Source organism: Lontra canadensis, unplaced genomic scaffold (assembly GCF_010015895.1).
Source record: "Lontra canadensis isolate GAN:19392208 unplaced genomic scaffold, GSC_riverotter_1.0 scaffold31, whole genome shotgun sequence".
Classification (NCBI taxonomy): domain Eukaryota; kingdom Metazoa; phylum Chordata; class Mammalia; order Carnivora; family Mustelidae; genus Lontra; species Lontra canadensis.
This window is the reverse complement of record NW_022631025.1, coordinates 30,480-307,710: the sequence shown is the minus strand read 5'-3', so window position 1 is coordinate 307,710 and position 277,231 is coordinate 30,480. Positions and strand designations below refer to the sequence as shown.

The window sequence follows — 277,231 nt, the reverse complement described above, 5'->3', positions numbered from 1 at the left end:
ATGGATGGATGATGGATGGATGGATGATGAATGGATGGATGATGGATGGATGGATGATGGATGGATGGATGGATGATGGATGGATGGATGGACGAGTGGGTGGATAAATGGATGGATGGATGTGGTTGGCTGAGAAGGTGCATGAAAGGTTGATAAGTGAATGTATGAGCTTGAACCTGTTAGTCTCTTATGAACTTGGGCCTACTCTAAGGCCTGGACTTAAACCTTGTCTCTAAAATAAAGCACCCATTTTGTTCTGCAATCCAGCAGCTCATCAGCCCTGCTCTGTCCTTGCCAGCTCCCACTTCTGTCCTCATGCTTGCAACTGGCCCATCCACATCATTGTATCTTCCCCATTCTGGGGCCCTGGGTCCTACCGTCTGCTGAACGACCTCCCGGGCCCTTCGTTACCACCAGTTGTGCTCTTACGGGTCTGGTCTATTGATGGCACTGGAGCCTGGACGCTAACTGCGGTCTGCTGCGAGCCCTCTGCAGATGACCTAGTGTCTGCTCCTCCTTCCCACCCAAAGCTCTGCTGTGCTTAGGGTCTCCCTCTCCTGGCCTGGCCTGTCTACATCCCTCCCTGACTGGTGCTGTAAAACAGTCTCATCAGGCATGGGCCGTGTCATCTGCGATACTGGAAGATACCACATGGCTACTGTTTTGGGGAATGCAATCAGAGACATAAGAAGAGCGGTCACCACGGGTTTGGGTAGAGGCAGGAGAGAGCGGTCATGGCTCCTATGCTTCCTCGCACCGATGAGGGATGGAGGCCAAGCATCAACTGTGAAAACTGCAGCAGAGTGGGACGTGTCCCTCGAGCATCTACCCGATGTTCTCCTTTGACGAACTGAGGGGCTCTTAGTGCTGACCTGGACGACTGCCTGGGCCGGCTATGGAAGGGGGACACGGGAGTGTGGACACTGTCCAAGGAGGCGGGCGGCGCGAGCCTCTTGGTGCCCAGCTCTCTCCCGACAGAGAGGTGGGGAGCACCGAGCACGCCTCTGGGTGACACCCACCAAAACCAAACCAGAGCCTGTGGGTTCACCGGAGCAAAGTTTGGACTGAGGCAGAGGGGGTTCTTTCCGTGTCCCACCGCTCGGGGCCTGCTCTGGGCCAGACGGCTGCAGCCGTGTCGTCAGGAGCTGTGGAGTGCGCGTGGAGTGCGTGTGAACTCTTCTTCGAATGTTAAATTACTATCAGTGAAAATAACCTTTGGATCCCAGGATTAATTCGCCTTTTAGGACAGAGCCCCTTACTAAAGGCGTAGCCACCGTCTCTGGGCGCCTACGTGATTTTTCTCAAGAATTCCTTTCAGCCCGGTGGTGGGGTGTTGATTGCCCCGTTTCACCAGTGAAGACACTAACTGTGGTCCCGCGGCTCGTGGGCAACAGAGCCCGCCTTCGAGCCGTGGCGAGCCGATGCCAGGTGTCCGCTCTGAGCTCACCACGCGGCCTCCAGCTCCCGTCTTGCCCAAGATGCAGCCTGCAGGCATCTCTGGAGGTCCGACCCGTGAGTCAGCAGGCTGTCCAGCACCTGGTACTTTCTCGAGGCACTCAAGAGAGCTTCCTGGTTTTTCAAGTCAAACCCCAGGCCCGCAGCAGGGACACGTGCCGGAGGACGGGCACCAGAAAGGCAGGTCCCGGGTTTGGGTTCACCACAACGAGCATCAGCTTTCAATTTTACCGTTGCTTGGTGTCATGAACACAGGGACACTCTCACCTCTCCTGCCTCTGCTTCTCATCCGTAAAACGGTGGCAGAGAATCGGTTTGCAGCGACACTGACGCCAGCGCCTGACCCCTGCTGAGAGCTGAGCGATGGTTAGCTGTTACCGTGTCGGCTGCAAGGGCCGCTTTCACTGGGGAAACGCTGTCGCTGTGGGTCAGGACCCCCAGGAAACAGCCCCGGACTCCTGACTGCTCAGGGATCTGGGTGCTCCCGGCGGGGCGTGGGGCACGGTGGCCGTGGGTGCAGCGGACGGCGCAGGAACGCCATGTCACTGTGGCGGGGTCACAGCTCGGGCAGCTGCTGAGCCGCTGTACCTCGGTCCCCTCGATAGCAGGTGCCCCAGCATCCGCCCCCCAAAGCCGCTCTCCACGAGATGGGGGCTGTCCTCACAGCAGCGTGCGTCCGGGGGAACGTGCTCGCGCGTCCCTCAGCGCCCCATGGAAGTGTCCACAGCCCGAGCGCCGGCTCCGAGTCCCGGTGGTGCCTGCCCGGGCGGCGAGGAGGCTGCGGCGGGAACAGGCCCCTGCAGGACCGGCCGCGGCGGCCCAGGCGCAGCTTTGATGTGGTCGGCTTGAGCCGGAGCTGCCCAGCTGACTCTGTCTCCCACAGAATGTCAACAATACCGTCTGCACACACCCGAGCCCAACGTGTCATTCTCGCCTTGGGAGCAAACCCTAGCTGACGGAACATTCTGGAAACGTTGCCAGAGAGTGACGAAAGATGTTAATTTAACTATTAAAACTCAACAAAGGGGCCCCCTTGTTAACAGAGAACAATTTCAGACAAGAAAGAAGCTGAAAAACAAACCAGAACAAAACCACCACCCGACTCTGCTCGAGAAGGCCGCAGCCGGGAGGGGTGTCTCGGAGGGCGCGGTTCTCCTGGGGAGTTAGCCTGGAAGCTGACAAGCGTCAGGCAATGCCTGCCTCCCTCGGCCCACACCCTGCAGCTGCTCGCCGGACCTCTGGGCCTGCCCGCCGCTGGCAAACCCTGGGACAGGGCGTCCCTAACGACTTGCTCCCCCAGGGCCGCGGGAGGCCCTGCACACACACAGTCTCCCTTCTGCCCTGTGCTCCCACGCAGACCCGTGGTAGACATGGGCTGGAGGAATGCTCCGTCCGGTGGGCACTGCTCAGGTCCAGGCCACCTTGGGCTCCGTCCCAGCTCAGGGCTTGGCATTTGCCCGCTGGCTCTGAGCTCAGGCCCTCGTCTGGACCATCACGGTGCTAGCTTTGGGGCGTCACGGGGACGATTCCATAGGAAGAGCAAATGCAAACTGGTATTCACGTAGCACAGTGCGTGGGGAACATGCGTTGCTGCCATCGAATCTTCTGGAAGACCATTCTGGCTTTCTGGCCAGCGCACCTCTGGGGAGAGGATCGTGGCCATTCTGAGATGACGCTTGCTGTTCTGCTCCTTGGCCTGTTCCCAATAGGACGCTGACTGCTGTCATTAGTGCAAAAACGTGTTTGCTGAGAGCCAAGCACCGCATGGAGTGTACACGCTCGTGTTTCATTGCATATTTATTTATAAGTGGGCTTCGTGCCGCGGAGCCCGATCTCAGCTGGGATCAAGACCCGAGCTGAGAGCCCACGGAGCCGCCAGGCGCCCCCACACCTCCGTGTTTTAGACGAGACTATGATAGGACAAACCTGACATTCAAGAAACATTCAAGAAACATTCAAGAAACTTTAAATTCTGTTTCCTCACCGGAGACTCTGATGAAGGAGCAGTCTTGCTGATCGCTTTACAAAGGCGTCTCCATGTCTGTGGAAGAGCCCGGGATCCCAGCTCCTGACCGGTGGGCAAATCCCTCCTCTGTGGGGACGGCCGTGTCAAGTGAACACGGACTCAGGTAAGCGTGGGCTCTGGGGTGCGGCACTGACACAGCAGGGTGTTTGGTCCTGGTTGGCTGGAAAGGGGAAAGGAAAAGGCATTTCTCTTCATTTCTGGAAGGTTCTGTCTCAACCCAACCATTCGGTTTTAGGAAAACCCAGTGTCTGGCTTCATGAGGTCTGCAGACTGCAGATGTGGAGGGAGATGGAGAGACGCCCGGAGACCTTATGGAAATGCAGCCGTGGTCTTGAATAAGGATCCGGGCTTCTAAACTAAAGTATACGGACAAGGCGTTCCTCCGTCTATTGCGAGAAAGCAGCAAAGGCAGAAGCACACTTGTCTCCATGTCGGGTGGTCCCCCCAGTCCTCCACCTGGCCTCCCGGCCTCCTTACTTCCCTTGACCAGCCCAAGCGCTCCTCCTGCTCATAAGCTCGCCCTTACCTGTGCCCTCCACCTTTGCTGCTCAGCTTCTTTAGGTCACCGTGAATCTCTGAACATCCAGGGTCTCCTCAGTGCAATGAACAACCATGTATGGGGACCAGAGCGCTCCTGGCCTGACGGTCTCCCTCCTTTCCACCCTCGACCGTCTGTTAGCTGCCCCCCAGCTCAGCTCCCAGGTGGCCAGAAGCAGAGTGGGCCAAGGGGAGCTGCTGCCGGCCCCGAGGGTGCGGAGTGGGTACGTCTGAGCTGCGGTTCTGCAGAGAAGCAGAGCCAATAGAACACAGGTATACGGAGGGAAAGAGATTGAGCTCAAGGAATGGGCTGACACGGATATGGAGGCTGGCCAGTCCAAAACCTCAGGGTGGCCGGCAGGCTGGAGACCAGAAAGGAGCGATGCTGCAGGCTGCTGGCAGAATTCCCTCTTGTTTTGCCCGGGGGGTGGGGCGATGTCAGTCTCTGTTCTCATCGAGCCGTCAACTGCTTGGATAAGGCCCACCCACACAGTGACGGGAAATCTGCTTTACTCACATTCTGCCAATTTAAATGTTAATCTCAGCTGAAAACACCCTCACGGCAGACATCCAGGATACTGTTGGACCACCTCTGGGCACTGTGGCCCAGCCAAGTTGACGTGTGACATTTACTATCACAAGTGGCCCAGAATCCGTGGTAGGCAGATCAGGCTAGCTTGATGGTGCTTTCTTTCCCTGCCCTGGTCGCTACCCCTGGTCACCATGTCCTTGCCTCGTTAACTAGTCTTCCCCAGTGGTTCTCTCCCCCTGCGCAGGGCCCTGCTGAGAGAACATGGTCTCAGAGACTCCTCAGGCCTGAGGACTAGAGCCATCGCTATACAAACAGGGCAGGGACTGGTATGAGTTTTGGGGTTTTGTTTGTGTTTGAATTTGTAAACAGCACAGCAGGGTCACCACTGGGCATCAAAGGTTGTGTGGCCTCCGGATCCTCTGGTGGAGACCCCATAGCCGCCTGGCTGCAGTGGGAGGGTTCCCATTGTCAGAGCGGGACGGCTTCTTTGTGTCTGGTCATGTGTAGTCATGGCACGGCCGGTGGCAGCCTGGTTTGGAGCCTGGCACCACAGGGACAAGGAATCCCGTCGGCCAGCTTCTGATCACATGGGTTTGGTGCCCATGTGCAAGACAGCGGGCCTGGCGTTCTGTGTGGGTGAGTGAGTGAGGGCACAGTGGGCTCAAGCACGAGTGCCAAGGGGATGTGGTCATCACAGCCGTGGGGAGACCACGGATCACTGAGGAGGCCTGCACGCCTGCCCCCGCCTCACCCCAAGAGCATGGAGAAGGGACGGTGAGCCGGGGGGCCCCTGGCAACACCTCCTGCCCTGGGAATGGGCAAGCAGAGCTGTGGAAGGGACGGCTCACTCCACATAGGCGGCTGTCTCTGACCACTGTTTTCCTGTCCCCACGCGTCTGGGGCTGCAGACGCCCCCACCCACTGGACGGGCGACCCGGAGAGCCATCACCGGGGCCGGGTTCAGCTGAGTGGGCCACTGGTCTAATATTCGGAGACACTGCCACGAGCGCACTTGGTCTCAGGTATGTGCACGCACCCCAAGCGCCCACCCACGCCCGCGGCCGTCAAGGGGCGTCCCGGGGGGCGACGGGAACGCAGCTTTAACGAGGTGCTGGCAGGCTGGACGATAAGCTAAAGGTCTTCCTTTCTTGAGTGCCTCCTTCCTCACCGGGGTGCTGTCTTCTCCCAAGCCTGGGGACCTTCTCTTCACTTCCCAAGCAAAAGCACCGAGCCAGAATCTGGCAGACTCGGGAGCAAGAGGGAAGGAGGCCGCATGCCGGCTTAGCCCCGTGAGCACAGGAGCTTAGGAAAGCTGCCCGCTGACACAGCTGAGCTTCTGGGGTCTCGGCCAAGGGCCAGCCCGGTGCAGGCGCAGAAGCGGGTGTCAGGTCAGGCCCGAGCCTGCAACCTGGCTTCCCCCGCTCCTGCCCGGGCAAGCTGGCGCCCACGTTGGGGGACCCCAGAGCCCCACACCTGCATGCCGTCTTCCCACGGCCTCCCTCCCTGCCCTCCTCCTGACCCCTCCCTGCCCCAAAAGACGAGAGAGGCTGTAGACGGGTCCCTACTCTCAGTGAGTGCCAGATGGTTGAACTACGTTGATCCCAAAACAGTTCCTAAGGCTCAGGGGACACGAGTTGAACTGTCCCTCCGTCCTGCCTTCTCCTTCCAGAGGCCTTCTCTGGCCTGAGTGGTTCTCACACGCAGGGTGTTCCCCTTCCAAACTCCGCAGAAAGGCCCCCGGTGGTGGTGCCCAGCCCAGGCCTGCCGAGTCAGAGCCTCCGGGAGGCCTGCGTCTGGGCTCTGACAAGCCCCCAGAAGGCTCCGAGGCCGCTGCGTCCGCAGAGCTCGGCCTGAGGGGTTTGGGGCGCGGAGGTCTGGCTCCTGGAAGCAGCGCTCCAGACCAACCCAACCAGCCTGGTTTGCTTTCCCTGCGAGGCCCAGGGCTCCCCCCACCACCCCCACTCCCGGCCAGAGAGCTGCTGGAGCTCCAGCGTCCAGCCTCCCTCCCTGTCTCCCCCTCCCCCGCCCCTCCTCTCCCTCCTCCCCTGGGTCTCTCTTTCTCCCTCTTTTCTTCTACAGAAAAGTCACCAAGCAGGAAGCAGAGGCCATGTGTGTGACCCCTCCACGGCGAGTCCGCACACTAGCACATGGCTGGGGCCGCATCCCCTTCCTCAGGTGGCCCCCGACCCGTGCCGGTGACACCCCTACACTCCTGCCTCCCCCGAAGCTGCCCCCTCCTGAAGTGTGTGGGGCTTCGCACACCCTTTTGTTTCTACCTTTACCTCACGTAGTAATGGATACAGTTTACAGTGCTGTGCTACGTGTTCCACAGGCTTAACGCTATTTCGCAATAATTTCCTTTTCCCGTCCCACAAGCGTTTTCCAGGTTGGCCTCCACCCCTCCCTAGGGCTTAGCTTACTGGTTCTCACCGATTAACAGTGTTTGGTGGAGGGATATGCGGCACCTCGTTTACCCACTTCCTCGTAGGCGGGCAAGTCGAGGGTTTTCAGGTTCTGCTGTTTATAGCCGATGCCCGGACAGGAGCCTTAGTTAGGACCCGCTGTGATCATCCTCCAAACTCTCTGAGACGTGCCTGGGGTGCGTTTGCTGGGTCACTGGCGAAATCACTCCCCGTGATCCTCGTGATCCCGTGTCTAGCAACACTTGAGTGCTCAGACCTGATCATTTTTTCGACGTGATGGGCCGGAATGATTTCATTTACCATTTACACGTCAGGATGCTTAGGGAGGTTGAGCCTCTTTTGTATATTCCTTGACCTCTCTGGGCTTCTTTTCCATTAATTATTCCTTATTTGGAATAATGCCTGGGTGGCTCAGCCGGTTGGGTGTCTGCCCTCAGCTCAGGTCATGATCTCAGGGTCCTGGGATCGAGTCCCACATCCGGCTCCTGGGATCGAGTCCCGCATCTGGCTCCCTGCTCAGCGGGGGACCTGCGTCTCCCTCTGCCCCTCCCCCAGCTTGTGCTCACTCGCTCTCTCCAGCTCTCTGACAAATAAATAAATCTTTAAAAAATAAAGTAAAACAAAATCGCACTGTTGCTATAGACTAAAGGTCTGTATGCTGTTCCCTCCCCCATTCATATGTTGAAACCCAGCCCGTAATGTGGTAAAGTGGCGGTATCAGGAGGAGGGGTCTTTGGTGGTAATTATGTCCCCAGGAGGGGGCCTCATGACGGCATTAGTGTCCTTATAAAAGAGGAACCCTAGAGCTCCCTTGCTCTTTCTTTCTTTCCTTCTTTTTTTTTTTTTAAGATTTTATTGACTGCTTGGAGAGAGGGAGTGGGGGAGGGGCAGAGGGAGAGGCTCTCCAGCAGACCCCCGACGCCGCTGAGCACAGAGCCGGGCGCGGACCCAATCTCACAACCCAGGAGATCATGACCTGAGCCGAAAATAAGAGGCCTAATGGCCTGAGCCACCAGACGTCCCTTCTTTGCTCTTTCTACCACGTGAGGACGCAGGGAGAAGGCGATCATCCATCAGCCAGGAAGCAAGCCCTCCCCAGAGGCCAAACCTGCAGGTGTCTTGACTTGGGACTTCCAGCCTCCGGAATGTGAGAAATGGATTTCCGCCACTGATAATCCCCCTGTCTGAGGTATTCTGTTACGGAAGCCACAACGGACCGGACCGTCACCTTTTTCTTTCTGATTTGTATCAGTCACGTACATCCTGAAAACACCCATCGTGCACGGTTACACATCTGTCTCCACTTTCTCTTACATATGCCGTATCGATGGCGCGTCGCCTGCAGATAACAATTTTGACTTTGTTCATCTTTCCCGTTGTTTGCCTCTTCCCTCGCCTCATGCTGGCCCGGCCGTCGGAGACAAAGCTGACCAGAGCAGCACAGTGACGGTCGAGGCTCCGTTTCTGATCCTTGCCGGTCACACGGCACTGTGTGCTGTGGGTTTCCAGAAGGTGCTGCTTACCTGGCGGTGGCGGTTCTGTCCTGTAACTGGTTTCTGACTATAGTTCGTAATGAGTAAATGCAGAACTTCTCCAGATGCCCTTTTTCTGCATCCCTGGAGAATGAGGTGCTTTTCCTCGTTGGGTCTGTAACAGGATCAGCTGCCGTCACAGGCATCCTTTGTCATTTCCAGCTGAACGTGCTCATGTGTTGGACACTCACGTTGAAGTCTGCAGATTGTGCGTATAATCCTGGGAGCTTTGCCTTCGTGTTCGTAAGGGGGACGGGCCTGTTTGCCTCGTCAGTCACTCAGTTACTCTTCTGTGGGGCCGTCTTACAAGACACAAAGGGCGCCGTGGTGGTGTTTTCTTTCTCACGCGTGAGGCTGGGCTATTTAGTTTGTGCAGAAGCGTCAACAAGTGACACTGCCGTGGTGGTAGGGACTTGACGGATGGCGTCCACTGTGCATGGCAGGAGGCCTGGAAAACGGCATCCAGATCCAAGTGGGGCGGGAGAGCTAGGGTGGCCATACGTACATCGGGCAAAAGAGATTGTAAGATAAAGATGGTAACAAAACTACAGAAGGGCATGACAAGAGGATCAAGGGGCCAGTCCTGTACGAGGACACAGCTTCTGTAGATGTTCATGCGTTCAGCCTAGCAGCACCTGAGCGTGTAGGGCAGACATCACGGAGACGACGGGAGAAACCGATGGTAATACAGTACTAGTAGGGGCCCCAACACCGCACTTTCACCAATGGACAGATTCGTCAGACAGAGAATCAATAAGGAAACATCAGCCTCGAAGGCCACCCTGGAACCGATGGACTTAACAGACACATGGAGAACATTCCATGCACTTTTCTCAAGTGGCACAGAAGGTGCTCCATGAGGGTCACAGGCTGGGCCACAAAACAAGGCTCAGTAAATTTAAGAAGACTGAAATCACACCAAGCAACTTTTTCAACCACAGTGGGATGAAATTTGAGATCAACCACAAGAGAAAAACAAGGAAAGACGCACAGAGACTAAAGAACATGGTATCAAACCACCAGCGGGTCAATGCAGGAGTCCCAGAGGAAATCAAAATACACCTGGAGACAAAGGCAAACGGAAACACAATGTTTCAAAATCCTCGGGTTGCAGCAACAGCTGTTCTAAGAGGGACATTCCTAGTGACAGAGGCCCACCTCAAGAAATTAAATGAAATTAAAAATAAATGGAAGGAACTCAAGCTCCAGAAGGAGTCGTGCAGACCTAGCTTGGTAGTTTCGCAGCAGAAGCCAACAAAAATGCTCTTTGTTGCAAAGGAAACGGTCTTAACCCTGGGGATTTCTCAGATGAAGTTGCTACAGTCACTGACATCCCGAGAAACAAGCCAGTGACTCGACTGAACTTAATCTGAGAAAATCCTTGGGGTTCACATACCCTTCTGCGCTCAAAAGGATCAGGGCTTCCTGGAGAAAGAGTTGATTCTGGGGCTGGGGTCCGATAGCTACCAGATGAGCCTGGAATGTTCTGTATTCAACGAGGACGTGGCAAAGCACTGAAGGGGCTTCCTCTGGTTAAATCGGAAGGAATCTGAATATCAAAATATGTAATGGTACGAAAGGATTAAAGCCCTCAGAATAAAATGGGAAACGGCAAGTCCCTACAGAGGTAAACACACGCCAGAAACAAAGAAATACAAGTGGGGCGAGAAGTCAGCTTTCCTCACAGCCGATGGTGATAATACGTGATAAGACATCTGAATGCCAAACACCCCAGCAGTAATTCAGCCGAGACACATCCCTACGTGCCAGCACTGGTGGGACGAGGCCTGACAAGGATCCGGATAATCAGTCTGAACATACCTTTCCACGGGATGCAGCGCACGACCCTGGGCCGGCGCCCGGAGCTCGTGCAAACATTCTTGGGGAAATGTGGCTGAGGTCTGCGGTTAGGAGCAGCGGCGTGGCGTCCTTGCTCTCGCTGGTTGCCCCACGACCACCCAGGACGATGTCTTCGTGCGTGGGTGTACACGTGCAAGTACGGGGGCTGGTGGACGTCCCGGCCACAAGTCACCCTCAAATCTTCCAGGAAAAAAAAATGTTATCTGTACAGTACAGTACTCGCCTTTTTTTTTTTTTTTAGTATTTAGATTACATAATATAATTAGCAAGTTGAAAAGAAGAAGACTCATCCAGACAGCTCTGTGCAGAGAGAATCTATTAACCTGTTACACTGCTTCACGGCCCAAAGTTTCCAACATGAACTTCAGACTCTTGAGTCTTTAAGACTTCAGGCCTCCGATCAACTCCAAAGGGATTGCGGACCCGTCGCTTCAGTCTTCGTAGCTGAGAGTAGAGAAAGGCAAATGCCGTTAACTGAGCTAAGCAGCCTGTACAAACCTGTACTTCCATCACCACCACGATAGTCATTTTTCAAATGCCAAAGCCGAAGCTCAGAAAAATTGGTTGAGTTAGCTAAGAGCAGACGGTGTAGATTCCGACCGGGACTGGAAAAAAGCCGTCAAGTTCTGGGCACCTGCCTGCTTTTTAGCAGCGTTTATCCGCCTTCTGGATAATTGAGAATCCAAGGGTTACCTCCGGGTGATGGTCTGGGGAGAAGAGCACGGGGAGTGGGCCCAGGGTAAACACCGCCGGCTGCGACCCGCACTGCGGCTGCGTTCGGACAGCCCTGCTCCCTGCTGCTCTGCTCCGCTCCCTGGAGAACCACAGGGAAGCCCTCGACAGGCAAGCGAAGCCTCCCGCACCTCCGACCCTGAACTTGCAAGGACGTCCTTTGCTGCCATCTGCCAGGAACTACTGAGCAACGTGGCACCCCAAAATCACACTTTCTCAGGATGCGCTCTGGACCCACCGGGATAGCATCTCAATTAGAAAATCCTTCCAGATTTTCATTCGTGCTGGTCATTGAAGGAGGCATCTGACGAGCTCAGAATTCAGTGATATTTAATACTGACTCTGGGAATTTGATTTGTTTATTTACCAACCAATTTATTTGTTTATTTACCAACCAGGGGCACTGGAATATGAAGGACGAAGGTTTACTTCTGCAGAGGCATGCAAAAGGTCTCTTGTTTGTTTGTTTTTAAAGATTTTATTTATTTATTTGTCAGAGAGAGAGAGAACACAAGCAGGGAGGAGGGGGCAGATGGAGAGGGGGAAGCAGGCTCCCCGCTGAGCAGGGAACCCATGTGGGGTTCGATCCAGGACCCTGAGATCATGACCTGAGCCGAAGGCAGAGGCTTAACTGACTGAGCCACCCAGGTATCCTGGTATGCAAAAGTTTTTAACCTTTAGATTAAAGGAGTGTCTAAGGGAATAAATACAGATTCCGTAAGGTCTAATATTTGTTCCCTCCTAGCGAAGACTAATCACTGCTTTTGATGTGAAGTCCACCTTTGACGAGTCACTGTGCAGCTGCTCACGACAGTAAGAGCAAAAGCTCCTTATCGTACGGACGAATCAATGCTGACACCAAGGGCCAAAAAAACCTGCCAATATCCCCCAAATGCTTAACGCTTGGTTGAAATGAAGGTTCCTTAAAATCAGATGTACAACACAGACTTTCCTTCAAGAAGTCCCTAAATTAATCCCATAACTGTCATTTTACTAGGCTTTTTCAACAGTGGTGTCTAAACAACTTACTGACATTGAAAGCACTTCCCACTAAATAATGGTATTCTGAAGTTGGAACTGACCACCAAGCGAGAGGGTACCTGGAAAATTTTAGATCAAACTATAGCTTCCAATGTTATATTCTGATTTTTAAAAATATAAAATACTGCATTTTAAACTTTTAAACCATGCTCCGCTGCCTCTCGCTGCCAGGCTCACCAGCAGGAAACCAGCCACAGAAAGAGACGGGGTCAGGAATCCTGGGAGTCCCCTGCTCATTCCTTGCCTCGCCAAGTGTGTCGGGGATCACCAAGACCCCACTTTCCATGGTTGGCTGGAACAACTCACAGCACTCAGCATAAACCCTCATGACTTACTACGTGATTTAATACAATGGAAAGATACTGAGCAAAATCAGCAAAGGGAGGGCGTGCAGGCTATGGCCTTGGGGCAGGAGGAGAGGACGGCAGAGACTCTTAGGTTGAAATGGAAAGACAGGCCAGTGAGGCCAATGCACCTGGAGCTCCAGGGTTCTGGCGAGGAGAGGGTGGCCAGAGACCGAATCCTGGGTTCTGCGGCAGGTACCCCGTAACATTAAAAAAAAAAAAATAGAAATAATTTATGATTTCAACAGATACAGAAAAAGAATTTGAACATATCTGATTGTCATTCCTGATTAAAACCTCTTAGAAAACTAGGAATAAAAGGGAACGTCCCTCAGCCTGACAAAGGGAATACATGACTTTACCAAATGCTTTTACCGAGTCTACTGAGATGGTCACGGAAGTCTTGTTTTTTATTCTGTTGATGTGATGTCTTATAGGAATTGATTTTCAGATGTTAAGCCAACCTTGCATTTCCGGGGTAAACCCCACTTGGTCATGGTTCATAATTCTTGTTATATGTTGCTCTCCTTGATGTACTAATATTTTGTTGATAATTTTTGCCTCTGTATGCATAAGTAGTATTGGTTCATTGTCTTCCTATCTCGTGATACCTTTGTCTGGTTTGGCATTAGGGTACAACTGGCCTCATAAAATGCGCTGGGAAGGGTTCCAGCTGACAGACGCTGAATTCTACTTTGTGGTAGAATTACCAGTGAAGCCAGCTGGGCCCGGACTCCCCTTGGTGGGTAGATTTTCTGTCATCATCATTGCCGTTATGATTACTAATTCAATCTTTTCATTTCTGTTTTTTCAGATTATTATTTCTTCCTGAGTCAGCTTTGGTAGTTGGTGTCCTTCTAGAAATGTGTCCACTTTATCTACTGTATTGGTGCACAAATGTCCATAGTACCCCTTTACCATCCTTTTTATTTATGATAGGTCTGCAGTAATGTCCTCTCTTTTATGTCAGTAATTTATGTCTTTTCTCTTTCTTTCCTGGTCAATCCAGCTAAAGATTTGTTGGGTTTTTAAAAAAATAATGAGTCTATTGTTTTTCTAGTCACCGTTTCATTACTCTCTCCAGTAATCCTTATTATTTTCTCCTTCTCCTGTGTTTGAGTTAGGTCACTTTTCTTTCTCAATTTCCTCATGGCAGAAAGGAGGGTTACTAATCCGAGGTTGTCCTTTTCCCCATCGAGCTATAATTGACATAACAGGATGTTGGCTTCCGCTGTGCGATGTCATGATGTGGTATTTGTATTTGTCGAGAAATGACTCCCGTGGTAAGTCCAGCGAGCACACATCACCACACGTAGCCAGCGCCTTTTTTCTCCTGAGAGCTTTCAAGATCCACTCTCCGGGCTCCTTTCAAGTAGGAAGCACGTTATTACCGACTGTCACTACGCGGTGTGCGGCCTCTCTATGGATTATTCGTTCATGACTCATGATTCGGACCTTTTGATCCCTTTCAGTCCTTTGACCCACCCCCACCACTGCCTCAGATGACCTCCAATCTCTCCTCTATATCCACAAGCTCAGCTTTTCTCTTTGCTGTTTTTAGATTCCACGTATAAATGAGATCGAATAGTATTTATCTTTTCCCATCTGACTTGGTTCACTTCAGCTGCTCATGTAGCCACAAACGGCGAGAGTTCATTCTTTTTTATGGCTGAATCATATTCCATTGTGCACAGACACACCGCCTTTTACAGATCTATTCAACTGTCAATGGACATTTAGGTTGTTTAATTTCTTGGCTATACAGATAGTGTTTCCATGATGTGGGTGTACACATGTGTTTTTGAACTAGTGTTTTCATCTTCTCCGTATAAATATGCAGAGTGGAACTGCTGGACCGTTTGGTGTTTCTACCGGTGGTGTTTTGAGGAGCCTCCGTCCTGTTCTCTGCGACGGCTGCACCGTTGTGCTCCCACCAAGAGTGCACAGGGTTCCCTTTCCCCCATGTTCTCAACGACACTTGTTATCTCTTGGCTTTTCGATGTGAGCCGTCAGAACGGTGTGCGGTGGGATCTCGTCCCGGTGTTGACCTGCATTTCCCTGAGGTCGAGTGACACTGAGCATCCTTCCGTGACTGTCGACCATCTGGATGTCTTCTTTGGACAAATGTCTATTCTGGCCTTTTGCCCATTTTTGAGTTGGATTGTTGGTTGGGTTTTGCTACTGAGTTACATGAGTTTACACACACACACACACACACACAACGTATTTTGGATATTAATCCCTTATTAGGTATATGATTTGCAAATATTTTCCCTCATTCCACAGGCTGCCTTTTCAGTTCGTTGAATTTTCCTTTGTTATATCTTCTTTTTTCATATGGGCATTGGCAACTGTCAATGAATTTCCTTCTAAGTACTGCTATAGGTGCATCCCGTCATTTCTGATATTCTGCCTCGTTTTCCTCTCCGCTGCTGAGAGTGGAGCATGAGTCAGCGGCTGTCTCTCCTCATCTGTCCACGCCTCCCCATGTTTCCATCAGGTTTTGTTTCCTGTATTAATGTCCTATTTTGTCTGATGTCACTATCATCATTTTCTATCTCCTGAGGTTCCTCTTCTCATAATACATCTTTTTGCACCCTTTACTTTTTTTTAATTAATTTTTTTAAAGTTTTTAAAGTTTTTTTAAATTTTTTAAATTTCTTTTCAGCGTAACAGAATTCATTGTTTTTGCATCACACCCAGTGCTCCATGCAATCCGTGCCCTCTCTGATACCCACCACCTGGTTCCCCCAACCTCCCACCCCCCACCCCTTCAAAACCCTCAGATTGTTTTTCAGAGTCCATAGTCTTTCATGGTTCACCTCCCCTTCCAATTTCCCTCAACTCCCTTCTCTCTAACTCCCCTTGTCCTCCATGCTATTTGTTATGCCACACAAATAAGTGAAACCATATGATAATTGACTCTCTCTGCTTGACTTATTTCACTCAGCATAATCTCTTCCAGTCCCATCCATGTTGCTACAAAAGTTGGGTATTCATCCTTTCTGATGGAGGCATCATACTCCATAGTGTATATGGACCACATCTTCCTTATCCATTCGTCCATTGAAGGTCATCTTGGTTCTTTCCACAGTTTGGTGACCGTGGCCATTGCTGCTAAAAACATTGGGATACAGATGGCCCTTCTTTTCACTACATCTGTATCTTTGGGGTAAATACCCAGTAGTGCAATTGCAGGGTCATAGGGAAGCTCTATTTTTAATTTCTTAAGGAATCTCCACACTGTTCTCCAAAGTGGCTGCACCAACTTGCATTCCCACCAACAGTGTAAGAGGGTTCCCCTTTCTCCACATCCCCTCCAACACATGTTGTTTCCTGTCTTGTTAATTTTGGCCATTCTAACTGGTGTAAGGTGATATCTCAATGTGGTTTTAATTTGAATCTCCCTGATGGCTAGTGATGATGAACATTTTTTCATGTGTCTGATAGCCATTTGTATGTCTTCATTGGAGAAGTGTCTGTTCATATCTTCTGCCCATTTTTTGATATGATTGTCTGTTTTGTGCGTGTTGAGTTTGAGGAGTTCTTTATAGATCCTGGATATCAACCTTTTGTTTGTACTGTCATTTGCAAGTATCTTCTCCCATTCCATGGGTTGCCTCTTTGTTTTGTTGACTGTTTCCTTTGCTGTGCAGAAGCTTTTGATCTTGATGAAGTCCCAAAGTTCATTTTTGCTTTTGTTTCCTTTGCCTTTGGAGTCACCCTTTACTTTTAATGTCTTTGTATCTTTGAATTTAAAATGCATCTTCTGTAAACAACATGTACTTCTGTCATTTTGTTTTTTAAATCCAGTTTGACAGTCTCTACCTTTGATCTAAACTCTGTGTTTAGTCACTTTTAAATTTATTATTTATATGATTGGATTTAGGTCTGACATTTTACTTGTTTTTTTTTTTTTATGTGCCTCATGTCATGTTCCTTTTTTACCGCTTTCTTTGAATTAAGTGACTATTTTCCAGTGTTACATTTTAATGTCTTCGATGATTTTTTTCCCCCCACGGTATTTTAAAGGGTTTTTTAGCAGTTGCTCTAGGGCTCAGCATATACACATAAACCTACCAAAATCAGCTTCAGCTTGAGGTTTGTGATTGCTTATTTCCAGTGAGGTATAGAGATGTTAGTACACGATAGCTGTGTTCCCTTTCTCCTCTCTCGGTGGTGTTACTATTATACGTATTATTTCTCTTCATGTTACAAACCCGACAGAAATGGTTACTTCACCACAGTCTCTAGTCGTTTCTCTAATATAGCTCGACCCCATGCCTCTCTGTTCTGTTACGGGCAAATACGCAGCACACATGTGACATTTCCATGTGCAGCTTCACCTCCCGGGGCACCTGCGCAGGACCCACTGAGGGTGAGAGGAAGGGATTACAAGGGGCAGGGAGCACTTTCGGACCTGATGCTCATGAGACTGGGGTATCCATGTATGCAATGAAACACACCTGTGGGCCTATTACAGGCCGATTATACCTGAATGAAATCTCAAAATGGGATAAGTTATGAGGGGGACATGTTTGCATTATATTAAAGAATTTCTGTAGCAAGAGCTCAAGAGATAGAGGAAACAAGGTGCTGCCATGGCAATGAATTCAGGTGTGACCTTGGGATGCAGGAGTGTAGACTAAGGGCAGAATGCTGGGAAGAAAGCTTGACATTCACTGCATCCCTTGTGATGTTTGTGGAGTAAATACTGGTTGACTCCACTGTCCCTGGAAAGTTCCTTTCATACCTATCCCAGCCCTGGGGCAGGGCTCTCCCAACACGAACGTAATAAATACGCCTTCATCACAACAGGAAGTCAGAAGGCATCGGGATCGGGATCCTCAGCACATTTTCTTCCACTGCCTTAGTCATAATGATGAGTCGCGTTGACCCACTCGTTATATAGGAACACAGTGGTAACATTGCGTTTAATTCCTTAATTTATTTTTTTATCTCAGAATCTCAAAAGGCAGCTGGTAGGTTCCATACATCCTCCATATGTTCCCATTTTTAAGGAGCTTTGAGCTGTAGAGACTAACTTTAAAGGAAATTAGGTCCGTTAATGGGGTCTCTGGTTTGCAGCCTACTGGATTCTTCATATCCCACATGCTTGCACTTTCCTCCGCCAGACATGTCACCCCATGGCTCCTGCCCACATCCCATTATGATAATAGCCATCATTTCCCATCATTTCGTGAGCACCGTGTGCATCATATGCACTGCACATATGTCAGCAACAATCCTCCCATCTCCCCTCGACGTAACCATTAATTATTCCCCATTTTATAGATGTGAGAATGGATGGTTGGAGAGATTAAGTCACTTGCCCCAAGTCTTTCCACAAGTGTTGAGTGTCTGCTGCACTCCCCGGACCTATGCCGTCAGGCTATCCCGGTCAGATTTCCGTCTTGACCTTTTTGTTCCTGTCATGTCCCCTGTCTGGATGATCCCTCCTTCTCTTCCTTTGAGATCCTCTGAAATCGAGTCCTACCCTGAGCACCAACCCTGGAAGTCCTGGCCCCCAGCAACTGGGTCCACCTTGTTGGCCCCTTGCCTGGGACAGGAGAGGGAGGGGCAGATAGAGACACGTGGAGAGAGACAGAAAGCAGAGACGTGGGGACGGCAAGGGGTGGCGGGGGGCGGGGGGGAGATGAGGAGGCGAACGTAGAGGAAAGAACCTCGGGTGCTTTACCCTCCACCTTTCGAAGCTGTGCAGCACGGTCTCGCGTTTGGAGGCAGACAAGGAGCACCGGTGGCCAGGGATCAAGTACAAGACTCTCGGTCGTCCAGAAACGGCGTCGGCCCTCATCAGGGCCGGAATCCGGTCTTGGCAGGGCAGGAGCAGACCGATTCCCTTACCTCGCCCAGCGTGCCGTTCTGATTCCTTTGCGCATTTTGTTAACTAGAGATAATTTACTGTCAGCTCATAACGCCCCCCCCAAGCCGGTCGTCCGCTGTGCGCACCTGGTTTGGTAGGACAGTAAAAGGCGCCCTCCCCAAAGCCAGACTCCAGTCAAGAGAATCCAGCACGGGGCTGCGGGGCCAACGCAGAGAAGGAAACATGTACATGCTCCATTGCTCAAGTCGCAAACAGCTCGAGGAAAAGATCTGCCTAAAGATCTTTTTTTATTTCCTGGACCTGCAAAGAGAGCCAGGAAAACTTTACAGGGATGATGGGAAACGTTTTATGTCTGACTGGGGTGGTGGGCATGCAGGCAGATACGCTTGCCGAGTCGTCGGATTGTCCGTTTCAGGTGTGCGCCGCGTGCCGCGGGTGTAGTCTGCTGCCTGCTGCCGTAATTACGGGGGGGGGGGGGGGGGGGGGGGGGGGGGAGGGGAAGGGAAGGAGAGGGAAGAGAAGGAAAGGGAAGGGAAGGGAAGGAAATGAAAACTTCCCTTACTCCCATAAGCTCAGGCTTGGCCTGAGAAGAAATCCTGGTCCCGCAGGTCAGTGCTTCCGCCGAGGAACCGAGGACGGGGCTCTGACGCCCCGGTCGCCGCAAACGCCTGGCACAAAGGCAAACAGCTGCACACTTGGGGCAGCTCACAGGAGGGCGGGCCCACAGGTGCCAAAAGGGTCTGCTGACCTTGGCTGTCCTGAGAAGATGCGACGTGGCTGGGAGGAGCTCCGGAATGCAAGGCGTGCAGTGGGCCTCCCTCGGTGCCCACCGTGCACAGCCCACCATTGGCTGCAGCCAGCCTGGCCCCGGAGAGAGCGGCTGCAGGAGGGGAGCCCTGCTGGGTCGTGAGAGCTGGCATGTCCGCTTGAGGGTCAGCAGCTTCTTGGCAAAGAGCCTCTGGGTTCCCGGTGAGACGAGCCTGAAGCTCACTCCTTCTCAGAGGGTGAGTGATGGACGAAAGAGCCCGTTGTGGCCCTGGGACCGAATGTCCCACCCACACTCATCGCGACACCTGCACACCTGCCCATTTAAGGACTGGCTGCCTTTCCCAGCCCGATCCGTACTAATTACTGTCTGTTTTACATACGCAGAACAGGTCATCTGTAGCAAGCAGAGACTGCTGGAGAGATTTTCATTAAGGTTGACTCATTCGTTTACATGGCTGGAAGGATTAGACCGTATCACGGAGTACTCATGAGTTCTCAAGTGCTAAAAATGAAATAATCCCTGCACGCTCACTTACTCCCACGCAGAGTTTAAAATAAAAATAGAGATAGAGGTGGGGGGGCTCTTTCTCTAGCTCTTTCCTCCTCCACCTCCTAGTCCAGGATATCCATGCCCCGCGCTGCTGATCTCACCTTCCTGATAACCGCGGGCCCAGGCAGGCCTTTCAAGACACCCGTTCTGGGGCGCCTGGATGGCTCAGTGGGTCGAGCCTCTGCCTTCCACTAGGGTCATGATCCCGGGGTCCTGGGATTGAGCCCCGCATCAGGCTCTCTGCTTGGCAGGGAGCCTGCTTCCCCCTCTCTTTCTGCCTGCCTCTCTGCCTACTTGTGATCCTTCTCTCTGTCAAATAAGTAAAATCTTAAAAAAAACCCCAAAAACCAAAAAGACACCCGTTCCCACTGCTTACACTCAATTAGAACCCCACGGAGGGCTGCATTCACCTGACACGGGGCCTGGGTCCCCTCAAGGATTTTCCCAGGCTCTCTCACACACCACAGTACTGGCGACAGTGGCCTTACCTGTGCATTCATTAGGCGGTCTCTTGCGGAATATCATCATTCAATGCTGCTTTAAAGTTGTGTTCTTCAAATTCCACTTCAAGCAGTGATAAGTCACGGAGGAAGTTATGGCACTGACAAGGTTAGCACGAGCCACCAAGCATTAGAATGGAATCACACGTTTCCAAACTACCTGATGTTCTTTGCAAAGAAGCCATCGCTAGGGTCTGTCCAGCATGGGGACTTGTTTCTTTCCCAGCGGCTAGGAGTGTATCCTCTAGGGCTCTCTTTCTGGCTTTGGAATTCTGAAATACTCGTGTGTGTTTCTCTTTTTGTTGAAGTGCAGTTGTATTAGTTTCAGGTGTACGACATATCGATGTGACAATTGTGTCCCTTGTGCAATGTCACCGCGATAAGGGGAGTCACCACACAACATGATGACAGTGTGATTGACTGTGTTCCCTATCCTGTACTCTTCACCTACGTGCCCCCATTTATTTTATAACTTGAAGTCTGTATGTGTACTTCATCCCATCAACGTGCAAAGGACAAAATTTACAATGGGTTCCCAAACCAGAAATGGATGAATGAAAATCTCTAAAGCCAGGCAGATTCACTGGAAAATTTTTTTTTTTTTTTTTTTTTTACCCAGATACAAACTCTGGACGACAGAATCACAACGCATGAGGTGGCGGTAAAGCAGCTCTCTCCCATGTCACTTCACCGCTGGGCGACTAACTCTGGAGAGCGCTTGGCAAAACGTTCCCCAGCTCCTCTGCTGAGTGCGATGAAAGGCTGGGTTTGAGCAGCAAAAGGCGGTTGGTAAAGCTGGTGGAGTGGGGAGTGAAGGGAAATGATTGCACAAGAAGAAAGGAAAGGAAAAAAGCAAAGGAAAAGAAATTTTACAGTATGTGCGGAAAAGGCTATTAAGGTGAACGATAGGCTGCTTCTTACTTTATAAGCTCTTTTAATAAAGACTAAGAAGGAATTTGCATGACAACATTCAATAGTTACGACCAATTTAAATGGGGAACACATTGTCAAAACAAGATTCTGCCTATAAGACGTGCTGCAGAAAGAAGGTGACATTTTCACAGTATTTTCTAAATAATTTCTTTTGTGCGTGAAGGAAACCAAAAAACTGGATGAGGGAAGTTGTATTTCTCTAAGGACTACACTCCATCTTTGTTTGTAACATCCAAGAAAAATCAGAGACCAATGTTTCTGTTTCATTCACTTTACAGTAGCCGAGGGAATGTCGAGGACCCCAGGGTTTTCATCCCAAGCGTTTTGAGAAATCAGACGCCTTCTGCGTGCAGGGGAGTGGAGTGGAGTGCCCTTCGAAAAACCGTCTGCCACCCGGTGTTCGGAAGGAAGATATGAAGAGCCTGGTTTCTTCCTGTGGCCTCTTTAAAGTTTATTCTTCAGGTTCAGGGATGCTGATGCAGACCCTCTGCCCTGGCGTCTCAGCTTCTCTTCAACACCTGGTGGCCTCTCCTGCCGGCAGATCCCATTCTTCTTGCTCCCAGTCGAGCCCAACCTTCCGGGAAACAACCTGCCAGCTCTGGCTTGTAACCTACTTTTCAGATTTAAGGAAATCGGACATTGTGCCTTGAGGATTACAATAGGCAGACTGTGGGCAGAATTTGAAGTGGCCCAGTTAGACGTGGAACCTTCCCCAGTTGAGCCTCTGATGAGAACCCGGCCCGGGCTGGTGCCTCGACTGCAGCCTCAGGAGACCGTGAGCAGAGAACCCAACTAAGTGGTGCCTGCCCCACAGATACTTTGAGATCATCGGTGTGTGTTGTTTTAAGTTGGTAGTTTTATGACCATTTGTTACACAGCATAGACTTACAGGTCCTTACTGGGTCGGCTCTGTTCAGCCCCTCCCTGCCTTACTAATGAGGAATATAGTACCCAAATGGGTGGTGGCCCTGGTCCAGGACCACCTAGATGTGATGTTATCTGTGGGTGTCCCTTCACTGTTCTCATCTGGAAGCTACTCTGGCTCTTTAATTGTCCTATTTCTTACAGCAACTTCTTCATTTTGCTCAAGTGATTTTCTTGAGAAACAGAAAAATTCCTCCATCTTTGCTGTTGATTGAATTTTAATTGGAAATAAAATTCTAAATTTAAAAATGGTGGGTATTAAGGAGTGCAAAGATTGCATGGAGCACTGGGTGTGGTGCATAAACAATGAATCTTGGAACACCAAAATAAAATAAAATAAATGATTTTATTTTAAAACATCGAAGACATTGCTTCATTATAAGAAGTCTGACACCAATCGAAGTATCATTCCTTTAAAAAGGAACTTTTTTTTTTCCTCTCTGTGAGTTTCTACATGTTTTGTTTTGTTTGTATTCTGTAATTTCTTGAGGATGTGTCCCAAATGGGGTCTTTCCTCATTTACTGCACTTAGGAGTCAACATGCCCATCCAATCTGAAAACTCGTATCCTTCTGCCTTGGAAATTTCCTTCAGTCTTTAAATTTCTATTTAACTTTATTGAAGTGCAGTTGACACATACTGTTGCGTTACTTTTCAGCTGTACAGCACAGTGATTTGACGAGTCTGTACGTTAAGTTATGCTCACCACAAGGGTAGCTACCACCTGTCACCATACAACCCGATTATAAGACCATTGACTATATTCCCTGTGCTGTACCTTTCTTTTTTTTCTCACGTTACTCACCATGGAGTGCATCATCAGTGTTTGATGCAGTGTTCCATGATTCATTGTTTGCGTAGAACACCCAGTGCTCCATGCAATACGTGCCTCCTGAATGACTTTCATACCTGTGACTTACTCATTCCATAACTGAAAACCTCTACCTCCCACTTCCCGTCCCCCATTTTCCCATCGCCCGCCCACTTCCCCTCTGGCAACCATCCATTTGTTCTCTCTACTTATGGGTCTGTTTCTGATTTGTTTGTTTTGCTTTTTAGATTCCACGTATAAATGAAGTCCTATGGTACTTGTCTTTCTCTGAGTTATTTCACTCAGCATAGCACCTTCTAGGTCCGTCCACGTTACAGATGACAAGACCTCATTAATTTTCATGGGTGAGTGACATTCCATTGTGTATATACACCCCATCTTCTTTATCCATTCGTCTCCTGATGGACATTTAGGCGGCTTCCATATCTTGGCTATTATAAATAATGCTGCAATAAACATAGGGGTGTACATATCTTTTCAAATTAGTGTTTTCCTTTTCTTTGGGTAAGTACCCATTATGGGTCAAATGGTAATTCTATTTTCGACTTCCTGAGGAGCCTCCATACTGTTTCCCACAGTGACTATGTCAGCTCGCATTCCCACCCACAGTGCACAAGGGCTCCTTTCTCTCCATATCCTCACCAACGTTTGTTATTTCTTCTCTTTTTGATATTAGTCACTCTGACAGGTGTGCGGTGATATCTCACTGTGGTGTTGACTTGCATCTCCCTAATGATTAGTGATACTGACCATCTTTTCATGAGTCTGTTGGCCGTCTAGATCTCTTCTTTGGGAAAATGTCTAATCATCTACTCTGCCCACTTTTTAATCAGATTATTTGGATTTTTTTAGTGTTGGGTCATAGAAATTCTGTACATAAAGAACAGCCATATGAGCCACCAGCTGAATAAAAAACCTCCCTGAGGGCACTGAAGAATGACCTGCATAGCAGATGCTGGAGGAGGACAGACAAGTGGAGGAATGGTACAGAACTGGGTGTGTTTCCATCTGTTTTGGCCAGAGCCTGAGTGCAGTCCCCAGTATACACCACAGAATGGATAAAACTCTGACCAAAAAAAATCTGCAGTTTTACAGGCTTGAGAAATGAAAAGAGTTGAAAGCAATCATGGCAGCTGGAAATGGAAGAAAGGAGAAGGTCACAGAGAGCACCCCGCATTCTTGGAGTTGTAATCGTGAGGCAGCTGGCAAGCAACTCAGCTAAGGCTAGTGAACGGAGCTAAGGTTTCGGGGTGTGGAGTTTGAGTTCATCCAGGTTCCTCCTATTAAAATGAGTAAAAATCACTCGTTTTTGGGATCACATAGAATCCAGAACCCCAATAAAATATTATTCATAATGTCTACAAATGCCCCTAAAATCCAAAATTACTAGACATAGAAGAAACAGAAACGACAGACTTCATTTAAAAGGATAAGGCAATCTAAGAAGGTACCCTTGTATCCACCCAGATGCCAAAAGTAACGAACAGGGATAGAAAAACCTCTGTTACAGCTTTGCTTGAGAACGAGAATGAGCTCCAGGAACGAAAATATGCCTCAGCAATGAAGCAGACAAAGTGGAAATTCTGCAGATGGAAGTGACGACATCCATGCTAGGATCATACAAATACCAGCCTGATAGTGGGGGGTGGTGATGGAAGAAAGTGAGCTTGAAGATGAAGCAACAGAAATTACTCAGTCTGAAGACAGGAAGATAGAAGGACGGGGAAGGTAAACAGACCTTTATTTACATGTGAAAAGACATCAGAAATTCTTACATATGTGTAATTGGAATCTCGAAGGCGGAGAGATAACCAGGCATAAAATACATGTGAAGAAATGTAAGAAAAATTCCAAAATTTGTTGAAGGACATAAAATTTCAGATTCAAGAAACTTTAGCAAAGTCCAAGCAGGAGAAAAAGTAAATGAAACTGCTCATAGGAACATTGTAGGCTGACGGCTGGAAACAAAATAGAGAAAACACTGAATAATTTGAAAAGTTGCTGACCTCTCATCAGAAATTCTAACAATACATTAAAATGGTAGAGATAAAAAAAAGTGTCAATTCAGAATTCTATATCCAGCAAAAATAAAGGCAAAATAAACATATTTTCAGTTAAAAAGAAAAACAAAAATAATTACTCATCAACCAAACTTTACTACAAAAAATTCCAAAGGAGGCTTCTCAAGCTGAACAGAAAGAACATCTCCGAGAAACGTAGATGTCCAGGAGGGAATAAATGGCAAATATGTGGCAAAATATAAAAGACTATTTGTTCACTTTAAAACAGATATGACTGTTGAATGCAGAAATTCGACATTTTCATTTGCAGTTGATGTCTATACACATAATACGTTCTATAACATAAAGGACGTGTGGAGGCAGACACTTGTGGTTTCTTACGTGTTAGCAAAGTGGGATAATATTAACTGTAAGTAGACTCTGAAACTTTAGAATGAATATTATTTTTTAAATGCAAGAAGTATCTCTAAAATGTAAATAGGTAAATGGAAGTCAAAATTTAAATAAATTTCAGTTACTCCGAAATAACGTACAAAAGGAAGGATACAGAAATAAAAACATAAAACACAAACAGAAACACATAATCAAATGATAAGCTCAAATCTAACCACATCAAAAAGACATTAAATGTTAAACATTGCAATTAAAAGACAACAATGGGGGGCGCCTGGGTGGCTCAGTGGGTTAAAGCCTCTGCCTTCAGCTCAGGTCATGATCTCAGGGTCCTGGGATCGAGCCCCGCATCGGGCTCTCTGCTCGGCGGGGAGCCTGCTTCCTCCTCTCTCTCTGCCTGCCTCTCTGCCTACTTGTGATCTCTGTCTGTCAAATAAATAAATAAATCTTTAAAAAAAAAAAAAGACAACAATGGTCAGACTGGATAAAAATGAGAAATACAGGCACAAAGTTTAGCATCATCTGGTACGATGTCAGTATGACAAATAGTAACAGTATTAAAAACTGGTAAGAGCAGTACTAACACCATGACAGGCGATATCATATTTAATCCTCAAAACAATGCTTGAGAGCAAGAATCGGTATCATCTTGACCTCGTGGATGACCAGTGTCAGAGAAAAGTCGTTTGCTGTATCAGAAACACTAAATATATCCCCACGGAAATCGAGGTACATCCAGGGTGTAAACCATCACACAAACACTTGAAAGCATAATTGTGAAGACCGATTTTGTAGAGCCATCGGAAAGTATTCATTATAATATACTTTCGGAAGCTCCAAATGACATTCTCAGTTATTTAATCTAGATAAAAGTGTCATATATGCAGAAAGTCACATCTGAAGAAGTGAGCACAGTTGATGTGTTCAGGAGCGCTCCAGGATGCCTTCTAGATGGCAGAGAACATGTCATCTTATTTCCTCAATACAAGGTTATTAGTCACCGTCCACGTGTCAGACACCACGGTAGGGGCTCAAGGCACAGAGAAGAGCAAGAGAACAGGACAGTGTTTCCGTTCTTAAGGAGCCCACCTCCTAACGAAGGAAGAAGGTCTCTCTCTCCGTGCTCACGGCAGGTCTTCCCGGCATGTGTAGGCGCGTGTGGTTAGTAGCAGATGCAGCAGAGAAGGTGGGCCTAAGCTGGACCACAAGGGTGTGGGAGGGGCAGAGACGGGCTTAGCATGTCCTCACAGAGAGAGAGGGAAAGCCAGAGTGGCCAAGACACGGCGGATGCGGTGTGAGGGAGGGATGGAGCTGGACACAGAGGGGCTCGAGCATTTGGAGCCTTCCAGGCTATGGTAGGGAGCCCTAACTCTATTGTAAGTGCGGTTGGAGCGCCACTGAAGTAACAGAAGCAGGGAAGTGACCCCGTAGAACTTCTAGCTCTGAACGATCCCTCGGCCATGGAATAGACACAGACAGGGAGGCCGGGGAGGAGGCTGTGCACCCCAGGGGACAGACAGGGGTGCCTTGGGACTGGGGGATGTCCAGGACACGGCTAGAAATGGAGAGGTTTCGGGCTGCCTGCTGGAGAGAGGACCCACACGGCCACCAGCGGTTTTCCTGTGGAGGATGAAGGAAGAGGACAGCCCAGGGAGGAATCCTCTGTTGGGGCTTGTGAAACACGAGAGAAAGAAGTTCTTCTGGGAGAGAAGGTTGTTTGGTTTTGCCCCGTGGGGTGGTGTGAGTGGGTGGGGAGGAATGAGAGATTTGAATTTGGGTTTCAGATGCTCACCAGACGTTGGAGTGAAGTTATCCACTCACGAGTCAGACGCAGACACAGGAGACTTAATCATCCGGTCTGAGTCGTCAGCGGGAAGATAGGACGTAAATCGACCGGCCAGGGCAAGAGTCCTCGAGGAGGACGATCTGTGACTCACGAGTTGCAACTCCATGATCCTTTGACCTTCGAAAGGGATACGCATTCTGTGGAAACTGGATTTCAGGTTCTGGATTTTGATCTTTTCCCAGGCTGGCACTACACGGGGTGATCCCCTCCCATGATGCGGGGCAGCGGGAACCAGCCTCAGCCATCCCAGGGTACACGAACCAGGCGCTCACACCCATTCCGCTTTCCACTTCGAGTACAGTATTCAGCAGGTTACGGGAGGAGGTCGACACTTTGTTACGAAAGAGGCTTCGTGTTACAGGATTTGCCTAACTGTAGGCTGACGTGAGTGCTCTGAGCGCCTTTGAGGTCGGTGAGGCTGACCTATCACGTTCAGCGGGTCAGATGTATTAGTGACATTTCCCACCCTCCTGTGGATCGAGGAAAATCTGTAGACGGAAGACGGGAATTCTCTTGCCATCAATCCCCAACCAGCACTGACCATGGCTCCAAATTTGGCGATTCTGAACGAGCTGTTTTGTAAGATTCCTTCTGCTCGTATTCTACTGATGAAACAAGGTCCTGAAGAGAGTTTTCCTATTTCAAGTAAATAATTAAGCCGTAAGCACCATGTTTTAGGTGTCTGGTTACTGGATTGAGACAAAGCGAGAAACGATCGCTTACAACGTGGCTAGTGAGAGATGATTTCCTCCCAGTTATTCCTGCAGAACCGGCTGTGTTACTGAGCTCCGTCCTCCACGTGAAGCCGCCCTACTCTGTGACCGTGTGGGGGAGGCGAGGGAAGCCTTCACCGTTTGCTCGGGTTTGAGCAGACCTTCACTGATACACACAGATTTTCATGCAGAATTTGCTGAGTGTTGACAAATGTGGGCACCCACGATCCGCCTCCCCACGGATGACATAAACCTCCCCACCCTCTTCTACAGCCCAGGCTTCCTCCTCTAGGGCACCGGTGTCCTGACGTCTACGCCCACCCACGAGGATGGCCCGTTCTCCACCTTCGTATTAAGGGAAACACACAGTGACTACTCTTTGCCTCTGGCTTCTTTTCTGTTTGGGAGATTATGTGTATCGTGTGTCCCAGTAGTTCGTTCTTTTATTTATTCGTTTAACAGGTGTTGCACCGCGTGGCCACGCCGGTCTGTCCATCTATGTAATTTGGTTTTACACTTTGTGAGGGCAGATCTGTTCTCATTCTGTCCCTAATTTGGGGCTTTTCTGAGGTGTCAATAAAAACCCAAGGTGTTCACTAAGCTCCATCTAAGTAGGACCAAGACCCCAAATTCTGTCTCAGCTTCAGCAGAGAAAGCTCATTGCTCCGTTAGGTTTCCTGATGTCACGTGCTGGTCTCGTGACATTCCCCGCTGTGTCCGCATTTCTGGAGCACATAGAGGACCTGGGGGGCTGCGTGCAGATTGGGGGTTTGTTGTTCTGTGACTGCCCATTTCCAGCTGCTCTGAGAGGCCCTCCCTCGGTCCCCCGACACCTCCAGGCAACAAGACCACAGGGCCCCGTTTGAGTTCTAACAAGCTCGAGCCAAGCAGACTGGGCAGTGCCCTCCGGGAAAAAGCCATCGATGTGTCCCACTCCCTCCGCAGGTTCTGCCTCTCAGGGTCGAATCCACTCCAGCTTCCTCCTACCTTCAAACAGGCACTTTGTACGTTGCTTCTAGGGCTTATAACTGCGATCAGCAAGAGGGTTAACTGCCACGACTGGAAATGGAATTCTTTCGGTTAATTTTCACCCCCTCTGTAAAGAAGGGCTGTATTGTCCAGTCTCCAGCAAGATGCTGCAGAAAATTAACAGAAACCATTTATAAACCCCAAACGTGGTAGACTTGGAGATGCACCGCCTAGATTCCCCTCAAGGAAGGACCCGCAGTGCGTCCGTAGGGGGCGGCCAGCAGCTCCTACGGGGTCGGCCTCAACCGTGCCCCCTGCGGCCCCAGCTTCTGGGGGAGCACAGATCGCCTGGCCAGGCAGGGCAGGAAAAGGAAGACAGAGGACACGGATGGGCCGTTCCGGCTCCTGAGCTCCCCTCGGACCGCCCAGGGCTCTGCAGGAGCGGCGTGGCCGTCCGACACCTCGCCCCATCCTGCCCTGCTCAGCCCTTCCTTCCACAGACACCGATTCCCCGAAAAAGTCCTGCGCCACAAGCTTGTATCAGCATCTGTGTCTGGACCTTCCAGCCTGAAACACAAAACCCTGCTCCTCCTCTCCCTGTGCCTTTCCTTCACTTTCCTTCCAGAACAATCCAGTCCAAAAGTCAGTGGATAGAGTCGGGCAGGTCTCTGCACTGGGTTGGGGGGTAGGGGAGGACACAACGGCCAGATCAAGTCCCAGAGCTCTGGGGAGTCAGAAGGGCCTCTGTGGGTGGGGAGCCTCGTGCGGAGGTCAGAGACCCCTCAGGGTGGGACAGCACCCAACACGGGACCCGCCCGGAATGGGTGTCAGACCCGAGGACAGTGAGGAGGTTGCCCGCGGGGGTGGGATGGGAGCGAGGGCGGGGCTTGGAGCACAGACAAGGGAGAGAGTCCAGGAGGGACGGAGGTGCTACAGGCTGAGCCATGTCCCGCCCCCCACCCCAGTTCGAATGGTCAAGTCCTGACCTCCAGTTCCTCAGAGTGGGACTGTCTTTGGAGTTAGGGATTTTGAAAAAGGTAATGAAGCTAAAAGGAGGTCATGAGGATGGTCCTGATCCTATCTGACTGGTGTCCTGAGAAAAGATTAGAGCCCAGATGTCCCCAAAGGGAAGACCTCGGGAACGCATAGGTAGGAGAGAGTCGGCCGTGCAGAAGCTCAGGGCGGAGGCTTCGGGAGAAACCCGCACTGCCCGTGCTCGACCGTAGACGTCCAGCCTCCAGAGCCACGAGACAGTCCATCCCTGTGGCTCAAGCCCCCCAGGCCGTGGTCCTCTGTGACAGCAGCCCTCGCCAGCCCATTCAGTGGGTGACTTCATGGGGTGAGGAGACTGAGCACACCGGCCAGAAGGGCAGCAGGAGACCAGGTATGCACAGTGAGCTTGGTCCGAGGTAGTAAGGATAATGGCGGCCCAGATCCCCACTGTCAGCAAAGGAGTTCAAAGGGAGAAAATGAGAATGAAGCCTCTGGTTTTTCATTGGACTTGGGGTATCGGGACAAACCCATGGTTTTCCATACCTAGGTCAGGAGACAGACGATAGTGAGTGAGAGACACAGAGATACAAGATAGAGAAATAGATGATCAGATCAAGAATTGACAGCTGGAGGGTAGATGATGGACACAAAGAGATGACCGATGACAGGTAGGTAGGGAGAGACCTACACAGACACGTCCACACACACACAAACAGCTGGAGAGGCGCGCGCCCCTGGAGACCCCACAGGCCTTCGAAGGTGCATGTCGGGTTCGGAGCCAAGATGGCGTTCTCTGCGGCGATGACGGCCTGCCCAATCGAGAACTCGCTCATTCGGTGAATCAGTAATGACAAGCACGCTGGGGAAATCAGGAGAGAAAATTGCACCACCCCAGTGTTGCTACCGGAATCGTATATGCCTCCAAATACAACTTGGGAGTCCCCCAGCGGGCGTCAACGAGCCACACACTGTGCACACTTGCCCCAGGACGAGAGCGGCTTTTCTCCATCAACTGTAACACACATGTGAGCAGGTTACAAAGGGTGACAGTTACAGCAGCCCGGGAACAATGGCTTTAAAGTTTCCACGGCGTGCCCGTGTGTGATTGCGTGTGCATGTGCATACGTGTGTGTGCGTGTGCATGGACGTCAGGAGGCGGGAATGTGAAGTTCCCAGGGACGGCACTGCCTGCCTTTCTCTCTAGAAAGAAAATATTATATATATGTATCTATGCATATATATGGATTATTACGTTAAAATAAATAAGTATACATACATATATATAATTGTAAAAACTGGCAATGACCATTTTGCACATCTGAACACCAACTTTCAGGACCCGCTCAGTCTCTCCCAAGCCGCACGGAACCCCTGGGGAAGGGGGACCAAATTTGCTCTGGCCTCACCTCCCACACTTGTCAAGGCGAAGCCTAAAATGAGGTGTATTGTGTGGAGGGATGCGCTTCCTTGCGATTCTCAGCAGAACTCCTCCACTGGATGTATTAATCCCTCCCTTCTCAATTAGAAGGCAGAAATGATCTGAATGGGTTTGTTTGTTTGTTTTTTTTTAAAGTAGGTTCCATGTCCAGTGTAGGGCGTGAACTCACAACCCTGAGATCAAGAGTCACATGCTCTACCTACTGAGCCAGCCGGGGGCCCCTAGCATGGACTTTTTAAAAAAGACTTGAGCTAAGTATATGCAATCTTCAAGAAACTCACTTCAAATATCGTCACATGGTATGTTAAAAGTGAAAGGATGGAAAATGCGTGACATGCAAACACTAAGAGAAAGAAGGCAGGGGTGTCTCTGTTAGTATCAGACCAAGTAGCCTTCAGAGCAAAGAAAATTACCGAGGGTAAAGAGAATCGTTACATGATGATGAAAGAATTAATTCACCGAGAAGACGTGACAGCCCTAAATGAGCGTGCACCGAATCACAGTGTCAGCTTACACGGAGTAGAGACAGACAGACCTGGGCACGTGAACTGACAAACGCACGACCGCGACTGGGGACTCCAGGACGCTCTCTCTGTAGTGAACACCATATTTGGACAGAAGATCAAGGCCGCAGAAGACCTGGATGACACCATCACGAGGGGGACCTAACTCACGCTTACAAGGTGTTTTCCCCAACACTAGCAGGACACACATTCTCTCCGAAGAGACATGGAACATCTATTTACATAGACCATATTCTGAACATAATAAAAAAAAAACCCAAACAAAAAAACAACAACAAAATAGACCATATTCTGGTCCATAAAACAAAATTTAATGAATTTATGTTTTTTGGCCATAATGGAATTAAACCAGAAACAAACAGCAGAAAGATCATCTCCAAACTTTAAAGAGATTAAAGCATGTATGTCTAACTAATCCAAAGAGAAAGTCTAATGGGACATGGGAATATGCTTTGAGTTGAATGAAAATAAAATTAAAACATGAAATATCTGTGGGATGTAGCCAAAGCAGCAAACACAGGGAAATTTATGGCACTAAATACCATTTTATATAAATACTTCTATTACAAATACTCAACACTTCTGCCCGAGGCCTTGCTTTCTCGCAGTTTGCAGGGAAAGGAGACATTGGTAAGGTTAACAAAGGAGGTTCGCCGGTATTTGTTATCTACTTAATGCAATGCTCAAGGATGAGGAGAGAGTGCCCTCGACTCGGCACGCCGGCCTGACCATGGCTGTGGTCGTTAGTGCAAACCATCTGGGACCCTGAGAGGGCATGACTCACTTGGATGGCGGGGCGTGCACAGACAAAGGGCTGTCCGAGGCCCAGAGCCTAGAACTGAGAACTCGTGAGGCACCAGTGACCGTCTCAGAAGCGCCAGGCAGTGCTGTTGGCCTTCTTGACATGAATGTCCCCGTCTCAATATCGGCTTCCCCTTCGCATCACCATTTCCCCTTCGAACATCAACGTCCACTTTTCCAAGATCGATTTTCTCGTCTTCCTTCCCTGTCTTGATTCTATGCAAGAGAAAACCTTTTCCCCATGTTCATGCTCTGCAGAGAGCAGGGTCCCATCCTCAACCCACACCGTGGTCCGGCAGACAGGGAAGCTGTGTCACTCTTTGCACGTAGGGTCACTCCAGCCCTGACCCAGTGAGCCCTTGTCAAGGTCCCCACTCAGATGCCCCCATGATTTCCACGTCCCACCTAAAGCCACGGGCCTGAGAACACCCCAAGCAGGCAGAATCCCAGGTACTTCTCAGCCTTCGTCTCCCGACCGTCCTCCGAACGAGGTTTTCTCCCTCTCCTGGGACGCTCCAGGGTCCAGCTGGTCTTGCCTCGCGTGCGCTCTGTCGTCCCAGTGGGTGTGGGTGTCCTGGACAGGTCTGCTTCAAAACAGACCCGCCCAAGTCCAAACCCTTGTCTCAGCACTTACTTTGCACCTTTGGGAGAACCTCTTACCCTCTGGTCCCAAAGGTCAGTCGGGCGCAGCCCTCCTCCCTGTGTTGCTTGGGGAGCTAGAGGGATTAATGTAGAGCACAGACTCCGGGAGCCGAGGGCTCACCAGCCCAGCTCCTTCTCGCAGGCCTCTGAACACAGAGCCTTCGAGAACTAAAGAATGCTCACCCAGGAGGGCGGTTCGTGCGGGAAGGTCAGGAACAGGCGGTGTTTGTCTCCCCTCGTGGCTCACCAGGTAGACGTTCACCTTCTGCAACCGCTCAGAAGACCATGTGCTAGGATAACCATAGGCTGGGATGTTGAGACCCCAACGCCCTTGCCAGTGAAGGAAGTATTGTCGGTTAATAGCTAGGATGACGGGCATGAACCAGGACGGTCTGGTGAACCCGCAGAGTCCGATCCGGCTTGTAGGAGCTGTCGGAAGAAAGGCTGTCAACCCCTGCCTCCCTCCCATCTTGGAAAAGCTCAGTCGTGTTCCAGCTACGGGCGGCCAGAGCTAAACTCCCTACACACAAGAAGCTCCCATCTGCGCAGCTGGGACTGTCAGCACCTGTAGAAAGAAGAGCCCTTTCCAAGTCCGCCGAGTCAGTAAACAAACAGCCCCCACTGGGTATGAAAACAAAGTGGCCAACAGGTTGGCTCACTCTGGAGTCCACGTAGCTGCCGTCCTGGGCCACCTCCAGGCAGAGGGGGCCCCCCTTCCTCCTTACATCACAGGGGATGAGCATAATGAGCGTTGGGAGTAATTAGCGGATGACACACCGCCCCCGAGGGATGACGGGGCAACAGCAGAACAACAAAGCCCCAGAGGATTTCGAAACGTGGCTTTATAAGCTTCACGAGGCGACAAGCTGAGCCAGAAGCACTCCGAGGCGGGCGCCGGACCCGAGCCAGCTCTCTGATGCCAGGGCCAGCGGTGTGCGAGCGCACGGCGTGGGGAGTGCAGATAGGATCTCTTCTCTCAGCGAGCGTCTGCTGCTGCCCCGTGGGGAGCAGAATTAATTAGGAGCGGAGAGAAAAGTCCGCGGGGAATTCGAGAGTCCTCCTCCCCCTGCTGCCGCGGCATGACCCTCCACCAGTGACACAGCGCCCTCTCCGTCCACGGCCAGGCTACCCGTGGCACTTCCTTCTGTGCCCTCAGAGAGACCCGTGGAGACCCTGCTGCCTGTTTCCCAGAGTGTGTCCCATGGTATCAGTGCCACAGGTGGGACAAAGAGGAGTCACTGTTCCCACAGACTCACAGGGAGCGCCAGCAGGGACCACCGTCTAAGGGACACGAGGCAGAGGGGACACGGCTCTTCCTGCAGGGGTTTCTGCCAAGAAAAGTGGAGGAGCCAGAGCCGTCCTTCTGGGGAGAGCTTTCTAGCACCACCCCCGTGGCCATGGGCAAATGTCCCAGGCCACCGGAGCCACCGCTGCCCGCCCCCACCCTGCGAATGAAGGCCCTAAAAGGAGCAGAGCTGTAGGGGGTGCGGGGAAGGCAGGGGAGGTAAGCGGGCGAGGGGACCCCAAGGAAACACCGCCAAGGTCTCCAGCATAGGCGCCTCGATGCCCCGCGTCCCGAGGGGACTCGCACATGGCCCACGGGGCCTCCCCAGGGCTCGTGGAAGCCAGCGGTCTGTCGCGGCTTTGCAGAGGCCCGCCGAGACGCTCACTGTCTTGTCCGGACAAAAGGCTCTCGCGGGAGCCCCACACAGACCAGAGGTGGCCGCCGTAGCCATGACGTCCCTCGAGGTGGGAGGGACGCCTCTGTGGTCTGATTCCACGCGTTCGCCGACTGTCACACGTATCAGGTGAGGCTCTCATGGGACCACGCGCTGTCTCTCCGTCGGCAGACCGGGTGCGCGCGTCTGCCCAGCCCGCGACTCAGTGGGGCGCGGTCGGGGGGCATCTCTGCGGCTGTCCCAGCCGACACCGTGGGAGGACACACGTGCCGCCGCCATCAGAGGGCCCGAAACCCAAGGACCTGGCCTCCTGTGCCACCTGTGGGATGAAGCCCACACGGTGTCAGCCTTACCCTGCTCCTTGCGGCGGAGACGGCCACAGAGCAGAACACACACAGCAGGGTGAGTCCGAGAAACGCCCACAAGGGAAAAAATCTGCGTCCGTGCGTCCGTCTGTTCTACACATTTAGATCCTGATATCCCACCAGCCAGAACTAGCTTGTAAATGCTCTAGACCCCGGAGCTGTTTCCCCATCTGGGCCACGTATCCAAACCTACTGACTTTGTGCCAACGTGTGTGTTCTGTGAAAGGCTCGGAGAAGCCATCCCTCGGCCCCAGTTTGAACCACTGTCCTTGATGCCAGCCGGACTCAGGAGTCACTCCGTCGGTTAACAATTTACTCGGAAAACAGACACACCTCCGCCGAAGTAGTGTTTGTTAATTGCTGGATGGATCACTATTTCTGTAGGACGGGCTCCGTGCTCTCCAGCCAGCCCCGCGAGACCATTTTCGGGTTTTCCCAACACAGCACATACTTTAAGTTAGAGGGAAGCTTTAGTGGTTTAATTGTACAAACCACCAAGTACCTTATCCCCGACTTTGGACAAATGTAACGACTGTCGGTGAATTATGACCACACGGGCTGTCACGTAGCGCCTGTTAGGCTTATATGCAGCCCACGTGGGATATTCCGTGTTAACACGTCATGTTATACTTGTGTGTCCTACTACATGTTACTGGATTGAGCAGGCCTCATGGCAAGGGGAAACACAGTCACCGTTTTAGGCTCGTGGACCGGGTTCGCCGCTTCACCTCTGCCGTTGTAACAAAAGTAGCCACAAGCAGTCTGCAAAGAAGCCGATGTGGTCGCATCCAGATAAAGACCACGCTGCTCCACGAAAGAAGTGCAGACGCACGGGCCAGAGTTTGCCCATCCCTGACGGGTCCCGCGTCAGACCTCACACTGCACACTGCGTCGCAAACCCTGCCTAGCACATGCCACAGACGTTTCTCGTACGTGGACTGAACGGCTAGAAATGGAACGTAGCTCGCTGCCTGAACAGCAGGTGTTTCTAGGACGCGTTGGAGACCGTGAGCAACACGGGAAAAATACGTCAGTGAAATTCTCAAAACACTGACGCTGAGTGTCAATAAATTGAAAAGTGAATGTGGGGAGGCTCCTTGAATCTGCTGCGCTCGCCTGTCACAACCTGCAGGACCCTGTCCTGAGCCTCCGGTGAGCCCCGTTCTCCCCCCGGGATCCTCTGTGGCCGGAGCCGCTGTCCCGGCCCCACGTCCTAAGCACGCTGCCTGCCGAGTCTGGGCAAACTCGCCTCCTTCCTTGGGCATCTCGGCAGCTCAGAACACAGACGCTGGGCTGAGTCCTGGGTACGGCTCTCCCGCCACTTTGTGGAGACTTAACCGCTTCTACCCCGTACTCCTGATGGGTTAACTTGCAGCAGCCTTCTCGATGTGGGGTTGCGTTTTCAGGTGATGGAGTCCCCCGTGCTTCCCCTTCCTCAGAGGTATCTCGGGGGTCCACATCTTGAATGTTTGTGAGTCTGAGTGGGTGTCCAGTGAGCGCCACGGTCCTCATGTGACAGCTCTATTTCCTGGTGATAGTTCAGGGCTAGTCATCCGTGGTTCTCCCTCAACACTGACTCTTAAACCCCCAGTGAAGAGACTGTGTGAGTGTGTATGTGTGCACGCAGAGAAGAGAAGTAAAATGTCACCAGAGACATGGTCATGACTATGTGGACAACAGGAAGAAATAAGAAAAGATCTCAAAAATTAAAAATGACAGAGGACCATCGGAGCGCTTTTAAAGTGGAACTAAGCTTCACGAGTGGTCGGAAGCTTTAAAGAAACGTGAGCTCGAATGAGGACAGGATAAAAACACCTTCAACTGCAGGGCGAGGAGGAGACATTGCCAAGGAGCGTGGAACTGGGGTCCAAGAAATTAAGAGCACAACACAACCCCGATGTGTCGGCTAAGACTTGGAGGCGGGCAACGTTGATTATAAATTCAATATCAATAGCCCTTCAATAAAAGTAATGTGGCCATGAATTATATTTCATATATATTATATGTAATTATGTAATTGTATTAATAAGGTGACCATATATAAAGACGGTCACAGTCCCTCCGTGTGTGTGGAGGGTTCCAGGAATCCAAGGAGATGATGGGGATGCCCGTGCCGCCCTAGAGAGCAGAGGGAAGAGAAGCCAAGCATAAGAGAGTAAGTGTGGGGCCCAGTGGCCCCCCAAACTGGGGACAAACGAACAGTGGGCGCATTGGCCGTTGAACAAAACTCAAGGAGAATGTGGAGGTTCAGATGAGGCAACTGTCCCCGCCCAGGGTAGCTGCTGTGCTCATCATGTCTCCGTCTGCTGGGTCTGGCTCTACCACGTCCAAGGACAAACACTCATTCGACTCCGAAGGCGCAGACCACTCCTGAGCACCGGAGCCGTTGTCAGGATGCCTTTCACAAAGGGCTCCCAGGGGCGTGTCTCGGGCAAAGCAGCTCGACTGTGGGGGTCTAAAACCAGGTCATGGGGGCGCCTGGGTGGCTCAGTGGGTTAAGCCTCTGCCTTCGGCTCAGGTCATGATCTCAAGGTCCTGGGATCGAGCCCCGCATCGGGCTCTCTGCTCAGTGGGGAGCCTGCTTCCTCCTCTCTCTGCCTGCCTCTCTGCCCACTTGTGATCTCTGTCTGTCAAATAAATAAATAAAATCTTTTAAAAAAAAAAGGGTCATGAGTGGCACATGAAACCTGGGGTTGAAGCCTGGAAGGGACGAGTACAGACGAGGATGTGTGGGGCATGTGGGGAAGTCTTTAAATTTGTGAAGAGCTGCCCTCTAGAACAGGGATTTAGTCCTGTTTCATGAGTCACCAGCAGGACTTATGCTTCAAATAAACAGCTGACAGTCAGCGGAGGAGACATGAGTGAAGACAGTTCCAGCCCAAGGAGCTGTCACAGTGTGTTACGCCGTGTAGAACCAAGTACTCCCCCTCTCCAGGGGGTTTTGGTGGAGAAAGCCATTGGAGCCCCTGTCCTAGCCCTTCTCTAAACACCATAATACCTTGGGCAAGTCATTTATATCCTGCTGTCATGATGTGTGTCCAGGTCATTGAAAATAATATATCTGAAAGTGTTAGCCCAACGTAGAGACGCAACAGTAGGTAGTTTTGTGCCTGTGGAATTAAGAGTAGTTGCATCGATTTGCTTCAATTAAAGTCCCTTTCAATCTCCAGATTCTATGTCTTACAAGGCGTGCAAAGCTAAGCTGCCATCCCGCACAGGTAGAATGACCACATCTTCCAGGATATGGAGTCTAAGTAGTCCCTGTGTTTCTGCTTCCCATCTGCGAGTCACGCACGGACATGGAACCTCAGCAGTGTGGCCACTTCCGGCATGAAGAGGACTTAAGACATTCAGTCATCACTCGAAGACTCACTCCCAAAAAGATAGGTAAGGAGATTTCAGGAGTCTGCTGGCCTCCCCACTTACTCCACTCCCCACCCCTCAAAGGTTTCCAGAGGTCCCGGAGTCTTGAGATCTCCACCTGCCTCTGACACCAGAACTGGTATGTTCTGGAAAGCCCTGACCAAGTTGTACAACCAACCGATGCCTTGATTTCTTCTTCTCTAAGAGGAGGTGACTACCTCTGCCCTTCCCACCTCCTTGGGCTGTTATGGGGATCAAGTGATTCAATAATAAAAACTTCTTTAATTTTAGTAATCACTGAAGAATTTTCAAAACCCCCCATGCTCCTATACTAAAGCACTTCCTAAACATTAACTTCTAATTCTCAAATATCTCTGTTATGTTTAATTTGATGTATTAACTTGACTGGAACACAGGGTGTCCAGCCACTTGGTCAAACATTACTGTTTGTGTTCATGTGAGAGCATTGTGAATTAGTTTAGCATTTAAATTGGTAGACCGAGTAAAGTAGATCTCCCTCCCCGGTGTGGGTGGGCCTCGTCTACGCAGTTGAAGGCACGAATAAAACAAAAAAGCTGACCCACTCCCAAGGAAGAAGGAGTGCCTTCTGCCTGTCTACCTTTAAACTGAAGCATCATCTCCTTCTGGCTTTCACATCTGAACTGAAACACCAGCTCTTCCCGAGGCTTAGGCTGGCACACCTTTGCACTAGAACAAAACCAACGGCTCTTCTGGGTCTCCCGCTACCAAGTCACCCTGCAGATCTCGGGACCCATCAGCCTCCATAATTAGGTGGTCCAATTCCTTCTAACAAACCCCGTTATGTGTGTGTGTTCACACACGTGCCCTCCTGGTTCCGTTGTTATGGAGAAGCCTGACTAAAGCAGTCTCCTGTAACAATATTGCGCCTCCATTGACACAGAAAGAGACAGAGTCCATCCCAGAACGTGAAAATAGCAGGACCAGGATGTAGGTGTGACTCTAGCTCCACGACCTCCGTCCTCTCCCACACTGCCTCCTTCTTACACCTATTGTCACCCCGCTTGGACGAAGCCAGGAAGGATCTTCGGGGAAAGGGAGGTGAAGAGAGGAATCCGCACATCCCGCAGAGGAAAGGATCCTGTATCCTTGGGAACCCACCCGAGAAAGCGGGGACGACAGGACTGTGGCGAAAGGAGCATGAGTGCCGGCTGGGTGTCAGAGTGGTAGCACAGCGTGCTGACAGCTGTCAGGGCTGGGAGGATGTCATCGCGCTGATGCGTATCTGCTGGGCATCTTCCCGGAGAGCCAAACTCATCAACAGATTGTTATCAAGACACAAATCTGCTTGCAGAGATATTTTGGGGCGTTTAATTCCACAAAGAAAACACTGCTGCTCGTTAACACGGAAGAGAGACCTACAATGCTCAGGAATGTTGCACGCAGGGCAGCCCCCAGAGCCACTTGGAAAGAAGATGCCTGGGGCCCCTGGGTATCTCAGTTGGTCAAGCGTCTGCCTTTGGCTCAGGTCGTGATCCCAGGGTCCTGGGATGGACCCCCGCATCGGGCTCCCTGCTCAGTGGGGAGCCTGCTTCTCCCTCTTCCTTTCCCTCTCTCTCTCTCTCTGTTTCTCATGAATACATAAATAAAATCTGAAAAAAAGAAAATAAGATGAATGATTTGAACGGACCGTGAATCCCAGAACTCTGGGAATGGGGTCTGTCTGGGATGAGGGTATTAAGGATTCCTTTCACGGTTCACTGTGCAACGTCTGAGGCCGGTTCAGCACAGACCTGGGGGTGGTCTCCATCACTCCACCATGTGGTTCTGGGACCAAAATTCCAAGTGCCGCCATTTTGTACGACATACTGGTGAAACCAAGGAAAGAGGGTGAGGGTCCTGCCAGCCCTCGGTGTCTCAGGAAATGTGGGTGACTTCATGATCGCACCCTGGCCCGCCTGTGTTTCTCTGTCCCACCCGAGAATGACACAGTGGGCTCCGTGCATGAACTGGCACAGCTGAGAAGGCGCACGCTCTCCTGCCGATTTCATTTGTCTGACCACGAACGCCCTGCAAACACAGAGGAGATGATAACGCTCATGGTCATTTCCTAGCCTGTCGTCCCTTAGATCAGTACCGATGGTCTGTTATTTTGGAAATATCTCGAAAGTTCTCCAGCGTTGTGCTCACGAAAATCACAAAAGAGGAAGATAAACATGTCTGTGCTTACGTGGGTTCCCGAGATTGGCTCATCCACGTTTCCTTCTCTTCCGCTTGTAACGTCGCCGATTTTCTTTCTTCAGTGGAGTTTCTTCCTTTTTAAATTATCTCTAGCTGGTGACGTCTAACCCACACCACAGCCTCATTCTCACCATGAACCTGCAGTGTCATTAGATGCTCTAAGCAACACGTCTGTATCACTTTGTGAAAACGAGAAGCGTGTTAAAGAGAAGAAATAATCTTTCCCCAATTTCCCATTCCACAGTTTTTTTCCTGGGAAGTTTTATCAGTTTCTCGTGCATCCTTTTATAAAGAGTCTACAGGGACATGTTTTATGTATTTACACACACGTGGATGAATATAAACGCAAATAATTCCCAATATATGTGGTAGAAGCTTCAATCACCCTTTTTTCTCTAAAATTCAAGTTTCGTTTGAACCGCTACCGTTCTACAGTTTTAACTATTTATAGTATATATAGTTCTGTTTCCCTATTTTTTTAATCTGCTCGATATTCCAACGTATGGAAATATATTTCTTTAGCCAATTGAGTTAAAGTCATGAGAGTGGTTCCGCCTTTGGACAGTTCCACATAAAGCTGCACATCCTCCCTTCGTCTATGTTGACATTTCCCACCTGAGTAATTCCAGGAGGTACATTCTATAGCTCAGACGGTCATAATATTTCCATTTCTACACAAATAGTGAGCCAGTCCACGACCAGCGCATGCAAGTGTCTGCTTCCTCACACCCTGCGAATGTAGGACACCATCGCTCGCTTCAATCAATCCATCCGTTTGATCTCATTGATTAGTTACTGGGAAGCTGGGGCTTCTTTCCCGAATCTGTGCGGCTTCTTGGTTTTCTTCTCTGTTCTTTCCTTGGTCTATTTTGGAACGACATGCGGCCTGTCTCGTTCACTGGAGTATTTTATTTATTGTTCCAATATATCCTCCAAACTCACCAGAGGTCTGGCACTCGTCATGGTATCGCTTACTAAACAATAGTGTATCGTTCACAAAATCAAGTCCCTGATCCTGCCCTCACGCTTACAACTCTGCACCGTGCTCAGAAAGACTCTTTGCACAGGACTACTCTGAAAAGTATCTACACTTCCTGCTGCTAATCATTACATGTCAGTGCTTGAATCTTTCTGAAATTTACTTACAACTTGGCAGAGAGATCTAACTTGTTTCCTTTGGATTGCCAGTTTTCTCAAATGTCCGTATCCTCCACATTCAATTGAAATACGACGGTTATCATCCACCAGATGTCTACATGTACTTTTTTTTGAATTGTTGGAATCTGTCTTATTGATCCTTTGGTCTCTACCCCACTGTCCTGATTAGTATTAACTTTGGCTTTTGCCATTTGGGGAACTTTAAAAACTGTAATTCTATATCAAGGATGGTAAAGGAGGGATCGCGCACCCTTCCCATTTCTCCCAGGGTGACCTCTTACATAATTACGGCTCAAGAGCAGGACGAGGAGGTCCACAGCGTACCGTGTGTGTGTCCCTCCGAGCCGTGGTATCACAGATCGCAAATCTGTGCAACGACGACCGCAGTCGGGTTACAACAATATCCCATTATCAGAAAGGTCTTGCCTGTGTGACCCTTTGTAGTCACCCCACCACCCTTCCCCCCAGCATCCCTAACCCCTGGCAACCACTAATCTGTCTTCCATCTCTGTAATTTTGTTTTTCCAAGAATGGTGTGTAAGCGGATCATACAGTCTGTGGCCTTTGGTGTTGGCTTTTCTGCTCCACATCATGGCCTTAAGACCCACCCAAGCTGCTGTGTGCACCACAGTCCACTCCGTGTGCGGCGTGTCACTGTCGACCGGACCATTCATCCATTCAGGGACACCGGGGTTGCTCCACTCTGGGACTATTACGAACGGAGCTGCCGGGACAATTATTTGCAGGTTTTTCTGTGGGTGTGAGTTTTCATTGCTCTGAGATAAACGTTCAAGAGAACCACTGCTGGGTTGTGTGGCGAGTGTACGATTTAGCTTTTTAAGAAACTGCGGTTCTTCGCCAGAGTAGCTGCACCAGCAATGTATGCGAGAGCTAGTTTCTCTGCTTCCTCACCCGATTTTGGGATTTTCACTATCTTTTCTTAATTTTACTTCTTCTAAAAAATGTTTAATGATACTGAATCGAGGTCTTAATTTGTATTTCCTTAATGCAAACTAACCTCGTGATATTGAATATCTTTTTAAGTGGTTTTTGGCCATTCACATATTCTCTTCATGCTTTTTGCTCATTTTGTAATCAGATTTTTTTTTTACTTTGATTTCTGAGAATTTATTATTTTAGATAGGAGCCCTTTGTCAGATATGTGGTTTGCAAATATTTTTTTCCCTTTTCCTTTCCATGTTCTTAGCAGGGTATGTTGTAAAACAAAAGTTCTAATTGCTGATGAAGTCCCCTTCATGATTTTTTAAAAATATAGAACATGCTTTTGATATGATAACTAAAAACTGTTCACCAAGCCCTAGGTCCCGATTTTTTCCTCTATTTCTTTTCTAAAAACATTATGTGTTCTTTTTAAATCTGTGCTCAATTTTGCATGAGTTTTTGCATGACATGTGAGATATGAGTAGGGGTTCTTTCTGGGTTTTTTTGCCTGTGGCTATCCAATTCAACACTCTCTGTTGAAAAAACGATCTTTCACAACTTGGTCAAAAATTAGTGGCCATCTTCACAGAGTTACTTAGGGGCTCACAGTTTGGTCCACTGATCTCCGTGTCTACCCTTCTTCCTCTTCTGGCACAGCCTAACTTCCTAAGTCTATGTAGTAAGTCTTGAAGTTGGGTAGAACGGTGGCTCCCACTGTGTTCTTCTTTTTCAAAGTGGCTTGAGCTCTTCATTTCCTTTGCCTTTCCATACAGATTTTAGAACCCTCTTGTCTAGGTCTACTGAAACCCTTCAAAGATTTTACAGGAACGGTGTTAAATCTGTCTATCAGTCTGGGGAGAATTAAACCCTTCCTATGCTGAATCTCCCGGTCTCTGAATGCAGACCATCTCTCTGTTTATTTAGGTGTTCAAGGAGAACTTCGCCAACACTCAAGTCCCGTACCTGTTTTCTTAGACCGACGCCCACGTGTTTCACTATTCATGGAGATGGCACATCGCATAGTTCTTAAAACTTCAGTTCCCTCAGGTCTGTTGCTAATAGACAGAAGGGAAGCTGATCTTTTGTATGTTGACCTCCAACCCTGCAACTTTGCTGACCTCACCGATGAGTTCTGGGAGTTTGGGGACTTTGAATTTTTTGTTTACTGTGTTTTCCTTGGTACTTTCTACACAGACCATCATGTCATCTACCTGCAGGAGCAGTTGTAGATCTTTCTTTCTGGCCCAGATGACTGTTGTTTCCCTCCTTGCCTTGTAACATTGCCTAGAATTTCCAGTACGACGCTCAGTAGCCGCGGGGAGACTGGACGTCCTGCCTTGTTCCCGATCGTGGTGGGAAACTTCCTCTGTTGTGGGTGATTTTAGCTGTGGGGTTTTGCGAGTATGCTTTACCAAGGTAAGGAAGTTTCCCTGCACTCTTAGTTTTCGGAGAGCTTTCTCTGCATAAATGAGTACTGAGTTTTTCAAATGCTTTTTTTTCTTCAATTGCTGTAAGCGTGTGACCTTTCTCCTTTAGCACGGGACTCTGGTGGATTACCTTGATGGGTTTTTATACTCAAGCGTTCTAGTGTACTTTGGACACTAGTCCTTTGTACATGATGGTGAATTCTATTTGTCAATATTAAGAATTTTTTATCTTTGTGAAGATAATGCTCTAGGTTTCCCTCCTTTTTTGTACTATCTTGGTCTTGTCTTGCTACTCCGGTAATATCTGCTTCTCAGAATGAGGTGAAACTGTTACCTTCTCTTTTATCTGCTGGAAGGTATTCTGTAGAATGTGTGATAATTCTTCTTTAAATACTTGGTAAAACTCTCCAGTGAAAGCATCTGGGTCTGGAGGTTTCTTTATCAGGAGCTTTTTAATTACAACTTTAATTGTCTTAATTGTTAAATGGCTTCAAATGATCCATTTCATGTGAGGTGAATCATTGTCATTGATTTTCTAAGGAACAGGTCCGTCTCGTATGAAGAATCAAATCTGTGGGTACGCGAACGTTCACGTGCTCCCATCTTTTCCTTCTGGTGTTGTAGGGTCTGCCATGGTATCTTCGGTTTCATCCCTGATATCAATAATTTGTGTCTCCCCTTTTTCCTTAGTCTGTGTGGCCAGACACTTGTCAATCTCATTGACCTCTGCAAAGCACCAGTGTCCCGTTTCTCTGATGTTCTCTATTGTTCTTCCGTTCACAATTTCATCGATTTCTGCTCTTCTTTGTGTAATTTCCTTCTTTCTTCAGGCGTTCGGTTTGTTTTGCTCTTTATTTTCTGGTCTCTTACAACAGGAGGCTCTATCACCCATCGGAGAATTTATTCTTTCTTGCTGCAGACTTTTGGTGCCATGAATTTCCCTCCTGCTCTGTTGCCGTCCCCAAAGTGTTGGTAAGATGTGTTTTCACTCTCATCTAGTTCCGTGTTTTTGTTTTTGTTTTTCTTGTTCCTCTGAGACTCCCGCTTTGACCCTCAGATTACTCAGAAGAGGGCTGTTGAGGTTCCAGTGGTTTCTCTAAACACGCAGAGAAAACAATCTCCAGAGGATTGTTTTCCACTTATCTTTCTGTGAGTTCCTTCGTCTTACTGTGCTCAGAAAACACACCCTGCAGAACTCCAGTTCTTTTAGATCCGTTGGGTGTACATCGTGGTATAGGCTGCCGTCGACCTTGGTGCCTGCTCCATGGGCTCTGGAAAAGAGACAGCTCCGCCGCAGCCAGGGCTGTCCCATGTGTGCTGGCGAGGTCCTGGCTGTGCGTGATGTTCCGAGTTCCGTACATTTCCTGTTTTCCTATCTCGTTGGTCTTCAGCTGGAGAGAACAGTGTAGAAGTCCCCAGTGTGAACTGTCTTTCTCCTTCCCGTTTTATCCACTTCTGATGAACGTACTTGCTAGCCCTTTGGTTCTTTCATACCAGAAACAGCTGTTTCCTCGTGGATAGACTCTGTCACCGTATGTAATGTTTCTTCCCGGCACTGGCGATATCCTTTGCTCCAAAGTTGACTTTATCTGATATTAATAGGGGCACTCTAGCTTTTTTACTGATCAATATGTGTACGGTATATCTTTTCCATCTTTTTGCTTTCCACTGATGAGTACCATTATAGTCGAGTGAGTTTTTGTAGGCAATACGTAGTTGAGTCATTTTTTTTTAATCCATTCTGTCGATCTATGCCTTTTAATTGGTACTTTTAGAACATTTATCTTAATTTAACCATTGATACATTAAGGCTTAAGTCTGCCATATTATTTATTTTTATTTTTAAAGATTTTATTTATTTATTTGTCAGAGAGAGAGAGAGAGCACGCACAAGTAGACAGAGAAGCAGGCAGAGCGAGAGGGAAACGGGCTCCCTGCTGAGCAGAGAGCCCGATGCAGGGCTCGATCCCAGGACCTCGAGATCATGACCCAAACCGAAGGCAGAGGATTAACCCATTGAGACACCCAGGCGTCCCTGCCATTTTATTTTTCAAGTTTCTCTTCCCTTTTTGAATTTCTGTTTCCTTTTTCCTGCCTTTGTTGGGTTTCCTCATCTTTCCTAGAATTCATCTCTAGTTACCGGAATTTTGGCTCTATCTCTTTAGGTTGCTTTTGTAGTGATTGCTCTAGACATTGTAGCATATATTCAAAATGTGTAAAGTCTATTGGTGTTGACATTTTACCTGTTCAAACAAGGTTAGGATAAACTGCCTTCCTTTATGCCCACTTACCTTCCGTGGTCAATAGCATACTTGATCAAAATATTTCCCCTAATACGCTGGGAACCATATAATTTTGTTCTGGCCACCAAACATAATTTAGAAAACTCAAGAACAGGAGAAAAGTCTACTCTGTTTATCCATATTTTTGCTCTACTGTGTTTCCCCTTCCTTTCCAATGTTTGGAGATTCTCTCTCTCTCTCTCTCTCTCTCTCTCTTTTTTTTTTTTTTTCCTATTTAGAGTATTTCCTCCAGTTGATATGCTCAGGCAGGAATGTGGGCATTAATTTCTCTCAGTGTTCACATAAGACTGCCTTTATTTCATTGTGATCTGATCACAGAAGGGTATTCTTGCTGGATATAGATTTCTTGGGATTAGACATTTTTTTCAGCACATCGAACAACATGTCACTTCCTTCTGGTCCGTGGTTTCAGATGAGAAATCCACCATCGTTAAGATGTGCCTCCCCAGTAAGGGATGCATCGTTTCTCCCCAGCTGCCTTCAAGAGCTGTGGTTGTCTTTAATTTGGGGACATAAAAGCATTACTGGGTCCTTGGGTGAGCTGCTTTGAGTTCTCAGACTTGGGGTCCGCCTAGCTTGGTTAACCTGCAGGTGTCTCATGACATCATTCTTAGGGGCAGAGGCAGGCAGCCCTTGGGGGGGGGTGGAAGTCCAACTCCCCGTCTGATGCACTGATGACACAGGGTACAGGAGAAGGACTTGCGGCCACCCAGCGTGAGGAACGTCCCAGCTGCTCACTGTGCTTCTCCAACACCATCCCGGTGGAAAGTTGGAGCAGGTGTTGGCACATCAGAAGGGGATGTCTAGGCTCCCACATGGGTGTCTCCGGATTGCCAGCTTCCCCAGTATCCACTCTGGGGCGTATGAGGCCAAAGAGGAAACCCAGAGACTCTCCACGCTGTCATTCTGGGGTTCCAGGTCCCCAGCCAGTGTGCTTCTCCTCTCTGCCCGTCAGAGCAGAGCCTGTATTTGTTTTGTGGATAAGCTCTAAGGTTTTTAGTGGTGTTTATTGGGAGGCATAGGGAGTGTCCCTCGGCTCCATCTCCCCGGCCGTGGAAGTCGCTAGAGCATTCTCTGCTCCTGGTGAAGAGCGGCGATCCCCACTCGGGTTTCCTCGTCAGAACTGCTCCAGACCGTACGAGCTGCTCTTCTGAGACAATCTGGGATAAACCTGCTGAGTTGTCTCTTAGAGGTCCCGCCGGGATTAAACTCAACGTGACATGGTCCTGCGACCCGGCTCACCAGAATGCGCTTAGGAACGCGGTGCGGACAGCGCAGGGTCTCAGAGCAGAAGAGCTGAACGTGGCAGGTTCACAGCCGACCCCGCAAAGACCCAGGATCACAGGCCGCCCGCACTGTACATAACGGGGTGACTGTCGAGTTCTGCCTCAACAGGCCTTTCCTCGTCGCTGACTTTCCCCCGGACACCACGCTGCTCTATCATAAAAATTCAGCTTTTCTCGATTTCCCACCCAAGCAGTAGGCTCTGAACTCCGGAGGGCGTGTGCCACTCCAGCCGGGTATCAACCCTCCCCAGCCCTTCTCCTCTCGCGGCTTTGAAAGGAGAGGCTTTCAGCTGGTGGCGGCACGGCGGCACGGTATGTCCCCGGCCGTAAAGAATCTGTAAACTCTGGCATTAGCCGCTTCTCCTTCTTGAGAAAGCAGACCGAGATTCTTTAAAATAGAGCAAACAGGAGTTTCTGATTGTAGTACACGTCTGTGTTTGTTTTCTACTGGTTACATAAATATAGCAAATCTCTCGACAGAGAATTACTTTGCATCTCCTGGGCTCCCAGGAGGGAGTGTTTTCTCTTCACTTGCCATTTCCGCAAGAATGTGACAGCAGGAAGGAGGAGGTGGTGGTATTAAAACAAGGAGTTATGACTGCAAGTTGCAGAAGGAACATTTTTGGACAGATGTCGGAATGAAGAATTTCTGGTCTGGAGAGTAATTTTTATGTAAGAGCGTATGATGCAAATCACAGTGAAATTGGAAAAAGGAGAAGTACTTAAGACAAAGTGGGACTTTTAAATTCAATAACCAGCACTAAAGGCTTCCTAAGTAACAGCGTCCTTCCCAGATATCATAACGGCTCCCCCTCCCACACACACCCCCGCCGCCGCCCCTTCTGGCTCGACACACGTCCCATGTCAGGGACAGTGGGGACACCGTGGAGAAGGTCTCCATTTCACATGGACGCGTAACAAGGCTTGGCTCTACCATGCCTGACTCCATTTCTTTTTGTTGGAAGGTGAAATGCAGGCATGCCCAGAAGAGCCCTCTTCTTTTTTCCTCATTGGAAAGGGATAAAAGGACGTGGGGGTGGGTAGGAGGAAGAGGAGGGAGGCGTCCTTTGTGACTGAATCACGAAGACGAGGTGACAGTGGGGTTTCCGCTAGAGGAGTACGTTGCGCAGAAACACTTACTTATTGGCAGATGAGTTTAATTAAACTTGGCTGGTCGAGCTCCCAACATCCCGAGAGAAAATGCTCTTTTGCTTCAACCGTCCTCGTGCAGTAACATCTCGGAAAAAGCGTTCTCTTGAGTGGCGTGCTGCGGGTTGAGCGGCCCTGCCTCTCCAATTCCCGTATTGCGGCCCTGACCCCTAGCGCCCTGGGACGGACTCTGTTTGGAGACCGGATCCTTCCGGAGTGCAGTTAAGTTAAAATGAGGCCTGTGGGTGGACCTTTTATGAGGGGAGATGAGGACACGAGGAGGCAGGGAGGAAGGACCCGTGGGGACGAGGGAGAGGACAGCCGATCTGCGAGCCCAGGAGGAATAACGGGGTCCACATTGATCTCAGCCTTCCGGCCTCCATCACGCTGGGCTAGAAAGGCCTGGGCGGAAGACGCAGCCCCGGTGCCCGCGGCCCCTCGCAGACTCACACCTGGTGTCACACCACCTTGGCAACGAAGCCGCCCAAACCCCCTTTTCTATGAATTTAAATCAGAGACAAGCAACAAAATGGGAGGTGACTCCTTTGTCAGCCTGGGAGGAGGTGACCGGGGAGCCCTCCCGGGCGCTCTCCTGGAGCACGGATTCGTGGCAAACGTCCCAGCGCCTCCCGGCCGGAGTGTGCCTGGGCCAGCTGCGCTCCCGACGTAGGACCCTGTCCAGGACTGTGAGGGACAGGCAGCTCCCGCCCCTCCCCTGCAGGCCTTCCCAGGCCCCGCGCCCCTCCCCCCGACCTACCCTACCAGCCAGGCTCCTCTTCTGTCAGGTGACCGCCCGTTGCCTTCCCCCCTCCGGCCCGGGAACCTCCACGGGGCCCCCAGTGCCGCGCCGGCCTTGCCCACCCACCCAGGGAAGTCCCCCTCCTGGGGAGGCCGGTTCCAACACCCTCCAGCTGGCGTCACCCCTGTTGTCCCGCGACCGCCCAGCCTGCGCTCCTCCCCCACTGGCTTTCCTCCCGTCTGTGCTCATGGGCCCGACTGCCTGCCCCGGAGTCTGTAGCTTCTAGAAAACACGGTCTCTGGGTTTGGTGGCTGCGTTCTCAGCCCCTCACACGGCTGCTGCCCGCCTCGTTGCTAAATGTATGCTCACAGGTTCCTGGCTAAGTAATGAAAAAAAAAATTTGTAAGTTTCCGTCTGCTTCCCGGAAAGCAACAGGATGAAGCGTTTACAGATTCTACGTGTTTGGACCGTCCCCGCCCCCGAGCTTCAGTAATCCTTGCTTCTCCTCCCCAGAGGAGGCCTGGAGGCCTGGGAACGGAAGGAGACAAGGTCTGTTCACCCCTTGGGCTACACTGGCAGACCCACCCCGAGCTCTAACGCCTTCACCCCAGCGAGGACTGTCCAGTAGGGACCACCGGACGCCGGCGCCACAGGCCTTCCCTTCCGTCCGCCCGATAAAGGGTGGGTGGGCCCCTGTCGTGGGTCACTGACACGGAGACTTCTGGAAAGGCTCTGTGAGAAGGGAGCGCCAGGCACCCGTGGTGGGAAGCCAACACAGAGCTTGAGGTCACTCAACACGGCCACTCAGACCCTTCGGCCGCCAAGTGACGAAAACCCCGGCTCTCACGGGGAGGCTGGGACTTGCACTCATCCGCTCGAGACACTGGTGAAGGAAGGCTTCCCGGTCAGGCCTCTGCCCCAGGCCTGACCAGTCGCTCTCGAGTCCCTACTGCCTCCATGTGCACTTCTCCATCGTGCAGACGACAACCTGTGGTTTTATTACGACCGAGTGTAACTCGACGTGCAGAGTTCGTCTCATCATCACCGCACGGCCTGCGGCAGCGCCGGCAAGCACAGGGGTTTCAGGGACAGGACTCCATCTCCCGGCAGGCGTGGCAGTGTGCGCCCGAGGACGGCGGGCTCTGGGATGCCCAAAGGGGGAGCGGCTGGTGTCGCCTTCCCAGCCGCCCCAACTTCCCGAAGCAGGTGACTTAGGAAAGACGCTCTCTCTGCCCGGAGCTTTGCGGGGAGGGTCTGTCTGGCTTTCTCTGGTTTTCTCCCTACGAATCAACCCTTCTCCACGGAGCCCTCTGGAAGCCAGAGCTCAGGTCATTGTCCGCCAGCCCCGATGGGAGGCAGAGCAACTGACGTTTCACATCCCGCCGGCTTATCTCGTTTAGCTGGGGCCCATTTCATCTGCCATGCCCGAGGGTTGATTCTCTGAATGGCACAGAAGTTATTTTAACAGCAGGGACCTCTGTGACATCCCAGTCCTCCCGTCTTTCCCCCCAAGCCCACCCAATGCATCACGTGATCCCCCAAAGTCACCGGCACTGACCTCCGGGCTGCCCCGTGGCTCCCACCTTCCTCGCACAACAGGGGGAGATGGGACCATCGGGTGTGGACATCGGTGCCATGGGGACCCCGAGTCACACCGTTGCTGACATCGCCCTGTCCCAAAGGAGGCTGGAGCTCATCTCTGTGGCTGCGCGGCTCACGGTTGTTGACAATAAACAGGAAACCTGCAGAAATAAGGGGGTTGTCCAAGGGAGGGGCCCTTTGCCTCCGTCTAGCCTTCCAGAGCTGGATGTGGAGGGCCAAGCGCTACCCCGGCCCTTCCGTTCCTTGTTCCTTGCGGGTAATTTCCAGCTCTGGATCTGCGGCTTTGTGAGCGGAATAATAATAGCGCCTCCCTCCCCAGGCCCTGATGGGTTAATGAGGCGAGGTAAGTCCTGTGGAGTCCCGGAGTAAGCGCTCCGCAAATGCAAATTGCGCCACGGGTACCTTCTTTCCTGTGGAGGAAGGAGATGTGCCAAGAGCCTCTCAGCCTCGCCCCTTCCCTCCCCTCGCGCGTAGCGCCGGCCTGTAATCACCATCAGAAATTAAGCCTGTGCAGGCACTTGTCTCACACCAGGCAATTCACAGACGAAGAATCAGCCATAATGGGGCCACCCGTCTGCATTAACTGTGGGAAAATAAGCTCTCCCAGGGCGGAGAACGCCGGGCGTCCTTACAGATGTTTCCAAGGGGCCCAGCAGAGGCGGCCGCGGCAGGGCTGGAGCGCCACCTGCAGCCACGGCAGCGACCATGGGCCCGGACCCCCTCTGCTCCCGTCAGGCCCCCCAGCCCGGTTCCCTTTGCAGGGAAGGAAGTGATTGCAGAGATGAGAGAGAAGGTTTGTCCTTTTAGTAAAACTTCATACGCGAGCAGGTGTGTGTAAATGTTTTCAGTCCAGGAGGCCTGGTCCCAAGCTCGGCCCCTCACTCCCTGGGGTCCCGGGCGATGGCTGGCACCGCAGCTTGCCCAGTGGCCGTCGGAGTGACAGCACGTACCTAAGGGGCTGCAGGGATGAGTCCACAGGTGCTGCAGGGAGGGCTCACCCCAGAGCCCCAGGCAGAGCACTAGAGGGGACAGCCGGCTTCCGTCTGCTCTTTCTGCAACAACCACCTACGGAGCCTGCTGGGTGCCAGATCCCCGCTGGATGGGGGTTCCCGGGAGCTGGCGGCCCGGCCCCTCCCTCCCCAAGCCCTGGCCCCAGCTCCCCAGCTCACAGAGCTCACGGGGCACATGGGACGGAGGCAGGGCAAGGAGGGACCATTGTGCGACTTGGAACACGGTTTGCACTGGGAGAGACTTAACATAAACATTCTCCCACTGCTCATCTGGGTAAATCCGAGCCCCAGACCTGGCTGGCACATTCCCACCCACACGTATGCGTTGGCCAGAGAGTGACTTCCACGAATTATCCGTGCATTAACGTGTGAGCGCCTAGGGCTACACACCAACCCGCACACACGACAGGGGTCGTACAGAACACAGGTTATCGTCTCACACTTTCTCCGGGCCCGGAGTGCAGGCGCTCTGAGCCGGGTCATCGTCTGGGGTCGCATGGGCTCTGGCGAGGATGCTGACCCTGCTGGGGTCCCTGTCGGAAGCTTGACGGGGAGGGTCCCTCAGGCGGCTGTTTGTTTGCTGGTGGCCGGAAGAGTCACGGCAGCTCGCTTCTTCAAAGCCAGCAGTGGAGAGAGAGGGCAAGGCCACCCGCGACAGGATCCTACTCAACCGTGCCCCCGATCCCAGAGCAACATGCCACTGCCTTGGCCGCTCGCATGGGTTTAAGGAAGCGGCAGGTCCTGCCCACACTCAGAAAGAGGGGAAAGGTGTGAGTGCGGCGGGGGCCCCAAGGGTCTGTCCACATCTCATTCCCAAAAAGTACAAAATAGGAAAAGGAGAAACAGCCGTTTTTCCCAAGGACACCTTATTTCAGGAAATAAAACGGATCCGAGATGTGTCGTACACCTCACCGTGGTGAGTCCCACGTACATTCTGAAGAGGGACCACAGCTCGACCGTCCAGAACCTCGCAGGCTTCCTTTTCAGGACTCAGAAACTGCTAGGGAGTCCTGAAATCAGGAAAGTAAATGGGTAAGCGACAGGACAGATGACAGAACTCCTTAACACCTGCATCGCCGTGCCTTACGTTTTAAGGAAAAAAAAAAAATCTCATTTTTGCAGATAAAAGTAAACTGCTTATCAATCAGATATTTGCTGATGGGTTATCTAGGAGGGTGGCCCCAAGTGTCAGAATGCCTCCTGAGATCACTGTCAGCCGAGCGCAAATAGCGGGGTCGTGGGGTCCACAAGCCACTCTACTGCTCACGACGCTAACTCCCCCACACCCGGTGGATGACACTGGCGCACGAGGGCTGACTGCCGTGCAGGAATGTCATTTCCTGCACCTGCCATGTGTGTTTGCACGCACGGGCTCCATAGAACGTGCAAAACAGAAGCTTAAGAACAGAGTAGGATGGGTTTTCAAGAAGCATTTGTTCTGAAAACATGACCTCACAAATCCGCGGGGGACGAGACAGTCTGGAAACAGACTTCATGTGTCGTCTGGAAGTGGCATTTCACGAGCAGAGAATGGTCAACTCGGTAATGGGCTGTCCTGCAGGAAAATGGGCACCTTTCTTGTCCTACCTCACACCACACACACACTGTGGATGGAAGACCTAAATGTGAAAAGCAAACGGAAATTTTTGGAAGGAATTATGGGACTCTTGGGACCGGGGAGGCTTAGCTCCTCCTGCTGGGAGATAGGGAGGCCTTGGCCCCACCTAGCTCACCCAGAGGGGAACGCGGGGGGCATCTGGGGACCACTCTCGGGCACGCTGAGCAGGAAACCAGACCAGCTTAGGTGTGGTTTCGGCGTGAAACAGGCTGGGGTGTTTGCCCTCGTCCCGGGGCGATGGGGGTTCATGAGGAGCCTTGAGCAGAAAAGGGACCCAATCCACTGCACACTGTAGAAAGTGGGGGGTCCGACCACCAGATGAATGAGAAAACCCTGCCGGGGTGGGGCTGGGGTTCGCGGCTGCGGGGCTCAGCCTCACGAGGGGCGAGGAGAAGGGCAGGAGACTTGGAAGGCAGCCCCGAGCGAATGGACGTTATGGCGAGAGAGAAACGCGGACAAGAGGCCACTCAGCCAACAGAAAACTCGCGGTTCTAAGTAAGGAACCAGCCGGCAAACCGGCCGATCAAGTGTCTCTTGAGAGACGTACGCTTGGTGGTACCGATCGCGTGTGTCCTCCCCGAATTCATAGGTTAAAGTCTCAGCTCCCACAGCCCCAGGATGCGGCCTTGCTTGGAAACGGGGCTGGTGGGATGTAACCAGAGAAGACGAGGCTGTAGCAGAACCGGGAGGAACATAGACGGTTGTAATTTAAAAACGAGAGTCCGCGCGGCATGGACCCTGCCTCCCAGGTCAGGGCACGTCACCGGGGGTCACCCTCACAGTGTCACTCCTTCCTCTCTTCCCGTTTGCTCTCGCCTCCCGGCCCCAGAGTGTCTTGTGCAGACGCGGCGGGACGGCTGGCGACCGTGGCAGCAAGCGATCAGCGCCGTTGCCCCGTGGCCTCCGCCGGCCGCCCTGGACGCCGCACATCTGCAGGGCCCGTCCGCAGGCGGCTCGCCGGCTTCGTCTCCGGCCGCTTCCGCTTTTAAACTGCACTCACAGGCCGTCTAGGCCGGGCTTGGAACGTGCGGGAGGCTCCCGGTGTCTCTAGCTCCGGCCACTCCTGCCCCGGCCCAGTCCTGCCCCGGCCCACTCCTGCCCCGGCCCGGCGCAACATCTCCGGCTGAGCAGCCAGCTGGGTCCTTCCACCCTGGGTGGGAGCAGCCGGGGAGCCCGGGACCGAGCGAGAGCACGTGTGACCGTGAGAGACTCAGTCGGCCCCGCGGGCTCCACAGGCGAGCAGGGGACGGTCGTCACCGCTGTGGGAGGAGCAGGACCTCGGGAGAGCCTGTCCGCAGGGGTCGATCCCACAGCTCCAACCTCTCCCACTCGCCGTCCCATCCAGATGCTTCTGCTCATGTGGGGGACGCGAGTGTGCTCACCTCAGCAGAGATGGGGGACGTCCGGTGCAGGTCCCCGCAGTGCCCGGTACGGTCCTGGAGCTGAGCAGACCCACACGGAGGGTCCCGGGGGGGGGAGCCCCAGAGGCAGGACGGAGCCCCTTGCTGCCCCTCCCACCCCAGTCAGAGCAGGCCCAGCCTGGCCTTGTCCGCTCATTCCCGTTCTCCCTGCTGTCCCATGGCCCAGCCCGGACAGCGGCTGCGGCCACCATCCTCGCCCGTGTGGCCCGTGACTCGGGGGTGGACGGGGCTCGAGACAGTCACACACTTGCCAGCGTTGTGCGGGTGGTTGAGGCTGGGGTCACCTGCCCTGTCTGGTGACTGGCCTGCCCCTCACCACCTGACCCCTCCCTCCCTCTGCAAGCCTGAAGAAGAAACCGTCTCTCCACCTCCACGACCCTGCAGAGACTTTTGTAAGTGACATCTTAATGTCACGGACCGGCCTGAATTGTGTGATTGCCAAGTGTTGGCATCCGCGCCGGAGAGCATTACAAGGGTTCTTCGTCTTTTAAAACAAGCACTCCTTGTCCAGGGGTACTTTAGAGCGCGTGACTGGTGTCCGTCAGAAGTGTGTAACTCGTGAATTGAACGTGGACGCTCGTGGAACACCCCCCCACACCCGACTGCGTCCGTCCCTCGCGGAAGGCTCCGCCTGCACCGCCCCCAGCCCTCCACCCCCCGCCCCCCAGTTCCAGACAAGCACAGGGAGGCTGCCCGTCCCCACAGATGACGATTTCCTGTCCCAGGACATCACAAGAGCCCGACCGTATGCACCGTTTCCATTTGGTCTCCTCTGCTTTGCGTGTTCTGGAGACCCATGTGCGCGTGTGCGTGCGTGCGTGTGTGCACGTGTGCGTGTGTGTGTGTGAGAGAGATTTTTACTGCAAGCACAATTCCCTGCATGGGGGGCTGCCGTTGGTTTACCATTCGCCTGCTGGCGGGCACTGGGAGGTCCCCCTGCTGGGACGCGAGGACGAAAGCCTCCACGCACACTCCTGCACCACTGCGGGGTGAGGAATCTTCTCCCGTCTCCCGGGCAGACGCCGGGGGCAGACCTTCGGGACTGTGCAGCGGGTGTGTACTAAACTTTATAAAACACCATCGGGCGCCTGGGGGACTCAGTCGGTGAAGCGTCTGCCTTCGGCTCACATCATGACCCCAGGGTCCCAGGGCCGAGTCCTGCGTCGGGCTCCCTACTCGGCGGGGAGCCTGCTTCTCCCTCTCCCTCTGCTGCTCCCCCTGCTTCTGCTCCCTGTCAAATAAATACATAAAATCTTTAATAAAAAAACCTGCCAAATAGTTTTCCACAGCAATTGGGTCACAAGAGAGTGTCACGGTCTGTCCGGAACCCGCCAGGGGACCTCACGGACCAGGCTCTGTCTCAGTTCTCTCTGGGGAACGGAGGTGGTGCCGGCTCGCTGACCCCAGGGGCAGGAGCGTGTCTGGCCCCCAGCCTGGTCCAGAGTGCGGAGAGCCCTCAGGGACCCTCCCACCCTCCTGCGCTTCCTCCAGCCGCGCTCTGGGCGCCCGACAGGCAGCCCAAGGGCCCCTCGACCTTCCATCCCTCGCCTCCACTCCTCGCTGGAAACAGAACCTACAGGATTAACAGGCTCTTTGACCAGGGGTACTCCTGCCAGTTTCAAAACTGGGGAAGTTAAACTCTGAAAACTGGATTTAAACATGAGTATTTAAAAAAAAATTAATGGGCAGAAGATAGGTATCAAAGTACCCAGTTTTTTTATATCTGGGAGCATTTTATCTGAGATTTTTCAGCAAGCTTCTAGTGGGCCGTTGAAGTCTTTCTCACGGGTTTCCCCCTGCGTCACACTGTGGTTTGCTAGTTCTGTCTTCTAGAGTCAACTTCCTAAAAGACCAGTCTCTCCCACTCCGGGATGTTCAGCTCTATTGCTTGGAGCGTAAGAATATAAAATTATAAAGAACAGTAATAAAACCAGTCGCATGTGATACACATCATGTTAACACCGTAAGCTTTCGGCTTCGCGTTTAAAAAGTAGAAAATAAGCTTCCCCACTTTGTGACAAAATGATAAAATTCCATCTTGGGGAGGGTACGGGTTTCGAGCTCAACTAACATTAAGGAATTGAGGGAGAGAAAATAAATGGACCAGAATCTCCGTGGCCGGGGACCTCGGGAGGGCTCCTTCTCTGGGGAACCGCCCTGTGCAGACCCTGACGCTTGGGTCACAGTGATCTGTCCCTGAGCCCCCAGGAGGTCCCTTCAGCCCTGGGCCCCCTCCAACCTGTGCGCGGACCCGTCCTGTAGGAGGAACTGTCCCGGACTGTGTATAGTGGCCCTGGGGCAAATCGGATCGGGGCCAGTCATCCCCAGGAGGACAGCCTATACCCCCCGTGTCTCCATGCCCCGCTCCCAGAAGGAGTGACCCCCCAAGCCCTCAGGTTCTACCCCAGGAGGAGTTCCCCAGCCCCACACACCACGCACGGGGCTTCGAGGCCCTGTCCTAGCCTTCCCACGGCCACCATCCCGGGCCACAGCTGCACCTCCTGGTGGGAAGGGCCTATGGCAGGTGCAGGCACTGGAGTGTCTCCAAGTGGGAACCCTGGCCTGGCCGCAGAGCCCTCCTGATCCCGTCGCCATGCACGTGCCATCCCCTGGGCCTCAGTTTCCCCTGCTGTGAGCTGGGGTTCCGCTGAGAATGCAGTTAGAGAAGGTGACCATGGCAACTTCTCTGCAGGGCTCACGCCGTGTTGCCCTTCTGTGTCCGCGCCCCACCCCGTGCCACTGGCCTCCTAGAAAACGTGGCGAGGAATGGAATCTTTGGCCTGATTCGAGCCTAGCGGGGAAAGGAAAGAGAAGAAACAATAGATCGTCAGAAAGGAAGGTCTGACTTCACCCAGCTGCGACTGAGCTCCTCCAGGACAGTGCAGTGGCACACGGTGTCCCCTGCGCAGTTTCATCCAAGTGGCTCTGCACCGAGCACCTCATAAAATGTCCAACACGAAAACGATGCCAGGAAATTTGTTACCGAGAGAGAGAGAGAGATTGAGAGAAAGAGAGAGAGACTGAGAGAGAGAGAGGGAGAGGGATGCCACTGCTTGACAGCAGAGTCAGAGAAACCTGTCTCCTTGATCCATGCCTGACTCCAGGGTCATCCCTCCTTGGGATCTCGGTGTTTGTGCAAGGGAACGTGCAGCTCCCGGGACCCCCATCTCCTTGGACTCGGACCCGTAGTCACGGTGGGTCACCCTTCCGCTGATTTCCCCATCTTTCCCGCCGTAGAGGTGGAGAGGAGCTTCCCCTCCTCTCAAGTGTCCCCGGGACACGGACTGTGTCAAAAGGGAAGCAAGAGGACTGCAGTGCCACCACTGCTGTGTCCAGTGACAAGGTCTTGGAGCGCCTGGGTGGCTCCGTCGTTAAGCCTCTGCCTTCAGCTCCGGTCATGATTCCAGGGTCCTGGGATCGAGTCCCGCATCGGAGGCTGCTTCTCCCTCTCCTCCCCGCTCGTGTTCTCACTCTCTCTCTCTGAAAATAAATAAATAAAATCCAGTGACAGGATCTTGCAATCACTTAAAAAAAAAAAAAAGTTCATTGGGGCCAACAGTTACAAACTTCTTCGGACGTGAGGGAGAAAGAAAACCCCCGAGCTCCCTGGGCGTACGGTTGTTTCTAAACTTCATTCCTTCTTCGCTGGGGACACGGTGGGACCGGTGGGGGAAGCCACCTGCTGCTGGCAGCTCACACGCAGGGCACGTGGCTCTCCGTGCGCAGTGGGACGGATCTCACGGGGCGAGAAACGAAGGGAGGCACTTCTCCATCATCCCTCCCCACAAGACGAGGGCTGTCGTCGGTTTCCCAGATTATGGTCAGAGGGCAGGGCCGGTGACGTCTCTACTTCCGGGATTTTATTCCGGTTGACTTTGTTGTCTAGGACATGATCGATGATGTGGAAATGTCCCTGAGAAACGTGCCCACAGGGAACGGAATTCTCAGTCCCCTGGCTTAGGCCGGGGATGGCGCTACTCATACGCTCCCGCGTTTGCTCACGTGTTTCCAACTCACTCTCTCGGATTCTAGAAGATGCCGTGACACCCCGCTAAGGGAGCTGTTGCTGGTGTATTTACCTGCCCTGCCTGGAGTGTGAACAGCCGTGGCTTCTCTGACTTCTCAGGGAGCCCCGCATCATCTCCGAGTACTTCTGACTTTAGGTCCCGCCATGTTTAACACCCACAGTGACCTCTTCTGTTTTTCTGTGTTTTTAACCCATCTTTTTGACCAGAGGCAACTCGCTTCACCTTCCTCGGGGGAGGGCTGGGTGTGCCGAGGATGGACCCTTCTGGCCGTGTCTGGGCGGGGGGACCCCAGTCCTCCAGCGACACGAGTCACTGCGGGTCAACTTCTGAAGGAAGCCCGGCACACGCCGTGAGCCCTTCATCCCGCACAATACTGGCGTCTACTTCTGCATCAGGACGGGGCTAGTACGGACATTCTTCTGTGGCCTGGAGAGCTCATCTTGACAATCCCAATACTTTCATTTCATGGCATTTATCCTGGTTTTTAAAACTGCTCGTGCACCGGAATTCAGGCCGACCTGACCAAGATCTGTGGCCACGGAGCCTTGTGTGATGGCGGCTTCCTGCCCCGGTCTGGGACAGAGGGAGGAGTTCCCGGTGAAATGTGCAACTTTGCTCCCCCGCGTCCATCTGTGGGCACAGATACTTCGAGGAGACAACTGATGGGTTAGAAGGAAGCACGAGGGCATCAGGACAGACAGGTCTGTGGTGTCAAAAAAAGAACACGGGGGAAGGGGGAGGGGCGTGTGGGGGAGGCACGGGCAGCCCCGTCTCTGGTGTTCTCTGTGCCAGGCATGGCGTAGGTCATGGTTTCGGGCACAAGGATGTTCACGGTAACGCTACAATTGCATTCACAATAACTTAGTACTAAAAGAGAAAAAATCTAGAAGCAGAGAATTTCACTTATCAGAGATTTGCCGTGAGGGTTATTAGGAAGCAAAGCAGTCAATGAGCAAAGGACTCCTTAGGGTGTGTGTGAGGGAGGGAGAGAGAGCGATTGAGCTCTGGGAGGGTTGTGGGGACGGGGTGGGGTGCACAGCAGCTACCTTGAGTTCGAGAACCGGGGAGAGGGGTTTTAGGAAGATTCTTGATATTTTCCTGAACCTGCGCGGTTCTTTCTCTCAATTTGCTGGCTGGTTGCTGGAACAGGGCCTTACGTGACTCCTGAGCAAAGGCTGAGCAAAGGGGCGGTGTGACATCCATTCCGGGTCCCAGCTGCCGTCTGTCCGGACACGCGACTGGAAAGAGGTCGTCAAATCCGTAATGGAGGGTCACGGTGGGCGTCTCAGGGGAAACAGCCTCACCTTCGCTCTGCCCTCTGCAGAGCGCCCCTGTGGCTCAGCCCAGCAGAGCCCAGGAAGTGCCACAACCCTGGGGTGGCAGCCGGGAGAGGGAGAAAACCCCCGCCCCGGGGACCTCACCTCTCGTAACCCACCCCTGCAGGAGGGAGCCGGCCTGGGCTTGGAGAGGCGCCTCCACTGCCTGGTATTTCTGTGTATGCCCCCCCCACCTAAATGGGCGCACCGAAGAGATGCCGGTGCCCCCCCCTTTGACCCTGGGGGCAAACTACAATTATTTGTAGACAGAGACTAGCTCCGTGGACTAATTAGCTTGTTTTCTAGTGGCCTCTAGTGACCTTCGTCAGAATTGCAGCCTGGTCTGCGGCTTGGAGACCCCAGGACGGTCGAGAGAGGCGGGACGCACGCCCAGCTCTGCTGCCCTCCGAGGGGCTCCCGGCTCCCCCGAAGGACCCCGCGCCCCTGCACAGCTAACCTTGTGGGGTAAGACTGCCTTCCTCCAGCAAATGCCTCAGTTTTCTGTGTCCTGTGTCCTGCACGCGCGGGTGAGCGGCCTCACGCCTGCCTGGTTGTGTCCAGCGAACGTGAGGGGAAAACCGTCACTGCTCACAGGGAAAGGAATTTTAAAGACAAACCTTTTGCGAGGTTCCTGGTCACGGCTATTTTGGAGAAGCACATCTGGGGAGTAAAGACCAGACATGGGGCAGCCCCGAGCCTGAGGTTCTGCACGACCTGAGGTCCTACAAGGTCAGGATCGTCCGTTCTGGGCTTGGGTGGCTCGCCCAGGGCTGTGGACACTGGCACCCCCCAGCCCCCCCCCACCTGCCTGGGAGCAGAGCGGACATGGGTCCCGCTGCCCGCGCACCTGATGCAAATTCCCAGCGAGCTCGCCCCAGGGCCAGCCCTCAGCCCGCGCCGTCCCCTCGCCGTCCCCTGCCATCTTGAGGAACTCCGGCTGCCGGACGCCCTCCCCCCGCGCAGAGCCGGCTGGAAGTCGTGTTTCACTTTATTGGATACACCAGGTATGGGGGTTACAAGTGGGGTGTACGGGCGTGCGGCCTGTGAGCCTTCTCTCCCGCCTGAAATGAACGGACCTCGCCTGCATTGGGGACAAACACAGGCAGACAAAATACAGTCGGGAGGCGTCCCAGAGTGGGTCACATCAGCACCTAAATTACTGAGCTCACAGTACTTCAGTGAAAACGGCGGACGCAACCGTATAAATTACACTTCAGGTCTGTACACGCGTCTACGAAACAGAATTCTCTGCTGTGCTCCGTACGGCAGTGCCCCTAACACTCCAAACCCCAGCACACCTCCCCCGACTCCAGACAAGGGGCCGGATACACATGCAGGGTGACCACAACCATTTCCCCAAAGTACAAAACCGCACCGGCTTTTTTCTTTTTAAGGCACATTTTCTTGGAGGCACAGAGAGCCCCCGCCTCAGAAGCCCCGTGCTCTTGGGACCCTGGCGGGGGGCAGCCACCCAGTCCCGCCAGTCCTGGGCAGCGACGGTGGTGGGAGACAGTCACCGGTGGGGGCGGCGGGAGGAACAGGCCAGCTGCCCGGAAGCCCCAAAGGGCACCATCTCCAGTGCACACGCACGAGGGAGGGAAGACGGTGGCTACTTTCCCACACGGCACAGGCCGGCCTCCCTGCCCGTCTCCCTTAGGGACTGCCGGCCGCGTAGGTGTCACCGTGTGTCCCACCAGACCACTACCCCCGCCCGGTCAAGTGTCCCCAGCTCAAAGACCCTCTGGCCGCTGGGGGCGGGAGCGGCCGCTCTGTGCACAAGAGGACGGCGGGGGAGCAGAGGTTGCGCCGAGAGACGGCAAACCGGCGCCCCCTACCCCGCGCCTGGGGCTCAAGCCTCCCCCGGGGTGCCCAGTGGCCCCGTGCCCCTCAGGCTGCCCAGGGGGACCTCGGCCTCGTCCACCTGCAGAGTGTCATTGTCCCCCAGCAGCTCGGTCTCGGGGACGGAGCCGTCCTCCTCCCCCTCCCCTTCCTGCCCGGGGGTCTGGGCCGCGTCTCCGGGGACATTCGGCGTGTCCTCCGCGGCCTCCGCGAGCAGGGCCGCCCTGTCCGCCATGGACGTGTTGGAGGGCGCCGTGGTCACGTAGCCCGTGCTGGTGGAGCCGCTGCCACTGTGGTGGGAGCCGGGCTTCGGGGCCACCGGAGCGGGCACATGCGGCGGCGCCATCGGCACGGGGATCTGGACCGGGTAGAAGTTGGGCAGGTAGGCCCCGTAGGCCGGCACGGGCTGGTAACCGTTGACAGGGATGTAGAGCTGGGGAGGGGGCACCATGGGCCTGATCTGGCCTTTCATGGGCATGAACGGCGGCTGCGGGAAGGCCTGGGCCTTCTGCTTGGGGCCCCCGTAGCGGGCGTTGCTGACGTTGCTGACGGGGCTGGTGCTCAGGGAGCTGGTCTGCGTGGCGTTGCTGGCCCCCGAGGTCTGTGCCGAGCTGTTGTAGGCGGACAGGCTGCCCCAGGCGCGGAGCCTGCTGTGGATGTCCTTGAAGCGGGGCCGCCGGCTGGGGGCCTCGTGCCAGCACTCGACCATCAGGGCGTACACCCAGGCCGGGCAGTCGTCGGGGCAAGGCAGCACCTGCCGGCCGCGCACCATGTCCACCACGTCCTGGTTGGAGTGGCCGCAGTAGGGCTGCAGGCCGTGGCTGAAGACCTCCCACAGCAGCACGCCGTAGGACCAGATGTCCGAGTCCACGGAGAACTTGCCGTGCGTGAGGGCCTCGGGGGACATCCAGCGCACGGGCAGCAGTGCGCCGCCTGCCAGCCGGCAGTAGTCAGCCGAGTACACCTCGCGGAATAGCCCCAGGTCCGAGACCTTCACGCTCAGCTTGTCATACACGAGGACGTTGCGGGTGGCCAGGTCCTTGTGCACCACGTGGCGGCTGGACAGGTACTCCATGCCCGAGGCGATCTGCGCCACGACGTGCACGAAGTCGGGGGGCTCCAGGGCGGACCTCACCGTGCGGTCGTCGTCCGTGCTGCCCACGTCCGAGTGCGGCGAGCGCGTGACCAGGAACTCGTGCAGGTCCCCGTGCGAGCAGTAGCTGAACACCATGCTGAGGGGCTGGTCCTTGGTCACCACCCCCAGCAGGCAGACGATGTTGGCGTGCTGCAGCCGGGCCCGCAGCATGGCCTCGTGCCGGAACTCCTCCCGCAGCGGGCCCTCCGCCTTGTCCTTCAGCGTCTTGATGGCCACGGCCTGGCTCTGCTCCCCCGGGGCCGGGCCGAACAGGTGGCCCTTGTAGACCTTCCCAAACCGGTCCTCCCCGAGCTCCTCCATGAACCTCACCGACGACAAGCTGATCTCCTTGAGCTTGGCCTGCCAACAAGAAAAGCCCCGTGAACCACTTCTGTTCCCACAACAGGAAGGACAAGCCGGGCAGCTGGGGCGGGGGGAGCCCAGCAGAGGACCCCAGTCCTGCCCGCTCCAGGCCCCGCCTGACCCACACCCACTCTCTGCTCTTCAACACGCTCGGCACCGTGAAGCTGCCGGAAACACGTCAACGGGTCCCAGCGAGGCTGCAAAGTCTGCCCTCCCCCAAACTCCAGAGACCCCACTGCAGGGCGGGTGCACACCTGCTCACACCACACTCACACACGCACGCGCACGCACACAGCCAAGCTGGGCGCCACCGTCCCAGAGGCACCAAGGGACTCTCCCAGCTGCGTCCCCCATCGGGGGCCCCTCCCACAGCTCCCTGATGCGTGGCGGCCACCGAGGCCCAGGCCCCACTGCTCGTCACAGCGACACCCGGACTGTCTCCCTGGAACCCTGCCGTGTGCTTCCCACGATTTCTGTCACTCTTGGAGTCCGGGCCAGCTGTTTTCCAGCCGTCCCTCCGTGGGCCCCTCTCCCTGCTTCTTCTTGGTTAGGTAAGTTATGACAGAAGCCCCACGAGCAGGGCTGGGGGGCTGACCTGCGTCTCCTCACCCCCCACCCCTCCAGCCCCAGCAAACACACAGTGACTGCTGGCTTCCGAGCCCAGTGCACGCTCCCCCGACCGCTTTGACGATCCCCTTCAGAGACCGGACGGCAGTGACGACCCCCAAAGCGTATAAGTAACGTGGAGGCCCAGGCAGGCCGGGACAGATTCTCCCCTGTGCTGTATCTCGGGGTGGTATCGCTGTCCTAAGAGCTCTCAGGGCAGGGGCACGGGGGTGTCCTACCTCCGCTCTAAATGTGCAGTTCCACCCTTCCCCGAAAATCAAAGCAAAACAAAACCAACCCAACTCCAAACGGACCAGAAAACAGGCCCCTGTCCCTTGTCAGAGCCAGCCGGGCCCCCATGAGGTGGACCGGTCAAAGCCCTTTCCCCTTGGTTCTCCTGTGGGGAGAGCGGCAGCCCTGCTGACAGATGCAGGACGGCACCTTCTGGCTAATGCACCCGTCTGAGCGGAGGGAGAAGCCTAGACTCCGGGATGGCAGGATTCCAACACGCCTACCACTTCCTTCCTAAGGACACAAATGTCCCGACATGTCTTAGAGGAGATGCGGGGAAATACAGGGCAATTCAGCATGGTGGTGGGTCGTGTATCGAGTAAGCCAAGAACCCAAACGTCGGGGGCAAGCCATCTCCAGGCAGAGGCAGGGCCAGGAGGCGGAGGAGACCTGCTTGTGCTGGGTGATGAGAGGCATCTCCACGTCCTGGCTGGGCGAGGCCATCAGCTGCCGCCGCTGTGGTGTAGACGCGGAAGCCTTCTGCTTATTCCGGCACACGCAGACCAGGAAGAAGAGGCACGCGATGACCAAAGGAATGGCGATGCTCGGGACCAGGATGTACAAAATCCCCATCCTGCTGCTGTCCTGGGGACCTGCAAACAGCCGGGGTCACGGGTTCTTAGAAACCATCCCCTGCCCAACTCCGAGTTCCCGCCAGCCCACTCCCACCCCAGCTGCAAGATTCAAGCACAAGGGGACAGTGCCATGAGTTGCACGGAGGCGAAGGGACACGCCAAGCCCAAGAATGGGTAACGTACCCCTGCACGCTTGGGAGACGCTATCCAAAGCTGCCCCCAAGGACTCAAGCGGGAGTACACGGCTCAGAAAACCCGTGAATGCTAGGGCTCTTGCAGTAGTAACAAGCAAGGTCCTGGGATGAGAAATGACCCCGCCTGCGGCATTTTAGGATTTTCCACATTTTGTGTGTAATGAACACATATCATTGAAGATACTAATCCAAAGTGCATTTCATTTGAAAGAGCACCGGACGCCAGTGAGCCTGACCCAAGGCAGGACACCGCAGGGCCCCAAGCGTGCTGGGAAACGCGGCGGTCAAAGGTCCGGCGAGGCTTCCGGTTAGCTCCAAGGGTTTCAGAGCGAGACATGATGCTCTGTCTCCCTCTACGGGATTCCAGACAGGCACGAGGGGGCGCGCTGGGCTGCAGTGCTGTCACAAACCCACTCTGTCTGTCCGTCCCATCAGCCCCACGCCACCCCCCATCCCGCACCCGCTGCAGAGAGAACCAAATCAAACCCCAGAACTCCCCCGGCCCCACCCTCGAGGCAGATGTTCCAGAAGCTCCAGGGCTGGCGGAGGCTCTGGGTCACCTCTCTGTGGAGATTCCAGGACCCGCCAGCCCGTCCCAGGTCGGAGCTGGGAGCGCCCTCCAAGCATCTGTGCGACCCTTTACTTTATCGTTATCTTTTCAAAATCACCAGCAGACACGCTTGCTAACCACAGTACCACAGGACAGGCTGCGTCCTTGCAGCCCACAGGCCAAAGACTGTACCCACGTTAATGGGGGCGTTTGCCCAATTTCCTACGTCCCGTTTAAGGTGAGCAGGAGCACACGGCATTCAGCTGTCCCGACACGCAGAAGCAGCAGTGTCGCAGAGTTAAGAGAGAATTTTATATCGAGTTCTTTTTAAAGGCAGTCGTATCCTCCCTATTCCCTGGCCACTGGTTTTATCGCAGAACACCGCATCTGAGACACGGTTCCACAAGGACCAGACAGCTCCAGGCATCGGGCGGGGGCCACACACCATCCCCCGTACAGGGGTTCCTCGGGCATCACCCGAACCCTGCTGGGAAGCAATGAGCCTGCTTCTCACTTAGCTGCTAAAAGCCATCCTACAGTACGTATGCTTTGCATTTCTACCCTCAGAATGCAAAGTTTTTTGCAATATCCAATGTACCTAGATCGGCCAGATCGAACAGCATACATATTTTTAGTGTTTTGATTAATTTTAATTACAAAGGTAATACCGGCTCATTGTGAAAACATATTCTGTTTTAACATTTCTTCAGGCCACAGGAAATCTCTGCAAAAAGTTTGGCGTGTATCACTCCAAAACTTCACGCATAACATGGAGGTGCCCGTGTGTGCTCACACACACGGACACACGCATGCACACGCGCACGTCTTTCCTTCACAAAGAAAGACAGAGAAGGGGGTCGGGGGAGAAAAAGCAAGCAGGAGAAACCAGCTATCATCCTACAGCTTCTTTCTTTCTTTCCTTCTTTCTTTCCCCAGGAGGTCATCATGGACATCCTTCCTTCCTTGCAGGAAATTTTTTCTAGAAACCGTAGCAAACCACGAAACAGCTTCAAGATACTGTCAACATTCTCATTCTTAAAAGTTAGTCCTGCAGCGGACGCACGTTCTCGAAGATCCGTGGCACGACCTGTGCTGAGTTAAGAGGAGTGGCAAATTTGGAACTGGCCCATTCTACTCCCAGGAGGGAAGCGATGCCAGTTTCCACAGCCAGCATCCGTATGGGGAGGTGCACTGGGCCGGGGGCCGCCAGGAGGAGGCTGGCGAGGGGACGGCAAGCCCGGCTTTGCTTCACCCTTCCTCTCTCCTCATCCGTCACTTCTCGGTAATGTCCCAGCAACTCACTGCCTCCAGGAACCAGAACGTAAGACTCAGAAGGTGGCCAACCTTCTCCCGGGGACCCAGGCTGGTGGGAGCCGGCGAAACGTAAATGGCCTCGAGACAGAAATAGGGAGGCCTGTGAAGTGTGCGACCCTCAACGGCTCTCTTGTCCCGTTCGTACTTTAACGAGGACGTGGCAGGGAGACCGGTCACGAGACCGAAGTTCTGGTGTTCCTCGCTCCTCCTGTGTGAGCCGGGGCAGCGGGAGGCGCCGTGTCCCCGGGGCCAGTGCCAGGCCGAGGGCTGTGGCCGCAGCAGGAAGCCCGTCCACCAATACTGGGAAACAGCACGTGATGACATCGATGGAGAAACCAGGCACCAAACCGACCATCCCAGGGCCACCCGCAAGGAGAAGGCTGGCGAGGGGCCCCCAGACCTAATGAGCCATCTCCCCCGCATGGTGGAATCTGGGCTGAGGGGCACACGACTCCAGAACTTTCTCTAATTTAAAATGTCCCATAACGACCAGGTACTGCTTCCAGAACCGGCAACGGGTTTATTTAAAGCTGGTCATCAGGGCGGCGCATGGGGGAGGCGCCCTGGGACCCCAAGCCATCCCCAGGTTCCCTCAACAGTTAACGCTTTAAAAAAGAAGAGAGAGAGAGAGAATACATACTACAAGGGGGAACGTCACACAGTTCCACGCGCACGTGTTTATTCTGCGTAAAGCACCAGGGGCCCTCCATCTGCCCCCCGGGGTTGCGGCAGTAGGCGTGCCCCCCTCCGAGCTCGGGGAAGTCTGCGCTGCTCAGCTGGTGGCTGTGGGGGAGCTGCAGGGCCCAGGGCTGGCACTGGTGGCCCGACTTGGTGGTGCTGGCCGTGCCTCTGTAATCCGTGCCCGAGCCGTTGTAGCACTGATGGTCTGTGGGAGAGAGACGCGTGAGGACGCCCGGCTGGCGAGCGGCAGCTGCCTCCCCAGCCCTTCCAGAAAGGACCACCGCCACCACTTTGCCTGCACGTACCCAAACTGGAACTTCCAGAAGACCAAACCGCAGCATTAAAGCCGCAGGCCCACCAGGTAAGTCGGGGCATGGGGTGGGGGGCGTCCGGGGGCACGAGTGCGGAAGGAAGGCCCATCCGAAGTCACCCCATGAGTGTGGAAGCCCCTGGGGGCCCGCCAGGCACCTCCGCTGCAGGAGGACGTCAACCCCAACCTCACGCTCGCTTTGCCGCCCGGGGAGGCGGAGACCCAGAGCCCTCTCGGAGCCATTCTGCTGCCTCAGTTCCGTCGCCGCTCTCAGGCCCTCCTGAAGACGGACTCACTAACCTACGCTCCATCTTCTGTGGCTATTACCACACGCAGAGTGAGGAGCGAGCCGCCTGGATCCGGACGCCCCCGGGAGCCCAGAGATCGGGCTCTGACTGCCCCCCAAGGAGCTCTGCGGGGCTCTGAGAACCCCCAGCCTCACCAACATAGTGGCCAGAGTCCAGGGCCTGGGACGACGGTGGGCTCTTCCCCGCTCCGTCCCCTGCAAGGGGCAGCAACCCTGACCTAGTTGGAGAAGAGAGCCCCTCAGGGGTCGCGGGGCGGTCTGGTGGCCGGCCGTGCCTCTGCTCAGGCTGCTAACGGGCACGGACATGACGCCCCCCTCAACCCCCAGAAGTGGAGTCTGAAGCCCAATGACGTAGTGACTCTCGCCAGTGCCAAGACGGCAGGGGCACACCTGCCGTGCGCCCACCGCAGGAGGACCCCAGAGCCCTCACGGAAAGCCCCATGCGGGCCGGAGGGGCCCCAGGGCTGGAGCAGCCACGGCCGCGGGCAGGCCGGATGCACGGGACTCACAGCGGCCCAGCCTCTCCGCGGGGATACCGATGCGCATGCAGTTGGCGGCGTCCGGGCTCTCGGGCAGGGGCAGCGCCTCGCACTTGGGCAGCTGCAGCCGCATAAGGATGAGCGGGTTGGAGCGCGCGATGGTGTACTCCTGGCGACACAGGTCGCTCTCCAGCACCTCACACTCGTCCCGGCACAGCTCGCGGGGCTTGGGCAGCCGGGAGCGCGCGTCGCACAGCGGGAACACGAAGTGGCAGAAGGACGGGATGGCAAACTGCGAGCACTGGTCTGACAGGTGCGTGGAGGTGCCGATCATGGTGAAGGCCGCTGCAGGGCGTGAGACGGTCGTTAGGCTGGGTGGCACCTGCTCCCGGGCCCCTGAACACCGCCGGAGCCTCCCCGCCCCCACGCCCCACTGCACCCCTCTCCCGCTCGTGTTCCCCCTTCCCCTCCCAGCAGGGCCCCCAACCCTCTGCCCTGTCCTCTGCACACCCAGAACGGCTCCCTCCAAGGCAGGCCCCCCGAGAGCAGGAGCTGCCCGGATGTGCTGGGAACACGGAAAGTCTCAGTCCCAGGGCTTCACTTACAAACGCGGAACAGGAGAGAAGGGGAAACTGGGCCCAGGATCTCACCCGGCTGGAGGCTTCTTCCAGCACAGGAAGATTCAGGGGTCAGACCCAAAGCCACTTCCCAAGGCCCTGCTAGGAACTGGGCTCTGCAAGCAGTGGGCGGTAGCTAGAGCAACGGGCCTGGGTGACGTCTGAAGCAGAGACCGGACAGGGCGCAGGGACGGAGCCCGGCGTCCTGCGGGACTGTGGCCGACCTGGCGGCCTGGGGAGGCTGCAGCAGGGAGGGGTGGAAGGTTGCCCCGAGGAGGACGGCAGCAGGGCAGACACACGGGAGACCAGAGCTGCGACCAAGCAGCAGCAGGAGAGGCGGGGGGGGGGGGGAGCCCCCAGATAGCCGGAGGGCGTTGGGAGGGGCAGAGGGAGGTGCTTTGGGATCCAGGAAGCAGAGAAGCAGGTGTAGCCAGGGTCTGAGCCGCGGTCGGCTGTCTGTCCTCCGAGGCAGGACAGGACACGGGATGGAGCAGAACGGAACAAACATGGCGTGTGACCCGGAGAGAACACGCAGTGGCACTGCGGGCCGAGCGGGAACACGTGCGGGGGCAGGAGGGCAGGAGGCAGCAGCCCCGTCAGGGCTCAAAGGGAGGCCGCAGCTGGCGTGCCTGCTGCCCCGAGGCCCAGCCACTGTGGCCTGCGAGGGCTCTGCTCCTGAGGATGTGACCCGGCGGCCGAAGAGAGAGGTCCTGCCCCACACCCTGCGCCGCGGGCGAGAAAACAGGCGGGCCGGGCTCATCCCCGGGACACAGGCCAGGGACCCATGCTGTGGAGCCCCGTGTGGCCAGCAGGCGGCGCTGCGGGCGCCCACTCTCTGCTGACCGGCCCGGCCCCGCCCAGGGCAGATGAGCCGGAGGGAGCCCAGCTCTGGCACCACCCGTTACCCACCACGGATGGTGGGTCCCTTGTCCTGTCTGGTCCTGTGCGGTGACCTGTCGAGGCCACACCCTGAGTGACGGATGCCCACACAGAGCGTCTGAGGGAGCTCGGGAGAGGAACACGTGGTCCCTGCTCCTTCCGGTCCCTTCTGGCCAAGACTGACGCTGGGGGAGGGGCAGGAGGTCCCCGGGCAGGGTCTCTCGGAGACGGCTCGGGAGCCCGGGGTGAGGCCCGGTCAGGCCCATGACGGAGCTGGGGGCCATCAGGAGGGCGGGCGTGGCGTGGCGGGGACCCCGGGCACGGAAGGACGGTCGAAGCCAGACAGACCTGGCGTTGCTCTCAGGACAGTCACCAGCGGAGCGTGACCCTGTGATGGTCTCTGCTCTGCCCTTGCCCCCTCAGACACGTCCCATGTGGGCTCACTTCTCAACGTCCGGCTCTAGGTACCCGGAAGGTCCAGCAGCTCATGTCCCCGCCTCCGTCCACTCCCCACGTCACCTTGAAGGTGTCTTGGGACTCTTTCCCCCGGAAGCTCCCAGAGTCCTGGGAGTGAGTTCTGACAAGCCTGCCCCAGGCAGGACACCGCAGAGCCAACGGCCTCGGAACCACAAGCCCGTCAGCCCAGGTCAACTTCCACCTCCTCTCACGTCCACACACCTAGAGATGCTTGTTCTAGACTTTCGTCTAAACGCTGCTGTGCGGCCCGCCTGCTCGGACAGCAGATGTGCTCAGCGTGTCCAGCCACTCCCGGAGATGTGACTCGGGGACAGTCTCATGCCTGGGAGCCGGGTTCGTCAGTGAGTGGGACGCCCGGTCTGAGGTACGCGGCTAGCGCTTCCCAGGTCGGTTAGGATGGAGGATGTCTGAGCGCGTGGCTCCTACTAAGGCCATAACGGACTCTTCCCTTAATGAAAGAGAAGCGACGAGAAAAATCCAAGAGCCCTGCTTCTGTCGAGGGTGATTTCTGTTCCCTGGAACCTGTGTCACGTCTCTGGGGCACGGGTACGGCCACACAGACCCTAACGTAAACCACTGAATGTTGTGGCCCAAAAGGTTTGAGCAGTTCTGCTTTAGAGAGCATGAAAAGCTTTTCCAAAAATAGCAACATTCTCAAACGGGCTCCTCTTGGATGACCACCGTCCTCCTACTTCTCCGTGGACACCTGGCCCTGTCCTCAAGGGGCTCGGGAACCACGGGCCAGGCGGATCCTTGCACGGCCATCGCCCTAGACCCTCCAGCTGAGGTGAAAGTGAAGGGGGGGTGACCCGGATTTGGAAGGACAAGTCGATGCCGTCTGGAGGCTGGAGAGGAAACGTGTGTGTGTTTGTGGGGAGAGCGGAGAGGGGCTTCGGTTGAATTCATTTTCTTACTTCTCAAAGCATTTCCCCCAAGATGACCTTCACATCACCACGTAAAAGCCAGCGCGTGGAGGACGACCGGCCGACCGAAACGGGAAGCCGGCAGAGACAGAGAGCAGGCCACTGCCTGCCAAGGGAGCCGCCCCCTTTCCCACGCGGTGAAGCAGGTCCCCGAATACTGACTGTCCACGGGACCTGATTGCTGGTCGCAGGCGGCCAGGCAGCGTCCCCGGGCGCCGCCACAGACTGCAAACCCCTGTCCCCAACACCGAAGTCAGACCCGTGAAGCTCTTCACTGAGCTCAGATCTATGGGGGACAGGAGTCGGGGAACGCAGAACAGAGAAGTGCAGTGATTAAGTGCGGTGGGTGCCGGCCTCCCTGCGGTGTGGCCAGGGGACAGGAGGGGACAGCCCAGGGACAGGAGGCCCTGGCGACGCAGTGAGACGGGACATCTCAGGACTCTGGAGCCACGCAGTGGGCCCAAGTAAGTGTGCTTGCTAGTGGGAATGCACAAACGGGAATGTTGGAGGGCAAACCCTGGGGCCAGTCCCCGCTGCTTCTAACAGGGCTGTCTGACTCTGTCGCACGACACGTGGACAGGGACTCCGTGTCCGAGATCGGAAATAAACGCACGAGGGGGGTGGAGACGGGCGGCGCGCGCTCACGGTCCGACTACAACGACGCAGGGCTCCTACCTGTGATGCGGTTTTCAATCTCTCCCTGCATCTGGAGGGAGTCCACGTAAATGGTCCGGTTCCCGATGAAGCGTGCACACGCAATCCCCCGGTATGGCTGGCAGAAGCCGTCCTCGTGGTAGTCGTCTCTGGGGAAGACACAGCCATGAGCACACTGGCTTGTTTGGTTTTCTCTTCAAATCCAGCATCTTTTTTTTTTTTTTTTAAGATTTTTAAATTTCATTGGGTTGATTTTTTGTTACACATCAAGTAATACACCCAACTAGATCTTTTTTAAACAATGATTATTATGTTTCATTATGCAACGTTAGTCACCATACGGAACACCCTTGTGATCTCATCGTCTCACTCCTTGGTACCAACACAAATGAGCTGGAAACTTCAGACCACCCGAAAACCTGCCCAAACTTGGAAGCAACCAAGCTGTCCTCCAGCAGGTGATGGGCAAAGATACCGTGGCCCGTCCAGATAGAAGAGCTTGTAGCACCAAACACAAAGGAGCCATGAAAAGACACGGAGAAAGCTCACATGCACGGGACTAAGTGAAACACCGATCCAGAGAGGCCACGTGCTGTAGGAGTCCAGCAGCCAGACCTTCCGGAAAAGGCAGAACTATGGAGACGGGGGAAGGTCAGTGGTGGCCGGGGGCTGGGGGAGGGGGTGGTGCACAGGACCACCAGGCAAAGCACAGGGACTTCAGGGCCGGGAACCGACTCTGGATGACACTGTGGCGGCGGGTGCGCGTCTTTCTAGATCTGACGCTGGAGCAGCACCGGTTTGAACCTCGTGAGTCCATTGATGGGCAACGTGTTTACGGTGAACACAACAGAGTACGGTAAATGCACTTTGTGTCCCTTATGATTTTCTTAATAACATTTTCTTTTCTGTAGATGACTTTATTGCAAGAATTCAGTCGTAACGCATACGACACACAAAACAAACGTTAATTGACTAAGTGATTGGTAAGGTGCTAGGAGTTAAGTTCTGGGGGAGCCAGAAGTTACACACAGATTTCCAGCCACATGGGGGTCGGCGTCCCCTTCCCCCTGTTGTCCAAGAGTCTGCTGCCCAAAGTCCCAGCAGGGACGGCAGCCCGAGTGAAAGCTCCCGGGTACAGACTTCAGCTCATCGTAAGTACTGGCACTGGCTCGTCCGTTCTAACCAACGCGCCACACTAAGGGGGAAACCGCAGGTGTGGATGCTGGGGGGGTGTCGGTGAAACTCTCCAGACTTCCTGTTCAATTCTTCTGGAAATCCCAAATGGCTCTAAAATATAACATCTATTAACTTAAAAAAATCCAGCATCGTTAAGGGCGTGGCGCCATGGAGCGTGACAGATGGATCATAAACGTGAAGCATACACATGGGTGGGCACACATCCATGTCTTTGAGCAAACGCATGCAGAACGTTGGCCACGAACATCTCATCCTACCCGTGAGCCACACAGAAACATCACAGCGCACCCCACGAGCGTCGCTTGTCTGCAAGCAAGACTCGTGAAAGCGTTGACAGTCCAGGAACCGCGTTCCCACATCACATGAGAGAAATGGAGGGAAACAGTGGAGATCCCCGAAAGTCTGGTCTTCAAATAAGTTGTACAAGGAGATGTTCTTATTACACAACAGAGAAGTAGACGGCACAGGCCACACTTCAAGACACAGGGGCTGGGTGGTGAGCCTCACCGAAGCATGGCCCTCCCACCGGGCCCCCCAGTTTGACTCCCTCCCCAGGGCCTTCGCACAGCACGCACAGGGCATGCTGGAGTCTGTGCCACATTCTATTGTGGGAACCTGTTAGTCGTGCCTTCAGCTGATGAGATCAGGCATTCTGAGTACCAGATGCTTTTCAGAGAGCCCTCAGGATGCTCCAAGGAGACGGGGACGGGGCCACAGCCGATATGCGAGAGCTGGCAGTGGCTGGAGCCAGGGAGAGGTGCTTGGGGCTCCAGGGGCAGGTTACTAACAAGTGCATTAGGACTGTAATTAAGTCACTTGTTTTCTAGCTAATCTGTAACCAGCCCCTAAGCCTGACAGCACTCGTCAGCCCGCCCTACAGTGGTCTGGACCGGCCCCCAGGAAAACCTGTGTTGTGTCCAGCTCCACCAAATGGACGTGAAAACCCATATTTCAGAAAGCTCCTTCACAAATGTAAAATCCGGACGCTCGTAACGGCAGAGACAAAGGATCTGGCAGAACACCCTTTCAGCCGCTCGGCTCTCTCCCTCCTGGGCACCTGCAGGAGCTCTTTTTTTCAAAGAAAGGAACCTGGAGCCATAAATAACTGAAACAAAGAGACTGTGGTGTCCACACGAGCTGGACGCCCTTTCTCGCAAGCTCGCTTAGCCATTATTTCCTTGGGTCAAGGATTCCTTAAATGTAGCCTAACTAGACAAGCACACACGCTAACAATACAGCCCGACCCCTCCCTTCTCACTCTTTGTGAGCTGGAGTCAGCTGCTGATTAAACAAAAACCAGTGCCTACCAAATGCACCAGAAGCGCACGTCGGCTCTGCCCCAGTGCGTGTGCTACGCGTCACCGTTTGCGGGTGGCTCAGGGCGCTTGCCACTGCGCCTGGAAAATCAGAGACACCCACATTCCGTGTAACATCACCTGCGCACGGGAGGGGAGCTCTGATGTAGTCTGTCCTTCAGGGTGAAGAAAAAAGTTGAAAAAATGATGTCAAATTAAGCCTGAAATAACTAGAAAATACTAATGATGAGAACAGAAATCAATACAAAAACAGAAAAATCAATAAAGCCAAAAGTTAGTTCTTAAAAAAAAAAAAAAGAACAAAATTGCTTAAAAACTGGAAAAGAAAAACAGAAGAGAGAAGGAGAAAACACACACCAGCAACATCACGAATGCGACGGGGACATTGTCCAACTCTACGGATGTTCAGAGACAACAGGGAACGTTATGCGCAAATATCTGAACACAGATCCAGTAACTTAGGAAAATAGGGCAAATTCCTTGAAAAACACAATACACTAAAATTAGTGGAAACAGAAAAAAAACTCAGAATAGCCTTAAATGTCTTAAGAAATTTGAAGTTGTAATAAAAAACCTTCCCATGATTAAAACCCCAGCCCCAGATAATAGAAACTGGTGAATTCTGTCAAACATTTAAGGAAGAAACAGTAATTTTAGATAAACTCTTCCAGAATATAAAGGAATAAGAGATTGCACCCAGATCATCCCCAAGACGCAGTGACACAAGCGACTCACAAGCACGTCCAAGGACGTCCCAGACAAACGTGCCCGGGACTGAACGGGCACCACGCTTCACAAAACACAAGCGCACAGGCTGGACCCAACAAAACAGAAAGACAATAGAGAAATGGGCAGTGAGCCACCTGGGCGATCCACAAACACAAGGTGTTTCAACATTTAAAAACCGGTCACCGAAAACAGAGACAAGGAGGGAAACCGTGTAATCATCTCAGTTGAGAAGGAAAAAAGGTCGACACAAGTCAACACTCATTCATGACCAAACTCTCGACAAACAGAAAACCTCTCCGAGTGTACTCTACTGAAAGGGCATCTATCAGATGCCTACAGTGAACAACGTTACTTAACGGTGAAATAAGGGACATTTCCCCACATTCATTTGGGAAGATGAACCTGTCTGCTCTTACATTCTAGCTGACCTTGGGGCTCAGCCAGTACGATCAGGAGACGGCGTGGTCAACCGATCAGCGGCCCGGCAGACAGATGGCACAGACTGGGAAGAAGAAGTAAGACCTGATGCCGTAATTTACATAGAAAATCCCAAGGAATATATTTTTAACCTGCTAAAACTACTACAGATCTAGTACGGCCCCAGGAGAAGGTCAATACAATCAACTGTATTTCTACATGTAACAGTTAGCAAACGGAATGTTTAAAAAATATCATTTCCAGGGATGCTCCGGTGATGCTGGCGGTTGATCATCCGACTCCTGTATTGGCTCGCTGCGATGTCACGGGATCAAGCCCCACGCAGGGCTCCAAGCGTCTGGGAGTCTGCTTGAGATTCCCTCCCTCTCCCACTGCTTCTCCCCACTCTTTGCACTCTCTCTCAAATAAACAGATAGATATTTAAAAGAAAGTCATTTACAGTAACGTTAGACGTACACAAGAGCAGCAAATTCATAGAGACAAAGTAGAATCATGGTTGCTAAGGGTCGGGGCGAAGGGGAAATGGGGAGCCACAGTCTAGCAGACACTGGGTTTCAGGCTGGAAAGGTGGAAAGCTCTGGACGGCATGTGGTGATGACCGCACGGCAAGGAGAAGGTACTTAATACCCCTGAGTTTCTCAATTAAAAATGGCTGAAATACTTTGGACAAAACCTAGTAAAAATGTACAAGACCTCCCCACTTAAAACTTCCAAACACTGTAGAGAGAAAGAAAAGAGAAGCTACATCAGTAGAAATACGTACCATATTCCTAGGACGGACCATTCAACGGTTTTAAAGAGTCGATTCTCCCAAAGCACAGCGTCACCTGTCAAATCCTAGCACGATTTCCGCACAAATTACTTTAAATCATGGAAAAAAAAAAAAAAGCCAAAAAACAAAAAAAAACTATATAATGAGAAAATGACGAAGTGAGCAAAATCCACAGCAGCGGTAAGGGGCAGACTGACATCACGTGCCTCCAGACGTACAGCCCTGAGAAAGACACGTCACTATGACACCTTCAAGTATAAAATTCACAGGCAGCCTCTCATCGTGACCATCGTAACCATTGGCCAAACTCAACTTCGGAGACGCGCCGTACCACAGCTGCCACGGCGACGGATGTTCCAGCGTCACGAGAGGCTGAGGACCTGTTCCGGATTAAAGACACTAAAACAACGTGGAGAGGATTCCGTCCCCAGAGAGGGGCCCACACAGCGCTCCTGGGACAAGTGGAGAGACTGGAAAGTGAATGACACGTGTCACATGACACCCCGAGTTTGAAGCTGTGGTTCGGTGAGGAAACAGGTTGACCTTGGGGACTAACACGGAAGTATAAAGGGAAATGGGGCACAGGGAACACAGCCAGTTCTCGGGTGGCTCAGGAAAGGGGAAAATTACAAATATGTACGGGAAAATGAGAAATCAAATAGGACACGATGCCTGTTGGCAAGCCCGCGCAGAGAGAGGAGAGATTACTCCTAACTGCTCCTCTCGTCACTTTTCTGTACTTTTGGAGTTATTTCGAAGCGGAAAGTTAAAAACGTCCCCGTGCGTGCTTTGGTAGAAACGGACAAACGCTGGAATTTACACGTAAACCAGAGCAGCCAGGACAGTCGTGAACGAGGAGCCGCCCGATTCCGAGACTTACCACGTTCCGAGTCGAAGACAACGTGCGGCTGGGATACGAGGACATGACGGAGAATCTTAAAACAGACCCTAAGCAATGGTCAAGTGATTTTCAGCACAGACACGAGGCGTCTGAGGAGGACCTGGCGATAGTTTCAAAAACAGTGCTGGAAAGAGTGGACATTTGGAGGCTTTTCGTTTTGTCTTAAGGGTTTTATTTATTCACTTGAGAGAGAGACAGACAGAGCGCACAGACGGAGAAGCAGGCTCCCCAGTGAGCAGAGAGCCCGATGCGGGGCTCGATCCCAGGACCCTGAGATCATGACCCGAGCCCAAGGCAGAAGCTTAGCTGACTGAGCCCCCCAGGCGCCCCAGAACTGGATATTCATATGGAAAAAATAAACTCAAACCCATGTCTCCCACCGTACACAAAACCTGATTTTGAGAGAGACCGCAGAACTAACCATAAAAGCTAAAATTATGGCACTTATAGAAGAAAACACCGGAGAATATCCTTATTCTACTGAGATAAGCAAAGGCAAAGATTTCTCAAACACAATGCATAAGAGAAAACAAAAGATAAACTAACTCACTAAAATTAAATTTTCCTGGGGTGTCTGGGTGGCGGAAAGGTTAGGCAGCCAGCTCTTGGTTTCAGCGCGGGTCCAATCTCAGGGTCCTGGGATCGAGCCCCATGTCGGGCTCCGTGCCTGTCGGGGAGTCGACTTCCCCCTCTCCCTCTGCCCCTCCTGCTCCTGCTCCCTCCTTCTCTCTCAAATAAATAAATAGATCTTTAAATAAATTTAAATTCTGCTGCTCACCGAAAGACAGCGTTATGAAACTAAAAAGGCAAACCACAGTCACTTTTTCTTTGGCAAAGGAACTGTGTACGGAATATCTCAGAAGTCCTATAACCCCGCAGGAAGACACACACCGCAGGAAAACTGGGCAAAGGCCTGAGACACTTCACCAAAGTGCAGCCTGGAAAGACGGTCCCAGTCTCAGTGAGGAGAAACTATAAATCAAACCTCCACAAATCATCACAACACGAGTGCCGGAAGGCTAACGGACGACCCTGCACGTTGGCGTGGACGCGGGGCGGCCGGACTCTCACACCGCGGACGGCAGCAGGAAACGGAGATACTGCTCCGGGGAGGAGCTGGGCACTTTCCCCGGCGTGTGCACGCACCGACCGCCGGACCCGGTAACCCCGCGGCCGGGACGCGGTCCAGAGCCATGAAAACACGCTCACAGAAACCCTCGAACACAAACATTCCCAGCGGCCGTATCTGTAACCGCCCCAAACTGGAAGCCCAAGTGCCCGTCAGCACGCGAAGACACACACTGTCGCACCTTCCTGAAACGGCGGTCCGTAAGCAAGCGGGGAAACTCCGGGAAGAATCTTTCAGGTATTACACCGCGTGAAAGAAGCCGGACGCGAGAGGCTCCGCGAGGACGTAGCACCCACGCGGGACCCCCGTTTCTGTCCTGTGCATTGTGGTACTCACCGCACTGCGAGCGCGCCTGGCCCAGAGCTGACCCTCAACACACGTCTGTTGAGTGAGTGAACACTTTCTTCAACATGGGACACACGCTTCATATTTCTAATTCAAGATAAAATACTCGCAGCATCTGGTTACGCGGACGTCGTGTTGGACGTGACAAAAAGTGTCGACAGGGTCCGCGGGAGCACACCCGACACCAGCATTCATGACCCAAAGCGCACGTCAGCAGAACCTCTCAGACACCGTCTCCGGGGCCAGGATCACACGCGGCGGCCAGAGGCAGAGACAGGGTGGTTTGGGTTCACAGTTCACCGGAGGGAAGCGTGGTTCTCCTCTGCGGAGCACAGCGGGCTTGTCCCTCCCGGGCAAACCTTGGAAGGTGGGTATTTCCTTGGGTGACTTGGGTGGTCGGTGTGTAAAAAGCTCTCATCCCTAAATACTAGGGCATGACAGCTCGTGCGTGGGTGGGCTCAGGCGAAAACAAAAGGACCAAGTGGAGGCATCAGAAGTGTCACCACACGTCCCGTGCGAACACCGTCACCCCTGCTAACGCGCAGACACGTCCGCGTGCCTCTGTGCGGTGAACGGGAGGCTGTGGGTGTCCCCCACGCTCCCCACGAGGATCTCTGCCACCTCCTGCCTGCATCACGTAATCTTTAAAATGAACTGAGTTTCTCCTTTTATTCAAGTTTGGCACTACAGGATTTAAGGAGTTACGTTTTCCAAGAAATAGAACCTACCACAACGAGAAGCCACGGAGGGAGAACACCGGGCTGGCGCCTCCCTCTCTGCAGCTTAGCTCGACCAGGGCAGGCCTTCGTGGCTTAGACAGCAAATGCTCAGTGTCAGCCTTTGCCCGGGACGGTTCTCTCCCCTACGGTGAGGCAGCCTGGTTTCTCCTGAAGTCATTTTTAATCACCGCTTGTTGGCAGTTTCAGTGTGTTTTTTCTTAATAGTGCTACTTTCCTGTAATTAGGATAAAGCTTGAACTCGGTTATGACAGCTCCCCAAAAACGGCAGAGGAAGGAGCTGGAGGGAGCAGATCGCCGCGCTCTGTTTAGACACGCCGGCTGTGGGGCACCTCTGAGTCATCCGCCCGGGGGTGGCCCGATGCCGCGGAGTCCGGGGCCTGGAGACGGGGAGATAGACCGGGAAACGGGGCTTCCAGGGCTGTGAGTGCACGGGTGGTGAGCGGCCAAAACCTTGGAATCACACGCACCTTGTGAAGTAAGAAAAGGGCTCGGGACGCGGCCCCGTTTGTCGATTTCCCGGAAGCCCATCATGAACCTAATTCACAACCGCCCAAAAGAGCAACGCACGTCCCTGTAAGCAGCATCTGTTGAAGCACCTGGGGATGCTCACGTGGGGACCGTGGCACTGACCCAGCACAGCCATGCAGGAACCAGGGTGGGTTTCGGGGGCCACCCCGCCTGCTCCGCCCCGCCCCACCGTGTGCCCAAGCCACCAGGCTACGCCACTGTGGACGCATGGGTCTGTCATCGTGAAGTCGAACCCCGTTTTAAAGGGCAGATGAAAACGGAGCCCATACACGAAACACGGGACGTGCAGCCTCCCGTTAATCCCCTCACGTTATCCAAGCTGCCGCCTGAGTAAGCTGCGGTAGCGCCGTCTTTGAACCACGTCTGTGGAGGCACGGCTGCTCTTAAAGCCTCTGTTCCCCACGTACACTCCCTCCTCAACCTCCCTTCAAAAGCATGAAAGGAAAAGCCGTGTTTTAACAGCAGTAAATCCCTTCACCTCGCTCTACACCCTCGTACTGGCGTCCAACGCTCTGCCCGTGGGCGCAGGTGTGGCCGTGTGAGGGCAGCCGCTGGGGCGGGGAGCCTGGAGGGCAGCCGCCACAGAGGTTCCCGCTCACAGCGCTGACCTGCGGCACTCGGGGGTCGGCCGAGGCTCCGCTGGTGCCCCAGGGCCGGCTCCCGCTTGCAGGCACAGGCCCACGGCTGGTGCAACAAGGAGGAGCCCAAGGAGATGGCCCGAGAGGAGTCACAGGTGAGACGAGCTGGGGACACTCCAGGGACAAAAATGGAGAACGTGTGGACCAATCTGTTTTTAGCCAGTGATTTCCCCCCTTTCTGTCTTGGTTTTGGTTAATTTCCAGAGATGCCACAAGGAGGGGAGGTTCGTCTATGGAGACACAATCAGCATCCAGCTCGGGCGCGTCAGACCACAAGGCCACCCGATTACAGAAGGTCGTCCACCAGCACGAAGCGGCAGACGGGTTCGGGAGTTCGACAGAGCAGAACTCGGCCCGGCTGAACGCATTTCAGGCCGGAGCCATAAAGCCACACAACGCTGGGCGCGCTGCTTCGTAACGTACCAGTAATATGCTCAAAGGAGAAAAACTAGAGTCACCGTTGAATCTGAGAAAAGTGACGGCAAAAATCGGACTTCTACTCCGCAGTTCCAAGAAAAATACAAACCGACAGAAATCCAGATGGAGAAGAAAACACGACGGCCAAGACACCTGAAAGCAATGGTGAGTAATAAGGGGGATGTATGCGTCAGCTCAGCCTGCGGCAACAAACAGCCCTGACGGGTCGGCCTGACTTTGTGTAGTTCTGGAGGCGAGAGGCTGAGCATCAAAGTGCCAGCCTGCTCAGCTCCGGCACAGACGGCCACCTTCTTGCTGTGTCCTCACACCGTGGACAGAAAGCTCTCGTGGGTCTTCCTCTTCTTGTAAGGACATGAGTCCTACAGGATCAGGGTCCCCCCCATGACCCCATTTAACTGTAATTTTGTCCTTAAAGACCGTACCTCTATATTGTCACATGGCCCTGGGGGTTAAGGCTTCAATGTGTGAAGTGGGGGGTGGGGGTGGGGGTAGACATAATTCAGTCCACAGCAGCAGAGTGAGAGAATCTCTCTACACATACCAAGACATCGTGCAAAGCTATGCTGTGGGAACAGTGATGATATTCCAGAGAGACGCTGCAGGAACACATCGGAGAGCTCAGAGCAGACGCACATGTGCAGGAATCTCACGTGTGACAGAGGTGACGTCACACTTAATGATTACCGATGGCACCATTCATTAGACGGTGCCAACGACTAGGCCAGATAGAGAAAACACGGCAGGAGAGCCCCAGCTTGTGCCAGCACAGAAGTCAGTCCGGGTGGAGTAAGAGCTACAGAAAAGTTCTATCTAGAATACAAGTTAAAACTCTCGCAAACCAGTAAGAAAAAGACAAATCACCCAATGAAAAATGGGTAAAATACAGTCTATTCTGGTTATTTGCGGTAATTATTTCCTATGAGGGCGTCACAAATGCTGAATAAGCAAATACGGAGCCACGGCTCCCAGGGGAGAAGGCAGGGGTGGTTTTCTGCGCGTCCGTGGTCATGACATTTTCATTATCCAGTCAACACGGGACCTTGTTCTACGTGTGTTTGTGTTTGAAGACCTCTTCCGCAGCGTGTGTTGATGATGCATTAACGTCGAGCTGAGGGCCAACAGCACCGTGACTCCCGCCTGAAGGAAGCTTATCTAACACACGTGTTTTTCCGTGGGGCCCGTCACAGCCTTCTGGTGCTCGGGAACTCTCGAGAGCACCTCCGCGCAGAGCTCAGGGCCGCCCTGCACAGCAAATCACCCACAAGCAGCCCCAAATGAGAACTGACTAACACCGTGTTTACCGAGGGGCGGCTGAAGTAAGACCGCAGGCCTCGGGTGGGACGTGCGCACAGGCAACACACGTTTCACTGCCCTGCCCACGTCCGTGAGTGACAGCGAAACCGCCGGAGTACTGGCTTCGGAGTTACGACGAGATTTTAGCGAGTAAGAAACTGTGCAGCCAGGGCATCTGCAGATAAAGAGGACAGGCTCACTGGCGGGCAATTCAGCGGTCACTAAACAAACAAAATATGTTCAACTCCCTCTGTCTCTGCCCCTCCCCCTTCTCGTGCCTTCTCTCTCTACCAAATAAATAATAAGTAAAATCTTTAACTAACTAACTAACTAACTAAATAAATAAATAAAATAAAAAGGAGGTAGGAACAGCCGTATTATTGTCAGGCAGGAATGAATTCAAAGCAAAAAGCACCAAAAGGGACTAAAAACAAAATAAAAGCTGTACAGCCTCAAACCTGTAGGCATTTAGGAAAATAAAGTAAGGAAGAAAGGAAGGAAGAAAATTGATAGAAACTGACAAACCCAGAATAGGTACGGATGAGTTTCACATATTTTCAGAGATCTATAACCTATGTGGACAAAAACCACAAAGACAACTTCAATAACACACTTAACACGTGTGATCGCGTAGAAGAAGCAACCTACGTGTGACCACCAACGGAACATGCTTATCTCTTGAAACGACAGGAAAGACTCACAAGAACGGACCACATCTAACTGGCCCCAGAGAAAATTGCAGCCAATCACCAAAGTAAAATACGTCCCCAAATCACTGATGACAATGCGACAAGAATCAGAAATTCACAAGAAAAACCTATGTGCCTGGAGGGAAGGGGAGAAATGCAGCCAAAGCATTATTCAGAGGACATGTTGTAGTATTAAATGCATTTGTTTGAAAAATTAAAATGCTTAAGAAAAACGACTTTTTCAAGAAATTAGATGGACATAAAGATCAGTGGAACTACTACACACACACAGACATACACACACACACCAGAATGGCTCAACTTAATAAAAACACCAAGCAGACCAAACGCTAGTGAACCGGGCAGCGACCAGAACTCTCTTCGCTGCTGCTGGCAATTTAAAGGTGGCACAAGCACCTTTAAAAAGTCTGGTATTTTGTGGTGTTTCTGACCAAACTCGGCACACACACCCTGTGAGCCAACGATACCACTCCTAGTATTTACTGAACAGAAATGAAAATATATGCCCGCCAAAACGTGTTTGAGAACACCCACAGCACCTTATTCCTAAGAGTCAAAGGGGCAAATTACCTGGGCGTCCATCATCAACAGGAGAGTGGATGGACCAACGAGTGTAGACATACAGTGGGACAACCTCCAGCGACAAGGCAGTGACCTGCGAACACAGGCGCAACACACGTGCGCCTCAAACACGTCCCATGAAGTGAGAGAAGCCAGTCTTGCGTGGCTACGTGCTGTAGAATTTCATTTCCAGAAAATTCTAAAATACATAAAATGAGTCCATGGCAGAAAAGAAATGAGAACCGTGGCTGCCCAAGGAGGAGGGAGCTGCCCGAGAAGCTGCAGGATGGAACTTCCTAGAAGGACAGGAATGTTCTGTGCCTGGGCAGGGGTTTGCACAGCAGGTTTTTGCACTTGCTGGACCTTATTAAGGCGATACGTCAGATCTGTGCGCTTCGCTGTGCGGTGTTTTAACTCCAAAGCAGCAGCAAGACCAGCACACAGACACCCAACTCTCGTCCACGCCGCAGCACTGAAGTTCAGGGGCACAAATACTTGTAACTAGTTGTGGAAAACATAAAACAGACGGACGGATGGGTGGGGAGAGAGGCCGTAAGGCCAGCAGCGGGAACCGAAGTGGCAGGGTCTGGCTGCGGGCGTACGGATTGGATATCACTGTCATTCTTTCTACTTTTCCATACGCTTGTAATTTTTCATAATACAATGTTACGAGGGGCGCCTGGGTGGCTCATTCGGTGAAGCGTCTGCCTTGGGCTCAGGTCATGATCTCAGGGTCCTGGGTTCAAGTCCTGCCATCGGGCTCCCTGCTCAGCGGGGAACCTGCTTCCCCCCTCCCCTCTTTCTTGCTCACAGCCATGCTGTCTCTCTCTCTCTCAAATAAATAAATTTTATAAAAATATATACTGGAGGAAAAAAGAGAACCTTAATGTTTGAAGAAAGTGGTCTTTGACAGGACAATTCAATTTAGACGTTAATTTTCACCAACTTTACCTTAAAATTCATTATCATTCCAATCGAAATGCCACCAGAATTCTTCAAGGAAATGAGGGCGTTCTTTAACAAGACACAGCATGAACACCATAAAATTATCGGTGACTACTGCTAAGCGACTGAAAAATTTTAATTTCTGTATAATCAAGCAGAGATAAGTAATTACTAAAACTCAGCAACGCACAACGTTAGGGCGGTGGGGAAAGACTGCAAAGAGACAGTTGACCAAGAGGAACCACGAGTGTCAAGGAACGTCTGTCGCGAACAAGCCAGCCAGCCGACGTGGCCGCTGCGGGTTTTCCTCCTTCAGAGCAGCAAACACGAACAGACTCGGTGGTCACCTTGCAAGTTTAGGCCAACCGGGTCTTCGTATGGCACAGAAGCAACCTGTGCATGCCTCCGGGGCGGGATCGCTTGTAACAAGGAGCATCTTGGGGCTCCTGGGTGGCTCAGTGGGTTAAAGCCTCTGCCTTCGGCTCAGGTCATGATCTCAGGGTCCTGGGATCGAGCCCGGCATCAGGCTCTCTGCTCAGCGGGGAGCCTGCTTCCCCCTCTCTCTCTGTGCCTGCCTCTCTGCCTGCTTGTGATCTCTGTCTGTCAAATTTTTTAAAAAGTCTTAAAAAAAAAAAAAAAGGAGCACGTTCAGAACGTCCCCTAGAGAAACGAACAGCCATCTTGGGACACACACAGAGCAACCACAACAGATGTAGGATGGGAGGTTCTTGTCACCGTGGGAATATCACATGCTCTGCCAGGGACAGAGATGGGGAGAAAGTCAGGGAAATTTAAAACAGGCTGACAGCCCGCTCATCAGGCCAGTATGGCTTTTAGGTAAGAAAGTCAACGGCAGTGGGATGGGGTATCCTTCCAGGTAGGGGTAAATCCTGAGAGAGGTCCCCCCAGCACCCCCACGAGACTGTGGAGGCGATCCTGGGGCCCAGCCTGGGGGGACGGGATGGGGAGACGTTCACGTTCCCGGAACGGCCCACAGGATGGACGGCAACGTGCTGCTTTAATCCTTCATTAAAAACCAGAAGAAAATAAGTACAAAAATATTGCTGAGTTTTTATATGAATTTTAAATATGCAAATAGAATTGATATTTGCCTATCTAATAAACCACATTGTCCTTGTATGTCTGTGTTATGTAATATTTATAAACATAAGATGTCCAAGTATGGAAAAGTAAGGCAGGGCCACTTCTGAAGTCACGGGCACCTTCTCCAAAGCCGCCCAGCTGTGGCTCTGATGTCACTTCTCCTTGCCTCGCTCTCCGCACAGCTGACTGTTGACACGACCGCTCAGCACAGGATGGTCTCCAAAATCTACCCTCTGCAGATGGCAGCCGGCGTACGCTACCAGGGGCCCCTGTCCCCGCACCCACCCCAGGGGCCAGTGTTGCTGAGAATCCGGGGGGCCACGGAGTAGCCCACGTTAGCCCACACATAGCATCCGTGTCACTGTTTGCAACATTTGGGGGTGAAGCAATAGCTTTCTGATCTGTCGGGACAAGCAAGGGGGAGCCCAGGAGCCCCTGCGAACCTCGAACACAACCCCAAGGAGAGTGGCTCTCGTGGTCAGGGTGACAGAACGTGGAGGCTCTGGAAGAGAACGTCCACAAATGGACGGGTACATGGAGAGATGAGACACCGGGGAAAAGACGCCTGGGTTCCCAGCACCCAGCCACGGTTCGGTAAAGACGCACGAGCCAGAGCTCTGACCCTCAATGTCCTCACCTCTGACGGGGGGCTGACGCCCGCCTGCGCCGGGGGACACCCTGAGGTGCGTGGCCACACCTGCCATCGACCCGCGGCTGGTGGTGCGGTTGTGAGCGCGGCTGGGATTTCTGTGAGCAGCGCTTCCCTGTCTCCAGGACCCGGGTGTCCCCAGCTGTCTGGCCCGTACATCCACACCCCTTCCAGCTGCCTCGTGAGGCCCCGATCCCGCAGCCGCTGGCCTCACGACGCTTCTCCCTGATGCGAGGCCGTGGAAACTCCAACAGGGTCCCAGCCCCGAGCCACATGCTTGTGTGAAGTCCAGCCAACTCGGTAGACAGGTCATTGTGGCATTTCCACCCCGGGTCCTTACATAACGGAAGCCCTCGGGGAATGAGAAAATGGTTTGAGGGAAATGGATACTTACTGAAAGTGATGATTTGGGCTGTGTGTTGGACCTAAAAAGGAAAAAAAAAAGGCAGGTTATTAATCCTTCATGATTTGGAATCAAACCTTCTTCCAGCCCCGCCAACGGTGAAGCAGCCACAGCCCAGTGGGCCCATTTGTGGTGAGCTGACCTCGGGCCCGTGCTCCGCTGCAGCCTGAGACGACACGCCCGGGATGCAGGAAACCACGGAATGTGGACAGGGCCTGCTCTCTGTTTATGCAGAAACATTTGGAGATATTTTTGGAGTTTTTGCCATCTTTTCTCACTCTCTCCTCATCTAACCTTGACTCACAAGGTCTGTTTCCTAGCCGGGGCCCGAGCTGTGTGGAGCCCGTGTGCCAGGGCTGGGGCAGTGCGGGGACCACCCCCCCACGGGGGTCAGAGAGGACGCATCCCGCCCCATCGCCCCGTGATGAGCGTGCACGTGGGGGACCGTCACCACGCTCTGCTGCTGGCCCTTCCTCTCGGCCAGGCCCCGTCTTCTGTGGACAGCAGCCGCCTGTCCCCCTGAGTGTGGCCAGCCTGGCCGTGGGTCCCCCTCCACCTCGAAGCTCCCCTTTGCGTCTGGGGTGATTTTCTGCTCACCGGGTTTCCAGCCCCCTGCGTCGGTGCCTACTTTCTGTTACGACTAGTAAATGGGGACCAGGTCAAGCCCGGACCTCGTGCACGGCGAGAGGCCTCGGGGAACGGTCTGATTTCCTTTCTGCCGCCCTGGGCGTGCTCAGTGTCCAGCGGCACGTTCGTGTCCTGGGGCGGGGCCGGGAGTGGGGCTCCCTGCGAGCCGCCGGCCGTGGCCCCGACTCACCGAGCCGCACGAACAGCACGCCTGTGGCGGTGATGGTCTTCACGCCGTTGGTGGCCACGCACTGGTAGTAGCCCGTGTCCGTCGTGTCCAGGTCTTGGATCCGCAGCCGGGATCCGTACTCCGTCTTGCGGACGATGACCCGCCGGGGCTCCTGCACCACGGGCGCGTCGTTCTTCAGCCACCGCACCGTGGGCGCGGGGTTCCCGGCCACCTTGCAGTGCAGGATGGCCGTCTGGCCTTGGACTATGGTGATGTTGTTCACCGGCTCCAGGAAGTTCAGAAAGTAGCCTGCGGAGGAGACAGTCACAGGGCAAGGCTGGGTGAGGCCCGGAGGACGGCGCTGCTCCTGCGACCTCTCGCCTAAACGCGCTCCATCCCCGTCCCTGGTGGTACTCATGTTCTAGAGCGTTCTGAGAACACGGAATGAGCCAACCGCTGCTCCCAGGGAGATGAGGACAGGATTTCCGTCAGTCATGGCACAACCTCATTTTACCCATGTTTCTGTCTGAAGACCCCTCGTTAACAAGTATTGTTGACTCGCTGACACAAGGTCACCGCCAACACTGCGGCCTGAAGGACGCTTATCTGACGCGTGTCTTCTCCGTAAGACACGTCACAGCGTTCTGGTGCTTAGAACGCGAGACAACACTTCGCACCATCACTGCAGGGGGTTTAAACAGAGAAATCACCAACAAAAAGCCAAAAAATGCCAAAAGCCTGAGACTAAATAGAGACCACAGAAAGGACACCTGTTTACAGTCTGAGCGGGAGCCCCCGCGGGAGTCACCTGGTTGGGCCTCCGTGAGCGATGTGTGCATCAGACGCACTCACGACTCCGGGCGGGTCTGCGAGTGACCACGCAAGGGCACCGTGAGGCCTGATTTGGGGGCTACGGGTACACTCTGGACGGCAGGAACTTGGAAAGTGGAGCCCCGAAGACAGGATCAACGGGGCTGCTCTCTGCCAGCACCGGCCTCATCTGATCTCACGGACTCATGATGCAATTCGCGCTCAGAAGAGCCGTCCTCCCTCAGTCGCACCACCAAGTCAAGCCTCAAGAAGGAATAATTTGTCACCGGACACATCCTCAAAAATGAGCTAATCCTTGGCCTGCACAGAACAGGGACGTCAAGGCTGAGCGCTGCTGAAGGCTGTATGTGGGGCAGGAGCGGGAAGAAGCTGTGCGCGGCTCCCCGCGGGGCAGGGGAGAGCAGGGCCACCCAGGACCTGGAACACAGAGCCAGAGGGGCTGGAATGTGGGCTCAATCCAACCAGGGCTGGGGACTCTCCGCAGATGACACAGGCCACGGAGGACAAGAGGAAGTGAAACAGACGGCAGAGGAGAGGGGTGTGTTTGTGTGTGTCTGTGTGTGCATGTACATATGTGGTGTGTGGTGTATGGGTGTGATGTGGTGTTGTGTGTGTGTTGAGTGTATGTGTTTGTGTGGTGTGTGTGTGGTATAGGGAGTGTGTATGTACGTGTGTGGTGTGTGATATGTGGATGTGACGTGGAATGTGTATTTGTGGTGTGGTGTGTGTGTGTGTGCATCTGTAGTGTGTGTGATGCATGTGTAAATGTGCACACATGTGTGTCAGGAGCTGGGAGGTCATGCTGTCAAGATAAACACGCACGCTAAACTTCCATAGCACACACAAACCCTACGGTTAGATAAGACAGTCAGCCACGAGGAGAGGAACTCACCTCCGACAAAACTAAGATAAGAGAGCAGTCTGGAAATGACCATCAAATATAGTCACGCTCTGAATCTTCTGGCTTGATTTCTGGTAGTTTCCTACCCTTTTTTTAAAGAAATGAAGTGGAAAGATGGCACATATCTGTTAGGAATCTGTTAGCCTTCACTGGATGGGAAACTACAGCGTTTCCAGTGGACCCTCGAGGTACGTTTCCCAGGCTGGGTGATGGGCCCAGATGTTGGGTGACGGGAGGTGGCAGAGGGGATGGGAAGCTGTGGATTTTATGAGGGAAGGATGGTTCTTCTTGACAAGGGAGAGTGGACGGATAGCTGTCTGAGAATGTCCCTAATTAGCACTAATCATTATTACCCACATCATTAGATTCAACCCTGATTCTCTCCTGACCAACCTTTTCTCAGTGCTCTGGATTCACTTGTGGACGAGAACTCTCGTGGAGGACACAAAGCTGTCATGTGAGGGACATGTTGATGACATCCCCCTGGAAGCAAGTAGGGTGATGTGCTGCCTGTACGCTCTTCATGAACTCAATTGCTCACTGGACTTGGGGAGACCTGGTTCCTGTAGCTCCCAACCTAGACCCCGAGGCCCTGAACACAAACCCAGTCTGACTTAACCGTTTGAAGTGGTTCCTTGATATAATCCTCGTCACAGAGGAGGGGACACTCACCCCTTCCCTGTGTTCTGGCCAGAGCTGAACTGAATCAGAGGGTTTCACAGGAAGCACTTTCAAGTTGTTTAATATTGAAACACTTCATCAAGGTTGTATCACACGAACGCAGAGTAGGGCTTATAAAATTGTCATCAAATTGTAATGAAAATAGCAAATGATGCATTAAAATAACAAAGATCTCTTCTTGGCCTAAGATGAATTATAATTCTCATCTCCACACTAATGACAGCTCCTCCAAAGACCGGTGACAAGACTCACCTCTGTCTCCATCACCAGGTCTCCAGCTGGTGCCTCAGACTCTTCTGTCTCCCTCTTGTAAGGACGTCTGTGATGACACGGGGCCCACCTGGATCACCCAGGATCATTTCCCATCTCAAAATCATTAACTTACTCCCATCTGCAAAGTCCCTGTACCACGAAAGGTGACATGTTCCCAGGATCCCGTGACATCTTCAGAAGAGCAATATTCTGTCCACCATGTATAATTTTCTTTTATCTTTACTTTACTGAACTATCTTATTAGCTATAATAGCTTTACTGAACTATCTTATTAGCTATAATAGCTTCTGAGCTGACGGTCTTGGATGTTCTATGCAGTTATCTTCTTCAAATAGCCAATAGTGTGACCATTGGCAATTTGCTTTAAAAGTTATACTGTTTGAATATCTTTTTACCTAATTATTTTGCTCAGTGTTAGTTCTTCCCAACTTAATTTTAAATACTGAAATGGTAAAACACACAACAAATGCGAATAGAAATATAATAGACACAAGTGCACACACTGGTATTTTATGCTAAGATTTTACCATATTTGACTTGGAACACTTTTTTAAAAAAACTAAACATTCTAGGATTCAACGAAGATCCACACTTTCCCATCTCTTCCTCCCTCTCCTGAGAACAGGTATGCACCATTCTGATGCACATTTCTATTGTTCTATATTTTTAGAAATTTTCCCTGAAAGATCTTGCTAGTTTTTTTCTTTTTTTCACTTGAAGTCAGCTTGGGATTTATCTTTGTTGATGTTCATTTATCTTAATGACTTCATGTTTCACAGTACAAACCAACCATGATTTCTTTACCTTTTCCCCAACTGAGGGGCAGTCAGCTGTACCCACAATTTTGCTTGTGTTCCATGACCCCCTGTATACATGTGTCATCTCACACACATACAAAAATATCTGGAAAGGATCCACCTGAGTGCAGAAGTGATGTCACGGGGCCAGTGACATTTTATTGGTAAGAATGTGTTTTCTCGGGCAGCCTGGGTGGCTCAGTCGGTTAAGCATCTGCCTTTGGTACAGGTCATGATCTCTGGGTCGTGGGATCGAGCCCCACTTTGGGCTCCCTGCTCAGGGGGGAGTCTGCTTCTCCCTCTCTCTCTGCCTCTCAGAGCTAGTGCTCTCTCACTCTCTCTGATGAATAAATAAATATAAATCTTTAAAAATATGTATTTCTCTAACTGCTCAGGGCAGGGATTTACATATGCCCATTAGATTAAGCTTGTCAAAATTTTCAAATTGTTAACGTTTGTCTCTTACTCTCAGCGGCACCTGTGTTCACTGATGGTGTGTTTGTCAGATGACTATTAGCAATTTTGTCAAGTTGTGTCTATATATTGGAAACTATGTTGCTGGGTGTCTAAACTTCCCTCTTTAGACCACAGTGTGAGGCTTCTGTCTAAAAGAGAACTTGTCTGACATTAAGGTAGATACCTCAGGGTACTTTGGTCTTACACTATTTTTAATTTTTTAAATCATTTTTAGGATTGAATTTTAGAGATGGATCTTCTAAACCACATAAAATAATTTAACGTGTTAGTTGATGCGTCTGTATGTGTGAACTATGGGTTTTTTAACTGGCAAATTTTATTTTTAATGTTTTCATTTTGCATTTTATTCTTCGTTTCATTTTAATCCCCCTTTCCTATTTTCTACTGGATTTCCTTATTCTCCATTTTTCCCTTACTGATTTATCGGCCTGTAAAAGTTTCCCTTAGGGAAGAGCAGGTGTTTTCTAGGTGTTTTCTCATCCTGTTTCGTATCTGCTCTTTAGGTAAAGGACTGAGGCTGTGAACACCCTCAGTCTTGGTCTGAGGGTGACCTCTGACTTCCCCACTTGCCTAACAGTTTAGCTGGGTATGGGATTCTAGACTGGAGATTACACTGCCACCTCCGGGCGTCTGTGTCGGCTGCTGCAAGTCAGGCTACCTTCCTCCTTTGTGGGTTATCCGGCCTTTCCCCTCGTAGGCTACTTGTCCACAGTTCCCCTGTCTTTGCCATTCCCATGTGTCCCTAGCTGCGGATTTATTTGCACGTAGCATTAATGGGTCTTAGTACCATTCCCAATTCCATCAATTCTGTAAACCTCCCCATCAGTCCCTCATTGTTTCTACAGCCCCTTTATCTCTCCTCTGAAATCTTCCAGTCAGATGCCGAACTTCCTCCTGTGGCTCCTCAGTGCATTTCACTGCTTTTACTTCCCCGTCTCTCTTAAACTCCAGCTCTGCACCCTCCGCTCCTTGACCTGCCCATCAGTTTTCTCAGTTCTCTGACTACAATTTTTTATTTCTAGAAGGTCTGTTTGGTTTTCAAACCCACCACGGCCTTTTCTTCCTTTATCTTTAATCCTTCTGGCTTCCTTGTTTACTAGCTCACCACTCATCCCAAGCCTCTCCAACTGTGCTTTGTAATTTTCCACTGTAGGCCTGGTTTTCCTGCGGGAACCCCTTCAGGACTGGGTTCCTGCAACAGGCAGTGCCAAATTTTCATGTTTCATGTTTTCTAGGGCCTGGGATTCCCTGAGAAATTTCCCGTCATGTAAACTGGGTTTCCTGAGGTGTGGGTCCAAGTGTGATTCCTCATGGTAGTGGCTTCTGTGCTTGCCCCTCTGAGCCAAGGTTCAGGAGAGGGCTGTAGTTCCCGGGTCTCCTGGCTTGTTGCCAAAGGCTCACCTACCACACTCAGCTCTCTGCACCTCCCGGATTCCCTCCAGTTTGACCCTGAAACCCAAGACTCCTGCTGCAGCTGAGCCTTCCAGAACAGCCTCTGTAGCAGAATGATCATTCAGAGGCCTTATTGAGGGAGTAAGAAGTGTAAATTCTTTCATTTTCCTAAAGGCAAATTTGATTTTTGTTGCGATTCCTATTTCTTCTGATTGAAGGAAATGTAATACCTCCGATTCCAAGTGAAATTGTAACACGAAGGGATTTATTTATTCCTGTGATCTCAGCCGGCATTTCCCCTCCTGGGTATTCTCTCTAATGAGCATTTACACTCAGGGCCGGGGGAACGGGTGGGGGGTCTTCCAGCATCACTGCTTTGGAGAATCTGATGCACTTGCAGAAGCCCATTGCCCACCCCCAGCTTTTGTCAAGGTGCCCAAGACTTCCTGGTGTTCCTTCTCCTCTGGAGTCCGCGGATACACCCAAAGCCCCTTGGGGACGCCGTCTTTCATGGCTGGGTAGCCCATGTCATGAGCAGTGACACCTGCAGTAGACAATTCTTTGTCTCAGATAAATGAAACCACGGGACGTGCTCCAAAGCTGCAGACAGAGTGGAACCACCTCAAGCTGATCCTGCCCAAGGCCGTCACAACTCTGCCTCCTGTCTCTTCTTGGCTCCTGGGCATGCCTCCTTCTCGCTTGCTCTCTGCAAGCTCATCTCTGCAGTGACCTCTTCTACTGATCCTCATGGAGCATTTGCATGCAATTTAAGAGGGAGGGTGGCCACGTTACTTTGGTCCACCGCTGTAGCCACCGTCAACTCGCTGGGGCCAAAATGAAAGCCAGAAAGAAAGTTCTTTCAAGGTAAGGTACAGTGCTGCCCCGGCCCTCGGCTTTATTCACGGGCACGCATTTAAACTCCCGGCTTCATTTCTCTTTTGTGCAATATATGGGGTTTGTACTAACTTTTGCTAAGCTCTCTTCTAGCTCACAAGGCTCCCTCTGGGTGCGCCCCCAAACTTCTCCAGACACGACCAAACAGCCCAAGTGGGGCGAACCCAGACAACCAAGGACCTGGCTGACAGGTCAGCCGGTGCCCCACAGCGGGAGAGGGAGGACAGAAGTCTTCCCACGTCATCGCCAAGAGTGTTTCTCCTGCTGCACAGCACGGTGACTTTTAACAGCCATGCTAATGGACTCCGTGGCCTTGCTGCCCGGGCCAGCTCTCGGCTCACCCCTAACTCCGGACAGCAGCGCCGAGTCCAAGCGTGAAAACACACTGAAGGCAGAGGCAACGGGAGAACCCGTCACCGTGGGACGCCACGCCTGCCTCGCAGACAGATCAGTGATTACCGTGTGTGTTTGTTTTTTTAAAGTCTCTGCTGACCGCCCACATGTCCGCAGACTTGGTCAGATTATCTAGGTGTCTGAGGAGTCCCTTGTTTCCCAGGCCACGCTGACTGGTCTGAGAAGGAGACAAGGAAAGCCGTGCACGCGAAGGGTCACAGGCCACAGGGCTTTGACTGGGGGGAGATAAAACAGACAACCTGCCTGGCTCGGCAGGTGAGGAGGAGACCCAGAGAGCCCCCCGGAGCACATAAAGGGCTCTTTTCTGGGGAAAGCATTTATGGGCCAATAAATCAGCCGGGGGCAGGGGCAGTGCGTCACTCCGGCTCAGACGTCCCCGCTGAGCTGTCTAGTGGTCTGCACAGAACCAGCGGCAGATGGGGGCAGCCGGGTGGGATAGACGAGCCCAGGAGCCACGGGGACAGGAGACGCGTGCGAGAGTAGGAACGACGGGCACCAGAGAACGTGGGAAAACAGGAGCAAAGGAAACGTGAGGTCCCGAGGTCCCATGAGTGCGTGCAAACGTTTGCACATTCGGAGGAGGGTGTCTGTCCTGTCATGCGGTGAACAGTGGCCCCAGTGACGTGTTGGGGCCTAATTCCTGGAACCTGAGAATGTGCCCTTATTTGGAAATAGGGCTGCGGCAGATGTAATCACATTAAGATGAGGTCATGTAGGTGGGTCCTCGTCCAAGGGCTCACGTCCCTATCAGAAGAGGGACATCTGGGCATAGACACACAGAAAAAACCATGTGACAACAGGGGCAGAGATGCGAGAGATGTGGCCACGAGCCCAGGAAGTCCACGCCTGGTGGACATCTGGCCTCCAGAACCGGGAGACTGATTTCTGTGGCTCGAGACACACTGTCTGTGGTTCCTGGGTACGAGAGCCCTCGGAGGCTACAGCAGAGGGGGAGGGATGGAGGAAGGGAGGAGCCGGCGCGACAACGCTGTGCAGTCTGGCCACGTCCTGGACGGTCCACCCGGCTCTGTGGGCTCCTGGTGGCGGGAAGGAGCAAGGCAGATCTGTAAGTGCCCCCCCTACCCCGGGGAGCGGCACTGAACTCAGAGCCCTTGACCCTGTGTCTGCAACACGGGGTGAGCTCTCGACGTCACCCGTCAGCTTGGAGCCCTCACGCCTGCAGCAAACTCCAGGAGACCATCACACGCACACATCGGAAGTTCCAGAAACGCACCCAGCACGCACGCTCATCAGTCCCTGCGTCCTACAGGAGTCGGGAACCCAAGGCTCATGCAGCAGGGCAAGGGGCCTCTTCGCCGTGCCAGCGCAGGGCTCTGCTGATTTTTCTGTTCCCTCTGCCTAGGGGGCCTGAAGTCAGCGCACGGCGCCGCACGGCAAATGGCAGGGGACGTCTGCCCCGTGATTTAGGATGCCCTGGGGACAGGAGCACCCGGGGTGTGCTGGGAGAGGCCCGGCCGCGCCAGCCCAGCAGCACCGCCCTCAGGCTCTCAGAAGCGATCCACTGCCCACAAACATTCCAAAGCACTGATTTTACAAAACCCAAGACGTGTCACAGATGTGCTTAAAATACAGCCTTGGAACGCAAGAGCAAACGGCAAGCTTCAGTAAGTGTCACGCCAGCCATAGCGAGTGACAAAACACCACCCACCATCTCACCAGTGTGTCTACGCAGCACGGAAGATGGGCTCCTGGCAACACCCACCCGGCGCTGGGGCGGCACTCTCCCTGGAGCCCGCGGGCCGGCTGCAGGCCTGTGGGGACGGGCCCTGGCACGCGAGAATTTCAGGCAAACTTTTCAGCTGTAAGTCACCGTGTCTGTCGTGTTTATTCCCTACATGGGCTTTTTGCTCCGGGATTGGTCTCAGCTCCAGCCACAGACCCTACATACGTGAAGCGCTCTCTGTGGTGCAGGAGATCTGAGCACAGACGCCGTCTACACTCGGACCTCATGCCCAGATCCGAGTCTGCTTGGAGGATGCACCACGGTTCTCTCTCCAAGGGACTGGCCCAGTGGCCGTCTTCACCCGCCGGAGGTTCTATAGAGATGGGGCGGGGGGGCTCACAAACACCGACTGGAGTAAGGAAGTGGCTCCTACGGTCCGTCCAGCTGTTCTGAACTTTCTGTACGATTTCAGCCAAAAGGGCCAAGCAAGGACGCTCCCCGGAGTGGCACAGAAAAGCACGGGGACTAGCGAGTCTGGCATGGCCAGGCCGACTCCTGAAACTGAGCGTAGGAGGAGGCCAGGGGAGCAGAGAGGAAGGGCAGAGTGAGCGTCCTTTTGTGCAACAGCATAACCCGAGAAGAAATAACATCACACGAAGGAGCCAGAGAACAAGGCCATAAGGGAACGACTGGGGTCCCTGAGGCTCCCCATGGCCATTCTCGGGGATCCTGTCCCCAAGGGGTTGCTAAGGTCCTGTCACCTGGAACAGGGGTTCATGCTGACGGTCACACCTGCCACACAGCATATGCCTCCTGCCACTGCTGCCTGGGTGGGCACCGCACACCGAGACCCCGTCCCTCCGACGACTGGGGGCACTTGGGCATGCTGTCCCGTTGCAGTGTGTACACACACACACACATGCACCGGCACACACACAGACACCTGCATGCACACATGTACACACAGACGCACGCAAACATTCAAGCACACAGACACCTGCACACACAGACACACATGGATGCACACACATGTGTGCAAGAATACATACCGAGACACACGCACACAGACACGCAGGCACACATGCAGGCACAGACACAGAGACACGCACGCGCGCACACGTATGTGTGCAGAGAGACGCATACACGCACACACGCACACACACAGGCACACACACACACCTACACACACACCTGCTTCACCAGGGAACCCGTGCAGACGGTGCTTCTGTGCTCTGGAGAAGGGAAGGCGAGCTTCCCAATGCCTCAGAGCCATAGACAGGAAGCAGCCCCGGTTTTCACACAATCTCGTGAGGGTTAACAAAAACAGACCGGAGGCCGTCGGATCTCAACTAAGCAGACGGCAGCTGTGGGCTTGAGAAATTGCTCGAATACCAAAAAGGAGGACCAAGCAAACCACCCAAGGCACAGAACCTGACTTCTCCATGTTTGGAGCCGGTGGCCCGGTGGGAGTAAGTCCCGTGAGCGCTCCCCCACGGGCACTTCCGCGCCTCGGTCAGCGAGGGCGTCTTCCCTCCAGGGGACCTGCGGGGCCTCCCACCCCGCAGCCGCCTCTGCCCCCCACGCTGCTGGAAGCACAGCTGTGTCTGGGAGGTGCTCCCCCCACCCCAGTCCCTCTGTCCTCTGGACCCAGGCCGGGCCCCCTGGAGGCCTGCGCTCTGCACCTGGGCGGGGGCGGGTGGTGCTGAAACGCGGCCCCCCGAGGAGCACTGCAGTCCGCAGCTGAGCTCGCGCTGGACGTGGGCTCACATAGGCGCGTGTCCACGCCTCCTCAGCCAGTCCCACCGCCCTCCCACCGGCCCCTTACCTCCCTCCTATCTTCCCTTCACTCTCTCCTGCTGCCCCTTCCACAGTCCCTCCATCACCCTCCAGGCCACCAGGGCGATCGTTTCAGAGCGGGATCTGGTGACACCGCGCCCCAGGCCGGAATCGTGCACAGTGGAGAACGGCGCTCCCCAGAATAGAACGGAACATTCTTCTCCCACCTGGAGAGCTGGGTGTGTCCTACCCTGGGCTGCCCAACGCAGCTTTCTGCGGTGAGGGAATGTTCTAGATCTGTGCCGTGACGGGTTAGCCACATGCGGCCGCTGAGCACTTGACATGCAGCTCAGAGGACTGAGGAATTGGAATCTTAATTCTATTTAATTTTAATTGATTTAAATTTAAAGACCCACACGTGGCTGGTGGCCTTGGTACTGGGCCATGTTGGTGTAGCCCCTGCTGACCCTTCTGCTACCCCAGCCCTTCCTCTCCGCTGCCCCAAGACACCGAGTTGTCTTGACCTCAGGGCCTTTGCACGGGCACTGCCAAGGCCCCGGACACCCCCCTCCTTGCCCGTCAGCTCTTCAGCTCTCAGAGTAACATCCTGTCCTTTGCCAAGATGCCCTCCCCTTCCTTCCAGCTGACCGCATCCCTGTCTCTTCCTCCGAGCCGCTCTGTCAGGGACTCAGGATGCTGACTCCCCAGTATGGAAACCTCAGGAGACAGAGGCCACACACAATGCTGCTGGGTTTTTGGGGTCCCTGGCATGCGCCTGGGCCTCACACAGCAGCTGGTACAGAGGGCCCGACATGGAATATGTGTGGGCCATCTGGACTGTGGGCTAAGTCAGCCTTTTGAGAAATGATTTCAGAATCGAAACCACCAAAAACTATTTTCCTTCTTAAGAAATGTTTCTCGAGACCCAGGATTCAGAGCACAGGCCCTGCTCCCCAGGGACGCATCCCTGTCCTGATGGAGGCCTGCCCCTATGAGAACCCTGGGTCCCTGTGAGGTCACAGCGAGGTCTACACACCGTCACCATCAACAGAGCAGGGAGCCCGGTGCCCTCGCTTCAGCCAAGCGACCCCTCAGCTCACCGCATACGCTGGTGAGTGTTCCGGAGCCTGGAGGGAGCTAAGCGCCCCGTATGACTCTGGAAGCCTCTCAGGACCTGCAGGGACGCGTCAGCCCCTAGACTGAGGCCAGCGGACATGAGTCCCAGCTGCTCGACGCCCAGAAGTCCCCACCGTGGACACGTGGAGGAAAACACCTTCCTACGGGGTCATGGGACCCTCGAATGTGCCGGCCCTAAGAATTTATGATGGCTTTCTGGTCTTCGAATAATTAGAGGGCTAGCAGAACTAAAGCGAATGTTTTGATAGACAGTCCTTAAGCTTTGAACCGAGTGTCCCCAAACCACGTATCTGAGAGCTTAGAGCCCCTTGGGGGATGGTCTTTGACGGTGGACGTTTGGGGGCATTAGGTCACCAGGGCTCCCCACAAGGGGGATCAGCGCCCTGATAGGGAGAGCAGCCAGAGCACTCTGTCTGCCGCGGACAGCAGGAGCACCCATCACAGGCCCGGCAGAGAGGCCTCCCCAGAACCGACCCTGCTGGGCTCCCCACCCTGGACTCCCGCCACCAGCACTCTGGGGCACGAGTTCCCGTTGAGGTGTGCACCCACGTGTGGGGTCTTGAGATGGTGATCTCAGACGACTCGGGGACGGAGGGTAGAGCAGGAAGGGGGCAGGCTCCCCGAGGAAGCGGGCTGTGTCAGAAGAAACGTGTCCTATTGACTCTGCCACCCGGAGAGGCTGACAAGGTGTGCCCTGTGCCCACAGTGACCCGGACTGCGACCCATGGGAAAGGCGCGGCACGAGACAGAGAACTTGCCACTAGTGAGCCTCCCGCCCACCTGCCACCCGCCCCATCTAGGTGATGAGTGACCCCAGGAAGACCACCTGTCAGCAGGTGACAGTGGCCAGACCACGAGTCCAGCTCCTCAGGCTCTGCTCGGGCCCACGGAGCTCCCCACAAGGCCACTGCCTCTCTCCAGCGGCCACCTGCTCCCTCTATGCCCTGTCACCTGCCACCATCACCTTCCAGCTGGCTCTCACGACAGTGCAGCCGCAGGCAGGCCACCACGCCCCAGGTCCGCAGCCACCCCTCCAGGACAGCAGCCACCCCTCCGGGACAGATGCCCACCGCGGGGGGCCTTTCTCGTGGGACCCTGAGGATGCTCTCGAACACCTGCCCCCCAGAGCTCCTCACACTTTACCTTTCAGAGTTGGAAGGGGGCCGTCCGGTCCGTCCAGTTGTCCCAAAGGGTCACTCGGGTCAGGCGCCTCCAGGTCCCCTGGGCAGAAGAGCACAGCACGACGTCAGTGAGAGCTCAGGGCAAGGCCTTTCTTCGGCTTCCCGAGCAGAGACAACGGTGTTCTAGCCCAGCTGCCCACTGTTTCCAGAGCACCTGGAGGCACGGGGCCCTGCGGTAACTTCCAGAAGGCTCCTGCAGCGCGGGGTGTGGGACGGAAGCACCAGGGATCCCCAGGGCGGCAGAGCGCGGACACTGCAGCCCGTGCTGATTAAGTGCGGAGGACGGACACCGAGCGCCATTCAGGGCAGGGAGAGGTTCGAGCACTGGTGGGCGAGACAAAGCCCCACTGTAGCCCGTCTGCAGGCCGCCCCCCGGACATTGGCCCCGCAGCTCCGAATCCACCCCGAACCACAGAGGCTCCCAGGCCGCTCCTTCCGCTCCCGGCTCCTGGGTCTGCTGGCGGCCGGCACCACGGACAGATGGAGCCACGGCTGCGAGGACAGAAGTGTGTCATCCTACAGCACCAGCAGCCCGCCCCGTAGAGACGGGGTCACAGGAGCGACGCCCCCAAACTCACCCACACCCCGCGCAAGTGCGGATCTGGTCTGCTGAACCCGCAGCACCGCACAAGGAGGTGGGCGTCCATCCCTGGGTCCTGGGGGAAGGCAGGATGGGCACGACACACGCCCCGGCCCCATGTCCCAGTGTGGCTCCTGTCCCCTTCACTTTCAGACTGTCACCTGGCAGCCCGGCCTTGACCTGCTCCCTCCTATCGGGGGCGGGGGAGGGTGGGGGAGAGCCGGTGACGTCAGGGGTGGCTGTGACAACACAGCCCGACGGACCCGGGTTTGTGGCGTCAAAGCCGACCAAAGCGCGAGTGTCCACACCGAGCATCACGTGGTTTAGAAAACAGGAGATCCTGCCCTGGGACACACGGACGAAGCTGACGGAAACAGCCAGACGCGGAAAGACCGACCCATGGTCAAGTTCAAGTCAAGTTCACAGGCAGAAAGCGGATGGTGCGCCCCAGGGCTGGGGAGTGGGGCGGGAGCCAGTGTTCAACGGGGACGGCTTCATATGGGGGAGACCGACGGAGCAGCTCTCAGAGTGCACAGCGACGGTCACAGAAGCGGGTGGGACGGGAACCCTTGCATCGTGTGCGTCTACCACCGTGGTTTTAAAAAGTCCAGAGGACACAGTTTATGATTCGATACAGATGGGGCTGCCCCACTGTGTCTCTCAAATGAGAAACGAGAGCGGACAAAGCAGCAGACCCTCCAGGCCGCTCTCAGGGTGAAGCCTTGCTCCAGGCAGCTGAGCTCTGAAAGCGGGTTCGAGCCGTCCGCAGAGAGAACCAGGTGCACAAGGGCCCTCTAACTGCTGAGCCGAACGAGCGTGGGCCGGCGGATCCAGGAGGGCACCGGAGTCACTGTGCCGATCCGTCCATCCCACCAGCAACTGCATCACAGGACGCACCGGCGACCACGGACCTGCGCCCTTGGGCACCAGCCCCGGCTCCCAGACGGCCAGTGAGAGGCTGTCTCTGCCCCGGCCCGGGCTTCCCGTGGCCACTGAAGGTCGGTTCCCTCTTCCTATCACTGCCAGTCCAAACTCCGCCAGCCGTCCCATGCCAGCTCTCGTCACACGTCCCCAACCAACCCCTCGGAAGTACCACCTGATTCTCTGAGACGACCCCCCAAACGGCGCGTCCCTCCCAGAGCAGTTGTAGCATTCTCCCCTGACTCGTGACCCAGCCCAGGGGACCGTAAACAGCGTTGGACATTGGGGGCTGCGTCCCGGGGATGGGCAGGAGCTATACGAGCCAGTCGACGCCCCCGTGCTCACTTCACACTCCCGTTGGGTCCGCAACGGCAAACCGGCACCTTACACGTACCGTCCCTCAGCACCGAGCAAGGGCAGAGAGGCCGCAGGAAATCACACACACTTGCACTTGTACACACCCTGGGAGAGGCGTGGTGTGAAGCAGTCAAGTAAACACACAGCCCGAAGACAGGGGAGCACGATTCGCCCGGCCGCACCGTGGAGGACGCCGGCTGCTCCGGGCGGCTCCCAGGCCCGAAGCGCGGACCTGCCCCCCGCCCGAGGCGCCGCCAGACCAGCGCACTGCCTCGGGGAGGTGCCCAGACGATCGCAGCGCTCTGCTGGCCCCGGGGAAACGGGGAGGTTCTGTCGGAAAAGGTCGTGCCGGTCAGCACGGAAACGGGGTTTGATTTCTCGTTTCTTCCAGCCCCCAGCTTCGCCCTCAACAGTTCTGTTAAGATTCAGTCAAATTCAGCGCGGGCACTTTGGCGGCAGAGCGCCCGGTGCGTGTTGGAAACACAGATGAAATTTCAAGGCGCCCACCAGGCGGACCCCAGAGGCCCCGAGACAAGTCACGTACGTGGATAAATGCGGAACGGCCCACGGCCCTGGTCCTTTGTGCGGACGCCTGTAGTCTGAACACAACCGGGCCCTGTTGCTGCTTCCCCCCGAGAAATAAGGAGCCCATTGAGAGTCTGAGGTTAGAAACCGCCGTTGTCCTGCACAGCAGCAAGTCGGACGCCACACCTCCCAAAACGTGTAAGCCAGATGTAACTGGGCCAAATGCGAGCCTGGGGACAGGTGACAGGTGACAGCACGGGCCCGCATTTCCAGAGATTCCAAAGGGTCTCTCCTGCCCCCCAGAAGGCTTGCAAACACCCCCAAAAATAAACACAAAACAAAACCAACTAGATGGCCACAAAAACTCTCCCCCAGCCCATCAAAATGTCACTATTACGTATCTGGCAGAGCCAGAGGAGCACTAAAACCATCGCTGGTGTCAGGTCGGCATGATTATTAGCCCCTTACTCGTTTTTTTGTTTTTTTTTTTTTTTTTTTTTTAACATTTAGAGAAAGGAGAACACTTAATATGAGTCAAATTTCAACGTGGCTGGTTTAATACAACGATACGTGACATGTATAGTTTGGTTCCTGTCAAAATTACCCTTTAATGCCAGGAAGCAGAGACCCGATACAGAGTCCAAGGAAGCAGAACTGCACGGATTTGGGGTGAGAATAATGAGCCGGCCCAGGCACGCCTGTGACGGATGGACCACACCCGTGATGGAAGGTTTAACACGAGGGGAGACGGGGATGCACAACACGGGACCTCGTGACACCCCCGCGGCTCCTACAAACCTAAAACTACCGTCCGTGGAGAGCTTAGTGGAAAACGAGTCCGCGTCCCGTCACGCGGTCCCAGCCGGCCACCAAGGCTCAGCAGTAAAGAAGGGCTGGGAGAGCCGGTCGACCTCCCGCGCCCTCACATTCCTGACGCCTGATTCGGCCCGAAGCCAGGCAGGAGCGCGGGAGGCGCAGGAGCGCGGGGCCGCAGACTCGCTGGGTTGCATCTAAGCCGCGCAAAGACCCAGCGGCGGCTCGGACTGAAGTCACTTGGGAGAAGCTGGGTTTTGAGCTGGATTCGGCCTTAATCGCCAGGCATGGGGTATCGGCTCTGAACCGGGAACTCGGGGCGTGTCCTTGGCCGGCCGAACCGGCCGCCGTCTGCAGGGTGACCCTTCGCCAGGACTCACCGCTGGTGTCTGGTGACGCTTGGTTAGTCGTCCAGGTTTTGGGGCGGAGGGTGGAGCCCAGCCTGCCCCCAGGTGGGGAAATGCGTGGAAACCGCAAACCGGGCCCCGGTCACGCGCAACATCTCCTGGGCCGGCTCGCAGCACGGGCCTCCGATGGGCGCCGGGACGAGCTGTCAGAGGAGGAGTCCGTCCCCACAGAGCTGGCGCACGGGCGTGCTCCGGTTCGCAGGCTCCTCTCCACGAAGACGCGCTCATTAGCAGCGGAGACACCATTAGGCAAGAATTTACTAATGAAGGTCGACCCACGCTCTTGGACTGGGGTCCAGGCCGCCCTTCTGTTTGGGTCCGCGTCTCTCAGAATGTTGTTACTCACACTCCCCACCCACTAATCTCTACCTGTTGATCGGAATCAGGAACACTTGTTGTGATTTAATTGGATGTACTCCCGGCATATCTAGACAACTTCAAAGCAGGGCTGCTGTTTAATTAGTGGGGGCACTTTATTTACCAAAGCTTGGCGCGCTTGGATGTGGCCATCCTCATGGAAAGGTGTAATTTCCAGGATCTGAGGAAAACAGCAGTCAGGGCCCAGAAAACCCCCAGCCTGGAGGGCTGACTGTGCAGCAGGCCAGGGGCCTCCACAAGGGCAGACACATCTCCCAGTGAAAACTCAGACGCCCGTCCGCTCGCACCGGGAAACACCAGCCACGCGTTCCAGAACCATCCCTCCACTCAGCCAACACGTGCAGCGAGAAGCAGCATGATGCTGGAGATGCCAGGGCCACAGGAAAGAAACTAAGTACTGGAAAGGAGCCGAGGGGAGAAAGGCCCCAGAGGGGCGTCCATCTGTCTGGGCCCCAGGCCAGACAAGACAAGTCACTAGGAAAGAGACCCTGTAATGTCAGCGTCGGGAAGGACGGCGGTTAAAACACCACGCCATGCGTCTTCACGGAGCTAGAACACCACCAGGCAGTGAGGTGAGCCGGGGCCTCGGCGCTGGGGGTCCTAACGGTCTCTAATGTCTGACTTTCACCCGTGCTAACCCCAGATGGAGTAGATGCTGGCCCATGCCTCCCTCAAGGGCTGGCCCAGCCCTGCTTTGTGGACTCGAAGTCAACTCCAGCCACCGGACACAGAGTCACCACGGACTGTCCCCAACTTAACTCTGCTTTGATTCTGCTTGGACAGCCAACACGTCAAAGCCCCCAATGAGCCAAGTGTAGACGTGGCTCCCCCTTCCCGGGCACCACCTGAAGCAAGAGCTTTCTCCCCTCGGGTCTCTGATGGCCCCCAGGGCTGCCAACAAAGGCCCCACTGTCAGGGCCTGGTAAGCCTGTGCTGAATCGGGGTCTTTCATCCACCTTCTCTCCTCCCAGACACCTAGAGCCTCCGGCCACGGCAGGGAAGGTGAGACCAGCCCCTCCCACCCGTCCACTGTGAGGCCATGCCCGGCCCCGCTTCCTCGCTGGGGCTCGTCCTTTGCCCGACACGGCCAAGAAAGGGCAAACAGAAACGCGGGGTGTGCACTGCTCGTGCATTCTCGGTCTCCACTTGGTTTCGTGGAAGACTCTTGAATTACTAGCTGTTCCTACACCAAGGTTTTTAGCTCAAATCCCTAGATTTATTTAAAGGTAAAGGAGAAAAAGATACTTTTTTTTTTTTTTTTTTTTTTTTAAAGAATGACCCTTATCGGGAAGAGAACGGAGTCGGGTGTGATCCCATGTCAGCTACCCTCTCGGTGCCTAAGGGTGGGGTTCCCCGGTGCAGCCAGCCATCCTCCCTCAGGCGGCCCTCCCTGCCGTTGTCCTTCCTGTGCACATCGGTGTCCTGATCTCTTCTTATAAGGACCCAGGCACACTGGATCAGGGCCCACCATAAGGACCTCGTCTACACTTGATGACTCCTGTAGAGACACTCTGTCCAAACAAGGTCACACTCGGAGATGCTCGGGGCTAGGACTCCAGTGGGCCTGTTCCTGGGAAGCCGATTCAGCCCGCAACAGGGGTGTTATTTGTCGGCAAGGTTGCCTCAGAAGAATGCCGACTTGAAAGCGGCGTTTGCAAGTGCGTGGTGCAGATGGACAGACAGACCTCCGCGAGACAGACGAAGCGGGGGTTTGGACCCACACAGAGGTGCGGCCGAGGGAACCGCGCACAGCCCACTAGGGATTCGAGCACCCTGACTCCATCCTTTGGATGCCCTCTTTGTCGTACAGAAGATGTCCCGTGGCTGCGTCTAATGGACATCAGTCAGGACAGAGCTGTCCTCCGAGCTCTGTGTCCCCGAGGTTTCCAGCAGCGGCAGGGACCCCTTCGGAGCCTGCACCACCCAGGTCCCCGCTCTCACGCTGCTTACTTCCATCAGCACCACTGTCCCTGCAGGGCAGCAGGCCTGGAGGGAGCGTGCGCGGGCAGCTGCAGCTCAGCGAGGGCCTGCTGCCCCAGTTTTCACACGTCCGTCCTCACGGCCCCTTCCCGGGAGCACCATGTCCGGACCCTCGCCTGTATCCGTCTCCCGTGCCAGTGTGTCCTCCTCCCCGGTCCTCTGAATGCTATAGCCTCAGAGCTGGGCCTGCAAAGCTGCCCTCTTCTTTCCACCTCCGTCCCTTTGAGGGCCCGGCGAAATGCACAGGGTCCCCAAAATGTACCTTTGTGTCTCAGACCATCCTTGGAAAGTCAGCACCAGAGGCCGGAGGACCCCCTCACCACGGATACACACATCACTTCGCTTGTCCGAACACGAGCCCAGCTTCCCTCCACAGGCCGCTCCCCTGCGGCCGCCCCCTCCCAGATTCTGACGCCGTCCTTCCACCGGCAAGAGCCGCGGGCCTGGCTGTCCGACTTCCTGTCCAACCACCTTCTGCATCCAACCCGTCACGAAAGGTCATTTGCTCTGTCTCTAGCAGGCGTTGGGATCTGATGCTCCCAGCGCCTCAGGGCTCATGCCCAGTCCTGGCGGCCCTCGGCTCTGCGGGGTCAGGCGACAGCCCCTGGACAGGCTCCGCGGGCCCCTCCCCACCCAGCGGTCACACGGGCTTCTAGTAGGAGCGTCCCACACTGTCCGCTGGGCAGGGGCGGTGAAGCTCGAGAGCGTGAGGCTGAGCGGAAGAAGCGGGACACAGGGAGCCTGGCTTGTGGGATCCCCCCAAGTTCAGCACGAGACAGAGGCACCTGTGCTGACGGGGGTCAGCACGACCTTTGGGGGCGACAGCCAACGGGGAGCAGGACACAGGTTTCTGAGAGGTCGCCGGTGTGACCTGAGATGTGGGACTTTAATCCACGTGTATCACCTACAGAGCTCACCGTTTCTTCCGGCAGAATCTCTCCTGTGACGCTCCCACCTTGAGCGGGGCCCGCGCGGACCTCCTCCCACGGGCCCGACACACTTGTGCACGTGACACACACAATCCTGCCGCCCAGCCAGCTTCCCGTCGTCCTTCCGAGAAACCACATACTCCTCTGTCTGCCTCTACTCCCTCTGTCTGTCCGTCTGCTCTGCCCCCAGCAGCTGTTCATCTGGTGAATGAGTGGCGGTTCCTGTGCTCGACACCTTCCAGCACCTTCCACCTCCTGGGCGGAGCAACCCACTCCCTTCGTCCGGCCCCTCCACACGCACGCGCACACGCACACACGCGCACACACGTGCGCACACACGCAGCCTCCTAAACTGCCTCGGCTCCTCTGCCCTTCACGGTCTCGGCAACAGGTCCGGCCCCTTCTCCGTCTAGGGTCTGAGTCTGCTCTGTCACCTGCCTGTCACTCACCCCTTCCTCCTTCCGCCCCAGCGATGACCCCCTGCACACCTCACTGAAAACATCTGCGCCCTCATGCCGCCTGCCCGGCCCTGGCTCCATCTCTCTCCGGAGCAGCATGTCTGTCCCACGTCAGCAAAGCGGGTCCCCGATGGCAGGCTCTGGGTGAGAGCTGCACGCAGGACCTTGAACCCGGGCACGCAGGAAGCCCTCTGCGACCGTGTGAGGAGAACCCAGACGCTGGCAGTGCCGCGGGCCCGTTGTGCTCGTGTTCTCGCGTCCCCGAGTTTTGGCCCCGGCGTGGAGGCTGGTTGCACTTGCTCCAGCCGTGCTCGGGGCTCTACTCTGGCACAAGCTCTTGGCCGCATGTCCTCCTCTCAGGCAGGTAATGGGGTCATAGTCCAGGCCTGGCCCCTACTCCTCCACACCGCGTGTGAGCACGTCCCTGCGCAGCTGTCCTCAGACCGGACAGTCCTCCACGTGCCCCCGGGAGCTCGGCTGGGGTCCACGATCCTCTCTCCCCCACACGCCCTTCTAAGCGTGCATGTGCGCCTTTACGTGGCCACGTGTCGCTCCACCACAAGCCGCCGGCTGCCGGCACCACCCCCTGAGGCCGGTGCACCCAAGGCGCACTCTAAGTGAGGGACCCCAGGTCCCCCGGCAACAGTGGTAGAACCGGCTTGCAGAACGGCGGCCTGAGGATCTAGATGAACTCACTCTGCCTCCAACACAACCAACACCAAGCAGCTCAGGGCTCAGAGACGTCACCCAAGCCACAGAACGAACTGAAAGTTCATCCATCCGAGAGAAAGGACCGAGCCTCAGAGAGACGGTGGGCTGTGCCCGTTTGCCGTGCGCTTTGACGCTCGGGAGAGCTGATGCTCTGAAGCAACGCAGAGGCCACTGGACAGCAATGGCCGTTTGGACTTGAGGCACCCAGGGGAGGCTCTAGGTCTGCCTCTGCTGGGCTGGGGCGGGGTCCTAGGGAGGCAGGAGGGTGTGGTGCCACTGGGACATGACCAGACACCAGCAAACTGCCTTCTGCTGACTCCGATGGCAGCAAACACGAACACGGCCCTGAATATACGAGGAAATGCAGACCCAGAGGACCACAGGGAACGTGAAAAGGTCTGATGTATTTCTAGGGTCAACAGGGCTACACACACATGGAAGGCCAGGCGCTCGCCCCAGGAAGACCAGGAAGAAGACGACGCTGGCCCCTCGCCGCTGGTGCCATCAAGAACAGGTAGTGAAGGCTGAGGTTGGACCAATGTCCATTCACAAGACCCCCTTGCGCAAGGTTCAAGACACACAGCAAGGTACACGAGAAAACATGACGAGTGACTGGCTAACCGCACAAGGGTCCTGACCGACACGTGACTCTGAGGAACCCAGGCTTGAAAATCAAGTGACCTTAGCTTTTGTTCTTATCACACAAACAAAAACAAAAATGATAATAACAGTAATAAGGAAAGTAAGCGGAGACTTCTGGAGGTGATGGGTATGTGTATGGCACAGGCAGTGGTGATGGTTTCATGAGCATATACTTACCTCCGAGCTTATCACATTGTGTACATTACATCTGTAAGGCTTTCCAAATGCCAACCATACCTCAATAAAGTGGTTTAGAAAGAAAAGAGGAAGAACTCAAAAAGAATGATGGACAACTCAGTGCTCACCCATCACAGGAAACAGAGAACCCATAGAATTAGTAAAGCAAAGCCACTAAACAAACAGCAACAAGAAATACACCATCAAAAACCAAAAGAAAAAAAACAAAAATAAAACCACAGCAGCAAAAACAAACCCCGATGGGTAGAGGGGTCTGCTACTAGAGTCACTAAAATATTATCTAAAATGTCCAGTTTTTAACAAAGAATCACAAAGACACGCAACAAATAAAATCAGAAAGTGTGCGACGTGCACAGGAAGAAACACCCCACCGAGAACATCCCTGAGGGGACCAAAACGTTATAAATACATTCGAAAACTAAAGAAGACCACATCTAAAGAATCAAAGGGTATTATAACAAAATTTTCTCACCAAATAGGAAATATCAATTAAATAATAGATGTAAAGAATCTTAATCCTAAATCCTATAGTGGAAAGAACAACTGAAGGTCACCAGGTAGGCTCCGTAGCAGATCTGGGCTGCAGAGAGGAAGGAGTGCATGAACTGGAAGACAGTTCACTACCTGTACTGGAAGAGAGATGATCTACCCAGAAGAGGAGAAAATGGAAAAAATAAAGAAAAATAACAATCTAAGAGAGAAGGAAAAGGCAGAAAAAATATCTGAAGAAATGATGACCGAACACTTAGCAAACTTGATAAAAAGTATGGACTGATGCACTGAAGAAAATCACGGAACTCTACGTGGGACAACCTCTGAGACATCGACTAGACACACCACAGACAACTGTGAAAAGCAAACACAGAGTCTTAAAAGCAGCAGAAGAAGTGACTTGTCACGTATGACATGTGGGACGACATATTAACAGTGTTGAGGGAAGAAAGAGACCGTCAGCCAAGAATTCTGTATCCGCTAACCTCTTCTTCAAAAATGCATAATTTAGAACACGACCAGATGAGCAAAATATGGGGGAAATTTGTCATTAACGGAATGCTCTATAAGAAATAGAAAGGGGGTTATTTGAGATGAAATGAAAGGACACTGGAAGGAATCCTAATTCACACAGAGAAATAAAACAGTACCAGTAAGGGAGCTACACAGAAGCTATGAAAGTTAGTATAAACGTATTTTCTCAGTAACACTTTACTTCTGCCATTCATTTTACAAGGCTACTGCATAAAACTGTAATTATCAAATTGTGTTGATGGACTTGAAACACATGAAGATATAATTTGTGTGGCACTAAGAGTTAAGAGAGAAGAAAAAGGAACAGCAACATACTGGAGCAAAGTATTTGTTACCGGTATTAAGTTAGCATTAACCTGAGTTAGGTTTCTTTAAAGTGAGGTAATAATAATAAACTTCACACAACCACTAGGAAAATAATTTTTTTAAATTACATATATGAAAAACAAAATAAAGAAATTTTGAAATCACACTAGGAACTATCTATTTAACACAAAAAAGGGCAGGAATCAAGGAATAGAGGAACAAAAAAGAAGTGACACATAGAAAACAAATAGCAAAATTACAGAAGTAAAACCTGTCTTATCATTAACTAATTAAAGCCAAGTGGGTTAAAAGGACAAATCAGAAACAACAGAGACTGGCAGGAAGGATTAAAAAATTATTCATCTTTATGTTGTCTATAAAAGACACTTTGTATTCAAGAACACAAACAGCTGAAAAGAAATATGAAACACTCAGCAATCCTAAGAAGGCTGTAAAGGCTGATGTAAGTCTCAAACAAAATAAACCTAAGACATGAATCAATACTAGAAACAAAGGACATTTTACAGTGACAAGAAGGTGAAGCTGATCTATTTTAAATGTATATGCACCTAACAACACAGCCCCAAAAACACAAAGCAGAAACTTACAGAAATGGAAAAAAAAAAAAAAAAAAAAAGAAAGTAGCTAAGTCAGTAATAGTAACTGGAGATTTCAATAACGCGCTTTCGGTAATGGATGTGAGAACTGGGCAGGTCAGCAGGAGACAGAAAACTTAAACGGCGCCGTCCGCTGACCATAACTAGCACATGAGAACATTCCACCCCCCAGCAAGAGACACAGTCTTCTCGGGTTTACAGACAATGTGTTCCCGGACAGACCATGTTCTAGGTAGTAAAATAAGATTTAATAAACCTAAAGGGAATCAAGCCATGCAAACTATGTTCTCTAACAACAGAATATAATTAGAAATCAGTAACAGAAGGAAATTTGAGAATTCACAAATATGCAGAAATTAAACAAAACATTTCTAAATAAACAATGAGTCACAGAAAATATCACAGGGAGGTTATAAACTACATTGACGGGCATGAAGGGACGCACATTTAACAAAACTTAAGTCATACAATTAAGGTAGTGCTTAGAGGAAAGTTCTAGTATTGTATTCAAAAAGATCTCGGGCGCCCGGACAGCTCGGTTGGTTAAGTGTCTGTCTTCAGGTCAGGTCACGATCTCCAGGTCCTGGAATCGAAGCCCATGCTGGGCTCCCTGCCCAGCAGGAGTCTGCTTCTCCCTCTCCCCCTAACCCCTGCTTATGTTCGCTCTCCCTCAAATGAATAAATAAAATCTTTTTCAAAAAAATCTCAAATCTATGACATAGCCTTACACTTTAAGGACTTATAAAAAGAAAGGCAAACTCTTATAAACTTAAAAAAGAGCAAAGTTATAAAAAGAAGAGCAAACCGAAGCTAGCAGAAGAGAAGAAAGCATAAAGATAGGGCAGAGACAAATAAAACAGAGAAATGACAGAGAAAATCAATGATACAAAAAGCTGGTTCTTTGAGAAGATCCCCGAACTGCGAAAGCTGTGGCTAGGGCGACCAAGAGAAAAGGAGGGGAGACTCGAGGTAATGAGGTCAGAAATGCAAGAGGGGCCATTACCATCGAAGGAAAAGAAACAGAAAGGCCCGTGACAGTATGAACAGTCTTGGGCCACACGTTAGTAACCCAGACGCGACGGACACCGTCCCACAGAAGCACAGCTACCGAGGCCGACATCCGAACAAACGGGAAGGTCCTGAACTGCTCTACGGCACGTGAAGGCACGGAGCAGGCAGCCCGAAGACTTCCCAGGAAGCAAAGCCCAGCACCAGATGGCCTCTCTGGTGAATTCTACCAAATATTTAGGCAAGAATTAACACCCATCACTTCACAGACCCTTCAAAAATAGACAAATAAGCGAGACGACACGTTCTAGGAGGCCAGGATTACCCGGACACCAACACACTCCCCGGGGCTTGCAGCCCGGAGCAAACGTGCACACGAGAGGCGGAAGGGCACAAAGACAGACCCCGGAGCGGGCAGCGCACGGGCAGAGCCCACGGCGCCCGTGTCCTCCCAGGCCACGACCGGGCACGCAGAGGCGGGGCGACCTAGAGTGGGCGGAGCTCGGCGGGAAACACACCCGCGTGCAGGCTCGCGGAGGAAACAGCGTGTTTGAATCATGTAGCGGATTCAGACACGTCCTTTTTAATTAAAAAACCAAAAACCAAAAACAAAAAAACTAGCTAAGTTTTTTAAGCAGAACAAAATAATTCACCTCGGAAATCTAGAATTACTGAAGTTCTCTAGTTTTTTAAGACTGTTACCAGTTCGGGGCTCCGGGGGGGGGCTCAGGCGGTTAAATGTCCACCTTCGGCTCAGGTTGTGATCCCAGAGTCCTGGGATCGGGCTCCGCGTCCGGCTCCCTGCTCAGCGGGAAGCCTGCTTCTCCCTCTCCCCCTGCTTGTGCTCTCTCTCTCTCTCTCTCTCTCCCCGTCAAATAGATAAATAAAATCTTAAAAAAAAAGCTGAACAACTTAATGAAACTATGTAACTTAAAGTGCCTGCTGCGCAGCAACATGAAGCCGTGTTCAGAGCTCCCTGCTGCTCTGCCCCCTGAATTTTAAACAACCCGAGGACATACTCTACTTCCCAAACACCTTGCACCACCATCCTTCCACAGTGAGTGCCACGGCAGAGGGTCTCATTCGTTCAATAGAAAGGGCAAGGATTGGCGACAGCGACGCAAACGTGTGCACTTCACAGGCACGACCCTGGACGGGTCGTACCGACTGTACTAAATCACTGTGCGTCCACCGTGGTGCTGGCCATAGAAACGCATGGAGTTGCCAGTTATCTTGTTTTCTGTAAGTCCATGACTCTGCCTTTTCTGCGCTTCTCCTTTTAAATAATTTGCTGAAAGAATTAAGCTGGCAATCCTATCACCAGACACTACCTCCTTCTCCACGCTGGGGTAAAAAAGGACATTTTTCAGTTCATTGTTTTTACCTAATTGGGACTCTTAAACTCATAAATCATGGTTGTTTCAAGGTTTTCTTTGAGGCTTTTTTATTTTCACAGCCAGAAGCCCTAAACTAATCCATCACGGAGCAATGTCATGGGTAATTACCGCGGGGCTGGCTTGCCTGCTCTGTCCCTCCAGGCTGCAGGTGTGCTCTCCGCCTCTCCGCCTCGTGTCTGAAAGCACCTCTGCTGCAGCAGCCCCACGGCCCCGGGAACCCCTCCCTGTCATTACCACGGAAACACACGCAACCGTGCGATGAGGGACACCCAGCCGGCGTGCACGCGTGTGTGCGCCTGGGACTCAGACGGTCCCTGAGGCTTTGTCCTCAGGATTTGAGACTTTTGGCAAGCACAAGCAGTTAGATTTGGAATAAAACGGAACCGGATGAAAAGAACAAAAGGCCTAGCGTCCCTGGACACAAGGGGGGCTGACATCCCTGGACACACAGGTGCTGGCATTCCTGGACACACGGGGGCTGGGATACCTGGACACACGAGAGTTGGCATCCCTGGACGCACAGGGCTGGCATCCCTGGACACACGGGGCGCTGTCTCTGTCCCCTGGTCCGATTCCCCTTCCGGCCTCCCAGGGGACCCTCCCTTGCCCCACTGTCTCAGTGGGCAGGGGGTATTCTGCACCCTACCCTGACATCCAGCAGTGCCGGAGACATCTGTGATAGTGAAACCAGGGTGGGTCACGGTAGGACCCGTCACACATGTTCAACATGCAGGAAAGCCCCCATCAAGGGGAATTACCGGGCCCCATATGTCAACAGCATGAGGCCGAGAAACGGCTCGGCTCTAGTCCACTGTGTGTTTCCCTGCGTGGTCTTAGTCCCGGTCAACAAGCCTGAGCGCTGAATAAAGCTTAGACACAATCTTACGCGTCATCTGCGCTCCCGCCTCACCCTTCTCCAACTTCAGAAGTGCCGTCTCTGCCTCTCCGACTCCTTAAATGCCAAATGGGAGTGAGGGGCCCTTCCTCCCCGGGTCTCCTTGACTCTCTGAACCTCCTGTGCTTTGCTTTACATTCTCTCCACGGAAGCGGACAAGCGCGTCTTCCTTTTCTCCATCTGCCCGTTGCTCTACGTGTCCCTCCCTTCCACCGTGACACCAAAGAGGCCGCGACCACAGTAACCGCCCTCCCGGCCAGGCACCTGCTGGGGACAGTGGCTGCCGCTGAGAGATGTGGGGCCGGGAAGACTCGTGCCTGGGCCCTGCTCCCCTCACCGCCCCGCCATGGCAACCACGGCCACGTACGTGCGTGTTTCTGTGGCGTCCTGGCTGCTCCATGGTGGCATCGCTGCGGATGTCCCAGGTTTGTGGCTGGGCACCTTTGGGACACTGCCGAGCTGGGGCCACGAAGGAGGTAGGGCCACCGTCGCTGGCCACGGACAGACTTGCGTCGTCCGACAGCTGAACCGTTTGAGGAAACACACGCCCTACGTGACGGTGAGGACTCGTGCTCTCGTCGGCCGGTGGCTTCTCGTCCCAATGCAAGTGCAACCAGGAAAGGGAAGGAAGACAGCACCAGGGCTGGCTCGGGGAGGAGGGAGGGAACGGGCTCGGGATTCCCAGCGCCCACGCGGCCACGCAGCCACACAGCTCCAGACCTGCATGCCCTTCCCCACTCGCTCCCACGTCTAGTCACTATGCCACAGTAAAGTTCACAGCCGTGTTTCCAAAGAGACCCGCTATTTATGCAAACAAGCCGTGTTCCATGTGCGCTGGCTTCCAGACAGCTAGGAGCTCACAGTGGGCCCCGGCCCTGCTTCCAGTGTTTACCAAAACAGATGCCAAGTCTTGCACCACAGGAAAGTCGAGGGACGGAAGGCCTGGAGGACCCTGATCCTGGAGGGTAGACTTTTGCATCAACAGGGATGTCAGACCGAGTGACTCCGGCAGTGGGCAGCACCTATGAAGGCAGCGGGACTGGCCCCCACACCACCTGGCTTTCCTTTGCACCATTATCCTTACAGCACGGACTTTACAAGCACAGACGCCGACGAGCCCGAGACAGGAGCTGAGCCGTCCTTTCTGCACAAGAACCGGCCAAGACCTACGATTTGCAGGGCACAGGGCGTGGCGATTCTCCTCCGGAGTTCTGTTTGGACCTAACTCACCCCAGGCCTTGTGCTAAAAACAGAGAGTAAAAAGGGAAGACCCAACAACGTCTGGACGGCAGTTCTCCAGGGGGACCTGCCGCGGGAGGACCGGCAGTGCATGAGTTCTCAGCGGGAACAGAAGCGGGAGTGCTGCCCAGCGCGGCGAGAAGAGGCAGCCCCCACTCAAGAAAGCCCCCGGAGGGGCAAAGAGCCGCGCATCTGTGCAGCCTGTCAGCAGTGACAGTGCCTGAGGGCCCACGGCAGCAGCCGTGCGTGGCAAGTGGGCTCGAAGGCTGCTGCCATCTGTCCAACATCCCTGGGGCCATCTTACCTGCCGACAGGTAGGCTGTGGCCAGGGCCCAAGGAGAAGGCCTTGCAGCCTCTGCCACCAAGCCCTGAAGGACAAGCACACACGGAACAAACCTGCCCTGACGGGCCGCCAGAGGCTCTTTCCGTTTAGCAGGGGAAGCAGGTGAATCTCCCCATGGAAAACCATTCCGTGCAGGAGGCTCCGGTGACGTGGCTCTGGCCCGTGAGCCACCACGGACCGAAATTCACCTGACATTTCAACACTTTGATGCTTTCCCCCACATCAGCTGGCAAAGGTCCCAGGCCAGGCCGAGGACGGTGCAGACACAGCAGTGGGTGTGTAGGTGCGGCAAAATCCGCGCGGACAGCCCCCTACATCCACGCCCCACGCCCGCCCCCACTGTTCCGCCGCCAGGAAGCGCATCAGGCAAAATAAACTCACGCGTGTGAGACGGAACGTACACAACCCGTCACCGAAGCACGGGGCTTCTGTTTTCGTTTGCACTTTCTCTCTGGGTGTACAGCCTTACGAATTTGAACACAGGAATAAATTCACGTGTCCAGAGCCACAGCCGACAGAGAGAACAGACTAACACCCAAACACTCTTCCCGTCCTCTCCCTCCACATACACATACACATGTGCACACACTTTTTCTCCATCACTATCGTCTCGACTTCCTTGAGAAAAGCAGAATCCCACAGGATACGATGGTAGGGATCAGACCGTGCTGCCCCAAAACAGCCCACTTCGGCCTGAGGAGTATCTCAAGCTGAAGACAAGGGAGAGAGAGCAGAGACAGGAGGAGCCCTCTGCCCTCCGCATGTGTCTAAGAGCAGGACAGAAACGTCCCTTCGGGAGGGCGTTCCCCTCTTTCGTAGCATGAGGAAGAACGACGATTTTGCTGTGGGTGGAGGCAGCGCCAGGATGAGTCTGACCACGTAAATCCCAAAGAATAATCCTTACCGACCATTGGTCTCCCACACACACTTCCCAGTCACTCTGTCGTGACCTACCACCCCTGGAAGCCCAAACGCTTTCCCTGTGCTTAATCTCCTCTCCATAATTTATTGCCCTTTGTTTATAGGGCACTAAGCATCCAAAGCTAACCAGTTCTTTGGGTTTTCACATTTTTTCTGTGAAGCCTTCATGCACTTAACATAACACCAGTGAAATCTGCGTGCCTTTGCAACCGTGAAGCTGTCTTTGTCGGTTCACTCCCCAAGCCTCAGTCACAGAACCTAGGAGAGCAGAGGAAGTTTTTCTCCTCCCCGTACATAAACTTCGAACCGCAGTGCCTGCACGGGGTCATCTAATTTGGTGTCTGTAGAAATAACTCACTCCTCTTTACTGTAAGAGTATTGCCCGGTGTCGACGGCCCAAGAATGCTGAGTCTCCGCACTCTGGGCTGATCCCTCTGGACAAGGCCTTATACTTCCACAGGCCCACAAGCCACCCAAGAGCTCGTTACGCGTGGATTCTGACTCTGCGGGGTGGCGCCTGGGATCCTGCATTCCCAACAGCTCCCGAGCCGTGCCCTGCTGCGGCTCTGTGGGCCACTGTGAATGGGGAGATCTTGGCTTCCAGGCAGACAGGCCATGCCCTAGTGCACCCTTTCAAGTTTGGGTGAATGGGGTTAAGACCGGCAGCCACCGGGTCCTTTGGTCAGTGCAGCTCCCCACGAACAGAGCTTTCCCTAAACCGGAGGTTTTATGTGAAGCGTGCGCTTGGTGTCTGCACTCGCCCACTGGAGCCCTGTAGGCATTTGGGTCTGAGACGCTGCAGAGTCTCGTTCCCAGAGCACTGCTGTTCACAGACCCGGGAATAAGGGCAGCGCGTCCTCCGCACAGTGCAGTGTGTCTGAAGGCCGCTTGAACAGGGGCGAGTCCACCTGCGGGGCTCAGCAAAGAGAAAGAGAAGGAGCCGTGGTGGCCAGGAGGGGACGCTCTCAGAACATCCATTAAAGACCTCTGGAACACGCCCCCTTTCGCCCACAGGAAGTGGACCGAATCTAGCCTGAGCAGCCACATGTGCCAGGAGAGACAAGGTAGGAAGAATGTGAGGTTCTCCTGGTTCCCCGACCACTGGGGAGGCGCAGGAACCAACACACCATTACTCCCGGGAGACAGTGCCGGGCGTCGGAGGGCCATGCAGGGAGGAGGCCTTGTGAAGCCCCCAAAATGGGCAAAGGACCAACGCAGACATTCCTCCGAAAAGGACACGCAAGTACCCAGCAAGCTTGTGGGAAGATCACCGATCACTGCAGAGATGACGAGAACGTCGCCAATCATCCGCAGGACAAACGAGACACCACCTCACGTCCATTCACAGAAAAGAGCAGGTGTTGGGGAGGACGCGGCGAGACTGGAGCCCTTCGGCGCCGCTGGTGGGATGTAAAACGGCACAGCTACTAGGAAAACCGGACGGCAGCTCCCCCCAAAACTAAGAATAGGATCACCACATGACCCAGCAATTCCACTTTCGAGCGCACACCCAGAAGGACTGAAAGCAGGGCCCTGGTGAGCCACCCACACACTCACAATCACAGCAGCTCAAACACGGAAGCGTCCCAAGCTTGGGCCGACGGATGGATGGAGAGGCCAAGTGTGGTAGTGGCATACCAGGAAACCGCGTTCGGTCTTACGAAAGAAATTCTGGGCCACCTGGCTGGCCCAGCCAGTTGGGGACCTGACTCTTGGTTTGGGTTTGGGACATGGTCTCAGGGTCTTGGGCGGTTCTCTCTCTCCCTCTCCTCCTGCCTCTTCCCCGCTGCACACGCGCTCTCCCCCTCTCTCAAGTAGATAAATCTTTAAAAAGAAAAAAAAAAAAGTAATTCTAACACGTGCCATGACATGGATGAGGCCGGGGACATGATGCAAGTGAAATAAGCCAGTCACAAAAGACGAGAATTCTACGATTCCTGTGAAGGATCTCGAGTAGTCGACTCCCGGAAGCAGAAGGAAGAAGGGGAGTTGCCAGAGGCAGGGCAGGGCAGCCACCCAAATAGTAGCTGCTTAATGGGGATACGTTCTCAGGTTTCCAAAATGAAAAAAGTTCTGGCAATTGCAAACCATCGCGAGTGGACTTAATGTTGTTGAACTGCACACTCAGAAATGGTTAAGATGCTAAATTGTGTGTGTGTGTGTGTGTGTGTGTGACTGGAAAACCACGCCTGGAAAACAAACCCGTGCGTGCCAAGTGGAGACACGGCTGCAGTCAGGACACCCGTGCAGGGCGCTCCAGGCAGAGAAGCGCCAGAGGTCCCACGCGGAGCTACGGTCACGCCCCGGGGGGGACCACAGCGGCAGAAGCCCACCGAGTCAGGGTGTGGGCGTCACGACCCCCAGCACGTGGGATCCTGTCCTCTCCTCTTTGGATGAAAACATTTTACCTTTTATTTTGAAGTACTCTGACCCCAAGAAGGCCATCAGCACCGGAAACACACTCACTTCCAAACGTCTGACATCACGGGAGCACCTCGCGGCTCTGTGTCCCCACCTGGACGTGGGCACAACACAGCAGTGCCCACCCCCGAGAGCCCGCCCGCTGCGAGTGTCGGCAAACTCAGAGCTCCCGGTGGAAGCGTTCCGCACGTCTCCTCTCCGCCCGCTCTCTCCAGCAGCCCCTGATCTCAACCCCTGAGCCAACGCGCACACACCAGAGCCCGTGCCTGTCCCCATGGCCGCAGAGTCACCTGCCTGCCCCTGGAGGAGCCTGGCCTGGGCAGCCTCTTACCCTGAAGCCCTGCCCAGCTGGGGGCTCCCCAGGGCGGGAGGCTCACTCCCTGCAGTCCCGGCCTGCAGCCTCCGCGTGCCCGGGAGATAACTGGCACAGGGGACTAAGGCTCCTCCCAGCCTGGGCCTGGAGGAGAAGGAAAGGAACCCACGTCTCGGGGTCAGGATTCGCAGGTTGGCAAGAGCCGACTCCGCGGCGCACACAGTCCCAGCGTGACTTCTGCGCGTGGCCGCTCTGCACCGTGGCCGGCTCCTGCCCAGCGCTGATTCCTGGAGACGCCGGCGACGTTCCCAGGAAGCCGCCAGGAGCCGATCCTTAGGGATGGAACTGGAGCCGGGGTCCTGAGCTCCGGAGACTAGAAGTATGGACGAAGATCGCTGTGACGTTCCTTCCGCACATGACTTCTGGGTCGTTTTCCTCTATTTTAATTAATGGATCATTCGAAAGCTTCGTGTATGTCACGCAGCTGTCTCCATTTGTATCTTCCCCCCAAGAAAACTCCTTTTCCCTTTTTGTGTGTGCGCTTTAAAAGCTTACAGCAGGATGCTGTGCGGGAATAAGGTACGTGCCCTTAACCCCCGACGTACCTAAAGCACCTCACAGTGGAAGCGTCGATGACGGCAGCTATATTAAACAGCTTCTGGCCTTCAAGAGCCACGTGACTGTCCTCAGGTCTCCAATCTCCTGGGCATCCCCCTCTGTGTGCCTCAGTATCCTTCGCGCACACACACACGGAGCACGATGTGGGCCAACACGGGCCTCTGGACGCTCACGCTTGGCCCACAACGGTCGCAGCATCACTTCCCGGGCACTGAATTCAGGGACCAACTGCAAACCCGAGGGCCCCTCCTGGGGCCCAGTCACATAGCACGGACCCCAAGCCGGCCCGAGTGGTCAGCGGCAGAACCAGAGCCGCCCCGGCGTCCTGCCCTCTCCGACCCGCCCCCCCCTTCCGTCAAGTACAGCTCCCCTCTCCCTCCGTCCGACCCAACTGACGCCGCGCTCCTGACTCAGGAAGACGCCCCGAGACGCCGCACCTGCCGGCTTACCCGTCCCACGCTCCTGCCTGAGAGCCGGGAAGCCAAAATGCAGACCCTTCCGAGCACGGGGAGCAGCAGGGGAAGAAACCCCAGCGTGCTCCGAGCGTGTGTGTTGCGGAAAGCAGCACTCATAGAAGCATGCGTGCACCCGCGCACACACGTGCACGTACACATACAGATGCTCACTCCCGCGCACACGCAGACACACCCGCGCGCACACCCGCGCACACACACCTGCGCACACACACCTGCGCACACACACCTGCGCACACACGCATACAGACGCTCACTCCCGCGCACACGCAGACACACACACACACCTGCACACACAGGTGGTCACACACGCACACACACCTGCGCACACGCGCATACAGATGCTCACTCCCGCGCACACGCAGACACACCCGCGCGCACACACATGCACGCACACACACCTGCGCACACGCGCATACAGACGCTCACTCCCGCGCACACGCAGACACACACACACACCTGCACACACACAGGTGGTCACACACGCACACACACCTGCTGACACACAAGCACAGGTGGTCACACACAGGCACACACATGTGCACTCACACGCGCACACACACACACACACACCAGCTGCCATGCACAGACGCACACAGGACCACACGTTTCACAGCACCCCGTCAGGAAGAGCCCCGTGAGACCCCCGGGGGCTGAATGAAGACAGACCCGGGGTGGGATGGCGGGAGCCCATTCTAAGTTTCCACTGCCTCACAGTCCCTCATCATCACTGCTCCCAAAAGGACAAAGGGCCAGAGGACTCTCAGCTCGCATCCCCCGGGAGAGGCACGGCCCGTGAGCACGAAGGAGGGGCGCGCGTCACCCCACGACCCGTGGACTGAATTCAGTGGGAAGTGCAGCTGTAACTGGGCGTGGGAAAGGTGCACTCCAGCCGGAAGACCAGCCCTCTGGGACTGCTGCATGAGTCACCGGGGGGGACGTGTACACGGTGGTTTGGAGAGGGGAAGAGACAGCCCACGGGGGCCCGTCCGGGGAGGCCGATGAGCTAACTGCAGACTTTACGGGAACACGACAGACCACTGCCAGACCAGCCGGCTGCTCCCCGGGACAGATGCAGGCCTGCCTCGACCCCGGGATCGCGGGATCACGACCTGAGCCCCAGGCACACGCTTCACCGAGGGAGCCGCCCAGGCGCCCCTTTCTTTGCACTTTAAAGACGTGGGACCTGGAGATGCCCGAAGGTGTGCGGGGAGAGCGGCTGGGACCCACGAGCCGGCGGCAGCCTCCTGAGCCATGGCAGCCCAGCAGCGCCCGTCACTGCTTCCCGTGCGCCAGTGATGGTCCCCGTCATCCCCATTCTGCAGGGGTAGGAGCCAAGGAGCCAGGAAGCTGGTGCTCGCAGGGCCACGCAGGGGTGCAGCCGGCTTGTTCCACCGCGGCCGTGCCAAGCGGTGCGTCTGCATCACGTCATCGCGATTACAGAAGCTTCCGTGGAAACAGAACTGCCAGCGCGGAGGGCGCCCCGAGGACACACGGAGCACAGCGAGGGTCCCACGCCGCTCTCTTCTACACCCCGGACGGCACCCCTCGGGCCCGACCCGTGAACCTAGGCCACGGGAGTCCTCGCTGGTGGGGTCCTCCGCCCGGGCAACGGGCTCGCGGCCAGGCGCACCCCAAGCACGCACACCTCTCCCCTAAAGGAGAGGGGACTCACGGACGGGGCAGGCCCAGCCTCGGAGCAGCGCTCAGGTCATGGCCGCGGCACCGGGGGACACGGGGGACGCCCTCCACGGGGCTGGAGGACACGGTCCCCCATGAGACGGCTTACGTTCCTCCCCGCAAAGACACCCCGGTGGTTGTGAACAGCTTTTCACGGCACCCGCGGCCCAGCTGAGGAGCAGGCGTCCGTCTCCCCTTCCCCACCTGCCAGGGAGAAGGCAGAGCTCAGGGAGCGGCGGCAAGACCACCCCGGGGCGGCTTCACATTTTGCCCTAAGCGTCTTCCCTGGCGGACTTCGAGGGCTCCGTGGCTGGAAGAAGTGGCTTTCAGTCCCGGGCACCGGGCAGAACCACGGGGGACGGGTCAACCCCATGCCCGGGCTGCACCCCAAACCTGCCAACTCCCTAGATGATGTCCGGGGCACCCAGGGACACGGCTGTCCATCCCCACTCGGCCCTGCAGGCTGTCCCCGGACAGGGAGCCACCTTCTCCGCCCAGTGGGTCGTAACCCCAAGCCAGCCTGGGAAGCCTCTGGGGGTGTGCGGGAAAGCGCTGGGGTCAGCGCACGTGCGCCGCCCAGCAGGTCTGGGGTGCAGCCCGGGAACCTGCATTTCCAGCAGGCGGTGGTGCAGATGCCGCCGGCCCGGAGCTGCATCGCGATGGTGGCTGCTCTGGACAGTCAGGCCACGTCCCGTCATTTGAGCGTCACCAGACAGGCTGGGAGACAGACGCTCACTGACCGGCCAGCAACAACAGAGGCCAGCCTTCCTCCGCTTCGCTTCCCGGGATTTCAGCTTCTCTGCAAAGAGCCACAGGCTATTTCGGTCACTCTTCTGGCAGAAGCTGAGCCGCTCTCTGTGCGCCTGCTGACTCCTGCCCCCACACACATACCTAAGAGACAGGGAGAGGGAGACAGAGAAGGGGAGAGGAGGGGGCAGGGGGAGAGGGGAAGGGAGGGAGAGGACAGGAGAAGGCGGAAAGGGGAGGGGGAAGATAGAAGGAAACTAGAGGATGGGAGAGGGAGAGAGGAGGAGGGCAGGGAAGGAAGGAGAGGAGGGAGGAGGGAGAGGAGGGAGAAACGGGGGGAGCAGGAGCAGGGGAGGAGGGTTGGGGAGAGAAAGGAGAAGAAGAGCGGGAGGGGGAGCAGGGGGGCAGTAGGGGGTGGGCAGAAGGGGGAGCAGGGGAGGAGAGGAGGAGCAGGACACAGAGGAGGGAGAAAGAGGGGGCGAAGTAGGGGGAAGAGGAGGGAGGAGGAGAGGAGGGGAAAAGGAAGGGCAATAGAGGGAGGAGGGAGGGGAGGCCGCAGAGGAGGAGCAGACCTCTTAGACTTCCCCATCCCCGCAGCCGTCCCCGCCCCCAGCTGTCCCTCCCCCCCAGCCGTCCCCTGCAGCCGTCCCCAGCTCCCGCTAACAGGGAAGGTCGGGGCCAGAACCAGGCGCTGCACCCCAGCGTGGAGCGACTCCCTGACATGTGGCAACACTGCGGGTTTCCAGGGACGGGTGGTGGCAAGGGAGGGCAAAGGCCGTGGACGCACCCCACGCCGCAGGTGACCCAAAGCACACGTGTGCCTAGACCAGGCCCAGGGGCTTGCGTGAGCCTCCGCAAACCCCGAGGGCGTCGTAAGGGCCTGTGTTGGCCTTGAAGAGAGGAGCGTGACCCTCAGGGGACGGCTTTAACGCGTTCTGAACCAGGAACCGTCCCTGAAGGACGTCAGCGGCAGTCGGGCGCCCCTCCGGACACAGGGTTTGTGACGCTTCAGCAAGCCTGACAACAGGCACCCAGAGGAAACCGCGGGGCGTGGTGTGCTGCTCAGCCCCGGAGACACCCAGACACGAAGGCGGCAGGTTCCACCCTCTGAAAGGACTGCGCGGGAGACGGTGGCACGAGGCGACCTCCCCACACGACACCGAGGGCGCCAGCAGCCACACGCTGGGCTGGGACCCGTCCCACCGTGCCTGGGGCTGCCGCAGCCCCGGAGCCTGGAGCGGGCCACCATGATTTCCCCACGTTCAGGGGCATTTGGGCAGCTGTCCCTGCTCTCAGGGGGAGCCCTGACGGCCATCCTAGGTCACAGTGAACACAGAGCTTGCCCTACGCCTCCCAGACCAGGGTGAGACCCCCGACAGGCAGCGAGCGAGGGCTTTCCCGCCGGCCCGCCGGACTGACAGGTGTGGTTTTGCGGGACGTGTAAGCAGATGTTTTCACAGGAATCACCGACCTGTGATTCGCGCTCCCTGGGGTCTACAGGAGGAGACAGAAGGCGGCAGCCCCACAGGGGCCCTCCTCCCTGCCTCCGTGCCGCTGGCTGCTTGTGAGCCAGGGCAGGTCCCGGTCCCCGCGGTTGGTTCTGCGTTGTTAGCTCTGGCGAGCTCACCTGGGAAGTGGGGGGCCGTATGGCTGCACCAGGAGGAGGATGTCTGACCTGTCACCAGCAGCGCCCGTGCATCTGACTCTGGGGTCAACGGACCCCGCGGGCGGGAGCCCAGGGCTCGGGAAGAAAGGCCGCCTGGTGGCTGGCTGTCTGCCCACCATGCTGGCATGGGACGTGACACGGGGCACAGCAGGGCAGGGGATGTCCCAGAAGGCTGGGAGCCAGTTGACCGGGCATGGCTGGCCGTTCGGGTCCCAGACAGAACGTGGCCCCTGGGGGATGGGCCCTGGTGGGGACCCTGGGCTCTTCCAAGGACCAGGCCCACCGTGAGGGAAAACATGGTGTTCGAGGTGCACTGGGACCAGGCAGAGCTACTCCGGCCCACAGGGCCCGGCCAGGTCGCACGGGGAGGAGGGGGCCCCCCCATGCGGCCCGGAGCCCTCCCCAGGGTGCAACGGGAGGTGAGGCCGTCCAAGCCTGATGTGGGTTTATAAGGAGCGTCCCCTGCCTGCTTCCTCAGGCTGGCACCTGCAATGGGCTGGAAACGCCCCTGCAGTCCATGTTGGGGTCCCCACCCCAGCACCTCCGCATGGTACCGTCTTCGGAGGCGAAACATTTAAGGCGGCGAAGGAAGTAACAGGAGGTCTCCGGGGCAGGTCCTGATCCTGCTGGAGTCCTTAGGGGAAGAGGAGACCCGGGCACACACAGGCCCAGAGGGAGGAGCCATGAGGACACTGGGTGCCCCGTCGGACCTCGGACTGCCGGCCCCAGGCCCGACAGGTATGCTGTGCAAGCGGCCCGGGCTGTGGCTCGTTATGACTGCAGCCCCAGCCAATGAGCATCGGGAGTGGCCGCTCGGTGGTAAGAGAGTAGAGGTGCCGACAGAGGCCACCGCCACTGCAGGGGGCAGGAGGGGGAGGCGTGTGTCCCTCCAGGGAGCCAAGAGCAGCCGGGCTTCTCCTCCCCAGGGCTCTCGCACCTGCAACCACTCATCCTCTGTTTCTGGTCATCCCTCTAGATACAGAGGGGGACTTCCAGTAGAGGAAGATCGCCAGTGGGGTCCCCATCCGCCAGCCGCAGGACATCGGAGCTGGACTTCCACACACCTGCTGGTGGGGCTGTGGCCACCTGCGCAGACTCAGTGGCCCCCATGCTTGGGAGGAAAATTCCCACAAGCCTCCCAGGACAGGCGGCAAGTGGTCACCCAAGCCCCCCTTGCAGGGGGCCAGGGCTGAGGTTCATGGGGCCCGAGGACGCCCATCAGGACCCCAGGAGCAGCAAGACGAGGCCGGAGCCGGGAAGGCGAGGTGGCCGGCTGTGGGTGGGCAGGAGGCCATCAGGGAGGCCGGGGTCACCCCTGCATGGACGGGGCGAGAGTGCACAGTGGAGACAGAAGGCGAACTGAGTGGGTGCTGGCTCCCGGCCCCAGCAGCCACCGCGAGTGACTCACGCGGAGTCAGCAAGCCCCAGCTTGCTAGCGCCGCGCCCATCCGCTGCCCCACGGCACGAGTGGGGAGCCAGTGAGCAAACCTCGAGGCCCACCGGGGAGTAAATTTCTGAGGTCGTTAGAATCCGAACATAACCTTGTGAGAACAGGTAAGAGCGGAAATCAAGGGTCTTTAACAACAACGGATTCCAAAGTGTGTGTGCAGCGGGACGTGAACCACGAAGTGTGTCTCCACGCGGGACCTCGCACTCGGGTCTGAGCGGCCCAGGAGACGCAGCAGCGCGAGCCCCTCAGCAGCGCAAGCCCCTCGGAGCCGGCGGCAGGAAGAGGCCCCCGGGTGGTGCCTTGGGCCCGCCTTCGGACGCCGGGTGCCAGCGCACGGAAACAGGAGGCCATCGCGCCTCGAGGTCGAGAGAAAAGAACGAGCGCGCGTGTGTGCGTGTGTGACACCAGGGCTTCCTGTCTCCCGGACGCAGACACACGGAAGAAAACAAGCAGAAACCCGTGACGACTGATCCATACACTTTTCCAAGTAAATGACTTTAAAGTAAACACGTCCTCAAACCCCCGCGCTGGGCTGGGCGTCTGGGGAGGGGGTCGTCAGGGAAACCGCAGAGGCCGAGCCTGAAGCGACTGTGAAAATCGACCACAGGTCACGCACACGTAAGGCAGGATCAGCGGCTCGAGGGTCAGGCACGCCCTCGTGTGTGGCCGCCGGCCCCGGGGAGCCTCGCAAACAGGCCTTGGACCGCAGCCGGGTACCACGAACCCTGCCGTCGTTGGGGGGAGACCCAGCCATCGCTCCCCCTCCCCCTTCACCCCCGGGGTCTCCCTGCCTCCCCGTAAAGAAAACTACTTCACTTTATAGGACTTCAAGTAGTTGCCACCTTGGCCAAATAATAAAAGAGGGAGCCTTGCCTCTCCCCTCTCCCAGAGCGCGACTGACCCGCCAAGGCTGCTGACGCCCCGGGCTGGGAAGGCAGGGAGGCGCCCGGGACCCGAGGCTATGCCATCCCGTCTGCTCAGTGTTGAATTCACTGTAATCACGGCTTTGTGGGCTGCCGGCCCTGAGCTCCCAGGACTAGGACAAGAGCAGGTGAGCAGCGGCAGCGCAGCCCCGAGCTCAGCATCACGGCCAAGCCAGCCTCGCCGAGCCCTTGTGAACACGGCCGCCTCGACCGCTGTGACCTTTGGCCCAAAAAGTAAATAAATAATTAATTCTGGCAGGTGCTGCCCCCCCGTGATTAACTCCCCACGAGGAAACAGAACAGCGCTGGGCTGCTGGCAGGAGGACAAAACCCAAGGAGGCGCACGGACGGCAGCTGCGGGGCCTTTCGCATCAACCAACCCGCAAGTGTGTTTATGCTCTGGGTAACGGAGGGGCTCGTGATTTACACCGGTGGTTTGACGGTAACCAGACTGGGGCTGAGGTGTCCGGGGCCGGGCGGGTGTGCCGTCTGGGGACCGCCCCCGGAGCCCACAGGCCGAAAGGAGCCAAGGAAGCGCGCGGTGGGGAGATGAGGACACGGGGCCTGGTCAGGTGGAGACGGGCAAATGCTCCCATGCCTGCCTTCTGGACCCTCGATGAACCACAGCGCGAAGAACATGCAAGCGTAGAAAGCCGGCCGTGGTGCCTGTTCTGGGGCCCAGCGCAGCCTTCTAGAACATTCCAGCGTGCCCTGTGCCCTTGGCTGCACATGTCACTCGGCATGAAGTCAGGCCCCACTGTAGGGAGTTCCCTGAATAGGCCTTTCCGACTCTCCCTTCACAGACGTCCCATCATAGGAAGTTCAAGCAAGGCAACGGACGGCCCCTGGGCCCTGGAAATGAGCCCCATCCACGCGGAAAACGTCAGATGGCAGCACAAGAGAGCTGAGGGCCCGCGGGGCACCACGGCCGCTCACGAGAGTCCCGAATCGTACCACATTTTCTCTCTCAGAGAAGAAACGGCAAAGGAAGGTCTTCTCTCAAGAAGGGGGGCAGAAACCGAAGGAGGAGAGAGCCTTGGAAGGCATCGTCATCTCCAGAGGGCAGGGGCCCGGCTTCGTCAGCGACACCGGGCGCAGAAGACCACGCCCGACGGGCGACACGGTCTGTGCCAATCCTCCGCTTGCCTCAGTCACGGGGCGAAGGTGGGAGATGACCTGTTCCCACCAAGGGCCTGGTCAAGCGTCTGCCGTCCCACAAAGCTCGCCCCCCCCACCTGCTCCAAGCCGGGGCGCGGAACACGGTGAACGGTTCGACGCCAGAATCCCCGAACGCAAGCAGTTTAACTCTTCTGCTGACTGGGGATCGTAAGGAAGACAAGTCTGTGGTTGCACAGATTAGGTTTCGAGAAGGAAATCCAATCACGTCAAGCTCCCTCTTCCATACAAATGATGTGCATTACGTCTCCAAGTGGTCTCGGGTCCCAGCGAACCGCCTACGGGCGTGTGGCGCGTCCACAGTGACTGCTCCGACGAGGGCTCACGACAGACCAGAACGCTCCGCTCAGGAGTGAAGAAGCCACCAGCATTTTCATACATAACAAAAGTCATCCCACAGCTTGAGCAAGAACCCTTAGGGCAGTTAGAGTAGGCGGGTCGGAAAAGGTGCTTCACAGAGAACGTGACGGATTTGGAGGTAACCGACGGACGCTGCTAGACTGCGGCATTCAGTCAAGCCCCTCTCGCTTCCGACAGGCTCCCGGAGAATTACAGGATTGTCACTAATCCTCAGATCAACCGTGTAAACACGGCTCCTAGCTCAGAAGTCGCCCGCTGGCTATCAAGGGGGGGTTCTGGAAGGAAAATGTGACGGCATCGTGACTGTCAGCCTTCGAGAAACGGACGGGCTTCCTGTGAACTCCTGCACCCCACAACTGTTTGATGGGGTGCCAAAGAAAGCAAAGAGGACCGCTTCGCGGTGCCCCGTAGCTCTGCGGGACCCTTTGAACCGATGAGGAGAGAATCAGCACATCCCTAGGCCACACCCAGATGCCTGGAGGGCGCGGTGCCTCCAACACCCAATGAGGAAAAACACAAAGCAAGACCGCCCAGGGGGAGGGACGGCCCTTGAGTCTGCTTTCCAGGGCTGCTCTCCAGGTACATCCGGTCTCGGGCAACCGGGAACAGCCCTGCAGAACTGCCAGAGCCCGTGGCTTCCCCCTCTCAGAACACTCTTCCCAATGGTTAACATGGGGCGCCTGGGTGGCTCAGTGGGTTAAGCCTCTGCCTTCGGCTCAGGTCATGATCTCAGGGTCCTGGGATCGAGCCCCGCATCAGGCTCTCTGCTCGGCGGGGAGCCTGCCTCCCCCTCTCTCTCCGCCTGCCTCTCTGCCTACTTGTGATCTCTGTCTGTCAAATAAATAAATAAAATCTTTTTAAAAAATAAAAATTAAACAATAAACCGTTAACAGCCCCGCCTACGGCCCAGGTGCTCAAGGCGGACGCCATCTTTCTCCGCCCTCCCCGGCTCTTGGCAGCTACCCCAGGGCAGCTCCCAGAGCAAGGTCCTTCTCTCGGTCTCCCCTCCCCCACCCAAACACCAGCCACCAGCATCTTGGTTCTGGTCCACCAATGTGCCCTTCACCCAAGCTCCCTCCTCCCACACACGAGCGTCAGAACCCAAGTGTCTCCACAAGCCCCGTCACAAGCCTCCGCCCTGGCTTCCAGCTCTCCCAGGAACAGCCCGTCCCGCTTCAACGAGAGCCCCAAGTCCTCCCTCGGGCCGGCGGGGGCCCTTCCACAATAGCCAACCCGCCCCCCACCAGTCTTCGTCCATCCCCGCTCTCTCCCGCGGCCGGACCTGGACCTTGGGTTTCACGGGCCCGGTGGCCATGCAGAGCTGCTTCTCAGGCCCCCACACCGCCTCCTAGAAGCCCGCCCAGCTCCCCGCGCCCGGTCACTGCACCGTGTGCCCCAACCCCTCACTGTCTCGCTGCCGTTGCTCGAGCCGCAAGCCCTTCGCTGACCTCCTCCTCGCTTACTGTCTCTGCTCTCTCCAGACCTGGGGTTCTGTGCGTCCCACGGGAAGATACGATACCCCACAGAGGACTCAAACATGAGACAAAGAACCCAGGGCTCAGGCCCGCAGGGGACCTTCCTGAACCACTTGTTTCTGGTTTTGAGCCCAACTTCAAAAAGAAAGGACACTTACCAACGTGACCTGAGCAACACACAACCAGTCACGAAGAGGTTGTACGTCATCATAACTCTCCTCAAAACGTGACCAAGTGTGTTTGCACCGACTACCCGCCACCCCTCACCCCTGCTTCAAACACTTTGACCTGCACACTCTTGAAGCTCAGTGTTGGGGAGGCCCTGGCCACCGTCTTGGCTTCCACATCTGCGGCGGAGCGTGCGGAAGGCTTGGACCCAGCTGTGGGACAGACCCGGGTGGCTGTGTCCGCCACCTCCCCAAGCTCACTCCAGGACAGTGAACCATCTCCAACAGGCGGGAGGCCTTCCGCGGTGTCCAGAGATCCCAGTGGCCACCTGGACCCAGAGGCCAACTGATGGGATCCCACGGTCCCCATAAATGAGCGAGGCCACGACAGGAGCAGCGGAGGCCTGGAGCCGTGTTTGCATCCCAGAACAGAATGTCTACCCCAAGGAGCGAGGGAAGAGGCTCTGTGTCCTGAAGGCTGTCACCTCGTCTTCCCATCCCTGGCAGGCCCCAGCCTGGTCCCAAGAGGGGGACTCCCATGGTGCCCACGGGTCCAGGAGCCAATGCCCGGGAACACAGCTCCATGGCCCCTGTGGACCCGGCAGGCCTGTGCTCCCATCTCACCACGCCAAGGCCCCCTTCCACGTCCTTGGGAATAGAAGTCAGGGCTGGGCTCAACGACCATGGATGCGGATTTACCGAGGGAGTAAAAGCAGGAAGAAACCCAAGCCCGGCGTGTTGTTAACAGGAGTGGGGAGAAGGCAGGCGGAGGGCGGGCTGGGGGAAGGGCCAGCCAGGCCTCTCCATGTCTCCCCGAGTTCCTCTGCGGCTCCTCCAGACGATCGGAAAATTATCAGGTCGGGCAGCGCGAGCCTCGGCACGCGGGTGCACAGGGCAATTCGGGAAGCATTTGCTCTTCTCTGGGGCCGGCGCGGGGATCACACGAGCCTTTGCTTTTCTGAACTCCGTGTTTGTTTTTGTAGTTTCTGCCAAACTAAATCAATCCAGCTTGTGGCAACCTTGAAAGAGGCACGACTTGCTCGCGCCGTCTCCAAGTTTGACTTCCTGCCAGGGACGCCGACCAACATGTGTAACAGGCCTCACATGCCCGGTGACCAAACCCTCCAATTACTCAAGCCTGTGTCACAGAACTCTACATTAGTGACTTCTGAGATGACAGATTTCCACCCTTTGATGTGCGCGGCTAAACGTCTTTCTTTGGTTCAATTCGGGCAGAAACGCTCTCCTGTCCTCATAGCACCCGCCTGGCGGGTGCTGGTATCGCTTGTGCTACCTCTGATGGGAACACAAGGCACATGTCCCCACGCGCCCCCCGTCTGGGCCCCCACGAGGCCACGCCGGTCCTCCCGCGGAGCCACCCTCGTGGCGTGGACACGGGGCCTCTGGAAGCCTGAACCGTCCCTAACGGAGCCCTCCGGGGGGAGAGAGAGGGCAAATCTGTCACAAAGGGAACCCCCACGGCTCTCTCTGCCAGACGGAAATCTAACCCTTTTAACACGAGAAAACAGAAGAAGGCTGAGCTCAGGGGCATGTGGCCTTCTGGAGCCTTGAAATCCATGGTAGAGATCTGCCCTGATACGCTGCGCTGGTGCAGCCTTTGGGGGTGAGGGCGTGGGGACGGGGCGCTCACGATGGGATGAGTGCCCTTTCGAGAGGCTCCAGAGCCCCCCAATCCCCTTCTCCACAGAGGACACAGGGAGGAGCCAGCGCCTGCCGCCATGAAGAGGGCTCCCCCCAGACGTGCCAGCACCCTGCTCCCACACTTCCAGCCTCTGGAACTGTGAGGAACCTCAGCTGTTTTCATAAGCTGAGTCTGTGGGGTTCCTGAGGGCAGCCTGGATGGACTCAGCCAGCCTGGAAACACAGAGCACCCGCCAGAGTTGGGGGGCCGCCGCACCTGCAGCCCAGGAGTAGGGACAGAGGTGACCCCGGGGTCTCCTGACGCGTGACCAGCAGAGCGTCAGACCTTCCAGAGGCAGGACCACGCGGCTCAGGCCTGCAGAGCTTCCCCCCGCCCCTCCTTTCTGCTCCTGTTCCCCGAGTCCACATTGCTCACCCCTGCACCCCCCTTCTGCTCCATGAAGAGAACAGATGCCCCGCGGCCCCCACTGCTCTTCCTGGACAGACCATGAAGGGGGCACCCTTCCTCCTTCCTCAACCCTCCCTCCCTCCTCAACCCCATCAAGGAGCCCGGTGGTCCAGCTTTGGTGAAAAGACCGCGGCTGGGCAGTCCACCAGGCCAGGGTGCGCGCCTGGGGGACAAGCTGGCTCCCGCTGTGGCCCGTGGAGGGCGGGCGAGGGGCCAGGAGCGGAGCCCCGCGTGGGGAGGCTGGTTCCTGGGTGAGGCATGGCTTATGGGGCTCCGGGGCAAGAACTTATAAAGCTTGGGAACAAGAGGCTTTTGCCACTGCCCGTCTGCTTCCCTCTCGTCTCTAAGCTCTGGTTCCTTGAGCCACTGGGCACCTGCAGAATCGCCACCACAGAGAGAACACGCTCAGCTCCCGGGGTCCTATGCAGGAGGCCCGGAGGCACCTGTGATGTCCGAAGGCAGCGGGCACAGCTCGTCCCGGGGCTACGTTACATGGTGGGAGGCATGGGGTGCTGTAGTTCTCGGTGTATCTGACACACACTGAGCTCTTCAGGAGTGACAAGGCACGATGGAACAAATTCCAGCTGAGAACCCCTAATAGGGGTGGGGGCTTTCCCTCTCCCTGAAATAGACCTCCTCTGAGCGGCCATGAGTAGAAGCTGGGTGAAGACAGAACGCAAATGGTCCCTTATGGCCCATTATGGTGGACCCAGGAGCCCGGTCTGTCAAGGCTCTCCGTTTCCTGGGCAGGGCTGATAAAACTGGTCCTGACGGTCCACCTGGTAAAGGGTGACCATGAGCAGAGACAAGATGGAAGGAAGACAGCTTCACAGACTCAGTAGGAACAAAAACAAGGAAGGACCCTTCAAGGAACGGCAAACAAAGAGTTAATCAAAGCTGGGACGTGGGGAATTTAGGAAAATGATAAAAATGTAGAGGAGTATATTCTTTTTTTTTTTTTTAAAGATTTTATTTATTTATTTGACAGAGATCACAAGCAGGCAGAGAGGCAGAGAGAGAGACGGGGAAGCAGGCTCCCCGCTGAGCAGAGAGCCTGACGCGGGGCTCGATCCCAGGACCCTGAGATCATGACCTGAGCCGAAGGCAGAGGCTTAACCCACAGAGCCACCCAGGCGCCCCTTCAGGAGTATATTCCTTCTTTCTTTCTTTTGAGGGGGGTGAGCTCGAGCACCGGGGTGGGGGCAGGGAGGAGAGGGAGAATGTCAAGCAGGCTCCACACTTGGCTTGGAGCCCGACATGGGGCTCGATCTCATGACCCTGAGATCACGACCTGAGCCAAATCCCAGAGTCAAACGCTTCACCGACTGCACCCTTCGCGGCCCCTGCAGAAGAGCACATGCTCTAATACTAGCCTGGATTAGAACGATCCGGTCAAAAGTCATGGTTTTTAAAAAACTTATTCTCCGTGGTGTGGGCCACAGAAAGGGTCTGGGGGGAACCAGAGCCCAGTATCCAGCAGCACATCAGCACCCACACCCCGGTGATCCGCACCAGGAGCGAGGACCCGGGCTCCCTTGGAAAACGGCTGCTTGTCAGGCTGGGACACGGGACGCTAAGGGACACCCCATAGCAAGAGTCAAACTCCGAGAGGGTCACGTTGGAAGGACAGAGGCACTGCCCTAAAGCAATCCAGGGGCAGACTGTGAGCATCGGGAAGAGTTAAAAACAATGTTAATTATAACACACTGGGTTTTTAAAAAAAAAAACTTGGTCCTCATGATTCCAAAAGTTGGGGTGAGGGGTACTTGTTGGTATTAATGACCCCGCGAGAAAGACCGTCATCGTTTTGCCGCCTGCCGTGTACTAGCCGGTTCGGACAAGGCTCATCACGGGAGGCAAAGCACCGCACAGAAGGCTGCTTGGGGAACAGGATCCAGAAAACGGTCCACGCGCGGCTGCTGCACAGGAACGGGGCAATGACGGCCCCCGACCAAGGCAAGGAGCAGGTCCCCAACATGTGCTCACACTAGCACCCCCGCTGGCGGGACCCTCCGGAGGCGATGCGCCAGCAGGTGCCCGGCACACCGGCCCAGTGTGGGGCCGCAGACGCTCAGACCTGCTCCCGGGAGCGCGCGCGGGGGACGGGGCACTGGTCCAGCCGCCACCCCCGGGAGGAGGGAGTCCGGCACTCAGGCCGTGCGACATCCCGCAAGCTCAGCAGCCCGTGGCCCCACTTCTCCAACATCACAGAGATAAGAAAAAAGAGGAGATTTTCTAGATTAGAGACTGAATGGTTACAAGAACTCAGTTGACGTGGGAACCCCGACTAGATCCTGACTCAGGGAGGAGAAAGCAACGATAGCTGCTGAGAGACCCGGAGAAAAGCGGGTACCTGGGCGAACCTGGGGGGCTCCGTGGGTTACGCATCCGACTCCTGATTTTGGCTCAGGTCGTGATCTCGGGGTCGTGGGATCAAGCCCCAAGTCAGGCTCCGAGCTCAGAGGGGCGTCCGCTTGAGAGTCTCCCTCTCCCCCTCCCCCTGCCCTCCCCCTGCTCCTGCGCTCGCTCCCTCTCCCCCTAAAGGAGAGAGAGAGAGTATCCAGCCAACAGCGGATACCCAGCGCCCGGTTCCCTTTCGTCTGTGTAGCAGCCGCATTGCTACAGCGTACCACAGAGCCGCCGTTAGGAGCTCGCGGTGCTGCCCGGTCACCGGGTTGGGGAAACGTCACAATTCAACAGCTGCTTTTCAAACTGTTGAGCACACGATGTTTATGAAACGTGTCTGCAGGAACAGCCTAGCCCTCGTGGCTACAGGGCCGGGCGGACAGGCTAGGCGCGTCTGTGGCTCCGCCTGCCAAGGCGTCCAGCGGCTGGAAAAGCTGCATCGGGGGAGGCGGGGGAGCACGGAGAGCCGCACTGGGGGGAGCAGTGACTCCACGGGGCCTTGTTCAGTTCGGGCGGTTCCAGGAGAGCCCTAGGACTGCACGCCCCGACGTCCCCAGCGCGTGTGGGTCCTCGTCTCCCAATGCCTCTGACATCCACGGTCCTGCTGGATTCGAGGCGGCCCCTCTAAGATGCTGAGCTGGTAGCCGCCCTTCCCCACCGCCCTTGGGATCACGAGCCCAGAGACACGCACGCAGTCCCTCGGGGAGAAAACAAGAATGAAGGCTACCGACGGCACATCGGCCAGACCCCCTTCCTGCATCCCCAGTGCTCCTCACGACCGCCCTGCAGGGCAGAGACGGCTGCTGGCCACGTCCCCATCAACAGTGGGCTTCAGGACGGTCAGCAGGTGCTCAGGGACACAGAAGTGGGCAGTCTGCCACGGGCCCATGACCCCTGCCCCCTGCTGTGCGCGCAGGCCCAGCCCACTCGCAGTGAGGCCTCTCGGGCAGCATCGGCGTCCCTGCTGGGGGGCACAAGGCATTCCAGAGATCTGCTTATAACAGCAAACACATTCGTAGAAAGAGAAAGGAGAGGGAGGAAGACTTCGAGTCAATTACCAAAACCGCAGAAGGTGGGGGAAAAGGCCACCAGGTCCCCGTGTTCACCAGCGCGCCCCAGGCTACTTATGGCACGTGCACTTGGGAGGCCCTGCTGGGCTGAAGCAGCTGTCCTCCGTCCCTGGCAAGGGATGGTCCCCTTTCCTTGGGGAGAAACAGGGTGAGACACACCCGGCTCTCAGCGGGCACGACATGCTCGGAACCAGCCCACGTGTTTGCAGTCAGGAGGCAGCCGGGCAGGAGGGGGGGCCCAGCAAGGCCTCTCGCCAGCCGCCAAAACAAGGCCCCCTTAATCCAGCCAACAGCACTGCCCGTGCGGCACCCATCCTCTGGCCTCCAGGAAATGAAGGGGAGGGAGCTCTGGGCTTCAGACGTGGCCCAAGTCAGACGGGCCACACGGCTGCGTCCCATTTCTTTGCAGTCTTCCTTGTGTCTCTCAGACTTAGGGGACAATCAGAAAACACACACATCTGTTTCCACCACTGGCAACGGGGCTGTGATGCACAGAAGTCCCTAGAACAAAGTCCCCTCCCGGACGTGGAAGCAAGCCTTCGGTCATCCCGGAGAGCGATGACCTGCAGCGACATAAGACGTGGGCTGCAGACCGTGGCCCCACACAAGCCGGGACAGGGAGGTACAAGACGGCAGGCTGGGGAGCGGCCCGGGGCACATGCCCACCCTGGAGATCCGGCGTGGACGGCCGGGCACTCTCCAAACTCGCTGGCGACCCCGTAGGTCCTGCTCACGCTAAGTTCATCCCCAATCACGCTGAGGTGAAAACGTCACCTGAGAACCCATCCCGGGATCCTGCCCTTGCGGGACCCTGGAGAGCTGCCACGATCCCGATGACTTACAAAAATTTCTACAAGATCCAGCTGGACACCCAGGAGGGGAGAGGACAGCTTTCAGGATACATCCCAACGGCCGAGACCGGGGCGCCCCGGGGGACAAGGTGCCGGTCACGTGTCCCATCTTGAGAAACCACAGCACTTCTGAGTCAGCTTGGACTTGGGCCGTGGAAGGAAAAGCATCAATTGAGCAAAGCCACAGAAAGAAGCCTCAGATTTTCTCCAGGGCCACAAACTGCTGACTTGGGCAAACGCTGATTTTCAGCAGGGAGAAGACAAAGTCCTTTCTTTGGCAAAGGCACCAGCGAAAGGCACTGGGGCTCATCAGGTCAGCTGGGATCCGTGAGGGACGCGGCCTTCCAGGTCTACCCCCCACTGGCTTCTGTGAACATCTACCGGGGTGGGAAAAAGGGAAGGCGCCCCTGGGGGCTCTGGCAGCCCCCGGGGAGCAACTGGCTTTCCGGGGGAAACGCTGACAGCATTGCTAGAGTCGTCCTCCGGTTTTGCTCCCCGGGTTCAAAGCTCAGTTCAGCCGAGCCCTAGACAGGCCAAGGACGCTCCCAAGGAAGATCTGCCCCAGCTCACGACGAAAAGCACACGCGTGTGCACGGAGCGTGACACGCTGAGGCTCCCACCCGTGCTGGTGCGATTTCACTCGTAGACACGAGTGTGTCGTCCTCTCACACACCCCAGAACCTGCCTGCTTCGCACGGCCCCTTCACCCCGGCACGCCTACATCTTTCTTTACATTCTAGCCGGAATGCTCCTAAAAACCCAGCGTGTCGTGGCTCAGTTCCACGACCAGCAGTTGGACCGGGAGCCCGAGATCCAGCATTTCACCCTGCGGTGGAGCAAGCGGTCTTCGGCAATGGGACTGGGCGGGTGAATTTCTGTGCGTTTCAGTCACTCTGTGTAACCTTCCGAGAAGCCGATACGGCGAGGGCTGCTGTCTTGACTGTTCTCCTGACCAAACTGTAAGCCAGATTTCGTGGAAAACTGGGCAAGTACTGGAAAGCACAGGGAAGACTCAACAACCAAAAAACCTGTCGGGCTTGGAGCCAAACAAAAGCAGCGTGAAACACGCGGCGATCTCCTGCTGACCCCCGGCCTACACACACCCTCAGTGTTGACACACACACTCCGGCTGCAAGCGTAGAATCATTTCCTAAATTCAGTTTTTATTACTACATTACCACTGACAACACAGTAATAATTCCTCCCCGACCTCTACGCCCCAAAATGAAGGGAATTCTCCGCCGTTGAAACGCACCCTGACCGTGTGGGGTGTGTCGGGCCCTCAGGTGTCCTGGATGAGCAGAGCAGTACCACACGGTAACATTCCCCCGTGTCACTGCACATCACCTTATACCGTGAAGGCTGTGCCGTATCATCAATTATTTATTCCTCGAAATGTAATTTTTTAAATGTCGACAACGCACCTCTCTACGGAGCGCACCAAGCTTGCCTAAGTCTCCTCCTGCGGCTGGACGCGCAGGCTCCTCTGCTCGTGGCTGCTCCCGCTGACGCTGTAATAAACGTTCCTGCCGATGAATCCTTATTTCTCTCCCCAGATTCCCAAGACGGATTCCTAAAAGTGAAAGTAGTGGACCCGAGGCTCCCATAGCCACACGTCTCTTTATGTTATACATAAGAATCTAATTACTGAAAACCTCATAACTCAACAGGCAGAAAGTAGCCCGTCATTAAGCTTAATTTCTGCTTGTGCACTTTGAAGGATTCTGGGGACCTTTCAGATCTCTGGAACGCTCGCCGGTGCTTTTCTTCTGTGAAGTGCCTGTGCCCTTTGCCTATTTTCCTATCAGCAGCCGTGATTTGGGGCAGAATCGTGCCGTGTTGGTGACTACAGCTTTATGATATATTTTAGAACACAGCAATGATCTGCTTTCACCACTTTTCTTTTTTATATGTAAGATTTTATGTCTTTGTTTATTTGAGAGAGAGAGAATGAGTAGGGGGGAGCGGCAGGCAGAGGGAGAAGCAGGGCTCAGCAGGACCCTGAGATCATGACCTGAGCAGGAGGCAGATGGTTAACTGAAGGAGCCACCCAGGCGCCCTTAACCAATTCTTCATTCTTCAAGATGGGCTGTCAGGTCATTTTGTCTGGTGTCCCCCAAAGTCCTACTGGGATATGGACTGACATTATTTCAAATCGTTGTTACCCTGGGAGGAACGGACATCTTTAGAACACTGAGTTCCTGGGGTGCCCGGCTGGCTCGGTCCACCCAGTCGGTGGGGGGTGCCACTGTTGATCTGGAGGTTGTAAGTTCGAGCCCATGCTGGGTGTAGAGATTACTTGAAAATAGAATCCATGGGACGCCTGGGTGGCTCAGTGGGTTGAGCCTCTGCCTTCGGCTCAGGTCGTGGTCCCAGGGCCCTGGGATCGAGCCCTGGGGAGTCTGCTGCCCCCTCACTCTCTTTGCCTGCATGTGATCTCTCTGTCAGATAAATAACTAAAATCCTAAAAAAAAAAAAAATAGAATCCAAACCATGACTGAATTACTGTCCTTTTACATTTTTCATTGTTCTAACATGCTTTCATACTCTTTGGTAAAGGTACAGTTCATTTGGTGTTGCTCCGTCGAAAGACTATTTCCCCCTAGACGTAAGCTTACGATTATTGGTGTACATAGAAAAGCTTCCCCAATAGATCATTTTCAAAAATATTAATGATTTTACTAAAAGTTTTTAATGTGCTTACTTAGGTCTCTGAAGTACACCGTGTCTGAAAACAGTAACTGTACCTTGTAGCATCGGTTCAACCTCCCTTACAGAACATCGCCACATGGGGCTTTTGTAATTGGCCTGATATTAAGAAGACTATCTAGGTTACACCACTAATGTTTGTTTTTACTTTGGCATAGATAATAATTAACATTGCAAGATGTTTTCCTTCTATCTCTAGTTTCTTGTGGTTTTTAAAAATGAGAAATGTGTGATTAATTTTCTCAAAAGCCTTTTGGATATCTCATCGTCCCCCTATTTATGACGTCTAAAGGATTACAGACACCAGAAAGAACACGCAAGCTAAGAACGAGGGAGAATTCCATTTTGGTGTGACATTTGCTCATTCTGCAGCCAGAGGACGAGTAAGATAGAATCACGTGGCCAATCCTTGACGTAAACAATGTTTATATGACAGTATGGAGAGAAAGAAGTTAACAGCCACAGTTTTTACAAAAAAACATTTTTCGTTGCTATTTTTGTATGGATAGAGAAAAAGGCTGGAAAGACAGGCACAGGAGACTGTCACCAGGACTACAGCCGGCCTCTGAGAAACGGGACCAGAGGAAATGACCCGACACACAGTTCACGATCGGAGGTATTCGTGAAATCTGCCTTCCTCCTTCTGTAACATAAGTGTGTGGCGTTCAAGAAAAAGGACGCATGCCGCAAGTTACACTTTGGGGACGGACGAAGCAGGTGACTTTCTGGAAAGGACCAGTAGAGTCTAGATTTCTCTGCCGTGTCTCAGAGGCAGCCGTGTGCAGAACCTCATTCCCCTTGTGAAAAGCAAAGCGCAAGAGGCTGGCCTCCTCCCAGGCCCGTAAGAGGAGGCTCCGTGTGAGGCCAAGGCTGACGGAGACTGTCCCAGAGTCCAGAAAGGCAATCCCAAGCAGGACTCCTCACCCAAACACGCTGCACGTTGGCCTGGGCCCCGCGCTCCTCCTGTCCTATTGGCCTCGCGGGCGGACCCCATGGTGATCCTGCCGGGTCCCCGCAAGCCGACCTTGCAAAGTGGTTGGAGGGACGGGGACAGCCCACAGAGCACTCACGGTGCCCAGGACATACGGGGTGGTCGGCCCAGTCATTCTGGGATGGGGGCATTTTTCTACTTCAAAACTCGAACATGGAATTGGTTACTGAAGAAAGCACGGACTCTATGTTTTAAACACCCGCGAGAAGTTAAATGAAGCATGAATTCCGTTACTAATCACACACTTCAGGTACGACTGCCGGGTCCACGTGGCCAGCCCCCGTCCGGCCACTCGGCCAAGGACAAAGCTGCGTCCCGTGCGGCTAACGTGCTCGCCGACTGCCTTCCTGAACGGGTCGTCCCGAAGGCCTGGGTGGGTCTCCCCGGTCAGCGGACCAGCCCCCGAGCAAGGCGGACTCTTCCCGAGGAAGGAGCCCCTCCCCTCGCCGCAGCCCCACAAGCCAACCGCAGCCTTCAGGCAGATCTCTTATGCTGAACCCTGACTGATATGGCTCCAACCCCCCAAACAGCAGAGAGACAGAAGCGCAAGCCCCGTCTCGGAGGATCCAGGAGCCGCCTCCTGCGGACCCAAAGCTCAGCGACCGGGCTCGGGGGGGCAGGTAAGGAGAGGTCCCCGGGGCGGGCCGGCGTCCCAGCACCTCTGGACTCCACGAACGCAAGCAGGTGTGCGGGGTCAGGAGGGCTCTCCCAGGTGCCAACACGGCCCAAGAGCGCAAGGGAGGAGGCGCTGCACGGAGGCCCCCAGCCCCACTCCCCACCCGCAGGGCAGGGCAGTCACAGCCTCCAGGTGCCTGGCAACCCTGGTCTCCCCATGGCCCACACAGACCCCAGCCCTGCACGCTTCCCCTGGGGCCTTCCCCTCCCTGGAAGAGCCCACGTGCCACCTCAGTCTGGACTTCATGTGACTTGACCACCACCCAGATACCCTTCGTGATTCAGGTCCTACCAGCTTTCTCCTGGCCCACCTGCTGGACCCCACGTTCCCTCCTCCCCACACAGAGATGGATCAGGGAGCCCCTCGGGCCCCGAAGCAAGCATCAGCTTGAATGCACCGGTGAGAACCACTTTTCCCCAGACCAGCTTTTGGGAAAACCCAAGGCGTTTGTGAGCAACAGGATCTCTTTCGAAGGTCTCGTCCCCAGCCCCCAGCATTGCGGGCTGGGGTCAGGGAAGGGGCCAGAGGGCGAGGAGAGGGGGCTGCAAAGCCCATCCAAGTTCCCTTCCAGCTGGAGGCTGTAAAGTAAAAATGTGGCTCGGGTTGCAAATTGATTTCCATGACAAAGAGCAGTAAATCTGGTTACCCAGAGGCACACCCGACTTGGGACAGGACGGGGAGCAGGGGGCATGGGGGCCTAGTGGGGTGTCTCCCTGGCATCCCCCTGTTGTCCCTGGGGGTGGCCTCTGGCCTCCCCACTGGACCAGCTCCTCAGAAACCACCAGGATCAGCTTCCTCCGTCCAAACTATGGCTCCCGCGACTGCCAGCTGATCCCGCCCGCCCTGTGGAAGGGCACGGTGGGGCTTTGTTTTTCAATCCAGCCGTTGAGCAAACACGAATTCTGGACCTGGCCCGGCGTGTGCTAGCTGAATTTTCAAGTTACTTCTAACTCCAGCGGAGGCAGGGGCCTGGCCGCCAAGCTTCCCGTCGGGGTAACGGGGAGACGGCCTCCCCTGCACCGTCAGCCCCGCGGCCCCTCCGAGCCCTGCAGAGCCCACGTCAGCAGGATTTCTGATGTCGCAGCCCGAACAAACCTGCGTCTCCAGGTGACGGGCCCATCTATCCCAACATTTAAAATTCCAAAGTGAAAAAAACTGAAGTGGAATTGAGGGCTTTACCTGAAAGCTCCCAGGCGAGGACGCCCCAGGGGCTCAAGGCATACAGGGCCCTAATGAAACCCGAGACAGGCTCCGCTCAAGGGAGGCCACTTTACAACCCGGCCCAGCCCTCTGCCAGGAACACTGCTTTTCCAACCCAGCACAGGAACCTGCTCTGCCTGATGTCTCCGAGCGCAGACGTCAAGCGAACGGGTGGGCCGGGGCAGGGGCCAGAGGCCGCCCGGGTCTGAGAACCGCGATGCACTCTCGCACGCCCGACAAGGACCCTCCGGGAACACGGCCCCATGGGTCTGGGGTCTGGAAGCAGCAGCAGCAATGGAAGGGGGCCCAGGAGCCACCTCCCTCTTCACCAATCCAGCCGCTGGCTAACGAAAGCAAAGACGTGCTTCATTTACCGACTGCGCCCGAAGAAAGCCTTGTCTCTCGTTCTGAGAGCCTTCCAATCCCGTCTTCTGCAAGTCACGGGGATTGTGGGGTTGGTTTGAGGCCTCTCGCCCCACACCCGCGGCCCTGCCCCCATGCAGTCCCCGTCCCAAAACAGCAGCAGCAGCAGCAGCAACAGGGGCAGACTTGGAACCTGGGCTGCACCGACACGCTTTGGGTTCAACACACGTGGAGACGGGTCTCTCCAGGGTCCGGCTGCCTCACTCCTGCCCCCCCCCATCACCTACCAGGAAAGATGAGCGCTCCCGCCTCACGAGCAAGGGCCCAGGCGCCAGTCGCACAGGTGCTGGGCATTCTTTCCAGGAGACTCCTGAGATAATGGGGCCAGAGTGCCTGCGGGAGGGCCAGGAGAGGTGTGCAGACGGGGGTGCCTGTGCCCGCCAGCCAGGGGGACAGGACTCAGCTGCGGAGATGAGGGGCTGCCCATGGAGGCAAAGCGCCACACACACCCCTCCCCCTGGCTGTGAAGGCCACCTTGTGAGATCTTTCTTGGAGAGACACTAAAAGCACTCTTCAGAGACATCTCTGTGCATCCTTCCCACTCACGGTCCTATTCTCCTCTGAAGATGTGTCAAGCCCTGGCACGATGACAACGCATCTGGGGTCACCACCTCCCTGCTCCTCTCCACACTTGGGCCACCTGCAGCAGTTGCCTGTTGACAAGCAGTACCCCGTGTTGGGATGCCGCACCCGGGCCGGCCGTGGTCTCCTTCTCTGGCTGGACACCCGGTCGGTGGGACTCAACCACAAGTGGGTGAGTGCTGGGTCTTCTCGGGGCCATGGCTCACCCAGCCCGCCCACCCACCACTCACGGTCCCAGCCTGGGCCAAGCCACGTGTGCGTGGGTCTGTGACGCGCTCAGTCCACTGTGTGTGGCCCCACGGGCGTTCCTGCGGAAGCCAGCTGCGAGGGTCCCCAGGACCATGTCCCTTGGCGGTCCTGCTGCACACAGACTTCCCGGGTCCGAAGACCGTCTCCCCAGCATTCGTGCCCCGCGCAGGCAGCTATCTGCTCCGGGCAACCCACCCCACAAGGATTCACCGAGGCCCTACTATGTGAACCAGCTCACACGCCAAACACCCACTTCTGTTCGACCCTAGGAGCAGCTCCTAAGCTTGGCCGCACCGTGGAAGGACGTGAGGGGGCTTCGTACATATTCCCAGGCCACGGGCCTGTGGAGTCACAGTCTCTGGGCATCAGCATGTCCTGCGACGGTCTGAAGGACGAAGGCCTACATCCGGGTGGGGCCGCAGGGTGGGCGGCAGACAGCGCCGGCCGTGGTCTGCCCCCGCCTCCCCCGGAATCTGAGCGGATTCCAAGGCCGCCCGGACCCCAAGGACAAGGAAGAGACACAAAGCCGTTAGCGGACCTGAGGACCGAGGAGCCTGGCAGTCTGCACTTTAGGTCCCCCCAAAACTCCCCTGGGAGCCCGAACCCCTGGGTGTGATGCCACCTGCCCCAAGCTCCCATGTACTGGAGGGAGAAGAGTGACCTCCCCCCGCCCGGGGTCCCAGCCTCCCAGCCCGGGAGCCAGGTCAGGACGTCTCGGGGCACCTCACCCCTGTCCCCTCCAGCCCGTCTGCTTGAATGCGCCGGGCCGACCCGCTCCCAGCTCCGGTCCGTGGCACAGTTCGTGGCTCCAGAGAAAACACGTTCCAGTGAGTTCAGATCACGGATTTCAGAACCAGGAGAGAAAACCCATGAAAACGTATTTTCTCTAAGGAATGTGTATCCAAAGAAACTACCTTAAAAGTTCATTCCAGGCTTTCAAACAATTATATATACATACATGTTATTAAATCTTCCCTTAAGAGTTTCTGTTCTGGGGCGCCTGGGTGGCTCAGTGGGTTGAGCCTCTGCCTTCGGCTCAGGTCATGATCTCAGGGTCCTGGGATCAAGCCCCGCATCGGGCTCTCTGCTCAGCAGGGAGCCTGCTTCCCCCTCTCTCTCTGCCTGCCTCTCTGCCTACTTGTGATCTCTCTCTCTCTGTCACATAAATAAATAAAATCTTTCAAAAAAAGAATTTTTGTTCTGAGGTGTTTCCCGGGTTTAAAATAGGAAAAGCGTGGAATGAGGTCCCATCTAGTGCAGCAAAACCCGAAACTGTAACACTAAAAACAAAGTCACCAAAGAGAACGAGCTGTTGGAGGGGGAGAGGTAACCTGGGGTTTCGGGAACCCCTACCCCACACCTTTACAAACACCATCCAAGAGTGGGAGATCTTCAGGGGCTTGGGGAAGGGGCAGATGCGTCATGGGGAGGGGACGGCCGTTACTCTCAAAAGCTTCTCATAAATTTTCCGTTTCCAGACCGTCTTGTTTCCAGGATGCTTAATGTGTGTCCAAAAGAGGGAAAAAACATCCTGGTGTGCGCCAGAAAACGTCTCAGGATCCAGGGTCCATAGATCATCCGTGCACGTTTGGCAAGTAGGAAAAAACACGTTTAAGGGCTGTGGTGTGCTCCATTTATCTTCCCCCACCTTGATTTTAGGCGACACAGCAGAAGTGAAAAAGTAAGACAGGATGAAAGTGCCACTGGCTCGCACATTCTAACGGAACACGTAAAAGAAGAAACGATGTCCGTGGCTCGATCTCACCGTCAAACGGCTACAGGAAATACTGATTTCAGGGAAAAGAGAAATCCCCCCACTCTCGTGGCCCTCACGAGACCGGTTTCGTGTCTGCCCGTTGCCTGGGGCCTCTTTTCCGCCTGGTCGGAGTTTTATTTTGGGACTCACAGTTTACTGGGCAGTTAACATCTTTCCGGTGTTCCTTAAACTGGGCACAGCTGACACGAAGCATGTTCCCTTTGGATCCTGAAAGATGCCACGCAGACCAGGAAAACAGTGTCCCTTTGAAGAGGCGAGCATCTCTGGTCGGCTCGTAAAGGCCCATGAAAGCAGGCGGTGCCAGCCGTCTGGGGACAGAGCACGCCAGCAAAACCACAAGTCTGAGACAGCGTCACCCTGAAGGCCCGGAGGGAAGGCACCGGGTCCCAGCCGGCCCACAGCCCCGCGCGGCCCACTCTGCATGCCAGGCCTGCTCCCACCGGCAGGGGGCCCAGACCCCGGCCAACGAACCCCCCTTGCTGGCTCTCCTCGAAAGGCACGTCTGTCCCCAACATGCCTACTTGTCCTCCTTCAACATGAATCACCTTTTTATAAACAAGACACAGAAACACTCAGACATCAAAACTCAAGGGTTCCCCGCACCCCCCTCGACGGAGGACCTCACATTCAAAATGCCCCATTTCTGGGCGGGCTGCTGCTGCCCAGGCTCTGTTCCCCCTAACCAGGCAGGCAGGGGACGCCCCCCGTGCCGGGCACCGCCGTCCTTTCCAGAGGGGAGGGGGCTGGGCTCCAGCGGACACAAACCCCAACCAGTCCGAAAATGGGATCCCTCAGACCAGGCGCTCTCAGGACAGCCCTGTTGCTCACGCACTCCAGCACTGCAGAAGCTGCGAGAAACCAGCAAACGCTCCGCCGGGGGTTGAAATAAACGGGCACAAAGAACAAGAAAATCATTTTTCGGCGCACAGTGGACGTCTGCTTGGGCAGAAACTGGAGAGAAGGTTTCTTTGTGAACTGGGAGGGAGAAGTGGATAAATTTCCCTCTGGTGAAGGAAACCCTAATAACCGACCCCAGGCAAAGCGTCAAAAGGACATGGAAACACAGACACTTAGAGCTCAGTCCCCACGAGGCGCAGGCCTGCGGGACGGAGGGGAAGAGAGCCGCCGTTCAACCGAGGGGCTCACTGAGTGCGGGGCGGGGGCCTACTTTGTCTTTAGCAAAACCCCTCGCCCAGTAGCCCAGGCTGACTCCCGGTGCGGCTGGCCCAGAGAGAACTTGTGTGTGCGTGTGTCTGCATGTGTCTCTGAGTGTACGTGTGTGTGTGTCACTGGGTGTCTGTGTGTGTCTGTGAGTATGTGTGTCTGCGTGTGTTGCCAGGTGTCTGTGTCTCTTTGTAAGTGTCTGTGTGTGTCGCTCTGCGCGCTGGTATCTGGGGCGGGGGTCAGCAGGGGCAGCAACAGGACCCCGCAGCCCCTCATCTCAGCTGTGTCACCGTGCTACCCGGAGGCCCAGATGCTGGGGCAAGACCCCCGTTCCCCTCCCCTGTATACACATCGGCCCGTGACCCTGAACCGCATCCTTGTCTGTACCCGAGCATCTGCTTCAGCTGCCCCTCCTGGGGGACCAGCAACTCGCACCCGCGCCGGCCCAGGAATATTCCAGAGCCCCACCAAGATGTGTGCATGCCCCACAGGCAGGCCGGCGCACGTCCAGATGTCCGGTGGGGGCGGGAGGCAGGGGCAGGCTTGGGGAGTGGCCAATAGGGGGGACACAAAGGTACCCGCCCACGCGGCTGACGGAAATCAGAGGGGAGGGGACGGATCGGAGCAGAAACGGCCAGCTGTGCAGTCCCGCGTCCTCGATCAGATCTCATGTCCCCGAGCAGACCCCACGTCCCCAAGCAGCCCCACATCCTGAGCGGATCCCCAGTGCGCCTGTGGTTAGCTGGCCGCGTACGAGGGCTTCTCAACCGTGTCACAGGAGGCTGTCCACGGCACCCAGAAACCCGAGTTCCGGCACGGGGGATCTGTACACAGAACACAGTCCAGGGCGAGCGCGGACCACAGGCCAGACGGCGCCGAGCTGCACCCAGCAGACTGGCTCTGGGCCCCGTGCCCGCCAGGGTGGAGCCAGAAAGCCCCTGAATCTTTGATCTTCAGGGCAGGGTGGGAAGGGTCTACACGGACAGCCTGGAAACTGGTGGGTTTTCGTGCCCACGCTCATAATCCCAGCCCGTCCGTCCTGGGTCCACAGGCCATCGGCGTCCCCTGGGCCCCGACCCCAGGCTCTGACGCCGGACTCGTCCTCTCTCTAAGCTTTCTGTGGCGTCGGTACTTTTAGATGCTCTTCGCAGAGTGTCCCGTGGCCTCAGAAGCAGCGTGGGCCAGACGCTGCACACGGCGGCCCCAGGACGGCCCCTCCACGCCTTCTCCCCAGGCCGCCGGAGGCCCGAAGGCCTCAGGAAGTTCACCGTCAGGGACTGCCGGCCCCAGTCTCTTGCAAGGGAGGACAGGTGAGATCTGGTTCTGGGTGACCTGCCCGGGGGGCGGACGACACAGGAACTGCGCTCACCGGCATCAGGAGGCGCTTCTCTGCGCCCGCCCCCCAGAAACGGCCTGAGCCCCCCACACTTCAGCGGGCCCCCCCGGGAACGGACGCTCCTGTGCAGGCACATGGCCAGAGTACACGTCCCGAGGGCCAGCCGCCGGCCCGTGTCCGCCTGCTGCGTCCACGGGACCTCACTGTCCTCCTGAGCAGTGGAGCATGCGGGCCCTGCGAGTGCTGGCCTCGACCTCCCTCTTCACGGTGAGGACACCACCACCCGCCATTCCTAGTCACCACAGCCTCCCTGAGTCCCAGACGGGGAGCAGGAACCGCCTGAGGGTCAGATCTAGAGGGTTCAACATTTCCCTCTGCCTGGGGCCCACAAGGACAGAGCTGGGAAGAGACCCAGGCCCAGGTCTCGGCTGAACACTGGGGAGATGCCTGGATCTGCCGGGTCCACAGAACTCTGAGCTAGTCTACCGGGGGCAGCGTCTGAGAGCCCAGAAGGCAGGGATCACAGGACACCTGGCCTCGGGGTGCGCTCCTTCCCCGCCCTCAGCCCCAGGGGTCCACACCCACCACCGGTGGAGGACACAGGCCCACAAGACGCCTCTCATGAGCGTTGCTGGGGGACGAGGAACCCACGAGAGAACCAGCAGCGACAGGGACAGGAGACGCGCAGCCCATCCTGAGTCCGTCTGCATGGCCTGAGCGCTGGGCTGGCGGGAGCGCCCACGGTTCCCCGGGGAGCGTCGCATGAGCAGCGTGTCTGGGGGCCACGGAAGGGCCAGCGGGACGATCCTCACCGGCAACACAGAGAGGCAGCCAGCTCCCGCCAGAGGGGCCTCCGTGTGGCCCCCGGGACAGCACAGGAGCAGAGCCGGCCGGAAGCCCGCACGGCCCCACCCAGACCACGTTGACCCGACCCCACCGCCTCCTCCAGACACGGTCTACACGCCCCCTGCGCGACACGCGCGGACAGGCCATGAGCCCCTCAGGAGGCGCGGATCTACACCGCGATGGCGGCTTCCCTGCGGAAGAGCTTCCTTCCACGTAATGACCAGCGGCCCGCAGACCCCACGTGGCCATGGCCGTCCATGCTTCCATCCGCGTCTGTACGTCACAAACCCCGGGGGCAGACCGGAGTCTGGAGTACCTGTCCCTTCCTCCTTCTCAACCCCTGCGCCTCTTCCTGGAAACCCCAGCCTCCCCGGCACCGGGAAGAGGTCGCTTGTCCCAGGAGGTCAGCCCACCCACTGGCTAAGCTGTCTGAGGAAAGGGCCAGACCTGCTCCTGGCCAAGCACCGGCTCCCCAGCTGGAGGGCGCGGGACAGAGCCAAAGCTGACAGGCGACCGGGGTTCCCAGGAAATGAAGGGGAAGGCCGCAGACATGCAGTGAACAGCACGTGCAAAGGCACCGGGACACAAAACCAAAGGCTGACAGCTCAGAGCCCACAGGAGGGGAGGAGGGCAGAAGGCCCGTCACGGGGCCAAGGATGCTGCAGGAGGCCAGGGAGGCTGCAGGGCCTGCACCGCGCACACCTAGGGCCCCAAATCCACACCCGCCTCATGGTGGACTTTCAGACAGCCCGGTCACTCGCGGACAGAAGCCGCACAATCCCGACACAAACGTGCCGCCCTCGCCGGGACGGCCTCCAGGAGCCCCAACTTCGAAGGCAAGGCTCCTCGGTGAGGGGCAGAGCACCCTGTTCTGCAAACCTCAGCTCAGCACAGAAGGGCTTGGCGTGCGCATCCCTGTCTGCAGGCCCGGCTCAGGCCTCCTCCCTGCAGACCCCCTTCCTTTCAACAGCCACTCGCTGCACCAGGGCCCTGGAGCTCCCCTTCTGAAGTGTTTTTCATCCCTGGAGTGGGGAGGAGACTTTAGCCGCCGCCCGCCCGAGACAGCGGCCGCCTGAGACAGCAGCATAAATCAGAAGATGCTTTAGCATTTCGGGGCAGAGGAAATGGTTCTCCAGCTAAGCTCCCTACTGTTCCTTAAAGTGATTATTTTGATTTAAACGCTGCCTGGTGACGGGACTTGCCGGCTCCCAGCTTAGGCCTGGAGCCCCGGGAGCCAGGAGCACAAAGGAACACTGTTGGCAAGGTCTGGGGCCTCCCGCAGGAAGGTGAGGCAGGCTCGCCCCGGCTGCTTCTACAGACCAGCACTTGTTCCAGCCCGAGGACGCGGCCACCACCGGCCCCTCTGCCCGCCGCCACCACCCACACGCTCCAGAACGTTTGGCCAGCCATGTGCCACCTGGCCGCTTCCTGCCGGGCGGCACCAGAACCTACACGGCTGGGAGGGCTGACGGGAGAACCAGACCCGGGTGCACTCACTGGGGCCAGAAACAAAGGCTGCATTTCATGCTTCTGGCCCATAACCCCAGCCGTCACCCGTGGGTCAGGGCCGGACAGAAACGTGGGGAGGAAGGAGCCCTGCATTTTGCACATGTGCGTCCTGATGCAAAGCAACCATTTCACGGTTTGCAAACTACTCCCAGGCAAAGCAAAATGCATTCTTGACACGGTTCAGAGTTACGGATCCGATCAAGAATGCAGGCGGGGGGGCGCCTGGGTGGCTCAGTCGTTAAGCGTCTGCCTTCAGCTCAGGTCACGATACCAGAGTCCTGGGATCGAGCCCCGCATCAGGCTCCCTACTTGGCGGGAAGCCGCTTCTCCCTCTCTCACTCCCCCTGCTTGTGTTCCCTCTCTTACTGTGTCTCTCTCTGTCAAATAAATTAAATTTAAAAAAAAAAAGAATGCAGGGGGGAGGGGGGAGGCTACAGTGTCCTGCTGGTGACACTCGTCGTCCTCTCTGCCGTTGTCCTCTCTGACGACCAGGTGGCAGCCCCCAACCCCAACGTGTTCAAGGCAGGACCCAGCGGGTCCCCCCAGCATCCCTAACCCTGCCGTCCGGCCTGGGCAGCTTGGAGTCAGCATTCATCCCAGAGGATCCCGTGCCCGGCTCCCTCGGAACCTTCTGCAGAAGGGGAAGTGTCCCGAGAGGACCCCGCGAGGGGGAGGCCTCACCAGAGCACCCTGCTGGCGCCCTGCCGGTAGACTCGGGGCCCCAGAGCTGAGGGGTGTCCGCGGTGTAAGCTGCCCAGCCCATGGTGTTCCATACGGCGCCGAGGCAGAGCGCGTCCCCTGCTGTCCCCGGGCAGCCCCTCTCTGCTCCCTGCCCGATTTCCAGTCCTGCTGTCTCCTCAGGGGCCAACCCCCCCACCCCGCATCCAGAGCTCGGGAGCCCCTGCCGCCCCGCAAGGCTGTCGGGCTGGAAATGTCCTTCTGTTGATCGTTCCTTGCCTTCTACGGAAGACAAGACGCATTTCCCTGGAAAACCCCAAACAGCAATGACTTCTGGAGAACCGTTTCTCCAGAAACTATGCGTCCAAATGCAGAGGGATGTGCTTGAGAAGTGCCCATCAGATGGGGGGTGAAGCAGAGCACACGTGGGGGTGGGGGAGCGGCACACAGAGCGGAAGTCGGCAGGGGACTGGGTTTCCCAGGAAATGAGGAGCAAGACCACACAGGCTGAGGGAACAGCACGTGCAAAGGCACTGGGGCACAGAGCGGCGCCGGGTGGGGCGGGGTGTGGAGCGACCCGGCACGAGTCCAGGAGGAGACAGCAGCCGGTCAAGGGAGTGTGAGCAGGAAGTGGGCGTGACCTCACCCTTTCCAAGAGGGCACGGGGGCTGCTGTGGTCAGGAGGGGCAGCAACGCACAGGAGCCCTGGGCCAGACACTGTCCTCAGCAGACGAATGAGCGGAGACTCAAAGTGCCGGCATCCTGTACCAGGCCCGCGAAGGGGGCCCACGGCAGGACCTGGAGGGAGCACCGCCCCAGCCAGACCAGCTCGTGAGCCAGGGGCTCTGGCGGTGGGGGCCACATGCCCTCCCCCGTGGGGCCCCCGCCTGGTCAAGGCCTGCGTTAACTACAGCAGGAAGGGCACTGTCCTCTGCGCACCAGTCCTGCCGAGCGCTCACCTGTGCTGTGCCCCAAGCTGGAAGGCTGTGCTCACAGACCTCACAGAAGCCCCAGCACACTCCCGACCAGGCTACCAAACCTCGCCCCTGTGTCGGTCAGCTCCGCAGCCGCAACTCACAGCCTGTGGCACGAGGCCGGAGGCTGCAGGTCAGGGCCCGAGGAGGGCTCCCCGCCTGGCCCGCACGCGGCTGCCTTCTGGCCGTCCTCACAGTGCCGGGAGAGCGCTGTGCTGGCACCTCCTCTTCTCACCAGGGCCCGATCCCGCCAAGGAGACCCAACACGTGGTCTCCTCCAGCCTTAACCTCCACTGGAGGCCCAGCAGCAAATACCATTCACAGGGATGTGGGGGGAGCGGAGACCACAGCACCCCCGGAGCGCGCACACACACGCGCGCACGTGCACAGACACGCTCACACAGAGACACACACGCACGCACACACTCGCACACAGACATGCATACAGAGGCACACGCACACGTGCACACCCATGCAGACAGCATGCACACACGTGCATCTGAGCACGCGCACTCACACATGTGCATCCGCGCACGCACACACAGGCAGGCTCCCAGGGCACCAGAGCAGACAAGGCAAGAGGCCACAAACAACATAATCCCAGCCTGGGACAAGAAGTCTGACCCAACATCACCCGCCTCCCACGATCCCGCCGTCCCCGGTTCCCTGCGGGGGGTGCCGGGCTGGGGGGTTGGGGGACATCAGTGAGATTGACCCCCGGCCCCCCACGGCCCCTGCTCCTTCCTTCCCGCCCCCAAGCAGGAAGGCCCCCCTCGTGTCTCGGCTGCCATCACTGCTGCGCTCCCCAGAGCCCCGGCTCCCTCGGCTGGACGTGCGTCTGTCTTTGATCTCCGGGGCTGCAGGCCTCCTTCCCCGGGATGGGAAGGGACGGGAAGCACGCGGGCACCAGCTTCAGCAGAACTCCCAGCCCAGCAGTTCCCGCCACGCGGTGTCGAAACCGCCTGGAAATGGAAAACAGATGAGCCTCGTAAAGGAAAAAGTTATTTATATTGTGGACTCCTCCGGAGCGAGCAGAAACTTGAAGAAGCTTATGACCTGGGGCACCAAACAAACGACACTCGAGTCCTCCTGCACCGAGGGGTGGAGGTGTTTTAGGGAAACATAAGACAAGGAAATGTGTTGACTTGATTCTCTTTCTTGATTTCTCTTTCCAGTAACGCACGCACGCTGCTCTCGTCAATCACGGAAAATGCCATTCGGGGAAAGCGCCCTTTCCTGAGAGTCCCCTGAAGGTCGGAGGAAGAGGCAGGTTTTAAGGTGCTTAGACCAGGGCAGGGAGCTGGTACCCCAACTCCGCCGGTTTCTCAGGGAGGGGAGGACATCGGTGTGTCCAGAGATGGGAGGAGACGCGTGCTTGGGGGCAGTGGCCCCTTCAGGGGTCTCCCACTTTCTTCACCCCCTGCTGAAACTCTGTCACTTCTCCAACAGCTGGACGTGAGGCTTTCATCCATAATATCATGCTGGCCTCAGGCTGGCCTACAGTTGGGGCCACTGGTCCTATGTTGTAGGATACTTCACGTTCAAAGACTTTCAAAGCAAATACAACCGTGAGAAACTCAGGATTGTTAACGCTCGACACCAGAGAACTGAGAGGTCAAGTCTACGGCCACTACTGTCCACAAGATCATCCACGCATCCACTTCCACACGGGGTCGCTCTGGAGGCATCCACAGGCTGCACACTGTGCAAGGTCACCTTGGCCAACATTACCATGGGACCAAACCCTTCTTGTGCCTTCGCGTGTTTTTAAGGAGCCTTGCAGGGAACGTACCCAAACTCCGCTCACACCCCAACCACAGTCACACGCATTCTTGGGCCTCTCTTGATCTCAACACAGAATCCCAGAAGGGAAAAGAGAAAAAGACCAGAGGAAGGGACCCAGGAGGTGACAATAAAAGGCAACGTGAGACGCATCTCAACAGACGAGCAGATGGTCCTGGAGGTGAGAAAACGCAGACCCTGAGCAGCACTGTGAGCTTCCGGAAGGCTCTTCGGCTCTGCGGGTGGGACTGACCCCTGCAAGGAAGCCCGCCACAAACCACGGCTCCAGCCCGAGTACTGGCCTGGCCGCATGGTCAGCTCACGCGGAACCCGGAGCCCAGGGACCAAGTCCACTGCCCATGAGCCCACGCTCCCGGAGGCCACTGCGGGCCACGCGACTTCTCTCTCAAGTTAGCGGACCCTGCTTTTCAGACGCCCTGGCGTACTCTGCAGCAGCCTCTGAGTACAGTGCCCGGGTCCTGCCGGGGACGGAACGGAAGGTCGCTCGGGCTGACCTCTACCTCCCCACGCGTTACCAGTCCGTCCTTCGCCGCAGACGCTTCTGAGCGTATCACGTCCTCTAAAGAGCATCACCGTGCATCGTGCGTGGACCAAAGTACAAAAGACTTCTTTAAATAACTGTTTTTTTAAGGATCCGGATTTATTTATTTCTAGAGGGGAGGGGAACACAAGGAGCGGGACGATCTCAAGCAGACGCCCACCGAGCTCGGAGCCTGAAGCGGGCTCCGTGCAGGACCCCGAGACCATGGCCCGAGCCAAAGTCAAGGGTTGGACACCCGACCGACAGAGCCACCCAGGCGTCCCTATTCTACGAATGACTTTTGTTCCCTGAGCCATGACTCCTTTCTCCATGGCCGTATCCTGTTCCCCGGTATGAATACGGCACGTTTGTGAGTTTGCGTTTGCGCCACTTCCAAAACAGTAAAGGTTGAAGGTTCTTCCTCTCGCCACGGACATCACTGCCATGAAGACCCCCCCACGCCCTGTGCCCCCAGCTCAGTGAGTCTGGAATGCGAGGCCAACACACGGGACCCCTGGGTCTGCGGGAGTGTGCGGCGTTGATTTCTCCAAGAGACAGGGCTAACCGACCTCGGCACGGATGACCGGTCTATGCCCCACGGCTCTGATCATGCCCATTTCCCCACACCCTCACCGGTCCCGAGCAAACCCCTCAGACCTTGCCAGATGATGGTGGGAAATCACAGCTCTTTTTACGTTTCTTAACACTAGTGCGGTCAGCAGAATCACGGTGCCCCGGAGACGTCCACATCGTAATCGCCAGGATTTAGGACTACGGTGCCTTACGCCACAGAAGGCACTTTGCGTTAAGAGTCTCGAGGCGATGACCCTGGATCATCGGGGTGGGCTGGACCCGTGTCATCCCCAGGGCCCTTGTGAAGGGAGGCAGGAGGGTGAGAAGGGGCCACGCGATGAGGCAGGGGCGGAGCCAGAAGGATGCTGGGCCGCAGCCCTCAGCGGAGGGGGGGCCCCGGTCAAAGAGCGTGGGTGTGTCCGGGAGCGAGAGGAGGCGCGGACTCGGATTCAAACTCAGCCCCACCGACCCACCTTAGGTTTCCGACGTCCAGGACTGCAGGGAATAACAGGTGTTTGTTTCCAGCGACCCGGCCCACGGCCCTGCGAGGAAGGTCCGGACCCAAGCCGACCACTCCTCCCGCTCTCCGGACACCCCCGGGCGTCCATCATTCACCGCCAGCACGAGATGCCCGGACTTGGCAGTCAGGCTCGGAAGCTTCCAGGGCCCAGTCCCACAAGACGGGCCTCCCCCCAGATACCAGTTAGGGGACAGGCTCCCTGGGGCCCCCACACGTCTGTCCAACCTGGCTGCAAAGCCGGGGGCTCCCGCGCACCTTGCCCGCAGTCCGGACTTCGCTAGGGGAATTCACAAAACTCAGGGCAACCTGTTCTTGTATTTACCGGGATCTCATCACGGCTACGGTAAAGAGCCAGAGGAAGAGGCGGCCAGCGGGAGTCCAGGAGGCCGGCGGGTCCGGGCTGTGGAGTGCGGCAGAACGGCTCCCCTCCCACCCCAGCACGCGGACGCGCAGCACCCGGGAAGCTCTCCAGACCTCGCCGTTCAGGGACTCTGTGTCATCAGGCGGGCACGGGAAGTCACGGACTCAGCCTCCAGGCCCTCTCCCCTCCCTGGGGGATGAGGCTGGGCCGAAAGCTGAGCCTCTACTCACGACGGGGCCTTTCTGGTGACCAGCCCAACCTGAAAACACCCAGGAGCCCGCGGCGAGTCACCCTGGTAGAAGGAGACGCTCCTATGGCCCAGGAAACTGAGGGATTTAGGAGCTCTGGGTGAGAAAGGGAGCAGAGACCAAATCCTGAGTTCTGTTGTCCCACCTGGTGGTGCGGAAGGAAGACAGACGGGACAGAACCCAGCCAGGCGGCTTGATGAGCAGGTCATGGAGCCCAACGGCACTGGGCCCCCCGGGGACGCCGAGCACAACACCCGCTCAAGGGACAGCAGGGGGATTTCTTCTCCGCTGGTCGGAGGCCTCAGGGTGCCCTCCCTGTGGGCCCCCCCGCCCCCGCTCCCCCGGGCAGCTTGCAGGACGCGGCAGGAAGCGGCAGAGGGTCGTGGTGGGTCGCGATGGCGGCCGCGCTCTCCCCCACGTGACGACCGGGACGAGCTCCTCCCCGGCGCACGTGCTCCGCCGCTGCTGTGCCCGGGGCAGACTCTACCCGCCCGCCGGGTCCTCGGGGCACAGGGGCAGAGCGAGAACTCGCTTCCGCCCTGATCACCTCTCAGTAAAGGTGACGTGCCTTCCACATCCCTTCCCAACGACTTAAGTCAAGGAACTCAGATCCGGGTTGGAATGACCGTGGTCGTCCGGCGTCTGTTTCGGGTCAGACAGGACGCCGGTTTGTTGCAGGCTCAGCTGACGCTCACTGAGGCCCACGCGCGCCCGCACTGGGCACATGGCTTAGAGCTCTGGGGTTTGTCCGGGATCCTCTGTGAAGGACCTCGAGGCCAGAGGCAGCCTTGGACACTCCTAATCTCGGGGTGCAGGACCTCCCGAGGCCTCCAAGAGCGTGGCTCCGTGGCAGACGCTTGGGAAGCTGAGGATCGTATCCGAAACGTGATCAGGCAAAAGCACTGTGAGAAAAAGCCCTTCCAGCACCAGATCTAGTCAGACGTGAGCTCTGACCTGCGGAGAATCGCTGAGGCCGACTTTGGCTTAAAGAAGCCCCCAGAGAACACAAAGGCCTTGTTTTAAAAACCGTGATTAGTAGAGACGCCTCAATCATTCTGCAGAAGGCAAGTGAAAACAGCCATCACGGGCTTAAAACCACACTGACAGTCTTCTTTTTTTAAAGTTTATTTATCTTTTTAGTAATCTCTGCCCCCAATGCGGGGCTCAAACTCACAACCCCAAGATCAAGAGTCTGGGCTCCTCCGACTGAGCCAGCCAGGCGTGGCCCCCACGGAGAGTTCTAGAATGCTTAAAATGTTTCCAAGAAAATGAATTAGCCCCACGTCAAGTTACTGTTCCACGCACAGGAACATAAACTCTAGCTCAGCTCCTCTCAGAAGCACCCCGGCCTTGAGCTCAATTCCCAGCCACAGCCCATCTCCCAGAGGACGGCTGGCCCTTCCCGCCGGTGGGCTGCAGCGGGGTCCATTCTCGCCATCCGAGCCTCTGTTCCGTGGGCCCAGGAAGCACCTACCAGGTCATCGAAAATCTGTCTTCAAGCCAGCCCTGCTCCCAGATGAAGTGGCAAACCAGCAGGTTCTCAGAAGCCTCAGTGAAAATCTCCAGGCCCTTTTGCCACAGAGAGCGTGCCTGGACGGGACATGGCAAGGCTGGACAGGACTGTGCCCTGACACGCCCTCGGCCCGGGGGTTAGGCACCCAGCCCAGCGCGTATCTCCATCTGGCCCAGGCCGCCGCCGCCTGCAGCCCTGAGGCCCAGGCTCCCGGGCTGGGATGGGGAGAAGCTTCCACACCCACCTGCTGGCTGGGGCACGTGGCCACAGCAGCGATGACCGCACTCCCTGAGCTGCTTGCACGCAGGAGGCAGGTAAGGGTCTAAGAGGTAGCCAGGCCCCAGGACAAACCCCAGAACTCTAAGCCGTGTGCCCAGTGCGGGCGCGCGTGGGCCTCAGTGAGCGTCAGCTGAGCCTGCAACAAACCGGCGTCCTGTCTGACCCGAAACAGACGCCCGACAGCCACGGTCATTCCAACCGTGGCTCTCAGCACGGCTCTCAGCGCCGAAAGGGCACGATCGCAGCCCATCAGGGCAAAGATGCCACGGGGCAGGGCCAGGCCACAGGGGACAGGGTCCCGTCACCCCGGGGCAGGCATGTGCTCCCGCTGCCCGCGGGCCCTCAGGCTCCCCAAAGGCCAGGAACTCCAGGTGCCCTCGTTTCCTGCAGGTTCAACAATCTGGTTTCCATTGAGTGCAGCTTGGAGCGCTCTCCCACCACATTTTTCTTTAATTATGATAAAAGAGAGTAACTTAATCAAGCATACATCCTGTTGAAATGAACATGAGAAAATAAAGGGGAGAATGTGGAGAAGGGGGTAGAAACCACACCCAGGGGTTCTCTGGATTTAGGAGGAAGCCTGCGTGCGGCCACCAAGCCCAATAAATAAAAACACTGCCTCGCCCCCCCCTCAGAATCGGGCTTCGGTCCTGCTGGGGTTAGAGGGAAAAAAGGCAGCCTGGCCCTGTGCGACTTTAGTACAGGGGACAAAGACAGTGTCCTCCCAGGCTGGCCCCAAGAGGCAAGCCTCTGTCCTGCAGCCCCCAACCTCGGCAATGGAAAAATGCGCACACACACACACACTCGCATGCTAACGCACACAGGCACCCACAGGCAGACACGGACATGCACTCACGCGTGCACATGCATGCACACGCATGTACACGTGTACCCGCTCATGTGCGATGCACCCACAGGCACACAGACATGCATGCATATGTACACAAGTGCACCCACTCACGTGCAAATGCACACATGCACACACGGACACATACTCACGTGCACACATGTGCACACACATGTACACATGTATCCACTCGATGCAAACACATGCATGCACTCGCAAGCACACGTGCGTACATACATGCGCAGGTGAACATGCACGCACACACACATCATACGCACGTGTGTACGCCAGTACATGTGTGTGCAGATATGCACATGCACACATATGTGAACACGTGCTAACATGTGTGCGTGCACACACATGTACACACACATACTACAGGGCAGTAGTTCCCAAAATATCTAGTGACCCACGGCAGTCCAGTGAGTCCTCAGAAATGCAGAGTCCCAGCCCCCACCACAGACCTGCCGTAGCCGGTCCTTGGGGCTGGGCCACGGAGTGTGTGCAGCCGCGCTCCGGGCTAGAGGAGAACCTCAGACACCTTGCACGGGTCTTGCTCACACAGAGGCAAAGTGCTGGTTCATAAAACAAGACAGTGATCCAGATGAGGGAGCACTACGCAGCACTAAAAGGAAATGAGTCCTCAAGCCCTTGAGACATGGGAAGAGGCAGGAACCTTCCACATCTGTCACTAAGTGACAGAAGCCACGGGGAAGAGGTGACGTACTATGATCCCAGCTCCAGGACACTCTGGAAATGCAGAACCAGGGAGACAGGAAAGGGACGTGGGAGCCGTGGGTGCTGAGCGAGCTGAGCCCCGCTGTGGTGGAGTCGTGGCGCCCCACACGCGTCCAGACCCACAGAGGGCACGCCGAGAGCCCCCAGGGTAAACGCTGAGCCCCAGGGATCATGAGTCAATGCAGGGCCGTGGACTGTGACAAATCCAGCAGGTGGTGGGAATGTTGACCGTGGGGAGGCATTTGTGGGGTCTGGAAGCACAGGGGAAATCCGCGCTTTCCACCCAATTATCTGTGAATCTACAGCTGCTCTAAAAAGGTCTATTTTTAAAGAAACTTGGAGAGAGATTTTATGACTTCACTTAACACTTTCTGTGCCCGTAGGCAGTCAAATGAGAGCCCTGAGCATTGCCTCAGGGGCTCCAGTGCCCCACACCCGCTCACGGATCTCAGAGTGACCCCTTGAGGCTCGTGCTGCCACCTCTGCCTTACAGCGGAGGCACAGTCACGGGCCCAAGATCACATAGCGAATGACTCGTCAGGTCCCAGTGTCCCTCCCCTAGACACACAGCCATGGTGGGCATCACACAAGGCACCAGCCCACCTTCCAGAGCTCCTAAGGAGAGATGAAGGACAGACAATGGACAGACTGGAGGACGGGGGCCTCTGAAGCCTGCAGGTCTGAGTCCAGCCACACGTGAGGCCCGGCGCTGGCAGGTGGGTCCACGAAAACACTGGGGACCCGTCAGGAGACACCAAGCCTGGCCTGGCCCCAGGTGAAAGTCCTCACCAGACAGAGCATTCGAAAGTCTTGCTCCTGGACACCCAAGAAAATCTCTGTTGAAGGCAAGGGTCCTTGCTCGAACATTCTAGACACGACCCATGTGGGCATCTCCAGCTGGTGGGAGCACTGTGAAGGGGGTCACGCCGAGAAGACCTGCCAGCCCAGCCCCACCCCTCCAAGAGACGAGGGTGAGCGCGGTCCCGTAGCACGGGGCATTGGGGAGACCCCAACAGGGACGGTTTGAGGGGGGTGCGGGGGAAACGTACCCGTGGGAAGGGCTGGGTCCAGGCCCCCCTGTCAGGGACTTCTAGAAGAGTGAACCCCTGGCCTGTATTTGGAGACGTTCAGCCTCGGAGGGAAAGGCTAGAGTCAAACCCACTCTCCTCTCTGTGAGAGGGAGGCAGTGGGGCTCCCGCGGGGGCCCCCCACTTCCGGGCCTTCCCTGACGGTGAAAACAAGCCAAAGCCCACCTGGGACTGTCCCCTGCTCTCCGGACGGATGGAGGCGCCTTATCAGGAACGGGGAGTCGGGAAGGAGGGGGCGGGGCGCCGTGATGCTCGACACATGGAACGGAGACCCACAGGCAGACCGGACCCCCAGGCACCGGCAGCGAGCAAGCTGAAAGCGACGGTCAGACAAAAATTCCATTTGCGAGAGTCCCAAAGACAGCAGCTCCTCAGGAGTACATGTCGTCCCCCAAGAGGGCAAAACCTCACGTCTGGGAACTATGAGACGAGGCTGACGGACTTCGGAAGAGCTCAGTAAACAGAAACGCGCCCCATGCCCGGGCAGACCGGAAGGTTCAGCACAGCTGGGATGGGGACACTCCCCAAATTGTTTGTGGACACAATTCCTACAGACACCCCAACTCTCTTCTGCGGAAACTGACCAGCTTCCCCTAAAACTCACACGGGAACGCGAGCGACCCAGAAGACTAGAACAATCCTGAAGCAGGGCAACAACGCTGGAGGCCTCACACGGCCCCGCAACCAGACGGCTCAGTTACGGTCCGGGAGGGACATGCAGGGCAGGGCAGTAGAGCCCCCAGTCCAGAAACGAGCCGTCACTCTTACGGGCAACTGAGTTTTGCCGAGGCTGCCAAGACAGCCCACTGGTGCCGGGACTACCAAACATTCACGGGCAAAAGATGGAGCTGAACCCTTTCCTCAGATACAGAAAAAAATGAGCTCAAAATCGACCCCAGAAAATCGACCTCGATGCAAGAACTGAAACTATAAAACGCTTAGAAGAAAACACAGGTGTAAACCTTCATGATTCCGTTAGACAATGGTCTCTAAGAGGGGACACATGATTTGAGTTTCAACAATACTGAAAACGTCTGTGCTTCAACAGACATCATGAAGAAAGTGAAAAGGCACCCACAAAACGGGAGAAAAAATTCGCACGTGGTGTATTTGATGATGGGCTTGTTTCCAGAGTATATAAAGAACACTGTTATGGGGGCGCCTGGGTGGCTCAGTGGGTTAAAGCCTCTGTCTCTGGCTCAGGTCATGATCCCGCGGTCCTGGGATCGAGCCCCACATCGGGCTCTCTGCTCAGCAGGGAGCCTGCTTCCCCCCCTCTCTCTGCCTGCCTCTCTGCCTGCTCGTGATCTCTGTCTGTCAAATAAATAAATAAATAATCTTAAAAAAAAAAAAAAAGAACACTGTTAAGGACCAAATGATTACATCCCCCCAAATTAATACTTGAAGCCCTAATGTCTGGGTATTTACAGATGGGTCTTCTGGGAGGTAATGGGTCTTGAAGGGGGGCCTGTGATGGGATAATGCCCTTATCAGAAGAGGAAGGCATCAGAGCTCACACTCCTGTCCCCCACGCGAGGACACAGCGAGATGGCGGCCAGGAAAGCAGCCCTCGCCAGGAACCAACCAGGAGCCACCTAATCCGGGGCCGCCCAGTCTTCAGAGCAAGAGAAGTCAGTTTCCGTTGTCCCAGCCTCCCGGCCTGAGGTAAGTCATCGTGGCAGCCCAAGGGGACTAATACGAACACAGCTGATTAACCCTAAGACTAACATGGTCAAAATGTGATCCTGAGATGGTTAAGATTCAGCACGGGCCCTCCTCCAGCGACGACACACGGACGGCAAAGCAGCACGGGCAGAGACGCTCGACGTCACGCACCATCTGGGACGTGCCAACCCACATCACAGAAGGTTCTTCCTCACCCCTAACTGGGCAAGCCAAGAAGGCACGTCGTGACAAGTTCTGGCAAGGGGACGGAGAAACGGAAACCCTCACGGTGCTGGGGGGACCCCAACATGGTGCTGCTGGTGTGGGGAACAGCTCGCAGTACCTCAAAAACTAAACACAGTCACCAGGGTTCCAGCAAGTGCACCCCGAGGTCCCCAAGAGAAACTAGAACACGTCCCCAGAAAAGCCTGCGCAGGAACGTTCACCACAACCTCGTGCGTAGCGGGCGAAAAAGCAAAAACAGCCGGTGTCCACACGCTGATAACGAGTAAATAAAAAGAAAGCCACTTCTGCGCCGCCGCAACGGGGACGAACCGTGACACAGGGCGCGAAGGGGAGGACACCCCCTCACGAAGACGCCTGCGGCCTGACTCCGTTTGTATGAAATGCCCCAAACAGACGCGTTCCTGGAGACTGACATGCATCAGCAGGGGACGGGGCCGGGGGAGGCGGGGGTGACGGCTGAAGGGAATCAGGCCCTTTCTGGGGTGACGGCAACGTCCTAAACTTGATGACGGAGATGTGAACGCTCTCAGAGTCCCCGAAGTTTAGACCTTACACGGTGAGTCGCGTTTGTCTGGGAACTGCCTCTCCACGAAGTGTGTCCCTAACAATGACTAATTTGAGCTGCTGGAAAGAAGACGGGGACAAGCTGAGGTGACGTAAACTCTAGAACAAAAGCAGGGAAGCAGAAAAGAAGGTGGTTTCAGGACACGGTGGTGGTGGGCTCCGCTCGGGCTCACTTCCATCTGCAAGGTTCCCATCCTCGTGCTCGTGTGCGGACCAGTGTCCTTTGCCACCACACAGCTCTGTGAGCCCCGGAATTTAGACGCAACCCACAAAGCCCCGGCACGAGCGGGAGACAACCGGACACTTGCCGGGAAAGCGGACCTCTTGCTGCGGACGCTGGTCAGCAGCTCGGACCAGACAAGACCGGTTCTTGCAACAGAGAAAAACCTACATTTCAGTCTGAGTCACCAAATCTACCGTGGACCCCTGCCCGCGCTGGGACTGAGCTCACAGGCCACGGGCATCGGGAGGACAAGCAGCAAGGGAACGAGGAAGCTGCCGTACTGTCTCACTTACAACTCAGAGATGCGAGGACTCTGGTGCCAGGGTCTGCAGGAGAACGTCGCCCTCGAGCAAAGCAGGGGGAAGGCCCCGGCCTGGGCTGCAGACGTCAAGAGGGCCCCTTCCCAGAGCGGTCACTCGCACAGTGTCTCCTCCCGAACAGAAGCCCGAGGACCTACGGCATCCGGCGGTGACAAGGATGCGCCAAGGCAGCGGAGGGCGCCATGACGTTTTCCAGAACGAGCTCACTTTCGGCAACTTGTCTAAGAGGCAGATCATTTTCACCTTAATGGAGCGCAGAAAAGTAGCAGGTAAATCAGATCTTGGTAAATTCAAATGCGCCATATGTTTTGTCTCCGCTGATCCCGCAAACCCGTCGCACCCTCCTCCGGTCTGCTGCTCCGAAGGGGAGGGCCGGGGCTCATGAGAAATCTCTTCTGCGTCCTTGGGCCAACGGACAGCCTTCCTCACACGAGGAATTCAAGTGACCACAGCATTTCCCGCACCAGGAATTTTTGTGCTTTGCAGAACACTGCCCCCACCCCCCCAGCGAGGTCTTTGACCCCACGGTCTGTGATCTACAAATCCCCAAGGGACACGCTGAGGCTGAAGTCGTTTTTCAGTATAGTTTTCAAATACAGTCATTCTATACGGCGATAAAAAGCTTACAGGCTCTCCACCAGTCCTTCAAGGGACAACAAAGGGAAAACCACATGAAGGGACTCACAGTCTTTAAGCCGTCTGCACACATCCCACCAACGGCTTCATCCTTCCACCTCCCGTGTCACCTCTCTGTGTAAGTGACACCTCAGCTTAGGAAAACAGTCACCAGATGACAGACCCACAGAATCCAATGACTCCACTGTGAAGCCAGGTTTTGTTTTGTTTTGGTTTTTAGTTTAACTGAAAACGATGTGACTTTAACCACATCACCTTTACGTCCCTTCACAAACAAGGGTCAACGGGCCGGCTTCGCAGGGTTGGCGGAAGAGGCATTTCATTTCCAAAAGCGCAGGAAGTAACCAGAGCAATCAGGTCTCTACCTTGTTCTAAGCAGGAGGGAAATACCCATTTGCGGGGGCGTCCTTCATCATTCCTTTAAACACTAGACCAGGGCACGATAACATCTCCTTACCCAAATATGGGCCAACGACCAGAGTCTGATTCAAACGCACAAGTATGAGCCCGCGGACTAAGTAAGTTCCCCTTCAGATCGCAGCTTGAAACATGGGTCGGGGGGCACGGCGACAAAAACACTGGCTTCCGTAGGGGCCAGGTCAGCCTACCCCAGGCGATCCCTAAAAGAAGGAGAACGGCTTACTCGGCGTTACCGGACACGCTCAGCAGCCAACCCCCCTCCAAGTGAAATAAGGACGACGTTTCCTTCAAGCTTTTCCAGAGCATATGCCCTTTAACGTGGGCCACTCTCCAAATTTAGCAACACATGTTGAAAAAACAGCCACTTCCTGAATTACCTAAATCAAAACACGCCAGCTAGGTGTTGTGTTACAACAGGGGCGTCCGTTTCAGACACAGAGAAAATGCTTTCATGTGAGCTGGCGAAGGAAGAAACAGAGATGTTCTCTCGCTCGACCCAAATCCAAGCCTGCACGTTTCCGAGTGGCACTGTAGCGCGGGGCTCTCCCACACGGATGGGGCTGCTGGTTAAAATCCACTTATGTGGTCCCACTGGCCACATTTCCAGTGGAGCAGCCACGTGAGGCTCTTGGCTACCATACGCCGACCCGGAACGTCGCCACCAACCCCTGAATGTCTATGGGTCAGAAGGGAGGAAGCCGTCCTTTCCTTTAAGTAGGCTCCACGCTGGGCTCAACATGGGGCTCGAACTCACAACCTGAGATCCAGACCTGAGCTGAGACCGAGAGCTGCATACTCAGCCGACTGAGCCACCCAGGCACCCCGTGAGGAAGGAGTCCAGCAAACCACAGCATGGAGATACTTCTGCTTGGGGGGAAAAGAGTGGGCTCTAGATACACCCAAACATCCACCAGCCCTTCCCAAAACGGGTTTGGTGCTCTTGCCTTTTAAGGCAAAATAGAAAATGAGACTCGCAGATGGCCTACGATGACCAAAACACCTCGAGGGCTGTGGTTCTGGACAAGATGGGGGGAAAGCACAGTCTGCCGGAGCGTCCCAGGGAGCGGAGCCAGGCGCCCAGACCTGAACTGAGCACAGCGCGACGCGCGCATGGGCTCCTGCACAGGAGAGCGAGCACCAGGAAAAATGCCTCTAGCCCCGCTCGAGGGGTGCGGGATAGGCACAGAGAAACGTAGGGAGCACTCCCAGTTAATTTTCATTTTCTTCCTTTCCTTGGTTCGCTTGCACACCAGCTCCATGAGATGCTGTGGCCACAGTGCTGGGACGGCAAGAGATGCCTGCGGGAACCTGAACTTCTGAGGAGAACCCACCTCTGTGATCGGAGGGGCTGACCTCCCGGGAGGAGTCAAACCTGTTGTCTTTGTCTTTTTCTGTCCTCCGACTGCTTGGCCCTAGACACTGGCAGAAAAGGCAGGTGAAGCCCAAGGTTCCGTACCAGGAAACTGGACGTGGAAACCCCTGGTGTCCAGATGGTGTAGAGGAGGTAGATCATGGGAAGGAAGAAATTCAGGAAAGTGATCTCTTCAAGTTGTTTATGAACTCCCCGGGTCACCCACGAGCTGGGTGTGTGGATCCAACCCGAAACAGATACAGAGAATAAGTGGGAAACAGAATACCCTCCAGGTCCCCGACTGGCCACAGCGAGGTGCATGTGTGTGGGGGACAGACCCGGACAGCGCTACAAAGGTTTTGAAAGCGGAACTGACACTGGAGCCACAAATACAGGAGGCTGTTGGGAACCCGCAGCTGGACTCAGACGGACCAGCTGTGCTCAGCCAGCACCGTCATCCCCACACGGACTCTCACAGCCAAATACAACACCTCACGCCTCCATGATACCATCCAAGGATACGCAACATACAGAAAACCAGGAAAATGTCAAACCATCAACAGACATTAAGAACAAGAGGATGTAGACATTGGAATTATCCGACAAAAACTTGAACATAACAAATACAAAACACTTCAACAAGTAAAGATAAGCACTTTGGAAAGCAAAAGAACTAGGAAATGTCTTGGCAAAGAAAATGAAGATATAAAAAGGAAAAAACTGGAAATCTTAGAATGAAAACACAATAAATGTAAGCAAAACCTCATTGCATGGGATTGAAACTAGTATGGAGATGACAGATGTTAATAAAAATTAAAGAATCTGAACAAAAAGATGGGAAGAAGAAGTGAGGACAGCCTCACAGACTTGTGGGATGAAATTACAGGATCTGACACTCACATCCTCAGAACCCCAGAAGGAGAGGGAGAAAAGGTAAAGAGATAATATCTAAGGGGCACCTGGCTGGCTCGTGAGTTCAAGCCCCACACGGGGCATAGAGCTGGAAGACAGAGAGAAAGAGAAAAAAGAAATAATAGTTTAGACCTTCCTAAATAAGGCAAAAAATATAAAGCCACAAAATAAAGACTCAATGAATCCCTAAGGAGATAAACTCAAGGAAGGAGGGAGGGGCTGGGTGAGAGGGAGAAGCAGACTCTCCACGGAGCAGGGAGCCTGAGGTGGGACTCGATCCCAGGACCCTGGAATCATGAGCTGAACTGAAGGCCGGTGAGTCACAGACTAAGCCGCCTGGACGCCCCAGGATTTTCATTTTCAAACAAAGGGAAACTAACAGAACTCACTGTCAGCAGACTTGCTTTGCTGAAGGGAGCACTTCATACAGAAGGAAATTCGTTTCCCAGAACTTGGAAGATCAGGCATGAAGGAAAAGGAGCAAAAATGGAATGAACCACTGATAGCTGGAACCGCATGCGTGAATCACAAAGGTTTATGCTGAGTCAGAAGGTTAAACCCTTTATGACTCCACGACATGCCATTCTTGGAAAACAAAATACAGGACAGAGAACAGATCAGTGGTTGCCACGACTTCTGGGTGACGAGAAATGCATCTATGCTTGTGATGTTGAAAGCAACTCAAGATCAAAAGTGATTTTTTTAAAATGGTGAATAAAATACTGAATGCTCAAAGTGCAGATGTCAAAAGAAAAAAAAAGCCTTCATATTTCAACAAATCTGGACCGCATTATTTCATGCAGCCTGCAAATGGCCCTAAGACACAGATATGGAACTGATTTTAAGGAGAGGCTGAGCAAGCGTGTACAACATTTTTATAAACCTGGGGGAAATGCTGATGATTCTAAGGACAATCACAGGAGAAAGGAAAGTCTAGACACGAGCATCCTCCAGTTTCCAGAATGCTATTAGCAGAGTTCATAGTAAGTAAAAATACTACAGAGAACTCTCACTGCCAACATTTGAAACAATATAGTTCTGCAGCTCAATCAACTTCCTCTTTCCAGTACACCTTCCAGAAAGAGCACAGTCCAGGGCAGGGATTCTGCCCACCAGAGAAACCCCTGGTACTTCTTGCACAGCCCACAGCCGGACGGTGCGCCAGTTTCTCCAAACGAGAAGGTACAGCCAGAGTGCTGCCCTCATCAGCGCCCACATGCCATTCTCCCCTCTGTCCACGACTCTCCCTTTCTCTGCTTGCACACTGAGCTCCCCCACCCCGGCCCTGTGCAGAGCGGCTGTCCAATACACATGCCACTGGGAGTCTGTCTCTGTCTAAAACACTGTCTGTGTCTTTTACTCTCTCTTTCCATCATTCTTCCATCTTGCCATTCATTGCCATGATACATCCAACAGCACGCACTAGATAAATGTTTGTTGAACAAACGACAACCCTCAGACTGAAAGAACATGTTCATGGGCTCTAATATACAAATGTGTACATGCCTATTTTGAAGGGATTTTATATCCCGTTTAGATTTTCAGATCTCCAACAAGTTACAATTTCCAAAGAAGGCTGCAACGGTATCTTCTATTTTAGATGTTCTTCTGCAAGGTGACCTTGACACTCCCCACCAAGAGCTGGGATCTATTTTCCCACCCTCCACAATCAGGGTGGGCCCTGGATGCCTTTGACCCACAGAATATACAAAAAGTGACCCCGTCCCAGTTCTGAATGAAGCCCGTACCGGGCCAGATTCTACGTCCTGGCCCTAGGACACTTACTCTCCAGAGTCCTTCTGGAGCCCAGCCACCACGCCGAGAAGGTTGAGCCACGCAGGAAGGCCACAGGTCAGTTCTCAGTCAGGAAACCCCGAGTTCTAGCCAACGATCAGCATCAGCCACACACCGTGTCAGCGCACCGTCTCGGGCAAACAGCCCAGATGAGCCGTCAGATGAGAACAGGGCCCTAGCGAGCATCGTACGACAGCATCCCGAGAGGCCGGAGAAGGAGCCATGCCAACGCAGAGAAGGTTGGCAATAATGATGACAGATGATCACTCCAGCCTCGAAGTGGTGGCAGGTTTTCTTACACAGCAACAGAGAAGCAAACAGGTCTGAAGAAGAGTCTCGCTCTCCCCGTAAAGTCCAAATATGGAAGGTTACATGACTTATTCAACCTCATTGTTCTTGCTTTTTTCTTTGTTTCTTTTCTTTCTGGGAAAACGCCAACATAAAAAAGACACCCCCTACCCCCCCCATCTTTGCTGGGTGAGGCTGAGTCCGTGGTGCGTGGAAAGTTTTCTGACCCAGGTCCCTCGTTATAAATGCATTTGCAGTGACGGACTCAAGGGGGGCGGTTTACCCCCTGATCCATCTTGTCCTTTTAATTAGGAATAAGTGTGTCACCCAAGGGAAGCTGCTGTTCCTCCTCCCTAAGGTGAGCAACCCCAGGCTTCCCACATGTGCTGCGACTCTTCCAGACTCTTCCACAAGCCCACGCTCGGCCTGGGGGAGGGAGCAGGCAGCACTCGCACGTGGCCGGAATCAACTCTGCTTGTGTCTGCACGGATTTTTATAGGTTACAACTCCTCCCGCCTCGGTATTTCCCAAACCCTACCTCTGGCTGGCGTGCTCAGCCAGCGCATTGAGTGTGGCCCCCACGCGGCCTGCCGCACAAGGGACAGCACCGTCTGCCAAAACACAGGGCACGCATTCCACCAGGGAACCCAGGAGGCTGGGCTGCAAATCTAAAACTGTGCAGAATAAGAGCTCCTTCAGCAGCTCCTCAGTATAAATTAAGGAGGCACGGCTCACAGCCAAAGTGAGAACACGTGCTGGGGACAGACAGGGACCTTACACACTGTGGTCCTATTCACACTGAGAAAAATAAAAGGCACCCGGTGTGCTTTGCATAAAATTAAAGAACTAGACCCACAGGAGGCAGAGGCCTAGTGTCCCCTCGATGTGGTGTGACTCAAGGTCATGACCCCAAGGAGAACCTCTGGGATTTTTCTAGTTCATGGAAATTCAACACTTTCGTACTACCATCATCATCATACTTTCTTCTGATTCTGACAGTGAGGACCTGAGCCTTGTCCCCTGTGGGGAGGACTTTCTGGACTTGTGGGTTGGGTTTACCTCCCCCCACCTCCCACTCCATCATCTTTCAGTCATGAGACCTGCACGTGGACTCACGCCCTACTGCTTGCACGTCTCTCGTCCCTACGTCCCTTGTCCATTATCCTGCCCCCTGGCCAGAGCTCAAAGATGCCACCTGTGGGAACGCAGGGCACAACACGGAGCCTCTGTTGTGGTCTGAGAGCCCTGGAAGCAGGGCACACACAGGGAGCCCCTGCAAAGTAATACGGTATGTCCATCGTGGGGACAAGCACGGCCACACTGACGGTACTGTGATGTACCCAGTGCCAAGCGGCTGAATCCCAGAGTCTCCTTCTATACCCAGATTCTTCCCCAAAGAGATGCGTTCAGGGAAACTTTACCTCCCCTGAAAATTCAGGCTGTAAATTACCTCTGACAAATGAACCTTCACTTCTCCTCGGAGATAAATTCTAAAAGGAGACCATCTGAGAGTCCATTAAAGGCTTTTCACATCTGGTGTCTGAAGAACTGGCTGGGGGACTTGGGCTTCGGCTTTGACAAAGACCTAGACCAGTAACTCAGTGTCTGTCTGCAGAAAATTCAATCAGGACGTGGGGAAATGATGACAGCCACCTGGAAGGGAAATGACAAAGCTGGGCTCCCAGAAAAGGACCTCCAGGAGCTAGCAAATCTGGCCTCACTCTGGAGGAGACAGAGAACCTCCTTCATTTCCATTCCAGCGGTGGAAAACTGCATGTGCTGAGAGCAAGACGGTTCCAACAAGAGTCGCTCAATGACTTCGACTCGGGCAACTGTTCTGGTTATGGGAGGTCCTCGCGGCCCTTGAAAAATGCACCGAGCAGTCACAGGGGCCCCACACTCCCCACCTGTGCTCTGCGAAGTGACGCACAGTCACCAGGACCCAAGGGCCTCAGCCCCAGACCTGTTCACACCAGCCGTACCTGTCAGACCACCAAACTGCATAATTAAATGCTGTGAGTCTGTTACCGTTCTGCATAAACACCAGGGCAAAAGGAATTCTTTCTGGGAGAACTAAGTCAGCCCTGGAAAATGTACTGAAACAGGGTGTGGGAGACGAAAGTATCAAGGAAAAAGACCTTATACCCTGTGGACCTCGACCTGCGTCACAAGTGCCTTTTGGTTTCCATTTCGTTTCTAAAGAAAAAACTCTGGACATAGTTCAGGCAAAAAAAGGCATCTGGGGACTCGTGTCAGGTGCCAGTCCCTGGAAGACGCTGGCCGACACCCAAAGACCAGCAGATGCGAGGTCATTCACGTGACGTAAGCTGAATGCAGCGGTTAACACCGGATACGCGGTTTTACCATCTTTTGCTAACGTCAGAAGACGTGTTCTCGTTAGCCCACCCGATCACAGACCCCGGCGAAGCAGACCTCTCCAGCTTCAGCATGCAGGGCTGCCTGGGGAGTGCCTCAAGATGGGCTCCACATGCTTTCATGCTTTCGCTGTCGGCCAGAAGCTGCGTCTATCAGAAGCAAGAGACCTCTGGCAATGAGAAGCCTATGCAGAAACCCCAGCAGGGATCTTCATCCACTCGGCAAAGACGCAGAAACGTCAATGCTTTCAGAAGAATTCCCACGTGCCCTTAGGAAAGGAACTGGTTAATTTTCGTATTTTAACACCCGGCCTAAAGTAAGAACGGCCTGTGGTGGTGCTTCTCACATGATCCTATGCAGCAGAGAAAAAAATGCTGGACTGACCACATGCTTTTCTGTCCCCCTTTCTAAATGCCTCACAAAATAATGGGAATGAAATAAAATAAGGTATGAACCCACAGTCATGCAGAGAACGAGACAACTGGGAAAGGAGAAGGGAAAGCGCACAAATTTACAGAAGAAAGCAGCCATCAGGTGTGTGGTACAAAAGGCAGGAGAACCCACAGCCTTGGGGATCTACGGACGGCGCCCAGAAGGACAGACAGCCTGAAGAAGCCAAGTGGCCAGCACAGGTGAAGAATGAATCAGAATTCAGAGATGGCAGCTTCCCCAGAAAGCTGGTGGGGCTGACAAACGCCGTCCCGCAAACGTAGAAACCCGAACCACCAACTCCCATCCCAGCCGGGCTACACCCTCCCCAACCCGAGCTCGGAGAAGGCCAGGCCCTCAGGTCTCCACGTCCTGCCCTCCTGACCGTTGTTAGGGACATAAAAAGAGGGTGCCCGTTAATCAGAAGCAAAATGAAATGGACCACTCCGGAAAGAGACTCGTACACCTTGCACAGTGCCCAGCCCCAGTACCGAACCCAAAGTGAGTCCCTTGGGCCTCAGTGGTTATAGGCTCTCATTTCTACTTTGAATCGACCAAAGACCGCCAGACATTGAAGAAAAGCCCCCATTCTCAAGCCAAAAGACTCAAGCATCCAGAGTAAAAAAGCTAACCAGTGCTCAGAAGAATGAACCAGAAGACATGACCCTCTCCCCCAGCATCACGAAATTTCTGAACACCAAGGAGAAGGAAAAATCCTCAAATCTCTCTAAGCAGAAACAAGTCACCGTAAGAGAAAGGAAGCTCCCAAAGCAGCAGACCTCTAAGAACACAGCACAAGGTGCAAAAGGCGACTGTCGGGGATGCTCCAGGGCACTTGGCATTTGACTGAGAATTGTGTCCAGCCAAACTATCAGCTGTGCATGTGCGTGTGCGTGTGCGTGTGCGTGTGTGTGTGGAGAACTTACAAGGACTCGAACTTCCCAGTGGTGCCACATTTCTTATGAAGCTACTGTCTCTGCTTCCCCGGCCCCCTCCACTCTCTTTCTGACCTCAGTCACCACCACACACTCGAGTTTGAGCCACACTTCCCAAGAGGAGATCAGGAAGTCCCAGGGCTTGTGCCCACCCCTGAGGCATGTGCCCAGCCCTGACTGACGGGAGGCGGAGAGACCCCCCCCCCAAGAATGGGCTCCCAGAGGACGCAGGGGTTCTAAGACCAGACAAGGATCAAGAGGGTCAGACAAAGACTGACGTTCAGGGAAAGGAGAGGGATACTATAAAGGGAAAATCATCACCCAGATGTATCCGAATAACGGGACGTCCAGGAGACGTACTACGTGCGGCCAGATGGCATCATGCTGTTCTCTCCCAAGACTCAGCCGCGCAGTCTCGAATGACTCTGGAGAACCATTGCGAATGATGCCGTGACACCACTTTTCGGCTGGCGTCTGCCCTCTGCTCGTTACTCCTGTCGCGTGTGCTGACAGACGCAACTGAACTCGGGCATTTCTCCCGCATTTACGTTTCAAGCTCCAACACTAGGGGAAGGGGCCACGGAGGTGACAACACTCGACTCCCCCTCGGTGGGAGGCTGTCAGCCCTGCCACTCACCGCCATGTGCACACAGCACGGAGCTCCCCAGGAAGAAGGGCTATAAATAACTCAAGGTATTATTATCCCCAAAGATAATCAATTATTTTCTCATCAAAAGCAGGCTGAAAAAGAAAGACTTTAAGGATGAGGACCCTTTCATTTGTCTAAGCCGCTGGGATTAACAAGATTTCAGAGCGTTTAGAACTTCACAAGGCCCCAGCTCCAGCCCCGGCTTTCTCCGCCAGACGGAATCGTTAGGATACCTGAGAAGTCCCTTTACTGCTGGAAAAATACACGAGCAGCGCTTTGTGCCTATTCGTTAATGCACTTACTCTACAGACGGTGGAGGCAGCGGAGGCGGGGCTCCCACCTCCCCAGGTCCGCGGTCCTTCCCCGCGTCCCGAGTGACGCGCCGCAGCCCACTGAGCAGCCGCGCCGCGACGTCCTGCAGAAGCGGCTGCTTCCTGTGCAAGTGCCGAGGCTGAAAAGGCCAAGCAAGACCAGGCTGAGCCACGTTCCCGACGGAAGGAGCCCGGAGAGGCCCAGGGCCACAGGCAGACCGCGACCCTGGACGGCATCCTTCGGCACAGACGGACAGACGGGCCTCCCCAGGACCGCCCAGGACACTGTCGTGGGCGGGGTCACACGGCCGTCACACGTCCACGCCTGCTTCCCGATTTTGACGGTGGAGGTGTACCGGGATCACGGACGAGAGCGTCCTTGTTTGTAGAAAACACACACGGACGCCTCTGGGGGTGCTGAGGCGCCCGAAAGGCTTCCTTTAAAAAGGGCCAGAGGAAGAAAGTCCCATGTTCTGTTCTTGTAGCTCTCCACTAAGTGCCGGACTGCATGAGCAGAACTCAGAAAAACTGGAAAATGCTACAGGTCTCAAAGCAGCGGGGCTTTGGTCTGTGACGGGCCACCATGCTGGACTGGACCGGGGCAGCCGTGAAAAACTGTGGTGCTACAGAGAGACAACAGGAGCGAGCGTTTACCTAAAAGCAGCCCATTAGGTGTGGTCACAAGGACGTGACCGTGGACGCAAACACTCCGATTTTTTATACACGGAGATACCTGCAGCAGCAAATTTCAAAGAATTTTTTCTCTCCTTAATCCGGTTTTTCTCCCAAATATTGATACACATGAACCCGTTTTATAATTAGGTGAAAAAGCTCAGGGGTGGGGGGCTTCTCTGAGCTGGGAGGCTGCTCCGCGTCTTCAGGAAAGTCCGCGAGCAAGGAGCACAAGCAGGGCCACGGGGAAGTGTGGAGAGAAACGGCTTGTCGGGAAGGTCACGGAGGTGAGGAGAGAAGGTGCAAGGGGACGTGCCGGGAGGGCGGTCACGGAGCAAAATTCCGACGTGCAGCCCAGGAGGCACGTCCTGCTCAGAGGCCCGGAGGCCACCCGTATGCCGGGCGTCCACATCTATCTGGGCAGAGGGAGCCCGCGGAGGCCGCTCTCTAGGTCGTACAGAGGGCAGAAGCCTACTAAGCCAGCAGCAAGCAAGGTCTGACTCCAGCCCTTTACATCCCGACAGAGCGAAGCCCTCAGCCCACAGAAGCAGCCCCTCACCCAGGCAAGCACACCCCAACGGAGCCGCCAGACGGTCTCCCAGTGACGGTGCAGACCAGAGGCAATGCCGAGGAAAGGAGGCAGTTGCAGAAGCCCCCGGCACGTCTCCACAGGCCACGTGGAAGGCCTACATGGGGGACCTGCAACAGTATGCTGTCTGGGGACGGTCATAGCTCCAGCGTACGCTGGCACCCTCGCCCCCCAACATCTCAGAATGGAACCGCCTTTGGAGACAGGTCTTCCAAGAAATAGTTAACTTTAAATGAGGTTGTCAGGGTGGGCCCTAACCCCACGTGACTGTGTCCTTAGAGGAGAACAGGACACGGAAAGTCGCGGAGGGATAACCAAGTGAAGACACAGGGGAAGGCAGGGACCGCACAGCGGGAGAGAGACCTCGGGGGTACAGACCCGGCGGACACCTGGAGTGCGCTGCGGGCCGTGAGGAAAGGCTCTGCCCTCGCTCCAGCGCCCAGCCCCAGAGCTTCGTACGCGGGGACACGGCCCGCGAGCAGCTGCTGAGGCCACAGGGGTGAGCGGGAGGGTCACTGACACGAGACGCGGCAGCAACTACGGTGGACGACGAGGGGACCCGGAGGGCTTCCGAGGAGAGACGGAAGCGCAGCTCCTCGGAGCGAGTGGAGGGCGCGCGGCTGCCCACTTTCTCATCCCTCACGCTGTGGGTGCGCATGTCACATACGCTTCCACGTGGGCCACGCACCGTGTTCAATGGGGAGCGGGAGCCACCCCTCCTGACTGCGCCCTCAGAGACGACAGCCTGAGCGCAGCAAGTCACAGTCGCTTACAACCAAGTAACAGAGTAAGAAATCCAGTCCCTCGATCTCACCAATCCCAGCTCATACCCAACAGCCACACGGCGCTGGTGGCTGCCAATCGGGACACCGCAGATGGGGAACACTTCCGTCCCAGTGGAAAATCCCTACTGGACGGTGCCGCTCCTGTGACGTCATGAAGGAGGCCCCAGGACGGCACCCAAAGACCAGCGTTCTCTCTGCAGATGGGAAACCCCCACCTCTGCTCTGTGCTCGGGCAGCCGCAGGCCCCTGCACGTGGGGGCCGCGCCACTGGAAACGCTGCACGCCGGGGCCCCCTTTCCAGTGGGTCCCTCACTGCAGCGAGGAGCCTCTCCTAGGGGACCGCCCCCGTCCCCTGTCCCAGCCCGCTTCCAGCAGGAGCTCCAGGAGGAACCAAACTCTTGGGGGCGGGAGCTTCACGCCCGCCGGGTCTTGCCGTGGCACACGCGTGTCTTGAGAAGCACATGTTGTGGTCACTGCCAAAGCCGCAAAGGGAAAGGCAGAGAGAAAACACGCTCACCGCCCTGCCTGTTGGCAAGAACCATCAGGCCACCCAGGGGATCTCCAGGAGGAAGCCCAGGCACTTGACCACTACCCTTCCTTCCTCCTTCCCCTCAACCTCTCTGTCCAGCTGTCAGTCCTTCAGCCCAGCTCCATCGCAGGCGGTGACACACGCAATGATCTGGGCGCGTGGCAATAGCCTTGTGAGTTCAAGCAGCTCTGTACATGGAGGCCCCAGGACACGGTCACCCCGTCCTGTGATCGGGGCTTAGCATCTGGGCGACGGAGGCTGAGCTGACCTACAGAGAGATTTCCCTAGTCCTCGCTTACCCATGACTGTTTCTTTGTTTACTCATAGGCCTTCTACCTCAGAGCCTGTGGTCTGCGTGCAGGGCTCCTGTCGTCAGGGTGCTGGGGCTGGAGGGCCTGCCTGGGCGACCGGGGGCGTCTGATCCGATGGCGTCTGTCACTCTCCTTTCTCTCCCGGGCTTTGGCTTGAAAGGGCTGGAGCAACCCTCAGGCCGCCAAGTGTGTCCCACGCTGCCCCCCACTGAACACGCTTCCGTATCCAGTTTGACAAAACTTCTGAGTCTTTTTTTCCCTTAATGAATGTCAGGATGTAGCCAGCAGGGACCTAAACATGTCCTGAATCAAGTCCAAGCAGCTTCTGGACCAAGGTTTTTAAACCATATTTTCTAAATTAAATCATCGGTTTCCTGTGCTGAGAAGGTGATTACCCGGTGGGGGAGCCTGGGGAGGGGACGTTTTATTGCCCTAACGCAGCGTTTTCTGTTCCCAGGCAAAGCTCACTAAGCCATCTCCCTACAAAGCTCAGGCGCCACCGAGCTCAGGGGCCCCGGACCAGGCAGCCCCGAGCCCAGGTAGGAAAGCCAGCGCCTCTCTCTGCGCCCCCCACCTCCCCCTACATGTGCGTGGAAAGTTGGGAGGCTCTGGACCCCGTCTCTGTCCCACCCGTGCACCAGGCCCAGGGGGACAGTGGCGTGGTTCCCAATGGCGTGTGGCCCACAGCTGGGCTGAAAACAAAGGCGGGGGTACAAGGGCAAAGGCTGCAGAAAAGTTAAAAAAAAAGCCTTTGCTGATGGAGGTGAAGGAGGTGAGGGGGATGGGGGGGTGCCTTACGGAGGCCTCCTGGGCCTCGTCAACAGAGACAAGCCAAACTCCAAGAAGGGTGCTCTCCTGAAGCTAGACCCCCAGCAGGGGGTCCTGAGACAGCTGCTTGTCTTCCGGCCCTCTGGGTCCCTTCCCCTCCGGGGACTGGGAGGGGCAGCGGGGGAAGGGGCCGCGGAGGGGGGGGGGGCCGGAACGGGGGGGGGGGGGGGGGGGGGGGGCGGAACGGGGGGGGGGGGGGGGGGGGGCACCGCCTATGCGCTGCACCTGGTGAGTTCACTTGGGGGGTCATTAATGGACCAAGTGCCTGGGACACGGAAGGATCTGGAACTCAGGGACTGGAATTCCGGCAGGAGACCCACCCGAGCCCCTCCCCCAAGGTGCGGTTTTCTTCAGGCCGAGATTTATGACATTTATCCTAATTTAACATGCCTTGAGTCAATCAGCCAGTGGCGGTGTCCAGGCCTTATGTCCATCCCGGCTGCACAATTAGAAGTAAAATAAAAACAGTAAAATGTGGACACTTGGTATTTTATATTATGAAAGTACTGTTCCCTGTTTGGGGTGTGATTAGGGCCGTGTGGTTCCTTTGTAAAGGAGCCCTTATGTTTTAGGGGCTGGAGGGAGTAGTGTTTCCACAAATGCAGCGATGAGTCCGGGGCTGGAGGGAGGAGGGGCCCGTCTCCACTGCAGCCAGCGTGGGGCCCACAGGGTTCAAGCCCCTCTCGCTTCTGGAGGAGGGGTCGTTTCCCCAGGAAACCCTCCTATCCACCCGTCCCTCCCCATTTCAAGGGCACACAACCTGGGCTGGCCTGGGCCGGCAGGACAACATCCATCCCCAAGGGCCCTGTGGACCCTGTAGACTGTCTACACCGCGGTGTCTGGGCCTTCTGGCTCTGAGACAAAGGCTTTCCTCCTCCTCCTGCTCCTCCTTCAGGGCAGGATCCCACTCCAGGGGCAGGCCTGGAACTGGAGGAGAGGATCCCTGGTCACCCCATGCTTCTCTGGAAACACAAACCGAGTTCCGTTCCCCAGATGAGGTTTCTTTGCTTTTCCCCTTAAGAAAATCAGGTTTTCCAGCTTGGGGTGGGGAGGGTGGCCAAGGGTGTAATTGCAGGGTTCCGGCAACAGCAGACCCAGGGCTCGGGGGTCTGGCCCGCAGCAGGGCGATTAGCAGATGAAAGACAAAGGTAGTATTACCCGCTGGGAGTCACCTTTCTTCTCACAGAGGGTCACAACCCCTTACTTACCATTTAAAAGCCCCGCAGGGGAGGATCCCATGAATGTACAAACACAGACCCAAAGGGGCTCCCTTGACAGATGGGGGGGGGCCTGTCTTTCTTTTTATCCGGAACTGCAGGGAAATTCAACCTCCTCAAGCAAAAATCCGGAGCCAGACAACTTCTAGCGTCTCTGGCTCCCAGAGCAGACCCCACGGAGGCAAGGCTGGACGGGACCCGCCGGTGGGGTTCGGCTCCAGGAGACCAGCTCCCACCCTGGGCCCTCGACAAATGAGGCGGAAGAAGAAAATCTTCTAGTTCCATTTCTAACATCCAGTTATTCCAAGGTTTCGGGGTCCGTCTGCTTTTCAGGCTTGGAAATCATTTGGTATGACGTATTTCAAATGTATCCCCCCCCAGAATAGTGACTAACACTAGAGCCGCATCAAAGCCCTATTATCCCTTTCCCAGTCCCCCCTTCAAAGCTCCCCCTCTACTCTGGCCATATATTAATTTAGGGTGCCCATACACAGCTTCACGTTTCCCCGTATGCCTCCATCCCAAAGCAACATGCGGACGAGGGCTTGGCCGAGATGGAACCTTCCCGTAAGCAGGACCCGGCCATCCGGATGGTCCCGCCCCAGCGGTGGTGCCGGCCACAGGTCCTCGGAGTCAGGCACGCCCGGCTCTCCTCCAGAGGAGGCTGAGCTGCCCCGAGCTGCCCACCTGCACCGCCTCTGTCTCCCTCGTCTCCCTGTAGTGTGTTTCCGTGCACCCCTGCAACTGTCAGACCTCCAGACTGCTGTGAGCCTGGTGGGGCCAAGCTGGGCCTCCTTGGGACGGGAACTTGCAGGTCCCAGGTGAGCGGCCCGTGACCCCGAGTTCCACTGATCTAGTGGAGGGCAATGTGGGTGTTCACACGGCTGCAAAGGCACAACGCGTGGACCAGAAAGCGCGCGGACCTGTGGGAGAAGCAGGACCAGGTCCGGGGCGCCCGCAGGCAGGAACACCCCCCGCGGTAACAGGAGCCTCCTCCTCCTCCTCCTCCCCGCACCGACACCCCTGTGCCGATCGGCTTGTTTCTACTCGTGCCCCAGCTAATGGCGGCCACGCTAAGGGCCCCTCTTGGCTCACCCACCCCGTGCACACACTCACGAGTGCGGCAGGCTTGCACGCAGTGAAACCGAGAACGCCTCTCCCCACCGGGCCCAGGCGTCCCCGATCACTCCATGCTCAGAGACAGACCACGGCCGAGGCCGCCTTCAGGATGGACAGGATGAAGCGTGTGTCCGGGCTCAGAGCCGGAGATGTGGATACCCGGACTCGGTTAATACAGAGAAATCGGCAGCCTCAGCCCAGCGGCTGAAACAGGCACGTGGGGGGACGGGAACAGCAGCCACCAAGCCTCCTCTGCCCCAGGGCTGGGGGGAGCTGGCACTCCCCCGCAGACTGCTTCTCTTCCCACTCGTGAACGTTTACAGTTGCCCGTTTTTCTCCGCTTTCTAACTGGGTCTGGACAACCCCTCATTAAAGCAAATGATCACTGAACAAGCCTATTTGAAAGAGAAGCCACATAATAAACAAGACATTGGGTGCTCGGATCCCCAAGCCGCAGCCGACACAGTCCTGAGCCGTGACTCCTCTCCAGTGACACTCGGGGTGACCCGCGGGTCCTGGCACCGACGGAGCGTGCCAGCCCAGGGTGCCGAGCAAGCAGCCCCCACCTGTAGAGCTGGGGCTGCCAAGTGCGCAGCTTAGGGCCCCCGATGCACGACTGCTGGGCCGCGGCACCCGTCGGGCCCAGAGCTGGACACGGCGAAGGCCCAGCGTCAGACCGCCATCACGAAAGTCACCCCACAGGAAACAATGAACGTGTGGACATGTAGCCAAGGGCTGGGGGTCCCCAGGTCAGGAGTCTTGGGCCTACACCTGCTGTCCCTCCATTTGAGGATCCGGAGCCCAGCTTTCGCCTCCCCCCTGCCACCCACACTGACCAGCGCAAGCGGACCAGAAGGCATCCACCGTCTCTTCCCTGAAAGCAATCGGTCATGGACGTTCTCAACATGCCAGGGCCAACGTGACACAACGACCCCCTAAAACTGAGCACAGAGAGACCCAGCTGCAGAAAGGCCGACTTGGAAATTCCTCGAGCTCTAAACACTTTAAAATCTGCATGTGTGCACCTCGGCTCTCCAAGGGGCCTGCAGAGTGAATGAGGCGTGTTCTGTGGCCAATTCCCCCAGGAAATTCCCTCCCAGCAGAGAGAGTAATTCTGGCGTGAGCCCCTGAGCACGGGATGTGAGCTGGGCCTGGGGGGTCACTGTCCCTAAGGCCAAGGCTCCAGGCCAGCCACCTTGGCAAAGCCAGAGAGGCTGGAAGCTCTGTGGCCTACGTGCAGCAGGTCCCCATGGCTGCGGCCCAGTGGGGGCCAGAAGTGTTCTCTTTCCGGACTATTCTTTACTTAGAAAATGCAAACACCCTCTTGTCCTCAGATTCCTGGAAGAAAAACCTGAAGGAAGAATCAGAGGCTGGAGAGCAATTCAAAGGCCACCTCTGGGGACACAGACAGCTGCACAAGGACACTCCTGGGAGCAGTGACTTGCTGTCTGGGAAGCCATGCTCAGCTTCCAGCAGAGAGATGTGAACCCCAGTTTCTGGAAACTTCTGGGGGACCCGGGCACTCTGTCCCGCGGGACGATGGTGTTTCCTCTCCTCCGGCAGTGTGTGCGCACACCCTTCCAGACCTCCCTCCCTCACCTGCCTCCCAGGCCCGCCACACAGATGCCCCAGCCTCCCGAGGTCTGCAGTCCGCGAGGACCCCTGTGCGTGCACGCAGAGACTGTGCCCAGCCCAATGCCAGATCTCTCGGACAGGCTTCCGAAGTACGACTCGCAGAACACAGGTGGGCTGTGGAGGGCTAAGAAGATGTCGTTTAAAGACAAGGTTCACGCACTCCAAGTCCACTAAAATACGATGCCCCGCTCGTCCCACGGGAAGAAGACCCCCTCCATGCAAAGAGTCGTCCTCCTTGCACGTTTTGGGGTCACATGTCAATTCTGTGCCCGACAGTCGGGGTTTAAGACGAGGCTTTGCGAGGCAGCGCGGACACTGGCTGCCCCGGGACAGAGCAGGGTCGGGCCCGGATTTCAGTGGTTCCCCAACAAAGCCCCGCACCCCGTCCTGTCTGCGCTGGGGTCGCTCCTGTCCCCTCTGCCCCCGGCCTCCCTCTTCCAGGACAAGAAAGCCCTGAGTCGGGTATCAGAGCAGAAGACTTCTCGGGAAAATGAGGAGAAAGGCCCCTTCCGGATGGCGTCACGGGGCAGCCACGCTTCACACCAACAAGGCCAGCGTCTTCACCCACGGCCATGTTTTCCTTGCGTTCACTAAGAAATCTTCCCAGACTGCGATTATAAACGTGACCTCGTAAGTGCCCTCGTCAAGCTTTAGCTCAAGGGGCACCTGGTGGCTCGGTCGGGGGAGCGTCCGACTCTTGCTTTTGGCTCTGGTCATGATCTCAGGGGCGGGGGATCGAGCCCCGCAGTGGGCTCCGTGCTCGGGGGAATCTGCTTGGGATTCTCTCTCTCTCTCTCCCCCTGCTCGTGCTCGCTCTCCCTCTAAGTACAGAAATAAATATTTTTTAAAAAAGGAAACTTTAGCCCAAAATCCCATCTGGAATTCTTCTTGTAAAGGGCGAAGGGAGAGCCCCCTTCCTCCCAGTGGAACACGCGGCAGCCCCGGCACCTTCGCCGCAGAAGTGTCTGCGCCGGGTGAGCTCCGGTTCTCCCACGCGGTCGGTGCTGCCTCTGCTCTGCGGCTCCCGCGGCGAAGCACGGGGCCCCGCAGCGGTGGGCAGGGACTGTCGCTCCTCCGGGTCCTGGAGGCTGGACGTCCATGGTCAAGGCGTGAGCAGGGCTGCGGTCCTGAGCGTGCACACGGCGGGCTCTCCCCTCGCCGTGTCCTCACCTGGGCGTCCCTCGTGGAGGTGTGTGTCCTGACGCCCTCGCAGCCAGCCCGGCCTCACTGGAGGAGGACCCACCGTCAGGACCCGTGTTCACTTCCTTCTTGGAAGCCCCCGTCTCCACATGCGGTCCCACTCCGAGGAGTGGGGGCTGGGACGCTAACCCGCGCGTCCGGGGGACAGCTGTCTGTTCCCACGGCGGCACGGCACCGTCCCAACCAGCGGAGCCCGGGACGACACTGGACTCTCTAGGAAGATCACCTCCCCACTTTGCTCATTTTCAAAGTGGCCCGGTCGCGTTCAGGCCGTGCACGCCCACGTGAATTTTAGGGCCAGTCACCGAGTTTGAAGAAGAAGCCGTCGGGGACTTTGCGAGGGATTCGGTGACTTTACAGACTAGTTGTGAGGTGCTCACAGGCCCTGGCTTTGTTCCAATAGGGTCACCCCCGATGCAGCCGGAAACCGGGGGGCTTGCTGTGTCCACTCCCATCCCATCACCTTGCCCAGCACTCTCATTGTAACACTCGTCAGGTGGTGCTCTTGAATTTTGCGGATTAACCTTTCTATCGCCCGCAGATAAGGACAGAATCGTCTCACCCTTTCTCGTTCTGCCAGCTGGGGCTTCCCCGACGGCGCCGACAGCCCCGGCGATGGACAGCAGACCTCCCTCCGTGGCCACTGCCTTCCCCGTGTTTTACCTGAACTGTAATGGTCCCTGCAGGTTTCCAGAAGATTCTTTTTACTGACTTAGCCAAGCCTATTTTGCTACGTTTTTCACCAGGCAAGAGCTCTGGAGCTCAGCACAAGCACACAGCGTCCACCGAGACTTTTCCCACCAACCTGCTGGTGTGTGTTTGCAGGCGGAATCGTGCTAGAACTTCCCGGCTGAGCCTTCTTACTGCTCTACTACCACGCCGCCCGGCGTCTCTGGCTGAGCCACACGGGAATTCTGCGCCGTGTTTCCGAGGGCTCAGCCGACCTCCACGGCCGCACGGCGCCCCCGCAAGTTCGGAGGTTGCAAACAGCACTTCCCGACGGGCTTAGTCCGGCAGACGAGAAGTCCGGCGCCACCCGGCCGCTTCTCAGCTCGGCCTCTCCAAGCCAAAACCAGGCGGTCAGCAAGGCCGGCTTCCTCGCCAGCGGCTCTGCGCCCCGCAGGTTGTCGTCTGATTTCCGCTCCTCGCGTGTGCAGAACGGAAGCCCCGCGGCCTTCTCGCTGTTCTTGGGAGCAGCCGCCCTCGGCTCCTAGAAGCTTCCCACGCTCCTTGCCACACGGGCCCCTCCATCTTCAACGTGGACAACACACATAGAATCCTTCTCACGGTTCAACTCCCGGCTTCCTTCTCTGACCTCCAGACCCAGGCGCGGGTCATGAGGCAGAGCCAGGAGGGTCATGAGACAGAGCATAACCTCCCTCTCTTGACACAACCCAATGAGGAGTGGAGGCCCACCCTAATCGCAGGCGGGGACCGGAGCTCAAGGCTCCCGTGCTCTGCTCGCCACCTCCGGAGGCAGACCTGTAGCCCGCCTGCTCCGTCTTCAGCTGCTCCTGGCTCTGCTCTTGGGCAGCGAGCTTTTTTTTTTTTTTTTTTTTAAGACTTTATTTATTTATTTGACAGAGAGAGATCACAAGTAGGCAGAGAGGCAGGCAGAGAGAGAGGGAGAAGCAGGCTCCCACTGAGCAGAGAGCCCGATGCGGGCTCGATCCCAGGACCCTGAGATCATGACGTGAGCTGAAGGCAGAGGCTCAACCCACTGAGCCCCCCAGGCGCCCGGGGCAGCGTGCTCTTCTAACGTAAAACCAGATCACAACATTCTTCTCCTCGAAGCTCTCCAGAAGCTTCCCAGTGCGCGCAGATTACAACTCTACACCCCTCCTGGGGCTTGCAAGGCCCTCTGAGCCCAGCCCTGCTCCCACCACCCCCCAGGCGCACAGTCCCGGGGCTGTTCCAGGAACTCTCTACCCTTGTTTTGGCCTCGGGACCTCGGCACTGGCCCATCTGCCTACAGGGAAAGCTCTTCCTTGCACGTTGTGTGCTTCTGCCCCACATCTCCCCCCTGCATTTGTTCGACACGCCTCAGGCTCCCCAGATCCCCATTGACATCATAGTACAGGACCCCCGCTCCCCAAAAGTAGAGTGCCCCCACGGAAGCTCTCATAAGCCAAAACGACACAAAGCAAAGAAGGAATTACCATCCATTCTAATGGGCAATTTTTTGAGTGTTCTCAGACCCAAAAAATCACTTGTCCTACGGTCTGTGAAGAGCTTATCTTGCTAATGGACGCACAAAATAAATCGAGATAAAGCACAGATGCTCCAAGACACAGTTCAAAGCCCTGGCGGCGGGACGTGGAGATGTTCTGAGTGTCGTTCCCAGGGGAAGAGCTGGGTGGCGCCCCTCGCTGCCCGGGTGCGTGGCCTCTCCCAGGGCTCCCTCCAAAACCAACCCTACACATGCTTCGCACTTCTCGCCTTTGTTCATAAAAGTGAGAATCCTCGTCGGGTTTCTTCTGACTAGTGAAAACAGGTACTACTCTGGGTCCTGCATAAAAGCAAAGTGGTGTAAGGCCAAGTTGTAAGAAGCAGGGGACCCCGGGGGTGTGCTTGCTAACGGAGCAGCCCCCATCCCAGCTTAGAGTCCCTTGAGAGACACAAACACGAAAGTCCTCGGAATGTGCAGGTGCCCCCAAAGATGCCCAGGCCCCTCCCTGGAAACCGTGACTGCCCCTCGGCATTTCCATGGTTACTCCTGGGGTGTAAGAGAATCCCGTCCTGTCTGGTTGCCTTGAGGATGCTCAATCATTCCTTCCTGAACACCCTCCTCTCCAGAACGCGGACGGCACCGGGTGCTGGCAGGGACCCGGAGCGTCTGGGACTCTCCTTTACTGCTGGTGGGAATCAACCCTGGGGAAGCCACACTGGAAAACAACTGGCAGGTTCTCGAGAAACTAAACGTGCTCTTACCACTCAATCCCGCAAGCTGTCCTTGGCATCTGACCGGAGCAAGTGAAAATCTACATTCACGCAAAACCTTGCGCGCGGATGTTTACAGGAGCTTTATTCATAATTGCCAAAATTTGAAAGCAACCAGACTGTCCTCCGGGGGGTGGGTGGGTAAACAGACCATCGGACAACCACACAATGGAATATTTCTCTGCGCTAAAACGGAATGAGTTAGGAGACCCTGAAAAGACACAGAAGAAACCTAAGTGCACGTTACTAAGTTAAAAAAAAAAAAGAAAAGCCAATCTGAAAAGGCTAATTCTGTAGGATTCTGAATCTATGACACTTGGGAAAAGGCACAACTATGGAGATAGTAAAGAGACCAGTGGCAGGGGTTTGGGGCAGGGATAAGCAGGCAGGGAAAGGGGATTTTTAGGCACCGAAACTACTCTGATACTCTAAGGGTGGACACGCGTCACTGTACGTTTGTCCCAAACTATGGGATATACAACAACAACCGTGTTATATACATTGTTGACAACATAAAATACAGACTTTGGGTGATTACGATGTGTCAGCGTGGATTCATGATCGTAACTCTGGAGAGGGATGTTGATAATGGGAGAGGCTGTGCATATGGAGGGGCAGGAGGTATATGGGAATTCTCTGTACCTTCTGCTCAATTTTGCTGTGAACTTAAAGGTACTCTAAAAAATAGTCAGTTAAAAAACAAAAACCTTGTCCTTCATTTGATGATTCAAGCATCGGGTGATGGAGGGAAGCCAGGGGCTCCTGCGGAAACCCTGAGACTGCCAGACCACTGGTACAGCATTAACCCATGTCAAACCCCTAAGAGATTCAAGGTTTCCACAAATGCTGGAAGATTAGTGTTGTAAGCAGTAATAGCATCCGGAGAGTCCAAGAGAAATCAGGACCCGTGACTGGAAAAGTTTCCCCAAATCTGTCTACCTTCTTCCAAACGGGAAATTCAAGAGTCTGCACCTGCAGTCTAGGAGAAAAAGCAACAGCGGTTGCCCCATCAGGTCGGGTCCTGCCAGTGCTGCTCCAATGGGCATATTCATAGCCTCAGACTTTGTCTCCGACCAAATCTTCTAGATGCGACCTTAGACCCCTGCTTCCCCACAATTCTGTCGCTGTTAAGTGTATCTTTAGAAACACCACAGACACACCTCAGAGATGTTGCAGGTTTGGTTCCAGACCCTGCAATAAAGCAAGTAATACCTCACTCAAGCAAGTCCGATGAAGCTTTCGGTTTTCCGGTGCACAGAAAAGTTATGTGTACGCTATGCTGTAGTAACACTGTGACTAAAAAAACAACGTACACACCGCAATTTATTACTTTATTACTTTAAAATGGTAACCATCATCTGAGCTTTTGGCAGGTTGAAAGCACGGATCACACAGGTCACCATAACGAATGCAATAACGACGAAAAAGCTTGCAATGTTGTAAGAATCACAAACCGTGACATGGGGCACAACGTGAACAAACGCTGCTGGAAAAACAGCGAGGACAGACTTGTGCAACGCAGGGCTGCTGCAAACCTTGAGATGGTAAAAACAACAACAACAACAAAACACTGTATTGACAGAGTGCAACAAAGCAGACAGCGGCAAGAGGAGTGACGCTTTAAAACCGGGAGAATTCATTCTCCCTCAGATCTTCATCTCTCCTAACAGCTCCAGGCTTCTCTCCTGGGCTTCTGGAAAGGTCTGGCCCCATCCGGACCTTGTGCAGCCCACAGAACCGTGAGTCACCAGGTGACATTTCCTGCCCACGCGTCCATCTCGCTCTCACCTCTGCCTCTGGTCTCATTACAGAAACGGCCTTGTCCGAGTGAGCCGTGAGCCCAGAACCAGGAACAGAGACCTGACCGGCCCCTTTCCCCGAAAGCTTAAACCAGTAAAGTAGATGGAAAAATGTTCACGTGTATGTTGTAATCCCTTTTAAAATGACTTCTAAGGGTCCTTCTTTTTTTTCCTTTTGGACTTAGAACTGATTAAACAAAACAATGTTCTGTCCAAACCTGCGTTTTTCTTATTACTTCCTAATCATTTTACCACCGACATAAAGGCCTGTTCTTTTCCAACACTGGGCTCTTTAATCATTCCTGACAGGCCTGCTTTCCGCTTGGCCAGGCCCCAGCAAACACCGCTGGGCTGCACCGCCCTCCAAGGCTCTCCTCAGACCCTCTCCTGGGGGTAACGGCTCACTTGGAGAGAGTGGGGAGGCAGACAGGGAGAGGAGGCCGCTTCTGCCCCAGAAAGCTCCTCTTCCTTGTCTGTTAAAGTCAGTCCCAGGAGCCGGGCACACTCTGGATGGGGTTGGAGGAACACCCCAGAGGGGCTGTGATCAGAATCGATGCCCCAAATTAAGTGGGAGGCTGGGAGTCTGCAAGTCCCATTAAACTTGAGAATCAAGCCAATTATTAAGGTAAGCAATTAAAACGATACTACTTAGTTTTCAAAGTGCATCCAAATACGGTCTCCCATTTGAGGTCAAAATAATTGCATAAACTCATGGCGGGAGTTCCCACCCATCTGCACCAGGCTCTCTTGGTGCACCCTCTCCTTCAAGGGGCCGCCAGATGTCAGGGGCTAAAAGTGGTACAAATAATCCTGTCCTAAAGAGGTCCCTAAAGAGTAGCACAGATTTGCATCCCCTCGGGGCCCTTTCATCAGATAAAAGCACAAAAGCCTGGCAAGGGGTGCTCAGAGCAGGGAGCAGGGCTCAGAAGGCAGAACGAGGGGGCATTCTAGTGGGAGGGGAGTGGCTGGCCCCAAGCCCAGTGGGGGCTAGGATGTGGGGTGAGGCTGAGGAGCCCACAGTGTAGACAACAGTCTTCCCAGAGGTGGGCGTACAGCTGAGTAGTCGTTGGGGTCCCCAAGGAGGGGCCTGGGGCCAGGGGGAAGCTCCCTCTGAACCCTGAAGCTTCTTTGACACGAGAGCCCTTGAGGCCTGGTGACCTCCACTCCAGAGCTCCAGGAAGGAGACCAGGCTGGTGTCCCGGGGGTGGACCCAGGCCAGGACAACCAGTACTTCCCTGGGGATGGTCCTCCCCAGTGTCCTAAGCTCCATCACCAAGTGCATGCTCGTGTTCATGGTCACACACGGAGCGTCCCTCAGGCCTGGGAGCCACCAGGGGCCACAGTGGAGGTGCCCGAGGATGGAGGGAGTGAGAGAGACGGGCTGCATGGACACTCCACAGGTTCGGACCGGAGCTCACCACAGCTGGACCCCCAGACTCCTGGGACCTCTCCGTGACGGTCACCACCTGCGGAAAGGGAGTCCCAGAAGGCTACACACAGTAAGTGAGGCCTCCCGTGTCCAGCTGCATCTCTGCAAAAGGGCCACTAGAACTTCCCTCGGAGGAAAAGTGACCTGTGGCCTACATGAAGACCCAGGGCAAGCCGCACACTGCTGGTGCGCAGAAAGGATGTGTTCTCTTTTGCAGACCCGTGATGTTAAGCGACTTGCCCAAAAACAGGCGAGAAGAGGGAAGATGAGAACCCCAAGATCATACTTGAGTTCACACCAGCTGTCACACGATGACAACTTGTGCCTGTTGTCAGGGTGTGACAAACGCACTCGCCTGTGCAGCCGGCACAACACAGAGCCCCCCTGCTAGGGGGTCCGCTCCAGGTCCCTATGCACACAGGGGACCCCCAACTCAGGTGCCCTTAACTCATGGATTCTTGCAGCAATGCCCAAGGCCCATCCTGTTTACAAGTGGAATCCGTCCTCCATCTCAGGGTGAGGCTTCTGTCTCCGCACCCCGCTCTCATAGAGCCCCAGCCAACGCCTAGTGCAGAGGAGAGAGACACCCGAGCCCGTGATGACCCCCGCCCGCCTCCACACGCTCTCCCAGCCTGAGCCCCTAAGGAGGCTGCCAGGGGCCATGGACCCAGCACGCGGAGTGACCCAAGGCACCTCCCGCTGGCCTTGTCCCGGGTCACCCTGTTCTGCTCCAGAGGCAACGGAAGGGGCAGCTCTCCCGACCAGGGGCGCAGCTGAGAACGACCGCTGAGTCACAGTCCCCACGCCTCCAGGACGCACGCCATCAGGAGCCACCTGAGCTGCCCCAAGAGGACTCGTCTTCTTCCACTCTCTGGTGGAGTCATGGCCGAGTCAGAGAACCCAGATGACGAACGCCCCTGGGACTTCGTGGCGGAGCAGGTGATGGTAGGAAGGAGGGCGTCTTGGGAACTCCCTGGGGACTAATGAGGCAGAGAAGCGGCCGCGTATGCTGACAGGCTCCACGAGGGGACTATAGCGAAGACAGCAGGGAAGTGGGGATGGGGGCTGGAGGGTCTGGGGGCGCTAGAGCAGAAGAACAGGGCCCTGGGACGAGGCGGGCCCTGGCCCTCACTGCAAGGACGACTCCAGGCAGAGCCTCTCTGCCCCCCGACACGCAGGGAGCGAACGCCCTCCTGGCCCCATGGTCAGGTGCAGGTGTGGACGGGGTGAGTTACACCGGGACTGCAGGTGTGCTTAGGAGCAGAGAAGCCAGGAGAGCCAGGACAGGCATCTACCAGAGAACACGCCCCCACAGTGTCCCCCGAACTCCAGCTGCATCCCTGACACCTCGACCCCAGCACAATCATACACCAGGAAATATGCACCAAACACGCCACGAGGATACACCCAAGCCACACACGTGTGCCACACACACAGACATGCTGGGAACCTACACACACAGGCATGTAAACACACGGGGAAAAACGGGAAACCACACGCACCGCATGTATACCAGGAAACCACACAGAAACACATGTGTGCGCACACACACATTACACGCACGCAGTGCACACTCACACGCGGGCACCAGGAAACCAGAGAGAAGGGCAGTAAGCCTGTAAAAGGAGAGTGTCTGCATGGCCCATGCCTGCAGCCTGGCCCGCTGAGCCAAACAATCGTCAGCAAGTGCCTGGCGCCCCACTGCATCCCAGCCTAGAGCCCAGAGCCCCGCTCCGTGTGGAGATCAGCATCACCTGGAACGTGTGGCTGCTGGGCTGTGGACAGTCGGAGAGGGCAGGGGACTGGCCCCAGCACACACCATAGGCCTGGGCCTCAGGGCAGGCACAGAGGACACCCAGAGGATGCAGCAGGCAGAGAGGGCACTGGGGTCCCACCCTGTACGGTGCGCAGCTGGGACCCAGCTCCTGGAGCCCTGGCATTGCACAGGTGTGACAAAGACACGAAACCGAGTGGACTCGGGCAGGACTCCCAGAGACAACAGTGGCCCCTAGAAGACAGCAAGCTGGGGGGCTGGTCGCAGAGCCCACAGGTTCCCAGCAGTGCAGCCGGGAGACCACGCCCTGCACCCACGCCCCCAGAGGTCTCCCCACTCAGGGCAGGTTGGGGCGGCCCCGGCAGGGAAGGCTCTGCAGACCCCAAAGTCTGCAATCTAGGGCCCGTTTTGCCCTGAGGGTGAGGTGGGCAGGGGGGACTAGGGGTGCATCCTCAGTGGAGGGTGGTGGAGGTTGGGGAGCAGGGAGTGGAGGGAGGGGGCAGGGATGCCAACACCGTCATCCGGAGGGCGCAGACAGGGCCTGAGGAGGAGGCAAAACGAGCAAGACGACGGCCCTGTGGGAGAGCTGGCGATGTGCACACGGGACTTCACAAGGCCTCGGCCCGGGGGCAGAAGCAGTGAGGAAGGTTCCACAGCCTCATGGGCTGGCTTGCTAGAGAAGACCTTTCAAAAGCAGCCACGGGGGTTTGAGAAAGGCCGACAGAAGAGGGAAGGGGCTTCCTAGGGTCCCGCTGGCCGTCCCGGGCATGGGAAGGGAGGCACAGGGGACAGTCCCTCATTTATGTCCTGAAACTTTAGGCTCCAACGTCCCCAAGTTGTCACTACAACTATGCCACTTTGCTTCTCGATGCCACACAACGGAGGAACAAACGTCCCCTCCCAGAGGCCAAAAAGCTGGAAGTCAAGAACACCACCTGCTTCTCAGAAGGGAATCATAACCGAGAAGCCGAACTCCGGGGATTAAGCATTAGCACATGTAATCAGGTACCGACTGTTAAATCCGCTGGCCGCAGAGATTCTCTGAAACAGAAAGCCGGAGGGTCTCCACGAGAAGAGTCAGGAAGCTGCCCAGCAAGGGCCTGGGTCGGCCGAGGACGGTGCGCGCGCCACGGCCACCCGGCATCTCCCCGCTCCGTCTCCGTCATGCACGGACGGAACCAGACTGTCTGGTCCAGTGGTTGACTCCACCCTCGCTGCCCTACGGGAGCGCACGCGGCACTAAGAATAGGGTTCCTGTGAGCTCCAGCCTCGAACACATGGAGTCCGCGGTAAACACACAATGAGATACACTCTTGCAAATGCAAAATTGCTAAGAGTTTCAGACGCCTGCGGGAAGTCATAAACTCGTTACAGCCGGGAGACAGAAAGTTCACAAGTTGCCTGCGCAGTAACCGAGTCAACAATGTCACCGGTTTATCTACATATCTACGCCCACCCATATAAAAATAAGCTCTAAGATTCCCTCACAGGACAGAAAGCTCTGGGTAATTTCACATGCAGGCTTAGAGACCCTTATTCGTCGGCCCAGGGTGAGAAAGAAAAGCACTCGGACGTTTCTCAACCTGAGACACAGGAGGACCTTCATGTCCTCGTCCACAGCTGCTGTGCAAATGAGACCATCAGGACCTGAGCCAGGTGCTGGCCAGCGTCTGGGACCAGAGCACCAGGCCAAGAGTGCCAAGGAACCTTGAAGGAGGTCCTCCAAGAAGCTTTTCCCTCAACTGACCCAACAGCGTGGTCATCCACACAATGGGGTTGTCAAGCCCATTTTGCAGATGGAGAAACAAAGGCTCATGGAGGCGAAATGGCCCATAAGGGCTCCAGCTGGCTCAAGGTCCCAGCTCTGGGATGTGCTGGAGCTTTCTCCCCCGCAACAAACCCGTGGTCTGGACAGGCCGGGGTCTCTCCTCCAGAAACATGAGCCTCCCGGGCCACATCTCAAAGTGGCTGACTGGTGTTTCACGAGCTCTGCAAAGAACTAAGAGGTTGGGGCTCCCACAAAAACACAGAGGAAGGGGCGAGAAGGAGTCATTTTCAAAGTTTTCCTCATGTTTTCTCCGAGAACGGAGTCTTTCCTCCATGAGAGGAAGCTCTCATTTCTAAGGCAAAGAAGAAGGCTCAATCTTCTATCCTCACTTACCACAAAATGGAGCAAACCTCCCCTTCCCTCTCAAGCCCTTCCCCCTGACCCCCGGCATCAGTGGTCCGGGCCGCTTCCTCGCCACTTTCCCAACCTCAGCCCCGTGGGCCTGCGGCTGCTCCTACTGAAACCAGATCCCCCCACTAGCAAGTCCCTGATGGGGAGCTGGGGCCGACATTCACGTACTGGGGCCTCCAAGCTGCTGGATGTCCGGAGCACCCCCCGGCAGCTCCAGACCCACGGTGGGGCCGGCCCTTGCAGACACACTAGCCCTCGGGTCCCACTAACACCGCTGACCTCGTGTTCATGTGAACCGGGTTCACCAGCCTGGAGTCAACGTAGGAACACCTCGTCTGCACCAGCTGAACCACCGACCGTGTAAAAACCAGGTAATCGAGCAAGAAAGCTTGTCACGTGGTACAGCCTGGTGGAACCTTGAAGAGGTGACACCAAGTGAAATACACCGGACTGACATTCCACTCACAGGAGGAGCCCAGAGTCACCAAATCCAGAGACCAAAAGTAGGGGTGGTTGCCTGGGGCTGTGGAGGGGAGGAGGGGCTCCCCTGTGACGGGGACAGGGCTAAATGGTTAAAATGGTCGCTTTATGTGTATCTATTTTACCAAAAGAAAAAAAAAAAAAAGAAAAATCCTGCCCATTTAAAAATAACAAAATACAAAAAATAAAAATTCTCCCCTCAAGTGTGAATTCAAGGGAAGGGAAGGCAGCCACCTGAAGATGGTGACAGGGCTTTTCTGTGCCCCGTTCTGGATGGGCAGCCAACAGGCCTGACTCCAGCCCCCTGGGACAGAGCTGCGTGGACTCTGCTGGGCTGGGGGGAGGTCTCGGGCGCTTGTCCACACACTTGCTGTGGAAGCCCAGGGAAGCCCAGGAACTGGGCTCCCTCCCCAGAAATGGGTTCCCCTCCACACCCTGCATTCTCCATGTTCCAGAAGGCAGCACCCTGCCCAACCCCCTCAGGCCGCCCGGTCACCCCGGGCACAGCGAGAACGCCGGCGGTCCTGCAGACAAAGGGGCTCACAGCGAACCCCGGCGGTTTCTACAGCAGGCTCACTAGGCACTCATAAAAACCCCCGAGTCTTAGGTCTCCTAAAAAGTAGACGGCAATAAACTACCCATGCTCGTTTTATGTATACAAAAGCACACTGCGGCAGTCTCAAAACAAAACCCATTTGATTTCCACAAACACAGTCTTTTGAGGGCTGAGATACTCGTGAAGGAGAGCAGCTTTACAGACTCCAACAGAATCAAGGGGGACCATCGTCAGACCAGGCACCGCTGCTCCACTGGGTCAGAGTGAGAGGCTTGTGCGAACCCGGGTCCGAGGGAACCCCAGGCTAAGGGCTGCGTATCCGAACCTGAGAACCTCTCCCAGCTGCGTTCCGTGGGCCCAGGTCCGCCCAGGAGCGGCCGGGGTCCAAGAATCCTTCAGGTGGGCTCAGCTAGCGGGGAGGGGAGGACACTGTCTTCCTCCAGGCCGCGTGCAGGAGTGGGTGGCAGGCCCTGGGCCAAAGCCAGACATGCCCTCACCCTGGAGAAAAGTCTCAGTGCTTCTGCCTCCCAGTGGGAGGACTGAGGCCGGCGCCTGCAGGAGTCCAGGCACGGCGCCAGCCACCTGGGGCTAGTCCTAAGACAGCGGGTGGGGCCTCCTCCTTGCGCTCTTGGGGGGCCACCAGCCCTACAGAAAGGGACGGGGGTGGACAATGACCAGAGCCACTGTAGTGCCCTTCCAGGCCCGCGCTCTCCAGTCTCCAAAATCAGATACACGGGCCCATCACCGTCCCCCAGGGGTCCCGCACGGCTGCTCGTCTCTAATGCCTCCGATGGCTCCAGGGTCCTGTGGGTCTTGCAGAAGGAAAAATCAAACGGCTCACCCGCTGACACCCGCTGCCTGGGTCTGCACCCAGCCCATGGCCGCACGACGTGCACACGTGTATGTGAGGGCACACACGCGCACATGAGTGCACGTGTGCAAATCACACGCCACACGCCTTGCGCACACGCGTGCACACGCGCACACAAAACAAAAGAGGAGCCCACCAACATGCAGGTTTTGGTTTGCTTCTTCTTTTTTTTTGTTGCACTAAGAGTGAAGCCTTTCCTGGAAAATTCTAGATCCCAGCACAAGATGGTATACTAAAGGAAATGCAGAAAATTATAGACTACATTTATAGGCAACTCTGAATTGCTGGTTTTCAAAGAAACAATTATTAATGAAAAGGGAAAAACGCTGCTCATTTGAAGAGAATGCCCGAAAAAAAAAAAACCCAAAAAACCCAGTAATAACTGCTGAGCAGGGATAATAAAAGAAAACTCAGGAGGAGGCTTTTTAAACCAAACCCGGAGGCGCGGCGTTGGTCACTGTCCCAGCAGTGACCTCAGCTCTGGCCGCAGGAGGCGCTGGCAGACTGGAGAGCAGCCTCCCCCGGGGAGCCCTCCAGTGTGGTCTGTGGGGCTGGGGTCAGCGAGGCCTGTGCTCCCCAGGCCGTAGGTGGAGCTCCCCAGGGAGGCCAGACTGACTTTCCAATAGCTCATCCCAGTGCTGGCCTGGGATGTCGACGATGACGAGCTTCCCGGTTAGAAGCAAGATTCTTCCCTGCCCCACAGAACCAGACCTGTGCCCAGCACTCTCGAGAAGTCTGCACATCTGGGGGAAAAGAAGCCACGGAAGACGGCCCAGCAGTCTGCCTGACTCCCCAACCCTGACCGACCACGGGGCGTGGGGCCACGAAAATCACCCCACTGGATCCCTCCCAGCCGGCCCCTCCAACACTTCACCAAGTGAAAATCCCTTTGGCTTTGTTTATTTTATTGGGTTTTAGCGTTAAATCCTGGTCACGTGGTCTCCGCATTAGTAAAGGGACTTTATCCACTAGTCCCTGTTTTACCGGGGCACAGCAGAGGTAGAGCGGCAGACCGGCTGCAGGCGAGCACCCATCACCTGCGCTTGCTGGATTCCGACGCTGCCCGCTTCTCGTGCTTCCCATCCCTGTGACTTAGGATGTCGTACCTGTCAGCCTGTACTTCTCGACCCCCTTTATCTCTCTTGCCCAGCCCCCCGTGCTCCCCCCGGCGACCCCGCGTCGGCTCTCTGTATTTGAGTCTGCTTCTGTTTTGTTCATTTGTTTTGTTCTTCGGATCCCACAAATAAGGGAAAGCACATGGTCTTTGTCTTTCTCTGATCACTTCCCTCGCATGATCCTGTCTAGGGCTCCCCATGTCGTCACAAACGGCGCGATCTCGCCCTTGTGAGATGCGTGGCGCTCCTCGTGCCCACACGTCTCTCTCTCCATTCATCTACGATACCTTTCACTGGGACTTAGAAAAGTCCTTGTGTGCGGTGACTGGGGGGAAAGTGACTCGTGCTTTCCCTGACAGTCGGGAGCACACAGCACCGCTGACGGAACTTCCAGGCTGCAGGGACGCCTGGGGAGCGCAGTCGGGGAAGGGTCTGCCTTGGCTCAGGTCATGATCCCGGGGTCCTGGGATCGAGTCCCCCTCCGGCTCCCTTCTCAGTGGGAAGCCTGCTTCTCCCTCTGCCTGCTGCACAGCTCTCTCTCTCACAAATAAATAAAATCTTAAAAGAAAAAAAAAAGCAAAAAACACAAAAAACGTACAGGCCCCAGAATTACTAAGTCTCCACCCAGCCCCACATCTTCGGTTCTCTGGGCTTTTTTAACCGTGGAGAACACGTGCAGCAACATGGGCCATCTTCACCCCTCCCAGGGCACCGTCGGGTGGGACGAGGTCCATGCCCGCGGCCGTGCGGCCGGCCCCACACTGCCCCACACGGCCCTCTTCATCGTGCGAAACTGGCACTGTGACACTCGTCACCTTTCAGGTCGAGGGAGCGGACCGGCAGGGGCTGACTCAGCACAGCAAGTGGAACCCCCGGTCCGTGAGGACCTGCCTGATTACCTTCAGACCCTCCCCAGGAAGCCACGGGGGACAAGTGTCCCACACGGTCAGGGGCCAGCACGCCTCCGTCGCGGCCGGGTGGGAACGAGGTCGGATCCGGCAGAATGGAAACCCGAAAAGGCTGGGGCCGGGAACGGCCACGTGAGGGGATCGGAACTGAATGAATCCAGCCACTTTCCAAGAAGAGCCCCCTCGGAGCGGCTCTCCCCGGACCTGCTGCGCCAGCTCCCCGGGCACCTGCACTCACCTCCGTGTTGAAGGGCGCCAGCCTTGTCCCAGCTCGACCCGAGCACCCTCTCAGCACCTGTCCCGGGAGCTCTTCTCTTGCACACACACCCACGAACGGAAGGGAACGAGAGCGGAGCCTCCTGGGACACCGAGCCGCACTACGGGCTCGGCGTGCCGCCCCAGCCCCGCACTCGGGGATGCTCGGGACCCCCACCCAGAGCAGGGGTCTGGTCCTCGGAAGCAGGTGGGAGTGCGTGATCGAACGAACGTGTACGGGAGAGTCACCTGCAGAAAACACATACCATCATGCAAAATCTCCACGAGGAAAAATCAGAAACGGGAAGGCCCCGCGATGCCATGTTCCGCTTGGGGATCCGTGCCGCCCACGTTCGCAGCGGACTGATGGCCACGGGCAGAGGGGGGCGGCGGCCCTGCTGTGCTTGGGCAGAGGAAGGAATGAACAAAGTGTGCACTACACACGCGGAGCACCGTCAGTCTCAAGAAGGAAGGACATGCCGGCGCCGGCTCCAATGCGGGGGGCTCTGAGGACGCTGTGCCAAGAGCAGTACACACGGCCCGAAAGGGCAAAGCCTGGCTGGACGGGCAAGTCCACAGAGTGGCACGGGCTGCTGAGGACCGGGGACGGGGAGGGAAGTCAGCGTCCAACGGAAGAGCTCCGGGACGGAGGGCACAGCCACACGAGTGGGCCTGATACCCAGCAACCGTTTACCTCCACGGCCGAGCGGCTGGTTTAAAGGATGGATTTTATGTCGTGTATCATCTGCCATGATTAAAAAACTTTTAAGTTTGTTTTGTTTTGTTTTTAAACCAGGACAAGTTATGAAGGGTTTTCTGTGTGCCCAGGCATGTGGGATCAAACGGGGAACTGAGTACAAGGTTCTGGAAAACAGGGAGCTCACACCCCCTTCCAGGTTCCTGGACCAGGAACAGAGCAGGTTCATGAGCAGAGACGTGCGCCGACTTACGGACCTAAAACCACGGAGCCTTGATTTGCAGAGATGCTTCCAGATGGCATCAGTCGTAAGCTTTGTCTTTTTGTCCAAACTTGGCCTCTTGTGAGGAAGGACAACCTCAGGGCCTCCATCAACACACGAACAGAGGAGGCTAAGGGCGGCCGGGATGAGGAGGAGGGGGTCCCCAGGCTGCAGGAAGCAGACGCGAGCTCAGATGAGTGTCCATCCCGAAGCAGAGCCAGCCACCCTCCTAAAAGCGCCGGTGCACTGCGCTTAGTTTGGGGTGTCCCGCCAACTCCCGGGAGCACCACCTGGGAAAGAAGGTGCTGGCCAAAGAGGCAGCCACTCTCGGGCCTAAGGATGCTTCTAGACGCCACTTCTGAGTTCCTGCAGCAGCCTGGGTGCCACTTCCAGGCCCTCGTGAAAGGCACCCCCCCCAAGTGCCAGTGGAAGAGCGGCCTCGCCCGTGTCGGCACAACCGGGGGAGGCAGGGGACAGGTTAGGAAGAGGGACAAGATAGCCAGGAGTCTAAAATTAGCCTGAGGCTGAAGCAGACATTGCCCTGTTATCAGTTGTGGGGCTGGGGGCAGTCCGGAGCAGTCCCTGGCTTTTGTCCTGGTCACCCGAGGAGTGGAGGGGACCCTCGTTGTGCCTTGAAGGACAGGCTGGAGACAAGCCTTTCAGAGACATCCGAGGTCCGAAACAGCACTGCTCTACCGGAAACTTCTACCAAAACAGCTCCCGCCTGTGGGAGCAAAGTGTTTTATAAATAGAATATTTAGCTAGGGAAAATTCAAGTTTTTAATTTTTAATTTGAGTGACTTTTTCACAAGGAGCACCGACACACTTTATAGACGTTATTTCAGCAAACACCAATCTAGCCCTTTCTGCAAGCCAAGCGCAGCCCTCAGGGCTTTGTAACTATTAACCCCTTCACCCCCAAGTCGAGCAGCCCGTGAGGTCTGCAGGTGCCGGGGAGGGCTGTTTACCTGGGAGCCCAGAGCACACGGCTACCGCAGGGGAACCAACCACACCCGCCCCAGATTGCAAGCTTCAAAGACACCAGCACCTCTGCTCCTGGTGCCTTGGGAACTGATTGTTAATTCATATGCGTGACAAACAAAGTTAATCTCGTATTTAAAACTTTATCCAAAATGAGCTCCACTGAGATTTTTAAAGCACTCAATGGAGCCAAAAGAAACAGCACTAAGATTTCAAGTGGAAGGTGCCAATTAAAAAAGTGACTCAAATCCTTGGAAATGCAAACCCTTATAATTTCATTATGAGATCCTATAAAGCTGACACCTTGGACAGTTGGACTCTGCTAACCAGGAGGGAAAGTTTCCCTTCCGCCAGCCTGGAGTAGCAAATCAGGGCGGACGGGGCTGCCACGGGCCTCCAGCCAACACGAGGAATTTAAGAAGAAACCACAATGCTCCCCAAACCTCTTTAATTTACAGAGCACAGGGGTCCACGGGGCCTAACGCAACACGCCGCTCTGCCAAAAACAACCTATAGAATTTCTTTCGGATGAGAAAACGAAAATGCCTTCTAATTGCTTTTCCTCTCCAGGCGACCTGTCTCGGAATCTAAGGGCCTAGGTGCACTTCTCCCACCACGGTGGGAGGAGGAACCCCAGCGGCACTTCCCTGACCTGTTTGGTTATTTTGGGGTTTTGGGGGTTTTTTGTTTTTGTTTTTTTTTAAGTTTTATGATTCCCGTTATTTTTGACCCATCGATTCAGCAGAAAAGGAAACGAAGGCGGGGACACCGGGGGCTGGGAGGTGCCGGGAGATGCTGCGGACGGGAGGGCGACAGGGCTCTGTCAAACCACCACCACGTCCCCATGCACTATTACTGCCATTGGCTGCAGCCAGAGGACAGGTAGAGCACCTCCTGTCTTCCCCAACGCGAATCTACACCCAAGAAACAGTCCACATTGGAGGACCCGCACTGGGTGTTCTGTGTCCCCAATGAGCCGTTGGACACGACATCAAAAACCAATGACGTGCTATACGCTGGCTAACTGAACATAAAATAAAATGAAAACTCAAGAAAAAAGAAATTGCCTCAAACACGGAGAGACGATCTTATCCATAGAAACCTGGCTTTGGGGCGCCTGGGGGGCTCAGTGGGTTAAGCCTCTGCCTTCGGCTCAGGTCATGATCTCGGGGTTCTGGGATCGAGCCCCGTGTCGGGCTCCCTGCTCAGTGGGGCGTCTGCTAGAGATTCCTTCCCCTTTCCTTCCCCTCCAACTCCTCCCCCTGCTCTCACACTTTCTGTCTAAAACAAATAAATAAATAAAATCTTTAAAAAACACTATTCTGTATTCCCTATAAATAATATTTCTGTACGAACAGCTGGGACCGAGCAAAGTGGCCCCGTCGACACCGTCCCCTGCTCCTTCTAAGAACAGACAGAACTTGGCGCTCTAGTCACAGGCTCTCCTTGAGAGTAGGGGTTCCAGCTGCTGACGGTAGAGGGAAATGGAAAAGGAACAGAAAGCCAATGCAATCAAAAGCCCCAGTAATTATTACGGTTGCTAAAAACCAACAAAGAAAGAAAACATGAAGAGACACAGGGTGTTTACTTAGGCTCGAAGTAGTTCCCCAGAAGATATAAACCGATCAAGAAACAAGAGAAACGGTACGGCAGAGAAAGCCAGCAGACAGCAGACGCCTCCCTCGCCGAGGGACCGGGCTAACGCCGCAGCACACGGCCCCGCGGACGTCACACGCCCCCTGAGAAGACGACACCAAAGCGCATCATCGGCCTCTGAACCCACACGAGAGACAAGCCCGAACGAGGAACGTTCCACACCAGCGCTCTTCACAAGTGTCGGGGCTGAGGAAAACCAGGGATCCGGAATCACGGTCCAATCGGAAAAGAAGAAGGAAACGTGTGAATTCAGTGGAATGTGGGGATCCTGCATGGGATCCCAGACTGACAACAGACATTAGTGCAAAAACCAGCAAGATGCAAACACGGTCTGAATTCCATGCACAGATCGCGCCAGTGTCCGTTTCCTAGTTCTGATAAATGCGCGGTCTTGATGCGCGGTGTTGACGCTGGAGACGCGGGGGAAGGGTTTAGGGAATAGTACTGTTCTTGCAACTTTTATCCATATAGAACAATTTCCAAGTAGAAAAAGGGTGTGTGTGAATGTGTGTATATGTCTGTGCGTTTTCTCCTGACGAGATGCCATTCTCCTAAGTCAACGCACAAGGTTCTGTATTGGAAAAAATGCAAAGGATAAGTATTTCAGGGAAAAACATTAAATCCCACAAACAGGCAACAGGGGGAAATCGAGGATCTTCCTGGTATATCAGTTACAGCTGTATTCTTTATGAAATTTTTAAATGTCATTTCTTTTAATATTCTATTTCCCACATTGTGTTAGAGTTAATAAAGTCATTAGACCTTTAGTTAACATTATCTTGAGATCAGGAAAAAATAGAAATACTTATCATCCAACAGGCCAACAAAGAGCATCACGTGGAGAAGCCTTTTAAAGAAAAAACTGACAATATTTATTAAAATGTGAAATGAAGACCAAAACCTAGCATATGGGGATTTCTGATCAAGGGCACTGGGAACAAGGACCGCGGTTGATGCCAGCTGAGCAGACTTCTACTCCTTGGAACGAGTCACACTGAAAAGACACCGTCTCCTTTCTCTCTAGGGAGGCTCCGGCTCTGGCAGCCCTGAACCGGACGGTGCCCCGGCTGGGAGAATTCAGAGCATCCCGGCCGCCTTCCAGAGACCCAACAGACAAGACCAACCAACAAAAAGAATTAGCAACAGCGGCCCAGGACCCACCACCAAGGAAAAACAAGACGTCAGCCTAGTCTACCGATGCTCGTTGGCAACGGGAAGGGAAAGTGAACATCGGCCACAAACGGTTCTGAGTCCCAGCGAGAGACGGGGGCTCCACACGGAAGGACGAGCTCCGGCAAAGGTGGGACTCCCTTTTCTTGCTCCCTGGAAAGTTCCCTCCAAGGCCCAGAAGCTCTGCTCCCCATGATCTACTTAAAACCCCCGAGAGAGCTCCTTTCCGGGCCATCCCCCCAAACCAACTAGGCTGCGGCCAGTGGAGAAGTCGTAGAAATCAGACGTCCACACGTCTTTCACGTATGAGACACCCAGTGTCAGAAGAAAGTGGGAAAGTGACAGCCAGCAGCCAGGGCGGGGGAGGGGGGTGTAATGGACACAGAATGTCACGCTTGCCGGGTGTGAAGAGTTCCGGAGGAGGAGGACGGTGAAGGTGGCCCACGGCGTGGACGCACCTAATACCACTGAACAGTGCCCTTAAAAATAGCTAAAACCAGGGCGCCCGGCGGGCTCGGTCGGTACAGTGTGGGACCCGGTCTCGGAGTCTTGAGTTCAAGCCCGTGCTGGGCATGGAGCCTACTCAGGAAAAAATGATTAAAATGGTGGATTCGCATCTATGTAACCACAAATTTTTTTAATACTTTAAAATAAAAAGTTTTCACAGAACAGCCTGCAGCTTGACACACGTTATCTCCCCACGATGTCCCCACAGAGAGTTCGAGGCTGCACGAAGGTTTCGGTCTCGCTCATGGGATGCAGTTCTCCTTGGCTGCAGGAGCCGGGCTGCTGGGGCTCCACGGAGGACAGAGAAATCCGAACTGTGAGGTCCTCACCTGGGCAGAGGTCTGCAGGGGGGGTCCCAAGATCCACCTGTCCATCCCATCATGCTTAGCAATGACCCTTTCCCTCCTGTTGGTCACCTCACGGTCTCAGATTAAGCTGCATCAGAAGCCAGCGGGACAGGAGGGGCAGTGGCCGAAGGCTTTCTCCGGCCCTCCTTCCCTCGCAGCTCATGGGTCAGAAGCAGGGCCTGGACCGGCCCCAGCCAGTCACGCACCAGGAGAATGCGGCCGCCGGACAGGTCTTAGCCAATCCCGACTGGCACTCAGGGGACTGAGCTCAGAGCCTCACAGGTTCCCAGACACACCTGGACAAGGTCCCCCCGACCACTACCCCCGAGAAGACCAACAGGGAGGGCCTCAGGGAAGGTGGGCAGAGCTCACGGGGGGCTGAATCCTTCTGTTTCCTGGATAACCAAGGTGGTTCCATCCTCCGTGTCAGACCATCTCCATCCCCCTAACGCAGCATCCGACACCAGGACTGCCTCTAGGCCCCGCGGCTGGCCACTCAAAGGGATGCACGCTAAGAACAATGGCGGTGACCCCCAGGCTTTCAGCACCTGGCGCTTCTGAGAGCTGAAATCTCAAGGCCAAGCCCAGCGTCGATGCGGCGGGGATGGAGGTAGAGGGACATGAGGCACCGCGGCCTCCACCTCCCGCAGGGGACAGAGTGGATGGAGGAGTGTGACCCCGCAGATGACACGCACCCGCCCTCATTGGCCCCTGGGATCCCTCCCCTGCTCCGGCACCCATGGGGTTAAAGTCAGTGCACTTCTATTTCCCGCTGGAGGAAGGGAGGAGGTGCCAAGGGCTGGCTGGGCGCAGGTTCTAGAGTGGGCGCTGGGCGATCGGTCCTGAACGCCTGTCCACCACAGCATCACAGCGGCTGTTCACAGAGCTCAAAGACCTCGGCCTGTCCGAGGACCTGGCCACCCAGCAGCTCCGGGGAGGTGTGTGAGGCCACGTCTCGGCTCCGACGGGCCCCGCTCAGGAGAACGCCCAGAAGGAAGAAGGAAGGAGCCGGCGCTCGCTTGATCAAATCACGGGGATTTGTTTCCTGGGCCACTAATCATTCCGGCGCCGGGAATTCTTCCACGGTCTTGCCAGAAGCCACTGACTCTGGGCCGAAGTTAGAAACTCGCCGTGCCGGAGAAGCTCCTGCAGATTTCAAGTCCCGTCAGGCTACCCTGGGCGGGGGGAGCGGCCACGGCCGGTCTGCTGGTGAGCCCCTCATCTGGCCGAGCACGTCCCACGTGCCGCGCCCTCGCCACGAACGCTAGGGCAGCAACCAGCACCCCGACCCACCTCTGCCCCCCAAAGCGTCCACTGGGCACACCCCTCCTGCAGAGAAACCCCGAGGGACCCTGGCCTCCACCGGCTCCCTCCCTCCAACCTTTATCCTCACGACCCTCTGCTCCCCGGTGCCAGCATCTGCTGGACTTCAATCCTAAACTCCTCTTTCAAACGGTCCGAAATCCTCAAGTTGTACCCGAGACAGCCGACCCCCTCTGCGGCCACGACAGTCACTCCGACCTCCCGCGAAAGGCCCAAAGGGATGACAGTGACCGTGTCTGGGGCCCCGTCCAGGCTCTCGCACCAGGTCTCTCATGCACGTCCCTCTGTATAATTAGCAACAGAAACGTAGCGACGCCTTCTGAGAACGTGAGACCTTAGTACATACACAATACCGAGAGACGGCCTTGTTCCACGCCCAGGCCAGGAGGACAGAAGCCCTGCCTGGCCACCACCATGTGGGAAGACGTCCTAAGAGGCTCGGTCCGTGGAGCCCGTGACTCTTGACCTCGGGGTCATGAGTTCAAGCCCCATGTTGGGTATAGAAATCATTTAAAAAATTAAACTGATTTTTTTTTTTTTTAAAGATCCTCCCGGGGCACCTGGGCAGCGTGGGAGCGTGGGGCACCTCGGTGAAGTGCCCGACGGTCGATCTCAGCTCAAGTCTGGATCTCACGGTCACGTGTTCAAGCCCCGCACTGGGCTCCACGCTGGCGTGGAACCTACTTAGAAAAATATAATGAATAAATAAATAAATAAGTATTAAAAAATAAAGACCTTTAACATGAACAGGATTCCCCAGCACCCAAGGTCTTTTCATCTATGGGTGGAAAGCATTCGGTGCCTCCAAGTCTATGGGACCAAAGGAAACCACAGGACACTGCACCTTCCATCATTCTTTAGCTCTCCCCTCTCCCGGTGGCTCCAAAATTAATTCCCGTTCGTTTAAGTTGGTTATCTGCCTCATCACCAGCCACCGGGAGACCGTCGTTCATCTCCTCCCGCTCCCCAGCCCGCTGAAGGGCCCCGTGTGTGCTCAGGGTTCCCAGGCTGGCTCGGGACTCGGGACTGGGGATTTGAACGCCCTCTTCTTGGAGTAGAATCCAGCGGCCGCCGCTCAGGCTGCCCTTCCCTGCCCCCCACACATACACGAGTCTCCAGGTTTCTCAGGCCTGAACTGTGGCCACTAGTATCTGAAAATCAAACCAGATTTTTGGAAAAGAATCTAAAACCCAGGAGGTAGGGGGAACAAGACATCTAGAGCGAAGCTGCCAGGAGAGAGGCTTCCTGGAGTTTACTCCAGGTTTACTGACGGCGGCAGAAAAAGGCATGGAGGCCGCCCCAGGTGAGACGATCGCGAGCCCTCACTGGCCACGGCGCCTGTGGTCGCCCTTCCTGCCCCTGCAGAGTGCTCTGCGCCAAGAGAAGGAGGACGGCCGAGCCAGAACACTGAGAAAGCCGCCCCGGATGGCTGGGCCACCGGCTTCCCAGGCCGGCACAGTGTCCGCTCACCGCTGCTTCTCAGCTCCAAGACAGACGACGTGGGGCCAGGGATTGAGAGCGCATGTGACACCCAGAAAATGCCTGGGGGGCACTTCAGAAGGTCAGTCCTAGGTGTCTTCAAAAGGAGAATCTGTTGAAAAGACAGGCAAGGAGCAAATGTGGGGGACGACGTGGACAGGGAAGGCTTCACCCACAGCTGTGGGTGTGTAAGATGGTGCAGACACCATGGAAAAGTCTGGAGGGTTCTCGAAATGCTGACCGTAGAATGACCAGAGGACCCCGCGGTTCCTAGGAAGGACCTGGGGTCTTCCACGAAAGCCACAACCACAGTGTAACCGTGAGAAAGTCCCAGATGAGCCCCGTGGGGCACATTCTACAAACCACCTGACCAGAAGCCTCACCAGCTCCAGCGCCACACGCCGCGTGTTGGACACTGTCCGAGCCGAGAGGGACCCCGAGAACGTGGCGCTGAATGAAAGAAGCCGGTCACAGGAAAGGCCACCTCATGCAGGATCCCATTTATAGGGAAGGCCTGGGACAGGTAAATCCACGGACAGTGAGCCGGGGCTGGTGGCCGGAGACAGAGAGACAGGCCTGCTTTTGGGGCAACGCAAATGTCCCAACACGGACTGTGGGGACTGTGCAGCTCCGTGAACGTGCCAGACACCAGCGACCTGTGCACTGTCAAACGGCGACTTCCCGGTACGTGAACCACGTCCAGCTGTTACTATCGGGACAAGAAGCACCCAACAGAGGCCGGGCTGTGCCGTCGGAGCTAGATGCTGTTTCAGAGCAGCTCGGGATAGAGAAACAGAGCCAGAAGCACACAGAGCTCCCAGGTGTGTGCCCCCAGGCGCCCCCCACCCCGCCCAGCACGGCCCCCGCCGGCTCCCGGTGTCACCGTCTTGCGCTCACGCGGTGGCTCTGTGACCGAGCCCCAGAGGGTTACTCGCTGAAGCTCAGGGCCCCCTCAGGGCTGGCTCCGGGTGTGAAGCCCTGGGGGTTTCAAGCAAAGCTCGCCCTGCACCTGCCGTTACGGCATCCTTACAGAAAGGGTTCTCCGCCCTCAGAACCCCGTGTCCCCCCATGCGTCCGTCTCCCCACCCCTGGCCCCGCGGATCTTCCGTCACCGTGGTTTTCAGACCGGCTCCTTTAACCCATTTAGTTCCATCACTTCTTACCTACAAAGGCAACAATGTCATCCATTCATTCGGCCTGACGGAATCCTCCGCCTTCCACAAAACACTGTCTGTGGCTGTGCACACGCACCTGCGCATGAGGTGGGTCCCACCGCGTCTCCCAGCACACACCCCAGGGGTCTGTGCCCGGCGGGCTGGGGGTGCAGCCGCGGGAGGGTGGCCGCAGTCCTGTCTTCGGGAAGCTTCCGCTGCAGCAGGGGAGCTGGGGCCCCTGGATGGCCTGGAGTCGCTCCACCCCGACCTCTGGGACCCCACGTGAAGGCAGACACACGTTTTGTGAGAACAGTGCTGGCCAGGGAAGCATGGGCTTCTCCGCACAGAGGGTCCCGCTGGGTAAGGGACAAAGGTCAGCATGAGGAGCCGAGCTGAGCCGGGCGAGAGCAGGTGCTCAGGAGAGGCCCCGCGCGGGTGAGCGGAAGCCAGGGAGGCCAGCAGGGGCCGCTCCTGCTGACACCCAGTGCGGGGACCCCGCCTCCGCCCCAGCTCGGTGATGACCGGGTCACTGGTTAGGCCACTTTGTACCTAGAAAGTTCCGGCTGCATCAACCCAAACCCTGTCCCGCTCAGCTTCACCATCCTGTCCTACTGTGGCCCCCAGACGCCACGCGGGGCCATAGGGCGAGCTCTCCCTAAGACTTCGAGGATCTGAGTATGGCCTACAAGTCCCCTTTAATTCTGTCCACACGGGCGGCTCCTGGCTTCGAACCCTTTCGGGATAGTTCACAGTAAGGTGGAGGGAAAAGCTCATGCCAGTCTTTTAGGGCAAATGTGTGGAAGTGGGACCCCATGGGAAGGCCCCTTTTGTAGGCTGAAAATGGCCAGGGGCCCGCAGTGTGCTCCGGCGGGCCCTCGTCTCTCATCTAAACAGGCCCTGGTGACGGTGCATCCCGCGCGACGCTGTGACGATCCTAAAAGCAGTGAGTTCTAGGGAGAGTTTTACGGTTTGCGTATTTCTAGTGGTAATTCTGGTGTTGAAATTAAAAGGGCAGGAAGCACATGCAAATGGCCTGGGCACACAGTCGCTGGTGGTCCCGAGCGCTTGCTTCTGTGTAGCAAACACAACCTCCATTCCAGATGACTGAAGTGAAAAAACAAACAAGAGGAATCAGCCCTCAGCCCCCCCGGCCCTGGTCAGGCCCGTGACCGAGACTGGCCGCCAGCCGCCGACCTCCCCGAGCCGCCGGCCCACCGCGATGTCTCTACAGCGTTGCTCGTCCCTGCTGACCTTACCCCCAGGCCGTTTCTCGGCACAAGCGCACGGCCCAAGCACGCACGCGTGTTTAAACAAACGGAGTCCAGCTTCCCGCGCGCCCTGGGGACGTCTGAGGACAGACGCATGTTGTACGGGAACTTCCTCCACGGGCTCCGGTGACGGCGCGCGGTCCCCGCCGACAACAACTGGGGTTTGACACGAGGTCTCCTGCTTCGTCGGCAGCTAACCCAGAACACCCCGGCCCGGCGTGTCACACAACGTGCTTTGGATTCCAACACGGGCCTACTTCTTTCTGACTCTGTTCTTTAAAGACCAAATTCGCGCAGTGTAAATCCACATTAAAGCTAAGACCGGCTCGTAGACGTGACGGAGCGACAGAACTCACAGCCGCCTCCCTGTCTCTGCGGCGGCCCTGCCGCCGCGCGTGACGTACGACCTTCCAAACGTTCCGCCTCCGGCTCGCTTCCAGGACTCACGTTTTCAAAAAATCTCAGAGGATCACTTCATGTGTTTACGGCCTTGACTCATTTTTTTCCTTCTTACCAAACGTGTCCCTGGGTTCCTACCAGACCAAGGGAGCCCAGCCTCCGGGACGACGCGTTCTTCCGGGCTGCCCGCAGTCTCCGTTCTCCCCCGGGGGCTCCCACCAGCGCACTGAGCTCTTCAAGCCTGCCGGGGGCTGCGGGCCGCGGTGGGAGGGCTGGGCCCAGGCCGGCGCTCCCGGATGCCGCTTGCTGGGACCTTACTGGGAAGGTTCCTCTGCGCCCTCAGAGCAGGTGTCCACCGTGCACCAACGGGCGAAAGTCAGGGGAGCTGGGAACCGACAGCACCAGCACTTACCGAGCCTGCGTTTTCTGGAATATTTCTGCACAGGCTGGACGGGGCCGCTCCGAGCAGCCCTGTCCCCAACCCCACACCCACACCTCTGAGGCCACCTGACCCCTGAGGGTCTGCACGTAACGGAAGGACTCCAGGCCCCAGACACCCACACCGGCCCCCGAGAGCAGGAGGCCAGCGTGTGAGATGGACGTCTGGAGAGCTGCTTCCCCTCCTGAGCGGCTGGTAAGAATCTGGAGAAGAACCTAGCGGACCCTCAGGGGGCTCCCCAGGACGCCCGAGAGTATTAGCGTGCACACCGCTGACTGGAAAACCCCACAACTGGGACGCCAGGGTCTCCTTTAAGTGCAGACCCTTCTTCTGTTGAAGAATAAGCACCGTGTGGCTCCCGCACAAGAGGGGGAGAGGACGGGGGGCAGCGGGACAAGGCCGGCCTCTCCGTCCTCCCGTGTGCCCTTCCTGAGCACGTCCTCAGCCACGGGCCCCCCCTGCTGCTGGGAGAGGGACCAATGCGGGGAGGGAGGATCTCGGCCCTGCGCCGGGAAGAGGACAAAACGAAAGCACGTGAACAGCTCAGGGAGAGGGTCGGCACACGCAAAGGGCCAGAACGTGCGCAAGACGGAGAGTGGGACCCAGTGAGGGCGACGGGCTGCGAGCGTCCGGCCTGGGCTGGGGGCCGCACCGGCCTGCATCAGACTGGACGCTGCACGTCCCCGCGCCGGCACTCGGTCAGCGGCCGACGCGCAGAAGCGGCTCGCGGGCCGGACAGCGCGGACATCAGCCGGCATCGGAGACTGCTGCGCCCGCCCCGGCCGTGGACACGAGGCTCCCGCCCCGGCCGGCGGCTGGATGACACGTGGCCGGAAGGGAGGGGCCCTGTCCCCTTCCCGCAGAGGGTCCCGCAGGCTGGTAAGCGCAGTCAGGAAGTCAGCCCCAACACAAAACAGAACGTCTCGTCTTAACACGGGGGACGCCGACGCGCACGTCCAGTGAGCCAATCGCATGTGGCGAATGTCTTACGTGGGTGGAGGGACTCCTTCACGGTTTCCCTAACAGGCATTTGCAGCAACAAATTTCCAGCACCCGCCCATCTCCCAGACGTTAACTCCCGGCTCTCGCGGAGGCGTTTCCTCAACAGACAGTCCTCGCCGCCCAGGGAGCTCTGCCTTCACCTCTGCCTTCCCCCGCCGCAGGGCTCACCCAGCCGGGCCCCCAGCGATGCTCTTGTGTATATTCTCCTGCGTGTCTGTGTGCGTGTCTGTGTGCGCGCACATGTATGCACACCCCGTGTGTGTGCGCAGCTGTGCAGACACTCCGCACGTGTGTGCGCACGCGCACATCTATACGCACATTCCGGCGCGTGTGTGCGCTTGCACACCTGTAGGCACACTCCCGGGGCCTGGCGTGAACACTGGCTTTACCCAAACTTACGACTTCTCCCTGCACGAGCCCCAATTCTCGATCCCGTCTCGGAATTATTCCGACTCAAACCGCACACCATCTGCAGGCGGCAAACCTACAGACAGGGCGTCCCACGGGAGCTCAGACTCGCGAGAGCTGCTCAGAGCAGGAGGCTGGCCCGCCGTACCATCCCTCCCACACAACCCGCGGGCGGGATCCGGAGTGCGACACCATTCTGGTCCCACGGTGACCTACGCCTGCGCAGAGCGGCCAGCCGCACACGCCCTTCCCTGCGGGAACAAGTCACCAGCGTCCCGTGGCCATCATGGCCCCCGCGTCTCTGCTCCTGTGTCTGACGTGCAGGTGCAGGGGACCAGAGCGGCACGGCCCGAACAGAGCAGAGCCGTGCACTCGGACGGAAACTGTGTTCATGAATACGTTATGGTGCCGTGAACATAATTCTCTTCCTTACGATTCTCTTAACCATGTTTCTCTTCTCCGGCTCGCTCTCCGTAAGGACCCAGCATGTGGCACACACAACGCACACACTGTGGTAATCCGCAGCCGACGCGATGGCTGGGGCTTCGGGTCAACAGCAGAGTAGCTGGAGCTCAGTTCTGGGGGAGTCGGGAGTTATACGGGGATTTTCATGGGGCCCCACCTTGTCCAAGAGTCCACCGCAGGCCTGAGAAGACCTGCTCGTATCTTCCCTTCCAGCAGATTTAGAACAGGTCGATATGGGGCGAATTTTCAAACTTCACGCCGTCATCACGGCCACAAGCGGCAGGACTCCATCTCCCTTTACAAAAGATCAAGTATGTCCGCACGCACCTCAAACACGCCAGCCACAAAAAGACCCACGGACAGGAGGTCCCTCGCGTGTCAGATTCACAGAGACGGAGGAGGGTGGCGGCCGCGGGGTGGTGAGGGAACGGGCGGCGCGGGATTCAGTGCTTCCCAGTGGAGTGTCCTTGCAGTGGTGGGATGGTTCTCTGTAGCAGACACAGCCCGACAGAGCGGAGCAATCTTTTTCAGACCGTAACTCTTTCAGCAGCACTAGACTGTGGCCCGGACGGGACCGTCCTCCCAGAGCAAGTCAGAGGTCCAGCCCCCCCCAGAGTAGCCTCCTGGAACCCCGCGTGGAAGGAAGAGGGCGCCCCGAGACGCTAGGATCTTAAAGCCACTTGGTGTCCTCCGCCCTCCACCGCATTTCGACGCTCGCCCACACCGCGCACGGCCCACAGAGAAGTGCGACTGGCCGGCTGCCCACGGAAGAATCCTCACCCGGCCACAGGCAGGACCGCTGCTGGAGCCACGCGCCCCTCTGCCCGCCCCACCCCCGCCCCCTGCCCCCCACACCCGCCGCCTGCCAGTCGTAGCTGTGCTGTCTGAGCTTCCGTCTGGCAGCCAGTCATCACTGCGCCAACTGTACTAACTAGATTCCCTTCTTCTCCGGCATCCTCGAAGCTCCGGCATCTATGACCTCGGCCTCGCACACCAGGGAGAGGAAGGCCCTCGCGGGGCCAGTCAGCTCTCAGAGACTGGCAGAGGGCTCCCGGGCAGGCCTTTCTCGTGCGCAGCCCACACCCAGACACCGCCCTACCTGAGCCCCACGCAGCAAGCCAGTATCCCCCTGTCCCAGATCACCCCAGGGCCAGGAACCAGACAAGGGAGAGCCTCCACCCCAGAGCTGGCCAGAGCTATCCCCGCTGGCCAGCTCTCAGCTGTTGACTGTGCATGGTCTCCCCTTTCCAGCGAAACCCCAGTAACGGCTCTGGCCTCACTCCCCCTCACTCCCACTTCTACCTCCTAACCTGAGGCTTCCCTCTGGGGCCCTGCAGGCCCTGGCGTGTCCCGTGTGGGACACGTAATAGATCCTTCTCTCGATGTCAGCTCTCGGGAGCACCACCCGTGACACACCCACAGCCCAGCCCAGTGTGGGGCAGAAGGAAGGGAGGCGGCCCCACTCCAGCGCCCGCTCGCCTGCGGGGAGAGGTCGGCGGGCTCTGAGCCCTCCCTGCCTGAGCTCCGCCTCGAGCACCGGTGGGCCGGGTCTCCTTCTTCCAAAACTGAAAGGGCAGCGACGCGCTGAGTTTGGCGAACAGTGAGGGAAAACCAGTACGGGTCAAAAAAGGCCACCAGAGCCTCAGCAAAGCACCACCCTGTGCCAGACCATTCCTGACGCGGCCAGGCCGTACGCGGGTCCCACTTCTCACGTGGCCTCCGCTCCCTCCCGCGCCCCTGCAGTCCGGCGGGAAGCCCAGCAGCGGAGAGGTGCGCCTCAACACCCCTGCAGGGAACTCTTCTTCCGTGTGGCCCTGGGCCTTCCCCCTCCAGCGCCCCATGGAGCAGACACCAGGTGCCACCTGGTGAGCTGCCGGCCGTGTGTCCCTGCGCCCTGCCTGGGGTCCCCACAGGAGCTGGAGAGGGGCCGCCAGGGGCCCCCCGGAAGGCAAACCGCGAGGCAGCTCACAGCCTCTTCCCGTCCACCGGGAACGCACTGCAGCCCCAGAGCCAGCCCTGCACTTTGGAACAGGACGAAAGGGAAGAAGGGAGACCTGTCCCTCTGAGAGCTCCTTCCCTCACCTGCCCTCCCAGGAGCCCGCGAGCCCAGGGACCCCACAAGCCACCCGGGGCCACCTGCCCCTTCCTCTCCATTTGGCGCTGGCCTCACCTCCCCACGGTGGCCAGACTTCAAGGAGTCCAAGCCTCCTGCTTCAAAGGCTCCCGGCGGATAAATCACACGTCTGACCGCGGGGCAGCCCCAGCGCGCGGGGTGTTTGCTCTCAGCGTCCTGTTGTCGCTGTTCCCGTGGTTTCCCTGAGGGAAACAGGATGGACGCCGGGCACCTCGAGGCCTCGACCCAGAGGGAGCATGGGCAGACCCCTCCTCCTGCTCTGACCCCCGGGAGCCAGGCAAGCTGCAGGAGGAAGGGGGGACAGATGGACGGGGGCCCACAGCCCCCCGACAGCCGCCTGGCCGCTGTGATGTCTAGGGGAGCAGCAGGGGACAGCAAGTGCCCCGGGAGGATGCAGTTGCCCTCTGTGCCAAGCCACTCAACCCCACTGGGCCATGATGGTCCCTCCGTGGCTGTGACCCAACCCCTGACCCTGACACTGACCAGTCGTGGGGCTCCGGGGCTCCCGGGCTCCCGGGTAGACGGGGCGTCCGTGAGCAGCGTAGGGGTCCGCACGGGCCGTGGTAACGAGCAGGAGCGGCGGGACAGCTGGAGCGAGGGATGCCCGTCATCTCAGGGACTCAGCAGTGGGCGTGCGCTCGGCCGGCTGCGGCGTCTTCCCCCCGCGGCTCCGCGTGCCCTTCATGCGGCTGTGCGTCCGTCTCTGGGCCCAAGTTTCCCCCTTCTATAAGGACCCCGGTCGCAGGGCGTCACGACCTTTGTCACTTGATCACATCTGTATACCTCCTCCCTCCAAGCCACACCACATCCTGAGGTCTGGTCCTCCCATGGACCGCGCTGTGGGGAGACGTAGCTCCCCCCGGAACCGCATGGCCTTCTCCTTATGAAACGCCATCCGGTGACCGCAGCGGCCCTGCAGCCAAATAGCCAGAAACACCGAAAACGGGTCATCCTGGAAGACAGCTCCGGTTCTATTTCCATCCTAACCTGCTTTCAGACTCCCCTGGTTTTCGCTTTAGCTTCAAAAGATCCAGAAAACCCTGGTTCTTGTGGCCATTTACACAAGGTCTACATACAGCCACGGCCCGGGAGGTCCAAGGAGTAACGGGGCCGGCTGCCCCTGCCCAGAACCGGCAAGCCCACATGGAGGCTTTGGGGACAGCTTCACAAAGGATGAGGCCGTTAAGAACAGGGTGTGGATCGAGCACCAAGGGGGCCACCAAGAGACGCCCCCACTCCACGGCGAGCGTGAAGACCCAGGGGACTAGCAGGCCTGGGGTGCGGGCACCTCAGCCTTCCGGGTCTTTACCTGTCCGTGAGCACCCCCCAGGTCAAGACGCACCCCGACAGGTTGGGAACTTCCAGGGTCTCCTCTGCCCCCCTCCAGCCAGAGCAGGACAGAGCAGGGAGGAAGAGGACGGTACCCTTGTCTAAATGCCGGACACGGCACCTTCCCTGGGGGCTTAATGAAAGGACCCAGTGAGCTGTCCCTGGTGGGGGAGATGCAGTGGCCACAGAGACCCCGAGACTCCTCTGTCCTCCTTCCCCGGGGGCGCTGCTGCTGTCAGTCTGGGCCCCTGATCCCCAAGGCCTGCGTCTCCACATACCTGGGGACGGAGGTGGGATTGTGTAGACCAGCCCCACGTGACGCGAATCCTTCTGCAGCCTGACACTCGCCCCAGCCAGAATCGCGTGCGGAATCACCCCTCTGCCGCACCCACGGGTCCCTGTTTCCATTTCGGCCGCTATGGGGACGCAGTGCTGGCAACCTAGGTCCCGTTAAAAGACACGTCACTATTGCTGACATGTTTCTGTTAGAAATGGGGCAGCAGGGACCAGCATGCCTCCCAGCACGCGTACTTCCTGCAGCAAGCCACAGAACGTGTGCATTTGGAATGTTGACAGTCGACGCGACCCGCCCTCCAAGTGGCCACGGACACCCCAGTCCCCGTGCCGGGCCCCCCACATCACCCCCGCACAGCCCTCCTGGCCTGCTCCGACCCAGCCAAATGCTGGAGCAGGCCGAGGGGCCCCGGGGCCATCGTCTCATCGCCTGCACTGTGCTCAGGCCAAGCAGGACCAAACGCGCTCCCTGAGGTTCGGCCTTCTGCAAACTGCCTGCTGTATACGCTGTGGGATGCTCCTCCTCTCATCCACCTTGCGAGTCACGTACTCCGGATACAAACCTCCTCCTCTGCCCTACAGGGTGTGAACAGGTTCCCTCCACCCACGGGCTGGATTTTAGGGTGGTCGTCAGACCCTCGGCACCAGGACGCAGGAAACACAGTGTCCGGAAGAGCAGCTGCTGGGAAAACGGGAGGGGCCGTTGGGACCCAAAGGCCCCAGGGCCCACCTCCATCCGCCTTGGCTTCCCAACCTTAGCAGCCTCGGGCTAATGAGGCCGGGCCCCTGAGGACAGCGAGGGGAGGTCTGCTCCAGGCAGGGCTCCATGAGGCACCTCTCCTGGAGGGGCCGAGGGGCACCCCGCCAACACGGGCCACGAATGAAGGACCAGCCCCATCGATGGGGTCTTCCCGGGGTCCCCACACACCTCTGCACCAGGACGCGCTGGGGTCCTTCCCCACAGGATGCCCACGGCCCCTGCACCTGCCGGAACGCAGTGGCCCAGCCCCAGCGGGACCCCCAGGTCTGATGGTGAAGCAAAGTGAGCAGACACACCTCGCCCACAGAGCCAAGGGTCCAAGGCCCGTCTGCGCCGAGCCGGAAAACAGGGCAGGGCCTGGGAAATGAAACCACTTTAACAGAACGTGTCGCCTTGGAGGCTGCAGGGAAAGCATAGCGGGGGGCACCGTGCCGGTCTCGCTGTGTGTACATCTGAAGTTCTCTATAATTAAAAAGCTAAGGAGAAACACGTTAGAAGTCCTGGCGGTCCCGAAACGGACGACGACTGGGCCATTTTCAGTCTCGTCGAAGAACTGGTGTCAAACCCACGGGAGTCCCGCCCCTCCCCCGTCCTGTGTGAGGTCTGACACCAGTTCCGATAAAGACGACCGTCTGTGTCTTTCTTCTCGGAGACACTGGCCCCGGCCGCCTGAGCGTATCCCCGTCCCGTCCTCTACTTGTAAATCCTTTCAAATTTACAGGAAAGTTGCAGGATTGTTGCGGGACCACCCCTAGGCCAGACCACTATATCACTCACGTTCCGCCCATGTGTCCGTCCTTCCACCTCCACACTCACACAGCGCTCTCGCTCCGAAGCCGCGGGGGCAGACAGTGGACACTGCGCCCCTGAGCCCTGAACACACAGCATGACCTTCCCCAGAGTCGGACGTGCTCCTCCATGACCTCTCCACAACTCTCACTCTCGGGAACCTTAGCCCTGACCACACCTCTGAAGAACTTACCCCCACGTTCCCGTTTCATAACCATTCCACTGACGCCCACGTCGGCGCATTTCCGCGTAGCCCAGACCGTGTGAGCTCACCCTCTGCGTGGGGCCCCCCTCCTGCAGCCTCCTTCAGGCTGGACCCGTTCCCTGGCCGATTCTGTCCTTCGCGACCTTGACGTTTTCTACTGAAAGCCAACAGTTTCATCAAGGGCCCCTCCCCGCGCTGGGCTTGCTGGCTCGAGTCCAGTTTTGTGTTCCCAGTTGGAACCAAGGGACACACACCTTCTCAGGAGAACGACGTCCACCTGCTCACCAGGCGGCGTGAGCCCCGATCAGCCCGTTAGCGTGATGTCCTATGCCTGTAGTCTTGTCCCTAACTGTCCCCTTGCGCAGGAGGGCTCTACGGGGAGACACCCCCCGTGCGTGGCCCCTCCCGTTAGACCGCGCATTCGCTGACGGCACGTGCCCAGGTCAGTTTCCACGATCACCGCCCCTGCGATCTCTCCCACTGGCTGCTCATTTACTGGCTGGCGTTTCACTGCAGGGAGGCGGCCTCCCCCCCACTTCTATTCGTTTGTGGAACGTAGTGGGTTAAACGGCGTCTCCCAAATTCAAATCCACCTACAACTTCAAACGTGTCCTCACGCAGAAGCAGTCTTTGCAGACGTGACAGGGCAAGGACCCCGGGATGAAATCGTCCCAGATTTAGAGTGGGCCTAAGCCCCGTGACGGGTGTCCTGACACGAAGAGGGAGAGACCCACCCAGGCACAGGGGAGAGGCGGCCACGTGAAGTGCACGAGACAGCAAGCTGATGCCGCACGGCACAGGACACCAGGAGCCGGAAGACACAGAGGCTTCTCTGGAGACGCCCGGCGGGGTACGGACTGCCGACACCCCGAGTTTCCACGCAGCTCCTGTACGTTCTGTGCTTTAAGTCACTGGGTCTGTGGGGCTCTGGCTGGCAGCCCGGGGAGACGAACAAGGGCATCTCGTTCCTCGCGGGCTCGTGACTGGTGTGAGTCGTGGCCTCTCCGGTGCTCCACGCAGAACCCTGGGCCGCCCTTGGTTGGGTGCTGTACGCGCCCCTGATCGGACCCCCGGGCCTCCAGCAAGTTGGTGACCTGCGTATGTGCTAAGTTCCCGCTACTCCGCATCACTTCCCTTCTGGCCCGAGAAGACGCCCTGGGCTCATCTAGGACTCCTCCACGCGCCGTCCCCACGGTCAGTCCTTCCTCCAGAGTCCTCCCAGCCCTGAGTGCGCCCAGGACCCCGCAACCAAGATCTGGGCAGTGAGAGTGCTCACGGCTAGCGAGGGGCCAGGACATACCCGTTACCGATAGGAAAACAGGTATTTTACAAGTTATGACGTCAAAATCTGAACATTCGTGTGCGTGTGCACGTGTGGTGTCTGCGAATACAGGAATCGTGAGTTATACCAACGTCTCCAACTCCACCCCAAGCCCTGCTTCCTTGCATCCCAGATTTGTGTCTCCGACCTCCCGCTGCAGGAACCCTGCCTACAACAGCAGCCACGCACTGCGCCCTCGCCCGACCCCACCCACACCGCACACCAGACGCCTCGTCACAACCAAAAACAAACCTAGGAATGCAAGATTTGTTTTCACGTTTTGTCTTCTTTTTTTTTTTAATTTAATTACCCATGAGACAGAGAGATCACGCCCCCCCCACCCGCCGCCGCCCCACCAAGAGTGCCAGGGGCAGAGGGAGCAGGACAGAGTCCAAACAGACGTCATGCTGAGCGGGGAGCCTGCCGCGGAGCTAGATCTCACCACCAGGAGATCAGGACCCAGGCCAAAACCGAGAGTCGGACACTCCACAGACCGAGCCACCCAGGGGCCCCAGGTTTTGTCTTTTTTTAGAAGATAGCTCAGGTCATGGTCCTGGGAGGGAGCCCCACAGTGGGCTCCCTGCTCAGCGGGAAATCTGCTTCTCCCTCTGCCCTTCCCGCCTGCTTGTGCGCTCTCTTTCTCTGTCAAATAAACAAAACTTTTAAAATAATAAATAAAATAAAAATAAAATAAATAAAATATCTGAGATAATCCACGTTACTTTTTGATTTCTCCTTTCCTTGTTTGTCCCTTAAGCAGAAGGGACTCCTGGGTGGCTCAGTCCATTAAGTGGGTTTCCCCAGGGACCCTGCTTCTGCACCCCCAGGGACTAACAAGTCAGCGGGAAGGTGTCCTGGCCCTTGCCCTCCTCACACACGTGCTGCGCGCCCCGGGGGCAGGGCCCTCTGGTTCTCCAGCTTGGTTAGCGTCCATCCAACTGGGTTCTGCCTTCCCAAGGCCCACAAGCAACAAAGGAAGCTCTAGCCAAAGCAGGTAGAGCCCCTCCTCGCAGGGACGCAGGGACGGAGGGACGGAGGGGAGGAAGAGCATCTGGGGGGTGGGGGTGGCAGAGAGCTCCCTGCAGCGATGGGAATGTCCTCTGTGTGCTGGGACCCGAGAAAGGCCAGGGCAAAAGGAAGTGAATCTTGCATTTGAGTTTGATTAATTTTGACCGGAAGAGCTACACGTGCTGGAGGCCACTGTCCTTCAGGGCTCAGGTCTGCAAAGATTTCTTCACTTCGGTGCACGCTGGGTTAACTAGCAGCCCCCCGGGGCAGGGGGCACCGGGCTGGGGAAATCCCGGGGCTGGGAGCGTGGGGGATGGGGCGAACCCTCCCCCACTCACAGAGGACCTGAAGAAGCAGCCACATTCTCCCAGATAACATCTTCCAAGTGACAGCCTCCTGGAGCTCCTTCCAGCGACAGTTAAAGACACACACACACCACTTCTGCCGGAGCACGAGACTTTCTAGAGGGCAAGCCACTTAGTCTAATTAGCTACATTTTTCTGTAATTACTTCCTTCCCTTGGGCTTTTGATTTTTTTTGGGGGGGGTTCTTTCTGAGACAGAACTTTAAAAACAACAACAACAACAAACAAAAAGAAAACACAGCAGAAACCCCCCCAAATGGTGCAAACCACACGAACGCAATCCCTCATTTCTGAAAAGCTTTCAGAAAACCGCAGGCACTGTCCGGCCATTCCTTGGCCACTCTGTTAGCACGAGTTCAACCAGATCACACACCCCAGACCTGTTCTCAGGCGACGGCACATGCGAGCTGAGCTGTCCTGTCCTTCCTTCCAACTCGGCCAGCTCCTCGACCACAGCACAGGAGGAGCTACGGGAGAGAGGCGGGTACCGAGCCCTGCCGGCTGCCGGCGTAGTTTTGGGCCGGAGCTCCTCTTGTGGCTTCACAACTCAGGAAGCGTCACTACTTGCTGGACCCCGACACCTCTGCTCTGCTGCCGCACTGTTCTTTTAACCCCGCCTGTCCTCCACGAAGCCGCTGTGGCCACGCCAGCCCCAGCCCTCGCCCCAAGGCTTCCTCTGCTCTGAAAGCGTTCCTGCACGGCGTTCCTGGAGGTCACCTGGCAGTCACCTCAGGGTCCCCAAAGAAGATTCTCTGCGACAACCTTCTCTAGCAGGATGGGGTCAGAGCCCTTCAGGAGCCCCCCTTGCCCCCCACCGTGGGGCCCAGCAGGGCAACCTCAGTGCTTCCCCACCCTGCCCTGCTCTACTTGGTGACCCCAGGATGCTGCAGCTGGGGAGGCAGACGGGTCAGTCCACAGGGAATGGACAAACAAACACCAAAAGGCCTGTGGTATCAACGAACATTTGAGAAGAGGGTCATAAACCTTGGGTGGGGATAACACTAAGCAGCCACTGTCTCTCCCTTGACTGCAACTTGGAATTACATAATCAGAGCTCTCCAGGGAATGGCCTCAGAGCACACAAACTCCCTGCGCTTCACTAGGCTGGCCAGGGTTTGGCAGACCCGCGGCGAGGCCAAACCCTTCACACCCAGGCCGCATTGCAATGGTAATAAGTTTCCACATCCTGGCCTCCAATGCATTGTAAAGGAGAGCCCCTTCTGGGCGGAAACCTGCCTTCAGAAATCCCCCTTTGAAGGAGTCCTCCTCCCTCTCTGTCAGATGAGCTGCGGCCCCAGGACATCTCCAGCCCATTGATCTGGGGGAAAGATTCCAGAGGAAAGAGCCGTGTTAAACCCGGGCTTTGCCAGGCTTAAATGTCTCAGAGGTTAAACCAAGGCTGACTGACTATTCATGGCAAACAAATACTTCACGGCAAAGAGGGATACAGAAACACCAAACGAGGCCGTACTTGGTCCCAACAATAGGAAACAGGTTTCACAATAAAAAACAGAAACGTCGTTCCCATTGCCTCGCGTCCATCCACAGATCCTGCCCCCAAAACGACCCCAGGAAGCGTGTTCTGAAACTCATGTTGATTTTTGGCACACGAACCATTACGCAAAATTCTGGTCGTATTTCCGACTGTGACTTGCTTGGGTAAGTCACAGTTTGGCCTCACTGCCTAGAGCCCCGTGAGCACCCATGCGGCTTTTGCGGACACTCACTGCGGGTGTCCACGGGGGCAGCCGTGTCTGGGTCTCGGGATGGCCTTTACCACTGAGCACACGCCACAGTGCTCTCGCTGTTAAACACTAAAACATTTCCAACGTGTGCTGCTCCGCTCCGCACACAGCTGTAATAAAAATATGCTGCCTTACTATATACAGGAAAACTTGTCTCCTTCCAAAGTCTTCTTACTCAAGATGTTTTCGTTTGCTCTCTTCCAAATGGCCCGCGAGCATTATTTAATACGACCGTCAGTCCAAGGATCTGGGCCAGAAGTCAAGGCTGCAGCACGGTCAAATGGGGAAAGGGAGAACCCCAAAAGCACCAGTCCCAGCCTGTCCCACGTATGCGAGGCACACAGCCCGTCAGGAATCTGTCTCCTTAGGGAAGAGCCATCTATTAAAGTGTAGAATAAGGACTTACAAATCCTTCTACAAGCACCTTTCCGAGTTTTTACATAGTAACATTTTTCGGGTCTAAAATACGCTCAGGTTACAAGGATTTCTCATCCCAGCACAAAAGATGACAAGTACCCAAATCTCCTGTCCTCGTAAAATTGTACTGTATTTTGAATATGAACACATGTGAACTCTCAGCTAACCCAGCATTCCAGAACGAAGAGGCGGGTGAACACGCTTCCCACTCCCTCCCCTGTCAGACGTGGGTGTTTTACTGGGAAAACAGTTACCTCCGCTCGGGACTCAGGAGTGACCCAGGCTTGCTTTGTCCCTGAGAGATTTCTGAAATTCGACTGGAAAAGGCGGCAATGTGCGAACTACCGCGCCCGACCCGAGGGTAACCTTCCCGTGCTTGCGCCAACCCAGATCTGAGCAAGAGGGGGGTCGCCTCTGTCGCAGCGATCCCCCCCAGCCCTGCGGGCCGCGCAGCTCCCACCCTGCGTGCGCGCCACGGAAAGCGCCGCAGCCGCAGGCCCGCCGGGCGCAGGGGCGCAGGACCACCCAGCCCCGCGCGGCCACATCCCGGCGCCGACCTGAGCCCCTGCCGCCCCCTCCCGCAGTGAACAGATCCCCCCCCACAAAGGGGAGAAGGATTCCGGCGGGGAGGGGGTGCAGAGCCCCGCAGGGATGCGGCGAGACTCCCCAGGCTGACTTCCGATAGGCTAGCTGGCACCGCACCGAGGACCCCGGGCGCTTTATGCTTTCAGGCCAGCGACACTGGCGCGCCCCCTTCCCAAATCAAGTAGCCCGCACCGTCTGACGTAATCGGCATCTGCTTAAACCCAGACGACGCCCCAGAAGGGCAGCCCAGCATTCCTGACTGTGTAGACGGGTCCCGGGAGCGCGCTGCCGGCAGCCAGACGCGGGAAGAGTGAGCCCCTCCCTCGACGGCCCCCGACCCTCACCTGCCTGCAGGGGGACGGGGGGCGGCACGATGCGGGAGGCGGGCGACCCTGAATCCCCCGTAAGTGTCACATTCCTGGCCCTGGAGACCAGCCCCCTCAGCCTCCCCGCGCCCGGCCCGCAGGCAGCGCCGCCCCCCCAGCCCGGCAGGGTGCCCGGAATGCGGCCCCGCGCGCGGCCGGAGGTGCTGGGGGGGTGGGGTCCGGACGGCGTGGGCGCGCCGCCTCCTCCGGCTCCCCAGGCGGATCCCCCCGGCTCCCTCCGCACCGCGCGGCGGTTCCCGCAAGCCCCGCGCCCACGCAGTCAAGCCCGCACGCGGCCCCCGGGGGCGACGTGTGCCGCTCCAGGAAATGCCACCAGGAACGCGGGCCCGACCCTCCGGCGGCCTGCCTCGTCCCGGGTCCCGGGGGGCCGCCCCAGCCGCCAAAAGGCCGCCCCGCGACCCTCCGACCCCAGGCAGGAAACGCCACTCGACCACCTCCCGGGAGTGGAGGAGGGGGTGGACGGGCCAACAAAAGGGAAGCCAAAGTCCCTTTCGATCCGGCGGGGCGGGGGGGGGGGACGTCCCCGGGCCCCGCCCGACTGCGGCGCCGCGCGCCCTGGGTGGGGGGCTCCGGCTCGGAGCGGGGCGCGGGGGCCGTGGGCCCTGCGGGAACCGGGGAGGGCAAGGACCCACTCGGGGTCCCGAGAACTAAAGTCACATCGGCGGGCCGGGGCCGCCTCCACACGCACGACCCTCGCCGACCCCCGGCCGGGGCTTCCCCGGCGCCGCCCGCGCGGCCTCTGGAAACGCTGAGCCGACCCCAGAGCGCGCCTCAGTGGAAGCGGCGCGGGGCGGCGGGCGCGGGATCGCGGCGGCCCGATGGGGAGGGGCCCTGCGCGACGCCCCCAGATCCGGAGAGCGGCCGGGGGCGCAGCCGCGGGGGCAAAGACCGAGCGCGCGAGTCCCCGCCCCCGCCCCGAGGCGACGGGTCCTACCTGAGGTCCGGGGCGCGCAGAGCAGGAGCGCGGCGGCCACCCAGACGGCCGGGGCGCACAGCGGCGGCAGCGCCGAGCCCGGGGCCATACCGCGGGCCGTGGGGGCCGGGGCGCGGGGGCCGGCGGGGCGCGGGGGGCCGGGCGCCAGCACCGCTGTGGGCCGCGCGCGCTGCCCTTCCTCCCGGGCTCCGCGCGAGTGGGCGCCTCTTGGAGAACCGCTGGTCTTCGTCCGGTCCCGGCCCGGGGGCGGCGCGCGCTGCTGCGAGGATCCGGGGCGCGGGCTGCGCGTCCCGCCGGCCGCCGGGAGGAGCGCGGGGGGCGGACCGCGGGCGCGCAGGAGGCAGGGTCCGGGGCCCGCCCGCCCCGCGGGCACAGCAAGGCCGGCGCCGGCGCCCCCTGCCGGACACACGCGCCTGCGGCGGGCGGGGCGCGCGGGAAGCCGGGCGCTGGGACCTGGGGCCGCCGCTGCGCCCCGGGACGGGCCTCGCGCGCGCGCCCTCCGGACGCCTGGACGCCTCGGGGCGCCTCGGGGCGGGGCAGGGGGGCGTCCGGCCGGACCTCGCCGGGGCTGCCCGCGCCGCAGGGGCGCCCGGGGCAGTGGGCATCCAGTTGGGGCGGGGGCGGCCCGGGGGCCTGGTCACAGGTCGGTAACTGGGACCCACCGCGCCCCGTCCGACGCTGCTCCGTCCCGGAACCCGGCGGCGCGGGAGGAAGGGAAACGAGGGCGGGCAGGAGCGAGACCATCCAGGCGTCGGCCAGGCCGCGTCCCCGCCGGCGCCCTCCCGGGCCCACCTCGCCACGCTGCGCGGTGGGGACGCCCACGTCCCTCCGAAATGCCCAGAAACCGCCGGCGCTAGGGCTGCGTGGAGGGAGCGCGATGCTATCTGAAGCCACCGTGGCTTTTGGTTTACTGTTAAAAGCAAATTGTGTAATTTTACCCATTAAAGGCAGAACACTATTTGTTCTCTGCAGAGCCCCAGAACATGCAGAAGTAATTTGCTTCACTTGTAAAAGACGTTTTGAATGCAATTCAAATAGCATATTTTCTTGCTTATTCTTGGTTTTGCTTAACACATGCCAAGGTCTGGAATTGGAAAGCCTGACCCTCCTGTTTGTAACGTAGGAATTTTCTTTGTTTTTGCTCGTGGAGAAAGGATCTGGAACCATCAGCGTCTCCGCTGTTTGGTGAGATTTATCTTTTAACTGATTATCAAGCACTTTGTTTGGCATTTTCTGCTCAAGCCCCATTTCCTGCTAGTTGGGGTGAATTAGGGAGAGCCCTGGCCTTGGGTGCCAGACCCGGAGGCGGCTGGGCCGGCCCCCCTCCGCCAGCCCACCCCCGGATTGCCCGGCCACTGCCGCACACATGGCAGGAAATAAAAGTTCTCTAGCTGTGGTCTGCTGACAACATGGCTGAGCCAGCCCCGGCGCATTACCCTGTTAAAATGATTCAGGCTCCCTGTCTCTGCGAGTCTGTTCGCAGCAGCATCCCACACACTTCTCTTTCCTAACACGCACTGCAAGGGCCGTGCCAGTGACTGGCCAAGGGGCCCCCGGAAATCCAGGGAGAAAGGAAGAAGGTGGTAAAATAGTTACAGGGTGGGGGTCGGGGGGCTGAGCAGAGACAGTCCTCTGAACTGAACAGCCCTTGACGCTGCCCCATCTTTATCGTTGGGGTTTTCCTCACTTTTCTTCCCCTGGGGGCCCTCAAGGATCCTTGAAGAGGAAAGAAGGCTTTTAAAGAGTTGGTCTTGAGGCGTGTGGCTCCAGACTCCTCCATTCTGGATGAATGGCGACCCGGTGGAAAGCCCAGAGGGAAGGCAGGGGAGGGTCCCTCGGCTGGATCCGTGCTCCCTTTCGTTTTCTGCTCCAGAGGCTTGACCCTGCTGTTCTAGAACTTGGGTCAGAGCGCCGATACTTAGGTTTGGTGTGAACTTTGGGGAAATGACCTAACCATGCTTCAGCCCTCATCTGTGTGCAATTTTCACACGACTGGGTTCCTCGCAAGCCTGACCTGAGAGTTTAAACAGCAACCTATATATTTTGCCAGCAGTTCCTTGGGTGCGGTCAGAAATGTGGATGATATCACCTGTCATTCCTTAACGGTTTATAAAAATCATCTTTTCAGCATTTCTTTCTCCACAGTTCCCATACCTATAACTCTGGCCGGCTCCCACCAACTCCCCCCTCCCCTCCCTCCTTCTCTTCCTTTCTACAGGTTCAGAACCTACGGGAACAAGTGCAGTAAACCCCCCTCATAGATGGGGACAGTCTAAACAACGTACTTTCTAAGTAGCAGAATGTGGCTTTGATCCCAAGTCAGACGAAAGCAGCTTGCTCCCTCCAGCTTGGACCATACGTAACGACTGTTGCAGGACACATCACCCCCCAAACCTAACCGCGTAAACCAGTAAACGTTTAGTATTCCACTACTTTCTGTGGGTCAAGGATTCAGGAGAGGCTCGGCTCAGTCTGGGTCAGAGTCAGCCAGTGCTGCCTCACCCGCGGGCTGACGGAGGCCAGAGGGGTCTTCACAAGGGAGCGAGCTTTCCTGCCCCGCACGGAGTGCTGGGGGCAGGGGCCTCCCTTCCTCCCACACGGATCTCTCTCTAGGGCTCCCTGAGTGCCTTCCCTACGTGGCCGCGGGCTGACCCCACCGTGAGAGCCAGGGGCAGCTTCAGTGTCTTTTATAACTGAGTTTGGAAGTCACACACGGTAACTTCCACAATAGCCTGCTGCTTTCATGGGTCTCTTCGCGGCAGGAGGGGGCTGCGTGGGGTGTGTACCCCAGGAGGCTGATGGCCACCCCACCTGGAGGGAACACAGCCACACTGTCCTCAGGATTGGCAGCAGGCAAGAGGGAAAGGAGCCCAGCGTGGTGGGCCCCCTGGGAGATGGTGAGGGGAGCCGTGGCGGTGTCTGGAGGAAACCATTCAGGTGTCGTGACGGGCCGGTGTGAAGGTGGAGGGGGTCTGAGAACAGCCCATTGGCCATCTGTATACCCTCTTGTGTGGAACGTCTGTTTAAATCATCTGCTCCTCTTCTAACTGGGTTATATATCTTCTTACTTTTGAGTTTCACAAGTTCTTTATATGTTCTCAGCAGCGGCCCATTTCAGGCAGATAACCAGATAACGTGTTCTCTTAGCAGACAGTCTGTCTTTTTTTTTTTTTTTAACAGTCTTTTCATAAGAAGCAGGTTCTCATTTTAATGAACTTTTTTCTTTTGCGAGTAAAGCTTTTTGAGCGTCAGTAATGCTGGATCAGGCCAAAAACATGAGGAGGGATCCGGAGTATCAGAGCATAGCAAACGCCACGCCGACCAGAGCGCTGGGCGGCCGCCGCTCACAGCCCTGCAGAAGTCCAGGCACGAGCAAGACGGCTCCGTGTGCCCACCCTCTCGGCCCCGCCAGCTCTGGGTCCTCCTTGAATCACGCAGACAGCATGGCCAAGGTCAAGGACATCTTTGTTTCTCTCTTGCTCAGCCTTTCCACAGCTCGTTATCCTGATCCCCGCTGCCCGAAAGTTGTGTTTCTGTCCAGCATCATGATCCCAAGGACCCCGGGCCCCCCACCGCTCCTCTAGGCTTCACCCCTGTCTCCCCCGGCCTCAGGTGTGGTCTTCTCACTCTGGCGTCTCTTCTGAGCCTGTGGTTCAGCGGCCACAGATGCCGTCAACGCTGGCGTTCGCATCTCCAGCCTGAAGGGTTCGCCTCACCTGCAGACCTGAGTTTTCAACCCTCTCTCCGGCATCGTCCCTTGGCTGTCCCAGTGGCACCTCAGACACCGAGTATCCAGACTTAACTCCTCATCTGCACTGTGCTCCACCCTGATCCCGGCCTGAAACCTGACCTTTCCCCCAAATTCTCTCCCTCACCCAATAGTACCGCCGTCTCTGCTCCCCGAGACGCACACCGAGTTCCCACCCCGCCTCCTCCTCTCTGTACACACCCTCCTTGCCATGTCCTGTTGGCTTCACCCCCACGATGCTTCTGCCTAGTGTCCTCTGTCCCCAGTGCCATCACCCTAACTCAAGAAAGGATCATCTCTTACCTCGTCAAGAGCCTCTGTCCCAGTCTCCCCACTTTTTCCATCATCCAGCCCCAAAGGGCTCTCCACACCTACATAGAAAGATCATTTTTCCCTTCCTTTAGTAAGGACCACACCTAGCATGGAGCCCAAGGGGCTTGAAGTCACGCCCCTGTGATGAAGACCTGAGCTGAGATTAAGAGTCAGGTCCTCAAAGGACGGAGCCACCCAAGTACTCCAGAAAGATATTCCAAACACAGATGGAACCAGGCGGCTCCCCAATGGCCTGATGCCTTTACATTACATAAGGATCAGCCCCCACACACGCCCAGCCTCATTCGGCTCCCTGCTGCCCCTGCTCTGACATCCCAGCCCTTGAGGTCTTTCATGTCCTCAAAACCCCAAAGAGCACCGAACTCCCTCCCCCATGGGGCCTGTCCCAGGCTGCTCTCCCTGCCCAGAGCGTGCTGTCCCTGGGCTTCCTTCGCCCAGGTGGCTCTCACTGCCCCCTCAGGGACACCTCCTTGATCCCTGTCACCTACGACAGGTCGAGGGCACTGACCATCAGAAGCTGGTCAGGGTGCCTCGCGTGGTCACCTCATTAGCATGAACTCAGGTGTGGTTGGGAGGAAACTCCTTCCGAAAAGCAAGAGATCCCACTCGGGAGATTCCAAGGGGACTGGGAGCTCTGCGCCAGGAGCCCGGGACAAAGACCAAATGGAAATGTCCCATTATACACACGTGCGGTCAGAGCACTCTCCCGGCAGGGCAGAGAAACGAACAGCTCCTGCTCTTCCGGACAGGAAAGTCAGTAAAACCAGCGTGTACTTACATCACCACGCGTCTGACAGTAGGATGATGGGACGAAAGTACTAATATTACAAAGGTTTCACGTCTAGAATACCTTCCAAAACCCTCTTTAAAAATAACTTATTTCTCGGGCGCCTGGGTGGCTCAGTGGGTTGAGCGACTGCCTTCGGCTCAGGTCATGATCCCGGACTTCCAGGATCGAGTCCCGCATCGGGCTCCCAGCTCCTTGGGGAGTCTGCTTCTCCCTCTGGCCTTCTCCTCTCACTCATTCTCTCTCAAATTAACAAATAAAATCTTTAAAAAATAATAACTTAGTTCTCAGTCTTGAAAGCAAATGTGGACTCTCTGTCCCGCGGGTCGCAAGCCAGGCCCGCCCTGGCTGGAGTCACAGACCCGGCTCCTGCCCGCTTCGCCATCTCTCCCAGAGGCAGAGGGCTTGGCCCCACGGCCGGCGTCTGGGAGCCGGAGAGCCGCAGCGAGCCAGCTCGGGGGTGCCACGGCCTGCCCTGTGCCCCGCAGACGACGTGGGAGCTCTAAGCCGCCGCACTGTCAACTGACTTGGTTGGAAACAGGGTCTTCGCAGACAACGTACAGGAAGACGAGGTCATCATCTTGGCACGTCCACGCGACGCTCCTGCGTGAGGAGGGCGCATCCAGCCGGGCTCTGAAGAAGGAGGGATCCGGGTCCTCGGAGCGGCGTCGGGGCATCTGGAGAGGGACTCGGCGGGGCTGACCGGGATGCGAGCTGTGCGCCCTCGACGCGGCCTCCCGTGGTCTGCACAAGAGACGGGTAGGGTCGCCCGGCTGACCGCGGGGCCGCGCTCCCTGCTGCCGCCCGCCGGCCTGTCCAGCGGCAACGCCACTAACCCCTCGGGCTCCCAGGCTGACCAGGCTCAGCTGGGGGTTTCTTCCCGGGCTGCGCGACTGGAGGCTGGACTCGGTGAAAACACCCAACGTGCCTCTTCACCCAGACGGCCGGCCCGTCGGGCTCCTCCCCGCTGCCTCCATGTCCGGGGTGGGGGCTCCTCCTGGGCCTTGGCCGCGGCCTCTGCCCCCCATGTGGGAAAACACGGCGGTCAGCTCTGAAGGCCCAGAGGTGGAGGCGGCCCCCACCGGCGGAGTCCTAGCACAGCTGATAGCACCGGCGCCCCCACCCCGGGGTACTGTTGGTTCCAGACTGTGAGCCCAGACCCAGAGTGGGAGGGGACCGTGAGGACGCGGGAACCGGAGCCGAGCTCCGTCAGGAGCCATGCTGGGAGAGTGGCCCTGCCACACTTGCCGTTAGTTTCCGCAGCACAGAATCAGAGATCACCTCGGTGTCATCAAGAGCGACACATCCAAGTGGACACAGCTGTGGGGCACATGGATGTACTACGGGAAAGCGCGTGTGCATGAACTCGGGAGAACGAGTGTGGCTCACGACACTGCCGGGCGGGGTGGGCCGGTAAGGGGGAGCCCCGCGGTCTCGCGGGCGCCCCTGGAAGACGCGGGAAGCTGGGAAGGGACCTTGCAGAGCAGTGAAGCCGAGCTCGGGGCTTTCCCACGCCCCGGGGCCAGCCCCTTCTCCAGCCTCCCCTTCCAAGCTCTCTCGTTGGCTGTCCCGTCCTTTGCCACAGCTCTGTGCACTCATGAGGAGGGACAGTGACTGCGACACATGCTCAACCCACCTTTCTTCTCGCTGGAGCAGCCCCGGGTCAGGCCACGCAAAGACGGCCTCGCACGCAGGTCTCCCAGGGGACCCACACTCATCAGAGAGCAACGCGTCTCTGGGCCGGGGGCGTCCGGAGAATTTCCACCTCCACGGGCCCCCCCGGTGGCTGTCACTGGGGGTTGAGACTTGGCAATGAGGGGCAGGAGCGGAGCACAGGGACCGACGAGGGCCCCACGACCCCAGTTCTGCTGCGGTGTCTCTGCTCTGACGGAGGCCTGGCCGCCTGTCTTGCAGCGGGGCCTCCCACAGTTAGGACCGCCCGCGCCTGCAGTGGGGTCCAGTGTTCCCAGAAAGCCGACGGAGGTTCTGCCACTTTTCTCACTGCCTTTACAGGCAGAGAATTTTCAGACGTCCTTGCTCTACCGTTTCCTCTGGCCTGGAAGCCACTTGTAGCGGGATTTCGCTGCGACCTCTCCGCAAACGCCCCCCATGACAGGGTCGTCCATGGTTTCCGTGGTCCTGACTTCAAGGGTCAGTCGTAACTGCTAATCATCTTCATCAACAGCCTTTAAGCTGCACATTTTGGAAACTTTCTCAGTTGGCTTCCCTAGCGGACCTGGTTTCCTTCTGACCCTGCTGGCCACTCTGTTTCCACCTCCTTTCGGTTTCCTCTCCTCTCCCTCACTTCTACATGTCGGGACGCCGCATTCCCTGGGGGTGGCGGGCGGTCTCGGGTCGGCACACGCCCGTGGCGGACTGAGCATTGCAGCTGGGCCCCTCCCCCAAACGCCGCTGTCACAGGCCCAACGACACCCTCAGCGTTTCCACTTGAATTTGTCAGGGGCTCATCCAACTTAAACTGCCCCAAACACAACCGCTGACCTTCTCTCCCCGCCCCCCCCCGCCCTACTCCTTCCCGTCTTTGCTGGCTCTGGAAGCATCACTCAGGCCACAGACTTCTGGGTCATTCTTGACTCCTCCTTTTTCCCCATGTCGAACCCATCAGAAGACACGTTGGCTCTGCCTTCAGGATACAGACACCAACACATCCATTTTTATGACTTCTACCATGGTCCAGGCCCCCGTCCACTCCAAGCTGAGTTAGTGCGACGCGAGGGGAGCCGGGAGCCAGGACGACGCACTTAGGATCCAGCTCACGTCCCTTCTTCCTCTCCCTCTCAGCAGCTGCCCTCCTCTGTAGAAAGAGCAGACCTCTCTCAGGGCTTCACGGACTCCACGCGACCTGCTGTCCAGGTACTTTCTGCTCCTAAACCTCCCCCCGTCCCTCCCCCCGCACTGGCCTCCTGAGTCCGCAGCAGCCCGGGCCCGCGTCCCTGCCTTCTGGAACACTCTGGCGGAGAGGGCACACGGCCTGCTTCTCCACCTCCTCCAGGTTCTCCTCAAATGTCCCCCTTTCCGCAGCGTCTTCCTCGAAATCCTGTCCTCAGAGCCGACCACTGCCACGCTGCCCTGTATTTTCTCCTTAGCACACATCACTATTTATAATTCTACACGTTTTCCTTATTTTTAATAAGTATTTACTCAATATTCGACACCACACCCGAGCTGGCCCCAACGTTCCTGGTTTTGCTTTTGCGTGCAGACGTGATCTCTTCTCTTCCTAAGGTGCTGGGGGCAGGGCTGTAGCTTACTGCATCCTGCCTGTGAGGGGAGGGACAGTCGTCCTCGGGTCCACGCGGCCCCGGGTGGGGCAGCCAGATTGCCCCACGCCCTGGTCTCACCTGGCCTTTGCCCCCACCTCCCCTGAGACCCGGTGCCCCCAGAGGTGGGACTCTAGGATGGTTGAACCGTAAAAATGATGTGAACGGTGACAACTAAAATTCACCGGGACTCATTGAAACAATAAGATGGAGAACTCGTTGAAATAATAAAACACAAAGCATTTTTCTTTGCAAGGAGGGAAAGGAATTTAGTATTCACATGGGATGGAAACTGAACCCTTTTTGGTAAATCCTGATCTGACTAACGGAGCGAAGTAATGCAAAAGGACGCGTGTCGTCCTCAAGATGGATTGTGGCCCACGCTGGCGCGTTCTGAACGGCCATATATAGCCGTCCGCACTGCCCTGCCGCAGAAGGATCGCCCGACCGTGCGGGGAGTGTAAATAAAGTAACACGCGAGCCCCACTCAGAAGGCGGCCAGGGCCCAGGGAGCGCCGCGTGTGTGAGCAATGACGGTTCACTGCAGAGCACAAGGTCGTGGGCTACATCAGGCATTTTTACTTTCTGCGTGAAAAAAATAGCTTATAGTAACATTACCCTGAAAATCTATCAATTTTGTCCCAGCAGCTCGTTGAGAATTTTCTGAGGCTTAAATGAACATCCGTTGCTGAACCCATGAAGAAGCTGTACTTGCGTACAGTTGAATTTCCTGACTGGGTTGCATTTTAGGCGGGCATTTCACACTTATCCAGCTTAAACTTTACTTCCCTTTAAAAAAAAAAAAAGATTTATTTACTTACTGGATAGAGAGAGCAAAGAGCACAGGCAGGGAGAGCAGCAGAGAGAGGGGGAAGCAGGCTCCCCACTGAGCAGAGAGCCCGATGCGGGGCTGGATCCCAGGACGCTGGGATCATGACCCGAGCCGAAGGCAGAGGCTTAACCCACGGGGCCCCCCAGGCGCCCCAGCATAATCTTTCCTACCTGAAGCTTGTCAAAGGCTAATCTGAGCAGAGAATTTTTGTTTGCTTTCTTGTTGCTTTTTAAAAAGATTTTATTTATTTAGAGAGCATGTGCAAATGGAGGGAGAGGCAAAGGGAGAGAGAGAGAGTCTCCGGCACACGCCATGCTGAGCACAGAGCCTGACGAAGGGCTCGGTGTCACCGTCCTGAGGTCCTGACCTGACCGAAACCAAGAGTCAGACACTCACCTGACTGCACCACCCAGGTGCCCCGTCCTCTTATTTTCTTGTTAGCACGTAGCTTAAGGGAATGGACTTTGGATCAGACAATTTGGGCTCTAAGACTGTGTGACAGAACAATTTGTGGAGCTTAAAACTCACGTAGAAGTAAACTATCCGACCACAACTGAACAAGGAATAAACAGAAGAAAGCGGGGAAGCCGGAAGCGTGGTGTGACAGAGTGTCCTGCTGTACATGAAGCGCCGTGTTGTTGTAAGGACGGACGCTAGAAACCCGAAAGCAACCACTAACACGACAAAACAGCTGTAAACATTGGCCAATGAAAGAGCTCGCGTGGAATCATAAAAAACATTCAACTACGCCTAAAGAAGCCGAAAAACAGAAAGGGAGTAAAGGGCCTATGGGTCCAGTAGAAACGAAGAGAGAGACGGGGAGCGGTCACCGCACCTGCGGCTCAGCGCCCCGACTCAACGTCAGAGACCCGCAGAGCGCGTGAAGCACAAACCCGCCGACGCTCATTCTGAGGGAAATAGCACCGAATGATCCATTTTTATTAAAGAAATTGAAATTGTAGTCGAAACCTTCCTCCCAAAGAAAATGCGAAAGCCAGATGACACGGTTAGTGAATCACACAAAATGTTTAAAATTCTATACATAGTCCTCCAGAAAACTGAAAAGGAGTTAGTATTCTCAGCTCAACAAAGCCAGCACCCCCAGGACACTTGAACAATATGAAGACATTACAAGAGAAAACACTCTAGACCCATATCTCTTAGGAGTGAGATATAAAATGCTGTAAGTAATATTCTAGCAGGTCAGATCCCATAGATACAAAAACGCCAACACGTCAGGACCGCACGGAGCTTATCCCAGGAGTGCGGTTGCGCCCCAGGAGCCGCGGACTCTGCTCCCGTGGACCATCCCAGCCTTCCACCCAGTGCCGTCTTTTCCTGACGTCTGCTACTTTCTCCGCTTACTTATGGCTACAAAACAAACCACCCCCAAACTGAGAGGCTTAAAACAACCATTGACTTTTTTAAAAATTCCACTTATTTTTTAAGTAAACTCTAAGTGGGGCTCAAACTCATGACCCGGAGATCAGGAGTCGTACGCTCCAGAGGCTGAGCCAGCCAGGGGCCTCCAACCGTTTGATTTTAAACAACAATTTAAACAACAGCTATTGGTTTTTCAACAACCGTTTGATTTTGCTTATGATTGTGGGTCAGGAATCTCGGAAGAGCCCAACTGCTTAGTCAGTCTCTGAGCTATGCGGGGTCGACGAGGTTGCCTGAGGCTTGGCATTTCCTCCCAGACGCCTCCTCTGCTCGGCATGTCTCCACGCTTGTGGGCCTTTCTCGCTCTTCCCTTTCATACGGTGTCTTCCTCTCTGGGACGTCTTCACACAGTTTGGGTTTTTCATAGCTCGAGGGCCTTGGGGGAGTCTGACTTCCATGGCCGCTCAGGGCTGTGAGAGGCTACGGTAATGTCTGCTGGCATTAAAGGCTACGCCTGCATTTGACGTAGCTGCACACCCGCCGCACTCCTGGTGATGGACTGTCAAAGAACACGGTTCTGGAGAGGTATCAAAGAATTTGTGGCCGTCTTGGACCCGCTGTCTCCATTTACTCCACTCCTGGTACCAATTTGTGTGTTACTTAGGGCTTATTTTGTGGAAAGAACAGAAACAAACTCAGGTTTCCTAAAGCAAACAGAAGTTCGTATGGAAGGATACCTCCACTCCCTCTCAAACTAGCAGGGCCCCAGCCGGCTGTACTTTCCTTCCTCACTTAGGGGCCAACATTCACTCCTTGCGGGTCCTCAGACACTAGTCCATCATCTGTGGTAAAACACAGCCTCCAAAACTGGTTTAATGGCTTATAGCGGCAATGGCTCATTATTCATATTTCCGTGGCGTGGTGGGTAGGTCCTCTCCTGGTTTTTCCCAGTGCACATGGGCAGGCAGGTCCCAGATGACCTCACAGTCACATCCCCGCTACGGACTGGGGCACCTTAGCTCCTTTCTGTCCAACTCAGGTTAGACAGCGTGTCTCCTGGTTCCATCAGGGGGACAGCAAGAGCTGCAAGTCGTCTTGGCTCTGGATGGGGCACTCGGTTGCTGCTAAGGAAGGGACCTGCGGCTGATCCGAGCAGACCGCACGGCCAGCCGAGATTCCTGGGGTGGAGAAACAGACCTCACATCCGAGGGGGAGAGGGAACGAGACACAGGCACCGCCGGACACAGGGACGTGTGATTCGCGGGGGCCATTGTCGTCATTCTCCCGCAAATACCAAGAGGCGACCCCACCCTCTTGAGTAAATATGGAGCTTCACTGCCTGGACTGAGCTGAGACTTTCAAAACCCACACGCAGACGGCCACCAGCTCAGTGTCAGGGCCCTTCCTCCGAGCATTCGCCTTCCGTCTGCCCCTTCAGCAACTGCTGACTCGCTCTGCGACCTCGAGGTCTTACGTGGGAAGCACACAGAAACTTTCTGCTTTAGTTCCAGACTGACAAATCAGAAAAGAGGCACATTTCAAAAAAAGCACAAGGGCTTTTATTTGGAGACTGGAGCTAGAGCCAAAACAAGGGCCTGGGCAAGTCAGATCTACCTTCTGAGTGATCTTTGAACGTAAGAGGAGAGCAAAGAAGGCACCCACCCTTACAATAAAATATCAGTGTGTTTCATAAGTGCTCATTTGGGGACACCTGTGTAATCAAGAAAAGGGGCACGAAGCGAAAAGTAAGGACCCCCTTTAATGTTGCCATCATGCAAAACCATCACCTGTGTCTTTCCAGCATCCCTCTTCATCATGTCAATAAAAAGGAAAATAAAATTGGAAAAAAGAACACAGAGGCCTCTGAGGAGAATATGCAAGAAGTTAAATTTGAGTTGGAGGGAAATAACTCCCTGAAAAAAATTTGTTTAGATAGTTTGTTAGGCTACAATCCATACGCTACCCAATTCGCTCACGTAAAGTGTACGCCTCAGAGACGCCTGGGGGCTCCGCCTGTGAAGCATCTGCCTCGGGATCGGGTCATGACAATGGAGTCCGGGGATGGAGCCCGTGTTGGGCTCCCTGCCAAGCTGGGGCCTGCTTCTCCTTTACCTCTATCCCTCCTGCCCACCCCCAGCTCATGATCTCTCTCTCTTAAATAACTATGTTTTTTTAATTTTTTTAAAGATTTTATTTATTTATTTGACAGAGAGAGATCACAAGTAGGCAGAGAGGCAGGCAGAGGGAGAGGAGGAAGCAGGTTTCCTGCTGAGCAGAGAGCCCGATGCGGGGCTCGATCCCAGGACCCTGGAATCATGACCCGAGCTGAAGGCAGAGGCTTTAACCCACGAGCCACCCAGGCGCCCCTAAATAAAATATTAAAAAAAATAAAACAAACTAAAAAATAAAGTATACGACTCAGTGTGTTTTAGTATGCCACAGAATTTTGGCTGTATCACCCTCACAATGGAATTGTGAAACACTGGTCTCCCCTAAAAAACACTCTCCCAGGCCGGTTTCCCCCCAAAACTCCCCGCCCTAGGCAACCGCTAATCTCCTTTCTGCCTGTGGGGACTCGCTGTTCTGGAATCTCCAGTGAGTGAGTGAGATCCTACAGCACGTGGTCATCCACAACCGGCGTCCTTCACTCAGCAGGACGTGTGCGTGGGACACGCATCAGTGCGTTCCTCGTCTCCTTTCTCTCCAGCGGACAGACTGCATTCTGTCTGTCCACCCCTCAGCCGACGGGCATGGGTACTCGCTGAAATGTTGAAATGAATTCCAAGCTCGTTTTTAAATATATTGACCAGCAAGCTATGTTCTCAATGATTTTTACAAAATCTTTAAGAGGTTCTGAGTCCCACGGAAGTACACGGGCCCAGGAGAAATGGAATCACTGTGGAGCGCGGCCAGAAGACACTGAATGCGGTCCCTTGTCCCCTTGTCCCCTACGCCCCTTTCCTTCCCAGAAGTGACCCCTATGTGCAGCGTTCTTGTCTCAAGCTTTTCCCTCTGCATGTGCAAACACACACGTACACGTCGTCCTCGCTATTCCTGGAGTCCGTGTGTGCAGATCTTTGTACGAGCTACAATTTACCTGGGACCCCAACGTCCATACCTGTGACCCTTACAGCACTCTGGACGTCGGTACAGCTGCGGTCAAACAGGCGGCACTCTGCCTTCTTGTCCTGGCTCATACTGGACACAAATGTCCTCTATGTGGTCAGCTTCCTGCCACGTTTTTCTCATTCTCAGGCATTTGCTGGTGGTTTCTCTGCTGAAAATCCCCCCAGACACAGTGCTGACGTGTTGTCTTGAGCTCCTAAGCCCGGCAAGGCTATGACGGATCCCGTGGAGAAAACACGTGTGTGGGACAAGCTTCCTGCGCTGCGAGGGGCGGTCCTGCTGGCTGTGCGTGCAACATTCATGAGTCAACGATATATGTTAGATTCGGGGCCTCTAAATGGAACACACATAAAACAAGATTCTACATCAAGTAGCTGCGACCAGACGCTTGCAGGAACCTACAGCTATTTCTCTTAGGAGGGCTGGATCCATATTTCATAATTCATCCTTCACGGTGACTTTATAGAACGCTACAATTGTAAGTAATGAGAGTCGACTTCATGTGCATGTAATTGCACATATAATTTTTCAAAATTGCATTGTATAATACATTGCTTTCCAGCTTTATTTTTTAAAATATTTTATTTATTTATTTGACAGAGAGATCACAAGCAGGCAGAGAGGCAGGCAGAGAGAGAGGAGGAAGCAGGCTCCCTGCTGAGCAGAGAGCCTGATGCGGGACTCGATCCCAGGACCCTGAGATCATGACCTGAGCGGAAGGCAGAGGCTTAACCCACTGAGCCACCCAGGCGCCCCTCCAGCTTTATTTTTTTAAAACTAATGCATCATGGAGAAATTTTCATATCACTACATGAAGATCCAATGAAACCCTTAACACAAAGGCAGACACGTGGTAAAATCCAGTCTGCTGTTGCTGCCTTTCTCCTTTTCTTTTCTTAGTAATCTCTACACCCAACGTGGGGCTGGAACTCGTGACCTCGAGCCAGGCGCTCCCAGACTGCTGTTTTGTTTTTTTTTTTTTAAATAAAGTCATTGAAACACAGGCATGCTCTTTAATTTCAGTACTGCCTATGACTACTTCCGCATTCTAATGTCAGAGTTGGGACGTTGCAAAAGAGATTTTGTAAGCATGGTACCCTAAATCTAAAATATTCACTATTTGGCCCTTTACAAAAAAAAAACCCCAAATCCAAAAAAACTAACTCACGAAACTCTGCCTCAGAGGGTTACAGAAGGATCCGTGGTATGGAAACTCAGCGCTGTACTGGGTTGTTCCTGGGAGGGCAGACAGGTCCCTTCCACTGTTTGCTATTGTAAGTCGTACTGCGCGGCTCATTGTCAGTATTTACCCATGTGAGCAGGCAAGTATTTCTGCAGAAGGGAACTGCTAGTTAAACGTGTCCGCGTGTTGGAATGTTTGAGGATCTCAAACCGTCTCCCAAACAGTCCGTACGTTTATGCTTCCACGAGAGCCTATTTCCCTTTGCCTTTACCAACTCTGGATTATCAAAACCATCTCTGGCCGCAACGGTGGGGGCAGGAACGGTTGCCTGTGGTTTCGCTCTGCTTCTCCCTGACCTGATCGCTAATGGGGAGGAACCTGTGATTTTTTCCATATTCATGATTTCACCACAGTGGCTTCAGCAAAGACACACGCCTCATAATTTTGGGAATAAACTTACTTACGTTTACTCTTACCTTTCAAGACAAACTCACCGTGTTTCTGTCACCTTCGCCTTGGAACTACCTTCACTCCTCTTTTCACCTCTTTCTCCTGTATTTCACCGAAATAATTCGTAGTTGCAGTTCCAGGTTTGCTTGACTTAAAAAAGGAACCGTGCATGCTTCTACTTTTTGGGGAGTCCTTAGTCACAGCTGACGTTGCCGTGATAGCCGTAGTACCGCAGACAGGCCTCTGAGGCCGTCCTGTGTCTCGGCTCACCACTCCCCGATGTGTGTGTCATCCTTTTCCCAACTGCTTTTCCACTGTTTTTGAGTATGTCCTCAAGTAGTTTTTTCAGAGGGGCTGTGAGGGAGTGCGTGCTGCACAGTGTTACTTGGCATCCAGTCTCCACGCTCCCTTCCTTCTCTCCAAGGAAACCTGTTTTGTCGGGGTGTTTCCCCCCTTCTGCTTAAAGCGCACGACTCGGGGTAAACAACCCTGTTCCCCGGGGGGGAGCACTCGAAGACAGTCAGCACCTGCCGCGCCGTGCAGGGCTCAAACAGACGGCATCGGTCCGACGAGACTGAAGGGAAGGACTGACACCCTGTTGCCCCCTTTCTCTTCTGATGCATGTGAGGAAACTTGACACCCTCCTGGAGGCAAGTCTAAGAAGGACGCCGGTGCTGACGACGGCGGGGTGGAGAGATGGACAGACGGGGCCGGGGGTCCCGATACATCACTGGCCCAGGTGACACGGACCCTCTCTCTGGGGCTCCTGTTACTTGCAGTCAAAAACCCAACTTTTTATTTTCCCTCATCCTTTGTTGATATTTTGGGTGGGTACAGGAGTCCAGAATAATTTCCCCTAGAAGGAAAGGACTGTTTCCTTTTCCTCAAGCGTCGGCGGTAGCATCAGATAGAGCCCACGGTCTAGTTCTTACTGTGAATCACACAAACTGTTTTCCCACTTTGAGAGTCTGGGGGCTTCTTCTTTATCCTTGATATTAGCAGCTTCTCCCCTTGTACCCACACGAGTATCTTTGAAACATTTCTGCTTGGCTCTTGGTGGGTTCTTTAGATCTCATTCTGACATTTTTTCATTGTTTCCAATTTGCATATTGACTTTATTTTATTCTTCAGAGAATCCAATAGACGTTTGTCTTCTTTATGTATTTTTAGATAGTTTTCTTAAGTTTTCTCTAATTTGTGAAATCCTAGGTTTTACCTCAGAGACCACAAATAATTCCCTTTGCCTATGTTAAATCAACAATTTGAAAGTTCACATGCAATTTCCAGTCACACTAAGCACTCATATACGTAACTTTAGATACACAAAAGTTCTGAAAATCAAGCAACGTTTCTTTGAATCTTCCTTTTCCACAGCTGCCCATTCTGTCCAGTCTAATCGATGTGGTATGCCCTGGGATCTAAGGATGGTAGCTGCTTTCTTTTCAAAGATTTATTTATTCGAGAGGCAGAGAGAGAGAGAGTGCACAAGCGGGGGGAGGGGCAGAGGGAGACGTCCCCATGCGGGACTGGATTCCACAACCCTGGGATCATGACCTGAGACAAAGCCAGACGCTCAACCGGCCGAGCCCCCAAGCGCCACTGACTCCAATGGTGACTCCAACCACACCAGCCTGTGTCAGCTGCCACTTTTTTGTGATTAGGGACAATATTTCAATTCTCCAATAAGCCTTTTGCTGTTTTTTATCAAGTCCATGATCTGTCATTGGAAGTAAGCCTCCTCCCATGGCAGGGGGTTTTGTGAAGGGAGAAATATACTGGGCTCGGGGCTCAGTCTTCGGTGGGGGGGGAAGCCCTGACCAGCTCATGGCGCTTTCAAGTCCTTCCCGCGCTTGGCATCCAGAGCTTGAGAGGGAAACATGAGTTTGGGCAAAGGTCACTTGGTAAACAACTGAACTTTCATTTTAATCTTCTCAGGAAAAATAAGAAAAGATTCTTGTTTATATTTGTTTTTTTCTTATCTAGAGAACATCTGGAAAACATTGTCACTAACTCACTCCATTTGTATTGTTTTTCCAAGCAGGAAAAAAATAAGAGGAAATTCCAAATAAGTGTTTTCTTTTGCAGAGCCAAATGTTATTATACGTCCCTCCTGATTACAAACGTCTCGGCTCTGTATAAGCCAGTACGGCGGCGGCTCCCAGCGTCTGGGAAGCCAGGATGGTAGCAGGTCACACCTGGACGCTGCGGAACACAACGGTCACAGCCTCCGTCGGTAGCAAGTGCTGGGCGAGCATGCGAGGTGCGCAACATGGTGCCTCGGGAGGCCAAGAACGTTTGGTTCTGCTGGTGGCGATGATATTGATGGTCCGGGTGTAGTCTGAGGTAATGAAGCCTGTGGTGGTGACAGTAAGGGATCGGCGGGGACTCAGCCTTAGGTACCGAAGGTGCTGCGGTTCTTAGGTTGGTCCTTGGGAGCGGAGCAGGCCTCGCTTCACCTGTGCTGCGTTCTACTGGTCAGAAGGGAGTCCCCGGTCCCACCCACACACAAGGGCCACATCTACTGTCCCTGCTCCTGGAGACTCTGCCTGCAGGAGAGAGATGACCTCTGGACAGAGCGCCGTACAAGCGGAGGCATGGGACTATGAGGAGACACGGTAGACCAGGACAGGGACAGCACGCAGCTCTAGATGGGGAGAGGAGACACAAGACTAAAGGCCGGGAAGCTTGCCTCAGTGTGGGAGGTGGCCCATGGCTTCCGGCGATGAGAAGAAGTCAGGAGAAATAGCCATGGGGATCTCCTACTGCGTCCTCGCCCCAAATATATTAACTCAAATCCCATCAGACCTTCGGACACAACTCCAGTTACAGGAAAAATGGGGACAGGGAGCCACAGAATGACACCAGTAGGAAACAGTCTGAGAAAATCTGCAAGGTGAGACCCTTTTCCTGACAATTGGCCTGGCTTCTCCAACGGGACAATGTCACACAGAAATAAGGGGACAGGAATAAAAACACAAAGCAACGCTTGGACCGTGGTTCTAAAAGAGCAAGTATGGGAGACACTGGGGTGGACGATGGGGAATTTGGGTACAGACTGGCACCAGACTGAATTTGGGAATTATTAAATATGTCCATGCCATAGTGGTCACAGAGGAGAAAATCCGTATTTCTTGGAAGTGTAGGATGGTGTAGCCCACAGCAAATGGCATGACAACTGTAACCTATTTGATAATGGGTCAGAAAAACCTGGAAGGTCATAGCAGAAAAAACAAAACGTGCTAAGACCGGGGAATGGGACTGTTCGTTCCAACAGCATTTCCGATACATTCCGACAGCCCTTTCCTCGACTGCGCTATCCCGGCCAAGCTGCGCCCGTCCCTCAGACAACCACGGTGCTCTGCTCCATGACCTCTCGCTTCAGGGACATCACTCAAAAGACACCAGGGCACCTTTGGGCTAAAAATGACTTCAATAGCCAAGGGCTTAACTTTCTTGCAGAACAAGAAGTCTGGGGGTCGCAGCGGTCAGCACGGGCTCAGTGGGCCCACGACACCCTGCGGGATCCGAGATCTTTCTGTGTCCCTGCTCCCCCGCACTGGGGCAGTGGGTGTCAGAGTCACACTCGGCTGCCTGCCCCCCGTCTGCACCTGGCTCAGGAGTTGTCAGTGGAAGAAGGAGGGGAACAGGATGGCATTGGTCACAGTCCCTCCCGCTGGTCTTTATCGATAATTTCCACTTTGGCCATAACTGGCCCATGGACCACTGAGCCGGAGGGGACGTCCCCTAGGGGCAAGCAAGAGAGCAGAGCAGGTGTTGCGACTTGGGGCTGGGAGTCGTACCGTACAGGCTTTACGCCCAGGCATCTCCTCCAACCTGTAAGTACGTCAACCAAGTGGATTTCTTTAGTGGGTATTCACAGACAACGAAAGGGAAACAAAACGTTTTTAAAAATTTGATTTGAAAAAGGATTGAATTTGGGGCGGATGGACCATTCCCTCCTCCCACTAGCATTTGACAAGCCCCCAGCTACACAGCAAGCCTTGGGCTGCAAACCCGAGAGCCAAGGATGAAGGAGGGATGCTTCCCAGCCCCAGGGAGGTGGTACCACGGCAGGGACAAGCGGAAAGTGGAAATGAGTAGGGAGGAGCCTATCAAAGAAACACAAGGAGGCACAGATAGACCAGCCGGGGGGACCCAGTGGAGAAAACTTGGCACACATGACGGCCTGGTGACAAGGCCAGCTGGCTGCTGGCCGCTGGTGGGACTCCTCTCCTGACGTTCACGCACGTTCTTCAAAGTTTCCACACTTGGCCGCACAGAAAATGTGCAGGACGTGGAGTCCGGAGTCTGTTCTGGCTCTGCTGCTGAGGAGCTGTGTGATCTAGTCTGACGCTGAACTCGGGGAGCCCCACACATATCACTAGCGTCTCAGAACACGTCCCGCCCCGTGGGGACACGCGCTTCCAGCGCTGGAGTCCTGCGGCGTCGCCGACGTGGGGCTTGGAGGAGCGACGGTCGGCTGGCGCTCGGTAGGTCGTTTTGCAGAATGAACCAGACGTGACTCACGAGGGCAAATCCGTGCCTGGAGATCATGGGGGAGCGAGGCTGAGTGCTCTGTGGCCTTGGAGCAGGACGGCCCGGGTCATGGAGCAAACCCGCCTCCCCCGGCAGGCATTTCCCGGGGCCTCCCAGGGACGAGCGGCCCCCAGGCAGACCGCTCCCCGCGGGACGGGACTTGAAGTCAGGAAGGAGTCGAGTAACGTTGCATCTGCCAGACTGGGAGAGAGACTGCAGGCTGTCATCGCCGCTCTGACTTAAACATTTTTTCCTAACAGAAAGTCTTCACCTCCCCTTTTTTGGTCACTTAAGCTCTCTTGCTGGTGGTTTTAAAATGTCCTTTATTCCATGACATTATAGGAAAGGCGCTTTTGGAACCATAGTTTAGTTATAAACGAGTCCTGCACAACTGTTTTTTATTTCCATTTTGTTTCACTGACTGAGAATGTAAATTGAGCTTCAGTGCTATTGTGCTTTGTTCTCCGTTCTCTGTGGACATGTGCTCTGAATTAAAGCCCACAAATAAACCAGAGCAGGCCTCAGTATTGCCCTTCAGCTTCGGAGTAGCCTGTGAGCCAAGAACAGATAGAGAATGTGGTTTTATGAGCCCCAGATGGCGCAGTGGGTGTCACGGACGTCTGTATGTGAGAGGTGAGGGGTTCAGTCTCCACCTGGAGCCGCCGCAGAGCCACTCTGGATCTCAGGGGTCAGCGTGGATCCCCGTGCCTTGTCCACCTTGGCACTGGGCCTCCGTCAGGCCGGGTCAGCGGCCTTGCTCTGGACGCGTTCCTGTCGCGGAAGCCTGTGCCCCCTCAGCGGGGGACCTCAGGGCACCCTCTAGCTTGTTCGTGGAGCAAGAGGGGCGGCTCCCAGGGTAACTTCCGGTCACCAGGGCTGCAGTCCTTGCAGAGGCAGTAACTAGAAGTTTCAGGCACCGCTCCGCGTCTTTGCAGAGCGGACATAAATCCAGACGTCCTCACGGCCTTTTGTTTCTCTTGAGGAACACTGACCCGGAAAGTCCTAAGGGGCGGGTGGGCACGTACTTACAGTTCACTTCCTGACTTCCAGTTGAAACCAGCATTCCGCAGTTCGGGAAAAGCCCCGCAGCATTGGGAGTGCCATCCTGGTCCCAGGCTCGTTCTCGCTGCGGTCACAGCCTCTAGCCAAGGCAGCCGTCGTCCTGCAAAACCCAAACTCGTCCCCACACCCTCTGCCCCCAGCCCTTGGCAGCCATAACTCCTGGACTCCGGCTGGTCCCACGGGTACCCCTCCCCGCCGCCTCCCGAGCCGGTGCACCAGCAAAAACCGTGTCCCATGGGGGCAGCTGGCGCCAGGGTCGGGCCTCCTCCGGCAGGTGTGGGGCAAGCAGAGAGGGCTGGCTCCTAGTGGCTTCTGGAGATTTCCATTGGGTCACCGGGCTCCCCAGCCATCTCTGAGGCTGCCGCAGCGCCCATCTCTCCGCGGGTGGGCCTGGACTGAGGGTACGAAGAGAGAGCTGTGGGAAAGAGCTGTGGGCGAGTGGGACTGGTATTTTGATCTCTGATGGTCTAATTCGACAACCGGCTCAGAGCTCCGGAAGAGAAGCGGTGCTCCTTGTGGGGCCCTGCCCCAAACCCAACAGGGGCCTGAGACCACCGTGCACACTGCACGTCTTGGAGCCCTTGCCCGTGCGTCTCTGCGGAGTCCCCCGCTGGACACTTGGCCAGCGGCTCCTGCCCGTCCTGGGAGCCAGAGCCAGCACCCTCGGCCGGGTGCCAGACCAGCCGCGCACCCGCAATCCCCCTGGGCCTGCTCCCGCTGCCCCGGAGAGACGGCCACCGCGATCTTGCAGGCTTTCCCATCAACCTGCTCCTTCTGCATGGCTCCCGGTGAGCTCATCGGGCTTCTCTGTACTCCGAGGCCTTGATGCACTTCCGCAAAGCGCTTGCCCTTGGTTTTCCGCGCGGGTCTCCTGACCCGGTTTGTCTCGCTCGTCACCGTCACACTGAGGCTGCACATTTGCGGCAAGGACACTGCGAGCCTGGCCTGTAGCGATGCCCTGTGCCTCTCGGGGTCAGAATGGCTCTGCAGCCAGAGACGGCCTTTGTTTGACTCCTATGGGTGTCCCCGGCAGAAGTCACTAGACGTTTTCTGGCATCTCACTTAACAGAGTATCCGACTCTTTTGTCTTGATTTAACAATCACATTTATTCAGCATGTAAATATGGACTATATGCAGGGGAGGCTTTGCCTGGTCTCTGAGGGACTCAAACTCGTGCCCGACAGACTGTGAGGGCTCATGTAACACCAACTACTGTTGTTACTGCTGTTCATATCACTCAAGTGCCATATCGTTAGAAATAGCACAATTTATAAAGATGCAGAAATTAAGAAAATCAGTAACTATATAAAATTATTATTACTATTACCTTTTTTTTAAGTGTGAAGTGCACCATCTCCAAATATTTCTTCTTTAAAGACTGCTCCTTTGGGCACCCGGCTGGCTGGCTCAGCGGGGAGAGCAGGTGTCTCTTGATCTCAGGGTCATGAGTTCAGGCCCCACAGCAGGCACAGAGCTTAAAAATAAATAAATAAGATAAAATAAATGAATAATAAAAACAGACTGCTCCTCTACTCCCTGGACGGTTCCTACTTTCAAATCTTAATAATAACTGGTCTGTTATTTCCGTGCAGCTGGGTCAGGTTTGATTTTTGTACTTGATACTTTCCTATACTTTAAAGCTTTTGGACAATGAACAGTGTCTTTCTTCTATTATATTAAAATGTTACTTAAAACATCTTAGAATGTTACCCTTACACCCTGGTCCAAAGGGAGCGGAAATCTCACTTTGCTGCACAGACAGCCGCTTCTTCCCGCTCGGCTGGGGCCCCGCGGGCACACACACACGTTTGCTTACATGTGAGAGTGGCGTCGGGGACATTATTTTGTTAGCTTGTAAAATATACACATTTTTATTCATCGTTCTCCCTTTGTAAAAATAGTAGCACCAGGAAAACGTGATCTGTTAAAATTTCCCCAAATCAGTGAAGAATTTTAATTTACTTATGTTTTGGCTTTGGGAGAACAGGATTGCTTAAGCAAACTCCCTCCGGACCTTGGCGCGCTGTGGGCCAGGCCCTGGATTAAATTAAACGAGTTCAGTTTCCCCACCTACGTGTAACTGTGTAGGAGTATTAGCTCTGCGTTAAAACAGCATTTGTTCACCATGCTCTGTTAGAACCTTGAATGGATTTTTAACCTAAGTGGGTTTAATTCAGAAAACTCTTTCTACAGAGGTAAACTTTGAAAGCTCTGCTATCCAGGAAAACATTCAGAATAAGGCTGCACAGCCCAAATTCCAACTGAGAAGGAAGGAGCCTGGTGGCTGTGAGCAGTTGTCCTTGGTGGGCTAGGTAAAGCCCACCGGTGGGACTGACACTGGGATGGTCTCCTCCAGGGGCCCACCTGCCAGGGCCTCACACGTTCAGGTCCTGCAGCAAAGCTCATCAAAGTCCCCAGAGCACTCCAGTGCAAAAGTCTCCAGGCTCTTTACTGGCTGGATGGAAGGTAATGGCCCTGCCTGGGGAGAAGGCTGATGGGACCGGGATGGAAGGGGCATGGGACCCTCCCCACTGAAGGGATCGGGGCGTGCCCCCTAAATCATGCCACAGCGGCATACTGATTATCCTGAGCTAAAGGAACTTGAGAAACAGCAGATGCAGAAAGGGCTCCCTGACCTCCCTTCCATCTAAAAGCAGGTCATACGACGTCTGTGATGAAGTGCCCGGCTCATACCCAGAAGAGAACACGGCCATCGGCTGAGACCGAGGCAACACAGCCGCGGATCCGCGCCAGCAGGCCCTTCCCGAGACAGCCCTTGTCTCCCCATGTGTTGCTCTCTCATGATCGGCCACTTTCCGGGAAGCATAAGCCCCTTTCCCCGCCTTTTTAAAGCCCCTTTCCCTTTGTCTTGACTCCACGATTGGTCGCTCTTTGTTGGAAACGGTATATAAGGTTCTCAGACCTAACCTTTCCTTTGGGGTTTTCATTTCATCTCTGTTGAGGCCTCTCATATGAAGTAAACTTTTTCTCCCATGAATTTTTGTTTTGTTTGAGGGGTATTTGTGGGTGGTTCAAAATGCAGAGCCCCAGACACTGAACCTAAGAGGGTATAGAACCCCTTCCCCCTACTCTCTTTTATTCACACAAGTAAAACTCCCTCAAGGAGTCCCAGAAACTAGGGAGGCCAACACCCTCCTTACTGTAGAAGTTAAAAGAAAAAAAAAGTTACGTCTGTCCGTTTTTGTGGGGGAGCTTACGATTCGGACCGGCGGTGTGTGTGGTAAACGAACCTTCTCTGAGAGGATGAGCCCCTCCAAGAATGTGGTGGAAGCTGTGGCAGAAAGCGGGCAGGTGGCCAGCTGTGTGAGAGGAGGGTGGGTGGTCCTTTCCCACAGCCTCCAGAGGTGTCCGTGCTAACCTGGGGGAGAGCGTCGGGGAACGCGGCCCGGGGCGCTGTGGGCTTGGCACGACTGTGGCCGACACCCCACTCTGGGTCTGTGGCTCCTCTCCCCTCGGTGAGGGTCCCGACCAGTCGTTCTTCAGAAGCTCGAGATGTCCTTGCAGTGCCCGGGGAGCCCTTAACACGGTCTCCCAAGAGCCGGCTAATCCTCTAAACAACATTCCTTTTTTTTTTTTTTTTTAAACTGAGGAGCTGGGAGCGCTCCTCCCAGCAGAGGCGGGAGCAGAAACAGCAGCTCTGCCTTGTTTACCCATTCCAAGACGTCTTGGGAGGGTGTCCTAGGTTCTTTGTTTCTCGGTTTCCTTATATGTAATATTGGGGCAACCATAGTATCTTTCGCATACAGTTGTTGTGAAGAGTTGATGAGCTAAAAAGTGTCAAATTGGAAACTGTCCCGGGCCTGGGGAGCGATAGACCATGAATTCAGGGATCAACGGACGAGGGATCTCTAAGCTTCTCCCACTCCGAGGATCCGTGAGTCGTGATGACATGAGTGCGATCTCCATATATCAATCAGCCATCCTGTTGACACGTTTTTATGTCACTTAATGCCCTGAACAATCCTGTGACTCAGGCTAAATCACCCCATTAGACAGAGGGGAGACCAAACTCGGCAACTGGCCTCAGATGGCACAGCAGTGGGTTCAGTCTTGATACCACAGCCAGACCCTCTCCTCCCCGAATCACAGAGCCAGCGGGAGAAGTTATTTGCAACATAGAGAACAAGGGAATAGTATCAGGACACAAAAGAAAGCTTGCACACCAGAAAGAGAAGAGGCAACAAAGTATGTAACACGAACGGGACAGTTCCTGCAAGAAACTCACATGGCCAGTACGTCGGGATAAGTGCTCGGCTCAGTGGGTATCAACAAGGGCAAACTAAAACCACAATGAGCTACCAGGGACTACCCCCCAGAAGTGTTCGTGAGCCTGGGGGAAGTGGAGAGACCCTCTGCTACAGGCGACGGATGCGCTTTCTGAGCTCCAAAGCTACCCTCTTACTCCGTCCTGGCCTCCCAGACCGCTGCTGAGAAGTCCTATGCTACTATTGTTACTGATTCTTTTCCTGTATGTTTTAAGATGCTTCGGGTAGCGAGGGGATGTGGGGAGGAAACAACTTTCCATCCACCCTCTTAAGTTCTTGGACTCTGGTTTACAGATTCTATCAGTGAAGAGATTCACAGGACAAAAGGCACACAAACTTTATCTGATGTTAATCTTAATTTTTACATGTACATGAAGGTCTTCATAGAAAAGAAGTAAACACCCAAGGAGGTGGATAGACCTGGAGGCTTACAGATGATGATTATATATGTGATTTCTATGTGATAAACTGTACGGACACAGCTGGACAGAGGAAACAGGTTTGGGCTTCCAGGGGCAGTAAATGATGGGAAGGTACCCATATGGGGGAATGCGCTGGAAGATAAGGGTTATTTAGTAAGCTTTGTTTATGCAGACTCAGGTTGGGGCCACCCCACCTCTGGTCATAAACATTGCTCCTCCCTTGCTGATCCGGTAGAGGGACACACCTTCACAAAGAGAAAATCATGCCCTATTTTTAGGATGATAGGGGGAGGTCAGAGAGGTTTTCCTACACCTGCAGCTTCTCAATTGCCTTCAGCTCAAAAATAGTCCTTATGCCGAGGTGGCGCATTTGGGGTGTCATGTTCCCATCCTCCCACAACATAACATCTGTCCAAAAATGACTTGAGTACCTTGACTGTTCCCTCAGCGGGAGTCTGGAAGGAAGCGATCCTGAGGTTGGTCTGGCACGTCTCCATGCTCATCAAGGGGCAGGCCCCTTCGGGCAATCGACTCTTTCACCTCCAGTGTGTCAGCCACAGCACTCTCTGCTAAGATAAGATGGTTGCATGAGCTCCAAACCTCACGTCCTGAGTCACAGGGAGAGGGGCAGTAAGATGAAGCCATCCTCAGCAGAGGTGACCCTGAATTCCCTTGCTTGGGGCCCGGCCACACCACACCCCATCCAGCACCTGGAAACAGGGTCCTAGATGACCATGCGGGCCCCGTCGTGACTCCTCCCACAGGATGGGCCATACTGCAGGTGTCTGATCTGGGTTCTACTGTTTCCCCAGAAAAGGGAAAGGGCTACGTGGCAGACATTTACAGTATCTGCCACAATGGGGAGCCGTGTTACTCTCCTCTGTGAAATTCCGGATTATCAGTTCTCTCTGACGTTTGGGGTGGAAGTAGAGAACTCTGAGTCCCACATTCTTTAATCCAGCCTTGGCTAGAACATTCAGCTGAAGCAGAAGTATTTAATGAGAAACCCCAAGAAAATGGGAATCTGCTGAAACAGGTGCTTCTTGAAAAGAACCCTGAGCTAGACAATAGGCAGTTTTTAGGTAGGGAAAGAGGTGTTTCATCAGACAAGCCTGCGAAATCTAGACATAGTGTAGGTCTCGTTAGCATAAAGTTGACTCTGGCTAAGTCTTTATGGCAGGAACTCGAAGCGGCTTTCTTGGAATACCGACAGTGTTAATAGTTCCATGCAGTTTTCTCGTAACCTTGGGACCAGAGTATGTTTGCCACAAGACAGTCCAAGTTTTCAGGCTATTTGGTATAGACAACTGTGTTTGTTCCCTTCAAGTTCAAAACTACATTTCTTACCTGAGGCTGATTTTACTCACAACTGCGGTGATTCAGTCCGATTAACTCTGCCTCTTAAAGTTAGAACACACTTCTATGAATACTTATTTATTTATAAATTGAACAGCTTAACTTTGAAACACAATTAAGAAACTTGACTCGTTGCAATATGTGAAGTTTCATAATGAGGTGCTTTGCCATCGGTCTTTGAAACTCACTTTCTGAGGAGTTCAGTGGGCTTTTTTGATATGGAAGCTCATTTCTCTGGTTTGGGGAAATTGCTGTGTATTAATTTTTGAGGAGTGTAGATGCTAAGAAGCGAGCCAGCAGTGTGAGGGGAGCACAGGGCTGGTGGCCCGCTGGAGTGTGCTGGGCAGGGAGCCAGGCCTTTCATTCCACATGTCAGCACCTGGAGGCCTCTCCTCCACAGAAGGGTCCTGGGAGGGGTGGCACCGGGCCGGGAAAGCCTGCCTGCCAGAATTCTAGAAGCAAGATAGGGCAAATGTGCTGGACAGACATGTCATCCAGTTACTCCTTCCAGGAAGAGCTTGCCGCCCCCAGCTGTCAGCTCCTCAAGGGTCTGCCTCGGTGGCAGGGAGCCCCTTCCCCGGCAGCCCCGTCCCGCGCCCGAGGGAGGTGAGCACCTGCTGGCTGTGTCTGGGGCTGACCCCAAGCAGCACAGCCCTGTCTGCTCACTGCGCCACCGGAAGTACACGGTAAATGCTGAGGTGTCTTCTGCAAAATGTAAGGGTTGTCATAGCAGACACTGTTGATGCCACATTTCCTTGGAGCTCACGTCCGCAGACCCACGACCTCTACGGCAAGCGCCGTGGCCACGAGAGCTTATGTTGGGTGGACGAGGACGTGTTGGAGCAGCCCCGGGCCCAGAGTGGCAGCCAACCACCCCAGACCGGCTAAGCGGTCAGATGGGAGGACCCCAGCAGGGCTGAGCCCCGGCTGCCCGCACCGGGACACTCTCCTGGATGCGGCCCCTGGAGCTATGTCAGCGCCTTGGCCTCCCCTGCAGGAGCCTCCTGGGGTGGCCTCCCAGAGAAACTCCTGTCCCTGTGGTCTTCATTTTAGGGCCTGCATTGGTGGGAGCCCCAACTCAGACACGGCCGGTCAGCACCAAGTTAGACACCGACATGCAAGCTCTAGATCTGAGCGGAGCGTGACGGCTAGCTGTGGGCGTCCTATCACTTCTGCCCCGTGGGGGCCCCACACAGCACCGAGAAGCAGGTGCTTCCCCCTCGTTTCACAGGGGGGAAACTGAGGCTCACAATACTGCCTCAGGACACAAGGCTAAGAAACTGGGAGGCTGTTATTGGGATTCTCTCTTCCTGATGCCAAGGTCCTGTGTCCTCAACATGGGACAGTCTGCTTGGCCTGCAGAGAAACTAGATGAAAAGTCGTCATTCAGCAACAAGGCCCCGGGAGTCTCAGTGATGTTCCCAAGACTATAAACACCTATTCTGTAAAAAATAAATTAGTTTCCCTCACGTTGTGGTTTTTAGGAGCCCTGTTTGATACACAGGCGGGAAAAAAACCAATGCCATAATTCAAAGGGGGAAATGATCCCAAATTTAGAAGCAGAATTTGTGAGCGGGACACAAAGCGCGTTGCCGAGTGGGACAAAGGAAAGTCACCTTGGGTTAGAAGTCAAGGCAGATTCAAGGGCCCTTTGGGAAATTACTGGTTTCCTGAGATTTTATCTCTCAGGGCAATGTTTAGCCCATCATGGAGTAGTTATGTGACAGAGAAAGGGGCAGCGAGGGCCGGTCCCAGGTGTCACGAGTGGGTCTGGACGACACCCGGCTGTGAGTGTCTCTGTCTCTGTCTTCTCCTCTGTAAGGAGGTCTTGGGGGTTGACAGGAGATGTGGCCTTGAGACCCGACATTGCAGCTGCTAAGACTCTCCTCCCCGGGGCGACTTTCAGCTAAGCCTTGGGGAGAGGAACGCAGGGGACCCAATCAGGTCACCTGGGTGTGCATGTGCGCAAACGAGCCTCTGCATTCAGACCGTCCTGGTGCAGAATCTCTTCCCCAAATATCTGTTACAAAGCTCTTTCCAAATATCTAACAAGCCATTCATATTGGAGGCAAGGAATTTGCTTTTGGTGAAATTACCCGGGAAGTGGCGATGCGACGGTTTCTGAGTCAACATGGAAGAGAGAAGACAGATGGCTGGCGAGCTCTTCACACACGAAGCGGACTGTTTTCTTTGTCTTTTAACCAGACTCTGATCCTGAAAAATAAACTTTCAGATAAAAACATTCCCCAAATCAGAAAACTGGACTCGTTAGCTGCTGAAAAGTGGGTGAAAGCCCAATTCTACCCACTCGTTTGATCAGAGATGGGTGGAGGGCAGGGGGCTGTCTGGTTTCGAACCCCTGGCCACCGGGGGCTCCAAGGCAGCAGAGCCCGTGAGACAAAGCGGGCTGGGAGCCACGTGGCTGCCCACACAGCGGCCCGCAGCACACTGTCACATCGCTAGTGGTGGGTTATTTTGGACTTATCTTTTTTATCCACTTAATAAACATTCATCGAAGAATCCATGTAATGTCCCTTACACTTCTGCAGGAAGACATTCCATGCAAATAAAATGTTCCCTCAGCACGAAAGTCGTCATCGTGGTTGAAGCGTAAAGGGCGGTATCCTCGACGCAGCTGACAAACGTGGCGCTGGAAGGACAGAGCCGAGAACTGCAGGACAGGTGCGCCTCCGGGTACCTGGGACGCGTGTGGATTCCTGCATCATCTCGGGACACCAGCGCTGGCTGCAGTAGCAGCTCCGTCGAGGGGGGACGCCAGTGCCCCACAACCTCATTTAAAATAATCCGGTCCAGACGCTAGTGCCAAAAAGGAGGTCTGCAGCCTTTGTCACCGTGACCTGGATCGTATTTCAAAAGTGTTAGATCACAGCTGTCCCGCAAAAGCCTGATGCCTTAACGAGTTCCTCATGTGTTCATCTCGTGAATACAGAAAGTGGGGTATCCACTGGGGAGGAAAAGATCTACAACAACCAAACCCGCGGGTGTGGTGCTTCGTGGGACACGCCTGTGCAGCGCCTTCTCGCCGTGGAACTATTTACTGCTTCATTAAGACGCTTTCATGTAAAAAGCCACATCTGAGAGGCGTCGTCATAGTTACAAAGACTACGGAGCATGCTCGGAAGGAAAGCTTACCGAAATCTCAGCGTGGAGAGGCTTTCAAAAATGCCGATGTTCTGTTGTGTTCATTCGGGGCTGTTAAGAGCAAAATTTAAAAACTCTTGTCATTGCTGTATGTTAAATGTTGGCCTCTTTCTTGAAGAAAGATTCCGGCAAAGGGCTGTCTTTGAGCCCTGACTCACTATGCTAAGTAATTCCGGATACTGAATAAAGCAAGTTTTTTCTTTTTTGAAAAGAGAAAAGAGGTGTGATGCTCAAGGTGATTAGAGAAATACCCATCCACAGACAGAGACGCTTGGACAGAAGGGCAGACAAATATACATGGGGGCGCGGAGCAGTGTCACAGGCCTTTGCAGACAAGCACCCCTCTCCCTCCAGACTAGCACCTCAACGTGCTTTTGCTGGGAAAGGGCCAGCTACAAACCCCGAGAAGCATTCTTGAGTGTTCTTGTCCAAGAACGCAGGGAAACGGGGCTCTGTCGTACAAAAGCCTTCAGGATACTGAAGTTAGACTGTGAAAACTCCGCTCGCTCGTTTAGGCCTCCAGAAGTGGCTGGGCTGCCCGCTCCGCGCCCGTCCCACAGTGGCTCTTAGATTCCAAGTGGCTCCTTCCATCTCCCATTCGTAAGTTCTCCAAAGGGACTTCCAGCTCCAGAAGAAGAAAGCATAAGTGCACCTGTCCACTCCTCTCTCTCAAATATAATTGAAGAGCCTGGAAATAATCTGACAGAAAACGGCAAAGGGTCTCTGAGAGCAGGAAAGAAGGGGGACAGGTGTGAGGTGCTGAGGTCTGTGATCTCCCGTACGCCCCACATCGGTGCCGAAGAGGCCTGAAGCCTGCAACTGCCCACGGGCAGAGACAAACAAGACGAGAAAGGCCCGGCAGAAGGACTGGGAAAGGAGGGGCCCAACAGAGCCCAGATGGGGGCTGCTAACCAACCACTCAGCAGGGAGCCCGATTTGCCTTCAAAGCCCAGGGGGGCTGACCCAACCCCCGCTCCACCCAGTGGGCTGACCCTCCAAGGGGGCAGGCTTAGTACAGCCAGCAGCTCTGTGCTCTGCACCCAGTGGCAGGAGAAAACCCAGGTCCAGTGGCGTAAGCCCCTTCCACTTCCCACGCAGAACATGGCCTAGCAACACAGGCGGCCCAGGGAGGCAACTCCAGCCCTCCAGGCAGCAAGAGGAAGGACTGGGCGAGAGCCCCAGAAGCGCCGGAAGAATTAAGCCCAGCCAGTAGCACCGTAAGGGCTCTAAAAACCACCCTCTCCCACAAAAGCAGGTCAGAACCTAGACAGGAAATGCAAAAGGGGACACCTGCCTGCTAAAATCGAAGACTTAAATAGCATCAAGGGTCCCCAAAACGAGAACAAAAATTTTGTCCAGGATACAACAAAAATTCACTCATGCTACTAACAATCAGGAAAACTACACTTTGAGAAAGAAAAATCACCAGATGCCAATACTGATGTGAAAAGATGTTGAAATTATTTGACAAGGATTTTAAAACTGTAATTAAGAATGTTCCAATAGGACACCGGGTGGATCAGTCAGTGAAGCGTCTGCCTTTGGCTCACGTCATAATCCCAGGGTCCTGGGATCGAGCTCCACATGGGGCTCCCTGCTCCTTGTGGAGCCTGTTTCTCCCCCCCCACCCCGTGTGGTATTCCCCTTGCTTATGCTTTCTCCCTCTCTCTCTCTGTCAAGTAAATAAAAGTTTTTTTAAAAGAATGTTTCAATAAACAATTACAAATTCTCTTGAGAAATAAGGAAAAAATAAAAAAATCTCTGCAAAGAAATAGAAGTTATAAAAACTCACTGATGAACTCAATAGTAGAATGGAGATGACTCTGGATAGAATCCATGAACCTGAAGACAGATCAATGCAATTTATTCAGTCTGAACAAAACAGAGAAAGCAGACTGAACAGAAATGAATGGAGCTCAGCAATCTGTGAAACAGATGTCTAAGTAAGTATCCAAAATACGCGACATTTATCATCCTAGTCCCAGAAAAAGAGAAAGAGGGTGAGGCTGAAAAAAAAGTCAAAGAAACAATAGTTGACAACTTCCCAAATTTGGCAAGAGAAATAAAACTATACATTCAAGAACCTGGGGGAAATCTAAGTAGGATAAACCCAAAGAAATCCAAACAAAGACATGTCATTATTAAACTTCTGAAAAACTAAAGACAAAAAAACAAAACAAAACAAAACAAAAAAACCCCTCAAGAACCAGGGAGAGATATGCTTACCTATACTGGAAGACCAAATTAGTAACACCAGATTTCTCTTCTGAAACCATGAAGGCCAGAAGTCAGTGATACATTTTTCTAGAAATAAAAGATCTGTCAGCCATGAATCCTGTATGTGGCAAAACTGTCTTTCAAAAATGAAGTAAACTTCTCAGATGAAGGAAAATTAAAAGAATTTGGTGGCAGATCTACCTTTAAAGATCGGTAAAGGAAACCCCCAAATGTTAAAAAAAATACTATGGATTGAATTGTGCCCCCTGCTCCACCATTCATATGTTGGAACCCAACCCTCAATGTGACTGTATTTGAAGACCTTTAAGGAGGTAACTAAGGTTAAGCGAGGTTTTAAGGGTGGGGGTCCCAATCTGATAGGATCAGTGGTCTTTACAAAAAGAGGAAGAGACCCCAGGGCCATGTGAACATAGAGGCCCTGTGAGGACACAGGAAGGGGCAGCCTACAAGCCAAGGAAAGAGGCCTCAGGAGAAACAACGCCAGCCAACACCTCACCTTGGACTGGCAGCCTCCAGAACTGTGAGGGCTGCCCTTGGGCTGTTTGAGCCCCCAGGCTGAAGGGTGCGTCCTGGCAGCCTGAGCAGACTGAAGCAGAAAATGACAACAGGCAGATGGTGGGACAGTTGGAGAGAAAGACAAGGACAGTGGAAGAAGAAGATATAGAGGCAAACCCAACAGACTGTTCTTCTTGAGTTTCTTTAACTATACCTTATATTTGAGGTCAGAATTATAACACCATTTGATGTGGTGCTCAATGCATGCAGTGGAAACACTTAAGACAATTAAATTTAAGACGTGGGGAGGCTCGGGGCGCCTGGGTGGCTCAGTGGGTGAAGCGTCGGCCTTCGGCTCAGGTCATGATCTTGGGGTCTTGGGATCAAGCCCCACGTCGGGCTCTCTGCTCAGCAGGGAGCCGCACCTCCTTCTCCCTCTGCCTGCCCCTCCCCCAGCTTGTGCGAGCATGTGCTCTCTCTCTTTCTCTGTCAAACAAACACATAAAATCTTAAAAAAAAAAAAAAGCAGTAGGGAGGATCAAAGATGTAAACGGAGGTGAGGCTTCACACCGTGGATGGAGGTGTATCATGAGGCACGTGGCCGCAGCCAGGGCAACTGGCAGTAAGGTTATGCCAAGTGGCATGTAAAAAATATAAATAAGGAAGAATCTGACGGTAAATAATGTTCACGTAACTCACAAGAAAGCAAGCAACCCCCCCCCCAAAACAAAACCTAAACAAACAAAACAAAAAAATCAGAAGAATAAAGAATGGGGACAGAGAGAAAACAAAATACTAAAATGGCAGACTTGAGCTCTAACATATGAATGACTACGTTAAATATTACGGGCATAAATATGCCAATTAAAAGACAGAGATCTATTATTCTTCAGTAAAGAGAAAAAATTAAGAATGGAAAAAGTAGAGATAGAGTGGGCAATACACGTGACTCAATCACTCGCAGTCTACGAGAAAAATGACTTCAAAACAGTGCCGTAGACGCGTGGGAAAGAAGAGGATGGGGAAGCTGCATCACACAAATATGAGTCACAAGAAAAGCAACAGTGCCGATAATAACAAAAAGGGCCTCACAAAATGGTAAAGGCTCCATCAACCCACCAAGATCCGGGAATCCCAAGTTTGGTGTAGCACACAGCAAGGTTTCAAACCATGTGAAGCAAAAAACCGGAGGAGAAGAGGAGAGAAACAGGTAAGTTCACAGTCGTAGCCGGGGATTTCAACGCCCAGCGCTCAGCCTTTACTGTTGGAGACAAAGCCAGCCAGGCTGCGGAGGAAGGAGCACCAGCACGGTCCCGGGATTTGCCTGACATTCCCGAGGACTCCCCCAACAAGAGCAGGACACTCACCGTGAGGAGAGGCCATATCCGTGGTCATACAACAAACCTTAACCAACCTAGAAGAGTTTTAAGCGTACGGAGTATGTACTCTAACCACAACAGAATCAAATTAGAAATCAGTAAGTGAAAGACAACAGAGCAATCTCCCAGTTCTTGGAAATTCAACAACACACTTCTAAATAATCCGTGAGCAGAGCTGAAGGCCCAAAGGAAACTTAAAAATAAAAATAAATGAGGTTGAATGAAAATGGAAATGAAACTGAAAATACAACATGTCAAAGTTTGTGGGGTTCAGCTAATATGGTGTTTCCATTAGAAAATAAATGTTGACATTAGAAAAGTGAAAATACATCAATCAGTAACCTAACTTCCCAGCTCAAGAGGCTGGAAAAAGAAGAAGGAAGGAAAAGGATAGCAACAAAAAAGCAAGCAGAAAGAATGAAATTTTAAAAAGGCAGAAATCACTGAAAATAAAAACATGAAAATGAGAGAATTAGTGAAACAAAAACAGTATTTGTGAAGAAAATCCATAAAATTGACAAACCCTTAGCTCAGCTGACAAGGATAAAAAGAGAAGGGACACATCACCACCGACAAAATGAAAGGGGCTCAACAAAGGCTGTCACGCATGTCAGATATCTGACAACTTAGAAGAAATGGGCTAATTCCTGGAAAACCACAAACTGCTCAAACTCAGCAAGATAAAACAGTACATGAATCGTCCTAGAAGCTTCTTTGAAAAATAGGATCTGTAATTTAAAAGTTCCTGGAAAAAGAAACTTCCAGGGTCCAGATGTTTTCAAATAGAGAATTTCTCCAGCATTTAAAGAATTAACAGCGATTTCACAAGACGTCTGCCAGTGCTGAGAAGAGGAGGGAGAACTTCCCCACTCATTTTATGAGGTCACGATCCCCTTGAAACCAAGGTACAACAAAGAGGACGTACAAATAAAGCTAGACGTCAACGTCTCTCATGATTTTAGATACATACATTCTCAACAAAACAGTAGCAGAATGAACCCAGTGATGTATTAAAACAACTGTACATCATGACCACGGTGGGGATGGGGGTGGGGGGTGTCCTGGGGTTGCGAGGCTAGTTCCACATTCAAAACCAACCAGTGTCATCCATCAGACCGGTAGGCCAGACGGGCGAAATCACTTGCGCTCCTATTTCCTTCCATCCTGCTGTCTGCTTCTCAGAGAATCCAAACTTCATTGCCTTGCTAAGGTGACGTACCAACAATCCCACAGCATTAACTTAAGTTGACAAATGTAACAGAGAGATTTTAGATGGATTTTCTCTATGATTCATTACAAGGTAAGCGTGCCCAGTGCCGGTGCCACCGTTTAACATTGTTCTGGAGCTCCTGGGCAGTGCTGTGACAAAAGAAAAGGAAATAAGAAAAATAATGAACATCTACCTAGAGAAAGAAAACAAAAGAACCACCAAACCACAGTTGGGCCTTAGACAGCATGAGGGTTAGGGGCACTGACACGTATGCAGTAGAAAATCCCCATGACAGGCTGGACCCCACCCCCATCTGCCAAACTCAACCATTAATAGCCCACTGCTGACCAGAAGCCTTACCAATAACACAGCCAATTAACACATATTTTGTGTGTTAGGTACTGAACTTTGACAATAAAGTAGGCCAGAGGAAAGAAAATGATATTAAAAAATCATAAGAAAAATACTTTTATAGTACTGGGTTGTATTTACTGGAAAAAACTACATAAAAGAGGACCCATGCAATTCGAACCCACGCTGTTTAAATGTCAGCTGTGTTAGAAAATGTGCAGGAGTTCGGCAAGTTTTCCAGACCAGTTTTCAAAATCAATGGTCCTGTGCTCCCTGGGGCAGCACATACATTAAAATCAGAACAATACAGAGGTAAGCACGGCCCCCACGCAAGGATGACCCTCTGGCTGGTGAACTGTTCCAAGTCTCTGTTAGAGAAGGTGCCTGTGGCCGGCACCGTGTTCTACGTTACGTGCTGAACCACCACATTGTACACCTGAAACCAGTACCACACCGTATGTTAACGAACTGGAATTTAAACGAAAACTTGGGCGAGAGAAAGGAAAACAAAAAACAACAGATGGTCTTTCTCTATGCCAGCAATAACTCTACTAAATATAATAAAAGATACAAATTACGATGGCTAAAAATATTAAATATCTAGAAATTATAAAAGAATCCAAAATCCGACTGTGGGGAAACAAAACTCTGACACAGGAGATGGCAGTTTCGAATGAACACGACAAACCCACGTGCTTACACGCGTGTCCGTGTTTAATGCTGTGAGATGTGACTCCTCCTCATGTCGTCTATGAGTGAAAAGCAGGGTCAGCCGAAATTCCGGCTGGGATTTTTCAGAGGAACTCAACAAAATTATTTAAAAATACATATAAAGACATAAAAATCTATGAATATCAAAGTAAATTTTAGAGAAAACAAAGGGTGGGTGTGTCCTGCCAGATGTTGAAGGACCATATTTTATTTTACTTTTTTATTTTTCATTTTTTTTAAGATTTTATTTATTTATTTGTTAGAGAAAGAGAGAGAGAGCATGAGCACAGGCAGACAGAGTGGCAGGCAGAGGCAGAGGGGGAAGCAGGCTCCCCGCTGAGCAAGGAGCCCGATGTGGGACTCGATCCCAGGACGCTGGGATCATGACCTAAGCCGAAGGCAGCCGTTTACCCAACTGAGCCACCCAGGCGTCCCTTTACTTTTTTATTTTTTAAACATTTTATTTATTTACTTGAGAAAGAGAATGAGAGAGAGGCGGGGAGGCCAGAGGGACAAGCAGACGCCCACTGAGCAAGGAGCCCAATGCTGGGCTCGATCCCAAGACCCTGAGATCACGACCCGCCAGTCAGACACTTAACTGACTGAGCCACCCAGGGGCCCGAGGGCCGTATTTTAACAAAGACATATTGAAGCTGGCGCAGGAACAGGTGAACAGGCTGGGAGAAAATGACAGTTGGAAGATGATCCACACGTCTGTACGAGACTCGGTATAAGATGAACTATAAAAATAAATTAATGGGGGAACAACAGACTGTTTAGAGAACGACTTGGGATTATGGAATACAGAAGAAAAATAAAATTGGGCCCCTCCCTAATCCCGGACCCAGGAGCAGACTCTAGATAAAGCCCCGAACATGAAAGACAGAGACTAGAAATCAACAGACAGCAAACAATGCTAAAAAGTCCTCAAACAAAAGCATAAACTGTAAGAAAAAGAGGTCAATGGCTCTCATTACCTCAAAATTCCCGTTTCTGCCCAGTGAGAGCGAAGACACAGATGGCAGGTCTGTTAACAACACAGCTGCGTGAAACTATACAGGGTCACGGCCTGGCATCCACTGGGAGCTCCTAGGAAAATAAACCAGGGAAGGGGTAATTCAAATAGAAGAATGGGGAAAGGATATGTACAAAGCATTTTCAAAACGGGAGATCCTAATTATGACTTCAGGCTGATAAATGAGGAAATGCGGGCATAAACTTATTTAGGGCAGTGTTTTATTCTCCAGAAGGAACAGAGGGGAAATGCTTGAAGGGGTTGCCTCCTGGGAGTGTGGCTGAGCGTGGGCGCTGCTGGGGTGGAAATCCTTCAGTACAATTTGATTTTTTAACCCTGTGCTTGTTTTACTTTGCTGACATTTTGAAATTCAATTTTTTTTTTTTTTTGAGAGAGAGAGAGAGAGAGAGAGCGAGAGCGAGAGAGCACTCCAGAGCAGGGAGGGCAGAGCAAGAGGGAGAGGAAGAGAGAGAAGTTTAAGTAGGCTCCATGCGCAGCGTGGGCTTCGATCTCCAGAACCTTGAGATCACAGCCCGAGCTGAAATCAGGCGCCAGATGCTTAGCTGACTGAGCCACTCAGGGACCCCACAAGGGTCTACTTTACATCAAGAGGTCATAAAGGCAAAAACCCACCCGATCTCTGGGGGAACCCGTTCCTTGCCACTTGCAGCTCCTGGGGTTGCTGGTGTCCCTCTGCCTGTCTTCATACAGCCTGCCCCCCCGGGGTGACCTCGTGTGCCTGGGGGGCACCTTCTTTTGCTTCTTAGAAGGACACGTGTGGGGGCGTTGGGGACCCACCATTGTACTCCATGGCCATCTCATCTCAAAGTCCTTAACTGTATCTGTGATAGAGTTATCTGTGATATCAGATACACAAACCCCTTTTCCAGAGAAGGCAAATCTACAAGTTCCAGGGATCGGGACTTGATTCTCTGGGTGGCCGTCGTCTGATCTACAAGACGCGGTTCTCTCAGCAACATTTGTGGAGAAGATGGCCCTTTTCCTTGTGAATCAGGACTTGGGCACTGCTGAAACCAACTGACCAGAAATGTAAGGGTTGATTCCTGAACGCTCAACTCTGCTCCACGGATACCCCCCCGCCCCAGTCCGTAACGTCTTGCTGACTGCACTACCACGGTAACTCTTTAAATTAGGTCATTCAAACCCTTCAACTTTACTCTTCTTTTTAAATATTGTTTTGGCTACTATAGGTCTCTATTTTCATATGAATTTTAGGATCAGCTTGTTGATTTCTGCATAAAATCTGCAGGAATTTTGGTCAGGACGGCACTGAATCTGTACGTCAATGTGGGAAATCCTCCAGTCCAGGAACACGGAATGTCTCTCCATTTATTTAAATCTTTAATTTCTCGTAGCAATATTCTCTACTTTTTATACTTTTCAGCGTACAGGTCTTACAGCTATTGTTAAATTTGCCTACTTATTTTAACGCTATCATTCATGGTATTGTTTCCTTAATTTCGTTTCGCAACGCTGCTGATGCACAGAAATACGATTCATCCTCATGTATTGGTCTGGCATCGCCTGGTCTCCTTAAACACACTTGTTACTGCAGCTCTTCAACCAATGCCTTGAGTTTCTAATATAGTGTCATCCGCAAATGAACTTACTTCCTTTTTCCGGTCTAATTCCTTCCCCGCTCCTCACTGCACAGGCCAGATTCTGCAGACAAACTGTGACTGGCAGTTAGGACTTTTTGTACCCATGTTCAGGAGGGAAATGCATTAGTTTTCTTTTCTTGTAGTCTGTCGGGCTTTGGTATCACAGGAATCAGATAGGATGAACAGAGACGTTCCCATCGCCTCCATTTTTCCTGAAATAAACCTGTGAATCATCGGTATTGCTTGTTTTCTAAACGTTAGACAGAATTTACTAGTAAAGCCATCTGGATTTGGACGTTTTTGGGAGAAGATGTGAAATGACTAATTCAACGTATTTGTTACACTTTACTCAGATTTTTCTTATAGAATTTGTTAGTCTGTGTCTTCCTCGTTCACGTTGTCTAATTTGCTGGCATAAACTTGTAATATTCTTCTACAATCTTTTTAATTTCTCTGGGACTGGTGGCGCGGTCGTCCCTCCAGGCCCTCACCTGCTAACCTGTGTCTTCTCGGCTACTTTCTTGGCCAATCCTGCAGGGCTTGTCAACAGTTTCACTGATTTCCTCTATTTTTCTGTTTTATTTCCTCTATGCTTTATTTTCTCCCTTCAGGCCTCGTTTGCTCTTCTTCTTCCAGTGTCTTAGGGGAGCAGCTTAGGAGACTGACTGGCAACGTTCCTCTCTTTCCTGACACGGGCATTTAGAGCTACGGACCCTTCTGGCCCCTGCTCTCGCGCCGTCACATGAACTCCTCCACGAGTCGGTTCGGCAGGTTTAAGCAGCTTCCCTTGCGACGCCCCTTGGATGGCGGACTTGCGCTGCCGCAGCCTTTCCGGTTCTCCTCTGAGAATCTCCGACTTCATTGTGCTGCGTTTTTCTATGGTTTCCATCTTTTTAAATTTACTGAGACTTGGTCCCAGCCCCGCGTGCGGCTTAGCGCAGAGGCGCCGTGCAGCGGGAGGCCGAGGGCCGCAGGCTCCTGGCGGGCGGCGGCACGGACGCAGGCGGGTTTGCGCGAGCTGCTTCCCGCGCCGCCCAGGCCCTCCTCGCGTCCTTCCCGCTGGCTGTTCCGTCAGCGGCGACGGCGGGTTTGCTCGCGTCTCCGACTGTTCCGGTTACATTATCTGCTCTTGCAGTCACGCTAGCTCCGCGTCAGGGAGGTTAGGTCGCGCCTTCAGGAGCATTTTCACCTCCAACCGTTGTGTTTTCACTACGCGGACACTTTGCATCATTCCAAGGCGTCGCTATCTGCACTAGTATCTCGTCCTCAGAGCCTTTCTGATACGGACACTGGTCACTCGAGCGTGCGGCTCTCCGTGCGCGGCACATCGCTCACCTCCGGACGTTCTGTGTCCCCGAACGTGGTGTGTCCCGGCCCGGCCTGTTTCTGCGAAGCCGGACACCCTCGGCCCCTGATGAAGTGTCCTGCCCGTTTCCGTTCTAACGCGGCCGCCTCCACGGTGAGTTGCGCTTCTGCTGCTGTTTCTCGCCGATTTTGTACCCGTTCTTCCTTGCGTCGCTTTCTTTCGTGTTCAATACTGCTCCACTTCCTATTCTCAGTCTGATTTCCCCAGTCATTTCCCGCCGCAACGGGGCGGTCCCCGGCAGAGTCCTCAGGAGGGGCTCGTGAACAGTACTGAGCTCCAACCTAAAACTGTTTCCTACCAACTCCTCACCTGAAAGGCTGCTTTTCTGGACACTTCACATTTCTTTTCCCCTCAACTCTCCGCACAGGGCTGTTTTCTACGTTGCGTCTCAGACGTTTTACTCCACGTGTGCTCCCCCATCATTAAACCTCCCAGCCCCTCCTCCTCTTCACGAGACAGTGGGTAAGATCACGAAGGCTCGGTCTTCTCTACAACAAAACCCATACTGCCCATGTGTGTTAGGAGTGATTTCATTTGATGTCCTCATAAGGACCGTGTTTTGGGAAGACAGAGATAACGGAGACGGACTTGGCCATAATCGTCCTCACACATCCTGTCGTCTGGGATGCTACGGTTTTGCGTCCACAAGGAAAGATGGCGTCAGGCCTACACATCTGATTCTTATCTTCTTCCGTGGATTTAAAAATGCACATTATAATATTTCTGTTATTGAAATGCAGCCTACAACTGGCACAGTGCCCTTCAGTGGTACATAAACAAATGTGTGCGGCCCCGTGTGTGGAGATCCAGCTTTGAAATACTGCTCTTTTCTGTCCCTACTTGTCCGGAGCCCGTTTCCTGAGCTGGAGCCTGGCTGTAGACGACAGCCGGGGAGCAGTCACCTGGCTCTTCCCACCCCGCGGGCACCTGCGCCAAGTGAAAACAGTCCCCCGGTGGCTTCCGTGCTGCTTGCCCCAGCCAGGTCACAGACAGAGCCCTCCAGAACCTCGAAGTCTCCGAGAAACGTGTGCCCTGCTTCAGAGTTGAGAGCGGTTTTCCCTCAGCATCCTGCCTCACTTTTACACGACTGTGGTTCCTAGCGTGTCTGTTTTGTGGCGTATATAACTGGATGTTGGTCACTGTGTAGTTTTAAAAGAAAGACTTTAGTTTTGCTTTTTTCTTCAAAATGCTGATTTTCCCAAGGGCTGAAGTTAACCACCGTGTGTTGTTTCCACCTTCTTTCCGGGAGCTTCTGTCATTTTTAAAACACAGCAATGACTATCTAGATGGTGAAATGGTGACTCAGAAAATATTACACAAACATCTGCAAAGTTGCTGTCACCATCTGCCAGTGCCAGCAACAGCTCAGAGCGGCCCAGGGGCGACCGGCAGGAACCCACAGAAGCCCAGGTACTACACACTGAAGAAAGGCACTAAGACATCTAATGAGTATTTTCTAAACAGACACCGAGAATACTACCCAGTGTACGCAAAAAAGTCAAGAGACTATTCTGTTGAACATATTACACGTGCAAATGGACTGGTTATTAGGAATGTAGGTTTATTTCATTAAAAAATAAAGGAAAAGATTCATCCCCAAAGACAGTCCCGTGTCCTTCAAAGCAGCAGCAATCACAAGGCACGTGCGTACAAAATACCTCCAGCAAAGCAGAAACTAAACATTAAAAATAGGTTATTCAAGCAGACGTTGAAGACCATTTGTTACTATGAACACACTGTAACAAGGGCATTCTTACACATTTTTTTAAACAATTTTATTCCTTTACCTTTACTAAGACAAGAATCAATGGTTTAGTATTTACGCACTACCCCGTGGCACCCAGAACAAACGTTTATACCACCGAGCCTGGTTTGCCAAAGAAAAAACAGCTGAAGAACAATTTAAAAACGTTAGGTTTAGTGCGTTCACATTTTCAGATATTTGAAATCCGTAAGCTAACAGGAAAAGTAAATTTCCTTCACTTTGAAAAAGACTGTCGTTACGTGTCCTCAGGCAAACCCACTCCACAAAAAAGGACTACATTCCGGATATTCTAAAATATCAAGGACATGATTTCTATTCTGGGAACATCACAGTGACCCTCTTCCTAAAACAGATTAGAAGTCAACACATAATAAATGTGAAGGCCAATTCCATTAAAATAAAGCAGTACTCGACTTAAATTATTGATCACTTAAGAAATACAGTGACTACTCACTCCCTGGTTAGGATGTTGGATTAGGTATTAGAAATGGGGTAACAGCAATATTTAGTGTATGTAAAAATTCTGGGATTCAAATACATTACGACGAAAAGTTTGTCATAATCACACAAAAGTGTTTCCTTACACATCAGCCGCCGCGGAGCTGCGCTGGACGAGGGCTGAATGAGATGTGGTTGAGTCAGGCCCTCGAGAAGGGGGCTGTGTCCCAGCCGGACGGGCGTCCCTCCAGCGCGAGTGCTGCAGAGACGTAACTCGAGAAACACTACGGACTGCTGCTCGCTCTCTGCCGCTGGAGGGAGGTGAACTGAAGCTCCGTTTTTAAACAACAAAAAAGAATATAAAATACTAGTACAGTAGAACACTTAAATAGTACTAAATAGCACAATTTAAATACCAGTTATCTGCTGTCATTAGTTCTCTTCTTAAAAAAAAATCCGTTCCTGGACTTTCAGTGTGTTTCCTTTTTAAAGCTAGCCAGCATCCTCCTCGCGGTTGGGTGGCAAGTCCGCACCCACGCAGCCGGCGGCCACCCCCGCAGGTCCCCGCAGGCCCCGCCCAGGTCACAAGGCAGTGACGCGGAGGCCCGTGCGTGTGCCGTGTGGCGGCCGCCCAGCAGGCCCGAGGCCCCGACCTAGAGCAGCACGGCCCGGGCCGCCTCCTTGATGGTGCGCGCGGCTCTCTCCAGCTCCTCGTCGGTCTGCTCCACCGTGACCACAACCCTGATGCTGAGAAATAACGACACAGGACATCGTCAGAGTCATCTCCGGCACCTGCTCCGGCCCGTCGAGTCCTACCGGGACGCGGCACGGCCAGCAGCGGGCCTGCCGTCTACAGCCCCCTCCTCACCGCGCGGTGCAGTGCGGCAGGGACCCTCCGTCCCACAGGCCTGGACGTGGACCGGCCAGGTCCAGAGTCCGCCTCTCCCCGCCCGACTGCGCCGGCAGCCTCGCCCGCCCCGTCATCTCCTGCCCCGGCAACGCTGGCCCGAAGCCGGAACTCAGCCCACTCAGGTCCGTGCCTGCACCCCACGCCCGTGGACGACTCAGTCACGTGAAGCTCGGGGACACGGAGGCAATGCAGAAACGGTTAGGTTTTCGGGAAACTGGAAACTACAACTATCGCTCTGACTGGCAGTTTTACCTCTTCTCCCCTCGCCCCTCTGCAAACACCCGTATCACCTGCCGGACATGGCACCGGGCTGGGCAGGGAGCGCCAAGGGCACAAAGCGAGTGTGGCCCGGGCTCCGGAAGCCGGGATCACAGCTCTGCCCGCGCGCGGTCAGACGCGAGGCGGCAGGGCCTTCAGCGCACCTCGGAGCTGCTGCCAGCGGTCGTCCAGAAGCCCTGCCTGGACCTCCACGTCTACACGGTGCTCGGGACTCGTGTCGCCCCGGAACCCCGTTCTTCAGGCTCCCTGTTCTCCAGGGCCCTCCGGCGTGTCCCTCTCAAGCTCATGCTCCGGCCCCCGCAAGCACCCGAGGGTCTGGACACCACTGCCCGCCCTGCTAGAAGGGGCACCCGCAAGTCTGAGAAACTTGACCACACTCTGAGGCCTGAGCACCGCCTGCTCTTGGCAGCCTGGGTCCCTTCCAAGCGGGCATGGACCGCGCCCTCCACCTCTGGCCTCGCCGACCCTGCGCTGCGGCCCTGAGCACTGCCGTGTCTCCATCCTCAGCTACACGGGAAGCGCTGAGGAACGAGCACCGTCTTAAATCAGGAGTCCAAGCGCTCCCCTCCACGGACGGCTTCTCGGACCTCTGCAGATCTTCCCCACTGTTGCCCTGTTTTCCCCTGGGTGGTTTATACGTGTTTGCCAGCTCAAGTGCCACACGGCGCTCCGGCCAGCTTTGGGGTCAAGACCACTGTCCGGACACGCCCCTCCCCCAGGTCGGCCCTCAGGGCGGACAGGGCCGGCACAGCGCGTGCAGCTTAGGGTCGTGGCAGACCTCTGTGGACCAGAGCTCAGTCCTGGGGCCTCACACATCTGAGTTAACTGAGGGAGTACAGTGAATCCTGGGGGGGCTTTACCGTTAAACGTTTTTAAATGGCTGGTTTAAGAAGAGAAAACAGACGGCGTACGGCGTAGCACGGGACACTCTTCCGTATCCCGTGACAGCCTTCCAAACATCCCCAGAACAGAACACATTTTATACAGACTTCTGAAAGGAGGAAACACAGGCCCAGTCACACGGTAACGTCCACCAACCTTGGAGGAGGGAGGCACTTCTCTTCCTTCTCCAGGTAGCGTGCCTGCGTTAACGCGATGCTTCTGTTCATGCACTGCAGGAAGAAGAGGGACACGTTTGCAAGCTGGCTGCGGCCACTGTGGTCATTACAACAGGAACGGCCTCTGAGATGCTGTCCGTAACCGCAGCGCTCATTCATTTTTCCAGTTACAACTATGAGAAGGCAAAACGGCGACACCAGGACCCCATCCCGAGCGGCCCCAAGCGGCATGACCGTCCCACGGCGGCCTCCGCTCCACGCCGCCCAGCCGTGTGGCTGCCTGCCACTGTGAGACAGGGCCAGTGCCACCGAGACTCCACTTTTAATCTTCCTCCACTCAAATAGCCACAGGTGGCTGGGACTTTCCATCTTAAGCAAAGCAGGAGTAGGACGTGGGGAAACAGTGACAGCAAAGTCCTGGACACCACCCCCAAGTCGGACTGCACAGTGACACCGGAGCGGTCTCAGAGACAGACCACCCCACGTCAAGCACCAGCAGCTCCTCGCATCCCACACCTGCCTTCAAGCAGGTCCTACCAGGCTGCAAGAGTCTGGTGTCCCCCACTGTTTGTGTCGCTTTTCCATACCATAACCATCTGTCAGTATTGTTTTAAAAATTCAAACATTCTCCCTCAAAATAAAGAAAGTATAAAAATCAGACTGAAGTCACGGTTTATCAGGGTTTCTTTCCGGGAGATGAAAATGTTCTCAAAGGATGGGGGTGTACAACCTTGTGAGTGTGCCCACAAACACTTGACTGCAGCACTTTAAAAGGATGCATTTTTTGGTCTGTGAATTATAAAAAAGCATCAGTCAGAGCCAGGGGACCGATAAAGGAAGGAACAAACATTTCCAGGGCTGGGCAGTGAGGGTGTCGGCCCGAAGAGGGGCCACGCCGTCCGCGGCCAGGCTGCCCTCCCAAGGCTACACACACCACCGGAAACCCCCAGCAGGCCACACCGCAGACGCTTACTGACGCAACAGCTGGAGTGTGCTGGAGGAGCTAACTCCTGAAAACATCTGGACTGGCTCTGCTCCTCGCCCTGGCCAGCTAAGAAACATAAACCACCGTCTTGTCCAGCCACTCAACAAGCACTTGGCAAGAGCTCCGTGTTCTGCAAAGCTCACGCGAGAGTCTCCGCTCTCCAGCACCGACCAGCAGTGAGGCAGAGCTTGGGACGAGGACGCAAGGACGGAGCTCTCTTTTTTTCGCAAATGCAGTTTCCAGACTGTGTTTTGTCCCTCCCCAGAGGCCCTGCTCCCGGATTCCGCGCTCATGAGGATTTCCTGGAGACAGCCGGTCTCGGGCTGGGGCCTCTGACGGAGTCTGGTCTCTGTGAGCTGTGTAGACTCTAGCCCTCTCTTCTGTCTCAGGACGAGCAACGCAAGCATGGCCTGCGTAGCCGATGCTCTTCTCGCCCACCCTCCGCAGTGTCTCTGGCACCAGTGGAAGGAACCCCACTGCCGGGGTCTCTCAGTGGAACGAGCGCCCCGGCCGCAGGGACGGCCCAGGTCCCGCAGCGTGGAACCGGGGCACACAGCCGTCCTGCGGGGGCCGGGTGAAGGAGCCTGGAGTGACGGGGGGTGTGGCTCCCGGAGGCTGCTCTGCAGAAGTCCGCGTCCGGCCCCACACCGGACAGTCTCAGCGCACAAGCTCGCCTGTCACAGAAGCCACCGTGACGGCTCTGCCTTGTACGCTGTGTCCATGAAGCCTGCGCTTAATTTACACACAATTCTGGTGCCGCACGGAAGCACAGGGATGCTGCACTTTCTCTCACGTCTGTTTGTGCTCGAGTGACATTGCGGTCCAAGTGCCGAGGTGGTAAAAGGTGCCTCTGGGATGTTTCATCCCGTGAGAAGGCGTCTGACTTTTCCCATTCTTGCAGAGCGGAACCCGAGGGAACACCTGTGGCATCTCTGCACTCGGAGGGCAAGAGTCACCGCGGCCCGACTGCTCATCATCACACATTTCCTCAGGTTCTGTGCCTGCTTTTGTTTTGTAAGATGACCGACTCCGGAGGGCCTGCGTGAAGCCCTCCACGATGCGTCCTTCTAAGTGACACAGTTCACACTGTAGGACGCCGGACAGCAAGCTGGGAAGCAGAGGCTGACGTCACCTGCGTCTCCATACTGAGCAGCCACGTGACCAGGGACAGAGGCGTGACCACGTGGCCACAGCCAGGCAAAGGCACTCTAGAAAGGACGGCCATCGCCCTGACGTCCGGTGGCACGGGCTCGGAGCGGGAGCCCCTGGAAGGAACCGTCCGGACGAGCAGGGCAGGGAGGCAGAATGCAGCCTGTTTCACTCTCGATGCACGCTAGCTGGGCCGCAGAACCAGGTAAAGGCGGGCCCCCCGGCCCCCTTCGCTCGCTCGCGGTGCCGCCTGGCCACTTCCAACCCTCTGCGAGGGAGGACAGCAAGGAGCCGCACGGAGCGAGTGAGCAGGGCCGGCTCCGGAGACATGGCTCTACTGAGCACAGATGGGCACACGGCCTTCCCCAGAGAGGCGCTTCTCAGTTAATAACAAAGTTACAATTAGTAGTAAATCACCTTCAGAAGATATTTAAATCAACCTCCAAATTAGGCCTGGGAAAGGAGCGAGCGGTCTGTCTTCCTTTCTGGTTACAAGACGATTCTGACCTGTCTCTGGGCTACGCTGGGGGTTCAGCCCAGACAGCTGGCCACCGCTCTGTGGGATCGTCGTGACTCATGACGCTACCCCCAACGCGTATGCAGGCCTGGCTCTGGACATGCTAAGCGAGTGGAAGGCTACCAGTCAGACGTTTAGACATTGCGTGGGTTCAGGGTAGAAGAACTACATACTTACATGATTTACAATCTCCTGAAGTAGTTTAACGTCTTTTTCTCGAGACCCGGTGCTGTCTGTGAGCTGTAGGTGAAACGCTGGAGAAAGGGACTCCCCCACCACTTTTAACCCAGAAATGCTGAAAGGAAACACACACACAAGCGTTAAGTCGCTTCTGGGCACAAGGATGTCCCACGTCTAAGTAACCGTCCGACATCTGCATTAATGAATGGAACAGCGGCTTGTGGCTTCTCCAGGAAGCGTCACGTGGCGGTTCCAGCCCCGAGAGGGACAGCTGAAATCCACACTCTTGCCCAGGCTCGCCAGTCTAGATCCTCCTGCAGGGCCGCTCTGGGAGTGTGGCTGGGAAGGCGATCGCTGTCCCGGCAGACGCCTCTGGCTCACTCCTGCAGGCCGCTCCCTGCTCCCTGGCCCACAGGCCCCCTCCTCCTCTGCCCGTCTCCCTACGCTCTGCAGCTGGTCAGGAAGCCAGGTCCCAGCCTGAGGACCGCCTCCTGGGGCCTCCCTCCCAAATCTCTCCTCTAGGGAAGCGTCTACACCCTTGTCTCCTATTACTGTTTCCTTCATGACTCATGATTGATAATGTGCCCCTGCTCATTACCTCAGTCTTTATTTGTATATCGTCCTTCCCAAATTACACGGATGACTTCTGACATTAAAAACACTGCATTTTGACCATCAGAAGTATGTTTAGATTATACAGTTCCCTTCTTATTTGCATGTTTTCTGTTAAGTTACTTGAATTATGACTATTTTCATCTTTCTTAGGATTTAACAGCACAGACATCTGTAGCTTCTCAGGTGAGGAGAGAGATTTCCTTAGGAGTGAAATCCTGCATTTTCAAATGTTTATTACAGATGGCAAGAGAACCGCAGCACAGGTTCATTCAAAGTTCATTTTTATCTGTTACTAGTAATAGTTTGATTTTTGACTCAACTCCTAGGCTACAAATGGTGACATATGACTATTTGAAATTGAGCTAAACATTTTAAAAATTTCTTAAAATAAAAAAAAAAAAGTGCTTTTATTTACTTATCTGAGAGAGCACAGCTGCACGAGCAGGGGGAGCAGAGGCAGAAGGAGGAAGCAGACTCCCCGCTGAGCAAGGAGCCCGAGGTAGGACTCGACCTCAGGACCCTGGGATCATGATCTGAACCGCAGGCAGATGCTTAACTGACTGAGCCACGCAGGGGCCCCGAGCTAACATTTTAGATTGCCTCTGGTTAGCTAGCTTCACTTAGAGAGCTCTGCTTCCCCCTCAGAATGAGATTAGCACAAAAGTACTTCGTAGCACACTTGACTCCTTCAGCACACTTAGGACTCACCAAGCTTTACTGAATGACTGGTGTGCGTCAAGCATCATGTGAGATGCCAGAAGCCAACTTCAACTGCCTTTAAAACCACCAATGAGCACTGCAATTTGTGTCTTCTTCCCTTAAATGTAATCAATCCTACTAGGACCTTTCAATAAACCAGGCTGCAGAACAGTGCACAAAAATACACCGTAATCAAATAGGGATTTACTCCAGAAGGCAAGCATGGTTTAACACCAGAAAAATTGTAACAATGTAATTCAGCAAAAATCTATGATTTTTTAAAAAGCCTCCAAATCCAGGAATAATTTGATAAATACCATGTACAGAAAACTTTCAGTATGAAATTTCATACTTACTGAAGAAATGCTTTTGTACTGGGAATGACGGAGGCATCACCACTATGACAGAAGATGTCAATAGTGTGTTAGCGACCTACACCAACGCAGTAAGAGAAGAAAAAGAACTAAGATGTCCCAAGAAGCTGGCAGGAAGACAGAACCACAGGACTCTTATATACATCATCATGAACAGAATGAAACAAACCACTAGGAGTCTGGAAAGACTGCTGGACAGGAGATCATGAGGACAAAGTGCAAACTCCAGAGAAGACTGGCTACAAGGAGAAGCGACAACTGGCAGCTCATGGAAAAGGTGGGGTCTTCGAGGGAAAGAGGCAGTTAAGAGACAAGACGGTGGAGTGTACCCAGTGCTAATCAAATGACTCCGGAAAGGGTGACAAAAAAGAGGGGACAGCCAAAGGTGCTGGGCCCTTGATGGGGAAGAGCTACGATGGCAAGAGACAACTTCTCCAGTTGTAGCTCGATGGAAGACTGGTTCAGATGCCTGCGTGTGTACAGATTTGTGAGAGAAGAGGGAATCTGAGTGAAAGCAGTGGAGCCAGGCTGTGCGCTGACGGTGCTGCGTGGAGTAAGGGCGGGGCCTGAAGACCTGGGAGGAGACAAAGGCGGGAAAGAGTGGGGAAGGTGGAGCGCTGGCCTTACAAGGTGCACACACTGACACCACTAGACAGAATGAAGGGCCCCGAGTGTTCCTGAATTTATAGTGACTCGGACATGCTGTACGGTGCTGGCATATTAATATTTCATAAACCAAGTAACTGGAACCAACACGAATATTATCTCCTAACCATAAATCATGCAAGAAGAACTTTTGTTACTACCATGTAGACACACCCAGAACTTTAATTATTTCTGCCCTTGCTTTATCTGGAACAGCTGTGATCTGCTCATTTACTCACTGTCCTTGTCCTTTAGAAAAGCTTCCAGCTTCCACATCTGTCAACAGGTAGGACTTTCATGATTGAAAAGACATGTTTCCATCTTAGGAAAGGCAAAGGAAATACCTCGGGCAACGTGAGATCATCTTCTGTAAGACCAGGAATCTGCATGAAGGTGCCACCCACCTGAATTTTTTTCTCCATTCCAGAGAAATCTTAGAGTTTCTCTCGTGTAGTTAAGACAAACAAGTAAAAACTCCTCAGGTTCATGTCAATTTCACCTGTTTTTCTTGTATTAATTTAAAATAAAACTTTGTAACTATTTTCCAAAAATTATGGCCAGTATGAACCCAGCGTCAACTAATTCTACAGCATATAATGATATCATTTTATCTGTACAGATGGAAGCGATTCTCCCATGTTTACCCGAGTGTGGAGCATGTTTGGTGGTTATTTTCGCCTTGTACTGTCCGTATCACTATAATATCAGTGAGCTTCAGCCCTTTTTAGAAAAACAAAGTCATGGATCTTCAACCACAAATGGATGTTCTGGCTTCAAGCCCACAGACAAATTGGACTGAATGGAGTTTCTCCTTTTTTAGTTGTAATTCAGTTGAACTGATCTAAGCCTATTAAATATACTCAAAACCAAGAAGGTGACATTCAAAAATTTTCACAAGTTGTTTAAATATGGTGCAGACAGACTTTAAGTTGGTTGAAAATATAGAAAACTTACCCTTGTAAAGCTTTATGAATTCGTTCGCACTTTTCCTTCAGAACTAAAAAAATACCTGCATGAAGAAAAAATGCACTTGATAGTGTATCTAGAAGATGATATTACTAATCTAAAAATATTTTTAAAGATTTTTAAAGTTCATCCATTTAAAATGCTGCAAACCCTCCTGCAGACTACGAGCACACAGACAGGAACCCCTGGAGGCCCGAGCCCTGGTCACCGGCACATGTGTCCTGCCAGCTCCTCACTCAGTATCAGCAGAATCTGGGAGGAGGTTTTTCACACAAACAATGGCTCTTGTTCTCATCAGATTCTACAAAGAATCTGGCTAATAAAAGGGTACAAAAATATAACTCTCTGGACCCTTAACAATCTGGTAAAAGATAAACCCTGTAGTAATGTTTTCTATCTTTACCTTGATATCTACATATTCTATCCATGGAAAATTAAAAAACCAAAATATCTAGCAAGAAGCAAGAGCGCCAGGCCTTCTGAGAAGCAAGCTTATGAATGTGCCCCCAGAAACATTCATATTTCCTGATTCTCTGAACTAAAACTATTAAGAATTTAGGAGTTTTAAAAATTCTAAATTTAGAAACACCAGGTAAGGCTTGCTTTTCATTTCTGTTTTAGGCTTTGTGAGGAGTGCTATCAGAGCCTAAAGGCACATGTGAAATTTAGTCAAACTGGCCCAGTAAGGAACCTTTAACGGTTGGTAACCGGGTTTGGCCTTAGTACCAACTCGTGAGTCAAAGACTGAAGGGAAGAAACCAGACAAGCTATAAATCATATTACCGAGAACCAGCAGCGCACTTCAGCTAACTTCTCCAGTGACAACTAGCCCAGAGCTGCCCCTCCTCCTGGCACTGCCGCCCATCCTGGGAGCCAGCCCTGCTTTGGCTCTGGCTCGCCTCCTGGGCGGGGGAGCAGCTGTACACGAATTCCTGAGGCTGGATGACGTCTTCACTGCCATTCTCCCTGGGAATGCCGGGTAGTGCCATGCGGAGGCACAGCTCTGGGTGGTAAACACTTTCCCTCTAGCTAATTCCTCTGAAAGCACGCCAGCAGCCTGGCTGACGTCACCTGTGGTGCCTGGTGTCCTGGGCTCAGAAGATCATACCTGGATTCTCCTCCATGATATTGAGAGCCTCGATCGCAGCGGCAGCCAACAGCGGGGGGAGTGAGGCTGAAAAGCAGTACCCCTGGCCGGAAAGTCGCTGAGAAGAAACGCGCAAGTTAAAGACAGAGATATGCTGCTCTTTCTTTTTGGCTAAAAAACTTAACGGCACCAGATCTGCACCATCTCCGACTGGTGTGTACAAAGAGTCAAGTGCTAGGATCCACACTCGCACACAAGTTACACTTGTGACACAAATAAGACTTTCTTTCTTAAAAAGGGAGATAATTTCGAAAGTAAATACTGAGCGATTCTACTAATAAATCAACTTTTATATAAAAACTGTGGTAAACTAAGTCAGAATGAAATTCTGTGACTGGAAATCACATGCTGATAACTTCTCACCGTGACCAGGGCGACAACGAGTTTCAGTTTCTGCTTGTTTTCCGAAATGAACCCACCTGATGGTCAATCACAAACGACCTGCCACAGCAGAAACCTCCAACAGAAGCGAGCGAGTTCTCCATGTTGGCGCTGATGAGATCGATATCCTCAATCTGCCAAGAAAGTGGAACCGCAGTAGTCATTCCTCAATTTAAAGAAAAGTTGAAGACCGGCATCAAGCCTGCAGACAAAGGTTCGCATTGATCACATCAACATCTCGGTTAAACAAAGGATCAACCACACAAAAGTCATCGTCACAAGGAGAGATGTTTCAAAGTGCACCTCTGGAAGGCACTCACTTTACTCTTTTTGGCCATTTCATCATGCGCGCACGATTTATTCACAGTGGCAGGAGGGAGAAGTTAAAAGAAGATGAAATCCCAAACTGCTTCATACTAAAAATATTCAGAGGCATAAAGTAAAGTGGCCCAGCTGGCCTTCCCCCAGAAGGTGCTTGCGATAACACAAACTAATAGATCAGAGTTTTGAGCATTTTATCCCTACATTCAATTTACTTTCAACTTTTCAAAAATGAAACCAATTACTCTGTGCCCCGTGCGCTGCTGAGTCCCCAGCATCTTCTCAAGTCCGTGCCCCACTGACCCTCACCTTCTGCAGCAGCGTCAAGGGCCACCCCGGACACGCGGCAGCCATCAAAATCACTCACTGATGGCCGCGACGACAGGTGGTCTGAGTGTATCTGGGGGTTCCTAAATGGTCCACACACCCAACAAGGAAATCTGTGCACTCTTTTTAAGAAACCTCTTATTACGAAATTTCAGTCACATAATAAGTACAGAGGATAGAGAACAATTCTCACCGCCACGTTCAGTAATTACCAGCTCGTGGACCATCGTGCACCTCGCACTGCTAGCTCCTTGCTGCCCTCATCATCTCTCTGCAGCAAACCCCAGACTTCATAGCGTTCCAGCTGTAAACGTCTCAGTGCATTTCTAAAGAATATGGACCTTTCCAAAACCATAGTCACAAAACTATTAACACACCTAAAAAGTGAAAAATTTCTTAATATCGTCACATACTCTGTGTTCAAATACCTGTCTCACAAAGCTTGTTTCCTGCAGTATTTGCTGGAATCAGGACCCAAATAAGGTCCATATTATGCACTTTTCCTCACTGCATTTATCACCAAATGTCTGTCTGTCTTTGAGGAGAATGCGTCAGTCTAATTTTGTGTGATATTTGTCCGGCTCTCCATTTTTCTCTGGACTGAACTGCAGGTGGGATACAGGTAATCTCTGATGATTTTCCATGGTCTTTAGTTCAACTTCTTAACACAGGTTGCGAAACTTTTATGCACAGGATTTGCAGGGAAGTTCCCTTCATCCCACCAGTCACGCAGGGGCGGGTGAAGACAGGTCCCGCGGACAGGCTGACGTTGCTTCCC

General features: G+C 55.0%; 2 protein-coding genes and 1 non-coding gene across 3 annotated transcripts in view; 1 reads left to right on the top strand and 2 right to left on the bottom strand.

Moving 5' to 3' along the window:
• Window positions 1–62,528: 62,528 nt before the first annotated feature.
• ROR2 (receptor tyrosine kinase like orphan receptor 2) lies at window positions 62,529–223,490 on the bottom strand. The gene is made up of 9 exons (XM_032866404.1): window positions 223,363–223,490; window positions 101,026–101,103; window positions 88,647–88,934; window positions 87,821–87,851; window positions 73,015–73,142; window positions 69,474–69,788; window positions 68,307–68,552; window positions 65,424–65,626; window positions 62,529–64,133 (listed from the first exon to the last, which is right to left on the bottom strand). The coding sequence occupies exons 1-9, from the start codon at window positions 223,448–223,450 to the stop codon at window positions 62,649–62,651; spliced, it is 2,862 nt and encodes a 953-aa protein (XP_032722295.1). The 5' UTR covers window positions 223,451–223,490; the 3' UTR covers window positions 62,529–62,648.
• A 35,759-nt stretch (window positions 223,491–259,249) lies between these two features.
• LOC116873112 lies at window positions 259,250–259,353 on the top strand. Its single transcript, XR_004383747.1, has one exon. It is a non-coding gene; the product is annotated as a U6 spliceosomal RNA (small nuclear RNA).
• A 6,866-nt stretch (window positions 259,354–266,219) lies between these two features.
• The window catches only part of SPTLC1 (serine palmitoyltransferase long chain base subunit 1), a 38,938-nt gene continuing 27,926 nt past the window's right edge, over window positions 266,220–277,231 (bottom strand). Inside the window, exons 11-16 of the mRNA XM_032866708.1 lie at window positions 275,844–275,939; window positions 275,386–275,482; window positions 274,266–274,320; window positions 270,976–271,093; window positions 268,128–268,201; window positions 266,220–266,647 (exon numbers count right to left, since the gene is read on the bottom strand). Of these exons, the coding sequence (XP_032722599.1) occupies window positions 266,554–266,647; window positions 268,128–268,201; window positions 270,976–271,093; window positions 274,266–274,320; window positions 275,386–275,482; window positions 275,844–275,939 (534 nt within the window). The 3' untranslated portion in view covers window positions 266,220–266,553. The remainder of the gene's footprint in view (window positions 266,648–268,127; window positions 268,202–270,975; window positions 271,094–274,265; window positions 274,321–275,385; window positions 275,483–275,843; window positions 275,940–277,231) is intronic.

Bases quoted from the DNA above. Each gene is read 5' to 3' on its own strand.
- ROR2 (XM_032866404.1), bottom strand. From the start codon at position 223,450: ATGGCCCCGGGCTCGGCGCTGCCGCCGCTGTGCGCCCCGGCCGTCTGG. The intron at 73,143-87,820 runs GTAAGTATCCAT...TGTCTTCCCCAG, and splicing joins AGCCCAAATCATCACTTTCA to AGACGACTACCACGAGGACG. The intron at 68,553-69,473 runs GTGAGTCCCGTG...TCTCTCCCACAG, and splicing joins CGCGGAGAGGCTGGGCCGCT to ACCATCAGTGCTACAACGGC.